The 288358-nt window shown below is 42.1% G+C and overlaps 3 protein-coding genes across 5 annotated transcripts; 2 read left to right on the top strand and 1 right to left on the bottom strand.

The window, feature by feature from the left end:
* The first annotated feature begins 59638 nt into the window (after positions 1–59638).
* On the top strand, positions 59639–126553 carry PELI1 (pellino E3 ubiquitin protein ligase 1). 3 transcript variants are annotated; one of them, XM_063115982.1, is made up of 7 exons: positions 59639–59731; positions 103518–103662; positions 105523–105652; positions 112373–112474; positions 122856–123053; positions 123171–123359; positions 125054–126553. In XM_063115982.1, the coding sequence occupies exons 2-7, from the start codon at positions 103592–103594 to the stop codon at positions 125618–125620; spliced, it is 1257 nt and encodes a 418-aa protein (XP_062972052.1). In that variant the 5' UTR covers positions 59639–59731; positions 103518–103591; the 3' UTR covers positions 125621–126553. The 3 variants fall into 3 exon arrangements, with proteins under 3 accessions (XP_062972052.1, XP_062972054.1, XP_062972053.1); XM_063115984.1 differs by lacking the exon at positions 59639–59731 and adding an exon at positions 63687–63707; XM_063115983.1 differs by lacking the exon at positions 59639–59731 and adding an exon at positions 90973–90992.
* Positions 126554–144659: 18106 nt separating this feature from the next.
* VPS54 (VPS54 subunit of GARP complex) lies at positions 144660–214397 on the top strand. The gene is made up of 24 exons (XM_063115980.1): positions 144660–144797; positions 147720–147829; positions 157927–158088; positions 162584–162825; positions 164990–165068; positions 168083–168117; positions 169949–170080; positions 172809–173194; positions 175334–175460; positions 177004–177111; positions 181992–182047; positions 186083–186179; positions 186514–186854; positions 188329–188458; positions 189092–189273; positions 199659–199771; positions 201860–201923; positions 204020–204125; positions 206489–206576; positions 206888–207009; positions 208051–208131; positions 210525–210632; positions 211501–211595; positions 213257–214397. The coding sequence occupies exons 3-24, from the start codon at positions 157953–157955 to the stop codon at positions 213360–213362; spliced, it is 2934 nt and encodes a 977-aa protein (XP_062972050.1). The 5' UTR covers positions 144660–144797; positions 147720–147829; positions 157927–157952; the 3' UTR covers positions 213363–214397.
* Positions 214398–214489: 92 nt separating this feature from the next.
* On the bottom strand, positions 214490–257535 carry UGP2 (UDP-glucose pyrophosphorylase 2). Its single transcript, XM_063115981.1, has 10 exons — positions 257292–257535; positions 239632–239759; positions 238030–238137; positions 230016–230201; positions 221871–222004; positions 220735–221032; positions 219960–220157; positions 218407–218649; positions 216911–217015; positions 214490–215379 (listed from the first exon to the last, which is right to left on the bottom strand). The coding sequence occupies exons 1-10, from the start codon at positions 257308–257310 to the stop codon at positions 215272–215274; spliced, it is 1527 nt and encodes a 508-aa protein (XP_062972051.1). The 5' UTR covers positions 257311–257535; the 3' UTR covers positions 214490–215271.
* Positions 257536–288358: the final 30823 nt, after the last annotated feature.

The raw sequence follows: 288358 nt of genomic DNA, 5'->3' as shown, positions 1-288358 counted from the left end.
CCAAATGGGTCCAGTGCTGGAGATAGCTCCTTTAGAGTTCTGGCTCGTTCTGACTGACACCCAGAATGGAATCACAGCCCCACCGAAATTGGAGCCACCAGCCTCTACTCTATGATTGGGCTATAACAAGAACAGATTATTTCCCAGGGGCTTGGATAAATAGAAGTGGGAACAGGTTTTGCCGGAGAGCATCCTTGAGTGTGTCCTTTTACTTTCTCCCATTGGGCACTGCCTCTGCCATGACACTGGTGGCTCCATGACACTGCCATGACACTGGGTAGCCCAGCTCTCACTGGTAGGCAATTCTGCTTCTGCACATAGAATATACAGAGCACACAGAGATGCTCAGAACTCTCAAGGGATGTCCAAGATAGGTGGGGCCATCCTCCCACCTATATCATACTTGCCATAATAACAGGCAACCGCTTAATAATAATATTTATCTAGTAAGCTAGTGTGTTCGAAGTGCTTTAAGTACGTGATCTCACTGCAATTCTGACCTCTATAAAATAGATCAGGGTTTTGTATTGTTTTCTTATTGGTCCTGTATAATTGTGGACTAAATTCTTCAGCGTTTTCGATCTTTTAAAACCCTTGCCTGGCCTCCATGCTGACCCCATCTCTTCTCCTCCTACCCCAGTCTGCCATTTGGATTAATGGGGAATTGGGTTACGCACTGAAACAGTGTTATCATCGGTGCCAGTTTACCTGGCATATCCTGTTGGAAGAAGCTCTCTTCTTTGATTATTAGCACAAGTATGAAGCACCATTCATTGCATATTAATTATTTTTTCAGAAGTGATTCTCTTTCAGTTCTCAGGTTACTGCCCATGTGTGAAGTTTCAAAGATAGTAGTGTGCATGCTTTTATGGAAAATAAATTGTCTTCTTTCCTCGTCCAATGTGTCTGTAGCACCACCTACTGGGTGCTGTAATAAGTGAAAACAAATGTTACTATATATATATTCTACAAGTGGGGAAAAAATGAATAATGCTGCTAAATAGAAAGTGCTTAGGTAAATCAGCAAATCTTTTGAACAAAATGATTTGCCTTGAGGAAGAAACGTTTGGTGGGCCCTCATTGCTAAGTGGGGGCCCACTTTATCCATATAGCACCCAGGGCCGGCGCTGTCATAGAGGCAGCTCAGGTGGCAGCCTAGAGCACCAAGCAAAGGAGGGTGCTGAACGGCGTGCCCAGAAGCCGCTTTCCTAGAGCGGCTTCCGGGCGCGCCGTTCCAAAGCCGCCCCCCGCCCCCCAACCCCAGCGTCCAGGATGCTGGGGTTGGGGGGCGGGGTGGCAGCTTCGGAACGGCGCACCTGGCTGGAATCCACTCACCTGCCTAGGGCACAAAATAGTCTGGCACCGGCCCTGATAGCACCTCTCTTGGCTTGGTAGGCAGCCATAATTTGGGCTCGCCACAAACTCTCAGCCCCAAGTCCATTGTGCATGCAGTCTCTCACACTGCTTCTGCTTCCGCCATCCAGGGCCGGCCCTACCATGAGCCACAGTGAAGTGGTCACTTCATGCAGAAGTTGCTGGGAGCCATAGCCAGGTGTTAGAGGAGAGTTGTGTGCCAAACGGTCTGCCCTGTGCCCCCTAAGCCAGCTTGCTGCCTTCAAAGGCAGTGCAGGATGGTGTCCCATCAGCAGTGTTGAAGAAACAGTCCAGTTGGCTTTCGTACATGGCATGGGAGAGGGTGCCATCTTGTTCTATTTTTGCCTCAGGCAACAAAAGGTCTTGGACTAGCCTTGGCTCCAGCACTTAGCACAAGAGAGAGAAATGTCCCCAAACCCTCTCTGCAGGGGAAAAAGGGTGAGATCTCATCACACTGACCTGTGCAGTAGGCAGAAGTTTCCAATTGCTCCAAAGCTCAATAAAATGTAATAAAGACTTCCTTTGAGTGCTTTGCAATTTGTAGGCAATGGGTGTGGGTGTAAATCTGTGTGTTGCTGACATGCCTTCTGCTTCAGAGGGCTTGGGACATTTGCTCTCTGCTAAGCTAGGAGGAAGAGGTGTGTATGTGTAGGTCTACTACCATCCCCACCCCACCACAAAAGCTCCCGCACCTTGTTAAATCTCTCGGAACTGATGAGAAGAAACTGCTGTAGCAGACGACATCAACTGCTAATATTCAGCTATCAAATAAGTTTAAGGTGAAGACAGCATACAAACTAAAATCAAATTCGGTATATTTAACTTCTTGCACATAATCTATGCTCTGCTCATTATATGTTCCATGTTTTAAGCACATACACCCAGAAGACCTCAGGTATTGATGCTTTCTCAGACTTCTAAGAAAAGGTTCTGATCTAGATATAATTGGCATTTCAGTAACTAGGACACAGATTCTCTGAAAAATTAGTGAAGCCGGTTGGTGTTTGGGGAGGAAGCAGCAGATAAAATGGAACTTATTTAGAGTAGTTAAGAAAAACCTAGAGGGAATCTACGCTAGTAAAGTTAGAACATGTCTTACCATTTTTAAGTGTGCGTTTGTTAGTATTTCGCCACATGACGTATAGTTTGTGACATTTTATTGTTGTCTGTTCTCCGGTTTTTATTTTGAACTTCTCTGAAATAAGTCATTTTATTTGTTATGATGTGGCTGATCTCATCGTATTAAATGGGTTTCCTGTAGTTCTTAATTAGCCAATTGCATTCGGGGGGGGGCAAGTTTATGTAATTTCCATGCCCAAAGTTGGAGCCGGTTTTTTTCTTTCGAGCCTCTTTTTTGCAGACACTTCCAGTTTCACTTTTGGGAGGCTGCTTGCTGGCTTGTTTATAGGTGGAGGATTGTCTCGGAGAGAAGAGGAAGTGGGAGGGGAAATTGGCAGAATAGAGCAAGCAGATTTCTTTTCTTAGTGTGGCCAAAAGGAATGCATTCCCACGGAAAGAGAAAACTAAGTAAACGTTTTAAAAACTGCTATGTTTTAAATAATTCAAAAACAAAACGTTCAATGACTGTAAAAACGTTTCATATACTAGTGTAGATCCCCTCCTACTATAAATCACCTAGAGTCTCAGCTATTGGGCGGTATAGACATGCAATAAATAAATAAATAAATAAATAAATAATTATTTTAAAAAAACAGAAGCCATGTTCCCTTTCTTGAGTCTTTCTTTTTCTGTAGGAAATATTACTGCATTGCGCATAAGCTTCAGTGACTCTGGGCCATTCATAGAGGCCTGTAGGAAAAACTGCTTCAGCAAGACTGAGAACCACATTCTCTGGATGAGTGTAGAATGAGAAACATGCACAAAAGAGATAATTACATGCTGTAGAAAGTCCCCACTTATTAACAGGACATATTAAAGTTAATGATATACAACTGAAATGGGGAAAATTCCGGTGACTGGTTGTGAACCCTACATGCATGCTATACAGCCACTTAGGCTGCTGCACTCACAGGCCACTCTACTTGCATAGCTAGTTGGGTCTCCTCAGCACAAACATGTGAAGGGAAAAAATGTGACCAATAGCAATTATGTCTTAGGTCCGTGTCTCACTTGAAGAATTTCAGCAATGGTGTGAGGTATATTGATGGACAATCCTAAGCTTAGTAAACATATAGAGCAATCTTAAATTGGGGGAGGAGATTTCTACCACTTCCTATGCTCTGCTATCTCATGGCAGCCAGGATGGAGGGGGAATTTTCTCTTTCCTCTCTCCCTCCCTCCCTCCTCCTCCTCCTCCTGCTGCTGCTTCTTCTTCTTCTTCTTCTTCTTCTTCTTCTTCTTCTCCTCCTCCTCCTTCTCCTCCTCCTTCTCCTTCTTGTTCTCCTTCTCGTTCTCCTTCTCCTTGTTTTATTTAATTACCTCTCACTGACACCAGTGGGATGGAAAATAATAACATTACCTCCCTGATTTGTGGCCATGTCGGGGGAACAAGGGGGCTTTAGATCCTGTGGATCCAAGGCCACCCCTGACACATCCACAGAACACCACATTACAGATCCTACTATCATTATTATTATTATTATTATTATTATTATTATTATTATTATATTTATTTGTATCCCGCCTTTTGCCCAATGCTGGGCCTCAAGGCGGCCTTACAACGTTTAAAACATACATTGGGGGGGGGGGCATAAACGTTTAAAATACACAACAAAATTATAAGACATTAACATAGATGGAGGGCCAGGTTATTCTCCAAAGGCCTGCTGGAACAAAAAAGTTTTTGCCTGCTTCCGAAAGCCCATCAAGGAGGGAGCCAGCCTAGCTTCCCCGGGAAGAGAGTTCCAGAGCACTGGAGCAGCCACCGAGAAGGCCCTCTCCCAGGTTCCCACCAAGCGTGCCTGTGAAGATGGCGGGACTGAAAGAAAGGCTTCTCCAGAAGATCTCAAAGCACGGGCAGGCTCATAAGGGAGAATACGTTCTTTTAGATAACCTGGACCCGAACCATATAGGGCTTTATAGTACTTGTATGCTGGCAAGGCTTTCCACGGGTACACTAGGGGGGACTCTGGGGCGGAACGGCCACCCCACCGACAGGGTGGCACTTTCACTGCATCCAATGACCCCCTGAGTCAACTTTTGGCACACATTCAGATTGTTCAGATATTGTCTTTTGTATATTAATGATGTTAATATATAAATCAAACCAAAGAATTTTTATTTATTTATTTATTTATTTATTACATTTTTATACTGCCCAATAGCCGGAGCTCTCTGGGCGGTTCACAAAAATTAAAAACATTCAAAGTATAAAACAACAGTATAAAACCATAATATAAAATACAATATAAAAGCTCAACCAGATAAAAACAGCAGCAATGCAAAATTACAAATTTAAAACACCATGTTAAAATGTATTTATAGATAGTTAAAATGTTGGGAGAATAAAAAGGTCTTCACCTGGCGTCTAAAATCACATAATGTAGGTGCCAAGTGAACCTCCTTAGGGAGCTCATTCCACAGCCGGGGTGCCACAGCAGAGAAGGCCCTCCTCCTGGTAGCCACCTGCCTCACTTCCTTTGGCAGGGTCTCACAGAGAAGGACCCCTGAGGATGACCTTAGGGTCCGGGCAGGTACATATGGGAGGAGGCGTTCCTTCAGATAACCTGGCCCCAAGCCGTTTAGGGCTTTAAATGTTAATACCAGCACTTTGAATCGGGCCTGGGCCTGGACTGGCAGCCAATGAAGCTGGAAAAGGACTGGCATAATGTGGTCTCGTCGGCCAGTCCTTGTTAGTAAGCGTGCTGCCCGGTTTTGTACCAGTTGAAGTTTCCGGACTGTTTTCAAAGGCAGCCCCACGTATAACGCATTGCAGTAATCCAAACGAGAGGTTATCAGAGCATGGATAACTGTAGCTAAGCTATCTCTGTCCAGATAAGGGCGCAGCTGGTATATCAGCCTAAGCTGGTAAAAGGTGCTCTTTGCCACTGAGTTCACCTGTGCCTCAAGTGACAGTTCTGGATCAAAGAGCACCCCCAAACTACGGACCCGATCCTTTAGGGGGAGTGCAACCCCGTCCAGGACAGGGCAAACATCACCTCGCTGGACAGATGAACCACCCGCTAACAGTACCTCCGTCTTGTCTGGATTGAGTTTCAGTTTATTAGCCCTCATCCAGTCCATTACCGTGCCCAGGCACTGGTTCAGAACAGCCACTGCCTCACCTGGGTTTGATGAAAATGAAATGTAGAGCTGGGTATCATCCGCATATTGATGACACCTCAGTCCACATCTCCGGATAACCTCCCCCAGCAGCTTCATGTATATGTTAAACAGCATAGGGGATAAAATAGAGCCCTGTGGAACCCCATAGCTTAGGAGCCACGGCACAGAGCAATAATCCCCCAGCACCACCTTTTGGAATCGGCCATCCAAGTAGGAGCGGAACCACTGCAACGCAGTACCTCCAACTCCCAGCTCAGACAACCTATCCAGAAGAATACCATGGTCGATGGTATCGAAGGCCGCTGAGAGGTCCAGGAGAACCAACAGGGTCACACTCCCCTGTCTCTCCCCCAGCAGAGGTCATCCCACAGGGTGACCAAGGCAGTTTCCATTCCAAAACCAGGCCTGAAACCCAATTGAAATGGATCTAGATAATCCGTTTCATTCAAGAGTGCCTGGAGTTGTCCTGCAACCACCCGCTTAAGCACCTTGCCCAGGAAGGGGATATTAGCCACCGGCCTGTAGTTGTTAACATCCTCCGGGTCCAGGTTAGGCTTCTTCAGGAGTGGTCTAATTACCGCCTCTTTTAAAGAGGCCGGCACCACTCCCTCTCTCAAGGAGGCATTTACAACCTCCTGGACCCAGCCAGCGATCTCCTCCTTATTTGATGTAATGAGCCAAGAGGGACAAGGGTCAAGCACACAGGTGGTCTACCGTACTTGGCCAAGCACCTTGTCCACTTCCTCAGGCCTCACTAACTGAAACTCATCCAATAAAACTGAACCGGACGGCGCTCTGAACGCCTCTACTAGTGGTGCTGCATTAAGTGTGGTGTCCAATTCATGACGAATCTGAGCGACTTTATCTTCAAAGTGCCATGCAAACTCGTCACAGCGTGCTACCGAGGGTTCCACCATCTCTCGCCCTGGCCCAGAGTGTAACAGGCCATGAACCACATGGAAAAGCCGGACGACACTGAGAAGATGCAATGCTGGTGGAAAAGAACTGTCTCTTTGCCACCCTCACCGCCACAGAATAAGCTAGATAGTGAGCTCTAGCCCGTGTTCGATCAGACTACTGACACAATATTAGATTTACTGGGTTACAGTCAGTCATCCACATTGTTCAGTATCCTATCTTTGAAAGTATTTAAGGCTATTCAACCAGAGATAGAACTAGGTTGCTCATGGAGACCGATGAAAGTCATTTGAAGCAGCTGCTTTCCAGATGATGATGATGATGATGAAATTGATGATCTGCATTTCTATTCCACTTTTCAGATATTTATTGTCTCTCAAACTACTTCATATCAATAAAAAGAGAGACAGTCCCTGTCACGAGGCTTATAAACAAAAGCGAACAAAACACTCAAGGGAAGGGGAGTGGGAGACAGACAGACAGGCACACACACACACACACACACACACACACACACACACACACACAGGGGTTGTGCTGGTCTATGACCGAAATAAACAAACTATGACTATAGTATGACCCTGCCTAAATATAGAAGAGCCTTTACATTAGCGAGATTGATGCTTTGCCCTCTAAGCTCTTGGATGGAAGATTCCAGGGAATTCCAGTCCAAGATCAACTTTGTCCCTGCAATAATGGGGAAGTAGAAACAGTGGGCCATGTACTTCTACATTGCTCTTTCTATCAGGATTTATTCAGGGATCTTATTTTTCCCATTTTATATAATTATCCTGGTAGGACTGACAGTTTTTATATTTCCTTGTTTCTCTCCGATGAGATACCACATATTATGAATAAAGTGGTCAAATTCTTTTAAAATCTTTTAACCGTCGATTGCAGCCTCTGATTGTGTGATACAATTTCTCAGCAACTGCTGGAATGTATGTATAATGTATGTATGTGTTTGGGATTGTCTGTTTGTTATTAATGTTTTTATTGGTTCTGGTCAACGACCGTAATAAATTTATTCATTCATTCACACACAGAGGGGGGGAATAGAAACATATAGCAGGGGTGTTTTTAAGGGGGGGGGGGCTGCTGCAGCAGGAGGTGACTGGTGTCAAGTGCTAACACTGCTTATCACCTGTATGGTGGAGGAGTAACATAAATTCTTAAGCAAAGGTAACTGGGTAGCTGAACTAAGCTGCTGAGCTGCAAAGACTGTGCACTAAAACCTATTTTAGGGCAGCCATTTCTTGTTCTTTGAATTGAATTTAGGGGAATAGTCATGCAAAGATTAATGAATAGAAGTAACTGAGGAGAAATTAATTTTGGAGCAGGATCTAGATCATCTATGTTGGTGGTTTCCAATTGCTGGTCTGCGGACCCCAGGTGGTCCACGTAACCCACCCAGGCGGTCCGTGGCACCATTCACATATTAGCTCTGCAAGGTCCGCATTTTAATAAAAGAAAATACGCCGCCTCCCGCGCTCCGTTTGCTTCGACGGTGACGTCATGCGCGAAAGCACCTGGGTGATTTAGCAACTAGCTTCAGAGGTTACTTCCCTTCATCTAATCCTGAAAACTCCTGGAGAAGGAATCCTTTTGAATGTGGTGATGTACAACTCACAACTCTATCTGCAGAAGAGCAAAATGCACTTGTTGACGTAACTTGTGATGGTTCATTGAAATCATTTTTCAAAGAATATAGACTGGACCAATTCTGGGTGAAGGTTTTTCCTGATTATAAGAAGTTAGGTGAAAAAGCTTTGGAACATCTAGTTCCCTTTTCTTCCACATATCTTTTTGAACAAACATTTTCGACATTTTGTTATATGAAGAACAAGCATAGAAATCGGCTCCCTGTTGATCTAGATTTGAGATTAAAAGTAGGAAATATTGAACCAGATGTGGAAGGGATGGTTCGGGACAAAAAGAGGCATGATTTTTCCCATCACATTTAGATTTAGTAGCTGCTAGACATGTCATAATTTGTTCAATTGTAAACTAGACGTTAGGAAAATTAAATTTGTCTTTATATTCCTAATTAAATCATTGTCATTTTTGCGTGGTAATATCACAAATATCACAAATTTGATGGTCTGTTTTTTGGTATCCCTAAAATCCTTTGCTTATTAGGGGCTACCCCTTATTTTCTCCCAAAAATTGCTTCGCACAGGTAACTACCATAGAGATAACAAAATTTTCAAAAGTAGGGGGTCCATGGCTTGGCATTTGAAAAACAAGGGGTCCACAGTCCTTAACTAATTGGGAACCACTGATCTATGTGGCTAATTAATTTGGATTAATGGGTAAATTAATGTAAATGTTCTGTAAGTGGAGTGCAAATGTATTGAAAAGGTTATTTGGGCTTACCTGGCTGGGAAATTAATTGGCTTGCCTTCTGTGAAATGTAAATTCTACTACTTTCAAAATTGGCATATAAACCAAAGATTTCCAAACACCTGAAATGCAACCTTTAGATTTTAATTAGAACTACAAACAATCTTGCAAAGAAGTTAACCGTTTAAACTGTTAGCTTGAAGTAGGAACTCAATCAAAGAAAAATAAAGAGGTACTCAGCCTCTGCTTGATCATTTTCCTCATTTCCTGACTTTCTCAATGTGAATGGGTCACAAACTATAGTAAAATTTGAAGGCCTCCTTAGGACCTTGTTTACTTGCCAGAGCAAGGAAGGTGTCTGTCAGTCCCCCAGGCACTTTGCCAGATGAGGTCACCACACTTGTTCTGAAAAATGTCTTGGAGCTTTCTTCCCCCACACTTCCCCTCCATGTCACAATTCTCATCCAGAGCCTGTAGTCTAAGCTCAGACAAGGAGGGGCTGACCAGACCCATTGTCGTGGCCCTGGCTGCCAGCTTGAAGAAGAAGAAGGCTCAGCTGGCTGAGCTACTGGCTGAGGAGCTGGACCAAGCTCCTGCCACAAGCTACAGCCTGCCAAACCATAGCCTGGACCCTCTCAAGCACTTCCCCTGGGCTTGAGGACCCAAGTGCCCCCTACAGTGCACAGGGAACACACCACACAGAAAGCTACAAGCAGAGAAGAAACAGCCATCACCAGGTAGGGTTTGGTCCTTTACGAGTCTCCAGTCTGTCTTCAAGGGGGTGGAGCTTAGGAGGGGGCAATGGAGACAGAGGTTCGTAAGACCACAGTCCACTCCGCCCTTGTTGGTGCAAGCTGCTCACCAGGAGCGTGTCTTGCTCCACTGTGGCCCTTTTCAGGACTGCAACATGTAGGGTGACCATATGAAAAGGAGGACAGGGCTCCTGTATCTTTAACAGTTGTATTGAAAAGAGAATTTCAGCAGGTGTCATTTCACCTGGTGAAATTTCCTCTTCATTGCAACAGTTAAAGCTGCAGGTGTCCTGCCCTCTTTTAAATCTGGTCACTCTAGTGTAGCTCCTGCAGCTTTAACTGTTGTGATGAAGAGGGAATTTCACCAGGTTCTCCATATATACAAATGACACCTGCTGAAATTCCCTTTTCTATGCAACTGTTAAAGATACAGGAGCCCTGTCCTCCTTTCCATATGGTCACCCTAGCAACATGACTATGATACAATGTGATCATTTTTCAGTTGTGACCCTCAGCATATGGCCTTCAGCCATAAATAAAATGTTGCTTTGGGAAGCCATTACTGTCAGGGCTGGCTCCAGTTTTTTGAGGGCCCTTGGCAAGACACCTTCCATGGGCTCCCTCCCTCAGTGAGTCCACCTTCTCATCGACATGGTCACCGGCTTCTCTTTCTCATCCTCTTTCCTATCATTGCTGCTGTTATGAAAAATAACTGATTTCCCACTACTCCCTTCGCCCATCTCTTCTCTCCCGTCCTTCTTCCAAGATCCCTCATTTCCCTTCCCCAAAATGCCATCCTTGGGTGATTTCTAAATGATTTAGACTAGTAGAATAGACCTTCTACTCCCAGGTAGGAGAGAGAAGTCCCATTTACCTATTTGGGTAAGGTCGCTTACTCAGGTGTAAAGGATGAGCCCTAGCTGCTGATTAAATTGCCAGGTGCTTGACACACACACACCCCTCTTATTTCCTTTCCCCACAGCTCAGCGGGAAACCAGGGAGAGAAATAAGAGGTGGGAAGTTCACCCATCGAAAGGAATGTCAGGCGCCATCTTGAGGGCTGGGGTCTTCTTCTTCACCTTCCTTTCCACACACTCTAACGGGAATTTGGGAAGGGAAGGTGAAGCGGGAAGGTTTCTGCCACGTAAGCAAGGTGGGACAGGAATGTCCCAGGGGACATTGCTAAGGGGGGAGGAGCCAGGGAGGGAGTGGTGGACAGGGATTAGTTAAAGATAATGGAATACGTGGCAGGAAGGTCCCAGGATTCATTACTAAGGGAATCATATGATAACGGAGTTTTGTAAGGTCAACAGAGTCTCTCCCCATCTGGGCATGTCAAGAAAACAGGGAGGAGGATCAGCTGTGACGATTTGAGCAAGCAACCAATTATTTGTGTACAATGTTTCCCTCCTGTATAAAATGAAATATAAACTTCTGTTCCAGGCCTTTTCCTTTACATTGGCAAGGGAAAGGGACCTTTGTACAAAGAGATTTTTGGTACCTGAGGTGGAAAATAAACTTTCCTTTTGAAGCTGTATCCCGATGCCTTTTTATTTGATTTAATTGGGTTGTAATCCACAATTTTTCTTACACTGCCACTTGCTTTCTTGACAGGCAGAGAGCCAATGAGCAAGTAGGCCGGTTTGCTTTTGATGGTTTTAAATTTCAGTATATTTGTTTTTAATGTTCACTGTTTTTAACTGTTGTAAACCACCCAGTATATAAATGGGGCGGTATATAAATGTAATAAATTGATTAATTAATAAATATCTGCTACTGCTCCTCCTCACCATCACCTTGTAATTGTTAGAAACACGATTTGAAATGAAATTGCTCGGACTAAAATGGTGAAAGTTTAAACACTCTGTTTTATTGAGCAAACTTGCAAGTTTGGGCGCCTAGGCAGGTAGGCACACCTCCCAAGCACATGCGAAGCCATTTTATACCTTAAGCCCGGCCGAAGCGGTCCCTCCCCGGTCTCTCCATTGGTCAGAGACACAAGGGGTTACAGCCTATCTCAGCACACCTGCTGGCTCCTCCCCTGTTTACCTCTTTGTCTCCTTCATTTGATATTCCACCCACTTTTATTTACTCACTTCCATATTAAGACTTAATTTCCCATTAGCCCACCTCTTGATTACTCTGATTATGCCATCCTTCCATCTAGCTTTAACCACAACAGATGTGTTTCCCCTTTCTTCCCTTAACCTAACCACAAGGCCATAAATTCTGACAGTTGACAAAGGTGTATAACCACAAGGTCATAAATTCTGACAGTTAACAAAATGTGTTTCAGGCTGTGCCCAGTTTATCTAACTCTTTTGACCACAAGCCTGACCACTTCTTACTATTTCAACTGAAGCCCTACACCTGCTATGCTTTCTTGTTTTTCTTATAATGCTTCAGTTATAACATTGCTTTTAGCTGACCCTTTTCAGAAGCCCTTATAATATTTTAATAATGCATTAGCCATTATATTTTCTCCTTATGTTAAACATTGTAATATGAAAAAGTAACATATCTATTCATTTCTAACATATTCCTTGAGGCTTAATTGCAGGTAAATGTGCGTATGGCTACAGCTTCTGTATGCTTTCAGGTTTTGTTTTATATTTACATAAAAGTAGAGCAGCTTGTCTTCCAGGATGTCCTGACTATCTGTTTTTATGGTATTTTTTATTGAACAGTTATTTATTGCTTGTTGGTTGTTTTCCAGTCATATAGGTGTCCTAAAATAAGGTTAGGATTAGATTGATAGCTGGAACAGGGAGGACTGAGCATATAACACTGATTTTGGCCCGCTTGCGTTGTCTGCCTATATGTTTCTGCTGGTTTTAACCTATAAAGCCCTACATGGCTTGGGACCGCAATACCTGATGGAACGCCTCTCCCGACATGAACCTACCTGTACACTGCGCTCAACGTCTAAGGTCCTCCTCCGAGGGAAGCTCAGAGGATGGCAACAAGGAAGAGGGCCTTTTCAGTGATGGCCCCCCCGACTGTAGAATGATCTCCCTGATGAAGCTCGCCTGGCGCCAACACTGTTATCTTTCAAGCGCCAGGTCAAGACTTTTCTCTTCTCCCAGGCGTTTAACAGCATTTAACAACGCTAAGTGTTTTTTAATGGACCCCAGAACTGTTGTTTTTTAAATGGATACTCTTGTTTATACTGTTGTTTTTATGTTTCTGATGGTTTTTAAATTTTGTATACTTTTTAATGTTTACTGTTTTAACTTTTGTGAACCACCCAGAGAGCTTCGGCTGTGGGGTGGTATAGAAATGTAATAAATAAATAAATGAATGAATGAATAAGCAAACTTAGTACTTTATTTATTTACCAAAGTATTTCCCAGCTGAATGAGCTCTGATAGGCCTCGGCTATTCCCGTGTCATCCTGAGGCAACGCTATAATAATTTCTGTGAGCTGTCATTCCTCCTTTGCTTCCTAAAATTTATTTTGCCAGCAGTATTTAGTTGCTGAGGGCCTGTTGATATTTCAGATACTGGCTAGGATCTGTATTTATTTATTTTATGGATTTGTAGGCTGCCCCCCTCAGTATACTAGAGTGCTTACATTGTCAAAATGATAAAACAATAAAACCCGGTGTAACGCTAAACAAACACCGAATAAAAACAGCAGGGAAATTTAGCAGCATGAAAACAGCCTCATGGAGGGTTAAAAGGTTTGGGAATTAGTAAAGAAGGGTTTGGGTTTTTTTTAAGGTCTTTGCTTGGCACTTCTTCCAGAGACCACTAGGTGGCCAATGAGTTGGATTTTAGAAGCCTGGCTAAATTCAAAGAAAGTTGAGGAAGAGCAATAGGGGAAAGCATATTTTTACACTGCTGCTACAGATGAAATGCACAACCCTATGCATGTTGAGACAGCACAAAGTCCTACAGCTCCTAGCCATACTGACAGCTATGGAACTTTTTGCTGTCAGTGCATGCACAGGATTGCACCCTAAGTTAACTTTAATTTGCCAACCACTACCTTTTAATATATTCAGCAATAAGTCAAGAAAACAAAACGTGTCAAGAGGGGAGAAATAAATTTTATGGTGGTTCCGAATTTATGCCATTACTTTTGGATGATGGATTGCATTTAACTACTTTTCTACCCCACCCCCTACATTTTTAGCAACACATATTCTATACGGAAACACTAAACAATTTGGTCCCCTTTTACTTATGAGACATATGTTCTTCTGTGTGCTATTACAGTCTCCGAGATCTACTGAGAACAACATGCTGGTAGAAGTGTCCTCTGGATTCAGGCAAATCCAGAGCCAAATTTTGCTGATTCTGGACAGATTCTGGAGATGTCTAAACCTGGGGGCTGTCTAAAACGTCATCTTTGTCCCATGGTGACTGCAAATGGGCGCTGCATGTATTATATGGTGCAGCTGCCGATTCACTGTCACCACAGGACAAAGAGATATCGATGCACATTGTAAAAGTTGGGAACTTTCCTCAACTTTTCCTGCCAGAGCGAGGTCAGCATGGCTCTTCCGCCATCTGTCCTCACTCCGGCTCCATGTCAGGGGTGCTCCAGGAAAGAAGACAACCTTCCACTGACAGGCCCAGTGAGCTGAATGGCCATGCCCATGCTGCCTCCTGCGTCGGGATTAGTTGACAACACCCCACAGCAGCAAAAGCGCAGTGTTTTTCTAAAAGTGAGGGGAACCTGGCGCCATCAAAGCAGCCCCCTGGAGATGTCCAAACCAGAGCTGGGCTCCTCTGAAGGTGAACCAAATCAAAATCTGAACACGCTTGACAGGAGGCCACATGTCCAAATGGGAAACTAACGCCGACTAACAGGCAGTTCATCATTAATCAGCCAGGTCCATTGACCAAGAAGAAATAAAAGGGGTGGAAGTTTTTATATAGTGTGTTCTAATACTTTACTGAAGTTGAGGCAAGGAAGAACAAATTGGAGACTGACATTAGCAGCTTATGCTGGGGAAGGCCCCTTAGCCTCCCCAAATCATAGAGGATACGGCTATACATCATTACTAGTCATGATGGCTATATATTATCTCTAGTATCAGAGGCAGTATACTTCTTTATATGAGCTGCAGGAGAACAGGAGTGGAAGGGTTGTACTGCACTAATTCCCTCTTTTGGACTTCCCATAGACATCTGGTTGGCCACCGTGAGAAAGGATAGTTGGACTAGAGATGCAGATCCATAAAGGCCCTTATGTTCTGATGTCTGCATCATACTTTAAACGCATGGGCATATTTGGGTGTGTGTGTGTGTGTGTTTTTAACAAATGCCATTTGATTTCTTAATTAGTTCCATGAAGCACAGTAGCATCTTTGAGTTTCCCTTTATGTTCTGTCACAGAAATTGAACATCTCTGTTGCAGAGACATCGTACAACGCACCATGCAGAGAAGAATAAATGCAAAGCTGTCTCTCTGCTTTCCTTTGAAGATTATTTTCTACAAGCATGTCACTGCTAGAGAGGCGACAGAATCAGTCCAGTGGGGCTTTCATTTGCAATGCAGTGTGGTGGTGGTGCTGCTGCTGCAGTTTCACTTTGCTGACTTCCAACCACAGTCTCTGCTTCCTACAAGCAACTCTGAAAATTTCCCACCAACGTCCCATGTGTCAGCCATGTGCCGGAAGGCTCAGCTCTTCTAACCACGCTAGCAATAACTTAAACTAATCGGCTGCAAATCTAAGAACTTCTACCCTGAGTATGATGAAACTTCTTCAGTGAAAGATAAGACTAACCACAGGAGCTAAGCAAGCCCTGTTTGCAAGCCCACACACTGAAGGTGGGGGGAGGGAGAGACAGTGAAACACAATCAAACACACACACACATACACACCCTAAGGTCTGCTTTTCTGGGTAGTTCAGGGCCTATTACACACTGGCCCAGAGGAAGTGGTTGAATCCTCGGCAGCCCTCTGTGATCTATTTGTTCGGCATGTTGAGGATAAAATTGCTTGCGTTCGTTGGGGCCTTAACTCCACTGTTTTTGCAGCTAGAACTCATGAAGTGTCCAGAGCGCAGTCTGGTCCAGTATTATTGGATGAGTTTCCATTGGTATGTCTCGAGGAGATGGACATTATGCTCGGACGGGTACGTATGTTCACTTGCGTGTTGGATTCTTGCCCAGAAAATACCCAATATGATAGTCCTAACAAGGACAGTGGCGCTGTGTCTGTTCATCTGCTGTTGTTTTCCTCTTTTGTTCTCAAATAACGCTTTATTGGAGTTCATTATGGCTCTTATGGTTCATCTCTGAAATGCGGCCAAGAAATATTTTAAATTAATAATAAATAAACAATTGTATGAAGCCTGAATATAACACCCTTCTGCATTAGTGCTGTCAAATTCCCAGGATTTTCTGCCTCTCTGTGTATAGGCTTCTAAATGTCATGAAATGTGACTCTAAGCAACGAAGCACACACAAAGGAAATGCACAGGACTGTTATAGCAGCACATGCTAGGCACGTGAATTACAACGACATACCACTGTCACAGTGGCGCTGTGTAGCTTTGTTCCCCCTCCCTGGAAAAATTCCTGTAAATGCCCACAATTGTCAGTCTGACATGATGGAAGTCAGCTTCCTATGGTCCTTGACCTTTTGTGGAAACAGGTTTCCAGGATTTTGATCCAAGATCAAAACTAGATGAAGACTTAGGAACAATTGTATTTGCCTCCAACTTGTTCACAACTGAGTTTACACCATCACCAAGAATGAATAAATTTCCTCTCTTTCCCTCTCCTTTTGTTAACCCGCGACTAGTGAAATGTGTGTACATGGGCTTTTCATAGTTTACTGATTAAAAACAACAAACCCAAAATTTAATGAAAATATGTAAATTCTTACAATGTAAGCAGTTAATAAAACCACTCTTTGGCTTTCCTACATCCCATTTTTATTGGTGGACCTACGATCAAGGCCTCAAATATTTGTGTCTGCCTGCATGTGCATTCTCTGTCTCCATTTATTATCCCCTCACAGTTTCTGTATAATGCGACATCTGATTTCTATCTGGTGCGATGGCAGGCTGACACTCTTCTCACGGTCTAAGTGACCTACTATTTGGTTCTCTGCCAAGCCCTTACAGTTATTTCTCTGAAATTCTACTAAAAAGTCATCCTACAGTGAGGCACAGTTACTTGAAGCAACCAAAATAAACCCCCACACGCTAGTACTAGATACTTTACTCAGAAGTTAAGACTAATCAGATTTCAACAATGAAACTTCCTTATTTGGCAAAACTCTTCTGAAATGATGCAAAGCTGATAGCAGCCTGGATTACTGCACTGTTATCAATAGAGGGCACACATTGATTAACAATGCAGTTAATTCTATACAGGTCTACTCATTAGTAAGTCCTTTTGTATTCAGTGGGACTTGCTCCCTACTAAGTGGGGTTAGCATTTCAGCCTTTCAGACTGGCTAGTTCAACATCTGTAGTTCATCATTCACACAAAATTGTCCACTAGGATGTAATTTTTCAAGATAACCACACAATAAACAGAATGCTGGCTTCTTTAACAGCAGACGTGATTTTAATGGAAAATTTCCCTTATTATTATTATTATTATTATTATTTATTTATTTATTTATATAGCACCATCAATGTACATGGTGCTGTACAGAGTAAAACAGTAAATAGCAAGACCCTGCCGCATAGGCTTACAATCTAATAAAATCATAGTAAAACAATAAGGAGGGGAAGAGAATGCAAACAGGTACAGGGTAGGGTAAGCAGGCACAGGGTAGGGAAAAACTAACAGTAGAAAGTAACAGTAGAAGTCTGCACAACATCAAGTTTTAAAAGCTTTAGGAAAAAGAAAAGTTTTTAGTTGAGCTTTAGTTCCCTTCCTGGAAATGCTCTATATGGTCAATGAAATAGTGCCATCTAGTGGCTGTATTATAGTGCAATGCCAGCATTACACACTGCAGATGTCGCATTAATTTTTATTTCAGCGCATCTCAAATCTGTTAAAAAGCGGGATGAAGCTCGAAAAGTGCGGGAGATGCCCTGAAGGACCCACAAAGTTCTGTGACTAGCCAATCACAAGCATGCAATAAAAGCCTCATGTAGAAATCCTTGTAGTTAGTGAGATAGAGATATGTTAGCTTCCCTCTCAAGAAATCCCAGTCTCGGAGTCATAGGTAGGAGGGAGGGAGAGTTGATGAGATGGACAAAGCAGCATAATAATCAGGGACATTGATCCAGGGACAGTGGAATTCGGTGCTGCCGCCAACCTCCAAATTTACAAAATAGTCAGCAAGTTCTTCTGGCTGGGAGTTATATTAAACAAAATGAGAAAAAAGTTATGGGTGTTTTGGAGCATGATATAAAAGCTCTAGTGTAGGCCATGTCAGAACATTAAGCACATATTAAATATAAAAAGGCAGCTGCTAAATATAGCTGACTTTCTATTCTACCCTTCTACCACAAATGCTCTTCTGCCTTCACACCCACCCTGTACAGAGCAGGCTAAGCTGAGAGAAGGAATAACTTGCTGAAGGTCATCCAATGAGTTGGGCTTTAAATCATTGGGTGGAATTAAAAGTTATGGAAGACAAAGGGCTTCCGTCAAAATCAGCATCTCCATGTTACATTCTCCTCCACTCTATCTAATGTATAGTTAAGTTGGAAAGAGAGAGAGAGAAACAGTGTTATGATGTCATGAAGTTGTGCGTTTCCACACCCCCGCCTATGGCTTCTGTATAGTGATTAGATACAAAAGAGGGAAGGGCTCCTGCAGCTTTAATGATGAAGAGGGAATTTCACCAGGTTCTCCATATATACAAATGACACCTGCTGAAATTCCCTGTTCTATGCAACTGTTAAAGAAACAGGAGCCCTGTCCTCCTTTTCATAGGGTCACCCTAACTATAACCATATGATAAATATTGTTTTGCTGCAGTTTCTCATGTACAACCCACTATACATTTTGATTCAGAGGGTTAGGAACAGGAATTATTCTACCCCACTCCTCAGGGCTCACCTGTGATTAAGTTTCAGAATGTGAGACACAAATGACAAACCCATTAATCAGGCAAAAAAGGAGCCAGAGCAAGCATTTGCTGACCTTTTAACACTTAACAGTCATCTATTTTCACGGCTGCATCTCATCTTTTAAAAGATAATGTAATTATTTAAGAGCTGCCAGCTCCTACTAGGTGCCAGATTAATTTAGTTAGAGGGGAAACCATCCAAGCCTATTAGAACCCATGCTGCTTTCTGTAGAATTTCAACAGTACCCATGGATGACTCACTCAAAACATACACCCCATATTCTGCATAAGCAATTATGGATGACTAAGCAATCTGAGAAATTTGCACTTCGGTTTCTCAGATGGTTAAACGAATAGTGTCTTCACAGCTCAGTATCATCAACTTCCACGCAGAGAAAGAGAGAGAGAAAACACCCAGTGATTTGTTCTTCCATGTCTTACGTAGCAGTCCTGTCTTACATCTTCTTAACATTTAAATAGAAAAGTTGATCATAGAATCATAGTTGCAAGAGAGCAACTAGTGGTCGAAGGCAGAACCAAGTTCCTTGGCACATGAGAAAGCTGAGTAAGTTGAAAAATATCACAGAACAGTTTGAATGAAACTTTGGTCAAAGTAGCAAAGTGCAGAGTGCAATTAATATCTCAGCAGAGGCAGTAATGTGCAAAAATACCCAAAAAGTGCAATGACATGTTATCTATGCTTCAAAGGCCTGGTTCGTATGATCATACCTCAATTTGATAAGCCGAGATAGCCATGAGCCGTTTGCCTGCACATTGAATCCCTTCCTTCTTTCCTCCTTTGTGGTGTGCAGCTGTCAAACCCGGAAGTCTCCAATTAACAACAATTTCCCATTTCGTCCAAACTGGAAAACCATGGTTCCAAAGCTGGTAACCATAGTTTCCTGGTTTGAATGAAACAGGAAACTATTAGGGGTTCAGGTTGATTCCAGGTTGATTCAGGCAGATTCAGGAGATGTCCAAATCAAACCAGGGTTCCTCTGAAGCGGGCCATATCTGAATTGAAACATTTCTGAAGATACAAAGAAGAGGGGGTGGAGTCTTGTGATGGGTAGCTCTATTTTCTAATGGTTTTACGAGGGCTCTCCAATCCCTGTGCTTGGGGCGGGGCGGGGTGGGGCGGGGCAAGGGGAGGGATGATGAAGTAATATATTGCAGGACTCAGCCAGTCTCTAGTGCGCTCTACTAGTTCTCTCTCCCAGGAACAAGAAGTTCAAAAAAAGTTTTGGTGGAGTATGTGGGACTTGGGAGGACATAGCATTGGGTGCTTGCTTGGAAAATACTTCTGCCTCTGCCACCATATACTCCAGATCCATCATCCACCTCTGTTCTATTGCACTTTCTGTGACTTTGGTGCCAATTCAGCAAAAAAAATAGCTGGGGAGTTAGGATGCTTTTCATTCATCCTAATTCCCGAGCCCCTGCAGCTATCCTTCTGAAGCTGTGCATGTTTCTTACCTTGGGACACCTATGCCATAGACCATTTTCACACCAAAAAACAAACAAACATGGAGGGGGATAAAAGGAAGTGAATCAATTCCACCCCCAAACTGAACATTCCCCTTCCCCGTAAAAAATGCTGCATTTATTCCTATGAAATTTTTCAGGTTTCTTCACTAAGGCCACCTCTGTGCTGTAAATCATTTATACTAAAATCTACACACACACACACACACACACACACACACACAATATGAGGGCATCCTTTTTTGAAACCCCAAAATTGTAAATGCTGCTCTTGCACAAAGTTCCCTGCACCTATTCATCTGAAACTTGACAAGCTCGATCTATTATTTATTTATTTATTTATTTATTTATTTATTTATTTATTTAGCACCATCAATGTACATGGTGCTGTACAGAGTAAAACAATAAATAACAAGACCCTGCCGCATAGGCTTACATTCTAATAAAATCATAATAAAACAATAAGGAGGGGAAGTGAATGCACCAAACAGGCAGTATAAAAGTCAGAACAAAATCAAGTTTTAAAAGCTTTAGGAAAAAGAAAAGTTTTTAGCTGAGCTTTAAAAGCTGCGATTGAACTTGTAGTTCTCAAATGTTCTGGAAGAGCGTTCCAGGCGTAGGGGGCAGCCGAAGAAAATGGACGAAGCCGAGCAAGGGAAGTAGAGACCCTAGCTATCCCTGCAAATTTCATCTAATTCTGCAAAGAAATAATGTTTTAAAAAACATTTGGCAGTTCCTTTTTTAAAAAAAAAATCAATCAATCAAAATTTAAAGGTACATAACCGGGGGGAAAACACCTTCACCTATTTGTCTAAAATGTGGCAGGCATAATGTGGGCTCCATAAGAGCCTACCAATCTAATCAAATACATATTAAGACCAAAGTAGTTATATCCATCTGTTGATTTCCAATTATAGAATATGGGATGTACAGAGATTTGGATTTCTGAATTGAGATTTGGATTCAGACCTGAATCATAGTGACCTGCCTCTGAGTCAGTCCAAGGCAAATATGACTGTTTTCCACATCACTTAATTGGGATTTGAACTGAATCTTGTGATTGCTGTACCCTAGAAACTTTGTCTAATTGGAGAGTTCTGGTTTTGACTGCTGCACTCTAGAAAGGAGGGTAGGAAGTGGTTAAATGCATGGGCAAAAGGCTGAGATATGGTTGCCTAAATGGGGTCAAACTGTTTTAATAGCCATTTACTCTCCCCTAGAGAATCCTGGAGAAGGTTTTCTTTGAAAATGGGCGTCTTCATCCAAGGATGCTTTAGAGGAAGACATAACAGTTAAAATGTGTATAGATTTACCCATAGACCATCATACCATTTATTAGCTCTCTGGCATAGAAAATACAAAAATATTCATTTTGTAGAGGAACTACAAGGAACATTATATCAAATGCCAATGGCAAGTTCATTGCGCTCACATATTTGGACCGTGTCACTATTGGTGTGTCCCTTCCATTTGAAAACCATCATGGATTCCATGAGCTACAAAGATCGTGCATTTTTAATTTGTGCGTGTGTGTGTGTGTTTTAATTCTCAAACATAGCTTCGAGGAATTTAGAGGATCTTTAATCTCAGACTTTTCCTGCAGTTTCTCAAATGTTCGGTTTACACTTTAGTGGCTGCATATAATGTATCTCTAGCTTTTTCTATGCCAAAAACAGTTTCCTGTTCAAGTCCATAGTAGCCGCTGATCATTTGACTTCTATATAGAGCTTCAGCTATGGGGTGGTATATAAATGTAACAAATAAATAAATATAAATATATAAATATATATTTAATTGGCATGAAATGTCACTGGTAACTCCTTTTCCACTAGCAAATATATGTAGAAATTGTGGGCGAAAAATCGGCTTCAAGCTCATCCAGCTGATTTGATTGGTTGACAGATTTTGATTGATTATTCTTTTTTCGACAGTGTTATCCTCCCAAGACCCTAGCAGAGGGCTCACTGCCAGCCACTTGGCCCTCTGGCCCTCCTCCTTCTCATCTTTGCTGTGGCTGCCTGATTACCTGCCCTCTCCGAATGATCAAGTGATGACAGGAGCGAGGGGAAGGAGTAGCAGCCTCTGGTCCCTTCTCTTTCTAGGTGGCCATGTGGATTGGGCCCGAGAAAGGGGGCAGGTAAATTTGGTATGTGTGTGTGTGTGTGTGTGTGTGACTGGCAAGGAAGAGCTGCCCGCTGAGGTCAACATGCCCAAAGCCCCCTAAAACATGGAACCACACAATATGGTTCCATCCACTGTCACTATTCTAAAGTGAAAGTTATACACTCTTTCAAAAATTAGATTCCCTGGAATAGTTGGGGATGGATTACATTAGGAATTCAGCCTAGCTTTTATGGCTTGATTAATTAGAACATTTCTCTTCCTCTCCCCCATCCGCAACACACATTAAGGTGACAGACCTGCCTGGCCCTTAATTGATGCAGGGAGAACTTTAAAATTCAACATCATAGAAGGGAAATCTTTGGAAGATGCGTGGGAGGACTTGCATCTGAAATGCAGATTTTAGTGTGGCATGAAGTGAATGCAGGAGAAAGCAAGGTGGCAGGGAAAGTGAAATGGCTCGATCTCTAGCGCTTATTTTAAGCAGCAATTACCATACATTCCCATCAGTTTCCCATACAGATGAATGACGCCTCCTCCACAAGCACCTTGAGAGAATTTAACCCACCTGTAGAATCATGCAGGGCTCTGTTTTGTCCACCAAGCTATTAATAGACAGGCTGTTTCTGCAACTCAGGAGTACAGAACAAGAAAGGCAATTCCCATCCAAAGCAAGCGTTATACATGACCAGTCAGCTGCTACCGAGAGCTTGTTAGAGCTGCTGACTGCTCATTTATAACACTCGCTTTGTATGGGAATTTATTATTATTATTATTATTATTATTATTATTATTATTATTATTATTATTATTTCTTACCCGCCTCTCCCTTTGGATCGAGGCGGGGAACAACATTAGAACAGGAATCAATACATCTTAAAAATTCTTGATTTTACATTGATCTGGATAGGCCTGCCGGAAAAGGCTAGTCTTCAAATCTGCCTTAAAATCACACAGAGAGTTAATTTTACGAATCTCCTCCGGCAGGCCATTCCACAATCTGGGGGCGACAGAAGAAAAGGTCCTCTGGGAAACTGATGTCAGCCTAGTTTTAGCTGACTGAAGTAAGTTCACCCCAGAGCAACGAAGGAGCTAGCAGAAGAATTCTCAGAACCTTTGTCTATTATCTTTACAAAATCATGGAAGACGGGTGAGGTGCTGGATGACTGGAGGAGGGCTAACGTTGTCCCTATCTTCAAAAAGGGCAAAAAGGAGGAACCTGGGAACTACAGACCAGTCAGTCTGACATCCATCCCTGGGAAAATTCTGGAGCAGATTATAAAGAAGTCAATCTGTAAACACCTTCAAATCAATGCGGTGATCACTAGAAGCCAACATGGATTTGTCAAGAACAAGTCCTGTCAGACAAATTTGATCTCATTTTTTGATAAGGTAACCTCCCTTGTTGACCGTGGGAATGCTGTGGACGTCATGTATCTTGACTTCAGCAAAGCTTTTGATAAAGTGTCCCATGATATTCTGATTAACAAACTAGCTAAAAGTGGGCTAGATGGAACAACTATTAGGTGGATTCACAGTTGGCTACAGAATCGGACTCAAAGAATACTTATCAATGGAACCTTCTCAAACTGGGGAGAGGCAACGAGTGGGGTGCCGCAGGGCTCAGTCCTGGGCCCAGTGCTCTTCAACATTTTTATTAATGATTTGGACGAGGAGGTGCAGGGAACGCTTATCAAATTTGCAAATGACACAAAATTGGGTGGGATAGCTAATACCCTGGAAGACAGAAACAAACTTCAAAGTGATCTTGATAGGCTGGAGTGCTGGGCTGAAAACAACAGAATGAAATTTAATAGGGATAAATGCCAAGTTCTACATTTAGGAAATAGAAACCAAATGCAAAGTTACAAGATGGGGGATACTTGGCTCAGCAATACTACAAACGAGAAGGATCTTGGAATTGTTGTAGACTGCAAGCTGAATATGAGCCAACAGTGCGATATGGCTGCAAGAAAGGCAAATGCTATTTTGGGCTGCATTAATAGAAGTATAGCTTCCAAATCACGTGAGGTACTGGTTCCTCTCTATTCGGCCCTGGTTAGGCCTCATCTAGAGTATTGCGTCCAGTTCTGGGCTCCACAATTCAAGAAGGACACAGACAAGCTGGAGCGTTTTCAGAGGAGGGCAACCAGGATGATCAGGGGTCTGGAAACAAAGCCCTATGAAGAGAGACTGAAAGAACTGGGCATGTTTAGCCTGGAGAAGAGAAGATTGAGGGGAGACATGATAGCACTCTTCAAGTACTTAAAAGGCTGTCACACAGAGGAGGGCCAGGATCTCTTCTCGATCCTCCCAGAGTGCAGGACACGGAATAACAGGCTCAAGTTAAAGGAAGCCAGATTCCAGCTGGACATCAGGAAAAACTTCCTGACTGTTAGAGCAGTATGACAATGGAATCAGTTACCTGGTGAGGTTGTGGGCTCTCCCACACTAGAGGCCTTCAAGAGGCAGCTGGACAACCATCTGTCAGGGATGCTTTAGGGTGGATTCCTGCATTGAGCAGGGGGTTGGACTCGATGGCCGTGTGGGCCCCTTCCAACTCTGCTATTCTATGATTCTTCTTTCTGTCACCTCCCGAAAACGTTGTTATTCTGGGAAGCTGACCAGCCACGGTTTTAATTGCATCTGGTTTCTTTTAAAAATGTATTTTAATGTGTTTTTTATTCTTTTATTCTATTTGTTCACTATTCCGACATTCTTGCATGGGGAGCAGTATATAAACATTGTCAATAAAATAAATAAATAAATAAATATAGAACAAACCACACAACCCAAATTGGACTGAGTCTGCTCAGTAAGTATGGAAGTCTGAGTGCCAACTGGAAAAGAGAAATGGAAAACCAAGTTGTGAGGGGAGGTGGAATAGAGTATCTGGGAGAAGGGCTGGCAGGAATCCGCCTGTTAGGAGATAAAGATTCAGTGAAACATTTCCTTGGTTATTTATACTGTTATTTATACATTTATACTGTTGTTTTTATGGTTTCGATGGTTTTTAAATTTTAAATTTTGATGGTTTTTAAATTTTGTATACTTTTTAATGTTTACCATTTTTAACTGTTGTAAACCACCCAGAGAGCTTCGACTGTGGGGTGGTATATAAATGTAATAAATAAATAAATTATTAGGAAAGGGGCTGAAATAAAATGGCATGTATCCAGTACTAGCAGCTACATTTGGAATTTTATTTTAAGTTTCCTTGAGTCTTCTTTTTATTTATTTTTTAAAGAAAAATAGCTAAGGAAGTTAATAAATACATAAAATCAACCGTGTAAAGTTTTGGGCTCCCCTACCCCCATCTCAACAGAGCAGAAAGTGCAACCAAAAGAATCAACTTTAAGAGGAAAAGTGAAAGAACACACAAGGAAGTAGCCTGCTAGAGGTTTAGGGCCAATCCTATGAGGACAGTCAGCAGCCTGAACCACCCACAGAGCTTCGGCTATCGGGCGGTATAAAAATGTAATAAATAAATAAATGTTTAGACAGAAAGAAGTCCTACAACTCATATTAATATAAAATTATGAACCATGAGGAGATAAAGGTTTTCCTTCTCTTAGGTAGCAATCCCATGTCCCCAGACAGCATCTGGGTAGTGATGATGATGATGATGATGATGATAATGATGATTTTTATTACATTTATATCCCACCTTTTTTTCCTCTTAAGGAACCTTAAGGAATCCTCCTCCCCCTCCATGTTATCCTCACAACAACAACCTTGTGAGGTAGGCTGGGCTGAGAGTCTGTAGGCTTCATCCCACGTACCTGTTTCCCTCGAATTATCCCCTGTAGCATAAAGCTGTTGTTGTTGTTGTTGTTGTTGTTAGCTAAATCACACCCTGGGCGGCAGCGCTCCTAAGATCCTTTGCATACCAGGAAAAGGGTTTAAGGGGGGAAATGTAAAAAAAAATCATTAAAAATCAACGGATGACCCAATCTGTTTCAAATTTGGTATGCTTAAAGACCTCCTTAATATCTATTACTGTGCCAATTTTGATGTCTTTATCTTTAATACTTATGCAGACGTAAGCATCTGTTTAATTTGTACTTTAAACATATAAAATCCTCCTCCTGGGCCCCAGGTGGCTGCTCGGAAAACAACAAATGATTCGCTCCTAAACAGGTCGCAAAATAGGTCGGGTTGGCTTTAAAGCACAATTAAAGCAGGATGCATGGGAGCGCTTCACGGTCAAAGCAGATTATAAGCTGGAAAACTTGGGAGTCCTTTGCACGCAATTCGCAGTGATTGCACAGTTTAATCCTGGTGTGATGAAGCTATGTGATTGGACCAAAGTCACCCAGGGGGTTTCCATGGCTGAGTGGGGACTAGAACCCAGATCTCCCAACTCCCAGTCCGACACTTTAGCCACTACATCACACTGGCGATTGTATGGGATTGTTTCGGATCTCCCTCCTCCTCCTCCTCCTCCTCCTCCTCCCTCCCTCATAGCCAGCGCAGTTCTGCTATGTCTCCATAGAATGGGAAAAGGGGGCATTCCCAGGGGTGGGAAGGGGAGGAACTGGGGCTGTGGTCATATGACACCCAGCCTCCTTCCCTCCCCCTCCAAAGCACCAGTGCTAGATGAATGAAATCACCCATCTAGAAAAAAAATGCAGCATGGATGGAGAGCAGAAGCAAAGATCACCTCCATGCTCCAGCACTCTGCACCGGATACCAACAGCCTCCAGGTTTGGAGGCTGCCCACTATCCTCATAGGATTGCGCCCCGATAAATCCACTTGGGCAGGAGAACCCATTGAAATTGATTTGCTGTAGCTTCAGGACAGACGAAGTTAATATTTTACACGAGACATAATCAACTTACAGAATTCAGTAGCACAATCTACAACTAACCACATGGTCACCCTGTGTAAACGTTTCCGTGCTACATGATTTTGAAAGCATACCTTACTAGACATTATTTTGTAGGTTTAAAATATTTTGTCACGAAGCCCTTGAAATTTCCTTTTTGGCTATTGCTATTCTCTTCTTTCTGGAACACCATTCACTTGGTATCCTTTTGGTGAGTTCCCACCAATCAACCTGGAATTCTTATATGATTCACCCTGGTAACATTGCTGTAAGCACCAGGACAGCGCAGGTGCGCACACGCACACACACACACAAACTGAGCCAATTACATTCTTGCACACGTTGAAAAATCCCATAGCAACACAGGCAACAGTGTCACATCAAAGAAAAATTAGAAAGCTGTTCTGGTACAAAATGTGTTCCTTGTTAATGTTTTAAAAGTCACAGTAAGTGACAAAATATCAAAAGAATAATAGGATCCTACACTTCGACAATATCTATCCAGAAAGACACTAAAGGCACAATCCCATGCACGTTTAGATAGAAAAACTCCTTCAACTCCAAGTATTCCCCAGCCAGCCATGTGGAGACTTTTTTTCTGTCTAAACATGCATAGGATTGTGCCTTAAACACCTCAAAAACATAGCAGTTTTTTACCCTCATATCAATAGTGGTGCCATCATGGCAGGAATTTGGGGCAGGGTTCCACAGCTGCACTCAGTAGAAGAAGCAGGAAGGCCCCCAAACACAGCAGGATTGGCTTACCACATTTTGAAGTAAATTCTGTTCACTAGGGATGGGAAAGCCCTTTCCCATAGAAAATAGATTTGAAACCATATGCCAGTAGCACAACCAGGCACAAAGGAGGAAGAGGATTCCTATATCTTTAATAATTATGTAGAAAACTGGGCAACTTCTAGCACTCCAGTGTTGTTGTTTTTACTCCTCAACACACAGCATTAGCCAGCCTAGCCAACGGTAAGGGATGATGGGAGTTGTAGGCCAAAACATCTGGGGGGGCAATAATGCATCTTCCAACCTCTGTAGAAGATGCAATAGCAGCAGATGCAGCTTTTTGCATTTTATAGTTCCCTAAAGTTAAGGTCACAGAAGCCCAGTCGTCGTTTTCATCTGGAGGGAATCTACACGTCGTACTGAGGGCGCTTGCATGCGCCCCCAATATGCCCCCAAAACGATGGTGTAGATTCTGCCTACCTGCAGCCCAGAAGAGACGGAGGAGGAGGAGGCTAGGGAATCTGGCCGCGTTCTTGCTGCCACCCGCCTCCCCGCCGGCCTCCTGCTGCCGGGGTAAGAGTGACCCGGGTCGGAGAGCTCGGCTTCCGCTTCCGCCAAGCTCTCCGACCCAGGTCACTCTTACCCCGGCAGCAGGAGGCCAGCGGGGAGGCGGCTGCGGAGGCAAGGACGCGGCCGGATTCCCCAGCCGCCTCCTCCTCCGTCTCTTCTGGGCTGCAGGTAGGCAGAATCTACACCATCGTTTTGGGGCCGTACTGGGGGCGTATGCAAGCGCCCTCAGTACGACGTGTAGATTCCCTCCTGCTGGTCATCCCACCTGTGACCAGATATATATTGACTTATGTGACAGAGGCTTTAGCTAGACCTAAGGATTATCCCAGGCAAATGGAGGGGTCGTCCCTGCCTGGTCCCGGGATCCCCCATGTGTCATTTGGATGTACAGGGATGATCCCGGGATATAAGCCTGGTCTAGCCATGGCCTAAGACTGGGCATACAGAACCAGAATGAGAAAGCACCTTCTCAGTCAAAAGAAGTAGTGAGAGACTTTGTAGCCATTTTGCGTCTGGAAGCTCAGATAAACAGTGAAGGCCTAAAACACCTTGACTCAGAACCACCCTTGAATGTGTTACTCACACAACATGATAGAGTGTGAAGGAAGGGCAGAGGGCCTAAAACCTTAGCAAGGGAAGGATGAAAACGATGATTACTAGCATACAGTTGATTATAGGCTTTCCTGTATTTTTACAAGAGAGTTTTATGGAAATTAATTTGGAATTGTGTGCAAAATGTTTCACTAGGAAATACACCTTAAGGGCACCTGAAAAAATGTAGAGAAATGCAGTGGTACTTAAGATCTTGAGATTTGTAGCCATAAACGAAAGGAAAAGATCACATGCCCTGAACATGACAAACTCTGACAAAGTTACTCTAGTTTCAAAAAAGAGTATCTCCTTTGTATTGTGGTTGTGTTAGCTCTATTTCAGAACAACCAGTTCCCTGAAAGAATCTATTTATTTGAAAAAAGAACAATTAAGCTGTTGACACATTTCAGATCGTTCCCTTCTGTAGGGCAGATTTTGCTGGTGAGAGCAACACGTCAGGTGGCTATGTGGGTCTTTTCCTCAGTAAACTTTGCCTCTACTAAACTTTAAATGTTTGGTCATAAACATGAGCATCGTTATATCCTAACCCTAAGAACACTTATTTGGAACTTTCTTCTGAGAATGTGCTCATGATGGCAACCTAATGACCACATGTTAAATGTGTGTATAAGTTCCGTTGCTTTCAATTGAGCGAGTATACTTAGGACTTTGTGAATCTGACTTTGAGTATACTTAGGACTTTGGGAATCTGACTTTGAGTATACTTAGGACTTTGGGAATCTGACTTTGTGTCAGATTCCCTAGACAAGGGCCAAATTTAACTTCAGAGAAGCTCTTGGATTGCATTCCAGAGATGGAGCCAAAATGCAAAGGGGGTGGACCCCAAAATACAAACATTACCAGCATGTTGTAGTTTAAAGATCCTACTGCCTTTGGAGAGGCATTTCATCCTTTCAGAGTCAGGAAAACTGCACAAAAAAACTGGAAACCACCCAAAGATCTGTGGCTGGAGGAAAGGTGTGTGTGTGGTCTTCTGGGAAACTTCGAAGGCCCAGATTGGGATCCCAGGAGCACAGGATTTGGCCCCCGGGTTCTCCCCCACCAATGTAGACACTGGGATTCCGGCTCAGATGCTCCCTCCCCTGCAGTTTTCACCATGGTAGCAAATGTTCCAGGAATAGTCTTATCGTGATTCTGCAAGGCAGAACCTGCTTGCTAGGTCTGGAAGATCCCATATATACTTTTATTTATAGTTTATTTACATTAAAATCTATCATCCTTCTTTCTATGCAAAACACACTCATGGCAATTTGTTCAGTTCATCCTGCATTGAAGGAACTAAAGGAACATTGCAGACAGGAAGCTTTTACTTGATCTTACATTGTGTAAAACTCCTAGGGGCAAAGTAGGTTCTGAACAGGCCCTGTTATATCTCTACTAATGAACAAGTCTGTTGAACGACTACCATTGCAAAAGGAAACTCCACAGATGAATTTACCACTATTCCTTTATGGATAGCAGTAAAGTTCTAAAGATCAATCAAATATATGTAACCTAATCTCCTGTGTCATAAACAAACAAACAAATGGGGGGACCCCCAAATACTTAAAACAAGTTAACTCAACTTTCTTGTAGGCATAATTTAAGAAGAGAGATTTTCCGGTGTCCATCTATTCTAACACTAGAGTAACTTTACTATGCAAGTATCTTTGCCACCTGCTTTAAGCTCAGTTACCTACTCCAATTAATAATGCAATATCTGCCCGAGTAGTTGTTTGAAATATAATCTCACATGATACTATCCAAAGCACGTGAGTAAAACAAAACTTCCCTTTCTGAGTTGCTACATTTTAAAGGTAAAAATAAATAAATCCTGGTAACAGAAAAGCTGGTACACTTGGGCATTTAATTCACATGCAGAAAAGAGATCATGACCTTGTCTACAAAGTACAGTACAATACCCCAGACTAAAAGCCGAAACCTCAGGTGCAAAAAGTGAGACCTAACCTGTAATGCTATCATAGACCGCATGTGCTTCTGACTCAGATCTCTTCATACTTAGGAAATCGAGATGCCTAACATTAGTCTGTGTAATAGGCAGGCAATAGGAAGTGGCCAAGCCATATATAAGGAGCTATATATAAAAATATTAGGAGCTTCCACACACACACACATCTTGCCTATTTGACAGAGAAGTACTAGCCCTTGCTGCTCCATAGGATAACAGCTTGGCCCAAAATCCACTTATCAGATGCATAAAGTGATGCCAGGAGCTGCCAGAGTTAGACCTAGGAACCATCACATCCCGAGGCACTGCAGTCTGGAGAGTTTCCTACGCTTAACAGGATTATTCCCTGCACTGAGACAACCCCCATTGGCTCCTTCTAAGGTAGAACTATAAAAAGTACCAGTAGTCCTGGCACCAACACTTGCTATGGTGGGACCCATCAGGCTGGATGCCAGGATTTATATTGTTGTTACTTTTATTGTTGCATTTTCAGGGCCTAGCGCTGAAAGGCCAAGTGCCAAGCCTGGCAACAGCAACAGTCACCATCCCCCCCCCCCAATGCGCCTTAAAGATGTTTGGAGCAAAGAAGAAGATGGTGGTCACTGCAGCTGCAGACTAGGCAGGATTATTACCCTGCACCTGGAAAGCTTGCCAGGCACTTTGGAGAGTCAGTCTCCCTCAAGAATCCCCCTGGGCCCTCCTGGCAAGCTTACCAAGTATGGAGGCAATGCTGACACATTTTCACCCCTTTCTTGGCTCTGAAAGAAGCCAAGTGGCTACAGAGGTCTCTCTGTTCGTTGCTCCTGCTGGTGCCTGTCTCTACCAACGCTTGTGGGGGACCACCATGGAAACACTTAGGGAGGACCTGGAGGACACATTGCCCCATGGGATCATCAAACCTGGTGCTGAGTCTGGTACCAGATTAGGCCAGAATGCTGCCAGAACACAACAGTCTTGGAGCAAGAGCCTTGACTGTAGAAAACATATATATTACGAAAACTACTGCTTTTAGTAAAAATAAACAAACAAAAATTTGGAGCACCTACCCAAGTTAAAAACATCTTAATAATAATATTGATCCATTCCTGCTCCTGGGTGACACTTTTTCCAGCTTCCATCTGTTGAAACTTTGAAAACCCTCACGACATCTGCCTCCACTTCGGTCAGTTATCCTCACCGACAAAGCTTTAGCTCTTTTACTGTGGGGTCCAACAAGACACCCAATATGGTTTCCTCTACCCAATACAAGAGAAGTAACAGGAAATAGGCTTGTTTGCTTGGTAGTGCAGTAAGACAAACCATCTCGTGGGATTTTGTATTTATAATAAAACAACTAAAATTTATTAAACACAAAAAAGTTAAATATTATTAATCCATCAATACTTGGTCCTAGCATACCTCCCTACCTTACCCCTTCTAAATCCTATTCCCCACTCACTAGATATGTGATCCTTCAATCCTTAACCCTTATCTGAACAGTGTCATGGGCTGAGCCCACGGTTCCTTTAAGAGAACATTTTTAGCTTCATCCTAGGGAGAGGGAGAGGGGTTTCTTTGTGTCCGAAAAGGGAGTAGCAAATGAAATGCCAAGGCCGCGCTGGGCGAGAAGTGCCCGGCATGTGATAACGCTTCCCTGGGCTGGTACCGGGGGGAGAATAACAAGTTGCAGCTGTGCAAATCTGGGAGCATTCCCCCCCTCCCTTCGGGAGAGGTGTGGGTTGCTATGGGGTTTCTATTGGTCAGGGTGGGTCTGGTGACAAGGGGGTCCCAGAAAGGGATAAAAGGCTTAGGTACCTAAGGGTCCAGTCTCTTCCCTGTGAGTGTTAGGAGTCCAGCGTGTGTGTGGTGAGTCAGAGCATACAGGCCGGGCCGGCTGGATGGCGGAAACTCCACGCGGCCGCTGAGGGAAGGAGTCCTAATTCGAGTGACGTAAAGTCAAGTCGGAGTGAGCAACAAGGGGTTGAGCCGCAGAGTTATATGTTTGTTCTGTTTTAAGTCCACGTTTGGGTACAATTGGGCAAGGGACCTTGCCAGAGTTACAGCTGGGGGGAGGTAAAAGTGGGGAGTGAGTGCGAATTCTATTAGGCTTGAGCATGTAAGGGGAGAGGATAAGGTATTAGTCCCTGCTGTCCTAAGTGTGTCATTCCTTTGTCCGTGTTTTTCCCCCAAACATGGACCCTTACGGAAGTGTTTAGTGTGAAGAATAAAAGTGTTTGGTCCCTCTCTCCGGAGTGTGGTGGTGTTTCCTTGAGAACCTAGACTTCAAAGGGTTAAAAAGTGGCAGTGAAGGGGGGGGTGTCTGGGCTGGCTGAGTCAGACCCCCCTTCTCCGGCCACGGGAATCACTGAGTCAAGCCGAGCGGTTCAACCACAAACAGTTAACTGTCAGTTCACCCTTTTTAAAACCTCAGAACCCTCTCACACACAAACCCTTCCACCTTCCATTCATTCTCTAATATTCTATTAACACTAACATTCTATTAGCCTTTAATTTGCCAATACAAGCACATACAATTTTAATAATAGGTATATGTTAACCGTACATAATCAGTAGCACCATAGCAGCCTCAGCATAAACCAAGAAAAGCCATCAGACCTAAAAACCTCACAAGATCTAAAAAACATGAGCAAATAAAACGGTTTTCATCCAATGCTGAAATAACAAACTTGAGTGATCCTGTCAGGGTGGGGAGCATTGCATAATCAGGATTCCACTACCAAAAAGAGCTTAAATCCCAGCACTACCCACATCACCTCAGCATCCCTGTGCTGATAACGCTCTGGCAGGATTATGGAAGGAGAAGTGTTCCCTTGACTACTCTGGTCTCAAGCTGTTTAGATTGGTCACCTAAACAGGCAGGTATATATATACTTCGAGTACAAGAGAAAGGGGGGGGGATATGTTCTTTTACAAAATGAAGCCAAGCAATGCATGCAATAGTAGCAGGTGTGTCCTACAGCACACCCAGTTAGCTGCTTATGAGCTATTTATTTATTTATTTATTTTATTACATTTCTATACCGCCCAATAGCCGGAGCTCTCTGGGCGGTTCACATCGCTATGATGTGATTGGTCAAGGCTTTCTACATGACTTCCTATTGTTCTCTTCCCTTAGCCTTCGAAGCGATGGTTATAGCTCTAGTCTCTCACAAACAGGTTAACGCCATCTTTTCTTTGTAGTAACAATACTTATTCAGCCTTCTAGTACTTTTTTTTTTTTTACAACAGTGTCAAATATTGCCCCTTCTGGTAGGCCTAAGCAAATACATCCTTGGCTTGTTCTATATATTACATCTCCCTGTTTTTATATAGACTACTCCTTATTTTTATTTTTTTTATTTGAACATGAACAATACAATTTAACTCCCAATTCAAAGTCTTTGGCTTTAATTACCAACCCTATCTGCTTGCTCTTCATTTGACACAGATTTTTTTTTCTTTGAACATCTTCCTCATCCATAGTTCTGTTGACATATGTTGTATCTCATAATTCATTCCAGGACCTGTCTAAACTCTTGGAAAGCCCGGGGTGGGTGCGCGGTAGCGTGCCGTCAATTATACAACATGGCTGCAATCATGCACCCACCCAAGGTCTTTCTGCCAAAGCTGTGGAGAAAAAAAAAAGTTGGGAACTTACCCCGACTTTTTTCTCCAGAGCAGAGGACACACAAGACAACGTCAAGAAAGCCCCTTGTATCGTTCCGGAGTCACAGCAGAGGCATGGTCGGGTGGGTGCCTGGTGGAAGGCGACCTGCGATTGGTTGCCTTCCACCAGAAAGAGGGCAGGGGCGGCTCCAGTCCTCAGATGGCTGCCAAGAACCCCCACGCTCCCTCCTTGCAGGATTACCACCCCGGTGAGGCAAGCTGTGGAGTTTCCAAAGGACACAGCACCGACCTGGTGCCATGAAGACACCCCCTGGTACACTTATCAGTTGATGTAGGTTGTGGCACTTAGAATTTTTATTGGAATCTCTCTATGTGTGTATAGTACTCTGTAACTATTCTCTTCCCACATATTTCAATTATCTTATATTTTACATGTATTCCCTTCCATTCTGTATCAACACTATTATTAATGTAGCGTTTCTACAGCACCCGATACTACCGCGGCTTCCCAATATCCATCTTGTTATTGAACCATTACAAAATATCCTTTCTTCAGAGTTCTGAGCAATTTTGCACCTCTGCCATAATATAGTTTCTGCTCAAGCCTTAAATTTATGTTTTCTCCTGATCTCCCTCCACACTTGGATAGTTGCTAAGAGTTGTCTACTTGTAGTTGGAAAACTGGATTTCAGTTTGTTAACATTAACAGCTGGGCAGGAGATGAGTCTCCTACTATTGATGTGCTTCTGCAACTCAGCAACCTTAAGAAAATTGCTCTGTTTTGCTTTGCTATCATGTTTTTCATAATCTGTACATACGTCTCTGATAACCCATTTGTGAGCACTACGGGCTCATGAGTGTTGTCATTTTTAATAACCCCACTCTTTGACAAATGTTACAAATTGTGCTGTGGGTAGTTGTCAGATGTAGTTTCACTGCATATTCCATGTCTTCTTACAAATGACTTTGTAAAATTGACTCCAGCCCTTGCCCTTGTATTTGTAACCATACAATCTCTGGTAACCTCCTGTAATAGTCCACAAAGCAAATAGTTGTTTTATTCCTGTATGAACAGATCTGCTCCAGTTTGCGACCATGGTGGACAATCAGGCATGCCTCAATGGTCAGAAGCCCCCAAACTGGGAGGCTTCCAATCACCCAGTGCAGGGTGAGAAGAGTGGTGGTGCCAATCTTTGCTTTCCCATTCTCCCACCCTGCATATTTCGCCACATGGTCTTTTTGCACTGCAGAAGGGGAGGGAAGGAGACTGGCAGAAACTCAGGATAGTTTGTGTCCCTCCATGTCTTTGATCGTTTGGCATTTCAATTATTTTCGTTATTTATTTATTTATTTATTTATTTGTACATTTATATCTCGCCTTTATACCTCCAAGGAACCCAAGGCGGCGTACATAATCTTCCTCCTCCTCTTTTATCCTCACAACAACAACCCTGTGAGGTGGTTGGGCTGAGAGTGTGTGACCGGCCCAGAGTCACCCAGTGAGTTTCCATGGCGGAGTGGGGACTAGAATAGGGTGACCCTATGAAAAGAAGGACAGGGCTCCTGTATCTTTAACAGCTGTATATAAAAGGAGATTTCAGCAGGTGTTATTTGTATGCATGCAGCAGCTGCTGAAATTCCCTCTTAATCACAACAGGAAAAGCTGCAGGAGCCCTGCCCTCTTTTGTATCTGGTCACCCTACTCAGGAACCGATTCTGAGGGTATGCAGGGGACTGCAGGGTGAGGGGAAATGGCCCCACACCTGGTTCCATTGACAAAACTACTTCAGTCAGCAGAACAACACCATTTGATCCAACCCATAATAATGATTGTAGATAAAGAGTAACAGCACTTATGGATAATCCATGCTTCTGGCAGCATTTGATTTTAATCAATAGAATTGATGAATATATAAACATGTAATCAATGTCTTGTAGTGAGGTTAAGTGCTAAACTTGTTAGAGGCTTCTTGTTCAAGAAAGTAGGCTTTGAACATAGGTTTAGAATTAAAATGAGACATCAAGCCAACATGCTTTGAATGTCTAACACACTTCATTGCTGTAGGCAATTTGTGTCCCCTTGTTAATTCCAGGTATCCTGTACAAACCACTGGGAACAAAACAGATGAATAATCAAGGTTAACATAATGCTTTGAAAGTTTTTTAAGTGATTTATTGGAGTGTTCATACCAAGTAAATGCAAACACTATTCCATACCATTAAATGTTTTCAAGGACTACTACCACAAACTCAGTTGCTTTGAGGACATTCTAGAACCTGTAAACTCAATACTATACTTGCTTATCAGAGAGTAAATCCTATTGAATTTGGATTTCTTCTGAGTAGATATTTATTTATTTATTTCCTGCCTTTTTTACTCTTACAAGGAACCCAAGGCAGCCTACATAGCCTTCTCCTCTCCAATTTATCCTCACAACGACCCTGTCAGGTAGGTTAGGATGGGGGTCAGTGACAGGCCCAAAGTCACTGGTGAGCTTCATGTCTAAGTGGGGTCTAGAACCTGCATCTCCAAGGTCCCAGTCCAACACTCTAACTGCTACACCACACTTGCTTTCTGGAAAGGATTGAACAGTTAATGCCAGGGTTCAGTATGCACAGGAGCTCCATATGCATAGAAAAAAGGAACCAAGTTCATATGTGTACAGGTCATCAGAATGAATTTGGATCAAATTTTCCATCAATCTACCACCTGGATCTATGTTAGGTGGCAAAACGCTCAGGATTTTATTTGGGAACTGGATTTGACTCTGTGAGTTCTGAAATGGTGAAATGGACAAAGAGGTGTACATGACAAAATGCAGTAAATGAATATCATGTAAACATGAAATTATATTGTATGGGCTATAGAGTATTGTACCCACAAAGCATTGCATGGGCAAGTCCCAGACACCACTCCTGCACCTATTATTAATTGACTACTACTGATTGTGCATATCTATATATCTCTAAAAATAACATAGCAAGGCGGAAGGATTTAAGAAATCATATAAACAATTATTATTTTTGCAGAACAAAATGCAAATGGATTCTTTGAATATATATAAAGACATTTTTGGTTATTGATTTGTTTATAAGTACAGTAAATAAATAAATATATCCTTCCCTGCTTCAGGATCCCAATGTTTATAGAAAGGGAATCTAGTCTATAGAAAGTCTCTCTGCATCTCTGCTTTTCCAAACACAATTAAATTGGTTTGCTTATACATACTTCTGTTCCCTGTCAGAGAGTCACATATAGAAGGAAAGAAAGAAGGACTTACTGGCTTGGATCCAGACTTTGAAACTAGTCATGATTTCAATGGGACTATGACCAAGTCTGGTATCTGGATGATTTCTTCATATGAGATTGCAGATATAAAAGTTTTGAAAGACCACAATCAAAGCATTACCTCATTCACATTTCCCAATTCTTACTTTTTAAAAAACCAAATCACTTAGAGAAACCCATTCTGTGTAACTTACACAATTGCATTTTGTTTTCTAGTAGAAGTTGGTCCAATATATAAATTTGTGTGTGTGAGCTCAATTCTATGCATAATTACTCAGAAGTAAACTCAACTACATTCAATGAGGCTTACTCCATAGTAAGTGTTTTTAGAATTTCAGACCTAATGTCTTTTACATTTAAAGCCCAAACATCAATATTTGATTAAATTCTTCTTAAAGGCCTTAGCTAGACCTAAGGTTTAACCCGGGACCGTCCCGGGGTCATCCCTGTTCATGTAAATGACACACAGGATATCCCGGGAGCAGGCAGGGATGACCCCGGGACAATCCCGGGATAAACCTTAGGTCTAGCTAAGGCCAAAGTCTACTACTTTTAAATAAATTACATACATTTTATATTTTCCTTTTCCTTTGGAACTGATAAAGATTCTGTTTCACCTTTGAGCTTTTTGAGCAAGCAGTACAAATTGTGGGGTGGGAAGTAATAGGGATAGATGAAGAATGTCCAGTATATCCCTGAGGATTGTATAATGCTTGTGAATACGCAGTGGGTTAACCAAGGTCCCTACTGGGATAGCAACACTAGAGACACATAATGTTCTTTTTTTGCTGCTGTGCATAGCAAGAGAAAGAAGTAGGTTGGTTGCTAGGGGGAACTGGGAAGCTGGCCCATCTTGTGTAGTTCAGGAGGTATCTAAATATGGATGAAGATATCTAAATTTAGGGCTTGGTGCCTGAAAATTAAATCAGGCTCAGTATCTTAAGCAACACAAACAGTTCTGGAATGACGTGCTGGATGTATGAAACTATTGCTAAGGGGACAGTTAGATGTTCCAATAACTGCACCCTTATGGCATAAGCATATGGGTCTCTGTTGACTTCATGAATTGCTAAATTGGCCTTCAGGGAGCTTTCTGGCAACCAATATACTGTTTAATAACTTGCATTTGGGAAGCTGGGTGGGGAACAGGGTGTCCAAATCCATTTTTAAAATATTCTTTTTTGGACACCCAGACTTTCACTTGGTTACCTAAAGACAAAGACCCCACATACAAGTCCCCAAATCACCAATATTACAAGACCATACGAAGCACAGAAGCATCCTAAAATTATCATGAATAATAATAATAATAATAATTAAAAAAAACCAGCAGTGTTAAAAGCAATGAAGCTGCTTGCCTTTGCCCTTGAAAATCATTAAACAATTGTAAACACGTCCATGCACGTGGATACTGTCTCCATGGCAGCATGGTAACAGTTAAGGCCTTGTTCTAAACATATCAAAAAGGAAACTAAAAATAGTTCGACATGTCAGTGTGTGTGTGTGTGTGTGTGTATGGATAACAGTCTGCCTACCTCACTAGCTAAAATGAGATATGAAACTGATGGGAGGGATTATTATTATTATTATTATTATTATTATTATTATTATTATTATTGCTCTGCATTGAATTTAGCAATGACTAAACTCTGTTCTTTTTATCAGCATAAACTTCAATGTTACAACTCATAACCGACATATGTCAGTAGACTCATTCTGTGCACAAAGGATCATTGTAAGCCGTAGATTTAGTCAATATTAGCTGTCATCTTTATTTCAATATAGACAGCTGTCCATAATAAACATGATATGGCCTAAATGGTATGCACTCAGTTATTTTTCTGTTTGAGTGCTAAGCAGCCTGCAGTTCGTTCACCCTTTGACACTTCTGTAAGTTAGGTAATCACTGAAATAGCAGATTTATAGGTTGCAGAACTGATGAACCTGCAAACAGAATGTGGTTCAGTTGTATTGTTGAGAAATGCACAAAGACCTTTGCATGCTTACAACAGCAGGTTGCTACCAATCTTTCAGGATAATGGCCTGGTCAAAAAAAAGGGTTAGGTTGGATCCAGACTTAGTCATGCTTGAGTAGACCCATTGAAATCAATGAGTCTTAAGTTAATCATGACTGACTTGTCCCATTGAAACAAATGGGTCTGCTCTAACCATAACCACATCTGGAATCAACCCATTGTGTATTGCACAACTCATTTCAACCCCTAGCATCTTAGGGAGCAGAATTTGGACTATGGGAAGGCAACCTGGTGCCCTCTAGAAGTTATGGACTATAACCGGTGGTGGCTGATGGCTGTGATGTGACCTGATCCAGAAATGAGTATTTCCAGGGTTGCCTTAGGAAAGCGCTAACTCCCCATTGCACTAGCACTGAGTCCTACTGGCACAATGGAAAGCGTAGAAGTGCAGCAGCAGTATTGGATACTGCTCCAGGTATCCAGACAATGGATCAGTCTTGCCTTGTAGGACCTTCTTAGATGACAAAACCATGGACTTTACCTCAAAACTCAGGACTAGTACAAATGTATCACTAGTAGCACAGTACTCCGCTCCCACAAAATGAATGGGAGCTGCCTTTTTGGGTGTGAGGAAGGGGTGGCAATGCATTAGTACTACCGTAGGATAACCTTACCACTTCTGCTTCGTAAAATGGAGACAAGAACATTCAGTCCAGCACCAACAAGCACACAAGCTAGGACTAAAGCCTGACTAAAATAAAAAGGGCTAGACAGACAGTGTTTTAAAAAATGGCAGGGGAATGAATGCTGCAGGGGGTGTTTGTTCTGGTGATTTCAAAATGCCTCACGCAAATGCCTGACACAGCCGTAAGCATGAGGTCCATGGAATGGACACTTCTGTTGAAGCTGCTAAGCAGCTTTTGCCCTGAAACTGCCTGGATGTGAGACTATCTATGAGCCATATATAAAGTCCCATGAGCTCCTAGGAAAAAAGTGGGGTATATGTTTAAATAATAGTTAAGAAATTGATTGGGGGGTGGTGGAAGCAGGAATAGGATGAAAGCCACTGCTTGGAGTCATTGATTTTGGCAAAAGTAGAAGAACTCTGCATTTTAGCAGTCAGAGAAACACTAGCACAGGCAGCGTCTTCTTCTTTGTAAACATTTGTACATTTCTAGCTTGGTTTAACAGTTTTTGTAGTTGTTTTCCTGCATTGGCAGCAATCCTCCTCTGTCAGGGGCCATCTCACTGCACAACACATCTGAAAAACAACTGCAGCTGCTGCAGAAACTGTTTAAAGCAAGAAAGGAAGGGGGAAGAATTTAAAAAGAAGAAGCCTCTGACTACGCTATTGTCTCTGATTGCTCCTACCCCCAAAACTCATCCGAAGTTCTCCCTCACATTTTTCCTCTCCCCACTCCACTTTTGCCCCCATTCCCCAGAAATGTGGTAGGGAAATTATCCTGAGGATATTTGGCTCAGCTTTTTCTAGAGATATGGCCCAAGAAAAGATTCCTATTCCTCTGTGGCCATAGCTAGACCTAAGGTTTATCCCTGGATCGTCCAGGGGTCAAACCTGTTCATCTAGGTGACACACAGGGATCCAGTGCTCAGGCAGGGGCGAACCCTGGATGATCCCAGGATAAACCTTAGGTCTAGCTGTGGCCTAGGTGACACACAGGGGATCCAGTGCTCAGGCAGGGGCGAACCCTGGATGATCCCAGGATAAACCTTAGGTCTAGCTGTGGCCTAGGTGACACACAGGGGATCCAGTGCTCAGGCAGGGGCGAACCCTGGATGATCCCAGGATAAACCTTAGGTCTAGCTGTGGTCTGTGTTCTTCATCTCTGTTTCATGCAGCGTTTGCATCCATCTAATTTTATACTTCCTGTACTCCATTTTTATGTGACATTGGCAGGAGGCCACATGCATCCAAGTGAACATATGAAATACACTGTGTACTGAATAGAATTATGCCATCTGTGAGCTGGAGCACTGGCTTCAAATGACACAGAACCATTATGCTCAGCACTTACTGCACAACAACTATTGAGCCTCAAATACTATGGAAACAATAACTAGGTAAACTTGGAAAATGTGCACTTTCTGTTCTACATTCTGTTCTACGGCCTTCATGACTGTAGAGTAATCACTACACTGAAGGTGCTTCCAGATGAAGCTTTTATGGCGCTATTGCCCTGCCTCATTCACAGAAGTTGATGGGGGTCTAGATGAAGACATCTTCCACTCATAGTCCTCCAATGAAAAGCTGCACAATACCTTCCCATTGGACCACTCTGAATTTGAGCATCAACAACACACAGGCATTCTTGAGAAGCTCGTTTCCTCTAGATCAGGGCTAGGCAACTTGTGGCCTTCTAGAGGTTTTGGCCTACAAATCGAACCAGCCCTAGCCAACATAGCCAATGATTCAGGAATGATTAATTGTAGGCCAAAATATCTGGAGGACTACAAGTTGTTCACCGCTGCTCTAGAGGCCTGTCAAAGGCCTAGTTCTGATGGAGGTGGTAAAGCTCTGACACAAATCACAGCTTTTCTTCCCATACGAATAGCAGGTATGGGGGATGATCCAAACCAGTGGGGCGCGGGGACTGCATCCATTTACTTTTAAAAAGCCATTCCATGCTAATTGTGTGGAATCTCTTATAGTTTGATCCTCACACAGAAAATTAGGTTATAATCCTTCTTCCTGAACTTTCTTGTCCTGTATACAGGGATTTTTGTTTTATTTTTATATGAAACAGCATTTTGTTGTGTGAACCCTATATGTGCTTTCTAATAAGTGGTTCAGTGCAGACACTGGTTTATCTCCTCCGTGAGAACTGTACCAAAATATTTAGATGTATACCTTCCCAAAATACTGTAAAACGTACTTGTTTGGGCTGGCTTTTTAACAGATGCAGAGTTAAATAGCAATGAGATCATTTTAATTTCTTTATTTTGTATATGCATTTTTCATTATCTTACATTGTTCTTAAACTATTGTTAACTGCCTTGAGCAGAGGTGGGGTGAGAAGGAAAATAAACAACATACCAGTGGAATTGGCAGAGGAATCTTCTGTCTTTTGTCTCATACACTCTTTTTCTGTCCTGGAGCGGATCTACACTGGTATATGAAACACTGTTTTTACAGTCATTGAACGTTTTGTTTTTGAATGATTTAAAACGTAGCAGTTTTTAAAACGTTTACTTAGTTTTCTCTTTCCCTGGGAATTCATTCCTTTTGGCCACACTAAGAAAAGAAATCCGTTTGTTCTTTTTCCCGTCTGCCAATTTCCCCTCCCACTTCCTCTTCTCTCCGAGAATCCTCCACTTACAAACGATCCAGCCAGCAGCCTCCCAAACGTGAAACTAAAAGTGGCTGCAAAAAAGAGGCCTGAAAGACAAAAAACAGCTCCAACTTTGGGCGTGGAAATTACATAAACATGCCCCTCAGGAATGCGATTGGCTAATTAAGAAATACAGGAAACCCATTTAATACAATGAAATCGGCCACATCATACCAAATAGAAGGACTTATTTCAGAGAAGTTCAAAATAAAAACCGGAGAACAGACAACAATAAAACGTCACAAACTGAACGTCACGTGGTGAAATACTACCAAACGCACACTTAAAAACGGTAAGACACGTTCTAACTTGACTAGTGTAGATCCCCTCCTAATATTGAATTTCTGTTATACTGCCTGAAGCTCCTATATTACATTGTACATCTTCCTATGACTGAGGCTTCCTTCCTATGACTGTATTACATTGTACATCTTCCCATGACTATGTAAACTTCACCTGGGAATGCTAATTGCAGCCTGTGGCACACGTGTAATCATAGACTTGTTCAGTGACCTTGTGATCAGAGAGGTATGGTTCTTAATCACTTTCTGTGTGCACCAGCCTGTGTGCAACAATTGCTGGGGAACATGGGCGGGAGGGTGCTGTTGCCCCATGTCCTGGTTGTTTATCCCTGGCCGATTGCTGGTTGGCCACTGTGTGAACAGAGTGCTGGACTAGATGGACCCTTGGTCTGATCCAGCATGGGACTTATTATGTTCTTATGTTCCTATATCAGTATGAGTCTGGCATGACATAGGCCTGAAATATGCTGAGTGTATGATGAGACAAATAGGGTTAAGGTATTTCCTAAGCAAGAAACTTTGTCCTTAAATAAGATTCTTAAACTAGAAGAGCAAAGGTTTGCAAAGTGGGAGATGGACATCACTAATGATTAAAACAGGGCATGAGTGAGCTTTTCTTTGATCTGCCCCTGCTTTCTGTATTTCATGACTACCAAGAGGTAAAATAATCAATCAACCCTTTTTAGTGCATATAGCATTTGTAGTGAAGGGACTTATCTTCTCAGTGATTGCCAATTTCTTAGCCCCATTTATCAGGCACCAAGAAAGTGAAATGGGACGTGGAGACTTGCAATAGCATGCCCAACCTCTATGCCATAATTGTTGGCCAGGAGGATATCACTCAAAACGGGGAAACCATATTGGGTAGCACTCACAATACGATTCTGTCCCCGGTCCAGAGATTTGCTGCTGATCACAAGAATCTCCACATTTAAACATTTATTTAGTGAACATATCCTGCCTTTCCACCACAAAAAAAGTGACCTGCCTATGAAGGCAGCTATAATGAATAATTCAAGACGACAAAATACCATACAGCTAAAAAATAAAATAAAAACAGCAACAAGCAAAGATAAAGCAGAATAAAGGAAGGGCGTGGCAACTCTGAATTTGAATTTATTCCAAAGGCATTTTGCCTGGTATCTACATGCCAGTGGGGATGGGGAGGCAGGTGAGCCTCCCAAGGGCAGGAGTTCAGTAGCCTGGCTGCCATGACAGAGAAGGTCTTCTCCTATATACCCATGAGCTGCACTTGTGTTGGTGGAGCAGGGCCTCTGTCAAAGGCTGGAACAGATGGGCAGGTTTATGTGGAATGAGACAGATCTAATCAATATCATGGGTACAAGCCATTTAGGCCTTTAAAGGTAATAACCATCATTTTGAATTGTGCTTGCAAACAGACTTGAAGCCAGTGAAGATTGTGCAACATCAGAAACATATTGGCCTTGATCAAAGCATTGGCTGCAGCATTTTGCAGAAGCTGAAGTTTCCAAACACTTCACAGAATCATAGAATAGCAGAGTTGGAAGGGGCCTACAAGGCCATCGAGTCCAAAGCCCTGCTCAATGCAGGAATCCACCCTAAAGCATCCCTGACAGATGGTTGTCCAGCTGCCTCTTGAAGGCCTCTAGTGTGGGAGAGCCCACAACCTCCCTAGGTAACTGATTCCATTGTCGTACTGCTCTAACAGTCAGGAAGTTTTTCCTGATGTCCAGCTGGAATCTGGCTTCCTTTAACTTGAGCCTGTTATTCCGTGTCCTGCACTCTGGGAGGATCGAGAAGAGATCCTGGCCCTCCTCTGTGTACTGCTCCATACAAAACCAGCTATACACCTACCACAGATCAGCTTTCCTACTAATCAAAGCACTTCTGTCCTTTCTGCACTGGTCCACAATGTGTAATCAGTGCATCACCTATCACAGATACTGATTCAGGACTTCCAATGCATTTCAGGAATAGGAACAAAAAAGAATATGATGCTGTATAGCCCAAATCTCCAGACAACCTCTCCTGATTGGTTCATGTAGATATCAAATAACATACAGAACAATATGAATCCCTGTGGGACCCCAGCCCCCATAAAGTCATGAAAATGAGCTGTAGTCCCCAAGCACCATTGACTGGAACCTGCTTTCCAAGGAGGGCTGGGACAACTGCAGTCCACTAGATCCTTCCAGCCCCGTTGGGACAAATTACTGAGTAGGATGTCATTGTTGATGAAATCAAAAGCCACTAAAGTTCCAGCAGAACCATTGTGCCTGCTGTGCAGTTCCTGGTGTACATAGGCATGCACAGAACATTTCATAAGGATGTGCACCCAGTGATTTTTTTTTAAAAAAGGCAAACATTTATTGAATGCTCAATCATAAAGGCCATTGATTTTATTCATTTATTTATTAAACACTGTAGACACTGATGCCCTACTCTGTGCTTGGCTTGCTTGACTGCAGGAGGGCTGTCGCAGGTGAGGGCAGCCAGTAGATCGTTCCTACTGTGTCTGGTTTCCTCTCTGGATCCCTACTCAACAGCCCCCTAAATTAGGCACTTATTGCTTGAGATATTAGGGTGTGCCTGGGCACACCCCTTGCACACACCTATGCTGATGTATGTTATCAATCAGGATGATCAAGACCAATTCAGTAATCCCCAACCCAGAGAGGAAATCAGACTTTAAACTTCATCCCATGTACCTGCTTCCCTCAGATTATCCCCATAGCACAAAGCTTTCACGGTTGTTGTTGTTTTTGCTACCGGATGACAGCGATCATTTGCATACCAGGAAGTGAGTTTAAGTGGGGGGGATGTAAAAAAATCATAAAAAATCAACAGATGACCCAATCCAATTCAAATTTGGCATGCTTAAAGCTCTCCCTAATATCTATTACTGTGCCGATTTTGGTGTCTTTATCTTTAAAGCTTACACAGATGTAAGCATTTCTTTAAAATCCTGTTCCTGTGCCCCAGCGGCGGCCCGGAAGATACGCTCAAAATGTAGGGGCTAAATACGGCGAATCTTTTTGCTTTATTGCACAATAAAGGCAGGATGCCTGGGAGTACTTCACAATCAAAGCAGATTATAAAGTGGAAAACTTCTGAGTCCTTTGCATACAATTTGCAGTGATTGCACAGTATAATGCTGGTGTGATAAAGCTCTTAGAAGTGTCTAGATAATCGACATCACACAGAAATACCTGGAGTTTGATCACTATCACACACATGAGCTCCTAGCCCCTAAAAGTATTTTGAAACAGGCCTACAGTTGTCCACAATAGGATTTAAAGAAGTTTTCTTCAATAAAGGTCTTACTACAAATTCCTGGTTTTTTAATCATATTATTATTATTATTATTTATTTATTTATTTATTTATTCAATTCATATCCAACCTAAATACAAAACACTCTACGGGTCTTGATAGACGAGGCCTTAGCGCGCTTTGAGACCCGGTTTCCCTGCTGTGCGTCCAGATGACGCACAGTGGAATCCGGGCCCAGGCCGCACTGAAGCCTGCCTTAATGCGCCATAAGCAAGGTCCATGGCTTTTTGCGGCTACTCGCTTACTCGCGAGTAGCCGGGAAAAGCCACGGACTGGGCACAGTGCTCAGCGCTGTGCCTATCGGCCAGGGGGATCCCGGGGGGGGGGGGGTTGGGGGGGAAGGCCGGACCGGCAGGAGAGGGAGATGGCGGAGGACGACACGGGACAGGGAGGGAGATGGCGGAGGACGACACGGGACAGGGAGGGAGATGGCGGAGGACGACACGGGGGATGGCGGAGGGCGGGACGGGGACGGGGAGGGCGGGCAGGGAAAGAGTGGACAGGAGGCATGGGAAGGGATCAGGACCGGATGGGGGGGTTAAGTAAAAAAAAACACCTTACCTTGTTCGGAGTCTTCGGTGCACACGTGGCCCCTTTAAAAAAAAATGGCCGACGCTGCAGGGCTTCCGTAGTCCCTGCGTGTCAGCCGTCTAGGAGGCTGGGCGGCGCACGCTAAAGTTAGCGCGCCGTCGCCCCGCCTCCCTGCCGGCTTATCCGGCCGGGTCTAGCAAGGCCCTAGGTGGCATACAGAGTTAAAACAATTTAAACAAGATAAAACAATCAATAAAATAATACGGCATCAAACATTGTATAACAGTCAGCAATAAAATTCTAAAAAAGGGTAGGCCTGGCAGAATAATACAGTCTTTAATGCCTGCTTGAAGACATTCAAAGAGGTGAGCAGGTGCATTTCAACCAGCGGATCATTTCATAGCTGAGGGGTGGCAAAAGAAAAGGTCCTTTGGCATGTGGCTGCCAATCTCACATTTGGTAGCCTCAGCAGATAACCCTCCGAGGACCTTCAGTGATAGGCTGGAACGTAGGGGAGGAGGCGTTCCCTAAGGTACCTAGGGCCTAGGCCATATAAGGCTTTAAATATAAGATATTAAATATAAGAACCAGCACTTTATATTTTGCCTGGAAATAAATAGGCAGTCAGTGTAGAGATTGTAAAACCAGTGTTATATGGTCTCCATGGGATTATTTATTTATTTGTTTATTTATTGTATTTTAATACTGCCCGATATCCAAGGCACTCCGGGCAGTGCACAATTAAAACCATAAAGATACAATAAGTATACAATAAATTTAAAATGTTAAAAGCAATATAAAAGTGCAATATAAAATCAAATAAATTACAGTCTTGGGAAAGCCTGTGTAAAAGGTATGTTTTTAGGAGGCATTTAAAAGCTATTACATTTTCCCCCTCCTGAACCGCATGAGGGAAGGTTTTCCAGTGGGTGGGTGCCACTACAGAGAAGGCCCCGCCACCAAGGTTCTTCGTGGCAACATTCCGTTTGTTTCGGAATGGCCGGCAGGACCTCCTCTGAAGATCTTAACTGTCGCCTGGGTGTATATAACGGAAGGTGGTCTGTTTGGTATGCTGTTCCCAAGTGGTTTAGGACTTTATAACCTTGTATATGCCTCGGTAGCTAACAGGCAGCTAGTGCATGTCTTTTAACACAGGTTTTATATGAGCAGAGCTAGGTGTCCCTGTGAGCACCCTATATGCTGCATGGTTCTCTAGCTGCAGCTTCTGAACCATACACATAGGTAGCCCCACATAGAGTGTGTAACAGTAGTCTAGTCATGAGGTTACCAGTGCATTCCTATCCAAGAACAGGCATAATCTTTGTAAACAGCCCAAAGAGCTTTGGCTATGGGGCAGTATATAAATGTAATAAATAAATAAATAAATAAATAAATAAATAAATAAATAAATAAAATAGTTGGCGTACCAACCAAAGTTGATAATGGGTGCTCTGGGCCACCAAAGTCACCTGGGCCTCCAGAGACAAAAAAAATGTATCCAGGAGCACCCCCAAACTACCCACCTGCTCCGTCAGAGGGAGTGCAACCCCATCCAGGACAGGCAAAAACACAATTCCCTGACTTGGAAACCACCAACCCACAGAGTCTCTGTCTTATCGGGATTCAGTTTCAGTTTATTGGCCCTCATCCAAGCCATAACTGCATCTAGGCACAGGTTCAGAATGTGCACGGCTCTCCCGATTCAGATGTCACAGAGAAATAGAGCTGAGTGTCATCAGCACACTGATGACACCTTGCCCCAAATCTCCTGATGACCGCTCCCAATGGATGTCCTGGAGACCAATCTGGCTGCCATGTTTTGTACCAGTTGAAGTTTCCAGACTAAGTGTGCACACAGCCCCAAATACAGCGCATTACAGAAATCAAGCCTAGAGGTTACCAGCACATGCACCACCATCACCAGATCCACATGTTCCAGGAATGGACATAGTTGGAGTATCAGCTGAAGCTGATAACATGCGCTTCTCATCATCACTTCCACCTGGGGTACAAGGAGCAGGGTCAGGTCAAGAAGCACCCCTTAAGTTTCAAAGTTGCTTCTTCAGAGGGAATGCAAACGCATCCAGAACTGGTTGACATACCTCAATACCTCAGTTAGGACCCTTCATAATGAGCACTTCTGTCTTGCCTGGATTCAGCTTCAGTTTGTTCTCCCTCATCCAACCCTTTACCGATTTCAGGCGGTCATTCAGAGGAGTCATACCTCCCACGGATGAAGATGTTACAGAAAAATAGATTTGAGTATCATCAGTATATTGATAACACCTGGCCCCAAATCCCTGATTATCTCTCCCAGCAGTTTTATGTAGATATTAAACAGCATCGGGGATAGGATGGAGCCCTGGGGGACTCCACATAACAGTTCCTTTTTCGAGGAGCAACTATCCCTGAGTGACACCATCTGGGACTGCCCTGAGAGGAAGGAGGAAAGCAGTGCACCTAACACCCAGCTCCCTCAGGTGGTCCAAAAGGATACCATGGTTGAAGGTATTGAGCCTTTTAAGAAAGTATTTCTTACCATTCAATCAACCATACCACCTCTGGATGTTTGGATCAGCTAAAAAGGGAAAGGGTCAAGAGTGCAGGTGATTGATTTATACCACCAAAGATCCTGCCCACATCTTCAGCTTTGAAAGAGCTGCTTACTTGTTGAATGGATGAACTGTTTTTGTGAACCGCCCAGAGAGCTTCAGCTATTGGGCAGTATAAAAATGTAATAAATAAATTAAATAATAAATAAATAAATAAATAAATAAATAAATAAATATCTTCCTGCCCCCAAGCAAGGTAGTGTCAGTGTCACATCTGACAGTGTATCACTTTTCTTTGGGAGTGCAGTATCTCCCCGCCCACCATGTCACATGCACCGAACAGCTTCCAGTGGAGTGATTCACATGTAGAACCTGTTTCCTTGTATGGGTCACCCTTGCTGAATCAGGGTGAGTGTGTATGAAAGTGTAGAGACGCTCACAGAAAACATGCTGCTTCCAGATTGAGGGTTCCTAATGCTAACCACCAGAAATTATTGTGCCACTATTCCACCTTTTCTTCCCTAACAGACTTCCGCAGGAAGAAAAAGAGACAGAAGAAGCAGTGAGAAAACACAGGAGGATTTCTAGTGAATGGCTGTTATCTGGAACACTCCTAAAATTCCATGAATGAAGCAGGCCGATTGCACATTAAAAGCCTCAACTGGAAATACCTCGCAGCATCCCCATATCATATGACTGCCTAGGTACAAATTACATCAAGCTACCCATATGCATTGTAGCCTAACAACCAGAGAATATTGTTAATCATGTAATAGATGAATATTCTGTCCTGCTGTCTAAATAATTCTTTCCTCTTCTCCATCATAAATCCCCTTGACTTCAGACTTCTACAAATATGCTTTAAGAGGTTAGAGCATTATAGATCTTTGAAGACTGTTAATTAGTAAACAGTAAATTACATCTCCAACAGGTTTAAAGAAAATAATTTAATCTGCATTCAGCATTAGACTGATTGATTGCAATAATTTACACATCTACCTACTTAGGAATACACTGTTACTTGGAGAGGGTACACAATAAAACTGAAAGACAGTATCAGCAGATATTATTTCCCAAGTTTTGGCATGTGGTGGGGTTTTAGGATGAATTGATACTGGAACCAAACTGCCAGCTATAGGATTTGCAATACACTGGCAGTGGTAGGAAGTGTCAGTTGATCAGATAATTACTGTAATTAAAGGGCATTTTAGTCTCTGCTAATTGAAGTTAGTTATAACTTCCATCAGCCATCACGTACACGTTAAATATTGACTGCTATGACAACAATGGTAACACTTCCAATAAAGATGTTGTCTTTAACGTGCTCATATTTTAATGTGAGTGCTCAGTATCTAATGATATCATTGCGAGTCATATTGCCATCCAAACAAATCCATAACCAGAAAGCTATATTTTCAGTTTCTCCAGCAGAATTATTTCCCCCCAGGTGTTTGTAGATTAATGTTAAACATCTTAGGTGTAAGATACTGAATGGAAAGTTTACTGAAAGAGGCAGAAAGGCAGTCAAATCCAACAAGGATAGGCTTCATTAAAACAACTAGGTACAAAACTGAAGTATAGAGTGGGAAGTTTACAGGACCTTTTAAGCTGCCTTTCTAAATCCTTGACCTGATCTGCGACAAGGAACTGAAGAAGTATCCAGCATATTTTTACGTGTTCCATTGATTGGCATCCAATCACCCAGGAAGTAGAAGTAAAGGTTCAGATTAAAGTTGCTTAACACATTGTATTGTTAGGCATGTGTTGCATGCACACCTAAAAACTTAAACAAATTTGTGTATTGTGCAAGGAGCTGGAATAGGCTATGGTTCCCAGACATGTCTAATGGAGTGCCAATTTCCTCTTCACTGCTAAGTAATGTCTTTGGATCCATTTCAATCAGGATTCCGTCCTCTGCATTCCACCGAAACAGCCCTTACTAAGATCACCAATGATCTCCTTACTGCCAAGTCTAAAGGCCATTATTCCGTTCTTATTCTCCTTGATCTAACTGCAGCCTTTGACACGGTTATCATGATCTTCTCTTAGATTCCCTTCATGACCTTGGATTTTGTGGCTCTGTCTATAACTGGTTTGCCTCCTATCTAGCGGGTCGCTCTTTGAGCGTGTTGGCTAATGGCAGCTCGTCTTCCTCCTTTCCCCTTTCAGTAGGGGTTCCGCAAGGCTCGGTGCTTGGCCCGTTGTTGTTTTCCTTATACATGTTGCCCTTGGGCAAGCTTATTCAATCTCATGGCCTCCAATATCATCTGTACGCCAATGATACACAACTATATCTGTCATCTCCGGAACTTTCTCCTGATGTTCACGATCGTATCTCGGCATGTCTTTCAGATATCTCAGCTTGGCTGCTTCATTGTCGCTTGAAACTTAACATGGCAAAGACTGAATTGCTTGTTTTTCCTCCTAAACCTTCTCCTCATCTCTCATTCTCTCTTACTGTCAATGATGTTACGCTTACTCCGGTCAAGGAAGCTCGTAGCCTTGGCTTTATATTCGACTCCTCGCTCTCCTTTATTCCTCATATTGAGGCAGTAGCTAAATCTTGTAGATTTTTCCTGTATAATATTGCCAGGATTCGATCATTTTTGTCTGTCTCTTCTGCCAAGACGCTTGTTCATGCACTGGTTATTTCACGGTTGGACTACTGCAACCTTCTTCTCTCTGGCCTTCCTTCTTCTCACATCAGTCCGTTGGTTTCTGTTCACCACTCTGCCGCAAAGATCATCTTCTTGGCTCGCCGCTCCGACTATGTTACTCCGCTTCTGAAATCTCTTCATTGGCTTCCAATTCACTTCAGAATCCAATATAAACTTCTCCTGTTAACCTTCAAAGCTTTTCACGGTCTAGCTCCTTCCTATCTCTCCTCTCTCATCTCACACTATTGCCCCGCTCGTGCTCTTCGCTCCTCTGATGCCATGTTTCTCGCCTGCCCAAGGGCCTCTACTTCCCTTGCTCGGCTTCGTCCATTTTCGTCTGCTGCCCCTTACACCTGGAACGCTCTTCCAGAACATTTGAGAACTACAAGTTCAACCGCAGCTTTTAAAGCTCAACTAAAAACTTTTCTTTTTCCTAAAGCTTTTAACACTTGATGTTGTGCAGACTTCTACTGTTACTTTCTACTGTTAGTTTTACCCTACCCTGTGCCTGCTTACCCTACCCTGTACCTGTTTGCATTCTCTTCCCCTCCTTATTGTTTTACTATGATTTTATTAGATTGTAAGCCTATGCGGCAGGGTCTTGCTATTTACTGTTTTACTCTGTACAGCACCATGTACATTGATAGTGCTATATAAATAAATAAATAATAATAATAATAATAATAATAATAATAATAATAATAATAATAATAATTCTACATTTATAAACAACCTCTGCCCCACCTCTAGCTGACCATCTTAATGGATTCTGTAGCTTCAAAGACATGCTGGGGGGAAAATATATGTTATCTGTAGAAAACAACCTCCACATGACATTTCATTTTGGGTTTATGACTCAGAAAGCCTTTTTAAACACAAATACCAGAACAGAATATGGTTGTCACAAAACAGAGACTGACTCTCGTTTAAATATCAAAGATGGTTTCAGAGCAATGTTTCTCTGTTGCACCAGTTCTTTAAGCTCCATTTGATATGGGATGGGATGGGGAGAGGAATCATTCTTAAATGAAATGGCATGGCAATCCCCATGCTTTCTATAGAATTTATTATTTATTTGGCCACTTTATTTGGTGTGTGTGTGTTTGCTCATATCTACACACACAACTGTTTTCATTCTTTCTGCTGGCAGTGAGATTTTTTAAAAATGATTTCTCTCTACGCTGTGTGTCTTGGTGACTGCCAAGCCTCATAGTTTTGATCTTCTTCTTTTAGTGCTATTACAACTTCCAGAACCTCCAGTATTACTGTGAGAATTACTTCTGCTCACTATTTAAAATATAAATATCTTATGGTTTTCATGTCATCAGAAATTAGGGCTGTGCACCGCCTCGGATCTGAACCCCAAATCCGAAGCAGATTGGGGTGGTTCGGACCCTTCCGAACCAGATCCGAGGCGGTTCAGGCAAAGGCCAAGGTGGTCCAAAGTCGAAGCCAATTGGCTATGAAGCTTCAGGCCACCTCAGCGCATCGGAGCTGGCCCCGCCCCCCACCCATCTACTTACCTGCTGCCTCCGTCGCCACCGCCATCTTTCTTTTGGTGGCTTCCGGTGCCACTGCCGGAAATGAAAGGGAGTAGGGTGCATGATTTTAAGTTATCTTGTGGCCTACTCCCTTTCATTTCTGGTGCCCCTGGAAGCTGCCAGGAGAAAGATGATGGCAGCAACGGAGGCAGCAGGTAAGCCCCCCTCCCCCTTCAACACTTACCTGCTTCTGCTGCTGTCGCCGCTAGACAAATGCCAGCAGTGGACCCAGAAAACCCAGGTAAGCCCCCCTCCCCCCTTCCCCACTTAACTGGGTCCGCTGGCAGTGCTGGCTTGCGTCGGGCGGCTTCAACGTCCTAGAGTAGAAGCCGCTGGACACAAGCCGCCAGCAGCGGCAGACGCAGGCAAGGGGGGAGGGGGCTTACCTGGTGCCTCCGCCGTCCATGGCGGCGGATGGTGGAGGCACCAGGTAAGTGGGGAGAGTTTTCTGGATGCCGGCTGTGCAGCCCGGCTGCGCAGCCAGCAACCAGAAAACTCAGAGTTGCCTTGGAGGGTCCAAATTTTGCCTCAGCTTCAGTGCTGAGGCGGATCAGGAACCCCCGAGGCAGCCCCAAGGCGGATTGGCGCTGCTTCAGGGGCTCTGGATCGGCCTCCAAGGTGGATCAGGGGGTCCGTGCACAGCCCTATCAGAAATCATATAACAAATAAAACAAGCAACAAATGTTGTAATCCTCATGATCTGAAAGTTCATTTGAGAGCTATTCACTTTACCAGCTTCCTGGGTCACTGCAGTTGTCAGATGAAGTGTTCCTGGCGGTTCCACTTGGACCTGAGCTCCGTTTAAAGTCCAGAGTAGAGCATTTAGTGTACTGGCTCCCTCTAATTGGAATTTCCTGTCTGTCGATGTCAGGCAGATGCTGATGGTGCTTTTCTTGCAGCTGCTGTTGAAGACATTTTTATTTAAACAAGGCTTCCCTGATCAGCTGGCCACAGTTTTATTGGGATAATTTGATTTTAAATGTTTCAATTCTGTGCTTTTACTTTACTTTCTTTTTGTTGCTCGCTGCTCAGGAAACCTATTGGATGGAGAGTGGTATATAAATTGTGTATATATAGCTCATGAAACAAACTTGTGACTTTTGGAGGTAGACTACAACCCCGCAGTACAGGCAAATAAATTCAAATCACAAGTGGAGTAAGTTAATGCCGCTCTGAAAAGCAACTTGCGGTCAATTTAAATTCACAACTCATTCTGTCAAGATGGATATAATTTAGTGGGAATCTGAGCATACAGGAGCCATCTGGAAACGGTGTGCATAGAAGCAAGGTGGATTATCACAGTCAATGCAATATTTCTTTATCACTGCAATAACAACAGACTTTTAAAACATTCCTCACTGGTTTTTATGGCATCTATTCTAACAACCCAAGGACAGGAATAGAATCCAAGAACTCCTAAGTTTTAGCCAAGGTTCCGTCACTGCCTTTCCTTGTATTTCAATAACAATGTGATTCCTCAGAGACTCATCAGTAAAGTCTAGATAATTAAGAAAACCTATCATAAATCTATTTCATAGATGTCTCAAGGGCAATGAGTTAGGAAACAGTGTGCAATGACTTAAAGATATACATTATGTAACTGTATTAGTAATTATTATTGATCTTATAACATAAGCATATGACAGACACTGATATAACACATTTGAAATTCCTGTCCCTTTAATCCTCCTTTCCATACAAATGTGATGACATATCTCCAGTGCGTATAAAGAACATTTTAACTAAACATGTGATAACGGGCTTCATTTCTTCTGCCTGAATTGCAGCTTGAATCAGTAACTTGCTGTACCATTAGCGTTGTTTCTAAAGGTCTCTGTGTAGCATGCTCAGTGGCCAACAGAAGTGTGTCCAATAAGTATCAGTTCTAGCTTTTTCACACTTATTGAGCAAGGGCAATCCATCCAGACTTCTGCTGGTTTGGGTGCCACATACACAAACATGAGCAGGATAGTGAGTGGGATATGCATGTGTTCTCCTAACAAATTATCTGAGGTCAGTTTTAACAGTTCTGATGACCTTTGGAAGAGGGGTGGGGTGGATTTAAGCTATGCCTGCTTTCCTTATAGGACAGGTAAGTGACAGACTGATTATATTTGGTGGGGTACGCACATGCAGGCCTTCTGCTGCATGTGAATATTTTTGAATTAGGAACTTGTTTCTTGCAGCCTGATCTTAAACATAAAAAATAAGACCTACTATCTTCCTGATTGCAGATTTACTAGCTGGAGCCGACGTGGTAGTAAATAAATCCAAGGATACTTTGGCACCTTAAAAACCACTTTTGTTTGTTTGGTCATCTCTGCTCACTTATATGCATTTGCTCATCTTTGTCCGTTGCCTTGCCTCGCCCATTCCCCCTGCATGGTAGCTTTTCCTCTCCATTTTATCCTCTTCCTCTGTTTTATCTCCCACAGACAACATTTAGACTGTGGGCTCCTTATGGGGAAGACCTTCTGGTTCTTGTTTATGTTACTCTGCAAAGCAGGGGTGCGAAATCTCAGGTTTATGGGCCAAATCGTGTCCTACAGCGTCCTTTTTCCTGGCCCCACCTATTACCCTTGGCCAGTTCTACACCAAGCAGGATATAGCATGCTGAAAGCGGTATATGGAATGTGTCAATGGGCCCCAACAGTTGTCAGTGCACTTCAGTAGTGTTATAAAGCAGTAGTGTGGCTCCTGCCTTTGACTACCAATCATGGGGTGTTATTCCAGCTTTTGCACATTTCCCCCCATTCTAAAAGGTTGAAATGCCTCTCCTAAGGCTCAGTTACCGGCAGTAAAAGCTTTAAGCGAAAATATCCTGCTATTTGAGCCCCACCCTTTTGGCCCCACCCAACACTGGAATATGGTCTGTGAGAGTTTCTCAAAAATTGAATTTGGCCCTCAAGCTGAAAGAGGTTCAAAAGCACCATATAATTGATGCTGATGCTGCGTATGCAGTAAATAATAATAACGAACAATGATATGACTACTCTCTTGATCTCTTCTCTGTGAATCAGGCTGCATATTTGCATTAATTCAATATCTCATAAACATTTTGTTCATGTTCTGTTCACAAGTCCTGATACAGGTAGAGTGAAACAAAAGTACGCTCGGTGGTTATGACTAGAAACTTGGTCAGGCAGCCAGTAAAGGACAGAATATGCAACTCAGAGGAAACAAAGAGATTGTTAAAAAGGCTTCTGTGTTTTAAAATTTCAAAACCAAACTAATGTAGGATCACAATGAATATGGCTGGCGTTACTGCATTCATCTGTGCTCTCTAAAATATTTCCCAGAAGATTCAGCTTTGGGTCTAAAGTGGAAGCCAAGAAGCATCATGGCTATATATTTTTGGCATCCCTAAAGTGTCACTTTCAAATGTGCCTGTCTGCCATCTTACCTTTTGGCAATACAACAATTAGATACTTTTTTTTGAAGGACAAACACACTGAGGACAAAATTGGGTGAGTGGGTGTATCAGCAGAATAACTGGTTGGTCTTCCCTGAACTCACCTAGGTGCCCCCTTAATTACATATGCAAAATAACTAAGTTCAGGACAAAAGGCATACTATCTATGAGCTCCATCAGACAAGCGTTTTATTGCACACTCGTTACTAGGCACTCATGGATTTTTTCGGGTCTTTCTCACAATGTTGTCTGCCTCCCGCCCACCCTTCTAGCCTTCTTTGAGCAACAAAAAAATCTCTCCAGTAAGTCTGACTTATTTTTAAAGACAGAAGTTGCTGCTATCTCTTGCTGTGTGCAGGAGAAGCAGTGGGATCAAAACAGCCCACTGACTGGACCACGTGCAAGTTGTTTACTTCCTCTTTCAAGAGGGACAAACACATGGGTGGAGAAGTAAGGGTAAGCAAACATGATTTCCTCCTGTGATGATGCAGTCTGAAATCTCTGTTTTGTTGCATACATATACGGATAGAAATTTGGGACTGTCCGTTTCTCAAGTCATACGGTCTACAATGTAGGCCAAGCAAAAGCCCTTGGCCAGGAGTAATTTATGCCTCTGGCTTGCAGCATGTCATCAGCCTTCCTCTTCCTGTACTATAACAGGCTGACCTTGGGTAAATCTGTGCTTCTGTCTGAAAGTTGGCAGCCCACGTTGGAGAGTTCCGTCTGACAGTCTGAGGCTGGAGAGCTTTTCAGAAAATTTAAGGTATTCTGAAAGCTAGATCACTGATTATGACATACACCTATCCTACTATATTGTTGAGAAAACCTGCAAAACCTGTTTGACCAGAGGTGAAAGTGTAGCAACAGCAAAAAGTCCATACAACTATGGGAAGCGATGCCTCTCTCACAATGCTTTCGGAATTCATTGCTTGTGGTTGAATCTCCCATTTCTCCCCCTATGGCCCCTGCCCCTCTTTTCTCCTTTTCTTTTTTTAAAATGTATTTGTTCTCCCTTTGCATATGTAATGTATTTGTGCAACCTTCAGGGCCGGTGCTACCACAGAGGCCACTCAGGCGGCCGCCTAGAGCGCCAAGCTAAGAGGGGCGCTGGGCACAGCACAGCACTCACACGTATTGGCTGTGAGCTGGCCTGGCCTGAGGATTCAGCTGGGCTTGGGCGGGCGAGATGGCGCCCTGCGCCAGCCCAGCCGAAGCGAAGCCAGGGACCCTGGGGTGGAGGTGGGGCGGCTGCACGTTAGGACTTCCGGAACGCGCCCGGAAGAGAAAGAGAGAGAGAATGTATGGGTGAATGGGGTGCAGGGAGTCTTTGAGTGAATGCATGTGTTCATGCTTGTGTTTGGTGTGAGTGATGCTGAGTGTGTGTGCGTGCGCATGTGTGAGTTGGGGGGGATGATTTGGAGGTGATATTCCTATTCAATAATGCATTTTAGACCCATAGACGTTCCTTTCCAATTTGTTTGCTATAATTGGCATGATGCATTTCTTGCACTTTAAAATAAATTTAGCAGTTTCAAGTTTTGTGCTTCTTATTTTTTTCCAGGAAACATATGTTCTTAAAAATCAAAGTTGGCAGTGTGTGTGTGTGTGTGTGTGTGTGTGTGTGTGTGTGTGTGAAAGTAGCTCACCTTGCCTAGGGCGCAAAATAGTCTGGCACCAGCCCTGGCAACCTTTGCCTATTTGTGAAGCTCTTCCTAAAGGCGGCTTTTAACGTTCATGACATTATTTTTGGTTTCAACATTCGTGAAAGTCGGCGGCGGCGGAGTCGCCTCACACCACACACCACCCCGCCCCCCTCCGAACCACCCACCCCCGCCGTTTGCTTCTGCGGTGTAACCCCGCCCCCGTCGGGAGACTTTCGAGAGAACTACACTTCCCGTGCTCCTTCAGAGGGCGGTGCGTTTTGATGAGGTCACCGTTTCCCCGCCCACTTTTGTCTCTCCGTGTGTCTGTGTGGCGGAGCCGCGGCTGCCCCAGAGGGCCAGAGAGGCTTGTGCTAGAGGTGGCTTGATCGGATTATTGTCCTCCGTCCGCCTTGATCCCAGCCACAAAGAGGGCGACGTCCCCCCGCCTGCCTCCCTCCCTCCCTCCCTCGGCTTATGCCTTCGGGTGTTTCTGCTGGAGGTGATTGATTTGCCGCCCTCTCTGCTGCCGGGGCGGGGAGGGGGCTGCCGCCACCACCTCTGTGGCGTTTCTGCCGTGTGTTATTGGGGCTTCCAGCCAGTCGGGAGGAAAACGCCACGAATCCGTATTGGGTAAGTATCCCGGCTCTCCGTCTGCACGGGGCAACAATTTATCGCCTTGGCCGAGGGCGAAACGGAGGGGAGAAAAAATTAAAACGAAAAGGAAGAACTCCACCCACTCGCCCACCCCCACTCCGCCCCTTCCCCAATTTTCTGACTGATATCCCCCCCCCCCCCCCACACACACACTCTTCTTCCCATCCCCATCCTGGTTTGTTCTTAGCCTCTTGGCGTGTTTCTGTTTAGGGTTGTGTGCGGGTTCTTTGTCCTCCTTCTCAAAGGGGAAATTGCATAGGCAGCCCCACATCCTCTCCTCATAAAATGACACTTAAAATAAAACAAAGCTGGAGGTCTTTTGTCAAGGAGCTTTCTGCGAGGAAATTCCTCCCAGTTTGGTGGTGGTGGTGATTGAGGAAGATTCCTTAAAACTCTGGATGTCTTTCTTAATTTGTTCCGGATACTAAAGCAGCCCCGGACTGAAGCATAAAAATGGCAAAACAAAGAACTGTTATTATTTCGTGCTAATGTATATTAGAGCTTTTATTCTTCAGCCTTCTTATTATGGCCCACTGCCTCTTAAAGGGTTTTTGACAATTAAAAGGAAGTGTGTCCTTCATTTATTTATTTGTCCTGGCAGCTGTAAAGTTCTGCTTTATCATTCTTGTTCCTGTGGTTCTGTTCGTAATATTCTCTATATTCTCTCATCAGAGCTCTGTGTAGTCTGAAATTTATGTTCTCCCAGCCTCCACCCCTGTTTCCTCAAATGGCTAAACTAGAGCAGGGGAATATTGCTTAATTTCTGATTTCTCTGTCTTCTGTCACTGAAAAAGAGGAGAGCAATGAACTGAAATCTTGAGGAGGGGTTGTCCTTTGTGTCTAAATCATGGCATCTTTCAGTCTCACAAAGTGATGCTTTTTCTTTTTAACAAAGCATTTTTAAAACTGTGCCTTCTTATTTGTAGTTCTGTGTTACGCTATTTTGCTTGGAAAACCTGCAGTTATTATTTCTGTTAAACATAGTATCATGGGTATATGTGTGTAATGCTGTACTTCCCAGTGTTTTGTGTTCAATATTATCTTTTAAGGGCTCTATGTTTTTGTTTTGGCTGCAAAGCAACTGACTTTTTCAGTGCAATCTTTGTTAGTTCCTCTTCTCAGCTTCCTCTCAACTAAACTCCAGACTTCTCCTCAGCTTCCTATAAACTCCAGATCTCTCTGCTCTGTACAGCTAGCTTTGTCTCCACTATGAATTTGTAAAGGGCAAGAAGGTTGAGTTTCCTGTTTCACATCTCATAAAGAAGATATAATGAATGACTTAACAGGATTATTGGACATTTAGGTTAGATGCATTCTCTGCTGCTTTTAGTTGTCCTTTCTATGTCTCTGTATGCTATGTTGTGGGTTGAACTGTTATTTTCTTGTGTTGAGAACAATATCTCATGCTTGTAGTAGGTGGATATTTGTGATCTCACCATTTTCAGGAAGTAATGCCTAATAACTATCCAGTTGTTAGAGTTATTCTAATGTTTGGGTGCCCAACTCAATATTAAAAGAGCATATTTCTAGAAAACTGAAAACGTGCTCTGTGAAATTGGCAGTACTCTCTAACCTGGCACCCTCCAAATGTTTTGGACTTCATTTTCCTTCAGTCCCAGCCAACATGTCTCAATTATCAGGAATACTGAGAGTTGCTGTCCAAAACATCTGGAGGATACCACGTTGGGGAATGCTGTTTTAAGGTAATGGCTAATGTGTAAGCAACCTACTGTCCTCCAGTTGGGAGATGTAGTCAAAACATATGGAGGACAACAGGTTGCCAGCCCCGGGTTTAGTTATTAGATGCAGCTGGTTGCGGTGTCAGCATGCCACTTTCAAGATTCCAGATCAAATGAAGTTGGGCTCCCCCCCCCCCCCAAAATCCTGATTTCCTGGACAGAACTGTGAACAGTAGGGAAATGTCATGACAGTCTTTGGGTACAAAAGCAGAACTGCATAGGCGGTAAAAGCAAGTAGTATATTACAAACAATGCTTTGGTTTTCTTTTCATTAGCTTGATGATATAGGTTTCGATTCCTGAAGCTGTTGGAAGCTCATTAAGCTTCGTTTTGACAAATCTGAGAAATAATGTATGGGTCTGTCTTAGACTTTATCTATGCCACCAAATAATGTTGGTGAAATTTATTGCATAAATATAGGAGTCCTTGTTGGTATATTAAAAGTTGTAGTGATGGTCATAGTTAGCTTTACTGATGTTATGCTATTGGGGTAGTTGGTTCCTTTTTTTAATGGATACTATGCTAACTAGAGTCTAGAACTGGTGGCTCTCCCTCTTTTTCGGAAGTCTGATGGAATCCCTCCTCATTTTCTTGAAATATTTGTCCTGTGATAAATATAAGCATGTAGTGATAAATATAAGCATCTAACTCCCCTTCCAAGCTTTAAAATGTCAGATTAAAAAGTGAAGTTTATGTCTGGTTCTCTGTTCTTTGATTACAGTTTGGGGGATGAAGATGTGGAAAATATCTACTCCTTCAGTTTCCCCTTGTCCCAGCTCCCCTGATCTTCTCTGTTGCCAGAAGATATCGCAGTGGGCTAGCCAAAGGGAAGTGGATCTCTAGTAGAGATGTGTGGGCTCTGTGCAAGTAGTTAAGGGGAAATGAAAATATCTACTTTCTACTGGGCTTTTTCCAACCTGTACTGAAGACCATACACTGAAATGTGCAAGAGTTGGTAGTGATATTTCATCTGTCTTATATGTCTTTGATGTATATTAGGTTTTATGCCCTCTGCACTAAGTTTACAACAATATACTTCTGCTTGTTGAGAAATTTTGTGTCGGATGAAGTAGGCTTGTGCATATTTTGTATTGATTTAAATCAGTACAGTGTATATTAATTTAAATCTCATCAATAGGAAAGACTCATTTAAATCTCTTTAATAACTAAGATATTTCCTAAACACAATTATGTACTGATAGGTTCTATAATAATTAATACTGTTTTACAATTAAACACATGCCTTTATAGCAGGGTGGATTTGATCTAAATAATGTTTTAAATCACGATTTAAATCACTACTCAGAAAAACTCAATTTAATCATGTGACTTCCCTCCCCCCCAAAAAAAATGCACTCTTCCTTGCTATATTTTACACAACTCAGAGTTACCAAAGACTCATTCTTGCTGGTATAATCTTAATATTTACAACCAGATGAAAGTTTCATTTTTAGAATAACAACTTTTCAGATTAGTTTTAATCTTCACTTCTTCTGCAGATCTGTTCCACTCTCAACAATCTATTCATTGAATTTTTTGAAAATTAGCACTTAAGAGGTAAGGGGTTGATTCTGTGTACATAGATTTGCAAAGGAACAATGGGACTGTGATCTCTGCAGACACAAATACACAGTTTTGAGAACTGTAAAACCAAGCATCTGTGATAATATCTTCTAGATAGAAAAATTGCCCAATAATCTTAAAGAAACCTCTGGAAGAGCATGACATTGTGAATGGATTAATGGAATTCTTTTACCAAAAAATTTAAACATTGCATGAATATACAGCCTCATGCTACATAATTAAAAACTAATCCTTATTTCATGATGAATAACCTTTGGACTATAATGTATCTTAAATAGAAAACTATCTTTAGATAGATTTTTCTTCAAAAAGCATTTTATTAAAAAAATCCGATTTAAATAAAAAAATTCGATTTAATTTTAAAAATCCGTGTTTTTTGTTTTGTTTTTTAAAAAATCATTGTTTTTTATCCACCCTGCTTTATAGTATGTAGGGTAAATCAAAACACTTGCTTATGTAGATCACATGCCTTTTGCTCTCCCATCTATTTAGAGACATGATGAAGAAGGTATTTGTGATTTTTGTATACCAAGGTGGGCATGGCCCTCCAGAACTACATAGAGAACTGCAGTGCAAGTGAAAATCAAGGATGCTAGTTACTAAGCTATTCCATATTTTTCATTGAGATGGTAAGTAGGGTTGTGAACCAAATTCTGTGTGCCAATAGGACTTTGGAGTTGTATTTTGCTACTGAGGGTATTTTAAAATGCTGTTTAGAGAGGCTGTCCGCGGTTGGTTTTTTGGGTTTTTTTTTTAAAAAAAAGAAAATCCCACTGGGGTACAACTAAAAAAGCCTTTGGATGCTGGTTTGTATGTTTGTTCTGTTCCTTTACTTTGTCTAGTACAGTTATAAATATTCATAACTTTAGGATTGACTGGCTTGAGTAGTTAGAAGGCATGAAATAGTAATGTGCAATAAACCATGTATGCTCAGTACGTAATTCTGGTGAGATATAGGATGATATCATCAGGTCCAGAAACTGATTCTTAATGTTTGTGGTGATTGCTAGTCCCTGGCCCACAAGTTATGGCTTGGCTAGGCTTCTAAAATGTATGGTTGCCACCGGCCTCTGCTTTGTGGGTAGTTCCTGTCCCTTGTGTTGGGCTTTTGTAGCAACTCCTTGCTGCTGCCTCAAGTAAAACCAAGGAACAGCTGATCTTTGTGTAAGCAGCTAAGTAAATTCTTTGTATGTTTACTCAGAAGTAAATCTTCCTGTGTTTAGTGAGATATCCTTACTTGTGCATATGATTGCAAACATCATCCTTTTGCAGAATGTTAACATTCAGGAAGTAACAGGTAGGCAAGCTATTTTTTTCTGTTTGCCAACTATCTGGTACTTAAGGCAAAAGAAACCTTGTCCAATCCTAAGGAGCATTAGGAACAGCAGCTCATCTTGTTCGTTTCTAAAATGCCCATTCTTCAATGTATATAAATTCACAAGTGCCCTGACAAAACTGTCCAAGGGAATGATGGCAAAGTGCTGACATTGGAATTAGGTCAAGTAACGTTGATGTGGTTTCGTTCAGAAAAAAAGCGAGCACAGTTTTGTCTGATCTTTTGTCTGATTCTCCTTTCAGCTTATTTTTCACAGAGTACATTGCCTTCTGCAGCCAGATCCTTAACAGAAAAGGGTATAACACCTTTGGCATAGTATATACACTTGAATTGAGTAGATCAAACGTTTACATTTCTGAAGTTTGTACAGCAAGCCCTAGTCTTCTATTTTGAGTTCAGACAAATGTGAATTAAAATGTTAGGCAGTGTTCAGAGTATCCAGTGATTCTCACAATACCTAGCTGTCACTTTCTTGGGTCACTTTCTTTCTCTTTGAACCTTCCATCTCTCTCTTTCTTTTTTTAGAGCTACTAGAAGAGTGTTTGGATTTTCTTTCCAGTGGCTGTACTCTTTTCCCAGATTGGGGAGGGCGGGAATAAAAAAAATGCTTTTTAAACATCTGTTACTGTTCTGCATGAATGTATACACTGCTATCCTGTTTTCACTCTGGAATAAAACTCAGAGTGATCTCCTAGATCTCCCTAATATGCTTTCAGGCATCATGATGTAATTCAGCAGCATTAATACACGCTGTTAAACAATTTACAAATTTTATGGATTGTAAGGCGTAGGCAGGCACTTGCCATTTAAAAAAAAGTCTTTACTGAAATATTAAGCACTTTATGAAATAAATATTACTTTGAATGTACAAACTGATGAACTTAGTCTCTGGCATTTTCAGTTTGTAACTTCATGGTGTGAGCTTGGCTACAGTCAGTCCTAAATCTAAATTCCTTAAGGTGCAATCCTATGCATATTTAGAGAGAGAAAAAGACCTACAACTCTCAGCACGACCACCACCACCACCCACCCATCAGCATGGGTCGTGCTGGGAACTGTAGGAATATTTTCTGTTTAAACATGCTTAGGATTGTGCCATTGGACTGATGTGGGTTTTCTCGTCAGATGAATTTTTAAAAAGAAATGGAGTCTCTCCTACAACATAATTGATTGAGATTACCCCTTACACCAGCGGTCCCCAACCTTTTTGGCTCCAGGGACCGGTTTCGTGGAAGACAATTTTTCCATGGACCGGGGGGGGGGGTTTGAGATGGTTTTGAGAAGCCCCCCCTCCACCACCGCCCCCCCACTCCAGCGTCCTGGCTTCGCTTCGGCTGGGCAGGCGAGATGGCGCTCCACGCCCAGGTACACTGGGGTGGGCATGTGAAAGCAGCTCACCTGCGCGGCCCAGTACCGGTCTGCGGCGGACAAGTACTGGTCTGCGGCCCGGGGGGTTGGGGACCCCTGCCTTTCACCACCTAGGACCAAAGGAAGAATCTGATATATGCAGGCTTTCTATGTGCTGTAACATTTCTGAGGAAGGGACACCTGTGAAAGAAGAAGGAAAAAAGCCCCCAGAGATTCAGCACATTGGCACATTCTGTCAGTCAGCTCAACATGTGTGAGAATACAGCTCCCACAGATGTTCACATTCCATTGGCTGGAAGAGAGATGTTGGGTCTCTGCTTGCTTATTCAATTCCATCAGCAAAAATTGGATGGAAGATACACGCAGTTGCTAAGGGAGACCACAAGGTCTTCCGGTCTCCTCTCAAAGGAGCTTGTATCTCCCTTAGCAACTCCCTGTACCTTTTGAGAAGCATGGATATAAATGTTGGCCTGCTAGCTTCACATCCCCGTGATTGCATATTTGATGGTTGCTTCCTGAAGCAGGTGCTTTAGCAAAATGGGCTGGAGTCTAGGAAGTCCTTCCCCCCCCTCCCCATTCTGACAAACATAACATCCTGCTTCATAGTGTGGGCCAGCAGGGGACTATAACGCAAGCATTGTACTTGTGAACTGTGTGGATCGGATGTGCTGAAACATCAAGTTTCATTTTTTTAAAAACAAAGCTTGCATGAATGTGCCTTGAACAGGCTTGAAGTTGCATTTTGTTCTAATGAGGGTAATGATGTTTCGGCAATATTCAGCCTTAAAAGTCACAGACAATGTGCCCAGATGTCTAAGAAGAGAGGAGAAAAGGGCCGTCGATTTTAGGACTCTCTGTGCAGCCCCTTCCTGTTAGATTCCCAGGAAGCAGAGTTTAGCTTCCTTTCTTTGGCATAATCGAGATGACCGAGCCGCTGTAGGGCTCTATCCCCATGCTGGCTGGGGATTATAAAAATTGTAATCCAACACAGCAGGGGAGAGCCTTAACAGTGATTGCTGCTGTGGGAAGATCAAGGCCTTTTCTCTCTTCTATCAACACTTTTCCTCACCAACTACAACTCCCCAACCATGAGGCAAGCAGGCAGAAGAGGCTTCCCTTCCACACCTCATGCAACAAAAGGCAGTTAAGGTCTGTGGTCACTGCAGTTGGATTCGGCAGATAGCGTGAGGTGAATCAGGTGTTCCTTAGTTGATCTGTGGTGTCAAGTGATGACTTGCATGTGTGAATGAGCTGTTATGGGTCAAACACAAGGGATAGAATTTTCATGTCAATTGTCATCACCTCAGACACAGTGCTTTACAGGGGGGTTGGTTCTAATGTTCAGCTGTGAATCAAATGATGTGAATTTGAGTCAAAAAGCAGTAGGTCCCTTAAATACAAAATCAATACATCTAGATGTTTAGATGCATGACTGATTGAACTTTTCCCTGTCGCAAGAGCAAACACAATGGATATTTTAGTGAAAGGTGCAACTGAGGAGATTTGGGGGGGTGCTATGGGATGTTTGCTATTGGAATAGCATGTAGCTAAACTAAATGTTTGGTATGTGGTTAGAAAAATAAATCTGAAACGTATCGCATATGTAGGCTTACTATAAAGTAATTCACTTCCTTTCAAAGCAAGTCATAGCTCATTCCACTTCTGTAATGCACCACTTGGGATGTGTTACTAATTCTAAAAATATGTCAGTTCCTCAGTTTCCCACCATCTGCTGTAAACGTGGCTCCTCCCTCTTTTTTTGGCTGTGTGTATGTGTGTGTTTTCCTCGGAGGAATGTTGAAACAAGGGAGCAAATAAACATAGTAATTAAAGTTGCTGTGGTCAGAGCTTTGTTGTATTTCAAAGTATAAAGGAAAATGACTTAAATCTTGCCTGGTAAACTCGGGAAGCATACAATATTACGTGGGCTGTTCTCAGCTCTTGTTTGGTGCTTTCCCTTGCAGTCCAAACTCTGGCACTTTTCTTCCTATCGTGCTTAACTGAATGCTGAACTATCCCAAGTTTCCTCTGTATATCCCATATTTTCTTTGGGGGTGGGGTGGGGGTGGACAGTAGGTTCCTTTGCTCACATGTCATGTTGCATGACCAAACAGATTAATTGTGCTTTACCTGTACACCAGATATTAGGATAGTAACTACTTGGTAGGCTAGGTATATGGGCACAATTCAGCAGGATTAGTCATGTGCAGAAGGGCGCTCTTTATAAAAAATATAATCTATGAGAAGCATGTAAATAATAATTCATTTACTTGTGAGTCAGTTTGATAGATTGCACTGACAACATCTTTTTAAACATATTTGGCCCTTGCTATTTTCTTGTCTACTGGTATATATGAGAGAGCTTCAGCTATTGGGTGGTATAAAAATGTAATAAATAAATAAAATATACGTCACTGTTCACAGTGCAGCAGCAGGAGCAAGGCCGGTAATAGAAATGCTTTGCATTGACTCTACAACTTGGGTCCAGAGACAAGAGTATATGGTGAGGTTTAACAGCTTTTCTTAACCTTTGCCACTATTTAAAATGCTAGATGTTGGTCCTCTGCCAATCCATGTGCACCATTTCATAAAGCTTGCCAATTAGCTCTAATGTTGTCATGCCTTCAGAGACTACCTGGAATTGATGGGTATTTTTAAGAAAAATGCTTTGAGTGGAAACGATTAGTAGTTCTGCTTTGTTCTTCAAAGCCATGGTTGCTATATTCCTGGCTCTTGGCAGGCTCTGTGTGCAAGTACTTCGTGTTCTGCAGGACCTCTGCCAGATTTAGTGTATTGCATGTACTGAAAGCATCCAAACCAGATTTTGTTCAGTTTTATATTCTGCATCCAGTTTTCATTTCTCAAGGGCTTTTTTTTTTTTTTTTGCTTTCTATGAGGAATTTTAGGATGGATTGGTCACTACTGGTGCACATCTTATAGACAGGCTAATAAAAAGAATATGGTTAGACCAGGCTGCTTATTTTATGTAAATCATAATTAAGAGTTTTTGTTTGAACTTTTCAGGTTTATTTTTTATCTATAAGCATTTTGTGGTAAAAAATATTTACTTCAAACCAGAGAGCAGAAGGGAAGCACACTCTGACCTCTTTTAACAGTCAGGTGAACAAGGGCCATTGGGAGATTTACACATACACACATGCACCCTCCCCCAGGAAAAACATCATAGCAGGAGGGGAAACCAGCTGGCCCCATCCCTTGGCCAGAGAAGGAGCAAGTGTAGAGAGCTTGATCTCACCACCCACTGGCTCCAGTTGTCAGTTGCCCTAAGGCTGCAGAACCCAATGGCCGGGTTCCATTGCTGGGTTGTGTGTGCTTGTGTGTGTGGGGGAGGCATTTGTATTATCTGCTGCTTGTAAACCTCTTTGAGATTATTTGAATCTTCAAAATAAATAAATAACTACTGCCTTTCAATCATGTTCCCAGAATGGTTTATAAAAAGAATTGTGTGGGGTGGAACAGCCTTTTCATGAAACTGTTGGCTAGCCTGTGACTTTTTTCCTGTTTGCCTATTTCAGGTAAACTTTATCGAGAATAAAGCCACCCCTTTTCTTTCCAAAGGCTCAAAAAGTATTCCTAGACAGTATGGGAGCATAAGATTATATTATTATTGTTATTGTTGTTATCTATTTATTATTAGTATCATCCATGAGAGTATGTTGTTGTTGTTACCAAGATCAGACAAGATAGATAAAATAAATGCAGTTGGAACCACTGAGGGATTTTGAACTGCTGAGAGATTTTATTATATTTAGCAGTATATAAGTGTCACAAAGCGATAGATAATGTTAAGTTGGTCAGCAGGAATTACCTCAAGGAAAATGGTGTCTGATCTGTAACAGAACTACATTGTTAAGGTGTCAAAAGTATGGGCGAGACTTGATCTGGGTGAGAATGTACCCAGTCAGTACTCATTTGACAAGGTTCCTTACATGGTATGAAAGCCAACATCTTTTGTAAATCAGCAACTAAAAGCACGTAGTAGATAAAAACAAACTCTGCTCTAATAATGGAGAAAGAAGAGCAGGAGGCCCAGAGAACCTGCATGGAGACCTAGTTTATTATAACTTGAGATTGTAGACCACATTTTCTGCATGCAGAAAGTCGCAGGTTCGGCCTAGAGATTTCTAGGATCTTGGGTAACAGGAAAGATCCTGGTCTGAAATCCTTGAGAGTTATTGCTAGAATAATCAGTAAGGCATATCTACAGAGTGCCCCAAAAGTAAGTATACAGTACCTCCCATCAACATTCTAAACAACTATATACCTACTTTTGGGCCACCTGGTATGTATTCAAAAGGAAGAGAAACAGTAGAACGTTCCACTTCCCCCTTAACAGCTAAATCCATAGAGGCCACACGAGGTGCAAGATTTAAGCCCCAGGTGGCTGCAAATATATGGAAATGAAGTAGTATCTAAAACTTATGACGTGCTTCTCCAAAGACCTTATGGTGGGACCTAATATAGTCGATATGTATTTGAATAGAACTTCAGAACAGGGAGGGTCAGATGACCTCCCCATGTGTGAGGGGTGCCGTGAGGCTGCAAGGGCTAGTCCTATTGCTGACACGGTCATGCGCCCCGCTGTTGGAAAGGAGCTGTATGTACATCTTCCTCCACATGAAGGGGATCTTGATTAGGCCAGTGTCCCCCCTTCCACGGAGGAACATTACACTACACACATGCGTCAGTATGGCCATAGACTTTTCACGTCAGCCGAACACAGGTGGTCAGACATGACTATGCATGTCAGCAGTGTGTGTGTGTGTGTGTGTGTGTGTGTGTAGAGGGCTAGCTTGCTATTAGCCTGGTGAAAGAGAGAAACCCTTTGAAATGGGGAAGAGAGGAGACTGCCTCTCATTGTGCCACCTGCTTAGGAACCTGCTGGGACCCACTTATTAGTTAAGATATTAGATGGCTCTCTGAAGTGAAACACTAATATTGGAAGATCATAAAATGAAAATGTATCCATATTACAGAAGAGGAAATGGTAGACAGTTTTCCTGAAGATCACTCTGTACACCAAAATTAATAGCCAATAACACAGCAAAACTAAACAAATGCTTCTCTACACTACTTTAAGTTTCAGATGGTTGGCTGGGTACATATGAACTGAGATCATGACAAATATACACAGTCTAGATATTGATTCTGCCTTGGAGATGAGTTGGTATTAGGCATATGAACTCTCAAGCTGTTTGGAAGTACTATTGATGTCAATATGCATGAAAGTAGAAAGTTGTTCAGAGTCAAACACCATCATTTAATTTCAGAAGGAGAAACGTTTTTCAAAAATGAGAAGGATACAAAAAGCAAGCTTAGAAATATATTGGATGAAAATAGGTTTGGAAAGCAACCGTAATAAAAAAAATATTCTTAATTGGTGTTATACATGTTCATAATACAGCTGATGTGGCTATAAAGACCTGAGTTAAGGTCATAACAGGCCAGTGTGGTGTAGTGGCTAAAGTGTTGGACTGGGAGCTGGGAGATCCAGGTTCTAGTCCCCACTCAGCTATGGAAACCCACTGGGTGACTTTGGGCCAGTTACAGACTCTCAGCTCAACCTACCTCACAGGTTGTTGTGAGGATAAAATAGAGAAGAGGAGTCGGGGGGGGGTCTACACTACTGCTTTTAAAGTGCTTTAAAGCACTTTGAAAACGTTTTGAAAACTGTATATGCAGTGTGTCCTGGGCCCAAACAGTTGTCAAAACTTTTATAAAGCGCTTTAAAGCACTTTTAAGCAGTAGTGTAGATCCCCCTGAGGATTATGTATGCCGCCTTGGGTTCCTTGGAGGAAAAAAGGTGGGATATAAATGTAATGAATAAATAAATAATAAAAGGCAAAATGTCTTCCTTGAAATAGTGGAAAGTTTTTTTTCCAAATGAAGAAAATAATATTTATACTGGCAAGCCAAATGTTAAGCCAAGAAAGATTTGAGGACAAAACTGCTAAAGATGAAACAAGTAAGTAATGCACATTGCTCCCCGTACATCAGAAGCAGGAATCCAGCCAAGCAGGCAGGAAAAATGCTAGTTTGCAAGGGGTGCGGGGAAGAATATTGACGAATGACTGGAAAATAGATCTGTATTGTTTAACTCAGGTGTGGGCGGACTTCAGACTTACGCGATTTACTTTGTGTTTCACTCGAACTCCACAATCCACCTTCCTTAGTCAGTCACCAAATAGTTCTGAAGGTGGGGTAAAGTGACAAAGCTCGTCACAAAATTAACTCCTGTACACCCTTATGAGCAACTGGGGTGACCTGCCTATCCAAGAACAACTCCATATCTGAGTTATTTCAGAATAGCATGTCTTCATGCTTTGGAAAGATGCTCAGAAATTCTGACGAAGTTACTTAGGTTTATCAAAGTTCAGAGCCAAGGCAGCTGTCATGATCACCTTATCAAAATGAATTGCTGCCATCCCAAGATCAACTATCTTAACAGGTATAACTTTCCCACATTTTCTATGGAGGGGAAAATGCTTTTCCACTAGCAACTATTTCCAGTGTGAGTCAGTAAAATAGTAAAATAGTGGTTGATCCTTCCAACACAGAAACACACAATGGGCACATTCAGATGACATGAGGTGTGTGTGTAATGGAGAACAACAGGCTGCCCCCCCCCATGACCACGCAGCCACTCCATGCAGTGTGCTTTCCCTACCCTCTTGAAGGCATGCCCCCTCCAGAGTAATCCTATTCCACCCTGGCAGAGGAGGGAACCAGGCAGCCGCATCATGTGCTGCTGGGTAGATCTCAGTCATAGAGAATAGAGATCTGCCAAGTGAAACACGGTGGTGATGGCATTTTCAGCTGCTCTAGGCATCCATCTCCATGGTAGGTCCCCATTACCCTCGCATACTCCCCACACAACATGGTAAGCCACCATGGTGCCCTTTACCCCTACTGCAGAGCCTGGGTTATGAGGGTATTTATTTTATTTATTTATTTTATTTATTACACTTATATACCGCTCCCATAGCCAGGGCTCTCTGGGTGGTTTACAGAAATTCTAAAATTGAGGTAAAAACAAGTATACAAAATTTAAAACTCTAAAACACAGAACATACACACATAAAGCATTAAAAACCGATTAAAAACTAAACATGTGGGTAATTAGGATGTGCCGCCATATGCCTGGGCAAAGAGGAAAGTCTTAACCTGGCGCTGGAAAGATAGCAGCATTGGTGCCAGGCGAGCCTCATGAGGGAGATCATTCCATAGTCTGGGGGCCACCACTGAAAAGGCCCTATCCCTCGTTGCCACACTCCGAGCCTCTCTCGGAATAGGCACCCGGAGGAGGACCTTAGATGTTGAACATAGTGACCGGGTATATTCACGTCGGGAGAGGCGTTCCGTCAAGTATTGTGGTCCCAAGCCGTGTAAGGCTTTATAGGTCAAAACCAGCACCTTGAATTGGGCTCGGAAACATACAGGCAGCCAGTGCAAGCGGACCAGAGCAGGTGTTATATGGTCAAACCTTCTGGTTCCCGAAATCAATCTGGCCGCTGCATTTTGCACGAGCTGCAGCTTCCGAACCATCTTCAAAGGCAGCCCTACGTAGAGCGCATTGCAGTAATCTAACTTGGAGGTTACCAGAGCATGGACAACTGAAGCCAGGTTATCCCTGTCTAGATAGGGGCGTAGCTGGGCCACCAACCGGAGTTTGTAATTAACCCCTCATGGGTGGCAAGAACGCCTCTCAAACAACACATTAACACCTTGTGAGTCACTCCCAGGACTTATCCACCATGGCTTAGTGTATCATGCAAACCCAATCACTGACTTGGTGCACAGATAACACTAATCCATGATTTATTTAACTTGCAGGTTGCTGAATTCTGGGTTGTTGTCATGTCGAATTCTGGGCTGCCTCATTAACAAACCATGTTAATCACAAGTAATCCAGAAAGATAACCCATGGTTTGTTTTGGGGTTGGGAATTCTGGGTTGTTTAAGCAATGGGTTGTTGTTACATGTAAGCCCAGAACTGGGGGTTGTTCATTGTTTGTTTCACCAGTCACTCTACAACCCAGTACTACAGCACTGCAAAGGCATGGAAGGAACGGGCAAAGGAGGGAGAAAACAAGTAACCTAGGAGTTGAGAAAACAATCCACCATTTGTTCAACCATCTGCTAGACAATCCTTAGATGAAATAAACCATAGGTTAGCTCTAACTCAGAGTTCATAACCCAACATCAAACCATGGGTTCCTTTCCTTGGTTGTTCATGGTCACAGTCCATAGTTAAACCATAGTGCAGGCATGATTCAACAACAACCTACAAGTTAATGTGAACCCATACTCAACGCATACTCTGCGTTGTCACAACATGAGAACCAGGCCAATGTGCAAACCAGGTCAATGGGAAAGCCCTCATTGGGGCTGTTTGCATGTAATGGCAGCAAATTATAGGTTAATAAATGTACAATTGGGTATTTATTTATTTATTACATTTCTATACCGCCCAATAGCCAAAGCTCTCTGGGCGGTTCGATGTGTGATGTGTATCATGCAAAACACATCATGGTATGATGTGTGCCACCACCATTTTGCATACCCAAACTCTGACCAGCCTTATTGGAGGTTTCTTCATGGCATCCGACCCAGACACTCTGAGTTAATCATTGGTTAAACAACCAATGGAGCAATCTCCAGTTGGGCTGATTGGAGGTTGATGAGCGTGCAGGAGGCAGTGCATTTGTTCCCTTGCTTGCTTCCCCACCAATTCATGGGTTAAACAATTGAATTGGCATTATGTGAAACCAGTTCACTGAGTGCAAACTGTACTTTGCTGCATCTAAACCAGCAAACTGTGGTTGTGCTTGCCCTATATATCCCTGTTGCAATGTACCTTGCTGTTGCAACCAACAATAAGACCATAGTTTGAAGGATCAAGAAATGCCTTGGTTATTGTGAACATTTTGCGCAGATGCAGTGAAGCTGGAGTAGCAAGCTTTCCTCTCTGCCCTTGCCACAACCAAGTAGATCTCTAGTTGGACTCTAGTCTGTTTTGTCCTCCATTTTTTTCCACCAGCATTCTAATCATCGTCCCTCCTTTTCACTGCCCTACTTTGCTCTTAAACCAGGGCACTAACTTGACTCTAGCTAGCAGGAGGGTACTTAGGAGCGATAGTGTCAACTGTCTGGGCCATTTCCATATATTCCACAGATCAGCCAAGGCTTTGACAGTACTGCCAGGAAACAAGGCAGGAAGTGCATTTAGAAAACCATTCAGATGCAGGCCTGTGGTGGAATGCCTTTCAACCCTTTGGGGCCCTGATGAGCAATGGTAGAAGGCTTGTTTCTGAGAGGAAAGAGAGGTTCTGAAGTAATTGTGAAGGAGAGGCTGAGACAGAGACCTGTCACTCTTGATCAGACACCCTTTTGGATTAGGACCAGTTCCAACATGCTTACCATTTGGGTTATTTGAGGGTTGTTTCCCACCCCCTCAAACAAGCCATGCTTTGAGGGTTGTTTCCTCTTTAAACAAGCCATGCCTGGGTTCGGACGACACGACAAGCTGCGGCCAGGTGGGTGATAATACAATTCTGCCCAGCACATGTCATGGCTTAATCAAGCCTCAAGGGTTTGTATAGCTGATGATGGTATGAACTGGCCTGTTGTGTTCCTCACAATTCCTTTATCAGTCTCAGGTTATGGGTTCGGACCCACCAGTGGGTCTCATCCCATTTTCAGGTGAGTCTCGGTGCTTCAGGCTGCCCAGTACCTCTTTGCTTGAGCACCTTGTGCTATGGCCGTACCATGCATGTTACACAGGCAGGTGTAGCAGTGAGAGTTAGTCAGAGAACAAGGCAAATATTTTTAATAATTTTTTTTTAAAAAAACAACACCCTGGGAATAAAGAGAAATGGAATAAGAGAGAGAAGCTATTATAAGAGGAGGTGAATGTAAAAGCAGCAGTGAAGCAAACTGGCAGTTAGGGATAGAGTACAAGTTAACTGTGAAAGGAGAAAGGGTGGCTAAATGAATAAGAATACTTTGAGAGGCTTGTTGAGGAAGGAAGGAAGAAAACAATATAGAAGTCCTCCACTTAGGCCCTCTGGATCAGCAAATTCTGCTGAAGTGGGAGAGCTGAGTAATGATACCTCTAGAGCAGCCTTCCTCAACCTGGGGCGCTCCAGATGTGTTGGACTGCATCTCCCAGAATGCCCCAGCCAGCTGGCTGGGGCATTCTGGGAGTTGTAGTCCAACACATCTGGAGCGCCCCAGTTTGAGGAAGGCTGCTCTAGAGCCTAATGTCTGTATTCAGTTGAGGAAGAGACACTGCTGGCAGATTGTATGGAGGAGAAGGCTGCAGGAGGGAGGCTTCCATATCTTTTACTCCAACCTTGAATTTGCGTTTTAACTGTGTTAAACTAAACATAGGGGTGAATTAAAGCAATACAATGCTCAGGTTGAACTCTCTGGGTTTTTTCTTGGGAGTAAGTTTTATTGAACTTTGGGAACTTCAGGTAAACGTGCATAGGATTTGGCTTCATGAGAAATAAGCGCCTAGAATTGCTTTACTGCCCGTTGTAGTGCCTTCATTTGAATTGTTCTAAAATGTGTCTAGGTTATGATGCTTGATCTAACTTGGGCATGTCATAAACCTATGTCTAAATGAATTTGTCTAATACTGGTCTCTGTAATGCTGATTAAAAAACACAGAACCCAGTCAGTGGGATTAACGTCCAGTGTATGTGCAATTAGTATTTTGGCTCAGTAGGATTGCATCAAGGACACTAGGGAATTCTATCCCAACATTTTGTCTGCCTCACTCCATCACACATTGAATTGATAACTTAACTTATTGTATGCAATGCTTATAATTGGTGGAGAGTCTCTGTTTCTGACAAATCATCAACTAAACATGTGAATTAATGTCCATTATTTTGATGTTATTAAAAGTGCTGATGAGAAAATGAAAAGAGGGCTTATGCTGCTACTCCACTGTTAAATTTCTTCCTTTATGCTTTCTAGTAATAGCTGAGGACAGGGGCAATGCAACTTTAAAAAGTTGTACTTAACGGTAACTACATAAACTAACTTATTTTAAAGTCTCATCGAAGGCACTATCTCATAGAAACGTTCCATTTGGAACTAATACTATTAGCACTTTGTTAACTAACAATTTTTCTCTTTCTCACACAACTTTTCTTTGGGTTGAGTCTGAATCCAAATCCTCTCTCTGTGACATGCTGTACTTCCAAATAATTACTCCGAGGAAAGGAGTCCTATAGAAGAATGCTATCAATTATGATGCATTTTGCTAGTAGAAGAAAATGCCCAGATTACTTACATTTCTCAAATAAGCTGTATAGCTGCACTTTGATTTCCATCAACTGCTATTTCATATAATGACTTTGATTTTTATGAGTAGATGTCCCACTTTATGTGGCCAGATCAATTTGTTTTTGCAAAGTTTCTGTCTTCGTTGGTGTATTTAGTCCTAATTTAGTTGTAAATGCATTCAGCATCTTCACTGCACAAAACCATAGCTCTAACCTCTCCCCACCCTGCCACTCTTCCTCCCTATTTCTTATTTTAAATCTCCTTTTTCTTTAATGCTTGCTATAAGGTGTGGCCTTCTTAAACCATTTAAAGTGCATTGTGGAATGCATATCTCTTTAGACCAACCCTATCCAACCTGGTGCCTTCCAGATGTTTAAGATTACAACTTCCAGCATTCCTGCCTATTGGCCATGCTGGCCGGGTCTGGTGGAAGTTGAAGGCCAAAACATCTGGGGGACACAAAGTTGGGAAAGGCTGCTTTAGAGAGTGTTTGCATTCCAATGTCATGTTCTACTTTTTTTTTCTTTTTTTTTTACCTGCAACAGTGGTTGGAAGGCAACGGTCTGGCTCATTTCTTTATTAAAAGTCAACAAATAAATCACTTGACTCTTTATCCTGTTCGTTGAATGGTGCGCCCACTCTAACAAGGATGTCATTGTCATAGGCCTATGCAGCAGACTAAGGTGGTAAAACACACAGCTTCACTTCAGAATACATTTTTAATGCTCTCCTCCATTAAAAATTCCTAGCAAATAATAATAAAAAAATAGAGCAGACTAGATTAACTTTGTTCTCTTTTATATGGTATTAGTTTTTTGTCTGGATGCTTTAAAAAACCCTTTGGGAACCATTTCAAAAATGGGACCCCTCATCTGTTGTATAACCTCGTTCCTATCCTATCACGTTCCTCTAAATGTGTGGATCAAGCCATAGTCTTATGCCAACTAACATTTCTTATATCATCTCAGGACTGTCGTGTAACTTACTACTTAATTGACTTCCAAATTCCAAAACTGGATAGATTTTCATAGCCTTGATAGAACTTTTGGCCCTGATAAGAGCTTGATGTATTGTTCATAGTAAATAAATGGTTTGGATGTATCCAGTGTCTTGTTTGGCAACTGCTTTTAAACAACATTTCTGATAAATGGTTGGAGTATTTCAACCTTTGAGTTTTTGATAGCTAAAATGTATTATGTGGTGTGATGTAATGGAGTTTCTCCCTGAAATCAGCATTTAACAAACCTTAGTATTCTTCTTATGTACTGTCTAGATAGCAGTGCAAACATTAAACACATTTCAGAATATATCTTTGTGCACTGTACTTTGTTCATCTTCCAATCTGACTTGCAATAAGGGTTTAAAATAGGTTTTGCATCAACGGGGGGTTACTATTTTTATTGTTTAAAATCTGGGGTTGGAATGTGAAAAGCATTTATGAAAACTTTTTAAATTAAAACTGCCCCATAGTGCAGGTTCCTGGCTAATGCAATCAGATTTGTTGCATTCCAGCAATAGGCTGCTGATTCTTTGGAACTGAGTGACCTGGTTCACACATCACAGCAACAATTCCTGGGTTATTTAACCCAGGAATTGTGGAGATGAGTGGAGTGTGTGTGAGCCATTTCCACTTTTAATTAACAACCCAGGAGCGCCCACATTCCTGAGTTGTTTCATGATGTGTGAACCCATAAACTCTTGGGTTGTTTGTGGGTTAAACAATTCAAAGTTAACATAACAACAAAGCATTTGGTAGGGTCTCCTAAAGCTCTGTGTAGGATTTTCAGGGGGCTGGAGGGACTGCTGTGAGAAAGAAGAGGCAAAGAAGTCCACTTCTGGCCATGCAGTTGATCCATTGTATTTATTTATTTATTTATTTATTACATTTTTATACCGCTCAATAGCCGAAGCTCTCTGGGCGGTTCTGGATCCAGTCTAATCAAAATAAAAATGCAAGTATAGGAGCATTTTTGTGACTTCTGATCTTCTAGAGATCTTATGTAGAAAATTTGGCAACATCATCCCATTCTTAACAGTTGGGCATAATTGTCTTAAATTCTTTGGTATAAGCTTACCCAATGGCTGTGTTCAGTCCGTAGTGTAGTGCTTCATGAACAAGCCACCGTCTTTTGTGGACTTCTCTGTCTTCATCTGGGGTGGGCCTGGAGAAGCATCTGCTTCCATTTTTAACTAGCTGCAATTTGTCATTTCATCCAAAGCAGGACAAATAGATTAGCTTTAACTATGGTTTGTCCAAACCATGTTTAACTGTGGTTTCTCCAAATAAGCCCAGATCACAAACCATCTTTACTAAGGCCAGAGGGGAGAGGCATAAGCAGACCCTGTTTGGATATAACTATAAACTGAGGTTTATTTTATGTGTACAAGTATTGAAATCATATTGAAATCCCACTTTCTTCCAGCATGGTCATGAGGAGTAGATCAGAATCTTTTGCTTCTATTTTCAATTACCCATAGTTTAGCACGTCTGAAAGCTGCCAGGCTGTGGTTAATCTTAGCTGTGGGCCTGTTCAGACAACAGACTAAGCCATGTTTAGACCACTAACCCTTTTGCAGCAAATAGTGAGCGTGTTTAAATGGTGGTTATGCAGCCACCATGGTTAGGAATGGTTCATGCTAAGCCAGAATATTGAGCACAAAATGCTTAGCCACCATGGCTTAGCATGTCGTCACTGATTTGTTGAAGCAAGCCAACTACGTAAACTAATCTTTGAAGTTGACTTGTGTTTCAGTAAACTATAGTTTAAGTTAAGCATGGTTTGTCCATGTTCAGACAGAAAGCTAAACTGCAGTTAGTCAAAAACAGAAGCGAAAGCTTCTCCTTGTGGCCACATCAAAGAAGGAGCGGGCGAGTCCTTTATCTTTTCCTTCCTAATATCTTTGCTGTAAGGGTGCTGGAGCTAGAATAGAAGTTTTCAAAATGTATCATAGCTATTTGAAATACATCTAAGCCGCCCAAACAACTTTGATGGTTTTGGAGGACTACTCCTGTTTTTTAGAAACCAGATGCCCGTGGAGTCCCTTAAGGTCCCTGGAGTGTGCAGACAAATAAAATAGCTCCTAGTGAACTTCAGCAACTCTTCAAAACTGAATTCCTCAGAAATCGTTTGAAGAAACATGTACTACATCCAACGTCATGTGGTGGACTTCTGCTTGTACAACTGACCTTTCTCATCCTCTCCTCCCATCACAGCTCCCTGCTCCTCCAAATCTGCTCTGGAGGGTCTCCCCAACCTTCCAGAGCAATTTTGTGGGTGGAGGGTGAAGGCGAATCAGCTCTGTTGGTAGATGCAATTTCATCAGCAGACAAACACTCTGGTGTTTCACGCTATGCGTGGAATGCTGACCCTTCTGTCTACAGAGCAGTATTATATGAATTCTAGAATAGCAAAGAAAAGTAATTCTGTGCATTTTACAGCTTTAATTTACATAAAGAGCCATGTCCAAGGCAAGGTTTCTTCCTGCTTGGGAAAGAAGGGGCAGCCGTTGCCTGTGGGGCAGTTCCAATGTTAATAGGTCCCATGTAATGGGAGCTGTTGTGAGGAAAACTTTTTCATTATATGTCATTTCTCGTGGAAAGAAGCAGCTGTCCACGGATTTGAACTATTAGTATAGCTGATATAAGCGTTGTGGTTTATTATTATTTCCCCTCTATAGCCAATCCATAGGCTGCATATTGGCATTTGAGTTTAAATAGTCTGCTTAGCTTTGAAATTATACCATCTTTCCCCATCCTTTCTATGTGTTATGCAAACTAGTAGACGTAGCAACTAGAGGCATAGACCTCTTTCACCAGGCATCAGGAATGAGTGGGAGTTTGATGCTGAGGCATAGTCTTGAAGCAGGTGGTGTGTAGGCCTTTCCTCACTTGCAGTTGCTGAGGAAACCTTTCTCTAGGGATGCTGAGGAAGTGGGTGGCAAAGCATGGTGGAGTTAGAATTGTGGGGGTTGAGAGCCTATGTACAATGCATTTTGGAATGACTTGCACTGTGTGTGACTTGGAGGTTGTTTGAATGTCTCATAAGGTCAAATGTGAAAACATTGTCAGCATTAAACAGAATGAGACAGATAGAACTGGACTTCTCTGCAGGTGAGTCTGTCTCTAGCATCCTTCTTCCCTTTGCTTTTGGTTCTAATTTTGGATTTGAGGAGAAGTGGGTGGTGCAGTTTTTATTTCTGGCTACAGATTGATCTCAGAGTGGCTATGCAGTCAAAGTACAATGGTGAATAATGGCAAAAATGCCTCCTTGCAAGAGAATTCTATTTTGCTGCATGAGATTCCAGCAAGATGGTGTAAATATAGGAATCTGCACCTAAACAGTTTGTTTACCCAACATCATTAGTCTTTTTAGTTCCACTTTTGATTTGGTTTTAATTGCTGAAATTAAAGAAATTTAATTAAATGAAATTAAATGAAATTTAAGAGCTGAATGTGTGGAAAAGCGGCCATAAATACAGGCATGTGTGTGTGGTGGGATCTGTTTTTAGGGGAAATTACTATATTAAAATAGAGCTGTCCTTATGACAGCTAAAAGGCTTACGTTGGAAGAACAAATGCTCAACTCCCGTAATGCAATGGATTGAAGACCTATCAGTGCGATCAATATTTGAACAGGTTTTATACAGGTGTGACTTGCGAGTGGATATATGGTCTGCTTTTCTTGAAACCTATGCATAATTCCCCCCTTTTTTAAATGAACAGTATACCTGATGGGAAAAATGATGATATTCCTATATATGTAATGTTTCTTTGTTTTACTTTTTCACAATGTTTTTTTGTTCTGTTTTGTTAATATTCACAATAAAAAAGGATTATTTCTAAAGAAAAATAAAGCTGTCCAACACACAGAGAAAATAACACTTGCCCTATTTGCTGCACAGTCGAAGTGGTAAAGTTGCAGGCTACCAGACCCTTCTTTAACCATACTGCAACTTCTGAAATCTGCCATGCAATAAGCAGCAAATGTTTGGCAAAGGATTGTATGTACCTGTCCCTATGGCAAGAGGCCATAACTCAGTGGTAGAGCACATACTTGACATGTAGAATATCCTAGGTCTGGCCCCTTGCATCTCCAGCCCTCTTGTAGCAGGGCTGGGAAGTGGCCTCTGCTGAGGCCTTAGAGAGCTGCCAATACTATAGAAACTTCTCAGCTTGGTGGACCAAATCGCCTGGCTCAGCTTCATACGTACATAAAAAGATGTGGAAAGGGGACATAGAAAAAGTGAGGGTTGATGGGTGGAGTTAAAAGTTTTATGTGGTTATCCACAGAATCCATAGAATGACCATTTTTTCTAACATACAGTACGGCTATAATCTCTGACTTCCAGAGGTTTGAGTTCAAAGTTTAGTGCAAGTACAGAGTTGCTATAGTGTTGTGGCTAGAGGGAATGAGCATGAATCAGGAATCCTGGTTGAAATAAGAACATAAAATAATCTCTGCTGAGTTGGACTAAGGGCTAACAAGGCCAGCCGGATGTTTCTAGGAAGCCCACAGCAGCGGGGCACGAAATCAACAACTTCTCCCATCAGCCAATATTCTGAAGAATGTGTTCTCTGAACTTGGAAACTCTGTTGAGTTACAGTGGCTAATACCCATTGCTAGATGAATCAATGAGATCTCTCCTTTGCAATAAGACCAGTAGGTGCCCTCTGCAAGCCACCATTCTTTCAGCCTCCCCACCCGCCCATCTGCAATATGGGATAATACTGGCCCTACTATACAAGGATGTAAGGAATACAACAAGATATTGTATATGAAGAATTTTGGAACAGTATGAAAGTAATACAAATACAGGATGGTAGTGTTACATAAATAACATGTCCCAAGTATATTGGGATTTCTTGACTAACAACAGCCTTTATGCTAGAAGACTATGTAAATAGTATGTGCTGCCCAAAACCTGACTCTCCCTCTAGAAGTCATTAAACTTGAAAGTGTGATCGTCCATCTGTCATTGTTTATTCCACATAATGTCTATAACTAATTTCCCTAGACACAGAGTGAATTCCTTAAGTATGCAGTCAACTGCAGTTAGCTGCAGGATGATTCTTTTGAGGGAAACGGGTTGTGCATTCACTACTTGAAGAAGTTAATCCCAGCTGTTAGCAATAATGGAACTGCTGGCCAGCTCTCTGTATAATAACAATAATAATAAAAAATAACATAATATAATTATTTCTTTTCTGCCTCTCCCTTTGGATTGAGGCAGGGAACAACATTAGTACAACAATACAGTATAAATCAAATACATAAAATTAATTAAAAAGCATATAAAGCAATACAGTATCAAAAAACAATCAAGACATCTTAAAATTATTGGTTTAAAATTCAGCTGGGTAGGCCTGCTGGAAGAGGCTGCTCTTAATAGCTGTCTTAAACTCGGAGAGAGAGGTAAATTGATGAATCTCCTCCAGCAGGCCATTCCACAGTCTAGGGGCGACAGAAGAAAAGGACCTCTGGGTAACAGTTGTCAGCCTCGTTTTGGCTGATGGAAGTAAGTTCTCCCCAGAGGACCTGAGTGTGCAGGGCAGATTGTACAGGAGAAGGCGATCCCGCAGGTAACCTGGACCCAAACCATGTAGGGCTTTAAAGGTAATAGCCAACACTTTGTACTTTGCCTGGAAACTAATCGGCAGCCAGTGGAGTGATTTTAATGTTGGGGTAATATGCTCACCCCTAGGTGTACTGGTGACTAACCTGGCTGCCATATTTTGAACTAATTGAAGTTTCCGATCTAGGTACAATGGTAGCCCCATTGCAGAAGTTGAGCCTCGAGGTTATGAGCACGTGCACTACCATCTTTAGGTCTTCCAGCTCTAGGAAAGGGCACCGCTGGCGTATCAGCCGAAGCTGATAGTAGGCACTCCTGGCCGTTGCATCCATCTGGGCTGTCATTTGGAGCGACGGATCCAGGAGCACCCCCAAACTGCGAACACAGTCTTTCAGGGGGAGTGTAGCCCCATCCAGAACTGGCTGACACACCTCCAAACCTAGGTCAGAGCCCTTGACAACTAGCACCTCTGTTTTGTCTGGATTCAGCTTCAGTTTGTTTTTCCTCATCCAGCCCATTACTGCCTCCAAGCATTCATTCAGAGGAGACACACTATCCTTCGCTGACGCTGTTATTGAAGGCATAGAGAAATATATTTGGGTGTCATCGGCATACTGATAGCACCCTGCCCCGTGCCTCCAGATGATCTCGCCCAGCGATTTCATGTAGATGTTAACTAGCATTGAAAATAGGATGGTGCCTTGTGTTATAATTTATAACATTATAAATAGTTCAACATTGTATTATATGTTATCTGTTGTCTCTGTGTATATTATCTGTTTGTGTTTTTTATGTTTTTAAACTTTGCATACTGTATTTTTAATGTTTATCTGGAGTAGTAAGCAAGGATGGTTATTCCCACATGACTGAAGAGCACTCCTGCAAATTGCTATTGAAACTGAAAATGTTGAATGTGAAAGTGTTGATACACATTGCTACTCTAATGAAAAATGTTACTAATCTGCCCCAAGATCTTCAGCAAAATAAAAAGTGCCTTATAGGTTATGCCTTTGGGCATAACGTACTAAATAGCATTGTTGCTGTAAAAAAAACCAAAAAAGCGATTGATTGGAATAAGGGTAGGGTAAGCCATTATCCAGAATGGTTGCCACAGCACAAAACCAAGATACTTTAAGCATCTTCTTGCGTAATAAAACCAGGAGGTAATTAAAAGGCATTTATGTTGGGGCTCCTGGAAAAAGGTTGGAGGGTTATTACTCCCAAATGAAGAACACCTGGTCTAGATTCTGCTGCTGTCATTCAATGCTAACAGATGAACAACTCTGCCCTCCTTGAAATTTATTTATTTATATTTTACATTTCTATACCGCCCGATAGCCGGAGCTCTCTGGGCGGTTCACAAAAATTAAAAACATTCAATGTATAAAACAACAGTATAAAAGCATACTGTAAAATACAGTATAAAAGCTCAACCAGATAAAAACAACAGCAGTGCAAAATTACAAATTTAAAACACCAAGTTAAAATTTATTTATAGACAGTTAAAATACTGGGAGAATAAAAAGGTCTTCACCTGGCGTCTAAAAGCATATAATGTAGGTGCCAAGCGGACCTCCTTAGGGAGCTCATTCCACAGCCGGGGTGCCACAGCAGAGAAGGCCCTCCTCCTGGTAGCCACCTGCCTCACTTCCTTTGGCAGGGGCTCACAGAGAAGGACCCCTGAGGATGACCTTAGGGTCCGGGCAGGTACATATGGGAGGAGGCGTTCCTTCAGATAACCTGGCCCCAAGCCGTTTAGGGCTAGTGGGAAAATTGTTGAGAAATTAAGAGCTAGTGGGAAATTGTTGGGAAATTGTCAGTATCTTACAGACAAATGGCATTGCCACCCAAAGAAATATGAGGTATGACTAAAATCAACAGCTAGCTTTTTGCTGCATTGTCAGTAAATATGTATATATACTCTTGTTAGAGCTCCCTTGACTATTAAAAGCTTAGTCATAGACCCTGTTCAGATGACACGCTAAGCCACTGTGGATAAGTATTTTGAGTTAAACACACTAAGCCATGGTTAGCCTGCTGACCCTTTTGCAGTAAATGGTTAGGTGTGTTTAAACTGTGGTTATGTAACCACCATGGTTAGGAATGGTTCATATGACATGCTAAGCCAAGAGTAACAGAGGTAGGAAAAAAACAGGACACCAATGAGATTATTTCAGTTACCTGTTATTTGAAAAGAGTTGTGGTTGCACTCACACTTGCCTTTTAGAAATCTTTGTCTCCCCTCATTGTATTACAGTTGTACATTCAATGGTTATTACTTCACTTGTTCAGCCCCTGCCTGCACAATTTCATTAAGACTTAACTATGCCCATCTTCCTGTTCAGGAAAAACATTTATGATAATATCAGGCAATAAGAAAGAAATTGGGGAGATACCCACCTATCTCTGTTGAGGAGGGCAGAAGTGGTTGTTTTGAATCTTGAAACTGCCTGCTGTGTTTTCCTCAATACTGTCCAGAGGGGTTTCAAGTAAAATCTCCACAAGGGCCACTGTAAAAACTCAATCGTCTGTGTTTGTTCTTATTTATTTATTTATTTATTTATTACATTTTTATACCGCCCAATAGCCGAAGCTCTCTGGGCGGTTCACAAAAAGAGAACTTTGCATGTTCTCTTAGACGTGGTAATCACTTTGTAACAATGCATGTGGAGAATGAACACACACACACTGTTGAGGTTTTACAGAGTGTCCCCTGATGGAAATTTTACCTGGAATATGTTGGGCTGAATAAATTATAACATAATGCATCTTTAGAGGTGTTCTCTTCTTGTTCCTAAATCAGCTTGATTACCAGATAAGCACCACAAAAGTGAGGGCAGTTATGATGATGGAAGCACTATCTAGTGGCTAATAATGTAAAGGCAGTCATGGCTGCTTTAGAAAGGTATAATATATTGGGCAAAAAATGAGTGACTTGCCCAAGGTCACCCAGTGAGCTTAACAGCCATACAGAGATTGAGCCTTCGTTTCCCACTTCCCTCCAGCCGCACCATTACAGTAGCACTCCGCATGGTTCAGATAGTGGTACATTTACGGCATGTACTGATGCAACAGAAAAACTTGCCAAACTGGTACCTGCTATATCTGCATATCATATAATTTAGGTTCAGGTAATGCTGGTTAAGCCAGTTCAGCAGTGGGTCAATATTGCAGCGTATGCAAGTACAGAAAGCAGTAGGCTAAATCATAGATCATAACTAGTTAAGGAGTTTTCAAGTATCTCTGTTGAAGGGAAACACTCCTAGACATTGCATACTTCAACAATGTAGCAAGTGAAACAAAGATCAGCATTGGTGATTTTAGACCAAAGTGATCAAGAAGATAGTTGGTAGTATGCATACAAGCTGGACAGTCTGTGTCAGTGGGATCTTCTTTGACTATTGAATACTTCTGGCTGTTTAAACAAATATACCTTTCTACATCTCATTACTGAATAATGCTTGGAAAAAGGACTGGAGGAGAGTTAAAGTAACTTTGATCCCATCTTTTCTCCCATTTTTGATTTACCAATTCCAGGATGAAGATATCACACATTGTTTTCCATTCCTACTGCTTAGATTGGCAGCTGCCATGGTTGTTAGCATATCTTACTCAGTTGCATTAGAAAATCATGCCTACTAGTTACTTTTTGCCTTAGAAAATCACTGGCTATTTTATGTGGCCTTAGGAAAATGCTGAACCAGTTGTATCAACTTGTTAAACTTTGCATTTCCAGGACTGTAGATAAAACGTTTAGTTCTAAGAAATTATAAAAGTTATCTTCTAAAAATTTCTTTCACTGGAAATCAAGTGTCTATTTCAGATGACTGAAAGGTAAAAAAAAACATTGAAGTCAAGTTTCAGAAGACAACATGGAGAACAATTCTCTCTGCAGAAGTCCCCTTTGAGTGTGCTATGTGAACACTACAGTGTGATGATAATGATGCCACCTAAAACTTTCCTTCTCTGTTTAAACAGTGCAGTCAGAGTACATAAGAATATTGAACTATAGGAAGTTCACTATGGACTGATGAGCTGCTTTGAAACCTTTTCTATATTACCCAAGAATCTTTTTTCAGTGTCAAAAGCCCAAATTCTGTAATGTCAGATTTTTGCTTGCAATGACCTCCAGTTTTGTATTTGTTAGACACAAGTGGTGTCCAACGTCAGTAGAATTAGAAACGCCAGTAGAATTAGAAACATTATTACTGTCCTAGCAAGATGGTGAAATAGTAGAGCAAAAGGAGGAATGGGGCTTTAGGAATGAGGGAAAAGGTTCTGGTAAAACACCTCCTTGGCTTCAACTAGTTGTAGAACCTGCTTTCTTCTATGTCTTAGGCTTATTTCTGCAACCCCCAAGCTATTAGCTTAAGTCATACATGTGATGGGAGTGGGGGGGGGGGGGGACATCCAAATCCAGTATTATAGTTATAATGGAAAATCATACTTCCAAGAGAACTAGAAACTTGCCAGTCTTTTGAAATTTTGATTTGGAAGTATAGTTGAAAAAATAAGCCAAAAAGAACTGGTTTGAGTGAGTGTTTACAGTCATTTTACTTGGGGAACAACTTGTAAAAGTTTACTCTTTCCCAAGACACACACCTCTAAATTTGCTGATGGCAGATTAGCAGTCCTTCTGAAGACTGGAGAGTCTTCCATTGTGCCATTGCAAAAGGAAGGTATCACATTTATTTGCATTTCTATTTTCTGGGTTAACACACGGAAGTGAAATACTCAAGAGATGTAACAGGGCGAGATTGTTATGGTGGATAGAATTGTACAATCATGATTCTTGCTATGCTTGTTTTAATGCTGTCGATAGCTTCACTTTTATGGGCAACAGTTGTGGTTGTACAACCCTATGTTCACTCTATATTTTTGTTTTATCAGTTCAGGACTTATTCTTTTTTAATCTTTTAAGACCCGATCTGTGCAAGTGGTTAGATTACTGCTGTTCCCTGTTTTGGTAGTTGCTTAACCTGTTGTTTTTGTTGCTTAATTTCTGGTCTTGTTCAGTTATCTATGTTGTTTTCCATTATTACTGGTTTATAAACAGTTGAGTTTTTATTTTATATGTTGTTTGGCCATTTTATTGTTGAGTTCTCTTGAAACTGTGTGAACGGAGTGCTGGACTAGATGGACCCTTGGTCTGCTCCAGCATCAGGGCACTTCTTATGTTCTTAAATATGTGGAGTATAAGTTTTAAAATACAGTTATTTTGTTTTGTTTTCTACCTACTTATCTACAACACTGTCATAGCAAATGGTTTTTTATACGTCTCTGAAAGGTTCATCTTGAGAGTTCTGGTCTACTGTGTGTATGTGTCCTTGACAAATCAGATATAGCAAGTCCATATTTTGCTGTTCCCCAGGTTACAGTGTAGTTTAACTCACCAGTCCTGTTTCTCTATTGTCTTGTAATCATCTACACCCAGGTCAGGTGGGTGTAGGCAAGATCTATTTCCATTCTGATTTAGGCTGACATTTTTACTTGTCTTCCTTAAGGAGATACTGACTACTGGGGGGCAGGATGAAGAAACATTAGGTTTATTCCTACTGACTACATTGGCATTACTCCAGATTAATTGAGGGTTTATTCATACAAGGAATCTAATGTGCTACACTGCACTTATACTTCATGGTAATAGCTTTCATTTAGTTTGCTTGCTGCCTGCAGGGCACTAGCACATAAAGCGGCTCTGGCGTTCCTTTAAGATACAGACTGTCTTTTTAGAGCTGAATTGAAGGGAGACAACTTACTCCAGTTTACTATTTTGTTATTTTAAAAGTGTGTGCATGTATGCTCTCAATAAGATGGACTAAGGGGAGCAAATACTATCTGGATAATGTCCAGTTATTGTTCAGATAAAAGATGAAGCTGGTGTGAAGCTGTTGTTTTTATGCTTTTTATGTTATTAAACTTTGTATATTGGTTTTTAATGTTTACTGTTTTTAAGTTTTGCAAACTGCCCAGAGAGCTTCGACTATGAGGCGGTATATAAATGCATAAATAATTAAATAAAATTATATCAAAATAATATTTCTGCTCCAAGATTTCTGACTCAATTGCAAGTGTAAATTTTGACTTGGAGAGCCTTAAAATGCAGGGTTGAGCCTTGTATATTTTAGAGATTTATCTTCCCTATGCTCCGTTCGGAACTCTGTGGATATAGGGCAGGATTTGCCATGCTATCTCCTCTAAGGTTAGCCGAGAGCCATTTCTTTTTAGTGCTGTCTGAAAAATCAACTTCAAGCATTCGCAGGGACTGCTTCCCAGTTCTGTGAATGATTGGTTCAGTTTGCTGCTGGTTTGGTGCCATGGTGCACAACTGAGGAATGCAGAAATATCCTGGGAAAAGGCAGATTCCTTTTGACCTCCCTGGCTCACCTGTATACTTAGGGGTAAGCCTACATCCAGCACTGCTAGTCCACTGACTCTCCTCGTCATATTACTCTTGTGTAGACGGCCTGGGCATCCTAGGCTGGCCCAAAAGTTCTTCCCGTTTGTATTTAAGGAAATCAGATGCACTGAAGCTGAGCATTCAGTTCCTGTAACTTAGAGCACTAAGTTAGACTTGGTACCCCAATGTCAGGTGTTTGTCTGTAAAAGTGGGTGGGCACACAGCTGATATCACTAGGTGTGTGTGCATCTTTATTGAAATGGATGAATGTCGTGATGTACCTCTGATTCAAGACGGCCTGTTCCGGAAGCATTTCTGCAACTGTTCATCTAATACCTGCTGCATGAGAGAGTCATTGATGATGTGGGAGGTGAAAAAAGCTAGTTGATCTAGTAAATGCTAATTTAAAATGAAAAGAAAGAGTAGAGTAGCATGTTTCAGTACAGTTATGTAATGCAGGCTGACGAGGAAATAGAACAGTCTCTCTTCAAGACTCCTATCTTGACAAGCTTCTGGGGATTCAGTGAAACGTCTTTGAGAAACTGTATACCCCCTCCCTCCCTCCACTTCCTTTTCTTCCTTTTTGGAATCAGCGACTAATTTTGGGAAGGGAAGCAAGATGCCAGTTCTGAAACCAGCCAATGGGATCGGGCTGCTGCCAAGTGTTTACCTAGCTTGCGTAACTCCGGGCCAGCCTCCTTTCAAGCCAGAATGTATAACCCGAGCGGCTGAAGTAAAAGTATACAGAGAAAGACACACTCAAGCTTTGGGAGTTGGCTTTCTGAAGCATACCTGTGGATTTGATCTCGCTTTTTCACTGATTTTAAGAGATTGACTCCGCCTCATTTATACCAGCATACTGTGGATATGTGTGTATAGGTGCTGTGGAGACAGTACAGAGAGTAAGAAGGCACCCTGGTAAGTGCTTGGTCCTGGGATCTTTGTTGTAATATTGTATTTCTGTACAATAAGCGCACAAAGAATAGCTTATAATATTCATTTTAAGATAAAAGGTGATTTGAAAACAGAAGTCTGTTTCATAGGCTCCTCTTTTGCCAGAACTGAAGAGTGTTTTAAGTGATAAAACTACACAATCCTGTCAAAATTGGCCATGAGTTCTAAGTGTCTTTAGCGTTGCAGCTACATGCCTGTTTGATTTTTGGATGCTTCCAAGGGAACTTGCAAAACCAGGAGGGGAATATAGCCCTTAAAAAAAAAGTGTGTGTTTTAAATCTGAATATGTATTACTGGTATAAGAGAACCTGTTGCTTGCAATTAGCGGTGAAAGAAGAAGTACGTTGCTGTGTTTGGCTCGTGTAATCATATGTGTAATCAAATTTACACGTGATACATATGTGTAATCATATTTCAAAGGCATTAAAAAGATTTTTATCATTGATGACTGGGAGACATAGCAAACTGCAATCTGTCAGGTTACAAAACTCATCAGATATATTTGAAATATTATATCAGGTTTTTTTTTAAAAAAGTTTGTAATGTTGCTAAAGTTTATGCCTAGTTCATGAGTATTAGAAGCACTATTTTTCCCTATCACACAATGAATGGCTATCTAAATAGTTGCGGTAACCTTCCTGTCTTTGTCAGAATTGGTGGTTATGCCCCTTCTGCTGTGGTTGTGGCTAGTGAATTTTCATAATATATTTAATTTCTGAGATAGTGGATTTCTGAATGAAGCCAAGTGAATAAATCCCTAGTTATAGAAGAGACAGTATGGGTGTGGGTGTGGGTGTCGGGAAGGGAAGCCACAAGGTATAGGTGTATAGGGAAAACTCAGAAAGAATGGCAGAGGTGTGTAGAATTGCTTGCTCTTTAGTGGCGTGCACAGGCAAGAGAGAATATCAATGGGTTAAACTTTAACCGTTAAAGTTTAAACTGTGAAGATTGTAAACACAAGTGTGCATGGATTGCTTAATGGAGGAGGGCAGCATGTGCATACTCATGCTGTTGTGCTTGTAAAAAGTAGACTATCGGAACCTTCCTGTTTGCAGAAAAGCATGCATGTTTCAGAAAAAAGACAAATTGATCAATTTTTTTAAGGGAGAGAAAAAAACCCAGGGAGATCCAGAAAAGCAGAGAAAACAGACACACACTTCTATAAAGGCAGTGGTAAAGCTATTTCTGTGGCCCTTCAGTCTTAAGGATTGTATCCAGTGTTAGTCTAACTTAAGTCCCATTCATTTCCATTTGTCTACTCTAAGTAGGATTAATATTGATACACCCCATTGATGAATCTTGTGCACATGCTGATTTCTGAAAGGTGGGCTTTTGCAAGAGATTTCACCCAGGGCCTTCTTTCCTGGGCTGAGGGGACTCCAAAAAGCATAGATACTGCATTCCAACAGCTCCAGGTCTTTTAAAAGATTATGCTTTGATATCTGTACATATTTGTGGAGCTTTGAGCAATTTTATTGTTTTAGGAAGGCTAACAAAAACTGTTGAAAACTTTACAATCGAATTTATCATCCCTGCTGAAAATAATCCTATAAACCATTGTTTACTGTCATAAATGTTACATCCCATTTATGGGTGACAGAGAAAAAGAACCATATTTTAAATAATAATGTAATCATATGTTCACATGTACAGAGAGAGGGACTGGGACAAAAATTGTAGTCTCCAAAATCTAGTTACTGTTTCTCCATTTCATGTAACCTGAATAACTCCTACATTGTCTCAGTGCCGTGCTTAAGCCATCTGGGAAGGCTGTGGTCTCGAAAGACTGGTAAAAATGGATTAAATAAAATAAATGTAAATAAATCTGGGTTATTTTATGAAATTATTCCTTACATTGGACAGACCTCTATGGCCTATAATACTTTAGGTCTCTTCTTAGAACGTACTTTTTATTACAGTGGTTTAATATGTGCTATGGAATCGATTATGTGAGTCATCCTGCTTAAACAGGGAGGGGGATAGTGTAGGGGGCAGGCATTCGTTTTAAATATGGTGGAAATCATTTGAACAAACCTTCTCTGCCCTGAAAACAAATACCATGGAATTCAACCAACGTATGTTGAAACCACTTCCACCACACTTTACAAAAGTTTGTCTTCAACCTTCAAGATCAACTACTCAACCTAGATGAGTGGAGTTGAACTGAAGCCATAATATGCAGGGAAGTACCCAAAGTATTGCTAAGTTGCTGTACATGAACTATTAATGCAATGGTTTCAGCACCATATACAGTAGTCTTGACATACTCTATTTTGAGTGTGGGGTGATTTACTCCTGTAGTTCAGCTAAGAAACTGAGCCACAGAAATCCACTCCAATTCTCCCGCTCCATGAGAATGTTTGCAAAGTTAGAAGGCAGGAAACATAATTCTTTGGTTCTTCACATAGCTGTGTGAATGCTGCTACTTACGTTCTGAAAGACCAGGTACAAATCCATGTTTTAAGTTATATAAAGTAAATATTAGGCTGAGCCATGAAAAAAGGAGATACACAAAACCAAGGAACTCATTAGCATGCTTCCCCTACATGTGTTACAGAAAATAATGTCATGGATGTTCAAGCGTTGTGTTGTTCATGTCTTATCATTCCTGCATGAGCTCTGTGTAAGGTATGGTTGTGTGTCTTGTTTTAGTTTATTTTTGTCTTGAATGGGATAACATTCTTCTATGGGTAAAATATAAGAGTAATTAAAATGGGTCTGGAATCAAGTTGAAATCTCAGAGCAAAGGTGGAGCAGCATGTTTTGATAAACAGAGGTCTGCTGCTCAAAATGCAACCCCATATTGAGTTCGTCTCTCCATAATGTGAGGTTTAATTTACCCAGTGTACTATACATCAGTACATTTACTGATGTTTAGTCAAATTTACCCAGTTCTCCCACACTCTGCATTATTGTCTAATAATTGATAAAAGAGAGCCATTATGACATAGGGTCATAAATACTTAAAAGGTTGTCACACAGAGGAGGGCCAGGATCTCTTCTCGATCCTCCCAGAGTGCAGGACACAGAAGAACGTGCTCAAGTTAAAAGAAGCCAGATTCCAGCTGGACATCAGGAAAAACTTCCTGACTGTTAGAGCAGTATGACAATGGAATCAGTTACCTAGGGAGGTTGTGGGCTCTCCCACACTAGAGGCCTTCAAGAGGCAGCTGGACAACCATCTGTCAGGGATGCTTTAGGGTGGATTCCTGCATTGAGCAGGGGGTTGGACTCAGTGGCCTTGTAGGCCCCTTCCAACTCTGCTATTCCATGATTCTATGATTCTCCAAAAAAATATTTCTTAGAGGAAGAGGGAAAACTCAACACAGTGGCAACCCCAGCAGGACTAATATATAGTGACTGAAAAGAACAAATTCAGACACAAACTGAAGGGTAGAAATTTCAGACACAGAAAGTAATGTAGTACATTGGATATGTTCTCTCCCACTCCCTAGGGAGATGGAGGTCGGATTTATGTATTGGATTGATCACATGCATGTAAGATTGGAAAATTGCCAAGAAAGCTCAATATATACATATGTTGACCTGGTTCTCACAGAACACTAACCCATAGTTTATTTAACAAAAAGTTAACCTATGGTTTATTACCCTAACCAGGCTTTGTCTGGCAGATGATCAAACAAACCATGGTTTGTTTTCTCAATCCTTGGGTTGTTTGTTTCCCTCATCTTTTGCCTGCTCCTTCCATATATCCCATATGCCTTTGCAATGTTGTAGTACTGGCATGCACTGAGGTGTTTCTTCTTTTGTTTTTTACTACTCTTGCCCACCACCGCATCTATAGCTGGTGAAAAAAATGATGAACAACACATGGTTTTGGGGTCATGCATGACAACAACCTAAGGGTTCCCAAACCAAGCCACTTCAGAGTTCACAACCCAACAACAACCCATGGGTTCCTTTTCTGTTTTTCATGATTAGCACAGTTGCCTTCGCACATTACAATAACTCAGAATCCGACACTCATGCTTTAGCATTATGTGTGAACCAGGTCTTTGTCTCAAGAGAGGATTTCTCAAAAAGGAGGGGTTTAGTTTAAAGAAAATTGGATAATTACTGTCAAGTTGCAAATTTGCCTTTCTGAGCAGGATACTTGAGCCCATGATGGGATCCACTTGAATCCAACTTCAGGCCTGGTTTTGCAACATTTCATGTTGGTCGCCTTGGTAGACTATCTGTGTGGGGAACAAGATGGAGGTAAGGTTCCTCTTGGTTCCACAGACCACTCAGCAGCATTCGAAACCTTCAGCCACAGTATACTTCTGAACTACCTGGATGGTATGGGCCTAGAGGTGCCATATTATGACGGTTCTAATCCTTCCTTGAGGGTAGGTGTTAGAAGATGCCACTAGGGGAGTTAAATGGGACTCATGAACTTTCCATTTAAACTTGTCAGGCTGTTATGTCCTTTTGAGAGAATTGCCCAATGCTAAGACAAACCCGGACCTTTGCCTCACTTCCCTACTATTGTTGGTGCATGACCGGCTTGCATTCTTCAATTGTACAAATTTAGAAAGTATCTTGTATTGTTCTTTCAAGACTTAGCAGGACTGGGGGGCAAATGAGGGAAAGGGAGGACTGCACAGAGCAGAACTACTCTGGCAAAGAGGAAGTTAAAGGTAGATGGCAATGTCACACTGGCAGTTTTAAAATAGCCTGTGCAAAAGAAAAGAAAAAAAAAGATCCTTGTAATTCTGAGACACGACACTGTGTGGGGGAAGTTGAGAACATCACAGATAATCTGTAGGATGGTGTTGTGGTTTCCTCAGAGGAGGATCGGCTGTTGCTTTTTCATAACTGCAAAATGTTCTGAGTTTTGTTTTGTTTTTTAATGTATTTTGTTTAGGTTTTGTGTTTGGGCTTAACCTAAAAGCTCTGGGCAAGTGACAATAAGCAATACATTTTTATATATTACATTATTTATAATAGAATATACCAATGAGCCACCAGAACAGGTTGCTTAACCCTGGATTGGCCCAATAGAAGGCGCATACTGGCTGGGTTCAGACATTATAATAAACTAGGGATTATCGTTATGGAGATGGGCTGCAATGAGGCTTAGGCTCACTCACTCCTTCCTTCCCCTATCCATCTTTGATATGGCCTTGAGATCATCAGTTTTCACTTTTGTTTTTGATTAATCACAACTTGATTGTTACATCCAAACCACAACAAGCGGGTTTGTTTCAACATGGCATAGTTAAGATTAGCCATCGTTTCAGGTGTGGATGTAACAATAAACTGAGGTTATTTAAAAACAAACAAACCCAAAGCTTCCAATCTCCTTATGTTCAGACTGGGAGAGGAGAGTTTATCATTATATCCAAATCCTGCCATTGTGTCTGAAATATGCTCAGACTAGAGCTCTGGTGAATCTTTCAGGGAATGAATTTGTATAAATAAGAATCAATAACTCCTCTGTGCTGTGTTATGCTGATTTGTATTCTTTAGTGGGGGTTTTGTTGTTGTTGTTGGACTTGCATGCTGGTACAACCTAGGAAAGTAGGCACTCCTAAGGTATGCAGAGCCAAGCTCCAAAGGCTTTCACGGGTTAAAACTGCCTTCTTTCGGCTGGCCTTTGCCAGATTCCCCCTTGCTCCTGCCCTTCTTTGTCCTGCTCAAGCACCTCTTCTGTATCCGTGAGATAAATTCATTCAGGTTAAGCTGTATAAAGCAGGATAAAGTTGCATGCTGGTACTGACACCAATTTCTTATTCAGTAGGTAAAATAATGGTTTCCAAAACATGCCACACACACACAGACACACACACACCCCTCCCTTGTCATGGTCTCCTGCCAGTTCCATGACACTTCCCAAAGACATGTCAAACTAATCTAGCAGGAACAATGGAGAAAATACCTTAATGTTGTATATTGGTGGTGGTAAAAGTGTGCTTTGTGTCTGCCAGTTTCTGAATTAAGCAGCAGAATTGTACCGAAGTATTATTATTATTATTATTATTATTATTATTATTATTATTATTATTATTAGATTAATTTATTAGCTATAGAAGTTCAGTGGTGTCCATTAGCCATTAATGTTTTTAAAAGATATTTGGGTCTGAATTTTCTCCTTTGCATATTATTATTGTTCGGCAAAATGGATGTTTTTAGGTGCCACTGGTACTAAGCATGTATACTTCCAAACAGAAGAAAGGATAAATTTGCCCTGCTGATGTCAAAATTATACTTTCACTTACAACCTACTGCTGCCAGTGTGGTGTACTGGCTAAAGTGTTGGACTGGGAGTCGGGAGATCCGGGTTCTAGTCTCCACTAAGCCATGAAGCTGACTTTGGGCCAGTCACAGACAATCAGCCCAATTTCCCTCATAGGGTTGTTGTTGTGAGGATAAAAAGGCGAGGAGGAGGATTATGTACGCCGCCTTGGGTTCCTAAAGGAGTGGGGGGGAGGTGGTAATAATCGTTAAACGTTTTTTACACTGGGTGAATGGTTTAAAGCTGAATGTAACTTTTAAAGCTCTGCCATACAAAGACCTCTGAAGTAAGAGCATGCAGGACATGTCTGGGAGGGGGGAATTGAGATGTGTGGGGTGTGTGCGTTGGGGTAGGTGGGGAAGATGCAGAAGAGATGGACATTCCAAGGTAGTACTGTATGAGCCAGATAATTGCTGAAATATAAAGACTTGGTTAAACTACTAAAAAAAGAAGAAGTTGTAGCTTTTTAGAAGTTGAATTGGTGGCTTAGATGACAGAGCTGAATATTCCACATAAGACTTTTCATTATCCAGTGTACAGTGTTGTGTAGTTCCATAAGCTATCCATCCTTCCCTCCCTTATTACAAAACATTTGTAAAATGACATGTTAGCATGTTGACTTTGTTGTTGTGTAATCAAATAGAATGATGTGAATTGAGCTGAACACAGTGGGAAAACAAGCCCATGTTACTAGTTCTAGAGGTAGGCAACCTGGTGCTCTCCAGGTGATTTGGACTACACCTCCCAGCTAGCATGGCCAATGTTGAAGGAAGATAGGGGGTTGTAGTCCAAAACATCTGGAGGGCACCAGGTTGCCTATGCTCATACTGTTTGATAGCCTTTAAAGAGGCAAAGCATTAGTCTGCATTGATAGGCTGGTGAGAGAAATTATTGACATGTATTCACTTGCAAATCTTTTTAAAGTATTTTACAAGTTTGAACCTCTGTGCATTCAGTAATGAAGAGCTATAGCCCACCTTCAGTCCAGTCAAGAACATGCAACTTACTGGAAATGGTTTCTTCCATTTTGCTTTGCTTTGCTTTGTACCTTCCTGCCATCTCTGCTTTTGTTCTGTCCAGTAAAAGTGACAGTCTTGCTTGTTTTCAATACAATATAATCTATTGTCTTTGGAACACAATTAGGACAGTAGTTGGCAAGTTAAGCTAAAGAACTCCCTGCTGATGGTAGCCAAATGGTCTGCTGACCTAGGAAGCAATCTTCTGGGAACAAAGGATGGTATCCAATCCTGCCTGTCCATGTATGGGCCCACTACCACTTTTGTTCTGCACATGGCCAGCCCCGCCAATTCTGTTGCACAAGCAGCCCACCACCACCACCAGTTGTGCAATAGCAATTTAGCACTTCCAGGGGCAAGGCCCAAAACAACTGGAAACCCTCCCTTCTGGAAGGGGGCAGGTCAGTGGAGTTCCCTTATGCAAGCTCCGTTGATCTGCCCCATTCCAGAAACAAACATTTCTACTCCTTTCAGAAGTACTAAATTGCTGTTGCTCAAGCAGTGGGGTCCACTTGTACAACAGAATTGGCACGGGCGGTGCCAGAATTGGGTTAGATCAGCCCAAAGGAGCATATAGTCCATTTATCTTACTGGTCTTCTTACCCTTACTAGGTAGCAGCCCTCTTATGGCCTATTCCAAGAAAGGAATGTAGGAAACACTAAAATTAAAAGTGATAAAGCATATATATATGGGTCGTTGATAACCCATGTGGCTCCCTACATGTCAGGGGTGGGCAAACATCAGGCTTGTGGGATTTTCTTTGTTTTCTTTAACTATATCCCTGAGATCCACTAACTTGTTGCAAAAGACATACACTTAGAATTAAAGGATTCTGACCCTAGGATTTGTTTTGACTACGAGAACCGAACGAAGCTCATGGTTGTTCCAAACAAACAGCCACTCCTGGTTTCCCCAAACATGCTTAATTTCAGCAGTGTAATTTTGTTGTTGCTATGTGGGTCAGAAAACTTTGCTGATTTACTGCAAAACACCCAGAGATCTACTTTCTGCCCACCCCTGCCCTATGGGTTTCTAATTCCTTTTGCAAGAGTAAGAGTAATAGTTCGCTGGTTGGCTTCTTGGCCTGTTAAAATACTTGGAAAAGATAACACCGCTGTGAGTCATGGAAGAAGAGAGAGTTCTGTCTGAACAACACCTTCCAGGATGATACTTCTGTGGTAACAAAAAACAGGTTATAGGCGATGGAATACTTGCAGGGAGGGTTTGTACTATGTTTGGCAGCAGGCTTTGCCATGGACAAATCAGTCTAATTGTTGACCATTGATGTGTGGTGAAAGCCGTGTGCAGTGATTAATGAATGAGTTGATTGTGAGGGGTTTTAAAGTTGGTGAGATGTCGGATCCATTTTACACTGCATAAATACAGAACTGCGTATATTATAATAAAACATTTGAATGTGTTTTTGGTACATGCATATATAAGTCCAATTCTTAAGGTCCGCAGAAGAGGCCTTCTTGAGGGCATACATCAAAGGGCTTTCTCCTGTAGAATGTGCTTCCTTGAGGACTACAAATGGCCCCGACTGTCTGAACTTTTAGAAAGGGGGTGAAAGACTGTTTAATGTACACTTTTTAAATGTAGGCTTTTAATGTAGACTTTTAAAATATGTAGTTGTTTTTAATGTTGTTTTCTTGTTTTAAATTGTTTAGATTTAGAATTAGATTATGGTTTTAGCAAATAAGGCAGCACAGAAATATTAATAATAAAATAAATATATAAACCAATCCACAATTCTTCCACTATGGAAGTAGTGGTGGTTTCTATTGCTCCATGGCTTCATACACCTCCCAAGCAATTGGAATTACTTGGCCGTGAAGCCCATTCCTGGGTTAGAAAGCTGTTGACTCTTCTCACGTAATTTCAGGGCTCTAACTTTATTGGGGCAGTGTGAGAGGTAGCAATGAGGCAGAGGGAACCATGTGACTCCTGACATCTTAAAAACTGGCATCTCAGTGGTTAAGTATACAGATCTGAAGTAAAACTACCTGGCCAATGAATATAGCAATGCATTTTGTAGGGTGGATGTGTCAAGATACGCAACATTACTTTTACTGAACTTGTAAGAATCTAATACTGCGGCCTGTGACCTCTTGAACAGAACAGGCCCTAGAAACATTTCAAAATGGGTTAAATGCATTTTTTCCAATGGAAAGACTTTCTGTCGCTCACTTCTCCTGCGTTCAGAATGCAGCCTTTTGCTAAAGGGGAGAGAAGGTCTTATTCAAATTTGATGCTGTAGGTTTTCCAGCTAGTGAACAAGTTCTAAATTCATAAGGAGAGGGAAATATTTAAAGGTTGCATGGTCAATATATACCGAATTAATGCTTGTCTGTTGAAAGTTCTGCAGGTCTTTGTGCTCTCTCTCCTCAGTAGGGTTAGGGCTGGAAGGCAGAGGACATGAAAGGGAAAATATGTTGCAATATTTGAGCAGAAGTGAAAACGTTTTGGTTTTACCTCTGAATTGGCACATTCTGTGTTTTAAAATAACCTTATTCAATAAATATACTGTGAAACCGTTTCCTTCCCAGTTGAAACACATTGGGAAAAGACCTAGTCTTCCTAGCTATAGTTCCTAATGTCACAGAATGCTACTTCTGTGTTTAGAAAGTGGTAGCAATTTTACCACAATTTATTTATTTATTTATTTATTACATTTTTATACCACCCAATAGCCGAAGCTCTCTGGGCGGTTCACAAAAATTAAAACCATAATAAAACAACCAACAGGTTAAAAGCACAAATACAAAATACAGTATAAAAAGCACAACCAGGATAAAACCACGCAGCAAAATTGATATAAGATTAAAATACAGAGTTAAAACAGTAAAATTTAAATTTAAGTTAAAATTAAGTGTTAAAATACTGAGTGAATAAAAAGGTCTTCAGCTGGCGACGAAAGGAGTACAGTGTAGGCGCCAGGCGGACCTCTCTGGGGAGCTCATTCCACAACCGGGGGGCCACAGCGGAGAAAGCCCTCCTCCTAGTAGCCACCTGCCTCACTTCCTTCGGCAGGGGCTCACGGAGAAGGGCCCCTGTAGATGATCTTAAGGTCCGGGCAGGTACATATGGGAGGAGGCGTTCCTTCAAATAACCTGGCCCCAAACCGTTTAGGGCTTTAAATGTCAATACCAGCACTTTGAATCAGGCCCGGACCTGGACTGGCAGCCAATGAAGCTGGAAAAGGACTGGCGTAATGTGATCTCGCCGGCCAGTCCCTGTTAGTAAACGGGCTGCCCTATTTTGTACCAGCTGAAGCTTCCGGACCGTTTTCAAAGGCAGCCCCACGTATAACGCATTGCAGTAATCCAAGCGAGAGGTTATCGGAGCATGGATAACTGTAGCTAGGCTATCTCTGTCCACAAAGACCCTCTTATCCTAGCATTTAAAAACAACAACACCCAAATATGTAATGGATCTCTTCTTAAGCCCATGCAACTCTGTAACTGCTGTCCGAATAATGTTCTGGGGTGCTGGAATCTAGGATCATGATATCCTGTTTACCTTAATAAAGTTGTTTTAACCTTTTCCTTCTTTTATTCGTGAAGTAAATTGACTACGAAAGAAATTGACCCATGTATCCAGTTGGGGGCAAATTGTCTAATCTTTTTTCTTTTTCTTTCTGTGTTTGCATGTTGGTGGTGACTAGTATGCAAAGAGAAGCGGTTACAGTGTTTTGGATTTGGATATGGGAAATCCAGATTTGAATACTTGTTCAGTCACACAGCTCCCAGGGTTTGTCACTCCTTCTTGGCCAAACCTGTTTGTCAGGGCAGTTGGGAAACTAAGATTGCAGTTCAAACGCCAAGGATCGATGTAATAAACAAAGGTGGTCATTGAAATTATGCTAGCCACTGTTTTACAGCCTAAAACAGGGGGTAGGCAATCCTTTTGGACCCATGGGCACAGTTGACATTTTGAAAAATTGCTGTGGGGATAAAATTTGGGGGGTACACCCCTCTCCGTAGTCTCACTTTTTTGTCCCCCTGCTCCAGCAATTTTTGGACAGGGGACTTTTTTGCTCTCCCCCTGCCCCCCGCTATTCAAGTCAATAGAACAATATAGCTCCATTGACTTAAACAGAGGTGGGTAGAAATGTCCCCTGCCCAAAAATGGCTGGTGGGGCTTAAGCCCACCCACCACCAAGGACGTTGTTGCTCCAAGAGTCCTTGGTGGGGGATACGGTTACCCCCCGCGCCGCCGCCACCGCCATTCTTTGGCAGGGCATGATATTGCTCCATTGACTCTAACAGAGGTAGAGAAAGTGTGTCGATCAGGAAATGAAAGGGCAGCAGTGAGTAGGAAAGGAACACCAAGAGCCTCACGGGCACACTCGGGGGCAGGGGGAGGGGAATTGGCAGGTGCCAGTGCACCCACAGATGCCATGTTGCCAACCCCTATTGTAAAACATGCTTCAAAAAAAGTTGTCCTAATTATAAATGATAACTAAATGTGGAAAAACTGACCCATACATTCTGGTACATGGAAGAAATCCTGCATAGTGAAGTGGGAGCATTATGGGTTGGCCGTGTGGTTTGTTCCTCTAGGAAAAGTTTTGTTTGGCTAATCATTTTGAGAATTCTTTTAAAGTGCTGTTGTTCCTTCTCTCTCTTCCAGTGCGGATATAACTTTCTCCAGGTGCCAACCATTTTCTGTTAAACTGCAGAAACATGTACTAGAGTCATTTCTCACTTCTCACGCTGTCTTTCTGCAATATACACAGGGTTGGGGAACACGGTGTGCAGGCGCTCACATCAAACATGATAGCTTTAGCAGGTATGCACGCTAAAGCTATAATGGAGCATGTCCTTATAGTCAGTGGCTGCTGGAGCAAGGCTTGAGTTCTGACCCAGATATTCGTGCAGGCCGAAAACTTCCCCAAAGCCCAGAAGGAGCCTGCCAGTTCCAGATGCAACCTTCGGTGCATCACACTAGAAAGTGTATTGCTATCCTTCAGATGCTTCCTTGCCTGCTGTACTGTAAAGAACCCAGCTGTGATTTGGAAGCAAAGTTGGAAGTGTGACTCTTAATTAGCCGTCAAGACAAAGCAAGAGTTGGGCTAACCAAATTAGATACCCCACTGCTACTTTAGTGAATGAAGTGATGAGTGGGTACAACAATACCCTGTTGGCCAGACTGCAGGCTCGCTTAATTCCCTGTGCTTAGCAAAATAGGCAGACATAACTATTTTTTCCTTCATCTTTCTCTTTCTATAGGAAATAATGAACAAAGTGTGCCAAGGTTCTTGATCAGAGAAGTGGAATTTGAGGTAAAGGAATTAACTAGGCTCATGTTTTCGCCTGATCAAGAAAATCATCCATCGAAAGCACCAGTAAAATATGGTGAACTGATTGTGTTGGGGTAAGTGGTTTGCATTAAAATGAGATCCTGTACGGCTGCAGTTAACCCTGCAGACAACAGCTGTTTTGTTGGTCCTATCTGTTTTCCTGTTCTGTAGTGATTTGCAATACAGTCTGGAATTAAGAAGATTTCTTCTAGCACCCTGACTACACACTACTTACTACCGTAAGACCTGATGTTAGGGCATATCGACATGATCTTGCTGTTTGTCTTTGGGCATGATCCAGCCAGAGTTGAGTACTTTTAAACTCCACTGATTTCAGTAAGAGACATTAAAGCATGCGCTTAACTTTCCCACTGAAATCAATAAACATCATTTATTTTTAAGATGTTTACAGTACAATGGGATCTGAAGAACTGGTCTGTTCTTCTAGACACTAAGCCCAACCTTAGGGGAGGTCATGAGTCTATACAGCTGCTGGGGAGGTTTGTGTGACCAGAGCTTCCAGTAGTTTCTCCTTTTACTTCCTCTTTTTATTTTTCCCAGGAAACTTTCTGAACTAAAGATTGTGCCCAATGGCTCAGAGTTTGCAGCAGACGAAACTGTAGTCTGGGCATGATTTCAATGTCTTCCAGAGAGTTTCTGCACTTTGAAAGCCATGTGTGCAGTCTTGCACTAGGGACCCCTTTCTTCTTTTCTCCTAACTGACCAAGGGCAAGGAACATTCCTAGTAAGAAAAGAAATTGAAAATGAAACCACGGCTAAATCTTTTCCATGCTACATAATGTAGCAGCAAACATTACAGATAAGAACTTAGTTGGAAGCAGTATGGCATTCAAATTCAACTAGGCTAACGTTATAATTCACCTGAACCTGTCTGAGGTGATGTGAGAAGGGACAGATATTTGTGTACATAGCTGAAGATTAATGATTTTAGTTAGTATTATGGAAAAGTGTGGGGAGAGTGCATGTAACTGAAGATCAGTTCTGATGTCACACTTTATATTCACAGGATACTTTTGTTTTAATAACTCCTTTGGAAGCATATAATTGGAAAAGTTTTGTTAGAATGTGTAATCTATGTGCCTTGTACCAGGATCCTATTTAGTACTGACAATTTTGCATACATTCCTGTAGTGCAGCCTTCCTCAAGCTGGGGCACTCCAGATGTGTTGGACTGCATCTCCCAGAATGCCCCAGCCAGCTGCTGGGGCATTCTGGGAGTTGTAGTCCAACACATCTGGAGCGCCCCAGGTTGAGGAAGGCTGCTGTAGTGTTTTTTAGAATGACCTCAGTGTATATGTACCATCAGAACTATTGACTTCTCTGATATAATCATTAGAGAACATATTATGATCTGGTGATTTTGTAGGAAAATACAAGTCCACATTTCTGCAATTTGTTTTTATTATTTATTTGTTTGTTGCATTTATATCTTGCCTTTCCTCCAAGGAGACCAAGGCAAGGTACATGACCCTCCTTTTCTCCACATTATATCCTCACAACAACTCTATGAGGTAGGTTAGGCTGAGAGTCAGTGGCTGGCCCAAACTCACCCAGTCAGCTTCATGCCCAAGTGGGGACTAGAACCCAGATCATCCGAGTCCCAGTCCAACACCCTAACTACAGATTGCAATGCAAATTGGCTTTGTCATAGAATCATAGAACAATAGTGTTGGAAGGGGCCTATAAGGCCATCGAGTCCAACCCCTGCTCAGTGCAGGAATCCACCTTAAAGCATCCCTGACAGATTTTTAGAGAAGTATGTTCCTATTCCTCTTACATTCTCCTATAGGCACAGACCATCACTACAGCCAAAGCATGCACCAGTTTAATGATAATACATGCAGATTAATTCAGAGATCCTCCCCCAAGCTCAGAAAACCTTGAGTAATTTTTCCTGCATTATTCTTCCACAGGTACAATGGCTCTTTGCCAAATGGAGATAGAGGAAGAAGAAAAAGCAGGTTTGCTTTATTTAAAAGGCCCAAAGCAAATGGGGTGAAACCTAGCACTGTGCATATTGCCTGTACGCCTCAGGCAGCAAAGGTAAGCTTGATTGATGAGCTTTCATCTCCAAATGCCTGATTTTGTTTGTTTATATACCCATGTAAATTAAAAGCATATGCTAATACTGAAGTTGGCTTAATGATTCCAAAGCAAGGCCTGTTACTTTGAAAGGCGCATCTCGCCTTCTGGACATAGACATTTTTAATACTGCGATTCAGACTTGTATCCTGCTCTTCCTTCACTGAGCTCAGGGTGGTGTACATGCATTTGGACTACCCACCTTTATCCTTGCAAAAAGCCTGGCTGAGATAGGTGGGGAGAGTCACTGAGCTAGTATACTTCATGGCTGAACGGGGACTTGAACTCTGATCTCTTCACCCAAAGCCCAACACTCTAACTACTGCATCACACTGGCTGTAGACACCGGACACTCCTTATAATTGCTGATACACTGTTACATGAATTTTGCAAACTATGCAAACTGGCCGACGAGACCACGTCACGCCAGTCCTTTTCCAGCTTCACTGGCTGCCAGTCCAGGTCCGGGCCCGATTCAAAGTACTGGTATTAACATTTAAAGCCCTAAATGGCTTGGGGCCAGGTTATCTGAAGGAACGCCTCCTCCCATATGTATCTGCCCGGACCCTAAGGTCATCCTCAGGGGTCCTTCTCCGCGAGCCCCTGCCAAAGGAAGTGAGGCAGGTGGCTACCAGGAGGAAGGCCTTCTCTGCTGTGGCACCCCGGCTGTGGAATGAGCTCCCTAAGGAGGTTTGCTTGGCACCTACATTATATGCTTTTAGACGCCAGGTGAAGACCTTTTTATTCTCCCAGCATTTTAACAGTCTTTAAATAAATTTTAACTTGGTGCTTTAAATTTGTAATTTTGCATTGCTGCTGTTTTTATCTGGTTGAGCTTTTGTATTGTATTTTATAGTATGGTTTTATACTGTTGTTTTATACTTCGAATGTTTTTCATTTTTGTGAACCGCCTAGAGAGCTCTGGCTATTGGGCGGTATAGAAATGTAATTAATTAATAAATAATAAAATGTGTGGTAGGCATTGTCTGGCCAAATGAAGTGACGCTGTCCATGTGACGAGGGCCTAGGTTTGATTAAATTAATAGTGAGGCCAGGGTAGGGGAATATTAACAGGTAGCTGAAGGTGGGACTTTGGCAAAGGGTAGGTTGCATTATAGAAGAGGTACTTGGGTGTGCCAGACATTGGGAATGGCATAGCAAAAAGCAGAGCGGGGAAGGTGAAAGGCAGAAGCAAATAAAAGCCGATAGCAATAAACTGGGAGAGAGAGCAGGTTCCACATCAACTGGAAGAGAAACTGAGAGACGGCCAATGCACAGAACTAATAAGGTGACTGGTGATACTGGACAAGTGAAAGAGGAGAGAATCTGAATTTAAAGATGTGAGAAAGGGTAATGAGGAAATAAACAAGGAAATAAAAGGAGATAAAAAGAAAAAAGGACAGATATTAGAGGTGCTGGATAACATGAAGCAGCAGGATCTTGCTGTGTCCCGGATCTCATGGGTGAGTGGGATGAAGGGTAGAGTTGTCTCCAAGGTCTGTGCTGTTGCAAACGCAGCAGGGTCCTGAGAATGGGGGAGGAGTTTTGTTTCTGTCTTTCCCATCAGATATGAGTGGAACATCAAGGAGGAAGTGTTGGGCAGATGGTTGAATGACTGTGACTGGGCAGGAAGCCAAGGGCTAGAAGGTTTCCTGACAGCTCAGGGGAGTTTCCGGCTTCATGTGGTTGGTGGTTCCATTGATGTCCCGGTCAGTCTCCGGAATGTGAGATGGCCTGATCGGTAGAGAATTGGTTCCCTGGTCCTCTGGGGAGCTTGGAGCAAGGAAATGCAAATGGCAGAAGATTCAGGATAAAGTCAGCCAAACAGAGCCCACTTCAGGGCCCACTTCATTTATTTATTTTATTCAATGTATGAGTTTTCCTGTAGTTGAACCTCTTAGGGCGACACACATAATAAACTTTATCACCGTTGCATCTGCTCAGTGCCCTCCTGCAGAGCCTGTCTGGGTATGAAGGGTCTCCTTCATTTGGAGCTTCAGGGAGATCTACTGGAACTCTTAGTAGCTTATTCAGACTTCTTTGCTCAGCCTTCTTTGTATATAGATCCACTTGCATCCTCTCTGACAGACTTGCTAAGACCCTGCATTTGTTCTGTGTGGTTGCATTGCTCTGGTTTGTTTCGGTGCTTTGGTAGGTATACCGACAGGGTGTTTGGATAGCTGTGGCCCACCACACCTGTGTGTGTCAGACTCTTGCTAGTCTTACTACAGGCATGGCCACCTTGAGAGAAGGAATCGTCTCGATAACCTTGAAGGAGGAGACCAGTCCTAAAGAAGCCTTCTTTGAACCCTTAGAAACCTTTTGCTTCCATATTTATTAACTGTTGCTTGTCATGCCATCCTAACCCAACAAGCTTTGCTTAAACTTAACTAAGATCTGTTTGAAACAAGCCAACTTGAAGCCATATGAAGCTGGCTTGTTTTTTAAAAAGAGATTAACCACAATTTAGGATTTGGATAACATGCTAAATTGCAGTTAATCAGAAATGGACGAGAAAGCTTCTGATCTTGTAGCCACATTCGAAAGGGGGAGGGGAGGGGAGTGCACAAGTCCATTGAGATAAACCATGGTTTATTGTGACATCCAGTTGCAACCGCAGAGTAAATGGTAAACATCAAAGAGATAAGAATAAAGACTGTTTCTTACGTAAGTAGGGGTGGAGGAGTGTGCCACTTGGTGAGGTAGAAGTTTTTAGATGTTTAGCTATGGCAAAATAGATATTTGTGTATTAGGATCATGTGTGAGAGTTGCACAATTCATCCTCAGAAGTGACCTTTGAAGCAGCCCTCAGTGCTCTAATGTTGAAGGAGATTATTTTGGGCTAGTGAAGGTTAAAATAAAGAGGACATAAGAACACAAGAAGTGCCCTGGTGCTGGATCAGACCGAGGGTCCCTCTAGTCCAGCGCTCTGTTCACACAGGGGCCAACCAGCCATCAGCCAGGGACCAACAAAGCAGGACGTGGTGCAACAGCACCCTCCCACCCATGTTCCCCAGAAACTGGTGCACACAGGCTTACTGCCCCGAATACTGGAGACCCACGTCTTGTCTCCCAGCTCATGTGATTGCCTCCTCCAAGCCCAAAGTTTGAGCTTGCAGAGGAATATGTCTGATCAGTTGAAGACAACACAGCGTTGTCTTGCAAGACAAATGCCACTATCTTCCCCAAGCCGGTCAAATGGCGAGAGCGTAATCTGCTTTGCAAGCTCTTTTCCATCCTGCATGAAGTAAATTTCCATTTCCTTTGTTTTCTGGTAGCACCCGTTTTGTCCAAGTGACTTATTAATCACCACAGGATATAAGCTGGAGTAAAAAGGGCTGTTTAAACACAAACCCCACTTTTCTTCCCTGAGTCCCTGTGGTAATAGCTGGGAGGAAGGGGAGGAGGCTGTGTCAGCCATCACGTTCAGTGCCTCATCCTTTGTCACACTTAATCATCCTGAGCATCTTAATCATTCAATACGTCTAGGCCAACATATGGCTAACAGTAGGCATGACTAATGTGCTTGTCTCATAGCAACATGTGTTCTGTTGCGAAGCGCTAAGTGGGACCAGTTGGGTCTCTTTTGTTGGATAGATCAGTCATGCACATAAATAAATAAATAAATAGGATTTCTGTGCAATTCGGAGCTGTGAAGTGACACACCTGCACCTAATTAGCATCTGTGAAGTTGAGCTTTGGGTGAGAGGCTAGTAATAGTAGCTTCTAAATGTATGCTTTATGGATAGCTCTGTGCTGGGAGTGATGGAAGGATCTCCACAGCAGCTGCTGAAAGGGCTGGAACTCCTAGTAAAAGAATCAAGACAATCAGCTTGGAGCACTCTTGTGAATCAGTTGTCCCTGTTCTTCATGTTTCAAAGCTACCCTGGGGTGGGATGTCAGGGGAGTGCATTAGCATTGCCTTCCGTTGTCGTTCAAAATGGGCTCCCCTTGGGCACTTCATTGGCTGCCTGCTGGTATTGGCTGCCTGCATATTTCTGAGTCTGCTTGCGTTGACTGCCTGTATGATTCCAAGCACAATTCAAGGTGCTGGTTCTAACCTATAAAGCCTTACATGGCTCAGGACCAGAATACCTGATGGAATGCCTCTCTGAACACAAACCTACGCTTAAGTCCTCCTTAGGGTGCCTACTCAGAGGGAGGCTCAGAAGACAGCAACAAAGGAGAGGGCCTTCTAGGTGGAGGCCCCCAATTATGGAATGATTTCCCCAACGAGGCCCGCTTGGCGCCGACATTGCTATCTTCTTGGCATCAGATCAAGACTTTTCTCTTTTCCCAGGCGTTTAGCAGCATGTGATGAGTTTTAATTGGTCCCAGATCTGTTTTTAGGTTTGGCTGACAGCTCAAAAGTTGTTTTTAGATGTATGTTCTCTTTGCGTATACTGCCAGTTGTATGTTTTATGGTTTTAAAGTTTGTATATCATTTTTAATGTTTTAATCTTTGTAAACTGCCCAGAGAGCTTCGGCTATGGGGTGGTATAGAAATGATGATGGTGGTGATGTTTCCACTAGCACTCACTGGCCCTGTTCAGACAACACACTGAACCGTGATGGTTAAGCATTTTGAGCTAAACATTATGGCTTAGCATGTCATGTGAACATGACTTAGTGTGTCATGCGAATCATTGCGGACCATGGGTGGCTACATAACCACAGTTTAAACATGCTCACTAACCACTTGCTGCAAAAGGGTTAGTGGCCTAATCATGGCTTAGCATGTTGTCTGAACAGGCCCACTGAAAGGAGACTTCTCGTGGAGATATCAAGAACTAGGCCTTCTTCAGGATGCTCAGCCCTACCTTTTCTCCAGAGGTCTGCAGTGCCCCCTTGAATATTCCTTAAAGAGCTGCCTTCCAAAGTTACTGAGAGGCTGAGCCCCACACCCTGGTGCCTTCCTTCATTGCGAAGGGCTTCTCAGAATATCACATGGATCCAAAATTAGCCAGGTGAAGAGTGTTGGTGAAAATCTCTGAACTCTTCTCCAGTGTTCTGGCTTCATTTCCGTGTGGATTGTGTAATGTAAACTTCGCTCTGCTTAAGAAATGCTCCAAGACGAGCTTAAGATGCTCAAAGTGGTGGGGGGAGAGGGAGATGACTTTTGAAGGCTATATCCTAGTGGCATTTTTCGACCAGTAAACAAACTTGCCCATTTGAAATCTGCATCCTTTGACTGGGTGGTCTGCTTTAAAAGCTGACAAGAAAGCTTTTAAGAAAGAGCCATCATAATAGACAGTAAAACACCCATAGACTCTCCCGTCCCCTCCCTCCTATATTTAAGCTATGTATATGCTGCTTTTCTATTTAAAGGCTACAAAGAGGTTTACACACACACACACAAACCTTCACAATAAAAGTAATAAGTTGCATCAAAAATATGAAATCCTAATGCCAAAAAATAAGCAGAAGACTTAATAAATGATTGAATTGCTTTTAATGAATAGATTTGTATTTCTGCACTGCTGCTGATTTTATCCTGGTTGTGCTTTTATATTGTATTTTATATTGTGTTTTTATTACTGTTTGTTTTATACTTTGAATGGTTTTAATTTCTGTGAACTGCCCAGGGAGCTTCAGCTATTGGGCGGAATAAAAATGCAATAAATAAATAAATAAATAAATAAATAAATAAATATAAAGTATGGAACAGTTGTAACATATGTTCCAAGGCATCCGAGCAGAGTCCTTCCAGGAGGTTGTATGAGGTTAGCAGAGTGATTCCACCCATTGTAAAAGAGAGTCCCCACATGTTTTGCTTGGTCAGGCAATTTGACAGAACGTCATCTGAGGCCATCTCCACAAACCATAGTATAAGAGGAAGGGGAGGAACCTCCATATTTGGGCTGGATAGCATCAGCAGCACTCATAATTGGTCTACAGTGCAATCCTATATCTACCTACTCAGAAGTAAGTCCCATGGAATACTCCCAAGTAACTGGGTATGGGATTGCAGCCTTGGTTAGCAATGGAAGGAAGGCTCTTCCCATGGTTGCTCCAGAATAGAGGAGGAGTCATGCAGAGGAGCATCCATGGCCTCGTGACATGGCAAAGTCACTGCCATGGCAGGCAGAGTGTTACTAGCAGAAGATGCTCATTAAAGGTAATGCTTTATGGTTGCTCATGATAAATACCAGTGTTACAACGTGTGTGTGTGTGTGTGTTTAGAGCCAGGCCAGAAATTGTGAAATTAAATGTCACAAGATTTTATCAGGAATAGTGGAGGTGAAATGAGCTTTCCGAACATACTGAAATCCATACACTGCAGTATTTCTTTCATAGAATCTTAGAATAGTAGAGTTGGAAGGGGCCTACAAGGCCATCGAGTTCAACCCTCTGCTCAATGCAGGAATCATTCCTAACCCGGGGCGCTAGAAAATGGAGGTGAAAGCAAATATTGCAGTTTCATCACATTTCTCTGATCTTTTTAAGACATCTTTCTAAAGATGAAGTGACTTCAGAATGATAAAAGGGGGTTACCTGATACAGCTTCTCCCATCCTGGCACCTTCCAAATGGGTTGGGCTGCAACTTCCATCACCCACAACCAGCTGGAAGGTGCCAGGTTGGAGAAGGCTGAGCTAGTAGGAGTGTTATGTTCAATTGCTCTTGCTAACCAATTTATTTCAGTTGCTTGCTTATAGTAATAAATGTTTTCTTTTTACAGGCAATAAGCAACAAGGACCAGCATAGTATATCCTATACCTTGTCTCGAGTTCAAACGGTAGTGGTCGAATATACACATGACAGCAACACAGACATGTTTCAGGTATGTATAAAGTATGTGTGTGTTGGAAAGTAGTCCCATCAGTAATGTCATCATTGTCAGACTTCTTTCACATAGGAAGAAGCAGCTGGAGTTGCACTAATATGGAGTAATGCTTTCCCCCCTCCTTCACTGGCCCAGGCCGTTAACACCACTAACATCATCAACAGCCCTGAGAAAAGCTAAACAGAGAATGTTGGTCAATGGGCAGTTTAAAAGTGCAATAAACAAATACATAAATGTTAAAAGGCTGGGTGACCTTGAGGTTTATTGGCTGGGGAGATGGGAAGGAAGTCCTTGTAAATAAGCCACAGGGTCAGAGCTTTGTTCGCATCTTTGCCACAGACATCCGGAGTAAACATTTTTGAGGGCTGTGCAATTTGACCTTTCTGTTCCTTCCTTGTCTGTCACACTCCCCACCCACCCCTTCTATAAAGGGGCTTACTTCACCAGCAAATTTTGATGTTCTGCCCAGCTGAAAACCATTCAGAATCAGTCAGTACAAGTTAGCTATAAGGTAGGCGACGTGCTTCCAAGGATGCAATGACCATCTCTTGTGTAAAATATTACTAGACTTCTGTTTAGAGAGAAATTGCTCTTCAAGCCTTCTACTGCAGTTTTGTTCTGATTTCTGATCTGGATTAAAGTTGCTGGCTTCGGATCCAAACTCTACTAATACTCTACTCTGGACCCACAATACACTCTTCACCTGTCTTATTTAGTGTGACTTTTACACTGTTGCATGCTTTGCAGACTTGGAGTCACTCTCTTTATCGTGGATTTCACTACTGGTGTGCTTTTCTCCTCGGTTATCTGGCTTGGAACCTCTGTAGATTTTGAGATGTAGCATTTTGTTGACACGTGCTCTTAAATTCAACTTCCAGAAGAACAGCAACGTTTCATGACTATAGCAGCAAGGAGGTCAAAAGTGCTATGTCTGTGCCATCTGCCTCTCCCATTATGACAGGAGTCCTTCATAGTTCGTAGTTTGGGGGTACTCTTAGACCTGTTTCTGTCGTTGGAGTCTCAAGTAGCCGCCACGGCTCGGAGTGCCTTTTACCAGCTTCGGTTGGTTCACCAACTACAGCCTCTCCTGGACAGGGCTACTTGGCCACGGTGGTACAGGCATTTGTAACCTCAAGATTGGATTACTGCAACATGCTCTGTGTGGGGCTGCCCTTGAATCTGCTCCAGAGGCTGGAGCTAGTGCAGAATACTGCAGCTCAGCTGTTGTCTGGAGCTGCCTCTTTCCAGCATGTAACTCCTCTGCTGAGGGAGCTGCACTGGCTTCCTATTCGCTACTGGGCCAGGTTTAAGGTTCTTGTACTTGTGTACAAAGCTCTAAACAACTTGGGACCAGGATACCTGAGAGAGCGCCTTCTCCCTTACCAACCTGTCCAGTCACTGCGGTCATCTGGGGGCCTGCTCCTGGTGGTTCCACATAGATCCATCCTCCGATTGGAGTCCACCAGGGGAAGAGCCTTCAGCATGATGGCTCCCCTCCTATGGAATTCCCTGCTTCTGGAGGTCAGGCAGGTTCCAACTTTGTACTCCTTTTGGTGCCTCCTGAAAATCTTTCCTTAATATGCAGCCTTGAATCTCTGTATTTGCTTCTTTTAAAATTTGTTTAACTGTTTTATTCTGTTTTTATTTTCATTTTATCTTGTACACTGCTCCAAAAATTTTCAATGGGGAGCAGTATGTAAATATTCTAAATAAATAAATAAATAATAGGCAGTTGCCTCCATCAGCTGTGAGGTGCCAGAAAAAGACTCTAGCCAGCTGAGGGACCCCTTACATTGTTGGACTGCCACTCCCATCAGTCTTAGCCAACATAGGCAAGGGTGGGGGATGATAGGTGTTCCAGCCCAACAACACCTGCTCTGAGGCACAGTGATCTGGTTTTGAAACACATGGACAAGCCACTTACTTGACATTGAGCCAAGCAAAGAATATAAAAGAAATACACCATATCTTATCAAGTAGTAAAGCTTTTCCCTGAAATTTAACACTTCAGCTCACAAAATGCTCCCCTACAAATAAGTCCCTGCAGACAGAAAACTGATGCCTTAGCCAGACCTAAGGTTTAACCCGGGATCGTCCCGGGTTGATCCCTGTTCATGTAAATGACACACAGGCTATCCCGGGAGCAGGCTGGGATGACCCCGGGACAAACCTTAGGCCTAGCTAAGGCCTAAGATATCAGGGAGGAGAATTCTAGCCTAGCTTTCACCCTAATGTCCTTTTCTACACATAGGATTTCTTTTTTAATCTCACAGGAAGCATTGAAAACATTACAACCTGAAGCAGTACATTCCAGTAGAACATATTATCACGTGATTCTTCTGATGGTATAAGCAGGACCAGGTACACAGACAAGGGCAATCTAATTTGTTGCCCTGTGTGAATAGCAGCAATAGTTGCAGCTGAAAATCAATAACAGAGCTCAAGCAACACCTCTGCATCTCCAGGGGTGGGTGGGGAGTTGAAACACTTCCCCCTTTTGTTCTTTCAAGTGTGGGTCAATGGGTGGAACTTGTCAGCCTTTGACCACTTCAAAATAGGTCAAGTCTAAGTGCCCCTTGTCATTATTAATGTTTATATTCTGCCTTATCTGCTAAAAAGCCATCAAGGCAGCATACAACAACTTAAAACCTTAAACCTATAAAAGCAAAACTGTTAAAAATAGTAAAAATATTCAAACTACGTCTTTTAAAAGACAAATTGAAAAGATGCGTCTTCCCACCCTTTCCAAAGGCCAAGAGAGTGGGGGACCAATTAAAGTTTTGGGGGGAGCACATTCCATATTTTGAAGGCAACATAGGAGAAAGACTTCTAAAAGTACCCAACAACCAACAGGCTGTGCAGGTCTTTCCTGCAGTTCTTAATACTCTGACAAGTTCTAAAGTGGTCCCTTAGATAACCAGGTCAAAATCAACACCTTGGATTGCACCCAGAAAGTGCAGGTCCTTCATGACAGTGTCATATGGCCCCAGTACTGTGCACCAGTTAGCAGCCTAGCTGTTGCATTTGGCACCAATTAAAGTTTCTGGACACTCTTCAGGGCTGGCCCCACATATCGCACATTTCAGCAATCTAATTGTGATAAAATCAAGGCATGGATAACTGTTGCCATGTCAGACCAATTCAGGAAGTGTTACAGTTGGCACACCGAGCGTAATTGTGCAAGCACACTCTTTCCCACTGCCACCACCTGAAGATCCAGGAATAGCATAGGATCAAGAAGTACCCCTAAGCTATGGGCCTGACTCTTCAGGGGGAGTGCAACCCCTTCTAGAACAGGTTGAATCCCAATCTCCAAGTCAGGCTTTCTACCGACCAACAACACTTCTTCAACTTCTGCTTGTTTATCCTTGTCCAGCTCTTCGTTGAACCCAGGCAACACTTAATGCTTCCTTGGTGTAAGGTGACAAAGAGCAATAGAGCTGGGTGTCATCGGTGACACTTTACTCCAAATCTCTGAATGGCCTCTCCCAGCCATTTTATGTAACATGAAATGAGCTTAAAGAAGAATTCTGAGAACTTCAACAAGATAGAATCCTGTGGGACACTATAGGTTAATTAATATGCAGTCTAACAGTAATCCCCTAGCACCACTTTCTGGGCGTAGCCCAACAGAAAACACCCAAACCATCACAAAACAGCACCTTAATTGTTGTAAACCGCCCAGAGAGCTTCGGCTGGGGGGCGGTATATAAATGTAATAAAATAAATAAATAAATAATAAATTAAGGCCCTTCTGGTCCAGAACGATACCATGGCTGATGATACCATGTCAAAAGCCATCGAAAGGTAATAGGCTCAGGCACCACTCCTCATTCAGTTCCACCAAATAGACCAGAGCAAACTCAGTCTCATATCTGAGCTAAGGATGGGCGAACATGCAACGTTCGAGCTCAACAAGGTTGTTAAAATTCTTCCTTGTGCCTCATTTTGCCTTGTGTGTGTTCCCAAATGTGAGCATCCCTTTTTTTTTTTCCTGATTGGGAAAAATGCACTTTTTTTACGGTGTGCATTTTTTTCCCAATTGGAAAAACACATTTAAAAATAAAAATAAAAAATGCATGTTTTTCCCAATCAAAAATGTGCATTCCCACCCCCACCCCCCAGGCTAAAGTGTGAAAAAACAGATTTGGGGGGATTTGAGCATGTGCACAAGTGTGCATTTTCAGAAGTCCCCACCTGCGCAATTTGAGGAAATTGCAGATAAATTCCCGAGAACTGCATTCCTGTTCATGTTCAGGGCTGCAAACAGGAATGAAATTGTTATACCTCCCTAATCCCAGCTAAAAGTCTGATTAAAAGGAGTCCAGATAATCAGTTACATCGAGATGCGTCGGCAGCACCACCATGAGGGTGCAGAGACAAGGGTGACCACTTCCATGAAGGGCTATAAAAATAGAACTCCGAGCCCACTGGTTCTAGTAGCTGCAGTCCAATTTTTTGAGTAACCTGAAAAGATGCAAGGGGACAAACACTCAGTGATTCTCAAGAGTTTCAAACAGTGATGTTGGATGAAGTTCTGCTATATCAGCCTTCCTCAACCTGGGGCACTCCAGATGTGTTGGACTACAACTCCAAGCATTCTGGGAGATGCAGTCCAACACATCTGGAGCGCCCCAGGTTGAGGAAGGCTGTGCTATATTAAGACCAAGCGACTCGTAATGTCAAAGGCATAGCTAGCAACTACATCTTATTTTCTCACTTCCTCTAAAGTAAGTGCAACCGACCTCCATCAGGACCTAGCATGGAGGCTTTAACCCTTTGCCCCCCCCTCCCCACTCTGGTCCTGTTCAAAATTAGGGGATCCATACTGCTAATTTTCATTGCAAAAAAGTGATCTATTGGTTTTACAGAGTGCTAGCTACATCTTCAGAGTAAAGTGTAGTTTAGCTCTTACATTCTTGTAATGTCCCTTTGAGGGCAAAGATGTTTTGATTTTACAGAAGTTTTCAATAAACTTAAAAAGTGCCAGTTAGTTTACCTAATAGGGGATTCTTGGATTGCAGCAAAGACTAAGAGGGCAATCCATTGTTTTCAGCCAGAAACAAAAGAGCAAAGCTTTTAATGTTTACACTTAATTAAGTAGCTCATCTCCAATCTGATTATATGCGAATTAAAAAAGAACAGTGGTGCAGTTAGTTAATTTTAGGCTCTGGACTTACTGGTTTTACAGGGGAGGGGGAGGCTTTGAGACACTCATATGTCTTATTCCAGCTGTGAAGTACACAATGAACATGCCCCTCCCTCCGCCCTTCCATGCTTTACAACTCCTGTGTTTCTGATAAGCTGACAGCACAGGCATGTTAAATAATATATTTAAAAAATAAAAATAATATAGAAAATGTGGGTCTTTAACCATGTACATAGGTTGGCTGGTGCAGTAGTGATGATGATAATAATGATATTATTTGTGTGGGACTGAATTCCAGTTGCACAAGACTGAAAGAAAGCCACTCTGTACATGCATAGATTTGCTAATCTTATTACTTCAGGTTTGTTTTGCGGGGGGGGGGGGGGGAACCTGTTTCCTGCCATTGAAATCTATTAGGACTAAGCCATGGATCACATTAAGCCAGGGCTGTTTAATCTCTTTCAGCACAAAGACCGAATTCCATTTCAGAGAAACTCTCGGGGTCACATTCCAATGGTGGGTGGGCAGGGTCAAAAGAAGAACGCACCGGCCTGTTTTAGCTTATACCTCTGCCAGTAACTAATCCTTAGGAGAAGCATCTCAGCCTTTTAGAATGGGAAAGATTGCATCTAAGCGAGGGAAACCACCGAACCATCTGTGGTCAGGGGAAAGGAGGTGGGGCCATCTGGGGAACCCTGGAGGGTCAGATTTAGCACCGGCCCGAGGTATCCCCCCTGACACACACACACACACACACAGCACTTCATCTACCTTATCAGGGCTAAAGTTTCCGGCCAACCATTCAAACCCAGTAGAGATCCTTACAGACAATCTTATTAGCTATTTAACTAGTATAGTCCCCAGCCGTGCCACACGCAAAAAGGAACAAAGAAAAATGTTTAGAAGCTTTGCTTTCTGACCAGTGGCAGGGAAGCAATAGTAGAAACACAATATTTTCATATTTACTTGTTGCATACATAAAGATCCAAGCAGAGGTTGCGCTTCATGGCTGAGTGGGGATTGAACCTTATCGATCCTTACACCCTAACCACTATAGCGCCTGGCCTGGCCTTATGGGGAGGGTAGTGAATTGATGGGGATTTTTTTTTTTTTGCCTGAAAGTTTATCTGAGAGAAATGAAATTTAGCCTCTAAGCATCATAGCACATCCCAGCTTCATCCTATTCTATTTCTGAAATGATTCCATCTAGTCCCCTCCTTTCTTCTCTACATCTTCCTCTTGCATGCACAGGAATCTGCGCATCAGTCCCGTTAAACTCAGTGGGACTTACTTTGGAGTAGAAATATACAGGATTGTGCATAGCATCTCTCTCCCCTGCCCCTGCAAGCGAAGGATGGCCTCTTCTGCATTAAAAAAAGAAGAAGGCAGCCCTCAACTTACTCAACAGCACCTACAGATGCTTATGCCACTCTGGTACCAACATATGCCGCCTGTTCACTCTTCCTGCTCAAAAGCTTTGGTGTGTGTATGCAATGCAGGCATGAATGGTGCGTGCTGCAGCTACTACCTCTGAGAAACCTTTTCCCAGTCCCTATGGTAGCTGCACTGTGAGTTCATAGAATCATAGAATAGTAGAGTTGGAAGGGGCATAAAGGCCATCGAGTCCAACCCCCTGCTCAATGCAGGAATCCACCGTTCTCATTCTCTCTCTCTCACTCACTCACTCACTCACTCACACACACACCTCAGCTGATCTGTGTCCTTCAGACACATAAATGTGCCCGTCAGAGAGACTTAATAACATTCCCTCCACATTTTTAAAAAAACCACACATGCTTTATTCACATCATTTATTCATTTGGGGTTTACAGCTTGCAAGCATGCAGCTCAGGCAGTTCCTTCTCCTAGCTCAACTCTGGACTTATTCTCTCTCTGCCTGGCATTAAGCCCCTTTCCTCCCCTCTAGCATGCTTCTTTGTCCAGCTGCAGGGAAGTTTTTCTCTCTCTCTCTCTCTCCTGCCGTTTCCTTGGCTTTTCTCAGTGAGGGTTCTTCCATGGCCTAGTTCCTTTGCAAGTTGGGATGGGAAAAGGTGAAATGGCCTGAAGTTTCATGAGACACTGTTGGGGGCTGTGGCCCAGTGGTGGAGCCCCTGCTTTGCCAGCAGAAGGTCTCTGGTTCAAGCCCCGGCATCCTGCCTAGAACCCTGTGGAGTCATTGCTGGCAGTCCGTGTCGGCAATACTAGGCTAGATGGATTCAGTACAAGGCAGCTTCCTACGTTCCTGGTGGAAGCAGAGCTGGCTTGGGATGAAGGGCAGATGCAGGCAGCCTGGTACAATCTCATGCTTAGGTGTGCTCACTCTCCAGCTTACCTATGGAAAGTGAAGCCCAGGGCATGGGCAGAACAGCTGAAAGGGGATGGAGAGAGGGGGGGGGCAAAGGTACTGCTGCTGCCTTTCTCTCTGTGTTTTTCTCCTCTTGCCTCCTTTCCTGTCACAGTGTCTGCTCTGCCTCCTTCTCCTGTCCAAACTGATACTCAATTTGAAAAGGAGGAAAAAGGTGAATCAGAAAATAGCACAACTGCGAAGTTATTGTGCTGGTTCTATCTTCTCAGTGGTGGCTATGGTGGGGTGTGGGGGCTTTACTTATTATGCAGGATGGGGGGCCCGGATTTCTGTCCTCAGGTCCATTTGTAAGAGCGCCACTGCCAAAGAGCATTCATTATTTTTTTGACAATATAGCCGGGATGTGTCCAGGGTCAGAGAGCAAACAATGCCTGAGGTTTGATTCACCACCACAAAGACATCAGATGTAGCATTGCTGATCTGAATGTGTCTTGGGTTCGTGAGCCCACTGCAAAGTTTTCTTTGCCTTGGATTATAAATGTTGCCCTGAAACTTTTATACGTGGTAGCTCACTTATCAGATTGACCCATGGGTTTTCTGTTTTGGAACATTACAGTGGAATGAAGGACCTTTATTGTCTGGGGGCTCACCTCTGTTACAGTTTTTGGTAGTTATTCTCTGGGCTGTGTTAAGATGCTTATATTAGAATAACTTCATGCATGATTTCTTGGGTGATGGACGGATAGATCATATTAGTGCTCTTCCTCCACACATCTCAAGGTATCATATGTGGAATTATCCTATTTTATCTTCATAACTCTGTGAGATAAACTTCGTGAAGACCCAAGTCTTCACGAAGACTTTGTGACATCTTCGTGAAGAGGCGGTAATTAGACTACTCCTGAAGAAGCCTAACTTGGATCCGGAGGATGTTAACAACTACAGGCCGGTGGCTAATATCCCATTCCTGGGCAAGGTGCTTGAGCGGGTGGTTGCAGGACAACTCCAGGCACTCTTGAATGAAACGGATTATCTAGATCCATTTCAATCAGGTTTCAGGCCTGGTTTTGGAACGGAAACTGCCTTGGTCGCCCTGTGGGATGACCTCTGTCGGGAGAGAGACAGGGGGAGTGCGACCCTGTTGGTTCTCCTAGACCTCTCAGCGGCCTTCGATACCATCGACCATGGTATCCTTCTGGATAGGTTGTCTGAGCTGGGAGTTGGAGGTACTGCGTTGCAGTGGTTCCGCTCCTACTTGGATGGCCGATTCCAGAAGGTGGTGCTGGGGGATTATTGCTCTGTGCCGTGGCTCCTAAGCCATGGGGTTCCGCAGGGCTCTATTTTATCCCCTATGCTGTTTAACATATACATGAAGCCGCTGGGGGAGGTTATCCAGAGATGTGGACTGAGGTGTCATCAGTATGCGGATGATACCCAGCTCTACCTTTCCTTTTCATCAAACCCAGGTGAGGCAGTGGCTGTTCTGAACCAGTGCCTGGGCACGGTAATGGACTGGATGAGGGCTAACAAACTGAGACTCAATCCAGACAAGACGGAGGTACTGTTAGCGGGTGGTTCATCTGTCCGGCGAGGTGATGTTTGCCCTGTCCTGGACGGGGTTGCACTCTCCCTAAAGGATCGGGTCCGTAGTTTGGGGGTGCTCTTGGATCCAGAACTGTCACTTGAGGCACAGGTGAACTCAGTGGCAAAGAGCACCTTTTATCAGCTTAGGTTGATATACCAACGACACCCTTATCTGGACAGAGATAGCCTAGCTACAGTTATCCATGCTCTGATAACCTCTCGCTTGGATTACTGCAATGCGTTATACGTGGGGCTGCCTTTGAAAACGGTCCGGAAACTTCAGCTGGTACAAAATAGGGCAGCCCGTTTACTAACAGGGACTGGCCGGCGAGATCACATTACGCCAGTCCTTTTACAACTTCATTGGCTGCCAGTCCAGGTCCGGGCTCGATTCAAAGTGCTGGTATTGACATTTAAAGCCCTAAATGGTTTGGGGCCAGGTTATTTGAAGGAACGCCTCCTCCCATATGTACCTACCCAGACCTTAAGATCATCTACAGGGGCCCTTCTCCGTGAGCCCCTGCCAAAGGAAGTGAGGCAGGTGGCTACTAGGAGGAGGGCTTTCTCCGCTGTGGCACCCCAGTTGTGGAATGAGCTCCCCAGAGAGGTCTGCCTGGCGCCTACACTGTACTGCTTTCGTCGCCAGCTGAAGACCTTTTTATTCTCTCAGTATTTTAACACTTAATTTTAACTTAAATTTAAATTTTACTGTTTTAACTCTGTATTTTAATCTTATATCAATTTTGCTGCGTGGTTTTATCCTGGTTGTGCTTTTTATACTGTATTTTGTAATTGTTCTTTTAACCTGTTGGTTGTTTTATTGTGGTTTTAATTTTTGTGAACCGCCCAGAGAGCTTCGGCTATTGGGCGGAATAAAAATGTAATAAATAAATAAATAAATAAGTCATCTGCCAAGTTTTGCATATTAGAAGGATTTTAAAATAGGTTTCCACAATCCAGGCCTAAAATGTTGTACAGTACGCCACAGTGCTTAAGTGCAATTCATCCCTACAAGCCAAGTAGAGAGATAGTATGGGGGTGGGGTGGGGATAACCTGATGGACATTGTCCACACAACCCCCAAAGTGATGATGGCATTTTATTCTCCTGCATCACACTCTTCTGAGACTGTTCTGTGATGATGGGTTATAATAGATACCCACCAAATCAGGAGAGCAACGCAAGGCTGCACTATCAAAAGGTTGGGAACAAAATAGTAATTGGATCAGACAAGATTGTATGCTGGAGACTGAGCTGGGGAGATGAAATGCTGAACGTTGACTGCTAGTATGCTTTATTTTATGCCGTAACTGAATCTTTTATCTGTTTTATTTTTGCCAGATTGGACGATCAACAGAGAGTCCTATTGACTTTGTCGTGACAGACACTGTTCCTGGCAGCCAGAGCAATTCAGAGACTCAATCTGTTCAGAGCACCATCTCAAGGTTTGCCTGCAGGATAATATGTGAACGAAATCCTCCTTTCACAGCAAGAATATACGCCGCTGGCTTTGACTCCTCCAAAAACATCTTTCTAGGGGTAAGGATCTGTCTCCCTCTGGTGCTCAAACGCAGGTTTAACGTTTCAACTTCAACAGATCTGTAGCGGAATGAATAACAAATGAATAAAAGCTGCTTCTTTGATGTTTCCCCATAGGAGAAAGCTGCCAAGTGGAAGACATCTGATGGGCAAATGGATGGGTTAACCACAAATGGAGTTCTTGTTATGCATCCACGCAATGGGTTCACTGAGGATTCCAAGCCAGGGGTGTGGAGGGAGATATCTGTATGTGGGAATGTGTTCAGCCTCCGCGAAACAAGATCCGCTCAGCAGAGAGGGAAGATGGTAAGTCTGAGAATAGCAGGTTTGCCAGGCAACTATGCGCGGTATAGCTCTGCAACCGAAGTAAAAGCCAGAGGTTTCCTCCTGTACGCTGATGTCATGCTACATTTGGAGTAAATTGCTCTATTTCCATGGGGATTTGACCCAGCTTAAGCACACGGGAAGACACAAACAGGTGCATCCAAACAGCCCTGTTTCTGCAACTGTGGGTATACACAGCTCAGCATACAGGAACACATGCGCGTGAATGTCCAGAGGTTGCACATGCACAGCAAGCTAGTCTTTCTAGCCACCGTCAGACATATGTACTTAAGTGTATGTGAAACTGGTTGTGAACAGACAACTAAGGACACTTAAGGAATTTCAGTCTTTGTGAATTCTGGTATGAATTGACCTGATCTGCACTTTCTGGATTAACGGATCAGAATCCATTAGATTTGCATTTCTCCAAAATAGTTCAGCAGAGTTCCCTGCTCAAACAAAATATATCAATATGCATTTTAAAATGTGTATTTTAAGGGGAAATGTATTCAAAAATACGTGTATATGTATTTAAACCATTTTTTTAAAAAAACAAAAACCCAAAGTTTAATCCAGAAATGGGATGGAAAGGGCTGAAGTGAACACCTGCAAAAGTGGCAGGGACTGGAATCCATCCCTGCTGGCAACACACTGTTTCAGTTTCTCCCCCTCAGCCAGACTGCGGGATCTGTGCAGAGTGTCTTACGCTAGAGAAGAAGGTGCTGCTACTCCTAGGTGGTGGGGACTTGGACTTCACCAGCTGCTCTTGTGTCGCTGTTGCAGATGTTTATTTTTAGAGCACAATGCCTCATAATGGTTTCTTTGAAGCTTTCAAAGTTTAATGGCTTTGCATGATCTGAGTAGATCATGTTTAGAAGGAATAGTAATATGGAAAACTTTGAACCAGATGTGGAGGAACTTCCTAGAATGTTATGAACCAGATGGAGATCAGGATTTGGCAATGTAACAGCTAAATAAGTATGGGGACAGATTAGGAGGGAATTGTGTGGCTGTATAAAGTGTCAATGTATAAAGTGACAAATGGCCTTTGTAATAGTTGTAAAGTGTTTGGGTAAAATATAAACATGTTGCAACACTAAAACTGATAAGTCTTTAAAGGCATCTCATAGAAGATATGCATATCTGATAGAAGTCAAAGGGCGTTTTTCCCCTGTGATGGCTGGTTTGAAAAGCCTATTCTAGATGTGATGATTTTCATGATTCCAGTCTTTATATTGGTGCAGAGTTAAAACCAATGCTTATATAGTACACTTAAAGTGTTCAACGTGCTGCACGTGTCTTACCAACGTGCCTTGGTAAGCCTAAAATAGGAGGCAGCATCATAACTTTTTGCTCCAGGCTTTGATACCAGACAAGCACAGATTTTCACATAACTTGGATTGGCCCATTTTAGGCAGAATTGTGCTCTAAAAATTTTCAGTGGGGAGCGGTATAAAATAAATCTATTCAAAGGAAGGGTGTTTCTAGTTGACTAAGTGGCTTCAGTGTTCTGATTTTTACTACCTTTTAAACATCTCAGTATTAAACAATAGGTAACCATTACTCATTTCATAGGTGTAAGGTTGTGTCAAAATAAAAACACTAAGACCAGGATTGGTAGAAGATATAAAAAGCTATTGAAATTTTGTGAAATATGTGTATATCTTCCCTTCCAGGTTGAAAATGAAACCAACCAACTCCAGGATGGTTCATTGATTGACCTCTGTGGAGCAACATTGCTGTGGCGTACTGCAGAAGGACTTTCACGCACTCCAACAGTGAAGCACCTGGAAGCTCTAAGGCAGGAAATTAATGCAGCCAGGCCTCAGTGCCCCGTGGGCTTTAACACATTAGCCTTTCCTAGTATGAAGAGGAAAGACGTTGTAGATGAAAAACAACCCTGGGTTTACCTGAACTGTGGTCATGTCCACGGCTACCATAACTGGGGGAACAAAGAGGAGAGAGATGGGAAGGATCGTGAATGCCCAATGTGCCGATCTGTCGGTCCCTATGTGCCTCTCTGGCTTGGATGCGAAGCGGGATTTTATGTGGACGCTGGGCCTCCAACTCACGCATTCAGCCCCTGTGGACATGTGTGCTCAGAAAAGACAACTGCCTATTGGTCCCAAATCCCTCTTCCTCACGGTACCCACACTTTTCATGCAGCCTGTCCATTCTGTGCACATCAGCTTTCTGGTGAACAAGGCTACATAAGACTTATTTTCCAAGGACCTCTTGACTAACACACACACACACGTGTTACCCAAGGACTGCAGTTAAACTTATACGCATAAGCTAAAGGATTCTGATTTCAAATGAACTGTCGTCTTAAATAACTGTATTTCATTCTCTGGGCTTTGACAGTTTACTTTGAGATGAAGAATACTTTTATTATTATTTCAGCAGTTAAATTTCTCTGTAGATAATGGAAGAAGTTTGGCTACGCAGAAAAAAACTGGTGGTGGGGATTGGAGGCAGACAGAAGCTAGTTCCTGGCCCATCGTTTTTTGAGGTGGAAAAGATAAAATTATTTGCCTTCAATGTAATGTTTTGAATAACATGCCTTTAATATCTAAAAATGTCTTTTTTAAAGTATATAACTGAGGGTAAAAGTGATCAGTTCAAAAGGACATTCGTTTACAGCTTGGATGCAAACATTATGTAAAATAGAGCAACATGTATAGTAACTCCTTTTTCTATTTACCTTTACTATGAAAAAATATCCTAGATGACTTGGATAGAGTAGCATGGTAGTGGTGTGTTGCATCCATTGATTGGATGTGTAGAATAGTTCTTGACCAGAGGAGGGGGAAATGGTAGAGGAGTTCTCTTTATTTTGTAAAAGCTTAAGTGAGCAGCATAGTGTTGATAGAAAAGCAGAAGGTTTAAAAACAAAATTAAATCAAATTACATTGATGTGCTTTTTTTAAAAAAAGTGCTTAACCACATGTCAGGTAATCCAGATAAACTCTTGGTTCTTTTTTCTCTCTCTTTCTCTGTCTGGTAGAACTGTAACAAACGAACTGGTCACATAACATTTACCTGATACTTGGAATATGCAATTTATCCTCAATGAAGTTATTTTCTCCCTCTGTGTTAAGTATTCTGTGTTTGTTTTGTTTTTTGATTGTTTTTGCATTTGCAACACTGAAGGGTTTGTTTATTTAAATAAAAAAAAATAACCAAGTTATATAAGGTTGTTTTTTTTTCTTTTCTCCACTGACAGAACAAAAGGGAGTTATCCAAGAAGAAGGTGGTCAGGTTCATACACTATATTACGAACTGATTTATAAAGGGGCACATTAGGATAGAACACTGCATGTACAAAAATACAAATATAGGAAGAAATGTATATCATACCATTTCAAAATTCGATGTACTTTTTGATCCTATAGATGTGAAGGAAACTGCATGGTTTTCCAGTATATTAATGGGGACAAAAATATTGTAATTCCCATGTTAAAATATTCAGGCATCTTTCTAGATGCAATTGGACCTCCAAATACAACAGTTTAACATTGAAATGGGTCCTTCCTGCTGATCTGAGATGTGTTATCAGCCTCTGGCATGTGGCATCTGAACCAAGAGTACATGGAGAACAATTCCATGTAGGATATCCCATTACCGCAGGGATTGGTTTGAATAAGACATATTTCGCCACAACAACACAACTCATGCATGTTTATTCCAAAGTAAACCTTACTGGGCGGTATCCAATATTGCTCCTGCACTCCTTCACATTGCATTGCACCAGTGGGACCCACTGCTAGCACAATGGTGAATTAGTATTATGTAAAGGTATCCAGGAAACGAGCACTTCTGCTTGTTTATGGATCAAGGCAGGTCCATAGAGCCCCTTTCAGGAACCTCTGCTAACCTGCCCCGTTTTGGAAATGAGTGTTATCATTTATTTTCAGTTCTTTTCTGTAGCGGTGGATCCTGCTGGTGTGCAGACTGCATAGGATACTGCCCAGTGTGTTTAAGGGACTCGCTTCCAAGTAAATGTGCATAGGAGTACAGCCTATATATACTGGAATTTGTTAATGGAAGGATCATGTCTTATGGCCTCTGAGCTTGACATTAAAAGCTAGCTATCTAACAAGCAGAAATTCAGTAAGTTAAGAAACTGGTATATTTTTTTTGGCATTTCGTTTTGAAGCTGCACTCCTAAACTTGGAAGCAAGATCTAGTGAGATCAGTTTGACTTGCGTGTGAGTAAATGTGTTATAAGAACACTGATCCAATAGCGTTCTAAAATAAAGCAGTAACCACTAAGAGTATTGTATTTGCCACTAATGACCCATATTCCATAATCTTCAGACCAACACACAAACCTCTGATAGTAATCACCACAATATTGTTACCAGATCAAAAGGGCACCACCTATTACTGCGAATAAATGGTTGGAGACATTGGAGCACTCTGGGAAGATTGTATTTAAAGGGTTGGATCCAGATTTAGTCATACTTCAAATAGACCCACTGAAATTAATGGGTTAATGAATAACGTAAGTGCCATTAATTGCAATGAGTGTACTCTTAAGAATGACTAAATGTGGATTCAACTCCATAAATTTTCTACATTGCTCTCATTGTTGATTCCAGTACAGTATATAACCTACTAAATAGTGGGGGGGGGGGGGAATCCACAATTCTAACAAATCAAATAGCACAGAACAATGGCAGCAACCACAGGAGGCAGGCTTTTTAAAAGTACTTAAAAGGCCTGGGACAATAAAGCTTATGCCTGATCCCTACAATGTAGGTTCCAGGCAAGCTTTCCAAGGGAAGGAGTCCCACAGGTGAGATGCCACAACAGAAAACTCTCTTCCTGGTGCCTATGATGGGAGTACCCAAAGGAGAGATTCAGGAGATTGATATTGGTGCAAGTGTTTGTCTTGATACCTGGATCCCAAGCTGTGTACCAACATAAATTAAATATTAAGGTTGAAACTAATTCTTGCCTTCCATTCATATCGTCTTCCATTCATATTCCATAGCATATTAAATGTAGAAAAACTGTTCATCACCAAAGGAAGAAGACAAGGATGCTTACAACAGCAGCTGTAGTCTAACATTCAAACCTAGTTGTGGACTTGTACTCCTGGGTTGCTTTGTAGCTTTCTGTAAATTCTTCTGTGTTTTAAATCAAACCAGTCATGTGTAACTACTTTCCAAGTGCCATCTGAGCTTCCAGAGGCATCTGTCCGGCCCCTGATGGAAACAGAATGCTAATTCTGATCTATCAGGACTAATTTAGTGTACCTCTATTATGTTTTTATAGCCAGGATTGCTGATCTTTTTTTCTTCTTTAACATTTCATCTGATTTTATTTTAAATAAAGAGGGGGAAAGTATTGCAGTTTGTACCAAAAACAGAACACAGAATTTGGGCCTTCTGAAGCCTGTGGCCTTTCGTTCTTGAATCTGCATTCTCAAATTTGTGATCAATTTTAAAGCAATAGAAAATGGAATTTGAATTTATTTCCATCTCCCACACAATTTCAGAATGAAGCTGGACCAGATATACCACCTTATGGTAATGGAATTGTGGTTGTCTCTATCCAAGTATATGGACAATTTATATAGTATGCTATTTAAACTGGGAGGTAGACAAACTAGTTCAGATAGCATGCCACCTTTCTTCCATTGACTTTCATGGTATCAAATTGGCTTAAATTCAAATACTTGGCTTTGAAATAAATTAAGGGAAGGGTTTACCAAGAAATCCAAAACTGATACAAATGACTTTGAATATCTATGAATCCGATCCGTGGATTCTGCAGCAGAATGGCATTTTATGAGTTACACAAATTTGCGGACTGGTTTTTTTACTTTCTAAAATTGTGCGCAAACTTAGTCATCAAAATACAAAAGTTGCTGAAATAAATGCTAATACATACACCATTAAACACACACACAACACTTCTATACATTTCTGATCTCTCTTCAGCCTCTGCTGTGTAACAGTCTTTTGTTTTGTGTGTGTGCGTGCACACTCTGGTTACTGACTGTATGCTAAGCTAAGAAAAATACAGAAAACGTTACCTGCCAATGAATGTTCTGAAAATTGTGGTGGATTTTTGTGCATATTTTTCTGAAGAGACAGTGGGGGAATCTGATTCCATTAATGAGCAGATGATGCAATGAGAGACGCCTGATAACCCACCAAATGGATTAAACAGAAGCTCTACATCCCTAGCTTTTGAAGAGTCGCTGAGCAGGAGACAGAGGAGTTTGAACTGCATATAGATGGAAATAATTCTATTGACCATTTATATCAACCCTCTTAAAGTATTCTGAGGGATGTACGTATGTTCCCTACTCTTGTAGAAACTCTCAGTATGTGATCCCAATAAGAACTATCATGAACCAGAAGCTACTTCGGTAACCAGCTGCTAATGGAGCAATCTGGTGCCAGTTTAGCAAGGTTGAACTCTCCAGGATTTACTTCTCTAACCGCTTTGCACAGCTATTCTTCAGCAGCACTCTAACTCCTAGTTCACCGTTTTCTTTATTTTTAAAATTTTATTAATAACTTGGGAAAGGCTAAAGTTTAAGTCAGTGATGCATGAGAAATTTCCCAGGTGTGGCTAGAAATTGTGTTAAGTGTTCTTGCAAATAAATTCACAAAAGAATTGAAGAGCCTGCCAACATGCATTTAAAAACCACTGTCAGCCCCCTCTTTTTTTTTTTTTTTTAGAAAGGGTTTTTTAAAAAACAGCTGTTCTGGGATTACAAAATATAATCCTTTATTATGAACCGCCCAAAGAGCTTCGGCTATTGGGCGGTATCAAAATGTAATAAATGTAATAAATTTATTTATAAATGTAATAAATAAATTAGCAAAAAAGGAGGATTTTTTTACCATGATATAACCTCAGAGAAACACAAGGATATACAGAAAAATCATAGCTGCATAGGTTGACTGTTCAACATGACCCTACCTATCCAATAAACAATTTCCAGGATTTTTTCTCCTAAAATTTTGTGCAGCAAATGCAAACAATTTGTTTAGCATGCACCTTTCCAGTAGTGGGCCAGGGAGGAGGTAAATAGAAAGAAATAAGAGCGCCTTCCAAAAACACAGAGCACAAACAATGAGTAACTGAGTTGCTAGATTAATTTACTGGGTTTTGAACATTGCAAAAAAAACATACAAATGGGGAGCACTTCGCAAAATAAAACAGGAAGCATCTGATGTGAAAATACTGAAGAACTGATGAGTTCAATTAGAACTGGAATGAACACTCCAATGGATTTCCTCCACCACCACCCCAGCCCCCCGTTCCCCCTCGCCCTAAAAAGCTAGCCACGTTGGGGGAACGTGCTGCAAGTTTGCCGGGCACAATTTCAACATATTTATAATTGGGCAATTGCTAGGTAGTCCAACACAGTCCCATTTTACTTATCTGCAATTTCTGGATATATTAAGAAATCTTTGGAGTAATTCAGAATGGTACCAAATTGAAATATCATCTCCTAAATAATAAAGAATTGTCAATATAGAAGACTGAAGTGAGGCATGAGAAAACTGAACTACATTTATTCTTCAATTTATTCTAGTCATCTAACATATTACATATCGTTACTCTCAAAAGATGTTCTATTCCTTTTGTCAGCACCATAGGTTTAGGTAATGTCATTTTCGTCTCTTCCCATTGTGATATAGGCCTTAGCTAGACCTAACTGATAGTCCGCGACGGAGGAGGGAAGATCTCGCGTTGTGATTAATGCGAGATCCCTCCTCCATTTACATGTGATGCACAATGACCTCAGGAGGAGAGGCATCCGCCCGCCATTTTTTATTTTTTAAAGACACAGGAGCGCACGAACGCTCATGTGCTAAAGGTAAGGTTTTTTTAAAAAAATTAAGTACTTTTCCACTCCCCCACCGCACCCCTGATGGGCGCAGCTCTGCGCAAGGAATCACACGGAGCCAGTCAAACCGTGGCAACGGGCCACATGTTTTGCGGTCTCGGGCTCAGCCCGGAAAAAGTGGGCCCAAAAGGGAGGGCGAAATCCCAGGGCAAGGGAGGGATGATCCCAGGATCCCCTGTGCATCATGTGGATGCAGAAGGATGATCCCGGGTTCGCCCCGGGATTTTGCCCGGTCTAGCTAAGGCCATAGTTGTTTTTTCCAAGTTAAGTCAAACTTGTACAGCTACTAATTTTTATGCAAGTCATTTTTGACACTTCTGTATGCTTTGAACACATTAAAATGTTTGATATTTACATACATTGTAGCCATAACTTTAAAGTAAATCAGTCTGAAATTAGCTTCTTATAGTAGCTACATTGCTAGGAATTTCCTCCCAGACTGCTGTCTGATAATGTTACAGGAAAGAAGTGTCTGTCTTCCATGGATTTTGAAATATTGTGCCAGACTGCCATCTACTGTAATATATGGAGGTTGCTGGAGGTAATTGCTTTTTTGTCCTTCTACTTGTTATTTCATTTATTATTTCCTGGTATCTCAAAAGAAACATGGAGGCTTTAGAGGAAGAAGATCCTTTATTAAAACACAAAGATAAACAGAAGGAATCGCATATACACAGACACAGACACACATTTTATGACACCCTGGAGCAGCCTTCCCCAACCTGGTGCCCTGAAGATATTTTGAACTTCAGCTCCCATCAGCCCCACTCAGGAATATTGGTGTCATAGACCAAAATATACGGAGGGCGTCAAGTTGAGAAAGGCTGCCAAAGAAACACACAGAAAATAACATTGGCTTAATTTGAGCGAGGGTTCCTTAGGTTTCAGCTCCGCACTCAATTTCAGGGCTCAGCCCTGGCATTTTAAAATTTTTAAAAAATGACGGATCTCTGAGCATACAGAGATTGCGTTGTATTCAGGCACAGTTAATTAGGCACCCTCCCCTTATGGGATGGCTCAGATTCCCCTTGTCTCTTCCTTCAGACTAGGGATACAGATCCTAATGGTTCTAAAACCATTGATGGGCACTAACTTTGTTTAAATTCTAGACTACATTTTAGTCAAAGGAATTGGAACGATTTTTTTTTAAAAAAAAAACTGCTTTGCTCCACTTGCACAAAATTCTTCCCCTATTTTTTATTTCCTCCCCACAGCCCCTTGTGCCCCATCTCTGTTCAGGAAGGTCACTCCAGAAGGTTTTTTTCTGGGGATGCAGGCAGGAGATGAGCGTGGGAAAGTTCTCTTCTGTAAGCTTCCTACTGCTTGAAGAATAATAGAATCATAGAATAGCAGAGTTGGAAGGGGCCTACAAGGCCATCGAGTCCAACCCCCTGCTCAATGAACTTGAGATCCAAGCCATTGGTTGAGCTCAACTTCACTTGCTCTTCCCATGATTGGGAAAGCAAGAGAATAGAAGGAAGAGTACCCTATTATTATTATTTATTTGTTTATTTATTTATTTATTTATATAGCACCATCAATGTACATGGTGCTGTACAGAGAACAAGAAGTGGAGTAGGCTGGATGGAATGGATGAAACCCAGGTGAGGCAGTGGCTGTTCTGAACCAGTGCCTGGACATGGTAATGGACTGGATGAGGGCTAACAGACTGAGACTCAATCCAAACAAGACGGAGGTACTGTTAGCGGGTGGTTCATTTGTCCGGCGAGGTGATGTTTGCCCTGTCCTGGACGGAGTTGCACTCTCCCTAAAGGATCGGGTCCGTAGTTTGGGGGTGCTCTTGGATCCAGAACTGTCACTTGAGGCACAGGTGAACTCAGTGGCAAAGAGCACCTTTTATCAGCTTAGGTTGATATACCAACTACGCCCTTATCTGGACAGAGATAGCCTAGCTACAGTTATCCATGCTCTGATAACCTCTCGCTTGGATTACTGCAATACGTTATACGTGGGGCTGCCTTTGAAAACGGTCCGGAAACTTCAGCTGGTACAAAACAGGGCAGCCCATTTACTAACAGGGACTGGCCGGTGAGATCACATTACGCCAGTCCTTTTCCAGCTTCATTGGCTCCCAGTCCAGGTCCGGGCCTGATTCAAAGTGCTGGTATTGACATTCAAAGCCCTAAATGGTTTGGGGCCAGGTTATTTGAAGGAACGCCTCCTCCTATATGTACCTGCCCGGACTTTAAGATCATCTACAGGGGCCCTTCTCCGTGAGCCCCTGCCAAAGAAAGTGAGGCAGGTGGCTACTAGGAGGAGGGTTTTCTCCGCTGTGGCACCCCAGCTGTGGAATGAGCTCCCTGGAGAGGTCCGCCTGGCACCTACACTGTACTCCTTTGTCGCCAGCTGAAGACCTTTTTATTCTCTCAGTATTTTAACACTTAATTTTAACTTAAATTTAAATTTTACTGTTCTAACTCTCTATTGATTAAATCAATTTTTGCTGTGTGGTTTTATCCTGGTTGTGCTTTTGATACTGTATTTTGTATTTATGTTTTTAACCTGTTGGTTGTTTTATTATGGTTTTAATTTTTGTGAACCGCCCAGAGAGCTTCGGCTATTGAGCGGTATAAAAATGTAATAAATAAATAAATAAATAAATAATACCACTCATCTTCATATTGCCCCACCCAACTTTTTGGTCATGATAGAATATGACTGAAATACATTATGACTTTTATTCTCTGTTTACACAAATTGCCTTCGTAAACACAAGGAAATGGCAACAGGCCATCAGCTGATTAGGAAGTCCTTTAGGAACAAATGCTGTGATGCTACCTTAAAGCACTTAAATTAACACTGGATACCTTGAATTCAAATGAAAATCATAGCATCACCTTGGGAAAATCAGTGACTGACAGTAGTGGTAGTTTAAATTCTAAATGGTCATTATTACACTAGGGTGATCCTCCTGTAGTCACTTGCTTAAACCATGATCCGTAAGCAAATTTACTTGGAAATAAGTCTAATTTATTTCACTCTGACTTACCAACGCAGATATGCTACACTATAGCCTTGAACTAATAATTCTGTCGCATGATATTTATATCACTTTGTGATTAGACTGCTGACAGACTAAACTTTGAAATAACAAAACAGGAAGATCTGATTCAGAGTTCACATGGGGGAAGGATGTGTTGATACCAACTGTCCAGTTTTACAAACCAATATTCTTACTACTACTTCACAGTACGTGAATCAAGTCCTTACTCATTGGCCTTTGATGAGTTTATTTGCTGCCATCTGCTTAATCCAGAAATTTGTTTGTGGCATGCCAGATGGTAAGTGAGAACGTAACAGCAATGTAGGCAGCCTAAGAACATTCAGTAGCAATTCATAACATTTGCCAATATTTCACAATTAGTGGAAAACAGAGCCAAGTTTGCAATACTAGTCAGCCTACGTAATAGCCTGTCCCGGGAGCTAACAGAAGAGAGTGCTCTTGAATATCTCTGTATCGTCTTTAATATATGGCCATATCTTTACTTATTTAAAACATGTACCCTGCCATTTGTCTTGAGTCATCATTAAAGCAACATTCTCAAAATAATTTGATATATTTTACTTAACTTTAAAATGTAGTTTAAAGTAAACCAGTTTGCTTTGTTGTAAACCACTGAGGATGGTTACATTTTACTAAAAGGGTGTCATATTTCATGTTTTCAAAGGGCATGTCTACACCTACAGGTGTAAAGGGCCAGAGTGGGGGTGATCACGGACTTACCTAGTTCCGGGATCATCGCCTTGTGTCTACATGCGGCGTGCGACGTCCCAGGAGGAAGAGGACGTTCTGTTTGCCATTTTGTTTTTTGTTTTTTATTGGAAAAGAGTGCACGTGCGCTTGAGCACAAAAGGTGGGGGGTGTTTAAAAAAAGGACTGTGCTCACCCCACCCCACCCCCGAGTTGCTCTGTGGCCTGTGCCCGGTTCCTGGCTCCTTGCAGTTACTCGCAAGGAGCTGGAATGAAAACAGGATGCCTGGCCACACCTCCTGTGGTCTTGGGATCATCCAGAGACCGCGGGGAAAACTGGGATTAAAGTGTAGGGCCGTATCCCGGGGCAAGGGAGGGTTCATCCTTCCCTGCCCCCGGGATCCACTGTGCGTCATGTGGATGCACAGGGATGATCCTGGGGCAATCCCCGGGATATCCCCAGATCTAGACATACCCCATGTCTATGCAAAACATTGTCCTGCTAGTGATGGGCCAGGAGCAGCTCTTGGCCTGATGCTGAATGGAGTGGAAGATGCCATATGGCAGTTCAATAAACATTTCAGCTGAAAATAATGAGTTGGGGGGTGGTTTCACTAAAATAATACATATGTCATTAAAAAGGCAGTTTTTTCATTTGATTTTTGGCCTACTTCTCAGAGAAACCTATAAGCATTTTTATTTACTACTATATTGTAAATGCCTGCTCATGCTGCACTAATTGTGGAAACAAGAAAAAGAGGGTATTTTCTGTAATGGCACCCCATCTGTAGAAGACTCTTCCTTGGGAGGCTAGCCTAGTGCCTACTTTGTTGTATTTTTAGTGCCAAGTGAAGACCTTTTTATAGTCCCAAGCTTTTAACAACCGATGACCCTTTAATGCTAATGTGAAAGAATTACTATCATGTGCTCTATGAGCTCCATCACACTAGCGATTTATTGCACTCTCGCCATGTCTGGTATGTGTTTTTGAAGGATGTTACTCACATGATGTTGTCCATGTCCTGCGCTCTCTCGCCTCTTCCCCTCCCTTTTCGGTCTTATTTTGGAGCGGGGAAAGTCTGCACAATAAAAACGCTCCTCTGTCCCATGTATTGCTGTCCTTGCGCTATATCGGACCATCCTGTTTTTTGTTGGGTGTGTGTGTGTCGAAGGGTGGTCTTCCTGACAAAAGAGGAGGACAGGACGGTTCTCTGCTCAACTGTGAAAAGGGAGGGAGGGATGGCTCTTGGACACCCCATAGAGAAAGTGACTCAGTCCCATTCAACTCTATGGTTCTTACTCCTGAGTAGGCATGTCTAGGTTTCCTGACCAGAACAATGTCAGCTTCCCATTGCCATGCCAACATTGACCACAAACTTCTCCAAAAACTAATTGTAATACTTTCTCTTCACTTATATTGTTTACTAACTTATATTGTAAGCTGCCTTGAGAGCCTTTTTGGGCTAAATGTTGGGATAAAAGTGCTATAATAAAAATAATAAATATAAATAAATAATATAATCTTAGGGGAAAGTATAGTGTGTTGTTCTACCATAATTGCGTAGTTTCAGGCTGCCCTACTATTGTATTCACGCAGAAATAAAAAAATATTAAAAATATAAATAAAAAATTAACTGCAGGGGGAAGGAGAACGTACGGGGTGGGGCGGGAAATTTCGCTGGCATAGTAGCGATACAGGTGAAAAGATACATGAGCTGAAATAGCGCAACAATACACAGACGTGGAAGTTCCCAGGGCTTGACCGTCTAAGGAAATGGAGGGGGAAACCATGGACTCAAAGCAGGGAGGGGGAAGTAGGTATGAAAGCTCTACGTTGGTTTTGAAAAGTACTTAGAATTAAATTGATCCAGAATGCAACCACCAGAGTATGGCCTGGGTCTAAGTGTACAAAGATTTGTTACTAAAAAAAATTCTGAGCCCAATACCGGATACTGGCTTTGACCTTCAAAGACCTAAATAACCTGGGATTTGGATTTCTTAAAGGCAATCAATGCTGATACCCAAACACATAGATTGGCATTGACACACACACAGCCTGTGTGTATGGGGTAAGCAGTGCGTTATAGCGCGGGTACTCCCACACAACATGTTGTCCTGCCCCCCATCACACAGCTGAAAGTCCCTTCATCCTTCCTGGAGCCTGGTTCTCCTCCCTCAGTCCTCCTGGCCCTATCCCATCATGCACTGCAAGTTCTGCTGCCTGTACAGGAGCAGTCGGGGCGCTTTCAGCCGCTCCTGCTGGAGAACTCTACAGCCAATGGAAATAACACACGATACACACAACAGAGCCTGCCACATTTTAATCAACAGGTCTCTGGATAAGCAATGGAGCAGCCCATTGTTAAATGGGTTAAATGGGAAAAAATGGCATACCATGAGTTGTATGCCCGTTGTGTGTGTGTCCCTTCCACATGACATGATAAACAACACAACGGATGATTGACTCTTCCCCCTGTTGCAAAAATAGCTCGTTCCCTGGTGTACTAAGTCCAATACAGCACACAAGGAGGAGAGGAGATGAAGTATGGGTCTAACAATGTTTATTCTGCAGAATAAGAGACACAAGGAGCTAATTGCTGCAAAGCATGTGCCTACCTCGCAAGGGAGGTAGCTAGGTTTTATACACTACCTTCTTTGGTGCTGCATACGTAGACACCATCTAACAGAAAATTTCTAGCTGGAAAAGAGAATACATGGCATGTTCTTTTGGCAAGCATCAACACAATGTTTCTTTTTTTTATATAGGAATTTTCATTTCCCAGCGTTCCAAACTGCTACTCTTGGTATCCATTTAACATCACAACTGCTGCTGAGAGTGGAAGGCAAAATGTTACACACTAAATATATTTAAAAACTACTCTGTTGTTAGTCTATCTTACCTAGAGCTTCATCACACCAGCGTTTTAAAGCACTCTCGACATGCCTGGTGTGCGGTTTTGCAGCACTGCACTCACATGACGTCATATCCATCCTGCTGTGATCTCGCTGTTGCGCTGTTTCCCCCTCTCTTCCGTTTTATTTTTGTACAGTTCTTTTTGCCATGCACAGTAATTTCGCTGTTCCATTCCCGTGTAATTTCGGATAGTCCGGAGTTTTCTGCTGGGGGGGGGTGTCTGTAGAAGGGTGTGTGTGTAGGGCAGTGTGGCTAGGGTTGCCATATTCTGAATCCACAAAAGTGGGACAATACTTTTTGATGGGGGGAAGGATTTTTTTTTTTAACTGAGCAAGATGTAAAGGTCTAGGGAAAGAAAGAAAGCTATCTAAGCTTTCGTTATCTAACACTGCAATCCTATGTGTGTCTACTCAGAAACCAATCCTATTAAGTTAAATAGGGCTTATTCCCAGGCAAGTATGCATAGGATTGCAGCCTAAAGTACTTAAGCACCTGCAAATAAATAATAGGCAAAGCACAGTTTAAGCAAACAAACAGGAAAAAAATGACACTAAATTACATTTCTCCACTAGTTCTCAAAAGCTAGAGGAGACTTCAGTATGGAGACTTACACACCACTGAGCAGGCTCAAGGCACCATTTCAGAGGTTGGAATTTCTCCGGCCGGCTGGAACAGGAATCTGGGATTCTTGACTGACTGGCCGGGACATTTTGGAAATGCTTGGAAACCGGGACATTCCCGGTTTTCTGGGACTTATGGCAACCCTAGGTGTGGCTGACGAAAGCAGAGGGTGGGGTGGGTCTCCTCCAGCGTGCCATTTCAATTTCCTTTCCTCATCGTTCTCTTTGGGAAAGCCTGTTGGATTGTTGGTGCAGAGTTTGCTGAGTTGGTCCATCATACTTTCAGTCCTCCAACTCGGTTTATAAGGATCTTAGGGAAAGCATTGTGTATTCTTTTCCCCCTTAATCCCTTGGGTACATCATTACACCGTTTCAGCCTACCAGAATTGTAGTCAATTGCATTTGCACAGAAATAATAATAAAAAAGGGAAAATAAGAATTAGGGTGGGGGAAGGAACCCACGTCCATCTCAAAGACCCTCCCGGCCACAACAACCAATCTACTGCAAGGGGAAGGAGAAGGGAGGAGACAGGGCAGTGCAAGCCCACCCAGGTGAAAGGATGCACACGCTGAAACAACGCACACATGTGAAAGTGATCAGCACTTGATGCGCTGTCGAAACATAGGCGGATAGTGCAGTGTGATGGTGCTCTTACATTCCATAACTAGATGACTCCTTGTTGCTTTGCTGTTATGCCACGTTACACCTACTGCTTTCTTTCTATATCTCTTTGTCTCCCTCTCTATAAGTGGGACTGGGCCTTCTTTTTTAAACTTAATGGGGCAATAACTTTGCAATACTCCTGAAGGAGGCTGGTCTGGCTCTGTCTGCCTTGGCTTTTCACCATGCTGCAAAAACATAGCATTTCCACAGAATATCTAGAGAAACTATATGATATATATACATTGTATTGTTACTGGGTTGTTGTTGTTTTATCCTTTTAACTGTGTTGGATTTTTGCAATATTTTAAACCTTTGATTATGAACTGTGAGGTGCCTTGGGGGTCTTTTAGATGCCAGGTTGGGACACATATCATAGAATCATAGAATAGCAGAGTTGGAAGGAGCCTACAAGGCCATCGAGTCCTGCTCAATGCAGGAATCCACCCTAAAGCATCCCCGACAGATGCTTGTCCAGCTGCCTCTTGAAGGCCTCTAGTGTGGGAGAGCCCACAACCTCCCTAGCTAACTGATTCCATTGCTGTACTGCTCTAACAGTCAGGAAGTTTTTCCTGATGTCCAGCTGGAATCTGGCTTCCTTTAACTTGAGCCCGTTATTCCCTGTCCTGCACTCTGGGAGGATCGAGAAGAGATCCTGGCCCTCCTCTGTGTGACAACCTTTTAAGTATTTGAAGAGTGCTATCATGTCTCCCCTCAATCTTCTCTTCTCCAGGCTAAACATGCCCAGTTCTTTCAGTCTCTCTTCATAGGGCTTTGTTTCCAGACCCCTGATCATCCTGGTTGCCCTCCTCTGAACATGCTCCAGCTTGTCTGCATCCTTCTTGAATTGTGGAGCCCAGAACTGGACGCAATACTCTAGATGAGGCCTAACCAGGGCCGAATAGAGAGGAACCAGTACCTCACGTGATTTGGAAGCTATACTTCTATTAATGCAGCCCAAAATAGCATTTGCCTTTCTTGCAGCCCTATCGCACTGTTGGCTCATATTCAGCTTGCAATCTACAACAATTCCAAGATCCTTCTCGTTTGTAGTATTGCTGAGCCAAGTATCCCCCATCTTGTAACTGTGCCTTTGGTTTCTATTTCCTAAATATAGAACTTGGCATTTATCCCTATTAAATTTCATCCTGTTGTTTTCAGCCCAGCACTCCAGCCTATCAAGATCACTTTGAAATTTGTTTCTGTCTTCCAGGGTATTAGCTATCCCACCCAATTTTGTGTCATCTGCAAATTTGTTAAGCGTTCCCTGCACCTCCTCGTCCAAATCATTAATAAAAATGTTGAAGAGCACTGGGCCCAGCACTGAGCCCTGCGGTACCCCACTTGTTGCCTCTCCCCAGTTTGAGAAGGTTGCATTGATAAGTACTCTTTGAGTCCAATTCTGTAGCCAACTGTGAATCCACCTAATAGTTGTTCCATCTAGCCCACTTTTAGCTAGTTTATTAATCAGAATGTCATGTGGTACTTTATCAAAAGCTTTGCTGAAGTCAAGATATATGACGTCCACAGCATTCCCATGGTCCACAAGGGAGGTTATCTTATCAAAAAATGAGATCAAATTTGTCTGACAGGACTTGTTCTTGAGAAATCCATGTTGGCTTCTAGTGATCCCCTCATTGATTTCAAGGTGTTTACAGACTGACTTCTTTATAATCTGCTCCAGAATTTTCCCAGGGATGGATGTCAGACTGACTGGTCTGTAGTTCCCAGGTTCCTCCTTTTTGCCCTTTTTGAAGATAGGGACAACGTTAGCCCTCCTCCAGTCATCCAGCACCTCACCCGTTTTCCATGATTTTGCAAAGATAATAGACAAAGGTTCTGAGAGTTTTTCCGCTAGCTCCTTCATTACTCTAGGATGCAGTTCATCTGGCCCTGGAGATTTGAACTCATTCAAGGAAATTAGGGGTTCTTTGACCATTTGTTTATCAATCTCAAACTGTAATCCTGCCCCCTCAACTTCTGCTTCACTTTTTCCAGGGGGGTCATAGACCCGCTTTTGGGAGAAGACTGAGGCAAAGTAGGAATTGAGCACTTCAGCCTTTTCTTTGTCATCTGTTATCCCTAATCCTCTTCCAAGAACCGGGAGGATGGATGAGAAAACTACCTGGGCCCCAAAGTTCTTCAGTTTCCTTCCCAGAGCTTCAAAGTCTGAAATGATTTCTTCGTAGCTCTGCTTGGTGACATCATTTGTTCCCACATGGATGAGAAGAAAGGGGTACGTGTCCGTGGACTTTATGAGCTTCAGTAACCCTTCAGTCACATCTCTAATCTGTGCTCCAGGGAGACAGCACACCTGGCGAGTCAATGGGTCTTCACGACATACTTGGGTTTCAATCCCACGCAGCAGGGAGTCTCCCACTACGACTACTCTTCTCTTCTTCTTGGTTGACCTACCTTCTGCCTCTTGTTCATTGTTGCACGATGTCTCCTGTACTTCTTCCTCTGCAAACTGTCCTTCAGACTCGTCCTCCAGAAGCTGAAAGCGGTTGCTTAACTCTAATGGTTCCACCGGTGCAGAATACCTTCTAGTTCTTCTGCTCCTAACTGTCACTCTTTTTCAGAGAGTTTCCTCTTCATTGGCTTTCCTCCCCTCAGCATATTCCACTTCTGCTTCAGCTGGCTGTTGCTCTTCAATCTTGTGTGCTTCTTGTTGCTGTTGCAGTTCCACCGTTCGGTCTAAGAACTCCTCGTCTTCTCTTATTCTTTGGAGAGTGGACACTCGCCGCTCAAGTCCTCTCACTTTTTCTTCCAAAAGTGCCACCAGCTTGCACTTGTTGCAGGTATACGCCATGTTGAGCTCAGGCAGAAACACGAACATTGCACACCCTTTGCAGGTCACCACCTCTAGGGGCTCCTTTCCATCCATATTGTCTTTTTCTGCTTTGTTTTTTCCTTTCTGATTATAGTGGAATTGCCTTTGCTTTGTCCTGGCCTCTCTGAAGGTACACAACTATATGAGTATGTCTTAAGGGAAAATAAGATTTTTTGGTTGTTTTGTGTGTGTGGTTTTTATGGGGGGGGTTCTCTTTATGTTTTTCTTTGTCCCCCCCTCTTTTTTTTCTTAGAGGCCTCCCCCTTGACCTCCCCTGCCGAACTCCCCCTGTCAAACTCCTGTTTGCTCTTCCTGTTCGCTTGCTCTCTGGGAACTGGCTTGCTTTTCTAGCTTCTACTTGAGCTGGGCCAGCTGCTCTTCCCTGCTTCTGCTCAGCTCCAAGTCAGGAAACAGGTCACTGGGAGGCCAACAACAATCAACAGCAATCAGGCCACTGATTGCTGAGTACAGAGTACAATCAGCAATCAGGCCACACCCCCTTCAGGTCCTGCAGCAACTCTCCACACCAACCCTCTTCACTTAGCACTCAGGAGCACATGGCAAGCACACGGCCTCTTTGAATTGGCAGCCTCCTGGATTTCCTTGAGGGTTCTCTTCTTCCCCTTTCCTTGGTCTCCTCGTCCCCTACACTCCCCCTGTCAAATTCCTGTTTGCTCTTCCTGTTCGCTCGCTCTCTGTTCGCTCTCTCTCTGGGAACTGGCTTGCTTTTCTATCTTCTACTTGAGCTGGGACAGCTGCTCTTCCCTGCTTCTGCTCAGCTCCAAGTCAGGAAGAATTAGGCAGAGTCAGATGCTCCCCTCAGGCAGTTCTTTCGGGGTATCATGAATGGGCAGTTTAAAATGCATTATTGTTGTGTTTTTCTGAGCAGTTCTGTTCAAGAGACTGTGCCCAGGTAATGATGACTAATCCAAAGCTGGACAGAGCATGTGTGTTGTTGTTGTTTTGCCTCAGATGCTTTGGGTAACCCGCTGACTACGCGTGTGTCTGTGGCCATAGCTAGACCTAAGGTTTATCCCTAGATTGTCCAAGGGTCAAACCTGTTCATCTAGGTGACACACAGGGGATCCACCGCTCAGGCAGGGGCGAACCCTGGATGATCCCAGGATAAACCTTAGGTCTAGCTGTGGCCTAGGAGACACACAGGGGATCCAGCGCTCAGGCAGGGGCGAACCCTGGATGATCCCAGGATAAACCTTAGGTCTAGCTGTGGCCTAGGAGACACACAGGGGATCCAGCGCTCAGGCAGGGGCGAACCCTGGATGATCCCAGGATAAACCTTAGGTCTAGCTGTGGCCTAGGAGACACACAGGGGATCCAGCGCTCAGGCAGGGGCGAACCCTGGATGATCCCAGGATAAACCTTAGGTCTAGCTGTGGCCTAGGAGACACACAGGGGATCCAGCGCTCAGGCAGGGGCGAACCCTGGATGATCCCAGGATAAACCTTAGGTCTAGCTGTGGCCTAGGAGACACACAGGGGATCCAGCGCTCAGGCAGGGGCGAACCCTGGATGATCCCAGGATAAACCTTAGGTCTAGCTGTGGCCTAGGAGACACACAGGGGATCCAGCGCTCAGGCAGGGGCGAACCCTGGATGATCCCAGGATAAACCTTAGGTCTAGCTGTGGCCTAGGAGACACACAGGGGATCCAGCGCTCAGGCAGGGGCGAACCCTGGATGATCCCAGGATAAACCTTAGGTCTAGCTGTGGCCTAGGAGACACACAGGGGATCCAGCGCTCAGGCAGGGGCGAACCCTGGATGATCCCAGGATAAACCTTAGGTCTAGCTGTGGCCTAGGAGACACACAGGGGATCCAGCGCTCAGGCAGGGGCGAACCCTGGATGATCCCAGGATAAACCTTAGGTCTAGCTGTGGCCTAGGAGACACACAGGGGATCCAGCGCTCAGGCAGGGGCGAACCCTGGATGATCCCAGGATAAACCTTAGGTCTAGCTGTGGCCTAGGAGACACACGGGGGATCCAGTGCTCAGGCAGGGGTCAACCCTGGATGATCCCAGGATAAACCTTAGGTCTAGCTGTGGCCTAGGAGACACACGGGGGATCCAGTGCTCAGGCAGGGGTCAACCCTGGATGATCCCAGGATAAACCTTAGGTCTAGCTGTGGCCTAGGTGACACATGGGGGATCTAGTGCTCAGGCAGGGGAGAACCCTGGATGATCCCAGGATGAACCTTAGGTCTAGCTGTGACCTAGGAGACACACAGGGGATCCAGTGCTCAGGCAGGGGCCAACCCTGGATGATCCCAGGCTAACCCTTAGGTCTAGCTGTGGCCTGTGTGCATGCGGGGTGGGGGGCTTTGCCGCCTCGCCTCAGGCAGAAAACGGCATGGAGCGGCCCTGGGTGTTTCTTGATAGTTATCCCCATTGCTGTTGTACCAACAACAGAAGCCTTTGCCAGGCGAGCCAAAGGCCAAACGTGGCTCTCCAAACACCCCTCCCTAATCTCCTCCTCTGAGAAGGGGGAGGAGAGAAGAGAGAGGCGGCGGTGGCGGCCTCCGTCGCCTCCACTCAAGCAGCACAAGACCGGCGGCGGCGGCGGCGGCGAAACCAGCGGCTCCTCCTCCTTCTCCCAGCCAGGGCTGCGGGGAGAAGGCGGCGCTTGTCAGTGGCCAGTTCGGTCGCCGCTGCCGGCTGAGGCGCTTCCCTGGGCCGAACCGGGAGAAGGAGTCGTCCATGGTAGCGACGTGTCGCTTCGGAGGCGCCGGGGGACGCGCTAGGCCGCGTCGCCGCCTTGGAGTTTCCCGCGGCTCCAGCTGCTGCAGGTATTCCGGGGTTGCTGGCGCGGGGCGGGGATCGCGACTGCCCCGACATGGATCCCAAGCCAGGAAGGGCAAAAGGGAGGCCAAGGCAGCCCTCTCGACCCCAGTACAGCTGTCTTACCCCAAACCCAATTCAGTCCCCACATAAAGGCAAGGGGGAGGGAGGGCGAGCGAGCAGTGCCTAGCCCCGCTCCACAGAGACCTCTCCTGCCGTGGCCTGTAAGCAGCAGCCCGACGTTACCTGAGGTAATATTATTAATATTTATTTATAAAGCGCCTTCGTAGCCCACCCTTCCTCTCGTTCACACTCAGGCTGCGATTACACACACATTTCCTAGATTCGGTTGGTAGGTTTCTACTTCCCTTCCCATCCCCTTCAAGTTGGCCCTTCTTTTATAACCTCTTCTCCCCCCGTCGCCTCTCTCCTTTCCCAGGCCGTGAGAAGCTGCCTCCATAGCTTCCCTTCCACGCTCACAGAATATCTCCCTCCTGCCGCCGACTTCGGCTCATACACTCCTACTCCATCCGATCCACCGTCTCCTTGCGCGTTACAAAGAATAGCCTCCTTTCTACTTGCTGCTATGACTGTATAAATCTCCTTGCATTTCCCCCCCACGAAGCGTATTCAACACTGTTTTATCTCCCCCAGCCTTCCTTTCCCTTATCAACCCCCCAGGGAAGAAATTGTAGTTTTACTGGAGACAGGCCAGCAAATGTAGGTATACTCCCATTCTTATAGAATCATAGAATAGTAGAGTTGGAAGGGGCCTATAAGGCCATCCAGTCCAACCCCCTGCTCAATGCAGGAATCCACCCTAAAGCATCCCTGACAGGTGGTTGTCCAGCTGCCTCTTGAAGGCCTCTAGTGTGGGAGAGCCCACAAGGTCACTGGTTCCATTGTCGTACTGATTATGATTATTATTATTATTATTACATTTCTATGCCGCCCAACAGCCGGAGCTCTCTGGACGGTTCACAAAAATTAAAAACATTCAAAGTATAAAACAACAGTATAAATACTGATCACACACAGGCAAGTCCATCTTCTCAGCCATGAAGGATAGGAACTTGCTTTGTGGGTTGTTGTTGGGTTGTTGTTTTTTTTAAAAAAAGATAAAGCTGCAGTAATTAGGATGTTCCATTCTCTGCCTGAACTCCACACTCGGGCAGCGCAAATAAGGGATTAGGCAACGCACAGAGACCTCCCGCTTCTTATTCTTATCCTCCACTCCACACAGGAGAACAGGCTGATAGCATAAATTCCCTCTTTTAATAAAAAAAAATATATAGCAGGAGGTCTTGAGAGGGAAAGAGGGCGTGGGCTGTGCCAATCAGAGACACCATTTTTGGCAACAAGGGAGAGGGCCTTTTCAGTGGTGGCCCCCCAATTATGGAATGATCTCCCCGATGAGGCTCGCCTGGCGCCAACTTTGTTATCTTTTCGGCACCAGGTCAAGACCTTTCTCTTCTCCCAGGCATTTAACAACGTATGCTAAGTTTGTTTGTTTTTTAAAGGACCCCAGAACTGTTGTTGTTTAAAATGGATACTGTATACTGTTGTTGTTTTTAAATCTTTTTGATGGTTTTAAATTTCGTATACCGTATTTCTTCGATTCTAAGATGCACTTCCCCCCCATATAAACATCTCTAAAAACGGGGTGCGTCTTAGAATCGCGGGTGCGATTATTATTCTTAGAATCAAAGCTTTTTTTTCTGTTGGTGGTACTGAAATTAGTGTGCATCTTACAATCAATGGCGTCTTACAATCGAAGAAATATGGTACTTTTTTAATGTCCACTGTTTTTTAACTTTTGTAAACCGCCCAGAGAGCTTAGGCTATGGGGCGGTATATAAATTTAATAAATAAATAAATACCGTTGACTAATATTCAACTCGACGCTGGCCTTAATCCACACCACGGTTGATTATAATCATGTTATGTGGGGAGTACCTCTCGATAATCAACTGTGGAGTTGACTATTAATCCACCGTTGTGTGGTCCAAATGCAGCCAGGCAGTAGGATGAATTTGGGGTTTCTAAGGAGACCTAGCAATTCTTCTGAATTCTTTTCGCCCTGGTAAAAAGCTTGAGAGCCATGAAATAAAGCAGCAGAAAGTGCTGTCATGATGTAAGAGCCAGTGTGGTGTAGTGGCTAAAGTGTTAGACTGGGAGTCGGGAGATCCGGGTTCTAGTCCCCACTCAGCCATGGAAACCCACTGGGTGACTTTGGGCCAGTCACAGCTCTCAGCCCAACCTACCTCACAGGGTTGTTGTTGTTAGGATAAAATGGAGAGGAGGAGGATTATGTGTACACCGCCTTGGGTTCCTTGGAGGGAAAAAGGTGGGATATAAGTGCAATAATAAATAAAATAAAAATAAACTATAAAAAGACGAGAATTAAGTCCACACTAGACAGGGCTGCCCCATCATAGGCACCAATTTGCCAATCTAAGCTTTTTTTAAAAAAAAAAACAGGCTCTTATATTTGAGACATAACTACATCAGTTTAACCAACATTCCCTACGTTGGTGTCCTTATATCCAAGACAGAAGCATGTTAAGTTCACGCATTATGATTTCCTTGATCTTTAGGTATAACTTATCTAACAGGGTGCCCATAATTCCATCACACAAATGAGAAATGACCCTAAGAAGCTGATGACAGAAATGTCATGCATATACAGACACTGGAGTGACCATCCTGTCTATACAAAATGAAAAGTGAGAAGACGTTCTGAGTTACGCCACATTCACATTTTAAAGGATTTCTATTATTTTGTGTTTTTTAAAAAGTCACATGGCATTGTATTAACTGAATCTATCAGTATAGTTGCAGTTTTAATCAGAATTTTAAAATAATGGTTTGTCACATTTGTTTTTTTTAATTCCTGTTAAATGTATTTAATGCTGTTATATTTTGTTTAGAACTTGAAAACAGTCATGTACATTACAATCTGAAGATATTTTTAACTAATGGAACTGGAAGAGATATGAGGTCTGCCATATTGGGACATTCTTGGAGTTCTGTCATTAAGGTATGCAACCTTAGTGCCTTAGGATGCAACCCTATTTATTTATTTATTATTATTATTATTATTATTATTCCGCCTTTTTCCCAGTACTGGGACTCATGCATGTTTACACAGAAAAAAAAGTTCTGTAGCTCCAGGCACCATGCTTTTTTATCTAAACAATCATTGGGTTGCACCTTTAATACTTTTATAATTTATAGAATACTTGTAGAATGCAATGTTTATCTTCTCACTGTTAGTAGAGTTTGGTAACAGGCTAATGTTAGAACTATGTTTTTTCTCAGTGAACCATGTGAACATAAGCTTTAATACTCATGTAAAGTGACTTTTACTCTATTCTTGACATCAAGGGAAATCGTATATATATATATAGATAAGCATCTCTTGAATTGGGCAATCATAACATATAAAGGATTTGAAGTTCAGTTACATGGCAATTTAACCATGGGTTGAATTCACACATGAGCCTCATGTGGCGCAGAGTGGTAAGTGGCAGTTACTGCAGCCGAAACTCTCCCCACGGCCTGAGTTCAATCCCAGCGGAAGCTGGTTCTCAGACAGCCGGCTCAGATCGACTCAGCCTTCCATCCTTCTGAGGTCGGTAAAATGAGTACCCAGCTAGCTGGGGGAAAGGTAACTGCGACTGGGGAAGGCAATGGCAAACCACCCCACTACAAAGTCTGCCAAGAAAACGTCAGCGAAAGCAGGCGTCCCTCTAGGAGTCAGCAATGACTCAAGTGCTTGCACGAGAGGTTCCTTTCCTTTCCTTTCCTTCCTGAATTCGCACAATGTTTTTCTGTGATCCAGTACTTTCACTGGAGTGAGTAAGCGGTTACTAGAAATAGGTTACTCACCAAACCCAGATAACTACTCCCAGAAACCAGGTATATAAAAATAAATGAAATTAAAAATCTGATTGAAACAAATAAAATTTAATTTTTAAAGCAGCTGTAGTAACTGTAGCAGTTCTTTAGAGCAGCAGCACATGAGGGCCACAGCGGAAGAATTATTGCGCTTCTCCCACTGCACACGTGGTAGTGCTCTTTCTTGCATATGGGAGATTTTTTTTTTATTCTGACCAATATCGTGTATTTATTATTTTGGTCAGCTTTCCAGACTGAGAACCCAGGGACTGATACATCATCACAAGTGTTAGGATCCAAAAATAAAGAATCTATTTTATCAGGATAATGTACAGAGCCTACGTAGATGATTGAGTTCCTCTTTTATATCCTGTAGCTAACTCTATAGTGTGTTTTGTTCTCAAATTAGGAATTTATGACTGCTAAACACACACCATGGGCTTTTGATCTCATTGAAAAAAACTGTTACTACTCTTTTTTATGAATATTCTGGACATAATGGTGGGAGCCATTTTTACCCCACCAGACATTCCCTCACACGGAGGGGGAGGAATAAAAAACCCCAAAACGGCATCTACCTCTGCTGTGGAATGACAAATAGGTAAATATTAGCTTGTTTGCAAGCTAATTTTGATTCTATTGGGACTCCATATCAGCCATGGCGCTCCTAACAAGCTAATGTTGACCCTTTCGGCATTCTTTAGTAGCTCCAGGTTTAAAGATTTGAGGGGGTACCAAGATTTGAGGGGGGAAGGAGAGTGATGGGTGCTATACTTGGGGGCTCTGGGGACCAGATGTTGCCCACTCCAGCTATTGTGTTATTTGGTCTGTTGCAGGGTTATCAAATAATCTCTGCACCAGGGTTTGGACTACACAACAACCCCCGCAGGGATTAAGTATTCAAAATGGCCATTAGCACATACCACATTCCCTTGTGGCTTAAATAAACCATGGTGGGCTGTGATGATCATATGAACAGGCCCAGGCCACAGCTAGACCTATGGTTTATCCTGGGATCATCCAGGGTTCGCCCCTGCCTGAGCACTGGATCCCCTGTGTGTCACCTAGATGAACAGGTTTGACCCCTGGACGATCCGGGGATAAACCTTAGGTCTAGCTATGGCCTCTATTACAGCAACTATTTAGTATGGATGCCTTCTAATGAAATATTTTAAATTTAAACTGTGTAGTTCTGCTGGAATTCACTAATGTGCCTTGCTACATATTGTTTCTATCCCCAAAATTGTTTCTATCCCCCCTCCAATACCTTCAAATCTGTACTGCCTCCTACTCTGACTGAGGTTTACGAAAGCTCCTAAGAAATCTGCACCCATTTTAGCAGGCACAATCATCTGAGAATAAAGGGGCCTGCAACACCTCCTTTTTTCTTGGTAGCCTTGTGCAAAGTGAGAAGTTTAGCTGCCTCTGTATAACATACAGCAGACCAGAAAAGAAGGGGTTCAGCGAACCCGATCTTCTCACTTCCCTGAGGCCTTGAAATGAGAGAAAACAGTGCAGCCTTTTCCCTTCTCAGGTGCTTGTGCTTGACTGCAGGGTGCTTTGTTAAATTCCCTCAGTTGGAGCAGACAGGCAAACAGGCTATAGATGTTGGGCAGTTCATTTAGGGGGAATTTGCAATACCTACTCAGAGTCTTACAGGATGAAAAGAATAGTTAGACTTTGGGCATGTCTAGATGGGGTGATATCCTGGGAATCGTCCCTGTGCATCCACATGATGCACAGGGGATGCTGGAAGCAGGGAGGGATGATCCCTGCATTTCCCCAAGATATGGCCCTACACATATTTTGCAGTTTTTCCCGCGGTCCCAGGATGATCCTGAGACCGCAGGACGTGTGTGCAGCCATCCCGGTATAATCCCGGCTCCTTGTGAGTAAACTCAGGGAACCAGGCACAGGTCATGGAGCTCTGCAAGCGCTCCGTGCCCATCGGGTGGGGGGGATCGGGGTCGGGGCTTTTTTAAAAAACAAACAAACAAACACCTTTGCGCTGGTGTGCTCCAGCTCCTGTTTCTTTTTTAAAAAATGGCGGGCGCAACGTCCTCTTCCTCCTGGGATGTCGCGCGCCACATGTGGACTGAGGGGGATGATCTCGCGATCATAAAATCACAAGATCTTTCCCCCTCCCTCCTGGAAAGCCAGGAGGTCTAGACATGCCCTAAATTGATAAAATTGCCCAAATGCTAGATTATGACCATGCAAACTATGAACACTGGTTATCAGAATGGATAATCCTCCAAAATAGTTAATGAACCAGGAGACTCCTTTAGCCCTATAAAACTAAGGTTCATTGTAGTTAAATCCAAGACCTCATCTAATCAGTCAAAAATATTCCATAATATCATATTTCATGATCTCAAGAATTTAAGAAAAATACAGATTAAGTGCTATCAAATCTCCCATTGCAGCAGTTATCAAGTGCAACCTGGATATCAACCCAATGGGCGATTTGCTGAATTTGAGCTCTGGAAACAGAGCTCTGGAGACTCATAAAATTAAAAAAAAATCAAGTGAGATCTGCAACAAAATGTTGTACAATATCCTTCCTCCTAAAAGAAGTGTTCCTGTTCAGGGTTCCTGCTAGCCATATCCTCCAAGTAGGACATTATCCCCTCCCCACTTCCATTTTCTTTTTCCAGTTATCGCCCTACATTCTATAGCTCAGTACTTATTAGACTGAGTACTCATTAGACTATTATTATTATTATTGCCCCATTAAGTTTAAAAAAAAGATTTTTGTACTTCAAAATGGATGTTGATTTTTATTTTTGTTTTTGTTTATCAGCGGCCCTGTTTTGGCTACAGTCCTGTTAGCACTCACCATCTGAGTTATCTATTAGAAAACATGATGGGAAATTAGAAACCATATTGGTTTCAGTATTTACAATGTTTGAAATACCTTTAAGATTGCAAGATGGACATTTTCAACTTGGACTATGAACAAAATTTTATTCTGTAATAATAGAGAATAGTAAACATATTCCATAAAAGTTCTTCAGGAATTCTGCTGAGATGGAACAGTTCAACATTAATAATTCAGTAGGCCCAGGATTTGGGGCAGGACAAGAACATTGATGTCTGGGGATGTACTGGGTACCGAGAAAGTAACTTCTCTTATCTGAAAGAATTGACAAGATTATATATTACTACAAGTAAAATATATAACATTACTGGTACTCACAACCTATGTTGGAAATGTGAGAAAGATCTCAAATACTTTCTATCATGTTGGTCCTGACTGAGGGACCAGGAGGGCCAGGATCTCTTCTCGATCCTTCCAGAGTGCAGGACACGGAATAACGGGCTCAAGTTAAAGGAAGCCAGATTCCAGCTGGACATCAGGAAAAACTTCCTGACTGTTAGAGCAGTACGACAATGGAATCAGTTACCTAGGGAGGTTGTGGGCTCTCCCACACTAGAGGCCTTCAAGAGGCAGCTGGACAACCATCTGTCAGGGATGCTTTAGGGTGGATCCCTGCATTGAGCAGGGGGTTGGACTCGATGGCCTTGTAGGCCCCTTCCAACTCTGCTATTCTATGATTCTATGAATATTGGAAAGCTTGGACAAATAGTGTAACTTGTGGGTTTACCTTTTCAGTGTAAACCAGTTGGGAGGGTGATTGGTGTGCAGGAAGATTTCTTTCTGTTATCTCAGATCACAATGACCTAATATAGCTGTGATTTCCAGGTATGCATGAAACTGGAGACTTGGCCCACTCTGGGAGGAGCAGTTTCATCCTTATGTGTGATATACATGATGTGTAATTGGTTTAATGTAATGTGCATAGGCTTAAACCTAACCTCCCTTTAAAGCAGTGGTTCCCAAAGTGGGCGGTATTGCCCCCTTGGGGGTGGTGGGATTGCATAGGGGGGCATTAAGAGGCAAAGGGACAGCAGGGGGGCACTGGCAGGGGGCGCTAACAGGCAAAGGGGTGGCAGGGGGGTGCTCGAGGTGGTCTCTCCAGAAGGTCCTAAAACCCAGGGACCAAGCAGGAAGGAGCGGCAAATTCAGCTGCTCTCCCCACACCGCTGCTGCTCAGGAAGGACTTTCTCATTCACGCAGCCGCTCTCTCCTCCTATCTCAAGCCCACAGCGGCCCCACCAGAAGTAGGGGGTGGGGGAAGCGCCCACAGGAGGCAGCAGAGCAGGAAACAGTGGCAAATTCAGCTGCTCTACCCACTCTTCTCCTGCCTAGGAGGGCCCAGAGCTTCTTTCCTGCTGGAGCCACTGCCGCCTGCTCGCTCGCTCCCTCCCTTGGCCAGAGCTGCTCCCTCCTACAAGCTGCCCTGGCAGACCTCTCGCGATAGTTGCTGCACAAGGCGGGAACAGCAGCCATGTGGCGGAGAGGAAGGAGCACGTGGAGGACGGCGGGCGGCAGAGCAGCTGCCAAGAACAGCAGTCAGCCGGCAGGCTGGGTGGGTGGGGAGCAGGACTGCTTGTGCTGCTGCAAGGTATCACCAGGCTCCCTTCCCCTGTCAGGAGTTGCAGATTGGGGCCATCTCCCCTCTGAGCTGCTGCCCTCCTGTCCTAATCAGCCTGGCAGCTACTGTGAGGCTTGTGGGGAGGGGGGGGGGTGGAAAGAAAGAGAGAGAGAGAGAGAGAGAGAGAGAGAGAGAGAGATGATGTGTGTCTCTGTGTCTGCTCCCACCCCCCCAAAAATCTGGACTACAACAGGATTGGGAGAGAAAAGAAAAGGGGGAGGGAGAGAGAATTGCAATTCCCCAGGTCCTTCCTGGCTAAAGAAGATTCAGCAGCACCTTTTTCCAGAATGCTTGCTGAAACCTTTCCTATCTGCCCTTGCTTATTTCAGGGTGTCCAACCCCCTTTTTTCACGCGTTCTTTTGGTAAACATGGTATGTGTGTATCTTGTGTCACCATAAAAACAGAGCTGCAACACAATCCTAAGTATGTCTACTCAGAAGTAAGCCCCACTGAGATCAATAGAACTTACTCTGAGGTAAATGTGCATAGGATTCAGCCTGAAAACGAAGAGAGGGTGAAGAAAAGACAGGAGAAAATGAACTGTAGAAATAGAATAGCAAGGTAACTGTGGGATATTTAACCATATTTAAAGACAATAAGTAGTAGTACAGTGAAATTAGTGCCCCTTTACTTCAGTCCCAGCCAGATTTTCCATAGGAAAACTCTGTACCAGGTGGCAGATAATTATTTTAAATTTTTAATTAAAATACATTATCCTCTCCTATAACAAAATGGTGCTTACTCCTAAGTAAGTGTGTTCCACTGAAGAAGGAAATCCTATTTGATTCCTGTATTCATGCTAGTGTGGCATTGATAAGTTAAAGGCACAATTTTATGCATGTTTAGACAGAAAAAAGTCCTTCAACTCCTAGAATCCCCTTTAAATGGGAAGCACCGGCCCCAGGCTTGCTGAGGGAGGGAGGGAAAAGAGAGCGAACACTTCTGTTTGCAGCCAGCATGGCAGGGCACACCAATTGGATTTTGAATAAAGTATTCAATTAATTGTTACTGTTTTGAATTTTATTGTTATTATCTTCCTTGGTGGGTCGTTGAAAACCACTATTCTGAATAATGATTTTTATAGTGTAGGGTAGGGGGGCGCTTGGCATGAGTTTGTGGAACCAAGGGGGCAGTGACCTGAAAAAGTTTGGGAACCACTGCTTTAAAGCACACTTTTCCTGCTTTATATAGATGTATGAACTTCTTTCAACAGGCTTCTGGATGACTTGCACTTTTGGGTGCCATTCAAATCATGAGACTTGCAAAAAGAAGAACAAACAATGAGCACTGCTGACAATTAAGGATTTTTCTTAGTTCCTCTAACACAGTTTCAGCCTAGTAGCGTGAGGGTTTTATTTTATCTTTCAACAGCCAGGTGATATCAGTCATCTTATTTTTCACCATCTTAATATATGTGTATTCTTGCATAATTATTCAGTAGGCAGTTGGCTATTTCCTAAAAACCTTTAAAAAGAAGGCTGTTTAAAAGTCATGAAAAATATGGTTGAGAAGATTACTATTGGAAAGAAATAAAATACTAATATTTTCATAGCTGGGCTGTCTGCATTGGTGCTACCAGAATGTCCACTGTCCATTACTATTATTGCACCAATATAGGAAGTGATTGGTGGAAGTCCTATATCTTTGCCAGTTTCATCTTTGGCTTGGATCTCTGGGGAGAAAAGTGTGGTGCAGCCTTCAGCAAAGTACTCACAAGCAGACCAGGGGTGAGAAAGTCTTTGATCTGGGCAGCAGCTAAATTAGGTGGAAAGAAAAACCTGGAGTAGATTTTTGGGAAAGTCTGTTCTCTGGTTCTGAATAACAGCAAGTATTTCGTCGCTTTCTTCTCCCTTCCATTTCTGGGATTGCTTAGATCTGATGGGGGGGGGGGGGCTGGAGGATTACTCATAGATAAGCGTGCAGGGTTGTAGCGTTAATTTTTTAAATATTCAGGGATCATGTCCTTTAAAAGACTTACCTCTCGCTCCAAGATAAATTGCTTTGCAATTCCTAAGATTCTGAGGTAGGGCAGGACATAAATAGTTACATTAAAATAAAATGAATATTTCCCTTATCTATCTTCTCTATGTTAAAGTTGTGTTATCTGTTGCTGTTGCCTTAGATTTAGTGGATCCTGTTCTTGGGACTCATTAAACAAATAATGTTTCTCCAATCACAAGTGACTTGCAAGCAGTTTCTGAGTGTGCTGACACCTCACCTGTGCAGTCCACTATACTATGTATCAGGCCAAGCGCTAGTCAGTGTTCAGGGGACATCAGTCTCCCTCTACTCCTGCTGCAAACTCCTTCCCCACTGCAAAAAAAAAAAAGTTTCCAGACAAGATGTGTTTCTGTAATTAATCTCGCTTTCTTCTCCAGTGGTTGACAAGCAAACCATGCCCGCTGCTAAGCTTGCCTGGGGAGTAGTAATGTTTCTGGTAAGCCCTGAACGCCCCGTGGCTTCCTGGGCTCATACTGAGAATCTGCACCAAACAGCCCACTAGGAGGAAAGATCCTCCTTATTGTAAAAAATACGTACAAAATCTGGACTGATCTGGCTCTCCCTGCACCAGGGCAGGACAACTGTGCAAGTAAAAACCAATTTTTAGCAAATATTCTTCGGAGGCCTTGATATGACAGGAAGGATTTTACCACTGTCTGAGCAGTTTAATGATACTTCTGAAGCACATTTTGATATTTTTCTATTAGAGCTTTACTCTTATTTAAGTGAGACAAATATGCATGATGGGGTTTTGTATGGTGTGGGTATTTTGTTGTATGAACCATCTACTGCCTTTACAAATGCAGTGGCTTATAGAGGTTAATTATCCATAAGGTCCTGAATTATGACTATACTCAAATAGCTTTTAGCTATGAATAATTTAGTGCAGCCTCATATTGCAGTTTATTTAGGAGGCCTCTGCCTTGTTTCTAGTTGAAGCCAACTTGATGATGCACAAATGCTTTATCCATTTTGTTTCTGGAATTAGACATTCATATATCCTGCATCTTTGGCAGGGAACAAATAAGGCTTATCAGTATATGGGGAGAAGGAGGAGCAGGTTGAAGTAGAATGCATTGTGCTCTGTCCAGAATATTTGGCATAGCCTGTGCTCCCCACCTGTCTATCCCCTGGTGCAGAGCTTTCCAAACTGTGTGTCGCGACATCTTAGTGTGTCAGCTGCAGTGTGTAGGTGTGTCACGCGAACGTAATGAGAAACTTCTGAGTCTATGTGAAATAAGCAAGACCAACTTGCATGCATTTTTATGCAGCAAAGGTGCTGATTAGTATGGTGCGCTAGCATATTCCCCTTCCGTCATATCCGTGTATGCACACCACGGTCAAGGGATCATACAGGTACTGCGCATACGCAGTATGCATAATCGGGTTGAAACAGCTGATTCCGCGTCACTTCTGGTGACGCAGCTGCACCTGGGCTGGATCTACACTATTGCTTTAAAGCGCTTTACAACTGCTTTATAGTGCTTTAAACCATATGAAAAGGAGGACAGGGCTCCTGTATCTTTAACAGTTGCATAGAAAAGGGAATTTCAGCAGGTGTCATTTGTATATATGGAGAACCTGGTGAAATTCCTTCTTCATCACAATTAAAGGTGCAGGAGCAATACTAGAGTGACCAGATTTAAAAGAGGGCAGGGCACCTGCAGCTTTAACTGTTGTGATGAAGAGGAAATTTCACCAGGTTCCCCGTATATACAAATGACACTTGCTGAAATTTCCTTTTCAATACAACTGTTAAAGATACAGGAGCCCTGTCCTCCTTTTCATATGGTCACCCTAGATTAGGAAGGCACTCCTACTTCAGGTTTGATATTGGTCCTCCCTAAAGCGTGATGGCTTAGCTACTCTGCCCACCCCCAACCCAAGCTATTTGAAGATAGTAATACTGACCTACATTACAGGGTGTCTGTAAGGATTACTGAGATGATATATGTGAAACACTATCCATTCAAAAAGTGATGATTACTCTTGAGTAATAGCATAGATTCACAAATAGGAACTCCTCTGTTTAGATACACCTGCTCTGATTCAGGCTGCAGTGAAAGGAAGGTGCCTAAAATTAAGGAAAGTGGAGTATAACTTGCTGTTGGGAAAGACTGCCATGAGATCCCGGAATAGATGAAATCCATTCAGAGAGGGGAGAGGTGTGGATAGGAAGAGAGACTGAAGAGACCTTTGGAGGAGAGTATGGTCTAGCACAAAGGCTAACAGGTTGAGCCTCTTATTGGTGATTTACAGGATGTACGACCTCTGACTATTGGATAATGTTTAAATTTGTTCATTGTCTTTTCTCAGCAGCATAGCAAAAGAGGAAGCAGTTCTTACTTTTGCCACATTTTGTGGAGGATGGGTAATATGTAATCATGTATGGTATGCTTTTAAAGTAATCTATGCATAAAGTAACTATGCTTTTAGTTAGCATAAAGTAACTATGCTTTTAAAGTAATCAGACTGGAATAAATTATCTTAATTGAGTTGGAGTATTTGAACATTTGGGTTAATTTTGTGTCTGTGGTGTTGCGAGAGTGAGATAAAACAATTTAAAATTCCATTAACGTGTTGTCATTGCTGCTATTACAATTTATTTCAGTTACTGTTGCTGTAAACGCTTTCAGTTTATATAACTGGTTGTTATATAATTTTATCATTCTTTCACAACATCTAAATTAATGAATACGTTTTACGCATGAATACGTTTTATTTGTTTTAATCCAGTACTTATCCAGTGGCAACTTTATGCAATGGCCTCAAGCCACCGGTCTTCACCAGTGCCTCAGTCAAAGAGCAATGATGTATTCTTTAAAAAGGAAGTGGATTCTAACAAACGCTTTCGACCAGTGCAGTCGCTGCCGGATGTATGTCCTAAGGAACCCACAGGTAACACCACTATCAAAAAAAACTTGGTACTTATGTTTACAGTATCAGTAACACTTTGTTTCCTGTGTATTGCAGTTAAATGGATGAGCAGGTGACGTAGGTGTTAGCTCCTTGCATTGTAGCTAACACCTAAACCAGTTTCTTAATACCTTATGTAGCACCAAGGAAGATTCCTTTTGTGTGAGTCCCTGGGATCAACCAGGAATTTTCCCAACCTCCCATGCAACTTCAGGAAGTTTTCACTTAAAATACAAAAAACCGTCCCCCAAATTCAAAAATAATAGTTACTGCTTTGCATTACAGTTTTTCTTTAGCCCTGTAGGCATTTGAGGATGCTTAAGTTTCTTATATAAACCCAAACTAGCTCTTCATCACTAAAAAGGTGGTACCATAGAGTATTTGAGAAAGGGTAGGAATAGATAATTTAAATCTATAATTATGCCTGACTTGCTAAACTATGGGTAGTATCCAATGGGGACCTTACACAGGCACCACCAGCAGTGGCATATACAGATGGCCCCACCAACAGTGGTGTGAGCTCAGGCCCTACCATGGGTGGGTGTGATATTGCACATCCCGGGGCAATTGCCGAAACAAGCCAAGAAACTGCTGTAATGCTAAATCAGTTATGCCCCCACAATGCACAACCAAATACTAGTTTCAGAGAAATTAGTATCACTAAACTAGTGATCCTCAGATAAACCACACACGCAAAAGCAAACCAGGTAACACACGTATAAATGCAGCATACACAAAACAGCCCCCTCACTTCTTACTACCCTCTCAAGTCCCTAGGACACTCCCTACCACCCCAGTGGACTTTTTTCTGGGTTGCTGGGCATGCATCAAAATGAAGTGCTAGGTTGCAGTCACTAATTTTTATTTCCTAAGATTGCCTCTGGGGTTCATCTGTGGTCCAGAGAACTTCTTGGAAATAAAGTAAGACTGGAGACTATCACTTTGCTTTGCAGCATGCCAGCCTCTTAGGTGTGGTGTGTGGTTTTTTTTTTTAATAAAGTATAATAATCTTAAAAAACTTAAAATCAGGATGGTCAGAGAGTGGCAGGTGCTACGTGAAGTGTCTGAAGGCACCATGTTGGACACTCCAGGGTCAGATCCTGAGAAACAGTCAGAGGGCGTTGAAGATAAATGGAATACATCTTCATCTGTGGGATCAACATTCTGCTAGATTCACTATTCCTGTTGACAAAAGCCCAGAACTGTTATTTTTAATGAGTCAGGTGACTGTATAGTACACTTAGGATGGAATCCTATTTTTGTGTAGGAGTCCTCTGAGGTTGGAGTGCTCTGGTATTTCCAAAGTCTCACTAGAGTTCTTCTAGCAGGGTTGAAGTGATGTCACGATCTGGGGCATGGGCGGCAGGGTCCTTAGTCAGGAACGCCAGGGCTGGGACGGACAGAGACGGAACCGGCTTGGGCGGTTGGAATACTGGTGAAGCAAGTTGGGAGTGAGGCACAGATTTCAGGTGGCAGAGTCCAACAGAGGGCCAGAGGCAGGAGTCAAATCCAGGAAACAGGCACAAGGTTAGACACAGGTTCAGAATCCAAGCAGGGGCTAGAGGCAGAAGAGAAGTCCAATCAACAAGCAGGCAAGGTCCAGGCAGGGATCATGGCAAGAGGCAGAGTCCAAACAAGGGTCAGAGGCAAAAGTCAATAATCAAAAGCAAAACAAGGTTCAGGCATGTACCAGGTAGCAAAGGGGGCAGAGGTGTGGTCAAGAAGAGCAAGAGGTCCAGCGAGACAAGATCTGTGATAGTAAATGGTCAGGAACTGGCTGTAGCTAGCGTGAGAGACCATGTTGCTATGGCAAAGGCTGAAGGTGAAATGCAGCCTTTCCTAGCAGCTCCCAGCTGTTCTGTATGAGCCCACCTGGGAGTGCCTGCTGGTCTGGGCCTGAACCCTGTAAGGCTTTACCATCTAGGGCTCGCATCCTGCAAAGCCCTGTGCCTGGTTATATGGAAAGCTGCCGCCAGATGGTGCTGCAGGACAGGACAGGTCCTGACAAGTGAGGAGGGAGTGGCTTTTGCCATTAGTCCTTGATCCTCTTGGGAACAATGGAAGGGAAATCATGTAGACCAGCTCCTTCAGGTCCAGAGCCTTCCCTGCTCTGCCCACACCAGGCCCCTATTCTCCCCCGTTTCCTCCTCCGATGTCAGAAAGGGAAATGGATCCTTCTGCAGAGACAGTGGGCATGTCTACACCATCTATCCCGGGGTCAGCTCGAGGTCGTCCCTGTGCGTCCAAATGAGGCACGGAATCCTGGGATCAACCGGGGACGACCACTCACTTTCCCCAGGATAACTGCAACCACGTTTTTCCTGTGGCCCCAGGAGAGACCCCGAAGACCACAGGTGGTGTGGCACGACCTCGCGGATCTCCCTCCTCCCCATGAGTAGAGAGCCTCAGCAAATGGACACGGAGCTGGGGCGGGCTCTGTGCCCATTGGGGGGGCAGCAGTTTCACCATCCCCGGGATGGCTGTCGGCGCTTTTCAGTGTTGAGTTTTTCTTTTTTCTTCTTGTTTTTACTCACTTTTTTCACAGGATCAGGGCTGTGCAATTGCACGAGTGGCTCCTGCTTCAAAACACACACATACACACGCCTCCTGACTTCTGGGACATTGCACTAGCATATGCACGCTGGGGGACGATCCTGGAAGTGGAAAAGCCCGGGATCCTTCCCCCCCCCCCCCCAGTCCCAGAAAGTCACGAGGTGAAGATGAGCCCAGTGAGGAAGTTCTGTTCCAGGGACCATAGGATTGCCCTGTTAATTTCTCTGTGGAAGTTAAACTGGCCCCTTCTTCATTCATTTTTAGGTTGGCTGTTAAAATATTCTTTTGTTACACATGGCTTTTTAGTATTTAAAATGTATTTGTTTTTAAGATTTTGTCCTGCTCTGAATTCTTCTGTTTGGTGATTTAAAGCTTTTAAATTGATTTAAAGTTGTAATTGTAAGTTGCTCGGACAGCTCTATCTGGGGCAAAAGAGGACTCATACATTTATAAATAAATAAATTCCTCAAAAGGAGGTAATGCATACATCTTGTCACTTTGGATTTGTTTTAATGGTGAATAATGAAATGGTGAACAATCAGCATTTTTTAGGGAACTTGACATTATTTTCTCCAGGAGTTAACTTGGGAATAAAATAAGAACACTCTGCTGAAATGGAAACATTGGCAGTACTTTGTCTCAAAAAGCAAAAGTACTAAATTGGCTGAAACAGGGAGGGGGAATAAGATGCCTTGATCTTACTTTACCCTTGTGGGATGGGAGTGGCTGAAGCATTGCTCCTTCCCGTGCTGCTGGAGCATCATGGGAAGCTAATCTTCTAGAAAGTGTGCTAATAACTGGTGTGAGAGGGTGCCAGGAAATTCATAGCGTCGTGTATGTATGTTAAAGACGTATGCATCAGAGACTAACAATGGCCACAGCTAGACCTAAGGTTTATCTTGGGATCATCCAGGGTTCGCCCCTGCCTGAGCACTGGATCCCCTGTATGGCCACAGCTAGACCTAAGCTTTATCCTGGGATCATCCAGGGTTTGCCCCTGCCTGAGCGCTGGATCCCCTGTGCGTCACCTAGATGAACAGGTTTGACCCCTGGACGATCCAGGGATAAACCTTAGGTCTAGCTATGGCCAATATCACAGAATTGATATTGTTGTCACTTCATAACTAATGAACTCCTGAATTCCCATCCCATTCCCAACTGCTGGTGAGGTTTTTTTCCTGCCTCATAAAACATGACCACTCAAAAAAATCCAGCGCTTTAAAAGTGCAGACCTGTTTCTGACAGAGCAGAGCACTTTGAAAGTGTGAGGGAAAGCTGATTTTTTTTAAAAAAAAATCATTTTAGTGCAATGTTTTATAGCAAAATATTTAAAAAATTGTTTCAGAATCATGCAGTTCATGAAACAATGCATTCTACTCCATTTTTCCCCATCCCTAAGTTTACCCTTATTCTCTTCTGTTTTGACTTTAAGTAGTCTGTTGGTTTCCTGGAGTATACTAAACTATAGGCATAAACAGCAAATTAAATTATGATGATTGCAACAAAGATTGTAATTTGTGCTGTTTACTGTTTTGAGAATTCACAAAATCTGTCTACCTCTGATACACCTGAAATCTCTGATATTTGAAATGATTTTCTACATGGGGAATTGGTATCTGCTACTTCAATCCCAGCATTGAAGTGTTCAGGGTTTTCTGTTCTTCCCTGAGAATCAAAAGCAATATAAGTAATGATTGAGAACAAAAATAATATGTCCATTTGGGCTTGTTTCAAAAATGGCTTTGGTGATACAAATAAAGAAAGGCACATATCAAACCAATGGCACATATTCCTACACAGTACGTTCTTTAGTTATTTGTATGGTTTAAATCTATAATCTAATTTAAGAATTACCTTCTCATTACTAGAGAAGTGCATGCCTTTTTAGGGTTAATTATATTTATTGGTAATTTTTGTTTTGCAGGTGATCCTAATAGTTTATGTGATAGCCCGTCTTTAGTTGCTGATCAACATAGATGGACAATCTATCATTCCAAAGTAAATCTCCCAGCAGCACTAAATGATCCTCGGTTAACAAAAAGGGAATCTGATTTCTTTACAAAAACATGGGGACAGGATTTTGTGGACATAGAAATTGTGCCTTCACTCTACCTCCCACAGATCAACAAGGAACATTTTGCAGCATACCAACAGGAAATTGTTCAGGTAAAAGAATGTATTGCAGATTGTCCTTTAGAGGTTGCGATGACTGAAGTGCTTTAATATCTATTAACATGTCATATCACCGTGGATAAAAGCCTGATGGCTTAATGTTTAAAATCTGATTTCTTTAATTTCAGCTATAATATAAAAGGACATCTGAATTTGTTTTTATTAAACATGGTAAAATTGTCACTTAAATGTTCTTAAAACTGAATCACAGTCATCTATCAAAGATTGCAATCAAAGTATGCTATTCTTGTGAAAAAGAGAACCATGCAGGAAAAGACCAACTTCTGAAGTTAAGCATTATAAATGTCACAAGAAGCCATGTGTTTTATTACTGTAGTCTTCCTCCTAGACTAGTAAGCCATCACAAATGCTAGGATCTAGGATATGGGTTCATTGAGATACAAGATGTGTTCCTGTATCTCACTGAATCCATATGTTAGACCAGTTCTTCGTCCCAGGGACGGGATCCAATCAGCCCCTAAGCACAACTCCACACTTCAGCGACAGAGGGTTCAAAAGCGCTTTATTGATTATAATCAAGGTCTGGTCTCTTCAAGGCGAGCAGTCAGACGAAGAAGCAAGGATTTCGGTAAAGCATTTGTAGCCTGCAAAGGGCAGAGCCTAGTAACAGTATGAACCAATCAGAACGTAACACTGGGTCATAACGGTCTTTCTAATCTTTACTAAACAACCCCTTTGCTCCACTGTAAATTAACCTTCGTGTCGGAGCCAGAGGCTCTTGTTTTTGTTAGATAAGACAGACACAAGGAGACACCCTTGGGTACGTGGCGCTTTGCTTGCTGCATAATGGCTGCTTCATAGTTTCCTTTTTAAAATGGAGTCACTTATGCTAACACATATGGATAAACTTGTCTTGCTGTTTTATGGTGTCCCGAGTAGAAGGAGGTTTGGAATGTTTTCAGTTTTGAAATTATTAGTAGTTATGATGCTTCCAATTAATTTTCTGTCTCATGGAGAAATATGTTTTTCTCAGTAACTACTGTCCCTTATTAGAAAATTCTGGACGCTTGTTATATGCATATGTGCACTGCATGGTCAGACATTTTGGATGATGTTATGTTAAGAGTTCAGGCATAACAATGCTATCTTAAACCATGGTTTATTAAACGTAACGAGCATCATACACAAACATGCACACTTGCCTCTCCTTTTGTATGCTGGTTTCAGTGCTTCAGTTATGGCTTGCTTTAATACTAGTTTCCCAATATGTCTGAAATGGGAAAGTGAGGTTTAATCTTGACCTCCCACAGCCCTGTGAACTATTGATCAATGAACTGTGAAGGACAATGTAGCCATGTGTTTGTATCTCCCATGGTTAGTGATAAGAAGAGCATTGATGGAAGGAGAAGTCATGTTTGTGGATTGTGGGAGGAGAAATGCAATACAAACTGTTCAATTTCATCTTTTGGATTGTTTATATAAGTTGCTTTGAATGTTCTGAACATTGAGCATTCCTTCAGAAAATACTATGGCCTTAGCTAGACCTAAGGTTTATCCCGGGATCATCCCTCTTCATGTAAATGACACACAGGATATCCCGGGAGCAGGCAGGGATGACCCCGGGATAAACCTTAGGTCTAGCTAAGGCCAATGTTTCATGTTAAGCCTGAAATGGCTTACAGTTAATGGAAATTTTTACACTCATGGTTGACTTAGATGTGCCAGTGCACACTCACGCACATACACATATACTCACACAGAGTATATTGGCACAAAAGAAGAATTCTGTATATTGCAAGAAGAAACATGAACTGTTTGTTTTAAAAAGCCTAATCACTATTTTTAACTAATATGATGAAAGAAGAAAGACTAATTTATCCTGAAATTACTTGCTAAACTTTATGAGGAAACTTTAGAGGCTGACAGTGCAATCCTTTGCATGTATCTATTGAGTTCAGTAGTCCTTACTCCTAAGTAAGTGTGTATTACATACACACTTATTTTTTAAAAAATGCTGTATTTCATTAATAAAATTATAGTTGTGAGTTATACGTACCATACCACCGTTTGATTCTATATTTCACTCTGTCTGAGTAATTTTGCAAAAGTATAAATTTGCATAGGAAACTTAAACAAAATATTATAAAAATGCTCATGTTTCAAAACCAAAATTTTCTTCACCTGCCATCTTTTTTAGAGAGAGAAGATTCATGAGAAATGCAAGACTATATGTCCTCCTAAAGATACTTTTGACAGGACACTGTTACATACTCATGGTAGGATTCTGTTTTTCTTCTGTTTTTTTAGTCGTTCTCTTTAGTATGGCTTGTACATTTACAGTAATCTTTAATTTACCAAAAGCCCTGCTGGTGTCTTAATGACTGTGGGCACTGAAAAATCCAGACATATTCCACTATTTTCAAACTATTTTTTATGAACCGAATAGGACTTATTTGGAGCTAAAATATTCAGGTAGAGAGGTATTTATTATTTCTTTTATTTGTACCCCATCTTTCTACCAAAAATGGCACTTAAGGGGGTAATCACTATCCTGGTGAATTCTGTTTCGTCATTCTCGTTCCTAGTCGAAAGCTTCTCGTTTTAACTGTCCTTCATTTTAAAATTAGCTGGTGCGCCCTGAACGTATTCCATTACTTCCAGCCATCAATCATTCATCACTTGTGGGAGTTGCTGCAGCCATGCTAAGGAAATTGTAGGGATAGTTAGTACTCCATTCTGCTTATTATCCATTTCAGAAGAGACTTCAAAGTGATGCAACACCCCAATACTAAAAAAAAGATAGGAAACGTTTACAAGACTACAATAAAGAGTCTAGCCCTATACTTACCACCTTGGTAAATGACTGTTGAACAAAACTTAGCCACGTCTCCTGTACAATTCCAATCTCAGAACCACCTCCAACCACAAAAAAAATCTCTTTGTTCCTCATGCCTTTTCTCCAAGAGTCCTGTTACTCACATCGGCCTGTACTTTATTAGTCATCAGCTCACCCAAGTTGACTCAGTTTTTGTATGCCTAATATAAAGACACCCCCCCCCCCCATTTTGCCTCCTAAGGCCTGTTCTTACACTACCTTGGTAGTATGTAAACCAGTGCACTACATCTCCTCCCTGGCCTGGTCAAGTAACATCAGAAGCTTTGGACTACAGGAGAAAGTCCATGGCCTTAGCTAGACCTAGCTGTTAGTCCGCGACAGAGGGGTGAAGATCTCGTGATGGTTTTATCGCGAGATCCCCCCTCTGTTTACACATGGCGCATGACGACCTCGGAGGCAGAGGTGTCACGCCCGCCATTTTTTAATTTTTAAAGGGACAGCAGCGCACGAACGCTTGTGCACAAAAGGAAGGTGGTTTTTTTTTAAAAAAAACTTTCCCCGCTCCCCCCACCCCCGTTGGGTGCAGTGCTCCTGAGAGACAAACCGCGGCACCCGGCCACATGTTCTATGGTCTCGGGCTCAGCCCGAGACTGAAAAACCAGGCCTAAAGGGGAGGGTGAGATCCTGGGACAAGGGAGGGATCATGTGAACGCACAGGGACGATCCCGAGAATCATCCCGGGATTTTGCCCCACCTAGCTATGGCCCATGTTACCGTGGCCAACCTTGCTACATGTTTGAAAAAGCAACATTGGCATGGGGAGTTGCCCTGCAGTGAAGATAGTCCTGTTTCATCAGGCTTTTAATGTTCAGTGTTTTGCCACTCTTTAATTTTAATGCGCTAGTGAATTATAGTGTATGGGTTTTGTTATTCTGTTCTTTGAATTTTATGTGAAGTTTTAATGTTTTTATTGTACCTCACCCAAAGCACCTGCTAAGCAGGGGGTGTTATTTTATAAATCAAATAAATAAATAAAACCATCCTGCCACGGGGGCTGGGACTTCTATTGTTATCTACGTCAGTCATACTTCGCATGATAGAAAATACATATGTGGTATTGAAATACATAGTGACAGTAAAAGTGAAGGTGCCACAAAAGCCTTAGTGAACTCTCTTGAAATAGATTGTCAGCACGTCCTGCACAGTTCTATGGGTTACTAAAATATATTACTGTGTCAACAGTTTTTTCTTAAATGTAAACAATGTAAGGGAAATACATGCTATTTTATTATTTATTTATTTATTTCTTATCCGACTCTCCCTCTGGATCAAGGCGGGGAACAACATTAAAGACAATATAATTAATTTTAATTTTTTTAAGTATTCCAATTATTTTTTTTACATAATATAACATTTTAATCACATGAAGTTTCAATATATTTCTTCTAATAAATTAGGTCAAATAATTGTGGTGTGTCAGAACAAAAAGTTAACGTGCTATACTTTTCTTTTTCGTTTTCTATATACTAGTAAAATAAACATGCTAATTTAGATCTCTCCAGGGCATCAGAAAATTTTCCAATGCAAACTGCAAATTTCCCTAATTTTCTGGCAAACCCACATGACTGGTGTGTGCATGTGTGCTCATATGTGTAGATTTTGTTTTGCCCCCTAGATCTTTCTTTCATTAAAATTGAATTGAACGCAGAGTAAAACTTTCCATTTCCAACTTCCTCCAGTGATTGGAGAGTGGGGGAGACGAATAACTGGTCTACCCTCTTCTCAGTGACTTCTTAAGTCTATAAGTGAGGATGTTTGCCAAAATCAGAATGTTTTCTTCCCTCTAAAACTTTAGAGGGATTTTTCTCCAATGTGGTATGTTCAATCTTTAACAAAATCCAGAAATATTGTAACAATCAATAAGAGTCATCATAATATAGCAGGGCAGTCTCCAATTCGACAAGAACGCCAATGTAAATTATATTGCGCTACCATAAGGGACTTCTAGCACAATACCAATAACATTCGCTGGCATGACAGGTTTGCTGTGGAATTCCATCACAGTAGCTAATGCTATTGGCATTGCACTAGAGTTCCCTTATGAGCATTTCGTTATTTCATTAATGCTCGTATTGACTTGGAATCAGACAACACACTAAGCCATGGTTACTGTGCTAACCATTTTGCAGCAAATGCTAAGTGAGCATGTTTAAACCATGGTTATGTAGCCACCATGGTCAGGAATAGTTCACACAACATGCCAAGTCATGGTTCACACAACATGTTAATCCATAATGTTTAGTTCAAAATGCTTAACCACCTTGGCTTAATGTGTCATCTGAACAGGGCCTGTGAAATGTAAAAATCAATGACTGGGTGGAATTTCCTATGGAAGTATGCAATATAAATCTAACTTTGCTATGGCATTTCATTTTCATTTTATTTCATTTTTAGATAAATCCAGGACAGATTTGGAGCAAGTACCTAAGGTATGGATGTAGTATTCCAAAGGCAACAATTTGGAGAAAACTATCGCTCTTATTATTTGCATATTAGTTTATTCTGTATGTATGTATAGGGAGACATATTTTAATAGCTTAGCTTAGCTTCATATAGGATTTGGATAATTAGCCCAAGGCCCCCAAATGGCAGAAATAGGAATTGTTCCTGAACATACTCTTGTGTTTACTTTCCAGTCTTTCCTTATCCAAGTAGCTTTTTCCTAATATTGGTCTGAGCCTATACTGCACTATACTGCACTGTCCTCTTTGTCCGTTCATATTGTCAGATGCCTGTTTTCTGATGACAAGTGTTCAGCACTTGACATTTGAAATATGCATGTCACTTCAAAATATGGGCATAAACACTTACAGAAAAAGTGGTTTAGAGAGAAGTGAATGTAAAAACTTACCATTTTGTTACAGCTTACCTCTCTCCAAATGATCTGTTGCATGGTTATGAAACAGTAGGGGATGCAGAGCAAAATAGCAGCCTCCAAAACTATTTTGAATTGCAGTCTGGACTGGAGACAGAAGGAGGGATTAGATGAAAGTTGAAAAGGACTCAAATGCATCAGAACCACTTTGAGTGCCCCAAGCCACCTTGAGTGCCATCTTTGATGGAAAGGCAGGGTATACATTTAATAAATTATTTAACTGATTAATGAAAATGCCAGTAGAAGCAGGTAATCCCCATAAGAACAAGGTATTTCTAATAAAAAAATAAGACAAATGTAAGAGGCATTGTTGAGATAATTTTTCTGTTATTATGTTGGCACAAAGGGGAAAAGATTAGTTTCTGAGGGTTGGGAAATATTCCATAGAAAAGGATTTCAAAAGCAACTAGGTGCCAGATTTGCGTATTAATATACATTTATTGAGTAGGAAATAGATGACTTTGTCCTACCGGAATCAGCACACCAGCTAGTACTGTTGACATTACACTAGAGTAGTTTAAGTTGGAAAAACATAATTTACATTAGCAGTTGCGCCCTGTTGAATACTGTCCAGAATAATTTAGTGACTGTGTAGAATAAGAAACAAAATGGGGGGGGGGGGATAACTATATGGATATACAAAATTAATGTTTCATTCTGATGGACTACAATCATTGTGTAGGACTTCAGTTTTTTTCTGGCCACCTGCTATAACTGGAACACAAGCAATCATTGGTGGCAAAAGTCAATGCCTAAGACCACCAATGACTTGGTGTAGGAACTATGGGAGTATCCCTTGCATGTGATTTGTCTGTCTGCTCTGATACTTTGCTTTATTTGAGGGTTTGTTTGTAAATTTAGGCTGATCCTAGTGTTCTAGGATTAAAGCCAGAGAAGAGCTCTTCAGTGAATTGCTCATATTTATAGAAACATTATTTTAGAAGTCATTAAAAGATATAATTTATTATTATTATTATTTTTTAAAAAATGTTAATTTCATTGTTTCACATACAGTTTGTTTTTGTTATTGGCATAAATAGCAAACTTGTTGATGAATAACATATTTTTGTTCTATTAATGTTTTTTAAAATACTTAGCTATTATTTGACCAGTAATTATCTAGTCATTTGAACAAATACTGTTTGACTGATCAAATGCCCAACATTAGATCTAAAGCATTACATATTGGCACCTATATGGAGGACCTCAGCATTTTAGACTGTGTACCTGTTTATATAAAGTCAGTACTGTTCTGAATCATGTTTAAAAGTTGACAAAATACCCAAAGGGTGTAAATGGATTGGACAAATCTGCACTTATACAGGTAAATGGGGGAGCCTTAGTGATGTATGGGAGTGAGATGTAATTGTTGTTTATTTTCTTAGATTTTTATGAAACCAGATTTTGCCTTGGAAGATCCCATAACATTTAATGCAGTTTTACCTTGGTCTCATTTTAATACTGCTGGAGGAAAAGGAAGTCGAGATGCAGCTTCCTCAAAGTTGCTTCAGGAAAAGGTAAATAACCAGCATGTTTTCATCGTAAATATTCAGTAAATGTAGGTTGCTTTGTTAAGGTACCACGTTGAAGAACAAATTAAGATGTTGCATGTCGCCACCTCCATTTTCCTTAGTTTGCACAGCTATAAACATTGGGTTGTATCCAGTGCTGTCCTTTGGTTCATGGAAAGCTCTTTAATCCCGCAGAGGCTTTCCTGAATGTAAGTGGGAGTGAGGGGATTTTTTCTTTAGCTGCTCCCCCCACCACCCGCGAAAATCTGTTCCAGGGCTGATCCTCTGGAACAGTGTGGGCAGTGACATGGGGGATTCAGGAAAAACAGTGAGATTGTGAAAATCACTTTGGTTCTGGATCAAAGAGCCTTCCAAGAATGGAAGGACAGCACTGGATAAAAACTATTATTTTATAGATATGTATACAAGGCATGGGGATGAAACAAGATTGGTTACATGCAGAATATCCACGCAGTGCAGAGGGGAGTTCCTGCACAACCGTTGTGTTGCGTGTTGTGTGGCAGGCTCCATGGAGTTCTTCGTTGCATTGAGTTGACTTTTCCCACTGGATACAGAGTTCCCTGGCAAGAGCGGCAAAAGGAGCGAATGCCACTCTAGTAGAGCTGCTGGGATTGGGTTGCGGTTTTGGTTTTGCAGCAGTGGCTGAGGGGATACCATCGGGAGGACCGGGGGAGGACAGAGGGTGGAGGAATTGTCAATCAAACATCATGATGAATTTGACTCAACTCCATGGTAGCCCAAAGTCACACAACGGTGGAGTTAGAACATGTTGTGTAGGGAGTACCCCTAAAAACTCAACCATTGAGTGGAGTTTTCACACTGTGTTGACTAATGTGCTGTCTGAACTAAGCCCAAAACTAATTCTTTGCTCAGAAAAATTTATATTAGCACACACATTTGCCTGATATGTAGTTCTTGCTCAGCTCTCTCAGAATAAAAGATTTAGATATTCCAGAACTGTGTTTACTTCAATGATGGCTGAGCCTGCTGTGGATCTTCAGTCACCCTGTTTAGGACAGATGCACAAACTTTTAATTTAACTTACTGCATTTCTATCCTGCCTTCCTTTCAAGGAGCTCAGGATAATACACACAGTTGTTGCCCCTCCCATTTTATCTTCACAAATGCCCTGCGCGATACATTAGTCTGAAAAATAATGACTGCCCCGAAGTCACTCAGGCCATAGCTAAATCTAAGGTTTATCCCTGGATCGTCCAGGGGTCAAACCTGTTCATCTAGGTGACACACAGGGGATCCAGTGCTCAGGCAGGGGCGAACCCTGGATGATCCCAGGATAAACTTTAGGTCTAGCTGTGGCCTCAATCACCTTAATGGCTGAGTGTGAATTTGAACCTGGGTCTCCCCAATCCTAAACTACACTGGCTTTCAGAGTTAATTTGGCCACCTGGTTCTGCCTTTTCCAAACAGGTCAATTGTGCAGACTGCTGATGGGATAGATTTGTGAATCATGAAACCATTCCCTTCCCCCAATAAAATAAGGATTTTTTTTAAGGCTTGGTGTTCTTTCTTTTCTTAAAAGGTCACCAAATAGACACCTTTAACATGTCAGGCACTTAAAAAAATGATAAAAAATAAATTTAAAATCTTAACCCTGCTTGAAGCAAGGGATGGGACAAAACTGCACAATGATGTTGAAGCAGGTATATCTGCTTCTCTACTGACAAAGATGTGGGAAAACAACATTCACTGAACACCAGAATAATAAATTCCTCAGCTTTTGGAAGGAAATAGTGACTGTTTTCGCACAACCAAAATAGTCCACCATGGTTTAAGCCACGGTGGGTTGTAGTGCGTGCTGGGCGGGATTCGCATTTTCAACACTCCACCATAGCTGGTGTTGTGTGAACCCAGGGACCGTGGTTATATGAGGATTAAATAATCCCCATGTAACTCGAGGCCTCTGGGTTGCATAACACAAGCTGTGGTGGGTAGTTGAATATATAAATCCCACCCGGCACGCACCGTGTGCTGCACTGTTACACAACCCTTGCATAACTCAGGGCCCCCAGGTCACAGGACACAACAAGCTGCAGCTGGGCATTGAATATTCAGAAAGGCTGCATGCATGCGCCACGCACCCACGGTCACGGTGAGCTGTTTGACCATGCGAACCAGCTCAATCTGTCTCAGTCAAGAAATACAGGTGAGAGGGAGAGAGATCTTCTTATATCAGGAGACCAGAAGGTGCACCAGTGGAAGTATTCCACATTACTGTTGTAGAATACAAATAAAAACTCAGACCAGTTGAAAGAGTAAAAGTGGGTATTCATTACCCAAATGGTAATGTATTGGCAAAATTCCGATTATGAGTGTCTATGAGTCCTTCATGGGAGACAATTCTGTAGTGTCCCAGTCTTTATTGAACCTAAGTCTGATAGAATCAAATCTGCAAAAGAGTTCCAGCTCAGTAGATTCATCCTGGAGTCTTGTCTTGAAACTTTTTCTTCCTTGAAGAATGGCAACGTTGAAAACTGCTTTTGAACATCCAAGGAGATTGTTTGTTGTTTTAATCAAGATAATCGTTTCCTCAAAATCCATTGTTAATTATATATGGGTGAGTGTGTTTTGGTGGAGTATAAAATGTAAAGGCAATATGCACATTTTACTTCTATCAAATGTTTAGCATTGTGGAACTGATAATGGTAGATAACACCAGATCTTACAAAATTAATTTCTCTTTTTTTCTCTTTAGCTGAGCCACTATCTGGATATTGTGGAAGTAAATATTGCTCATCAGATCTCTCTCCGCTCAGAAGCATTTTTTCATGCAATGACCTCCCAGCATGAACTGCAAGACTACCTCAGGAAAACCTCCCAAGCTGTTAAAATGCTTCGAGATAAAATAGGCCAGATTGATAAAGTCATGTGTGAAGGATCCCTTAAAGTTTTAAGACTATCATTGACTAAAAATAACTGTATAAAAGCATATAATAAACTGAAGTTGATGGCAACCGTGCACCAAACTCAGCCTACTGTACAACTATTGTTATCCACTTCTGAATTCGTTGGAGCATTAGACTTAATTGCAACGACACAGGAGGTGTTACAGCAGGAACTCCAGGGCATTCATAGTTTCCGGTAGGGCACACTTGTGATTCCATTTAAAATTCATAATTGCGACTAAAGTATTAATGGTATAACATATATCATTTCTTACAGTGTTCATTCTTCAGTTTTACGAATTAATTCCATTGTTCAATGTGGGGGATAAATCAGTGACTGCTGAGAGAGTAAGAAGGAGAAGCTTACTTTAATTAAACAAAATCCTTTACCATATCCTTGATGAGGGTGAATTCTAGAGCGTATAGTACATAGGTTGAAATTCTGGCTTCATTGTAATCAGTAGAGTTAAAGTAATAATGAAGCTTAACAATTAGCTAGTTCTTATAATACTTTATATGTGGACTGCAAGGTAATTTTTGTAATTAGTGATTCACCCATTTAGTCAAAATTAAAGGTAGATGCTTATGCAACAGCAAGTTACACACATATAAATTGTTGTCTTTTGCCACGTAAGAGGGATCTAAAGACTACGCTTCAGAATTCTGCAGAAAAGTGTTTTTGTGCAAATCTCAGAACTTACTAAAATTTTATAGAAGATACTAGGAGAGAACATAATGGCTTTTGAAAGGAGGATGGCTTCATAAAATATAAGAAGAGTGTTGTTTGATCAGTCTACTATTCTGTTTACAGCAGTGGTCATCCAGATGCTTCCAAGAAGCCCTCAAGCAGGGCGTGAAGACAACATTCACACCCTGCCCCTATCATTTGCCACTCTCAGCAACTGGTATTCAGAAAGAAACTGATACGGTCATACTTAATACCCACTGGTAGATCTAAGCTCAGTGAGTTTGGATGAAGTCACCTAAGACCCATCTGAAGTCAGCAGCTATTGCCATATCTTATGACAATGAATTCCATAATGCATTGTATGAAGGAATATTCGCCTTCTCATTTGCCCTGAATCTACTGCCAGGCAATATCATTGGGTGTTACCAAGCCCTAATATTATGGAAGAGGGAGAAAAAAATATCCCCACAGCATGCATTATTTAATAAACGTCTCATCTGCCCCACATTCATTTCCCCCCTAAACTAAAAAGCTCTTAACACTGTAGCCTTCCTTATAGCAGGGCATTATAGCTACTGCTTCTGCAATATCCTTTTTGAGATGGTTGAGTAGAACTACAGAGAGCTCCGGCTATTGGGCGGTATAGAAATGTAATAAATAAATAAATTCCAAATATGGCCAAATAATAAATCCGTATATGGGCATTACAATACTGTTAGTCTTATTATAAACCTCTTTTCTAATAAATCCAAGATGGAATTTGCCTTTTTCACTGCTGCTATTCTTTTGAGTTTAATTTTTCATTAAGATATCCAGCATGTCTCTTAAGATCTTTCCTGTGTATATGTGAAGCTGCAATTTCAGTGTATATGTGAAGCTGCAATTTGTGCCCCTGTCACTTTATATTGGACCTCATCTGCCATTTTCTTGCCCATTTGCCAGTTTGGAGATACTTTTGGAGCTCTTTGCATCCTCAGAATTTTGTGTTGTCCTGTCTTGACCCACCTCATTGCCCACCTCTATGACTGCACTTCTCATTTTTGAAGATGAATCCTTGTTGGCGGGGGCTCACTGCCCTCTACTGCAAGAAATGTAAATTTATTCCTCTCCTCTATTTGTGCCCCCCCCCTTTTTTTATCAGTTACGGATTCTGAAGGATAGAATTGCTGAAGAATTTAAATGATTCCAACTCAAAAAGCTCTGCATGAAAATGGACACTGGCAGACTTCAGTTCTGTCTTGTAAATTTAGTTATAAAAACCGTGCCTCTCTTTTACCTTAAGCCTCATACGGGACCTTTTAAATTCTTCCTGCTCTACTTAGGAGAGCTTTTCTTTGAAATTCAGACAATCCTCTGTGTTGAAGAAGGTTAACAAGCAGAGAAAAATCTGTCCTAGAGAATTGTTCCTCCTTTGATGGGAATTTCTAACTTCCATTAATGTCACAGTAGAATTCTCTTGGCTTCAAAGAAAGATGTAATGCATACATATTATATTTGACACTCACTTATATAATGTTAATTATTGCTGAGAAAGTACCAAAATGATAGTTACTTCCTTTGTATTTTCCTAATATTCGGCTGACGTATCACTAATACTCCCTTTCTTGATGATTTAACTTTCATTTCTCTTATTTTTTTCTTGAACAGGCATCTTGGATCACAACTCTGTGAATTAGAAAAACTCATAGATAAAATGATGATTGCAGAATTTTCTACCTATGCTCGCAGTGACTTAAATAGACCTCTGGAGGAAGAATGTCAAATTCTAGAAGAGGTACAGTGTTCACCATTTAATAGACTTTAGACAGTTGCCTTTTCAGGACAAAACTGGACGCAACTGCTATAAATCACAATGCCATTGACTTCTTTTCTGCACAAATGGAGCATAAATTCTCACAAGTGATACAAGGTTTAAATTTCAACTCTACTTTTACACGTTTTGATATTTTCCATTGTATTCTTAATTATTGAGGCTGCGGTGCTTGTGGGATTCATGCAGCCACCATTTTGATATGCGAGCCCTGTTCAGGGATTGTTGTGTCATTTCAATCCAGCGAGCGGGGATTATGCAAGGGTTAAACAAATTAGGTTTAAATAACCCATGCACAACTCCTGGTCTGTTTTAGGCCAAGCAAAGGGTATTTAACTATTACATAACCCATGCTTGCCAGGTTATCATGGCATGACAACCTCAAGCAGGAGTTGCACATCCAACCTGATGCCCATGCGCACCATGGCTCATCGTGCATTAAATAAGCTGCCGCGTGTCATCCAAACCCAGTCAATATCACATTGCAGGGACTAATATAATAAAACACAAAAATGTTAACATATTTTAAAAGACAGATCTTTAATTTTTTTTAAAAAGTCTAGGATCACAGGAAAGTTGTAGCCTGGTGCTGGGAAGATTGCAACATTGTAGTCATTACAGTATAATAATCCAAAATTTATAACACCAGGAAGTGGTACTAAATATTATGGGATGGATGAGTATTTTCTGTTTCAGTCCTGTGTTTTTCTTTATGACATGAAGCTCATATATACTAGAAGAACTTCTACTGTAGCCTCTTCATAACATTTCTAAATAATGTAGAGGAACTAAAATAAACTGATTCTGTTTTTCTTTCCAAACAGGCTGGCTCCAGTATTGGGGGATTCATAGCTGGGTACCATCTTAGTGGCTGTGGCCATTGCCATAGTTTTTCTCAAAATGCAGTGCCCTGGAGGTTCTGTCATTTTGTAGCATTATGGGTCAAGCACCTTTTTTTTTATCCACAATACTGTGGAATGATGAAACTGCTGGGGCATTGCATTTTAGGGGAAACTAAGATTGCCTGTAGTGGAGGCCCTTTCATATATTGCTAGTGGTGATAAACTCCAATAGGCGTTACTGTTGTTAGTGTGCACAAACAGCTCCCCTAATATATTGGGTAATAATGCCAGGCCTTGGTCCAAGTACAATACAGGGATGGAAAAGCCCTGACTTCTGTATACAACTTGCATAATTTATTCCTTTTGTATCAAGATATGGTTGATGAACCTTGTTTAGTTTTTGCGCACATCAGTGGATGTCAGTCAACTCTTCTTTCTCAGAGTATCTATACACATGATTCTTGTGGGAAATGTTCTCACTGTTTCAATAAGCACATGGTTTCTGCAGCATCTCATAACACCTGCCAGGCCAGAATCGAACCTCGATATTCATAATTGTGCAACTTACTGTTTAGTGTGTTGGGTTGTTTGTACTATTTGGGTTCTAATTTTCCTTTTAGGTTTTAATTATCATATGTTCTATTATTTGTTTTCCTTCTAAATAGGAAAGGCTTGTATCACTAGTGTTTGGACTCCTAAAACAAAGGAAGCTGAATTTTTTTGAAATATATGGTGATGAAATTATTACAACAGCAAAGAATATAATTAAGCAGGTAATCTATTTTTTTGAGGGATTTTTACTTACCATGCATATATTTAAATGATTCTTTAAGTTCATAATGGCTGGTTTGCATGATCATATCGGTTGATAACCATGTTAAGATGTGCGAACCTGGCATTCTGTGTTTTATAGGGTTAAAAAACTCGTAGTTTTAACAGTCACAACAACAACCCAGGAACAAGGAGTTCCTGGGTTGTTTCAGCTGAGTTGAAGTGGTGAGTGGGCAGGAGATTTGCTCCCATGCAGCCAAACCAATGCCTGGGCTGTTTAACCCAGGAAAAGGTATCACGTGTGAACCAGGTCATCTAATATGTCCTGGTGGCTTAATAGCTTTTCCTTCTCTATTTCAAGTTTTAAAGACACAGAGAAATCCATACATGGTTGTTTTATCATATTGCTCTGAATAATTTATTGATTGTTATTCTAAGAAATAAGCTAATTATATATTTAAAAATAGATTGAGGGGGGCACTTATACAAGCTGTAAATAACAGAGTACCTCTAAAATATGATATGAAATAGATTACTGTAAATAAACTGGGAATCAGAATGCCCAATATGTTTCTCTCAGAAATGAGGGATTTGGGGCAATTTACTAGAAAATTGTGTGTGACAATACCATTTGTCTTAAAGCCGTGATTTTGCCTGTACGAGGTTTTGCTTGTTATTGGGGATGATGTGAGCGTTCCCCTAACTTCTTCCAGGTTGCTTTCTGCAAATATCTTGAATGGGATCAATGGAACACTGGTGGCCTGCCCATGTGCAGTCAGAACAGCCTGTGTGATTCTGTGATTCTTGTACACAGTTAGCTAGCTAGCTTAGTAGCCTTTCTCTCAGTCCCACCACCATCAAGGCATGTCTGGTGAGAACACGGGAGAGGGCCTTCTCGGTGGCTGCTCCAGTGCTCTGGAACTCTCTTCCCAGGGAAGCCAGACTGGCTTCCTCCTTGATGTGCTTTCAGAGGCAGGCAAAAACTTCTTTGTTCTGGCAGGCCTTTGGCAAAAGATCTGGACACCTGTCTGTGCCAGGGACTTCTAAAATTGTAATTTTAAATGTATAAATATTTTAATATTGGAACATATTTAATATATTTTAATCTTTGTACATTTCTATTTATAGGTTTTCATTGTATATGTTTTAAATTTTGTAATGCCGCCTTGAGGCCCAGCATTGGGCAAAAGGCAGGAAATAATAGTAATACCATATTTCTTTGATTCTAAGACACACTTTTCCCCCCGTATAAACATCTCTAAAAACAGGGTGCGTCTTAGAATCGCGGGTGCGTTTGCTATTTCTTAGAATCAAAGCTTTCTTTCTGTTGGTGGTACTGAAATTAGTGTGCGTCTTACAATCGATGGCGTCTTACAATTGAAGAAATACAGTAGTAATAATAATAATAATAATAGGACAGCTTTTTAACTTGGATTTTTAATTTCCCTATTATCCTGCCTTTCCTCTTGCAAGGAACCCAAGGCGGCATTCATAATCCTCCGCTTCATGTAATCCTCATAACAACCCTGTGAGGTAGCTTAGGCTGAGAGTCAGTGACTGGCCCAAAGTCACCCAGTGAGCTTCATGGCCGAGCTAGGACTAGAATCCAGATCTCCCAAATCCCTGTCCAGCCCTCTTACCACTACACCATACTGGCTCACATGTCTTCGTTTGTCTTTGAGTTGGCTCTTCTTGGACAGTAGAGAGTAACCTTTGGCCTAGAAGCCAACTCTGGGTTTTCTTCCCATCTCCACCTTTGTCATTGCAAATATTCCTTGGTTGCTTTCCAGCCTTATTTTCATGGTGATGTGGTTAGCGTTAGCCTCATGGGCATGTGGGTTTCCCAGAGGGGGAGCCGTGATCATGGGAAGGGCATGGTAGCTTACTGAAGAGAACCAGAAAGTGATTGGGAGACCTCTAGACAGAGCTACTTTGCTATCTCTATGCCAAAAGTGTAGCCCATCAGAAAGTAGTGGAGCCCAGCACAGATTACTTAAACATTCACAGTACTTAGTGAATACTTTCCCAAGGCGCTCACTCCAAGGATGAAATAGCCACTGCTGAATGTGATACACATATGGAAGAGGGGTGTATCCTCATTTGCTAGGCTGTTTTTGCTTTTCTAAAGGAGGTGAACAGAAGCTGTTCCTCTGTTCTATTCCATTGTTGCCTGCTGAGCAAGGATTCGTATGTGAGGCAGCATATATGTCCATTGGTATAGTGTACTGCCCGTTTTAGAATTGATGGCAAGTCCCCTAGATTAGTTAAGGTTGCTCACCTTCCAACTGAGCACTCTACATTTATTTAATCTGCACTACAATGAACGAGTACCTGTGTTCAGGAGCTTTCCTATTATATAGCGTTCAGATTAGTCGCATGTCATTTTGTAATGTAAGTTTTAAAATGAAAATTCATAGTCCTCTTTCATATCGTTCATTTCTCTTTGTGTTTGTGGCTGTCTTTGCATGTAGACATTATAGTTGACAGAATCAGCTTTGGGGATTTTGCTACATGCATGTTGTCTTCTGCACTCTCTTGCTGTACATATGCCCTACTGCCCACACAATCATCCCCATGTTGAAGTTTTGACATTTTTGGTAGACAGAAAGGATTGCTCATTTTGTGCTTCTATAAGCCATTTGCTAATAGCTCTTTCAGTGTATATAGTTAAGGGTAGGGTTGCAAAAACCCACATATTCGTATCCAGATGTTCCTTAGCACAGCACATGCCTCAGGAGCAACTGCCCTTTACCTTTAAAGGAGTGTGCAGAATGGGAAAGAGGTGGCAGCGGCATCAACCATATTTTGTCAGGCTTTAAAGCCTAGCCACTAGAGATCAGGCCAGTGCCTCTGCAGACATGCCCCAAGAAGACATAGGAATTGATTCTGAGTCAGAAGGGGGGAATAGAAAGAGTTGTTGCAGTGTCAGGATTGCAAGGGAGTCAGTGAGAATATCGGTGTCAGAGAGGGTGAAGCCCAGATGCAGTCTAATCAGGCAGTCCCTTGAACCAGTGGGAATGCAGGCTCCTAATGAAGAGGCAGAGGGGGTGGGAATAAAACCCCCCTGGAGTTAGACAAAAAGGGAGGAACAGCGCAGGGTCATGAGCTGCTGCAAGAGACATGCAGCAAGGGAAGAGACTCCATGGAAAGACCCACCTTGAGGGCAGGACTTGGTAAGCGGCTCTGTCTGAGAAGGGGGTTTATAGTAGCAACTCTCATGCATAATGTTTTAACCCAAGTAGTTACTTGAAGCTTCCTCTATTATGCAAAGACTGCTAGAAAAGCTTGTTGTCAATTGTGGCATATGGATACTGACTATAGCATGAAGCAAGGCATGTTTGTGTGTAGTTTACATAATAAAAGTAATTGACTAGAAACACAGCTTGGCTACAAAAGAAGCCAGGGGGCTGGCACCTGACAGCCATGTATCTTCATGCAAGTCTCTGGTAGAATGAAACCAGATAATATATTTGCATCCAGGACCCTAGGCTACGTGCAGGTGGGGCTTCTGTAAAGTCAATTAGGGAGGGTCATGCTAATAAGATTTGCCATTCCCCAAGAGAACAAAGGAAGCAGGAATTCTCAGTTACTGGGAAATTCCTTTAGAGCAATTCAGAGTCACTTAAACCTGATTGAACAAATAGAAAGAACAGGGAAGAGCTAGCAATTGTTGTCCTAGCATAAGACAACCAGTACACATAGGCTGACTGTCTTTTTAGTTACACAAAATGGAGTTGTAAATTAGAAACTAGCAATGCCAAGGAGGAGATATAAATCATTGCCTAAAATCACCGCACCATGAACTAAACACACATCTAAAAGCCATTGGTATGATTTCAAATAATCAGTTCATTAGTAGGGTTTGATGGTACGCCCAAACGTTCTCAATCTGCCCCTCAAATTACTAGCCTTCTTAACATGTCACCATCTTAACATCCCAATATATTGCATCTAAAGTAACTTGATCTGTTGTTTTTTAAAATGCCTATAAATTGAACATTATTATTTTTTAAAAAATGAACTTAATCTCATATAGAGTATAATGAACTTCATATTTTGTGTGTATTAAAGACACTGGCTCAGTTCAGACAACGTGTTTCTCAATGGTGCTTTTAGAACTCCATGGTGGAGTTTTTATACCACCTTTGAGAAATGTGCTGTCTGGCAGGAAAAGTCCAACCCACTGTGGAGTTTTTTGGGAATACTCTCCACCCTGTATATTCACGCTGTGCAGAGGAGAGTTCTTGCACAACCATTGTGTGGCGGGCTCTGTGGAGTTTTCCGTTGTGTTGTCTTGACTTTTCTCACTACAGAGTTCCCTGGCAAGAGCAGCGAAAGGAGCGAGAGCCTCACTAGAAGACCTGCTGGGATTGGGTTTTTTGCAGCAATTGCTGATGGGATACCATTGGGTGGACCAGGGGAGAAGAGGGGGCAGAGGAACTGTCAATCAAACGTCGCAATGGGTTTTACTTAACTCTACGGGAGCCCACAGTCACACAATGGTGGTGTTAGAACATGTTGTGTGGGGAGGGCCTCCTAAAAACTCACCTGTTGAGTGGAGTTTTCACACTGTGTTGACTAACTTGTTGTCTGAACTGAGCCACTGTGTTTTGGAAACTAGAGGCAGGTTTGAGTTAACTTTTCCAGTGGCCTGGGCTCTTCAGTCCTCATAATAATTAGTAGGAGGAAAATATGTGTACATTTATATAATTTGTGTGGGGTCCAGTTTCCACTTTTCCTGGTGTAGATGTTTTAATTTATGTCAGTTCAAGAGATAAATAGCCCCAAGTAGTAGGATAAATAAAAAAATACCTAAATAATTAGGATTTGAAAGAATTAAATTTGGGGGAAAGCTAAGACATGTTTTCCTTATGTTTTGCAGTGTGTGGTTAATACCGTATCACAGATAGAAGAAATAGACACAGAAGTGGTTGTTAAGTAAGTATAAACCTAGAGCTGTGAGTTGATTTGGTAGGGAGTGAAATAGATTATTTTTATTTGCTGCTTTATCTGTGAATAATTAAGAACTGTCTGCTAATTGTGTCTGCATGTTCCCCCCTATTTAACAATTTATCGTTTAACATTCTGACAATTGCGATATCTAGGGTTATACATATTCAGATGCTAGTATGGTAGAAAAGTGGATGTGGGTGAGGGGATCCCTGCATTTTTATTTTTATTTTTTTAAATTGTGCTTAAGGTCTCAATTCTGTGTCTTATATCCAAGAAATTCCATTGGCCTAATTCGGGCATAATGTTAAACTATGACCCAGTTCACATGTCGCAGGAGCAAATCATGGCTTATTTAATCCAGCACTCATGGGGATGTGAGTCACCTGCAAACAACTTCCAGTTTCCATAAACAGCCTCCAAACAACTGGATTGGAGATTGTGAATGTGACATGCAGACCTGGACCTTGGTTCATTGTTGGCTTAACTGCTGGGTTGTTTAGCCTCTAAACAACTCAACAGTCCAAGTTCACACGTCACACTCACAATAGTTGATCAGAGATTATTTACAGATAATTGAAGCAGTTCATGTGTGGCATGCATCCTGGCAAATTTTCCACTGTGACGTGTGAACTGGTCTTATAGCGTACTTATGTATTTGTTTATTAAATACATGCCCCATAGCCGAAGCTCTCTGGATGGTTTACAGAAGTTAAAAACAGTGAACATTAAAAAGTATACAAAATTTAAAACCATCAAAAACATAAAAACAACAGTATAAAAACAACAGCTTAGTGTTGCGAGAATGAGGTACAGCAAGCCTTGGATTTAAATGCTTTCCCTCTTCCTCTAGTAAGCTGATCAGAAACTTCCAATTCTGTTTTAGGTTAACTGTTGTTTAGTGTGTCTTCTAAACTGGGCCTGTTCAGACAACATTCTAAGCCATGGTTAGGCCGCTAACCCTTTTGCATCAAATGGTTAGTGAGCGTGTTTAAACAATGTTTATGTAGCCACTTTGGTTAGTAATGGTTCACACAAGACATTAAGTCATGATTCACATGACACGCTAAGGCATAATGTTTAGCTCAAAATGCTTAACCACTGTGATTAATCATACTCTTAGCTATGGTTAGTGGAAACAAGCTGGCTTTGTAAACCATGGTTTGAAATTGTCCTGCTTTCACTAAACATAGTTAAGACTAACCATGGTTTGTTACGTTCAGAAAGTACAGCAAACTGCAGTTAATGTATAGTGGAAGCAGAAGCTTCCAAACTCTTCTTTGCAGGAAATGGCTGGAACGTTAGGTCCATTCTTTTAAACCTAAATTAGTGATATGTCTGAACCAGCCACCGGAATGAATGGGAATGAATTCATGGAAAGTGGAATTCTGTGTTATTTTTTCGGAGTCTGAAAACCTCATTGCAAAGCCTCTTAGTTATTAAATATTCTTTGTAAAGCAAAGAATATTTAATAAGAATTAGCAAAGGCTGGTGATGATATTCTAGATGCACATTTCAGTCTGCTGCAGTTGATCTCAGTGTGGTAGGAAAAGAAAAAGCTGCTGCTGTTTCCAATTTGCAGCTAAGAGGCAATTCATTTTTGAAAGTGAGCTCCAGTCAGTTAATTTGGAAAACCCAAAGGATTTGTAAAGAGGACTTTTGGGCTATAATTCTGTTGAAAGGCTAATTGATTATTAATATGTTTACTACTTAGGATTCTGTTTTATTTGTTTTGTTCAGAGCTGGATTTAAACACTTTTTGTCTCAGAATAGCTACTGATTTATAATTACAGAAGTGTGTTTTGATAGTTCCTGAAAACGGGTTTAATCTTACAAATTTTTCTTATCTTAGAAAAAATAACATAAGACTTAATTTTTCTCATTCAGAGCCATAATTACTGTTTTACAGCGATGAGGACAAAATAGTGTGTTCCATTTTTAAAGGAATATGTTTGAAGTGGTAAATTACCCATTCACAATTCTGAGACTATGAGCTGGTTCAAATGTAATCATCATCATCATCCATCTCTTTCGATTTTAGGATACTTTTAGTATGATTTTAGGATTTGTTTAGGATTTTTTTAACAGTGTATACTATGTTTTTAATTAGTATTTTATGTATTTTATGCTTGCTGTTGTTCCCTGCCTCAATCCTATTGAAGAGGCGGGTAAGAAATATATTATTTATTTATTTACTACCTGCCTATCCCTCTGGATTGAGGCGGGGAACAACACTAAATAAAATATAATACATAAAATTAGTTAAAAGAGCATATATATGATAAAATATAGTTTATTGTGATGTGAATGAGATGCAGTGAGCCTTACAATTGCATGCTCCAACCCCTGCTCCTCTCCTACTCCAGCGCAGCCACATGGAGCAAATCAGAAGCTTTTAATTCCGGCTTTGATTATCGAAGTTTGTTGTTTCATCCAAACTGATGATCATTAAGTATCGGTTGTTTGAAACAAGACAGCTTTAAACCATGGGTTATGAAGCTGGGTTGCTTCAAGAGACCATATTTAAGATTAGCTGCAGTTTATGGATTAGACGTAATAGTGGTTAGTCAAGAACAGAATTTCAATCTTCCGATCTCCTCATGCCCGTTCCAGTGGAGCAGAGGGAGTGCACGAGCCTGATTTATTGTGACATCCAAACTGCCCTGTTATGTAGGGTGCTTGAAATTCTTTGCAAATGTAAATTGTGCTACAAAAATTATGTCAATGCAATTTAACGTTTATTTTCCTCGTGGTTTTTATTATATATTTCTGAAGGTGTGCTTTTGGTTCTGATCTCATTAATCATCAAAGTAATTGTTGGTACGAGTACGGGACTTTTCACTGGGTTGCTTTCTCTTCTGCTTCAATCAGGGCCTTGAGCCTATGCAGAGGAGTAGCAGCAGCAGAGGAGAAGGTACGCTGGCATCTTTTCCAGAGTGCTGTTGCTGCTCCTTCACAGGCTCAGCTGAGTCACTCACCGTGACTCACCTTATGCGCCTGAGGCGGCATAGAGGAGAAGCGGCAGCAGGGAAAGAGGCACGTGTGCTCTCCTCAGGCTGCTTGAACCCGGTTTGGTGAGCTTGGCTGGTTGTGGTCAGAGCTTTAGAGCTGGGCTGTTTGTCAGGGGAAGAAAGAGAGTTTTGTGCAGGTCTGAGTGAGTGAGCGGGAGAAGGACAGGAAAGGAAAAAGAAAAGAATCCGCCCCCGCCCCCCCAAATCACCCTTCAAATCCATCTTTTTCGATTTGGGTTGTAAGCCTCAAATTTGTTGTCTGATTTAACTGTTGTTGATGTTTTAATTTAAAATTGCACTTTGCAAAAACGTGAAGCTATTTTCCTTGTATACACTTGTGTTATGCATGTAGAAAAATGTTTTCTTTCTTTTTAATTGAGAAATAACAAAAACATTACTTTGCAACAATGTACAAAAGCAAACTTTCATTTTAATTGAATAACAATACAGTAAAGGAGATCTATGTCTGGATTTTTTTAAAACAACAACAACATAATGGCATGATCCAGCTACTATTAAACACTTTTTGCTCCCTAAACTTATGCATGTTTGCCACAGAGCTCACTGGGACTTACTTCTGAGTAGATGTGTCAGGGATTGGACTGCACAGCTGGAATCCTATGCATGTTTACTAGGGAGTAAGTCCCATTGCCTGCAGTGGGGCTTGCTTCCAGGTAATGTGCAGAGAAAAGCAGGCATTGAACGTTCTCCCACTGAAACCAATGAGATCGCAGAACCCTATATGTTCGCTCAGACATACGTCCCACTGTGTTCAATGAGTCTTATTCCCAGGGTCTTGAGTATATGTGATATTATTGCACTGGGTCATGGGGGGGGAAAGTTTGAAGAACACTGACGTAGACCTTAATGCTCTCATTTTAAAGATAGGAAAATGAGGCTGAGAAGCTGAGGGTTGAGCTGACAAGAGCGTACTCAAGCCTACCCTGGGAGCTGAGTGCTAAACTGGAGTTTAAATGAAGTTGTAATGATTGTTTTATGATATTTGTCATAGACTTGCAGATCAAATGAGGATGATGAATTTTCCACAGTGGTTTGATCTATTGAAGGATATTTTTTCAAATTTTATTATCTTTCTCAAGAGAATTAAGGTAAAGTATACTTTGAATAGACTTTATTTTGTGTCTTGTACTAGCTGTACTAGTTTCCGTGGTTTTATAACAGAGACCCAAATGAGTTGTATCAAACAGAACTGTAGAAAAGCAAGGTAGCATTATAATTTATTAATCTGTTTTAATTAGGTTTGATTTTTACTGCATCATAGGATTCCAAAATTTGCTCCATTTTTTTATATCTGATCAAAATTGGAATCAGAATAGTAGAGTTGGAATGCAATATTTAAAATTCAAGTTACTGCTAAAGGTTTTTTTAAAAAAAGAAATACAGCATAATCTGTATTTTAACAGGTCCTGTATTTTATTATAGGCAACACTAAATGTCATCAGAAATGTGGTTCTCTTGGTTCTAGACAAGAACCAAAGGAGCAAGGAGTTGGGGGATACTTCTGTGCAAAAGGACTCTGCAAAGGAAAGTGCCGTAGACACAGAAGTGGCTTATCTAACTCATGAAGGCATGTTCATAAGTGATGCCTTCAGTGAAGGAGACCTTCCATCCACAGAAGCCGATTCTGTCTCTCAGAGAAATCTTTCCCCAGACAGTGAACCCAGCAGCAGCGACTCTGTATCTGAGCCTGAATGTACCACTGACTCCTCATCTAGCAAGGAACAGACTTCATCCAGTATTACACCAGGTGCAACTGACATCATGTATGTAGTAAAGATCCTTAATCCAGATACTGTCAAAGCAGCAGGAATGGGTTTCTGTTGTATAAACTGGAACTGAAGTAATCTAACAAAGTCAGTGCAGGTTCACTGTTTGGAAATCTGAAGATTTGAAAGTAAACATTCACAATATCTCTAAAAATGTGAGCCCCAAAACCATGATTTCCAAAACTCAAGTTTTTCAGGCTTGGTGCCTGTACTGTGTAGCCTTTGGGGAGAGAAATGAATCTTGTGACCCCAACCCTGAATTCTAAGAGCAGACAGTTTTACAGCATTCAAAGCCATTAACTTGGCTTTTCTTTTGAATTCAACAAAGGAAATCCATGATATAATAGTAAATTGTCACTTTATCCAATTTTTATTTCAGATTTAATATGAAATTAATTGTCTAAAACTGGTGGTTTGGCCACCCAGTAACCTGGTTTGCACATAATGGCAACAATTAACCCATGATTTCTGGATTGTATGCTGCTCATGAGCCTCTTCTGCTTTGCATAACCAACCTATCATAGGTTGTTGCACGATGTGTAAATCCAGACACTTTGTGTTATTAGTTGGTTAAACAACCCAGAGTTAACCTACAGCTAGTTCTTAGGATAACTTTGGGTTGTTTTACCCACAGACAACCCAAAATATCTGGGATTTGCTGCTATTATGTGTGAACATACCCTGTGTATGTTTGTTAGAAAGTACTGAGATCTACTGCAATTACTTTTTCATGGGGTTTATGCTGCTTTGTAGGCCTTACTATATCTGGGGCAAGCAGATGCTACAGCCAAACTATATGTGTTACATTGTGCTTAATTGCATCTTGAGATGCTCACAGGTTCTTTTTATATTTTCATTTTTATCTGATATACTTGGCCCTGCTTTTATGCATTTATTTCATCCCCCCCAATCCCTCTGTTTCTTTAAGGGAGGAAAGGTTTCTAGTCCTTCTTTACTATTCAATTCTCACTTCACTGTTAGGGAAGGCTTAACATATATTGATAGAATTTACTTTACTTGAGAGTGGGCGTTGTGCACAACACAGCCATGAGGCTACCAGTCAGCCATAGCTCAGCAAGTGAAGACACAAATCTCCAGTGTCATATCTCCTTTTGATGTAAGATAATTTCAGGTCTGAAGCTACTGTAGGGACCTTTTTATTGTGTGTTCCAGTGATGTGGTTTGTAAATCACTGTTAAGTATGTGTTAAATTCATACATGAACAGTAATTGGTCATCATTGTTTACTTACAAATTATTTGATGTTTGCTGCAAATACTGGATATCTGTTTAACAACAGGCAAGAGTTCATTTTTCTTTCACTTTGAATATAGATATTGATATAAGAATACAAAGTTGTCAGTGTGTATGTATGTAGATGTCGGTAAATCAATGTGAGTGTTGTTGCGGGTCGCTGGATTATATTGGCTGATACTTTTATGTAAACAAACTCTTATTTGTATTACTTTTAGGATTGGTGAGGACATAAAGCTGTCAGATCTGGAACTGGGTAGATTAGCAAATAACATCCAGGAACTACTTTACAGTGCCTCTGATATTTGCCATGATCGTTCTGTCAAGTTCCTCATGGCTAGAGCAAAAGTAAGTTCCAAATATGTACCTGTATCCCAGAAGAAAGTTTTATTTTATTTTCAACTGAGAAAGTAACTCTCCCCCACCACCACACTGCTTAAACTTATAGTTGGGTCAATCCTGGGAAATTGCTGTGCAGAAACATGCTGAGGCCCAATGGAATAGAAACGGTACTTGCTGAAAAGTGTGTATTCCTTTAACAACACTTAAGGGTAATTCAGATCGCACTTAATCCTAATGTGCCTAAGCCTTGCACCCTCCTTCTTTCTCTCGCTTTTTGTGCAGCAATTGCTTCCTCCTTGCAGTGGTTTCTATAAACTGTTAAAAAGAAAAGTGAGGCACAGATTTTTTAAAATAGTAATTTTACCGTGTTGTTGTTGTTATTATTATTATTACCTTTAATCCTATCTGCTGTTCATCACTCTGAAATCTTGGATGTGGAGCAGTATAGAAATATTGTAAATAAATATATAAATTGAATAAATAAGTAATAAAATGAGGCCTCCAAATGTCTATATTTCAGAAGTCCTCCTGACCATGTTAATGGGGTTTTTCCTACTGTGTGGGAGTCTTTGAGATGGGGTAGAATAAAAGTGGAATTAATTATAATATTATGGCATCCTTTCAATCCTTTGCATTTAGGATGGGTTCCTGGAGAAGTTGAATTCTACAGAGTTTGTTGCTCTTTCACGAATGATGGAAACTTTCATCTTGGATACAGAACAGATCTGTGGTAGGAAGAGTATGTCACTGCGTGGTGCGCTTCAGAGTCAAGCCAACAGATTTGTAAACAGATTCCATGAAGAAAGAAAGACTAAACTTAGGTATCTCTCTATGCATATGTGGTAATTCAATGCAGTTTGTTACAAATTTTTTAAGTGTTCCTCTTTATAGGATTGCTCCCTTCATTAGATTTCTTCCTTGCATTTCATACGATAGATTACAGTAGAACACCAAGGTTAATTAAACCACTATGAGTTAACCACATCAGTTACCTAGGGAGGTTGAGGGCTCTCCCACACTAGAGGCATTCAAGAGGCAGCTGTACTACCATCTGTCAGGGATGCTTTAGGGTGGATTCCTGCATTGAGCAGGGGGTTGGACTCGATGGCCTTGTAGGCCCCTTCCAACTCTGCTATTCTATGATTCTATGACTCTGTGAATTAACCCTCAGGGTGCTGCACTGCCATCTGTGCACCATTATGCATATGCAAATGTGGCCAGGGCTTGCCAGGGCTTGTCAAATCATCTGAACCTGGGTGGTGGGGGTTATTTGAGGCTTATTTATTTATTTATTACATTTTTATACCGCCCAATCGCCGAAGCTTTCTGTTTAGCCGAACGTTTAAACAACGGTCACATAATCCATGGTCTGTTTTATGGTTATGTGAAAGTTATTTAATCCTCAAATCATCCCCTCAGATAGGATTGCCTGTTCATAATGGCGGCCACAGCTCTTTGCAAGTAAATTCATCCACAATGAGCTGTTGTGTCGTGTGTGCCCTTATGTCTATTTCCTATCCTGTACATATCATTTTCATCTGTCAAAGTGTTTAACTATCTAGATGTTTTATATGTCCTTAAGAGAAGGGAAATATAGGTTGGTGTCAGGAACAGTAGTTTATGGAAGAGGGAAAGAGAGTTATGAATGACACAGAGAACACACACACCCAACCCTATGACGCAGATCATATAGATTTCTTTTAAAAGGAAACAAAAGCCCACAACACTTCCAAGAACTGCCAAACTCTGCACAACCTATTTGGTGCTTGTGTAGTGAACCTTTGGACATTAACAGAATGGGCTGGTTTAGATGTTATTTGCTGCTTAAACCATAATTTATTAAGCCAGGAATGAGTGTTGGGCTCACATGCAAGCCTTTCCCCTCACTTCATCCCATAATATACAAGTTTTGGAGCTTCAATCCTAGTCTCTTTAAACCACCATTTGATCCTCGTTAGTAAACTGACATTAAACCATAGTTCTTCTTCGTGGTCTCTGTGCATCACACAAAATGGGCTCTGCGCCTGCGTGGAGTCTCGATCGGGAAAAAACTTCTATAGCTGAGGCGTTTTTGGCGGGAACCCCTCCCCCACGCGCGGAGCGCGCATGCGCAAGCTGAGGGGTTCCCGCCCAGAAGCTCAGTTCTCTTTCAACCACCATTGTGGTGACCTCGTTGGGAAAATTCTCTGTAGAAAATAAAATTGTAAGAGGCTATTCTTCTTCTTCTTTCTACCCTTCTCATATTTCTACTTTATTATTATTATTGTTATTTTACAATTTTCTTTTCCTATTTTTTCGCGAAAAGCGAAAATGCCCGTAAGGGCGCATGGCCCTCAAGGCCCCGTGCAGGAAGTGTACGAAGTGTGGAAGTAAACTTCCCCCCTCAGACGGACACTCCTTGTGCCTTTTGTGTTTGGGTGAAGCCCATATTGTCGAGACCTGTCGTTTTTGCCAAGCTTTTTCCAAGCAAACACGACGACACAGGTCAGATAGGCTAAAAGCCCTGCTTTGGAGCAAAGCCTTACAATCAGTCGAAAAACCCTCGACATCGACTTCCAGCACTATGGAGCCTGTTGAAACTTCCCCAAAATCTCCTTTATTGGCTCAGGAACAGCAACAGCCGGAGATACCTGTGACGCCTGGGAGAAGTGTTACGCTTTCCATTGCCAAACGATTAGCAAAGAAAGCAAAAAAGGCAAAGCATACTGCCTCATAACCAGAGGAGTGCAGGAAAAAGAGAAATAAAAAATCTCTTAAAAAGAGTGTGCCGAACCCTACTCGGCCATCTTCTCCTCCTCCGATGACTAATATACCGATGTCGACGGTCGATACCGTACAATCCCCATCGTCATCGAGGAATAATCCTTTGCCGCAAACTTCGGCGGCCGAGGCTTCGGCATCGATGTCGATATCGGCACAACCTCTGCCACCTCCACCGCCGCCGCCGCTTCTGTTGTCGCCTATACCGACACTAAGACCACAGTCGGCACATGGTCCGAGATTGACTTCAGCGTCTGAAGGGGAAATCAGAGACATTTCTCCCACTCCTATACCCCCTGGACAGACGCGACCTGAGGACAGGCGCTATAGACACGACTCCCCAGAGTCCATGCTTTCGGGTCACTCAGGGAGAGGCTATTATTATTATGACAGACCACCGCTGTCAAGAGACAGGTCCCGTTCACCACACCATGAGAGATGGGAACGGTATCCTCGCAGTGACCAATATTACGGTCGAGACATGTATTATCAAAGACCTTATGAAGGACAGTGGGGATATTCTCCCCAAGCCTATCACGCCCGACTACCAGATTATGGGGGACATCCACGGGTTGAACCTGTAGCTAGACCGTCCGCTACAATGCCTAACCCTCAATCCAGTCTCATCGATGCCAGTACACAACCAATGCAACCGCCTTCAACTCTACCTCCCAGTATACAGGCATCCCAACCACAACAACCGGAACCACTCATTCACATGCCGGTTCCTAGAGTCAATTCTCCATCGTCTCCTCACAACGATTATGAGTCTGATTCTTCATCTTCGTCGTCGGCACGACCATCCATTGCGTCCCCAGATATAGAGGTCGCTCCACAAGGTGGCACCTCCCCATCAGAGGATTTGGATCATTTTTCTGACCAGATTATTAGAATGGCTCAAGCATTAGGTCTACAAGTCGAACAATCCACATCCTCGATACAGGATCCGGTCTTCGACTCCATCTCGTCCGATACCTCGAAACCAGTGGCCATCCTTATGTTACCAGCCTTACTTGAAACTATTAAACAATCTTGGAAGTCACTTTTGACTGCCCCAGACTAGAAGGGATGTACAAGGTCCAGAACGCAGATGTCCAGTTCCTTTTTGAGCATCCGCCTCCAAACTCCATTGTCGTCGAGGCCGCTCAGGGAAAAAGCAGGCATCAGCATTCATCACCTGTCGATAAAGAGGGACGTCATTTAGACCTCCTAGCACGCAGGTTATATACTTCCTCATCCTTAGGCTTGAAAATTACAAATTACCAAGCAGCAATGTCTGGTTACCAATTACTGCTATGGGACAAGATGGGGAAACTGATGGAACACTTACCTGACGACAAGAAGCATTTGGCTAGACTCTTCTATTCTGAAGCTTCACAGCTATCTCGTCAGCAGATACATGCCTCCAAACACCAGGTTGATTGTATCGCAAAGACCCTGACAGGAACCATAGCACTCCATCGACATGCTTGGCTCCGCTCGGCGGGCCTTTCTCAAGAGGCTCGCTCTAGAATAGAGGACTTACCATTCGACGGTATCGGGCTTTTCAATGCCGACACCGACAATTCGCTCGATACCGTACAAAAGGCGAGAACAACAGCCCGCCGTATGGGGTTCAACCAACCCCAGCAACAATTCCAACGACGCTGGGTTCGACCACGGTCTTCATATTATCTTAATAGACAACAATACCAACAAGCTCAACCTCGTCAACAACCACAACAGCAACAACAGCCCTTCCTGCAACGTAAGCAATTCTCGGGCTACAGAGGCAGAGCAACTCCTCGAAGGACCGACGCAAGCTTTAGGCGGCGTCTTTGATTTCCCCCCCTCACCTGTGGATAATCCCACCATTTTCTTTGATGATAGACTCTCCCACTATTACCATCAATGGGAGACTATCACTACCGACACCTGGGTCCTCTCTATAATTCAAAGAGGATATCGGATAGAATTTAAAACCCTCCCTCTTCTTGGTAATGTAAAGGTTACGCCACCTACTATACCCTTACTCCAGGAGGTCGATATGCTTCTTAGCAAAGGCGCTATCGAACCTATTCCAGGGAGTCAGCTTCAAAAGGGTTTCTACTCTAGGTACTTTACCGTACCGAAAAGAGACGGAGGGCTTCGCCCTATTTTGGATTTACGTTTACTAAATTTACATATCACAACCAAAAAGATTAGGATGGTTTCTTTAGCTTCTATTACCCCTTTATTATTTAAAGGACCATGGTTTGCATCCATTGATCTTCGCGATGCGTATTTCCACATCGCCATGGAGGGCACATACCGAAGATATTTACGTTTTATAATTGGCCATAACATCCACCAATACAGAACTCTCCCGTTTGGCCTATCTATGGCCCCGAGAGTTTTTTCAAAATGTATGTCTACAGTCTGTGCTCACCTTCGTCTCAACGGAGTAGAAGTCTATCCATATCTTGATGATTGGCTTTTGGTAGCACCAACAAAACAACAACTAAAAAATTCGATACAAATTACTTGCTGTTTATTATGTAAATTAGGCCTCTATATCAACTATGAAAAATCCCAATTAAACCCCTCACAGGTCATCCAGTTTATTGGGGGGATCCTCGATTCTGTAGCCGCCCGAGCCTTCTTGCCAGCCACTCGACGCGAACGCATCATTCATCTCGCTCAAACTTTTCGACGTTGACCCCACATATCAGCGTTCAAAGTACAACAACTTTTAGGCCTCATGGCTTCTACCACTGCAGCGGTTCAGTATGCCCGCCTAAAGATGCGACCACTTCAATCTTGGTTTCTGAAACACTTCAATCCTCAAAAGGATTCAAAAAATCTCTTACTGTACCCCCCAGCTACAGTAAAGGACTCTCTTGTATGGTGGACGGTAACCGACCATCTAGCACAAGGAATCCCGTTCAGTCAAGAACAACCAACAAAGATATTGACTACGGATGCTTCAATGAGGGGTTGGGGCGCACATCTAAGCTCCCTAACTGTCCAGGGTCTATGGTCCAAAAAAGAAGCCAGACAACACATAAATCTTCTCGAGCTGCGAGCAGTGCAAAGAGCCCTCGTTGCATTCGAATCCCAGATTGCGGGACATTTTATACAGATAACCACAGACAATACCACAGTGGTTGCGTATCTAAACAAAGAGGGTGGTACCAGATCAGAATGTCTTCTAAGATTGACAATGAAAATCTTTGACTGGTGCATCCCAAGACATGTCACTTTCACTGCCATCCATATTGCTGGAACCGAAAACACACTGGCCGATTTCCTGAATCGATCCCATCATCTTGCACACGAGTGGCAACTCAACAGAACTGTAGCCAAATCAATATTCCAAACATGGAACATACCAGACGTCGATCTTTTTGCCACGGATACAAACAAGATCGTCCACAGTTTCTGCAGCCGAGCAGGTCAAGGCAGGAACTCCTTGGGCGACGCCTTCACGTTGCAATGGACGAACGCTCTCTTTTACGCGTTTCCTCCGTTTCCCATCATACCCAGGGTGATTGCCAAGATAATTGCCAACAAGACCAATTGTATCTTGATCACTCCCTGGTGGCCAAGGCAAACGTGGTTTGCCCCACTTCTACAACTGTCGAACAGCCGATACCGACAGCTTCCACTGTTACCAACACTGCTGACACAACAACAAGGCAAAATCAGACACCCCAATCTACAAACCCAGAGGTTAACAGCATGGAACATTCAGTTCACCAACCTGATGTGACCTCCACTCGATTACAGGACATCCTAGACGCAGCTAGGAAACCATCCACTCGAAAATCGTATATACAAAAGTGGACTACCTTTGAAAAATTTGCCAAAGACAATAATTTCAACCCTCTTTCTTCCACCATGGACCAAATTCTCATGTTTCTGTTATCTCTCTCAGAAAAAGGCTTATCCACGTCCTCCATACGCGTATATCTCGCAGCAATATCATCAGTCCGGCCCAACATAGAAAGCTCAACTGTGTTTTCACATCCTCTGTCAAAACGTTTTCTGAAGGGACTCAATAATTTAACTTCACCAATCCGTACACGTATACCATCTTGGAGCATCTCAGTTGTACTAAAGTCATTAACTTCAAAACCATTCGAACCATTGGCCACAACAGACCTTCGGTTACTCTCCTTTAAGACAGCCTTTTTAATAGCCATTACTACGGCTCGGAGATCGAGTGAGCTTGCAGCTCTCCGTATAGATCCTCCTTATCTAACTTTTCATAGGGATAAGGCAATATTAAGACCTGATATAACTTTTCTGCCCAAGGTGGTTTCAGAATTCCATCTGAATCAAGATATTATTCTTCCTGCGTTTTTTCCTTCTCCATCATCACAGATGGAGATTACTCTTCATACATTGGACGTACGACGGACCTTAGCTTTTTATAAACAGCGTACAGAACCTTTTCGCAAGTCACCCCGTTTATTTGTCTCCTACTCTGTCAACATAAGGGCATGCCTATTTCGTCGCAACGACTTGCGCGATGGATCGTTGAGACTATCAAGCTGGCATACCAACTTGCCAAACTCCCTCTGGACTCAAATGTCCAAGCTCATTCTACGAGGGCGATGGCCACTTCGACAGCCTTCGGCAAGGGCATTTCCATCCCTGAACTTTGCCGCGCTGCGACTTGGTCAAAACCATCGACTTTCGTGAAGCACTATCGCTTGGACACGAGAGCGAGAGCTGACTGCTCTTTCGGGAGGGCTGTTCTTTCATCGATATTGACATAAGGACACTGACCCACCTCCGGTAAGTCAGCTCACTAATCTCCCATTTTGTGTGATGCACAGAGACCACGAAGAAGAAATGCAGGTTGCTTACCTGTAACCGTAGTTCTTCGAGTGGTCATCTGTGCAGTCATACAACCCACCCTACCATCCCCACTTCGGTGTAATACGTATAGTAACTTATGTATTTCTTAATAACATATATATATATATATATATATATATATATATATATGGGTAGTTACCCTAGGGATATAGTAGCATTGTTTTGACAAAACTTTATTTCGGTATCGACACCTTCATCGATGCTAACATTTAATACTACTGTAAGGACATTGGGTTCGGCATCGATGTCTCCATCGATGCCGGCAGCTTTTATTTTTGCTCAGTTTCGAGGCCACAGTGTCGGTCTCCATGAACTGAGCTTCTGGGCGGGAACCCCTCAGCTTGCGCATGCGCACTCTGCGCGTGGGGGAGGGGTTCCCGCCAAAAACGCCTCAGCTATAGAAGTTTTTCCCGATCGAGACTCCGCGCAGGCGTAGAGCCCATTTTGTGTGACTGCACAGATGACCACTTGAAGAACTACGGTTACAGGTAAGCAACCTGCATTTCCCTGTTTCAGATGTAACAAGGAACTGTGGTTTTATTTAACAATTATCATTGTGGTGAGGGTAGTGTACGAGGGGAGAAACAAGGAAAGGACACTTAGGCCTCACTATGTTTTAGGAAGCTGAGATCATTATGTTCATATAGGCCTGATGGATGTGTAGGCAGGTACAGGGTGTTTGGGATATTCAAAAGAACGTAGCTCTGGTGGAAGCTGGCTCAGTACTGAAGTGCAAGTCTGCTACACCAAAATGCCGTTCCTTTTTGGAGACTGGGCTTTTTTGGGCCATGACTATCCTACAGTTGTAGCGAAGTTTAGATCTTAACGTATGGTCAGCTTCTGATGTTAGGAACTAGCAGCTGCAGTACAAAGTGGGAAGAAGTGCCATTGAAATTCATAACATTCCATGTAGAATCTTTACTTCTGAAATGGAATGCGCATACAGAACCCATGTTAAAAGCAGGTTTAAAGTTACTTTTTAAGTCTCTTTTTAACTTTTGGTATGTGAAGAGAGGCAATGAATTTCAGGGAGGGAGGGGAAGCAAAAAGAAGGAGGTAATTTCCCCCTCTTCCCAATCTCCCTCCTCCTCCTTTCCTGCTTCTGGCTTTAATTCCTGTTCTCATTTGCCTTGTTCCTTGAAGTCTCTTTGAGAGGAAGGCAAGGAAGCAGCCCATTGTTAAATGATGCTGACAGGTTTCTTGCATCTGCCCCTCCCCTCTCCATTCCCATTTTCTCACTCTCTCACGTCTTCCTCTCTCAATACCAGCACCTTCCCAACTTCCTCCATCCTTTAATCATCTCTCTCTCTCTCTTCTCCTGGCACAGACTCCTCATGGTCAGAGTCTCCTAGGGCCAGTGTGCTGGAGGAGTCAGGTTGTCACTGCTTCAATTGATTTTCAGGCATCTCAGCATCCTGGTGCCAGTGCCTCGTGTCTAAGTGGCTCCAGGGATTCAACAGGCAGGAGAACCTAGATTCCTACCCTTTCCTAAGCTGAGCATTCAGTTGATCTCGGCCCTGAGGAAGGCAACACAGATTTCACTTGGGTAAACAAACGTACACGTCACTGCCCTCCCTTCCTTATAAATTCACCGTTGCCTCATTGCTTCATGTGGAGCCTGGGTTCCGTTGAGTGTTTACCCAAACTCAGGCCAGGAGAAGAATAAGCTGGGAAGAAGTGAACAATACCCAGCTTGTTCTCTCTCATCCCTTGCCTTCCCTGGCAGGCCTGGTGCTTGTTCCTACATACCGCTAATTCCTGCATGCTGGAAATTCCAGACAACTTGAAGGATGTTTACATGCATCATCCTCACTACTATGATTTTTTGAGTTTTGGGGGGCAATGGGAGGTTATTTGACACCCACTACTTTTATGCCAAGATACCCACTTTGCAACCTTCAGCAACTGCATGCAAGAAACTGGGTTACAAATAAATAGGATTTTAATCTGTGTTTGCTTCATTAACAGCTTCATTATTTAGATTTTTTTCTTTATCTTGTGCTCCGTATGGGCATATGAAACTTTTTTTTTCAATTTCTCACAGTCTGTTCTTGACTAAGAGTGTCCTAAAACAGTATTGTGTTCTTAATGACCCTGTTCAGACGACATGCTAAGCCACACGGTTAAGCATTTTGAGTTAAACATTATGGCTTTGCGTGTTGCGTGAACCATTCCAAACCATCGTAGCTACATAACCACAGGTTAAACATGCTCACTAACCATTTGCTGCAAAAGGGTTAGCAGCCTAACTAAGGCTTAGTGTGTTGTCTGAACAGGCCTGTAGTGTTTTAACTTCAAGGACCCTTACTTTGCCTGGCTATTCTGTGTTTTACTTCAGGCATAGACAACACATGGGCTACATTCAGCCCATCTTGAACTTTTGTGCAGCTCCCACCCAGTCTCTGCCTCCGCTGTTGCCACACCTGAAATCCCGGCAAATCTGCTGGGAAGCAAGGTATAGGGAGTGCATGTCTAAGCAGAATGAGACTCCTGTTTTTTGGCTGGCTGGCTGGCTGTGAATACCACACACCTTGCTTCCCAGCAGAATCACTAGGATTCCAGAGGTGAGAAGGGGAGGGGGGCTGCCCCCACAGGGTTCCAGGAGGTCAATGTAGCCCCTCAGCCCACCAAAGTTGCCCACTCCTGTTTTACTTAGGGCCTTGCTAGACCTACCTGATAATCCATGTGGGAGGAGGGGCCAGTCTACACGTCAGACGCGACAGGCTGCAGGAAGGACCCATCGTGTCCACCATTTTTTTTAATTATTTTTAAAGGGCCGGGTAAGGTTTTTTTTTAAAAAGAGTTCCACGCTCCCCCCCTGGCTCCAGTTCCCCCCCCCGGGCCGCAATTCCTCCCATCTCCAGTTCCCCCCTCCCCCGCGATCTCTGATTTCCCCACCCTGGTCGCGATACCCCCCCCCATCTCCAGTTCCCCACCCCGAGACCGCGGGAAATACTGGGGCCCAAGTGGTGACGGTTTTCCCAGGCCAAGCGAGGGTTACCCCTGCCTGAGCCCAGAATCCCCTGTGCATCATCTGGATGCCCGGGGCGAGCACTGGGCTCACCCATCGTCTAGCAACGGCCTTTGTCAGTCTGTTAGATTCTTTGGGTCAAGTGTGCCACATTAGCAGCAATTTTCTTTGAGGTCCTATTTACACTTGTGGTAAATTACACATAGATGGCTGCGACCACATGGGCGTTGTAGCGTGTGGGAAATGGAAAGATGTTTCCCATATGGTTTAACCTGTTTCAGCACCACAGGTGCAGTGTCCCCAAAAAGAATTGTGGTGGTGTCATTGAAATTGACCAAAATGTGTGGGAAGTCATTTCACACAAATGTCTTTCTACGCACGCTGTCTATGTGAATTAAGCCTAAGACTTTGGTCATCAAACTGCTTCATGAGAATGTATTCTCATTTATTTTCAATTTGCCAGTGCAGCTCTCCTGAGAATCTTTCTGATGTTGATTGTATTCCATCAGTTTAATCCTTTATGACTTCATGTTCCTGGTAATGAACATAAAAACAAGTACAGACCTGAGAGACTTCAAGACAGTGTATTCTTATTTTTGTACACTCCTTTTCCTTTATGTTTATAAATAGCCTCCTGCTAGATAACGAGCGATGGAAGCAGGCTGATGTTCCGGCAGAGTTTCAGGATCTTGTTGATTCTATATCTGATGGCAAAATTGCTTTACCAGATAAAAGAACCGGAGGTGGGTCTCTTGTCTCTGTATTCCTATATATTCTAATGTTGCCAGGCGGAAATGTTGTGGCAGACAAATTGCTTTGAAATAGTTCATTCCCAAGCTCATTTATTTCTAAAGAGAGAGACAGAGGCCATAGCTAGACCTAAGGTTTATCCTTGGATCGTCCAGGGGTCAAACCTGTTCACCTAGGTGACACACAGGGGATCCAGTGCTCAAGCAGGGGCGAACCCGGGATGATCCCAGGATAAACCTTAGGTCTTGCTGTGGCCTGACTTGTGGAGGGTAAAGTTGTTTAGAAGCCCAGTGGTCAAGAAGTAAAGCTGCAAACCAAAATTAAATGTAATAGCTTTGGATCCATATTGTTCCCACCTGCATAGTCACTTTTTTCACTTAGAACTATATATAAATCATGCATGTCTTAATGCCACTTTCAAATGACAGATCTTGGAGCTGATCTACAGTTAGCTTAGAGAGAGGATCATTGGAAGAGATTTAAATGAAATTAATTGTATTTGCTTGGGTGGATAAGTGAGTGTAAGAAAGCTCCTTGTGTTTAGTACAGGAATTGCCGCCAGAACGGCTACATTTTCTCAGAATACCCATATTATCCACATAGTAAGTCCAGGATGTCAGTAAACAACCCCACAGGCTTTAATTGCTCCTAAGGGGTAGCTGCTCCACAGCTGGACGCACTGTCACAGTGCTAATGAAGATGCCCATTATCAAGATTTGTTGAGGGAGGGGGTCCCTGTTTATTGCTCCAAGGACCTGCAACAGCAACATATCTGTGTGTGTTTTATTATAGTGCCCCCCTTGAGCAGCCGTTAACTTTTCCCTCATAAAACAGATATAGTAGAGGTGTGCATACCAGGGTGAGAGAAGACCTGCTCACTGGGTGATGCAATGTTTGATATAAGGCTCAGAGGTTTAAGGAGCACGCATGATCTTTCAAAGCCTCCTTGTGGGCTCTGTTTCTTGATTGTGAATGGAACCCAAGCAACTCACTCCTTGCATCCTGAAGCACTTCACATTCCCATACAGTGGCTTTAGATACATGGAGAACTGGTTGTCTGTAGCCTCCAACCACACGGGGCCACACAAGCCCCTCATTCTCTGATCTCATTCAGCTCTTCTTTGATTTTCTAAATGATTGTGGAAAGGTAGAAGTCTGACGTTATAGGCAACCTATTCTCCATGTATCCCATAAATCTCTGTTCTTCATGTATTTAGCGCAACAGGAACTAGCAGTCCCGGAAACAACCAGTGGCTCATTTTCAGAATTGGGCAGGTCAGCAGAGCTCCCAGGAGGAAGCTCCACTGACCTGTGCCATTCTAGAAATGAGCATTCCTGGCCATTTCCATGCTTCTTTCAGAAACTACTAGTTCTCCAGGCTGGTGTGAGGAAGGCATCCCACAATGGGTTAACTCCCCCTAGCAGAGGCACAGGGGCACTGTAGGACACTGCTCCGTGTGTTTTGACCTGCCATGATCTAATAAGTGGCTGATTCCACTTTTCGTATGTAGCCTTCAGGAGAGGTGAAGAATGGCAGCTGCCAGTCTTCAAGAGAGTGTTGAGAATGAAGCATCTGGCCTGGGATCTACTGCGTATCGTACAGGGGTGACTCTAGGGAGCATAAACTGAGTGGTGTAACTGCTCAGAAGCGAATGGTAGCTTTGCTGCACTGCTCTATGTGGGAAACTGGGGAATGGAAAACAGGTGGTTGTTGCTGTTGTTTCTTCTTTTTTTAGCCTTGTAAATAAGTTTGCAAAAGTTACTAGCCTGCAAAAATGTTTTCTAGGCTGCTGGCGGCTGACAGAGAAGGGGTGTTGAGTGCCATCTCCCTTGTAGCATTTCTGTGCTGAAGTGGGCTTCCCTCCTCTGCCAGCCCATTTGGCTTCCATGCTGGGTGAAGAAGAGACATGGAGTTTGCCATTCCTCCTCCCCCAACCCGCTCACTCGCCATCATACCATTCCCTCTTGCCTGTAGCTCCAAGGACGGTGCTTAAATATAAGGATGATTTTCAAAGACATTTAGACTGTTCTTTGAATTGTCTTCAGTTCTAGTTGTTTTTCCTTTTTGTTCAATGGTCTAGCTCCTGAAGAAAGAAAGCCAACTGATGTCCTTGTCATTGATGGAGAAAAATACGCTGTAGTTGGGTAAGATCCCCCCTTCATGACAAGTTATCTGGCTTTACCGGTTTTAAGAAAATTAGGACTATTCCAGACCATGTCTCCTGCATATGATCCATCATTAAAAGAAGAAACCTCACCAAATTTCAATCAACTATCTACATTTTTTCTTTCAGTTGGTAGTTCTTATGCCAAGGCTGACCTGAAAAATTTAGGTTCCACCAAAATCAGTGGCCAGAGATGTTTTTGTTGCAAATTTTGACCTGGTTTGCACGTAATGCTAACCCGTGGCTTATTTAAACCATGGTTTGTTTACCTACCCATGGTTTATCTGGCAGACATTTGAAGAAGCCAAGATTTGTTTTCACAGTCTGTGGGTTATTTGTTTCCCTCCTCCTTCATCTCTACCATCACCTGCTCCCTCGTTGTATCCCAACTGCCGTTGCAGTATTAACATGTAAAGATGCTGGGGGTTTTACTGCTCTTGTCCGCTGCAACCCACAGTTCTGAATTTGCATGTAACAACAACACATAGTTTAAACAATCCTCAGTTCACAACCCAACAACAAACCCTGGGTTGTTTACGGTTAGCAGCCTATAGTTAACCCATAGTTCCAGGGTTGCACAACCCCATGATTCAACAAACCATGGTTAATTAATTAAATTAATTAATATCCCACAGAGGGTATTAATAAACCGCCCAGAGAGCTTTGGCTCTGGGGCGGTATATAAATGTGATAATAAAAATAAATAATAAAATATAATAAAAATAAATAAAATAAACCATAGTTTGTCGTTACATGCAAACCAGGTCACAACTTTAAAAGGCATTTTTGTGATTTTTTTCTAGGAAAGACTAGAAAAGTAAAAATACACAGAAATAAAGTGTGTGTGGGGGGGCGTGTGTGTGTGTATCTGATTACGTTATTACTCTATGCCCAATGTACAAGTTCGTCAATAATGAAAAAATGACATTCATTTGATTTTCATGAAATGTAAATGTTGATGCCTGATTTTGTAGATTGAGGTGCTAAAGTACTAAATGTTTAACATGTAATTATCTACATCACTTCTATGCTGCCCAAATAACCATGTCCTCTGGATGGTTAAAAATAAAAATTAAAAACAATCAGTGCCCTAAAAATCAAACAGAGTAAACCCAACCACCGTACAAACTAACTAAATAAAACCAGTACCAGGAAAATATCAACACAGCAAAGATAAAACAATAATTATCTTAAAAGTTTCTGTACAAGCATTAAAACATAAAAAGTGCTTCACCTGGTGCCCAAAAGGCCATAATATAGTCGCCAGGCCAGCCTCTCTAGGAAAGGCATCCAACAATTAAGGTGCCACAGTAAAAACAAAAAAACCAAACCTTTGGCTGTTTGCTGTACTTCATCTGCCAGGGGCATCCTGAAAGACCGGTCTGTGAAGACGTTCTAAGAATCTGGATAACTCAATATGATAGGAGGGGAATCTTCATGTGAATTGGCCCCAAGCCATTTAAGGCTTCAAAGGTTAAAACATAATGAAAAATTAGTGTGCTTTGGCATTTTTATTTCTAGCAGTATTTGCTTCAATGTATTATTTATTTATTTATTTATTTATTTATTTAATTACATTTTTATACCACCCAATAGCCAAAGCTCTCTGGTAATGATGCTCAACCCTCTGCATTCGGAAGATATAGAATTGTGCATACTGTTGCCACTCAAATGTGTAGTCATTGCAGCACAGTACACTTTGTTGAAACAGTGCCACTCTCCAAATACATCTTTAATTGATGTGCAGCAGAAAATCACACTTCGCACTCATTCAAAAGCATATCAATGTTTGAGCCTTTTAACTTTCCCTAAAAGACAGAATTTCTCTCTAACTGACAATAAGCTAGCTCCATAAATATCAGCGGAGCTTTCCCATTTAATTCAACGGCATATGGACTGTGTTCATCTGGGAAGTAAAATGCAGGAGCCATTGAAAAAAACTGCCAGGCAGTGTTACTGGTGAAGTAGTAGAAGTGAACAGGAAGTAATTGAAGTCAACCTTTCAGAGATGTTGATTTGATGACTTGCCAACCTTCATATGGTCTGAAATCACATGCTTGATTCTTTGTCTTGCAGGACAGTATTGTTGTTAATTAGAATCATCCTCGATTACTGCCAGTGTGTGGATAACATACCCTCCATAGCCACCGACATGCTCACTCGCCTCTCTGATTTACTGAAGGTACAAGTTCCCTCAGATCCGTTGTCACGTGCAGGAAATGTACCTTGCATTTTTAAATGTTGCTTTGACATAAATGTTTAATGAATCTAGTTATGCATGGTCAGGCACTGGAAGAAATAGCTTAACTATTAACATCAGAAAACGTGTATGGGACTTTGAACTCTGTTCAGTGCCCAAGATAAAAGGTCAGAAGAAAGCTTTCTGTTCATTTGTTCACCTTGTAGGCTGCAGGCCCTCCGTTATGAACGCCAAAGTCATCCCAATGCTCCTTTTGTCATTTTCTCTGAAAAGCCGTGCGCAGATTTCTCCTCTGTTTAGCACATATTGGTGCTAGACAAATTATTAGATTTGATATTGGTGAGCTGTTCCTTTAATATTGGAGATTGTGGATCCTTGATTTATGCGTGCCTCCTATCTCACTGGCAGCTGGGCAGGCTTCACTTGCAGGCATTAAACCACAAATTAGTCAAAATGTAAAGCGCCGAAATCCACAGCTAAACCAATTGAAAGGCCCTGCCTTGTGCTTTGAAGGACACATGACTCAGTCAAACTGATCAATAGTGATAGGGAAAGGATGGCAAGTGTTTTTTCTTTAATATTTTAGCTGTTATTTGGTTTGTTAATTTTTTAACATTAATGTACTGGTTTCTACAAATATCCAGGTGGTGTAAAGTAAATGCTACGGCATGACATGCGATCACTCTGTCTTCAGTGTTAATTTAATCTGTGATTAACCAGTTTATAAAAATTGTTTTCTTTCTTTCTTTATTACATTTTTATACCGCCCAATAGCCAAAGCTCTCTAGGCGGTTCACAAAACCTGTGGTATACAATATTTAAAACATTTTATACCACTTTCTATTCAAAAGAATTATTTTAATGTGGTTCACAACCTTAAAACATACATTAAAATTCTATCTGAACATACAAGTATTGAAGCTAGAAAACATCGTAAAAGTGTCTCAAAACACTGGGTGTGCATAGAGATGTGTTTTTAATAACATTTGGAAGCACATTACTGTTGATGCCTTTTGAATATTGTAGGTGGGCCTTCTCGAGAGTAGCACTATCGCGAATTAGGCCCTCTTCCGTGTTGCTGCAAAACGACACACCATAGATTGTGGTACATTCAGTAAGGCATCCCCTGAAGACCTTACAAATAAAAATCTATCCAAGCCTTTTATAACTGACATTAAAACAGACTGGATCATAAACCAGGAATTATTACCAGATTGGTCAGTTGGATTCCTCCATGTTTCTTTAGGGTTGAATTTTGCAGACAAAAATTAATTCTTCTGCAGATGTTAAAGTCTGACGTATGATAAGGTGTTGGGACAATGCTGCTCCATCCCATCCCACCCAACCCTGATACACTTGCTTCCCAGGTTATGTTTGTACACATTCATATGGAAGGCGAGGCTGCTCTTGCGTTCCCGGAGAGCAGGAAGGCGAGCGAGCAGCCAGCCGGGCGCTCCGGTAACAGCATGGGTAGCCTCCGTGGAGCCAGCAGTACCCTCCTCCTTGCCCCCCTTTTGGTCTTGCTCCAAGCGCCCAGATCCATGAAGTTGTCCTGCTAGACTCTGCTAAGGCACAGGGAGATCTGGGCTGGCTCAATCAACCCAACAGCAAAGGGTGGAAACTTCTCCAGAATGTCATGAATGAGTCCCTCATCATGCTGAGTTTTTAACTGACGCCAGAATAGTTGTTTGAAATGGATATTGTTTTTATGCTTTTGTTGGTTTTAAATTTGTGTATATTTGTTTTAATGCTCACTGTTTTTAACCTTTGTAAACCGCCCAGAGAGCTTCACTATGGGGTGGTATATAAATGTAATAAATACATAAATAAATATGAGAGCCCACATACAGAGAGCCCAAAGTTAAAAGTCTCGTGCTTTTTACACCGTAAAGCCAAGCTGTAAAAACTGTATGGGTGGTAGTGCCTGTGCGCATTGGGTTTCACATGTGTAGATCCCTGTGCAGACATAAATACTAGTGAGATCCCAAACTTCCCCATTGCACATTGGATTGGAGTGCTACGTAGGCTCATGAAACACATATGATAAGTAAGAGGCAACCAACGTTTTTTATATAGCTGTTCTCAATTTCTTGGGATCAGCTATAATTAATATCAGGGTGGCCATGAAAACCAAGGAAGGATGTACTACAGAGCCATATCTAGCTTGACGTAACTTGTCAGTAAGTGTCAACATTTAGTGTTAGCTTCTTCAACTCATTAATCCACTGGGATTTTTGTCATGTTGCAATGAGTTAGGAGGTTTAGAAAATACGTTTAGCACAAATAATTTGCTCCTTTGCACATAGATCTTGTGTGACGATTTACTTCCTCCATTTCTCATTCAGTATTTCAACTCAAGAAGTTGTCAACTAGTGCTTGGAGCAGGAGCATTGCAGGTGGTTGGCTTGAAAACAATAACTACAAAAAATTTAGGTATGGATCCCATTTTCAAACTTCCATGATCTCTTTAATTTTCAAGCTAAATGTCTCTCAGTTCACAACCTTTTAGGGATATATTTTGAGTGTTGGCTTGGTGATGAAATGGTTTTCTTATGAATCTGTTTGTGAGCAGTAAATGAAGGTGCTTGTATGTGTTACGATCATTCTTCAAAATACATAATTTTGAATATTTAAAATGGAGATGATATTCTTTAATGCAGATATATATTTTATTTATATCTTGTATAATATAGTAACCGCTCTTCTGTGTTATGTTTTTCCTACTTTCTCCTATTTGTCTACAGCCCTCTCATCACGGTGTCTGCAGCTCATAGTACACTACATTCCTGTCATCAGAGCTCATTTTGAAGCTCGCCTACAACCCAAACAGTTCAGCATGCTTAGGCATTTCGACCACATTACCAAGGTATTTTTACAAGCATTTTGTGATTTAAAATGCCTGGTTTTTTATTATGGTGTATTAAAAAAAAAAATCGCCCCCAAATTTGCATGCATTCAGGGTTCCCAAAGTGAGAGCCAGGCTCCCCAGAGAGGCATGGACAACTGCTTTGGTGCTTTAAGCCTAAAGGTGTGTAATAAATGCAGAGTAATAATCTCCCTCCTCGGTGCAATATGAGCAGCCATTTGTCCCCTTATGTTCATTGACAATGCCGGGAACGGTTGGCCCTCAAAGCATGCTGCAAATTCTCATGACCCATTTCTTTTCTCCACAATAAACAGGGTTCCATAATTCTGCTTCCCAGAGACTAATACCCCTGGTCTTTTGGGGAGAAGGACTCCCAGTAGCCTCTAACAGATTCTCTTTGCGTTGCAGTTTGGAGAAAGGAAGAAGACGCAAGAGTTTCTCCTGCTTCTTCTTCCTTTCTCCAAACACATTGTAAGTGAAACAAAATCCTGTCTTTCTTCTAATTCTTCTGTGCTTGCTGGAAGGATCAAAGGAGAACCACAGTCCTGTTTCCCTTGCATGTAATGGAGGTTTCGATTCCAACTTTCTGCGTAAGTGAAAGAAGACTCCCCCTTTCAATTGAAGCACCTCCAGCACGAGTATGGGGCTTGGAAGAGAGGTGGAGATTTTTCTCTTTTGTGCAAAAATTTGTGAGGAAGGTGGAATTCCCTGTCCTTTGTGCAACAGTTTAGAGGAGAGGGTTGTGAAACCACACTGTTCTTTGCCTTCTCCAAACTGCAGTGCAAGTGAGCAAAATCCCTGACTATTCCCAAAGCCCTCTGCACATTTCAGAGGACTGGGGGATGGGGAGTTGGTAGCAAGGAGGCTTGATCCTGTCCCCGTAACCCCTTTCAATAACAGTTTGCATTACTCAGTAAAGTATGGAGGCTGTTAACATTCACCGTGCAGTTGCTGTTTGTTTTTCTTCATGCCTTCTGGATAGGCTGATGAGGAAAGATTCCTTTGCATAAATCTAAACAATAAATACATTTTTAATTCCAGGATTATCATGACCACATAGCTGAAATTTCAGCAAAGCTTGTAGCCATAATGGATAGCTTGTTTGACAAGCTGCTCTCTAAGGTAATGATTTCTGGATAGAATTATGCTTTTTAACTTACGTTTAAATTCTTTATTTTGTACAGAATTCTAAAGTGGTACATGGGATATATTTCCTGTGTTCAGATAGTTCAATTCAGGTAAATTACCTCAGCAGAGGATTCCAGAGGATGTTTGCTGTTAGCCTTTATCAAATTGCTCACATACCATTTCTTCATGCAGTATGATGCTACCTTATTACACTAACAGTGCAATCCTATACATGGATTGTATTAGAGAGATATGCCAGTACTATGGCAACTCTCAGCCTAGAACAACAAGAGAGAAGAAACAATCAATCTGATAAACACACTATGGAGCAATGATGGCCTCGTGCCCGGCATCCATGGTACAACAGCGCCAGTACCCACCAACCACATGCTGTTGTGGCAGTGACGCCCCAATGCCATGCAGACACGGAGAGCGCCAGTACACCAATGTCAACAGGGACTCCCCCACTCACCTGTCCATGCCCATACACAGCAGCCCCATATCAGTAACAACCCACCCCAGCTGTCCCTGTAGGCAGGAGTTCGATTTCCCTTATACCACACACTTCTCACAAGCAGGACTGCAGAAAGGAGAGTCAGCCATATTTGGGTCAAGGCTTAAAGACCGATTGAAAATGCAGAAATTACTATGCCAACTCTGTTCCTATGACAGCTAGTTCGGAGCCATAATGGATCTCTCTCCCTGTCCCTTTCTGATCTTCCTGATGTGAAAGCAGCACAACTTTTCTTGGGGGTTCTTGGTCAGTCAGGGCCTGGGAATTGAGTTTACTGTCACTTGCTGGTTTTAAAATAGCCAGTGGGGAAGTTGGTCTTAAACTGCTCCTTCCTGACAGTGTGTTAATTATTAAAAGCACATAGTATGGATAAGGACATGGAATGTCCATGCAATGGCGAGGTTTTTTCAACAATCACGTTCCATCTGGAAGGGAAGTGTGTGGTGGCTGCCAGGACAGTTGGTGTGAGGCAACTCTCCCCTGGGCATATTTGCTGATTCCTGGACTGTGACTGAATCCAGTATTCTCTCATGGCATCTGCAGAACATATTTCAGTGCATTTGGGGTATCGCTGTATGTCCAAAAGGTGGCCATCACCTTTTGGATAATATTAAACAAAACCTAAATAAACTTAAATCCGGGCATTCTAGCCCTTGAGTTGCAGTTGTGTATGGAAATGACATTTTCCCTCTCTCAAAAATACCAGAACCCGAGATCATCCCATGAAGTTGATTGGTGGGTGTTTCAGGACAGATAAACTTCTTCACACAGCAAATAGTTAAACTATGGAATTTGCTCTCACAAGATGTAGTGATGGCCGCCAGTTTGGACAGCTTTAAAGGGGGTTAGATAAATCCCTGGAGAAGAAGACTAGCAATGGCTAGTCCTGATAGCTATGTGCCTTTTCCAGTAGCAGAGGCAGTATGGCTATGTACACCAGTTGCCAGGGAACGTGGGTGGGAGGGTGCTGTTGTACTTGTGGGTTCTTGCGGGTTGGGCCACTGTGTGAACAAAATGCTGGACTAGATGGACCCTTGCTCTGACCCAACATGACTCTTCTTATGTTCATGGAACTCAGCCTAGAATCTAGTATGAAAAAGAAATGCCCTGGAAAATACCAGTTTTGGGGGGAAATATATTTCAGGCATAAGGAAGTGAGCTTAAAAAGTAAACCCTAATAATGTTCTTAGCATAAATTAGGGGTGCATACTCACACACATACAGCGACTGTCAATAATTGACCAAGCAAAGACGTGTTCCTATAAAAGATTTTTTTATGACTTTCACCAAATAAGGATTATACACAGTGGGAGAAGACTCTCCAGAATCATTGCAAAATACCCTAGCCTCTGCCTCAACCATGTGGAAGCGATAAGGAACAATACAAGTCATTGTGAACTAGTGGGTATCTGATTAGGCCCTACCTTCTGAATAATGAAGATTTTTAAACTACTTGCATGATTCAAACATCTGCCTACAAATTGTACTAGAAATTTTCTTCCTCTATGTGTGCTTTAACATTCCACATTCATATCTGTGCATATGAGGTTTATCTGTAATGATCTGTATTGTGTGTAGAATACACATTTGCAACAAATGTGTTTATTGTTCTTTGGGGCAATTCAACCTAATGAATGGGGAAAGTGTTTTGTGTGTGTGTTGGCTGTCTGGTTTTAAATGTTTAGCATATGCTAATAATGCGTGATTGGTATTGCAAACCTTAGTTAGGAATGAGATGGTTAAGGATTTAGCAGGAAAATAACATCACTGTGTTTTTATGTTTAGTTAAAATTCTCTTTACTATGAAAACAAAAAAGTAGTAGCTAAGATCAAAAAACACATATAGTAACACATTCCCTGTCTGTATTTCCAGTATGAAGTAAAAGCACCTGTTCCTTCTACCTGCTTCAGGAATATTTGTAAACAAATGGCAAAGATGCATGAAGCAATATATGACCTTCTTCCTGAGGAGCAAACACAGGTGAGCCATTTTGAGTGGTCTGTCTACGGCTGCTGCATTTCTCTTGTACAACATGCTCCCAACTGAATCCCACAAATGACACCTACACTTGGAGGTTGCTCACAGAAGAAGGATCAGAGCTCACTTTAGGGCAACTGGATCAAGTACTGCCTAGGTAGACTTCAGCTATATTGTTGAATAATATGTAACTCATAATAGTATTTATTAGTTTTATTCATTTATTTGTATTTATTTATTTATTTATTCATTCATTCATTCATTACATGGCTCGCAGGACATCTTACATCTAATCAAACAAGACCATCCCCGCCCACAGGCTTACAATCTAAAAAGGCGCAACACATAAGGAAAAAGGAATTTGGGGTGGGGGTGGGGAATTCTTTCATCGGGGTGGGGGACTGGCCCTCCTCTCCCTTGCATCTCCCCCAGGCTCAGCCTGCTGGAATGGCTGCTGGTGGTGATAGTTGAGGAAGGAGGCGCCTTCATAAGGCAGGCCTTTCAGCAGGGCTTTTCCATAATGGGAAGAGCTTTGCCTACTCTGAAATATGGCTGCAAGAAAATACTCAATTATGGAATCTCTTGTAATGCTCTGCTTTCCCTCTCGTCTCCTTATATATGAAGCAAAGCTGCTCTCCAGTTGTAACTGTAAATTCTTTGTCTCATTAAATCTACTTTGGATGTTGGCCTTTGTGTGTTACGAAAGGGTATGGCCACTAGTGGGTGGGTTTGAGGGGTGATCCCAAACAACCATGACTTACGAAGTGGCCCTTAGATTCTGTGCTGGTGAAAGTGCACCAGGGGTCCTGAATGGGAAGGTGATTGTGCATATTAAATTGAATATAGTAATATCTTCTATATTATGCCCTAGATGTTGTTTTTAAGAATAAATGCAAGCTACAAATTTCACTTGAAGAGGCAACTGGCCCACTTAAATGTAGTCAATGATGGAGGACCGCAAAATGGGTATGTTACACACACTGTTATATTTTTTCCTAAACTTCTGTGCTACAATAAAGTAGTGCCTTACGGGTTTTTCTCTTGTAAAATGGACGCCTTCTGTTTCATTTATTGTTCTGAGAGGATTGCAAAACAGGGTAAAAATATTCATCCAGTCAGGGTGAGCGGCAGAAAGCATTGCCCGGATTCTGATTTGGATGTGTGGTACTGTAATATAGCCAAATCTGGCTGGGGATTACTTCAGGAAGAAGATTCTTTAAAAAGAAAGCCGCTGCAGCTGCTGCTTTCCTTCATCTGTGGCTTCAAACATGTAGAAAAGGGAGAAAGAGAGGCCTGCATTCCACATCTCCGCCTGGGTGAGGAGAGCCTGACCCTAGAGGATCGGGTATTTCCCCCAGGCTTGACACAGGCCCCAGGGCAGCAGTAGCAGCTGCAGATAAAAATGTCGTAGCACGCCCAAGAGAGGTGGAAGATGTTTATTCCATCTGCCCCAGCTTTCATAATATTGCCATAGTCCAGCAGAGAGGAGGAGCAGCCTGCACTTCTCTGTCTAGGTCTGGGCGAGCGGGAAAAATGCCTTCCTGGGACATTTGAAATGTGAATTGGTTGTGTCCCAACAAAGGCAGGCATTTGTTTCAGCTCACTGCTACTCAAAACATTTATAGAGAGGGAAAAATAAGTTGAAATGGTTTGCTGTGGGGCTGTAGCTTTGCCTGGCTGGGTACCACTGCTTCCTTTTGCCACCACTTCCTAAGGTAAAAAAAGACAGAGGGAGGGAGGGCCTAAAAGCCAGCAGGCACCTCAAGTTTCTGAATCCAATTCAGTGTACCCAACCTACAAAGCCCTTTAGACCCCTTTCTGAGCCCTGAAATTGCAATGAGGCCCTGATCCAAGAGTCCTCTCATGCTAAGGAATGGGGGGGGGGGGTAACTCAGGCACTGTCCTTTACAGTTACCTTCCCCAGAGAGGTAGGTCTGGTGCCTACTTTATTATCCTTTCAGTGACAGCTAAAGACCTTCTTAGTCTCTCAGACTTTTCTCTATATTTCTGTTGCTATGCTGTTTTGAGTAGCTTTATCTTTGATATTTTTCATTTTTCTAATGACTATTAGTTTCTATTACTTTTAATTGTTTTATGAGGAGTTTGGATTTTTAGTTTTTACTGAATATCAGCCTGAAAGCTATGACACATAGGATGGCTAAGGTATTCTAGAAGGAAAATAAAAAAGTAGATGGGGAAAAAGGGGTGGTGTTGCCAGACTTCATCACGCTTGGATGAGACCTATTGCAATCAATAAGATTTAAATTAGTCGTGACTACCTTCTCATTAATTTCATTGGGTCTATTCTAGCCATGACTACGTCGGGTTGTAATCTATTATATATTATGAAATACACACCGTAGTATTTCTGCTTTGCCCATTTTATTCATAAATGTAAAAAAGCCGTTTTACTAACAACTTGCCCCACAGTAGATGGTAACTATATTTTTGTGTTAGAATACATGGATTCCAGCACAGAACGAAAGACATCAGGTGTAGAGCAACAAATTTACCTTATAACACATAGCTTGAACTAATGGCTAAATTATTATCTAGTCTAGTGCTGTTACAGACACAGAGGTTTGGAATATACTGTGTCTTAATGTTTTTATTTCTATTTCACATAGATTGGTTACAGCAGATGTAGCGTTTTACACTGGAAACCTCCAAGCTTTGAAAGGGCTTCAAACCCTAGACTTAAACATGGCTGAAATCTGGGAACAGAAGAGGTGATAATCCAGTGAGTGGTTGCCGCTCAGCATGGGATGTTTTCTTCTTTGCAGAAGATGAATACTTGGAACCTAGAAGAGGAAAGTCTCTTGAAATGTGATCAAAACTAGCTATAGGAATGACTTTGGAAGCGTCCTTTAGCTAGCAAGGAAAAGAGTGATCCGTTCTTTGTGCAATTTCTTCATTCTCTCTGGAACCAGGCTCAGGTTTCTTTGGACCAAATCCAAAAGAATACATAGCTGTAACACAGCTGTTGTTGTCTAGAGAGTGCTCTGTAAATCTTTATATTAAAAAGATGCTTTGCATTTCCTCTAGTGCAATGAAATTCACATGGTGTCTCACCTTTATTTAATGATGGTAGTTTGACAATTCTTGCTCTTGAATTCTAGAAAATGTTTTCACGATAAAACTATACTGTTAAATTATTTTTTTACAGATATTTCTATAAAGTCTTGATCGCCTACATAAATTTGGATTTGTTAGGATGCATTCAAAGTATTTCTTGCAGTTGTTCCTCATATTGCCACCAGAGGACTATTTTAAATACTTCCCAGATCTTGAAAATGAAGCTGTAGAGCTTGCTTCTGTTTCTTATAAGGGCAAGCTGACAAGACAGTTTGAGCTGTTTCAGTTATGATGATATAGGGTGTGTAATTTTAACTTTTGAATACTTACAAAACCCCTTTCCATGGATTATAAATCTGTCAGTTTCCATGTAATCCTTACCTCCCATTCTCACACCTTTCCATCCAATTAAAGCTATTTTAAAAGGTAAGTGTAAGAAGATGACGTATGACTAACTTATGAAAAAAAATATGCTACCTTTCAGGCAGGTACTTGCCTGTATTAAGTAATGAAGTGCCTGTGTATTTCACTTCACAGCATTTTTACCTAAACCCAGTGAGTGCCTACTCTCGTGATTATTATGTACAATGATACAGTCTGTGTTTTGTGTGCCTATGTTTTCTTCAAACAGGCATGCCTATTCTGTTAACATTAGCAGAAGTCATTGTCAATCAAAATAAAGCTGTAAAATGAGCTGTTTAAGAGACCAACTTCTTTAACGCTAAAAGTACTACAGCCAAGTTTGGCTTTCAAAACGCCAGCCACAGAAAACAATTATCCAAACAGAGGGCTTTATATTTTTTTATTTAAGTACCTGTAGAGGTGTGGAATTTCTTTCCACATTTATACTGTCACATGATTTAATTTGTATGAACATGAGTACACTGAATAGTTGATCTGTCCCATATTTAAAGATATACTGGAACTCTTAACCGCTAAGAGATAAGCTAGAAGATGTAAGGTAATGAGAGTGACCAAAGTACCCATTCCAATGTTTCATTCAAGCTGTCTTTCTTTGGGTAAGTAAAGGAGAGCAACAACTCTAGCTTTAGAGCATAATAAAAGTGAGGTATTGAACTATCTGTGAAAAGGAAGAGCTGCTGTGAGTAGTATAGCTTGACGTATTAACTATAGGAGAAAACAATGTCAACAGTTAAGTATTAGACATTTTAAACACTTTACTTGCTTTAATAGCAAAACTCTGGGTGTTTTTCGTGGGTGTCATTTATACTTCATAAAGTGGATGTACTTAATATTTAACAGCATATTGCTTCACAACTTTTTTCGGTTACAAGCAATTCAAAATTGATTAAACAGCATGTTAAATTCCTTACGTAAGAGCTGCCTGCCTTAAGACAAACAATATTGCACTTTAGATTTAATTGAACAGCAGAATAATTTAAAGATTTGAATCTCCTTAAGTATTCTTTCATTTGAGAAAGTACAGAAAAAACTACTTTAAAATAATACTGTAGGTACTGTGTACAAATCTAATGCCTATGGGCTCTTCCATTTGTGAAACTGTTCTAGTAGATTACCAACAACAACAGCATCAGTTCATATCAGCTCAGTGGTCCAGGATCCGAAGATTCCCAGAGACTATTTTGTTCTCCAGTACTGCTCCTGGTGGGATATCTATCCTGTCACCGTGGTTTGCAATAATGATGACTGTTCCCTAAATAAAGGGGGAGAAATTAACATGTGACTTTTTGAAACAGGCGACTGTAAAATTATAGAGTTATGCCTAAAGATTTGAATCCTTAAATTTGGGGTCACTTTGGATTCGTAACCTGTTCAGATAACATTTCAAACAGAAGTTACTATCCAATGTTAGTCCTACATAGATAAGACACATTGGAATGAATAAGACTTAAGTTAGTCAAGACTTACTTGTCCCATTCATTTCAATAGATCTCCTCACAGGACTAATATTGGATCCTACCCATTATAGTTGGTACCCAAATTTTCAAAGTTGCAGTGTATCACCTATAAAATGAATACAAGCTAAATAGTTAACTTGAAATGTACATGTGGCATTATTGCATTAATGCCACATACTCCAGAACTGTCAGTCATATCTAATAACTGCATGGACATTTAATTTCAATCTCAAAAGTATCTTCTAAAACTAGTAGAGCAGGTTTTAGCTTCGTCATGCAATTATTTCTCACATAAGAGTTTGAATAGCTAATTAAGTTGATTGGCAGTGGGCTCAGATCAAATTAACTAACTTTGGATCCCTAAAACGCATTCGTCACTAGATGACTTTTTAAAAGGTTTAGTCAAATTGACTAAGAAGATGATTATCAAACACTCTTAGTCATGGTAACTTTAATGCAAAAAATAGATAGTAAGAGAATCTTTCTATAAATCATCCACTGAGAGAGAGAAGACAGAACCTTGGTCTATTTTACCTTTCTTTAAGTTGGTTATGGTGCACTTCAAGAGAGAAGGGTCAGGACGGCTTCCAAAAGCTGAAATTAATCAACCGGCCTACTTCTGGTCTTCTGTGGCAGTGGAAGCTGCCGCATGTAAGGACGGTGGTGGCAGCAGGTAAGGGGAGGAGGAGGAGTTACTTGCCGCCGCCGCCGTCCTTGCATCCGGCAGCTTCCACTGCTGCTGCTGCTGCTGCATAATCCCAGAAATAGGCCGCGGCCTACTTTCAGTCTTCGGCCTACTTTCAGTGGAAACTGCTGGACCAAGGACGGTGGCGGAAGGCAGAGGCGCCATGTAAGTGAGGAAGGGGAGACTTTTCTGGGTGCCGGCTGCGCAGCCGGCACCCAGAAACGCCCGAGTCGCCTCGGAGGGCCTGAATTTCACCTGGGCAACTCCCGAAGCCCCCCCCCGAGCTGAACCGGGGCTGCTTTGGGGGCTCCAAACCGGCCTCCAAGGTGGATGGGGGTGTGTGCACAGCCCTAAAAAACAGCATTCCCAATGTCTAGAACTAACTGTATCTGCACTATACACATTTCTCATTGCAATTTTATGCATGGTGTTCTTATATGAAGCCTACTTTAGCATCAATGCTTAGATGCAAACCACACAGGTCACCACAGAATTAGTAATTGCATGAATGACTTTAAGAGTAAATAAGTACAGGGGGGCTGATTTAGCACAGCACCCTGGCTTTAACCTTTTGTCTCATGTTACATGTATGTTACCATGATACACAAATACAACATTTGTACATATGTCGTGTGACCAACCTTTAATGCAACGTTTTTGCCAAATGTGACATCGCCAGAAACAGTCAGATGATCCAATTCAAGCATATCCGGGATACTTTCAAACCTCCTCAGGTAATCTTGAACCTTTTCAAAAGTAAGAAATGGGAGTGTGATGCCTGAAGTCATGTGTCACCCTGAAATATTTGTCTAGGTAGTAGTGCCAAGATTTTCAAGGTGGTAGAACAAATCCACACTATTTACATTTAGACTTATCTAGTTCCACTAAGTAAGTAGGATCTAACAATCTCAACCTGAGCTATGCTGCTATGAGGCCAATACACAAGAACTACATGGGGTGTGACACAGGATCTAGGAAGAGCAGGCATGGGAACGATTTAGCTGCATAGTATAAAATAACTTCAGTGACCACACAGATTTTGTACCTTCCTTCCTCTCTCCTACCCCCATCCTGTAGTTGATAATATCAGATACATGTCAAATAATGCACCATAGTAGTACAAATCTATCCCATAAACTTCTAGGGTGGTGCAGTTAAAAAATACAATAAAGGTCATATTCAAGCTATACGTTGAGCCTATACTGATTATAAATTTTGTGTTTTGTATCGTCAGCTACTCTGGATTTCATATCAACAGGAAAAGTGTGGTAAAATGTTTAAACAAATTGGAAAAATACAATTCAAACAGTAGAACAATATAAAAATGCAGAACCATAAACAAAACCAAGTATTCAACATTCTGGATTGCCTAGGCCCCTAGACAAATAATAAAGGCTTTGCCTGATGCCAAAAGTTCATCCAAGAGTGAAGAAATGAGCTTTGCTGACAAATGCATTCCAAATACAACACACCATAATCAAGAAGGCCTTCTCCAGTTACCTGTGATACATGCTCCAAATAGCTGGTCCCAATTAGTAACCTAGCTGCTCCATTCTATACTAACTGAAGTTTAAGATGAGGCAGAAAGTAGTTCTCCATATTGCAATGTCTGGTCAAGAGGCTACCAAAGCATATAGACAATTGACCATGCTATCACTATCCAGAAAGGATCTCAGCTGGCTGTACCAGTCTTAGCTGGTGAAAGGTGCTGCATCCCCCAAAAAGCCACTTGGCGTTCCAATGAGAATGTTGGGCCTATCAGTACTCCTGGAATGCAGAGTTGGCCCTTTAGAGGGATTGCAATCCAAAATAGAACTTCCCCAGCTAACAACACAGTTTTAGCTGGATTGAGCACCCATTTATCCATCTTCATCCAGTCTACTACTGACACTGAACACCAATTCAGTACCTCCACAGCCTAACCTGATTCAGATGAAAAGGAGAAGAACTTGGTGTTATCAGCACCTCTTTCCAAATGACCACATTTACTCTTACAAGAACCTACAAGAACATTATCAGGCTGGATCCTGGTCAGCTATTAAGGATAATCTATAGGAGCCAGGTTAATTGGCTTATGAATTGGATAGTAAAATTGTTTCCCTAGTATTGGAACATTTTACTCAAGAGCTACGCTTACCTTAGTGAAAGAGCTTCCCAATTTGACAAGTGGAACAGTAGGGAATTCCCTTTTCTCACTCATTGTTAAAGATCCAGCATTAAGGCTATATAGGTTAGACATAACAAGTAGAAGATCAGATGTGGTCTTGACCGGCAGGAAGCGGCTACGGGGTACATTTATTCCCATTGAGTTCTCAAAACTTTTAATAGCAGCACCAACAGCAGTCTCCAGCTGAATAACATTTAAACCACCATCTAAAGTCTGGAAGAGAAAGTTTAATCAATAAGGTAATAACGCTCAAACTCATGAGTTATATTGGTAACAACAAATTGAATTAGTTCCATGGAGTCACAAGTTGAAAATTCAATTCAAGTTCTCCCTGTGCGCTAAGCCTGAGATGAAAAGTTATTCCTATAAAACACAACTTTGCCAAACCATCATCACAAAGTCACACAGTATTAAAAGTTATCTTGAAATGCACATTAATGAAAAATGGTGCATTTATTGTGGGTCTGATCCAGTCTACAGAGGACATAGTGTCAATGCATAGATAATTCTATCCATTCCCCCACCCCTGCCTGAAACATGAGCATGAGCATCCTACATATGAGGACATTGTGTAGAATGGGAGGCCAAATTGCTTGGAGCTTGAGTTTCATGACCACATGGAGCGAGCGGGATAGATATGAATATGGGAAATGAGCACACCAGACAATATGTACAGGCTTCTCAGGGGGGTGGGGGGTGGAAGAAACTAGGCTCTATTTTACCCTGCCTATAGGGATCCTTCAATGTATGCTGTAGCTGCGCTGGACTGGACAAAGCCCTGCATGTATATTTTATTTAAACCAATCTCTATCCCACAAGCAAGAGATTGTTTTCAGCAATTTCATCCATCACTTACCAAGTAAGCTCATAATGGCTTGAAGAAAACAAAGACAAAACAGCAATAAATAGGTCACTTTCATCAAGTACATTTTGTTCATGTTGTAAGTATAGAATATATTCATACCAAAAGACAAAAGGATGAGCATAAATGAAAGAAAATCCCCTAAAGCCCCATCCCACACACATTTTAAAGTTTAAGTTATTTGGTGTCCTGAGGACCCATTGTGGACTTGTACTGGTAACAGATACAAATGCATGTATAAAACTAAAATGGCACATAACATAGAAAAGTACTGACCATTTCAGTATAGATTATCGGACCGAACTTTTAAAAAATTGGTAAACGAACTGACTGTTACGATGTGAAGTTCTAAAGAAAAGCTAACTGTCCCAGAAATCACAGTATTGGTTTCTAATGTGTGGGTGGTTTTTTGAAATGGTGAAGATTTTTCAGTTTAACTTTGATATATTTCTTAAATATTAGAAAATATATTATACACTTCAGAAGACATTATAGGCAGAAGTATGTATTTTCCTTGAAATACCTCTTCCACTGCTCACTCAAGAGAATATAATTTTAGATCACATACTCAATTTCTCCTAAACTTTCCACGAGGTCTTCAGAGTTAGTGTGTTATTTATTTATTTGACCCCTTTCATTTCAGGCCTTGCTAGACACTTACCTTTGGATTGACAATAATTTCCATATCAATAGAATTCTGCTCTTGCAGCCGTTTAATTGCAGTTAATGAAATCCATAGGTTGTTAGTGTTGAATATTTTGAATTTTGAAACAGATTTGAATTCATCAACATGTGGTTTTGGCACTTGGGCTATTTCTACCAGTCTCAGTTTGTTTTCATATTGTGTGAGTGTACCACCCTGGAAAAACAGAGCAAATCCAAGTGAAATAGAAATCTATAACTCCACAAGCAAATATCTAAGAGAGTCTATGGCTTCAGTACAGCTAAAGTTAAACACTCTTATTAAGGTGTTTTCATGTGGATTCAAAATAGTTTCCTCCCAAATGTGGACCTGAAGTAAACATTTTGTAGAACCCCAATAGAACCAAGTATCTGATGGGCCCCAAAATACATCTGATTTGCTAACTATAAAAGGATGATTTCCAAAAAATCAAGTAAATGCATACAGTTCTAAAATAAACCGAAATATCAGAGCAGCCTCCTCCTCTATCCTCTCACACTAATGGGAGAAGACAGAAAAGGAGTTAGCAGGCCCACTGTGAAATTGCATGACCAAGCACAGTCTTTTCCCAGTCAGAATATTATTTGCTTCCCCGCCACAGTGGGGAATTCAGGGGTTCATGAAGTGACTGGTGAAAAAAGAAGTACATTTCTATGAGATTAGTCTGTTGTGCCTGGAAAATATAACAGAGATATCATCCCTTGTGAATACACAAAATAAAATGCATTTTATTTTGAAATAAATTTGTTTTTACCTTAACATCTGCCCTTGTTTTATTGGTGACCTCCATAACAAATTCACACCGTTTTCCATTTGGCGAATTCATAAGGTGGTTAAGAATGTAGAGATCAACAGTGGCACCAAGGTTATCTATGTTGGACACAAAAATATACTCCTTCCCCTCACCGATAAGAGTATCCAGCAATCCAGAATTATAGAAACTTGCATAGATGTCCCCATGACCTGGGGGATACCAAGCCTCTGTATTCTCTCCTGTATAAGACACATCTTTTGCTACTGGTAGTAAAGACTCCTTATTAATTCGTGGGTACCTGAAAAAGCATACATATTTTAAGTCACTAGCTGGGTCAGGAAACCAGATGAAATATGGGGCTGGGGTGCTAATGGATATTTTGGTGAAATAATAAAAGAGTGGAGGGAATGTTAACATCAGCCACATCTTAGTTGTACCATGTGGGTGACATTGTATGTGCAGAGATTATGTGCATATTTGAGAGTTTTTGGTGCTCTTTCATCTCAAAGTGTAATGTAAAATGAATATATAAAACACATGGGATCAAGGGTGCTTAAAATGCCTCTGATTCTATGGACAACTGGTCATCCATAATATCCAGTAGCATATGAAAACTAGTACCAATCACCCAAAATATCTCAGAAATGAGTGAGGGGAAGAGAATTACCTCAAACATTCATTGCAAAATTTCCAAACAAAAGTAAATTGGGAGGTGGTAACTCTTGCTCTCTCACCAAGTTCAGCCCTTTCACATTTCAAACAGCTTCTTTATGCAGAAGAGGAAATTGAGTCAGTTATAACTCATCTGCACTGCTTCCAGTTGTGAAAGAATACATTTATGATTCACTGCCCTTCTGTCTGCACCACATCAACATCAACAGTATCATTTCCTTGAACGTCTCATTTTGCAACTTTCTAAACAGCCTTTCTTTAAAAAATCTGGTTTTAAAAAGCAGCAAGAAGAGACACTGTACCCAAGCAATTATTTTTATTAAAAAATATATTTTTATTAAAATTGTTATTTTTATTCTAAAATAACCCAAGCTATTTTATGGTTCATAGTTTAAGGCATGATGACTCCTCAAATGTATTTAGTCTTATCACTTTTATGATCAAAAGCGCAGTGCGGTCAATACCTGCTTTGACTGAAAGTGTGAATTTTCACACGACTATGGCTGTATTTTTGCAAGATTTTTTTCGTGTCTTCATTTGTGTTGAAGGAGTTCATTAGTACCAGAGGAACATCTGTATTGTATGATTTATTTAGATCCTGTAAAAACACATTCAAATAAGCACCATTGGATTATTATTTTACTTTTGCAATTAAAAAAAGAATTCTACATATCCTTTACTCAAGAACTACCATCAGAAAATCCATCTTTTTGAATCAACATCAATCTGTAGGAGAAATTAACATAATAGTTGCCTAAAATTCAAAAGGCTGTAGCTAGGATATTAGAACTATTACTCTAAACTCTTAATTTCCTTCATTGTAAAACTGTTGATTACCACCATACTCCACATTTATTTTTGAATTAAAGCAACCTGATACACATCTAAAAATTGGATTGCAAAATTTAAAACCATTCAAGTAAAGAAGTTTTGAGTAACTAAAAATGTGTCCCTGATTAAATCGACAGTAGGATTTTATGGAAAATTATGTAAGTACCAAAAACTATGGATGGCAGATACTTTCTTAGAAACAGGTGTTGCTGGCAGCAAAGTAGAGTGACTCTAACCACAATTATTTTTCTGCCTCCTAATAAGCAGGAAAAAACAAACAGAATACATATATACAGGACTAACTGACATCATGACCTTCTGGGGAAGAAGAACGAGCGAAGGAGACATCAAGGCCTGCTCTTGTTGGACTCCGCCCCCACCCCAGGGCTAACTGATATCATGGCCCCTTGGGGAAGAAGGACCAAGGGTGAGGATTGTGGAAGCAGGTAAGTCCGCAATCCTCCCCCCACTCCCGCTACATCCTTAGGTCCAGTGTCAAGACAAACCTGTTTGGAAAAGAATAAACAAGAAACCTACAGCAGCCTGAAGAAGCACAGTGACGACCACCCATGACTTTCCAGATAGAGATCACTCTGGCAAGCACAATGTATTGCCTCCAAGGGTCCCTGCTATATGTGCTCAGATGCATGGTTCTTCTTCGTGGTCTCTGTGCATCACACATATGGGCTCTGCGCCTGCGCAGGGCCAGCTTCGGAAACTTCTCTAGCTGAAAATCTTTTAGGTGGGAACCCCTCCCCCACCGTCTCAGGGGTTCCCGCCTAATCCCCCCAGTTCTCTTCAACCACCTGTGGGTCAACAGCGTTTTGGAGACTTCTCGTTTGTGGTACAATTTACCTCAGCTGAAAATATTCTATTTTCCTTCTTTCTCTTTCTCTCCAGTTTTCTAGTCTTTCTATCCTATATATATTGTTGTTCGTTTGTCAGTTAGCCATCGTGCCTATGGCACAACAAGGCCTTTTCAAGAAGTGCTCCGATTGTGGGCAGAAGATTTCCCAGACGGACGGTCACTCGTTGTGTTTGCTCTGTTTGGGGGAGACACACGTTGTTGAATCGTGTTCCTTTTGCCTGAAATTCTCGAGGCAAGCAAGGAAGAACCGCTCAGACCACCTTCAGGCGATACTCTGGGAAAAGGCGTTGGAGGCAGTGGAGAAACCGAGACCATCTCGACGCTCCACATCTCCTAATACAATGGAGTCTATGCCCCAACCTCCTCCCGCATGGAGTGAAGCCTTAACAGTTCCCCCCTCCTCCTCCTCTCAATCCGCATCTTTAAAGGCAGCTAAAAAGATTGCTAAGAGTGAGAGAGCATTCTGGAGCAGAAGAACCCCAAAAGAAGAAAAGCAAACTCAAGTCAAAAAATGGGAAGAAAAAATCGTCGAAACCGATCTCGTCGGTACTGAGGAGCCCGGTACCGAGCATTTCAGTACCGAGGCATGCGGCAGGGCATAGGAGCCCAATATCGAGCCTTTCACTGCAAAGGTCTCCGCTGCTACCGATAAGCCCGATACAGAGACCATCCTCGATACCGAGACGGGCGACTCCATCCTCACCACTGGTACTGAACCCTCCGCCGCAGGCAGAGTGGATTGCTGACTCGCCGGCACCGTCTCCACTACGGATCATCACGGTACCGGCTGACAACCCTAGCATAAGGGCATTGATTTCAGAAGGCGAAATTAGAGGTTCTTCCCTGGATAATACCATGGCGGATCGGGGCCCCATTTCCCCTCAGTACTGAGAGGAGCCGCAGCCCATCGATACCGAAGGACGTTGGTACCGACAAATATCTCAGCAACCGACGGTCGATACCGAAAGCTATCGATACCGACGGACGCCTCCTTACGCCCAGGACCGTTCACCGGCTTCAACTCATTCAGGTCAACAGTATGCCACCTACGGCGAACGATCTAGATCCCCACCGAGAATGCGGGACTATTATGCTGACTGGCAACCTCCCCAATATCCTCCATATTACTATGACGATTGGGGACACAGAAGACACCAAGATTATTACTACCCGCAGGAATGCCCATACCAAGTGTACCCGCGTTTCCGTCAACCACCATCCGAGACGGTATCCCGTCCACCGCCTCAACCTTCGGTACCGAGGCACCTGTCGCAATCGGCTCAAGCTACGGTACCGACCACTTCGGTACTGTCGCAAGCATTGCAGATGCTGCCTGCATCGCATATGAGACTGGACGCTCCATCGGAGGAGGACTACCAATCTGACTCCTCACAAGAAACATCACCCACACCGTCCATCCCTTCACCGGATGACCTCATGGTTGCTACAGATGTGGTATCTCCTTCAGAGGACTTAGCACACTTTGCCGATCAAGTACAAAGAATGGCAAGATCCCTAGGGATTGAGATGTCTCAGCCGATAGAAAAATTAAATGACCCAGTTTATGATGATGTATACTGTGAGTCATCGACACCAGCGGCCATTCCATATTTGCCTGTGCTGCTACGCACGGCGCAACAATCATGGAAGTTACCCTCCTCTATGCCACCAACGTCAAGGAGGCTAGACAACATATATAGGATTCAGGAGAAAACTCCCCCGTTCCTATTCACACATCCCAAGCCAAACTCAATAATCGTGGAGGCATCACAAGGACGCACTCAAAGGAGACATAATGCGCCAGTGGACAAAGAAGGCCGTAGGCTGGACGGCCTGGAGGAAGAGTCTACTCCTCCATAGCATTATCCCTTTGTGTGCACAATTACCAAGCCACAATGGCAAAATATCAGCTCTTCTTATGGGAGAAAATGGCATCCCTCTCTGGATACTTGCCAGATGACCAAAGGGAACTGGCAAATGTTTTCTGTACTGAGGCTATGAGACTGTCTCGACAACAACTCAATACAGCTCGCCACGCTACTGACTGCGCCTCAAAAGCCATGGTAACTTCCACTGCGCTACGAAGGCATGCGTGGCTAAGGTCCGCAGGGCTGTTCCAGGAGGCACGCACCAGGATAGAGGACCTTCCTTTTGATGGAGAAGGACTGTTCCATTGCTCCACGGATGAATCCATGGAAAACATACAGAAGGCCAAGAACACGGCCAAAAAGATGGGAATTGGGCAACAACAACAACAGTTACAAAGGCCATTCTGTCAAAGGCGTTGGCTGAGAACGCAACAACAGTTCCAGCCAAGACAACAACAACAATCTCAAGACCGTGTCTCTCTGTACCAACCCCAAGGTCAGTACAGGAGGCAACAATACTCAGGGCACTTTAAGCAGATCAAGAGCAAGCCTGATCCAAACCAAAGACGGCGTCTTTGATTGCCCTGTACCAACATCTACCTCACCTAAGTTTGGTGACATCCTTGCCCCTTTCTTTCATAATTGGACCATCATTACAACTGACACATGGGTCCTTAACATCATTTCTCGGGGCTAAAAAATAGAGTTTACCACCCTCCCTCTCCTCGGAACCGCAAGGTTCTCACCACCTACAGACGCTCTGTTGCAAGAGACCATGTCTCTTTTGGACAAGGGCACCATAGAGCGATTACCAACTCATGCCCTAGGATGCGGGTTCTACTCACGCTACTTTACGGTTCCAAAACGGGATGGGGGATGAAGACCTATTTTGGACCTTAGAGGTCTAAACGAGTTCATCAACCCTAAAAAAATTCCGGATGAACTCTTTAGCAAACATCCTACCTTTCCTCTCCCAAGGGGACTGGTTCACATCCATCAATCTCAAGGACGCATACTTCCACGTCTCGATCCACTGCGATCACCGCCAATTCCTTCGGTTCATAGTAGGGGAAGACATTTTCCAATTCAAAATGCTTCCATTTGGTCTTTCTACTGCCCCCCGAGTTTTCACAAAGTGCATGGCACCGGTGTGCGCCTTTCTGAGAACTCGAGGGGTGGAGATTTACCCCTACTTGAATGATTGGTTGATAGTGGCAAATACAAAAGAGGAAGCCACTCACAACACTCACCTTACCATCAATCTCCTTAACGAATTAGGCCTTTGCGTCAACAAAGAAAAATCATTTTTTCAACCTTCCCAAAGAATAAAATTCCTCGGAGCAATTCTGGACTCAACCCGCTCCAAGGCTTTCCTCCCAGAGGACAGAGCTTCCACATTAGTGACACTCGCACTCAAGCTCTTTCACTCTAAAACCATATCTGCTTTCCAGGTGCAAAGACTACTGGGTTTCATGGTGGCTACTGTCAGCGTTGTCCCGTGGGCACGCCTACACATGAGGCCCCTACAATTGTGGCTCCTGCGGGAGTACGACAATACAATGGACGCTCATCGAGTGAAATTGTCGCTCCCTACCAACGTGAAAGACACCCTCCTTTGGTGGATGGAACTGTCCAATATCATGAAGGGCTTGGACTTCAGCCCGCCACTGCCATCTCAACATCTGATGACAGACGCGTCTCTTTTGGGCTGGGTAGCCCACTGCGGAGACCTTACTATACAGGAACGTTGGAGCCCTACCGACAGGAAGAGGCACATAAACGTCCTGGAGCTCATGGCCATTCAAAAGGCACTGCATACCTTCCAGCAGACCTTGTCAGGACATGTAATCCAAATTCATACTGACAACATGGCTGCTGTTTGGCATATAAACAAACAGGGTGGAACACGGTCTATGGACCTGATCTCCCTAACTTTGGACATTTGGCACTGGGCAATCGGCCATTCATATCGCAGGCCAAGACAACATATTGGCAGACGACCTCAGCCGCACTTTCATGGACACGCACGAGTGGCAGATGAAAGAGTCTGTACTCGATATGGTCTGTCGGGCATGGGGACAGCCTGTAATAGACCTTTTTGCATCAACAGAGAACGCCATCTGCAGCCAATTCTGCAAGTGGGCAGGTCACGGGATAGCATCCCTAGGAGACGCCTTCGAGAGGACGTGGACAGGACAGCTCCTGTACCTATTTCCCCCCATACCACTTCTATCCAAGGTGATCCTGAAGTTGTGCATAGACAACGCCAACGCCATATTAGTAGCACCTTGGTGGCCAAGGCAGCCGTGGTTCACTCCGCTACTCAAACTGTCTTCAGCGGAGTTTATCAAACTGCCCCGATGCCACAACCTCATCTCCAAGGGGAAGGGACTCATTCTCCATCCAGATGTCCGGTCACTGAACCTCAAGGCATGGAGGATAAGGCAGCATTAGATAACCAATCCCTGCCTGCTGACGTGTGAGACATTATTCTAGCAGCTAGGAAACCTGCTACTAGAAAATTATATGCCAACAAGTGGGCAACATTCTCTGCTTTTACCCTTAGCAGGAATGAGAACCCTTTCTCAGCACCAATAGCCACGGTGCTTTCTTTTCTTTTTTCTTTATTTAAGAAAGGACTCAAGTTCTCGTCACTTAGAGTTTACCTGGCAGCAATTTCTGCTTCACACCATTGGGTTCAGGGCTGTTCGATCTTCACTCACCCATTAACTAAACGCTTCATGAAGGGTATGAAGAACACCATTCCACCAGTTCATTTGTTCCCCAGTGGAGCCTATCCGTGGTGCTCAAGGCACCGTCTGCTAAGCCCTTTGAGCCATTGGCTAAGACTGACTTGCGGTTACTGACTTTTAAGGTGGCATTCCTTGTTGCCATCCCGTCTGCTAGACGTGCATCAGAGCTAGCAGCACTCCGTATGGACTCACCTTATACGGTGCTTCATGCTGACAAAGTGGTCCTTAGACCAGACCCACCCTTTCTCCCTAAGGTTGTTTCTTCTTTTCACCTTGGACAGGGTATCACCCTGCCAAGTTTTTTCCCATCACCGACATCTCCTCTTGAGTCGGCACTACATACACTGGACATTAGATGTGCTCTCGCCTTCTACCAAGTCCAGAACGGCTACCCTCTGGAGATCCCAAAGACTTTTTGTTTGTTATGGGGGCAAACAAAAGGGACTTCAAGCATCTCCGCAGAGAATATCTGCTTGGGTTGTTCAGACTATTAAATTAGCCTATGAACTCGCTGGCCTCCCGTTGGAGGGTAGAGTGCGCTCTCACTCCACCAGAGGAGTGGCCACTTCTACAGCCTTTGAAAAGGGGATCGCTTTACCAGACCTCTGCAAAGCGGCTACCTGGTCGACACCTCTGACCTTTGCCAGTCACTACCGTCTGGACATCAGAGCGCGTAGAGACTGTGCATTTGGGCGTGCCGTCTTATCGGCAATCCTTTGAATTTTCATCCATCACCTGACACCACCCACCAAGTAACAAGTAAGTCAGCTTGTTATTCGCCCATATGTGTGATGTGTCTTTCTTCTTTCATGAAGAAGAAAGACATGTTGCTTACCTGTAACTGTAGTTCTTCGAGTGGTCATCTGTGCAGTCACACAACCCTCCCACTGTCCCCACTATGGTGTCATTGTTTTTGATTACCTGGTGGTTCACCTCAGTGAGACTGTTTAGGCGGTTTCAGGAACTGAGGGGATTAGGTGGGAACCCCTGAGCATGCTCAGTGGACGGTGGGGGAGGGATTCCCGCCTAAAAGATTTTCAGCTAAAGAAGTTTCCGAAGCTGGCAGGCGCAGAGCCCATATGTGTGACTGCACAGATGACCACTCAAAGAACTACAGTTACAGGTAAGCAACCTGTCTTTCTCAACTCTTCTTCATAGTCCCTTCCCAGAAGCTTTTAGTATTGGTTATGTGATCAGGACAAGAGCTCCTGCTGTCCTTCACCAGCGCATCCCTGTCCTTTCTAGCCCAGGCTGATCCAAATGGGGAGACAGTGCTGTCCAGTGGCAACTTCCGCACAGAAGTTAAGCTGGTTCTGCAAAGAGGCAGTGGCTCACATGCTCAACAACACTGGTGCTATGGAGACAAAAGTTTAGAAAGGAAGGCAGGGAGGAGGGAGCTGCAGTTATGGTGGCCACAAAAACAGCAGGACCGAGGGAACTACTGAAAGGAACGGCAACAGGGTACCCCCACCTGCCCCACACTCCTTCACTTCCTGGTGTCACAGTTGTTTCAGAATCTATTCTGTCACTGGGGCCCCATCTAGTCAGTTTTCTATGAATGCTTTTTAGCTTTTGCAACCTGACTATTTGGACAAATGTTCTTGGAGAGGTGCAGCCTATTGTGCATTCTGGATACCCCCACAATGGTTTCCATTGCATCTGCAAGGGAGGGAGGAACAATCCCCATTCAGATTTCCCCTTCCAAGGTCATAGCAGTGTCTATGGTCTCGGAGGGGGAACTCCGAGATATCCTAGGGTCCTATATAGGCAGCACTTAACCTCCTTTCACGTATTGCTCACATGAAGGGCTCTACACGATTAGCAGCCCCACATCTGACAACACACACCTCTTGACTCCTCCCCACAGATCGAAGCAGTGAGCAAACACTGACCAAAACAATCCCTGGCCTGCAGAGTGGATTATTTAACCCATCATGGGTTTGTGTATCATGTGGTTATCACAGTGGGCTATTTTGGCTGGTTACAGAGCTGTGTAGCAAGAGCAGTCAAAACAACTGCCACTCTGCTGTTTGCTGGCTTACTGATTAGGAACATGTTAAAGGGACCAAACCAGCAGTGCAGAGGGGACAATTTGGTCCCAATCCTGCAACTCACAAGGTGTTATAGGCATCTTCTTGGTGACTTACTGCTCAGGGATTTGATGGTTGATTAGATGCCTCCTGACTGTGGAAGACCACACACACACAATGTGGGATTTCACTCTAGATATTTATTCATAAACCTATACAAGTAGCCCTAACCAAGAGAGGACCAAAGCAAGTTACTCACCTCAATCTGTTGAACTGTCAGATCCAGGAAGGTATTCTCATTTCTCACACCAATGAGGCTTTTTGGACCTTTGCATCCCATACTGGTACCCAAACCGCCATTGAGTTTCACTACAACTAACTTGTTTAAAACTGAAGCAATACTATCAGGTAATCCTCTTGCTTTTATCTTCTCATAGGGCTGAATCTGAAAGGAAAGCAATGGTTTTAAGAATTATTTACAGATGGCTGAAGTGCTTCACATTCTTTATACACTTTCTCACACGTTTATCAGAAGAAAATAACAAAATAAATGGCTCCACTTGCAGTGATACTTCTTGAGAAGTATTATGTTTAGAAGGAACTCTCAACTGAAGGTTTTTCTAATTCTGTTTTAGTTTTCTTATCTGTACCCCTTAAATTACTTCGACTGTAATCCTATGCTTGCTTACCTGGGAATACTTCTGAGTAGGCATGTAAGACTGCACTCTTTGTTAAAATCTCACTGCATTTAAGACGGAAGCAATGTGCTTTGAGCGTCCCCTGCTTTTCAAATACGTCATTTCCCATTTATATAAATGTCTTATAGCGTGTTCATTATTATTCAGATACAGTAATAGGCCTGTAAGAGTGTTGCCTGGATAAAAGCAAGTCTTTTTTTAAGGTTTTAATAGTGTTAGCTTCTGTCGCAAATTCTCATTAGCTAACTCTGTTCTTGACAGCTTCATATCGAAACTTACATTTAAAGACAGGCTATCTTCAAAATGATCATGCCAGGGACTAAATTAGAGGTTTTTAAATATACTTTCCATATTTCAATCACCCTTCCCTCATCTCTAACTCCCATAAAAGCCAATAACATCTACTGTAACAATGACAATTCTACTGTAACGTGTTGCTGTGTGTATTCCATTTTTCAACTTGGTTGTCCTTTTTCCAGTGTTGCCGCATATATGCTTCTTCCCTTGAATTTCATGACGCCTCAGTCAAATGACTACAAGAGCAAGGGCCTTTTCAGTGGAGGAAACACCCTCCTCAAAGAATATCCCCTGGGATCTAAATTATGGTCTTTACACACCAGGTGAAGACCTTTTATTTTCCCAACCTTTACAGGAACTGCTTTAGTGTTTTTACACTGTTTTATCCTTGCTGCTGGTTTTTACTTTTTGTTTTATTATTTGCTCCATTGTTTTTATGCCTGCGACTGATTTTATCTTGGTTTTATCACATGCTATTTTATTGTAATTGTATTATCTTGTATTTTTTATTTCTAATTTATATGTACAACACACAGAGAACTTTGGTTACTGGGCAGTTTAAAAATGTAGGGAATAAATAAAACAAATTAGGAGAAGCAGATCTTGAAAATTTCAAGTAGGTATAATCAAAAGTTATGGCTGAATGTTTCACCTTAGGTTTCTCTACTTTGGCATAAGAAATGTAGCAATCCATTTGAAAAATTTAGGCTTATGAGTACTTAGGCTTGCATTGGATACTTGGAGACTTACAAGTATCCAATGCAGAGCGGGAAGTGCATTGCACCTCCCGCTCTGCATTTTAGCTAGATGGGCATTTTCACCCATCTAGCAGAGGCTTCATGGAGGGGGAGGGAAGGAGGCTGAAGACAGCTCATATCACTATGTCCCCGGTCCCCCCTCTCTACCCACTAGCACACCCCTCTTCCCCCTCTATGAACTTTCATTTAGGACCCTGTATCAGCAGGTAGCACTGTTATCTTTGCACCAGCTGCAAGGGGGCAGGGGAGGGTGTGGGGACCTCAGAGCCAGGAAACAGAACACTGTCTAGAGGGCGTAGGGATAATCACTAGGAAAAGCTTGGTAACTGAGGTTTGGAGTGGGGGCACTCATAACTGCATCACACTTAAAACCCCTGATACCTAAACTTATTCTTGGTAGTTTTCCAAACTATACTCCAGCACCAGCAGCTGGCCAGCTAGAAGAACACCACTGGAAGGATTAATCTGCTTATTCCATGGATCTCTTCATATTTTTTTCATTACATAGGCCAGGAAAAATGAGAGGGGGACAAAAGAATTACTCTGCACCTTCTCCACATCTTTCTTTTTTCTCCTCAAAGAATTAGGACAGGAATGGGGGATGGGGAGAATCTACTCACAGTGCAAGCCTATGAATGTTTACTCAGCAATTAATCCCACCATATTCAATGCCTCTTATTTCTTTTATTGCATATTACAAAGGCAATGGATTTTAATAAAAACAACAACAACACCCAGCTTCATCAGGAGCATCATCTTCAAAAACATAAGTCTTTTGGATCTTTACACTACTACTTCACAAGCCGAGCAAAATTCAGGAAAAGGTCTGATGTCACAGAAGCACAGGGCTCCTCGGAAAGACTAACTGAACCAGAACTTGACTGGGAGGAGGAATTATCTGGCAATAGTAGTGAGTCTGATATTTTTGAAATAGATAATTCTGAAGATGAAAGTGTTTCAGAGTTAACAGGTGCTAATTTAGGGATTGAGTTAATGGCTCCCTTTGTAAAAAAAAAAAAAAGTTACCTGATCCAAGTGACATTGCACAATCTCAAAAAGAAAGTCCAATTCAACCAGCGCTAAAAAGTTATCCATCAACAAAATATGGCCAATTGTCATGGAGACATTTCAACCCAGCATGGTACAAATGATATTCTTGCTTAGAATACAGTGTAATACAAAATGCTGTGTTATGCTTTGCTTGTCACCATTTCTCTGGAAAAGATCCCTATACTGCTGAAAATTCATTTACTCATAAAGGGTACAACAACTGGAAAAAAGCTACTGTTAATGATTCAGGAATGAAGCTGCATAACAGAAGTGCAGTCCACAAAGCCTGTAAGGTTGAATGGGAGAGTTGCAAACAAACTCAGAAATCCAAAGGAGGCTCAGTTTTAGTGCAATTATGCACATAAAGAACTTATAAAAAATAGGCATTATATAACCACTCTGACAGAAATTCTTTTGCTCACTGCTGTACAAAAAATTGCTCAGCGTGGACATTGGGAAAGTGAGACAAGTGATAACAGGTGAAATGTTCTTGAACTCTTGCATTTAGTCGCAAAACACAATCCCAGAATCCAGTCTAAAATACTCTTCCTTGCAATGCAAAGTACACACATCATTCCATTCAAGATGAATTGTTAAGCATTATAAGCAGAATGGTTGTAGAGTCAATTTCTCATGAAGTGAAGGAAGCTGGCTTCTTTGCATTAACTGATGATGAAACTAAGGACCTATGTAAGCAGGAACCAATGTCAGTAGTTCTCCATTTTTGCTACAATGGCAATATATATGAACATTTTGTTGGTTTCCATCCATGCCATTCAGTGAATGCTCCTTCACTACTGAGCTACATAAAGGAAATCTTAGCTTGTTGTGGCATAGATATCAAGAACCGCAAAGCACAAAGATATGATGGTGCCAGCGTAATGAGTGGAAAACTAAATGGGGTGCAGACACTGCTCCTGAAAGAGGTGCCACAAGCCATCTATGTTCATTGTTCCAAGCTGGGAATCTGCCAGATCATGTGCAATAGGATGGTGGGCAGGGTTTCTTCCAAAACAATCCTCAGCTATAGAATCTTCCTAAAACGAGGCTCTGCGCAGGCACAGAGCTCATATGTGTGATGTACAGAGACTACGAAGAAGACAATGATTCATATAAACAACATTTATTATAACATTATTTAAAGGAAGGAAAATTAGACGTCATGTTTCTAGGTAGGTTCAGCAACACTACATTGCACAACTTCCATTCATTGGCACCAATTTCAGGTAACAGTTCCTGAACAGGAACCAAAAGGTACTTGAGTTCAAAAGTAAACATTTAAAACCAACTTTATTTCATGCCACGTGCAACCAGGGAGTAAAGTTCTGGGACCTTTTCCCTACACTGTGTTTGTCTTAGTCATCTAAATTATACGTTACGAGTACAGGATGAAATTTGCCCAAGGAGGATTAATACACTGCTCTCCACAAATGATATTTGCTTTTCTTCTTCTGGGGTTCTTCTGCCCCAGGATGCTCTCTCACTCTCTTAGCAATCTTCCTGTCCTTTGAAGATGCGGATTGAGAGGAGGAGGAGGGGGGAACCGATAAGGCTTCACTCCGCGCAGGAGGAGGTTGGGGCATAGACTCCATTGATTTGGAGCGTTGAGATGTTCTCGGTTTCTCCACTGCCTCCAACGCCTTTCTCAGAGTAACGCCCGAAAGCAGTCTGAGCGGTTTTTCCTGGCTTGCCTAGAGAATCTTAGGCAAAAGCAACAGGACTCAACGACATGCGTCTCCCCAACAAAGCAAACAAAGGGAATGTCCGTCGGTCTGCGATATCTTCTGCCCGCAACTGGAGCATTTTTTGAAGAGGCCTTGGTGTGCCATAGGCACCAAGACTAAACTAACGAACAAACAAATATCTCTTTTATTATTATTATTATTATTATTATTATTATTATTATTATTATTATAACTATATAAAAAAAGTTGGAAAAACTGGAGAGAAGATAAAGGATGAAAATAGTAGATTCAGCTGAGGTAAAATACTACAATATAAGAGAAGTCTCCAAACGTTGTTGACCCTACAGGCGGTTGAAGAGAACTGAGGGGATCAGGTGGGAACCCCTGAGCATGCTCAGTGGACGGTGGGGAAGGGGTTCCTGCCTAAAAAGATTTCAGCTATAAAAGTTTCCGAAGCTGGCCCTGCGCAGGCACAGAGCCCATATGTGCGATGCACAAAGACCACGAAGAAGAACTTCTAGGTTTGGGATGTTGGGTAGGATTGAGCAAAGAAAAAAGAAATATTTTTGTAAGCTGCCTGGAAAGCCTTTTTGGCTAAAGGGCAGGATAAAAGTGCTAAAATAAATAAAATATAAATAAAAAAGGAGCAATACTGATGGATGTAAAAATTGGCTTTATGCAAGAGGATATTAAACACTACAATACCAGATAAGGATGTTTACTGGTCACAGCAAAATGTGCTGCACGCTCCAAAGTTCTACTACAATGGAGATTTTATCTGAAGGCCTGTGAATTTTGTAAAATATTGGCAAGTCTGACCATTATAGTTACTAAGAAAGGAGTGTTGGCACTGTTAGGCTGCAATTCTACACACACTTACTTGGGAGTGTACTCTTATCAATAAAGTGGAAAATACTTCTTGGCAAACATTTATTTATTCATTTGCAGCATTTATATACCACTCTATATCTAAACAGATTCCGGAGTGGTGAACAATAAGAGATAAAACAGTACAAGGATAAAAAAAATAAAATACAATAATGACATTATTTAAAAATCAAACAAAGAGAAAGACAATAAAACCATGGCAAGAAGGCTTCCTGGAACAGAGCTATTTTCAGGAGGCACGAGAATCAACAGTGTGTTGGTGCTTGCCTGACCTTCAGAGGCAGGGAATTTTAAAGAAAGGGGCCACCGCACTGAAGGCTTTTCTCTGGGTGGACTCCAATCAGACAATGGGGAACCACCAGGAGCATGCTCTCTGATGACCTCAGTGACCGGAAAGGAGAAAGTGTTCTTGGTCAAGCGTAGGATTGACTGTTGACATATTTGTCCACTGGAAACAGCCTATTCATCTATAGTTTAGATCTACTTTTGAAATCAGAGGAATATTGTATCTACCAAGTAGCCTTTTCCCCCCAGTTTGTAGACTTCGCAAAAACTAGAATTTAAGGGTTTTAAAAAGTGAGTTCCTAGACATATTCTTACCACAATGGAAGTAGTTTTGACAGCTGTATTAAGAGTGCACACCCTACATTTTCAAAGCAGGAAGTTAAATACAATGATTAGGTAGGGATTAGGAATGGATACAAGTTTATAGGAACTGATCAAAAATATAAGAGATGACGAATAAAATACAGAGGTTAGAGCAGTGTTTCTCAAAGTTCTTGAGCCTGAATAAAACAAACTCATCCTTAAATTTTTAAATTTGAGTAGTTACAGTAAAACTGCATTTTTAAACTACATGCAGGTGCTTTCCTAAGAAGTGCTTTTCCTAAGCTTGAAACATCCTTATACCAGTGTATCCTAAAAACAGGATGGGATTACAAAGCACTGAGAGTGACACTGGAATCTGAATAAGACCTATCAACATAACACTGGTTACAACTGACATACATCTCTTCTCCGGGAATCCAGCAATTTTCTTGACTTACTTGTGCTCATTGCATCCTGAACGGTAACTGGCTAAGTACCCAGTAGAACAGACAGCAACCTTTAAAAATATCTATTTGATCAAATATTTGCAGATCAAAACTACGTAGTCGCAAATAGTTTGTGTAGTGGTCTTTCAGGTGTTTCATCTCAAAGGAGCTGCCATTTGCCCTGAGCATATTGACTAATTACAAAAATATGTTTCAAATCAAATCAAATTATCCAATTAAAATTAAGAAACCCTTACGGCCCAGCTATCTTTTCCCCACTACAGACTAGAGAAGACCAGGGTTAACACTGAGATTAAATGGATGCATATTTGATTGGCTGCATTTGTTTTCATTTAAAATTGCTTTTAAATTGCATTTTAATAGTACCTTTTTCTTCAGAACATGGACTAAAGTTAAAGAGTTCAGAGCTGTTATTTTAAAGCCATAAATAGATGACTGAGTGCATAAGTGAAAGATTTTAAGCTATTATGTCATCTAAATTAACACAATTTTGCTTTATTAGAGGAAGAAAGTAACAATCAGAAGCAATGTTGCAAGCAGTGAGAAACGTTTTAATAGATGTGAAAGGTCATTATAATATAAAGGACCATATAATAACATCCATTAAGATTGCATCATGCCCCCATGGTCTAATTATGCTAGAGTAGCTTTATCCCTCCAGATATTTTGGACCAACTTCCATCAGTCACAGCCAGTATGGCCATTGTCAGGAATGATGGGAGCATTTTAGGGGAGGTCAGGTCTAGATAAACCTCTGACAGATCCACTGATGTTACAGAAGCTTTGTGATAGCTGCTATAATGGAATAAAACATTTCCATCCTGTTGCATTTCTCTTATTTATTTTCATAGCATTTCCATACTCTATTTGTAAGATATTTCTATTCTATTGTATATTCATGAGATAAGCCACTGTGCAGCTAATATTGTTTATAAATACCTACTACAGAAAATTGAGTCAGGATGATCAGGGGTCTGAAAACAAAGCCCTATGAAGAGAGACTGAAAGAACTGGGCATGTTTAGTCTGGAGAAGAGAAGATTGAGGGGAGACATGATAGCACTCTTCAAATACTTAAAAGGTTGTCACACAGAGGAGGGCCAGGATCTCTTCTCGATTCTTCCAGAGTGCAAGACACGGAATCACGGGCTCAAGTTAAAGGAAGCCAGATTCCAGCTGGACATCAGGAAAAACTTCCTGAATGTTAGAGCAGTATGACAATGGAACCAGTTACCTAGGGAAGTTGTGGGCTCTCCCACACTAGAGACATTCAAGAGGCAGCTGGACAACCATCTGTCAGGGATGCTTTAGGGTGGATTCCTGCATTGAGCAGGGGGTTGGACTCGATGGCCTCGTAGGCCCCTTCCAACTCTGCTATTCTATGATTCTATAACTGTATGAGCCTTTCCTAAAGAACTGATTTGATAGACCTTATTTCTAAAAGATGTTAAAGGCAGAATGAGATGGTATTTGATGGGGCACCTTACTTTCTGAGAAGTTATACATTTGTAGCTGTGGATGTTTTCCCAATTCCACAATATGTCCTTGGAAAGCTATCTCTACCCAGAGGCAATTTGCAGACATTGCCCAAACCTCTCTTCAGTGATGGAGATAACCTTGTATCCTTGTGGATAGTGAGCTGCTATGTGATTTTTTGCTTTCAATGTAATATGTGTAGAGGAAAATTGTTAGTTGGTGGAAGCCTGGTTCCTTCCAGTTGATTTGAACAGTCGCTGCTTAGGTCTGAATGTTTTGATCCTTGAGTGAGTTGAACACTTGGAATCAGAAAAATAATGAGATCCACTACAGAGGGAGTTAATCACATCAAGTTGTTGTAACTTACAGAATCTTCTGGAGGTCTCTGAATCTTCTCCCAGTCCACAGAAGGTCCCTTTTCTTGTAAGAATCTGTGAAAAAGCTTCTTAAACCCTTCAAGGTCTTTCTTAGTGTGCTGGAAGAGACAGAGGATGGGGATAGATTAGTTTTTTGAAAATAACATCAGCCAAGTTCATGAACTGCCATTAACTCTCATGCAAGCCCCACTGAAAGGAACTATTCTACAACTCTCTAACTTTAAAAGGGCATGTACTGGAAAATTCCTCATGGGTTCTCCTCCACAATTAGGGGCTGGGCATCACAGCCAGCTAGACCCTTTCTGTATACATATGAAATGCATCACTTTGCACTTACACTGAACTTCCATCTACCTCTTCCTTCCCATCCACCCAGTTATTAAAGATACCTGAGGAGCTTGTACTCTGTTCAGGAGTTTCCGCTGTGTAAAACATAGCACGACTACGGCAGGAGGAGGGATTTGCGGGCAGGGAGGAGGAAGAAAGAACGCCCTGTGTGCCTTGGGCACGTGGACAGCGTCTAGCATGAGTGGAGCCTGAGGGTGGGGAAGCCCCTAGTTTAAATAGGGCAATGACAAAAGTCAATAGGAAAATTCGTCTGCTGGTAAGGATTCGCAGGGATGAGTGATCAGTTATCCCAAATTTTGATTATCCAGAGGGGAACCTTCTAGGGCAGATGGGTTCACCCATCCAATACAGGTTATGATATTTTCCTGCAGGATCTGCATGTGGGCCTGCGGGATTTTCAACCTGGGCAGGGGATGGGGGTGGTAGGGCGCTGAAGCGGGGCACCCTCCATTGGCGGGTTGTGCAGGAACCTTAAGATATCAGAAGAGGTTGTTGACCACTCGTTGACATCTTATGGTGATTGGCAAGTTCTGAGGCCTGATCCTCAATGGGCTGTGTGGCTCACGACTCAGGATCTATGTCTTGCCTTTGGGAGCCTCTCTGTCTCACCTACTCTGACTTGTGCAGCTTGGAGCAGGGGTGACATGGGGTGGTTCTCCCAAGTATGCAAGTGTAGCTCAAGAATGGAGCCGGCTTTTACCCAACTCCTGGCTCGGCCGAGTGGCTCGCCCATAATGGCAGGCTAGTTGCCTGGAGAAAATATTAATTAGATTCCTGCATTAGATCCAGGGAGGAGTGAATTTCCCAATTAAATAAAGAAGCCCTAGTTATCCCAAGCTCTGGTATCTGTATCATTATTTCTGAGTTTCCTTCTCTATCCGCAGACAAAGTCAAGCTCTTGCTCTGCTACCAGGCAGCTCAGGTATCATGACGTCTGGCCCCAAGTCACTACTACTATGACCAAAATGAAAAGCAATACATTGGAGATTGTACTTTATTATTGCGTGCAGTCCTATGGACCACACCATGCTTAAGGACAACAGAGCTCCTAAATGGGACCCACTTCAAATTCTGTTGTCATTTCCTTACTTGTTTAGAGCTCCAAGGACACCTGTCCAGTTATTAACATGAGTTAAACATTCATTATTCTAAATTCCAAATATGTCACAATTCTGAAAGTAAGTAAATGTTTATGAGGGGAAATAAAGTATTTTCTCTCAAAAATAATTTGCTTCAGTCCATACCTCTACTTCATTCTGTGGTGCTGTTGCGAGTATTTTGTCCAGTTCCACTTTCATGGAATATTCCAGTTCTTGTCTAATTGCTTCCTGGAATTGGGAAGTACCGGCCTGAGACATCGCTTTGCTAAAATCTTTAAAAAACAAACAAAGATAATTTTAGTAGCTAGGTATTGAGAAAGATAGGAACAAAATGCTTTTATGATGAAAATATAAGTAACTTTAATATGTCTTTTTTTTAAAAAAAATCATTTACACTGTGCTTCAAAATTGTGTTTCGAATTTCTTTTCCACATTTTTTTTTAAAAAATACATTATGTTTCTGTTTTGTTAATCAACCAATGGACTAGAAGACTATTTCAACTACATGGAAATATTAGTCAACTAGTCAACTATGTTAAAATGTTAATCAACAAGTCACAAACATAAAATTCAGAAGTAATAGATGCGAGAAAAACATCAGGCTGTTCTGCAATTCAATGGCCAAGTGCTATAGATTTGCCAAGCAATACAATTTTCCTTTCAACAAATTATGTCATACTAAAATAGAAACTTGCCCATGAACTGTCCTCAGTTGGTTCTAGTAATTTGTCTGAATCACTCATCTCCCTCCCTTAGTGTTTTCTTACCTAAGTATCCAGCCATTACTAAGCAACGTGAAAAGTGAATTGCTCTATCCCTCTCATCTGTATTTACTTTGTTTTTTTAAGCCACTCATTTCACACACGGAGAGATAAGACTAAATATCCAATATTATGAAGCTTGGAAGTGCCAATCTGCCTAATATTAGAAGAATAGATGCTGGCTTGCTTTAGTAATTAGTAAAACAAGAAGGTAGCCCTGACAGCACAGAGAAAGAAGTGAGGCAGGTGGTTACTAGGAGGAGGGCCTTCTCGGCTGTGGCACCCCAGCTGTGGAATGAGCTCCCCAGAGAGGTCCACCTGGCGCCTACACTGTATACTTTTCATTGCCAGCTGAAGGCCTTTTTATTCTCTCAGTATTTTAACACTTAATTTTAACTTAAATTTAAATTTTACTGTTCTAACTCTGTATTTTAATCTTACATCGATTTTGCTGCGTGGTTTTATCCTGGTTGTGCTTTTTATACTGTATTTTGTATTTATGTTTTTAGACTGTTGGTTGTTTTATTATGGTTTTAATTTTTGTGAACCGTCCAGGGAGCTTCGGCTATTGGGTGGTATAAAAATGTAATAATAAATAAATAAATAAATATAATAAAACTAATAAAACTTTTGTGTCAAATCATCTACAACCATATGCTCCAATCCTCAACTAAGAGGTGTGAATTGCTATGTGGTTTTTTTCAGGGGGGTCCATGCCAAATATAGTAAAATAAAATCAACATTGTTTTTAGAACTTTGGGGGTCAAACCCCACCCCTACGGAGAGAACTGAGAAAAATGGGGGGGGGGAATACACACAAGGCATGTTAGTGGGGTTACTTTAATTTGTCCTAAATAGCTGCAGGCTGCAGATTATATCAAAAGGAGGGTTAGGACTATGTGATGTCATGATCCAGGAAGTGCTTGAGCTTTTAAATAGGTTTTACCATTTTTAAAAAAGAAAAAAAAAAGCCACCTCACCTCATAATATTAATTTAATTATGTGCAATCCTTACAAACCTTCCACCACCTCCTAAATTCCCCTGAATGCTACCTCTATGGAAGGAGCCTCATCTTCTTCCCCATCCTGGTTTTTATTTCTCTCCCTTTTTTTTCCATCCAGAGCACGTCTTCGGGGATTCTCAAAGAGAATTCTCTTTGATGGGCAAGAGAAGTTCTGAAATGCATTTGGCTTAATACAAACAGACAACAGGGGTTGTTTTACTTCTCCTCAAAGGCACAGGCCTTTGAGGTAAGTGAGTCCAGATTTTTCAGAGGGAGGAACCTGGGGCTATTTTGTTTGTCAGTTGCAGGGGGAGCAACTGCAATAGGAAGGGCCGCTGCTCAGTGATAGAACACATGCTTGATATGCGGAAGGTGCTAGGTTCGGTACCCAGCATCTCCAACCAAGGCTAGGAAAGAATCCCGTCTGAGACCCTGGAGAGCCACTGCTACCAGTCAGTGTCAACAATACTGGGCTAGATGGACTAAAGGACTGACTCAGGCCATGGCTAGACCAGGCCTATATCCCGGGATCATCCCTGTACATCCAAATGACACACAGGGGATACCGGGAGCAGACAGGGACGACCCCTCCATTTGCCTGGGATAATCCTTAGGTCTAGCTAAGGCCTCAGTATGAGGCAGCTTTCTATGCTTCTATGAACAGAAAGCTTTAAGAAAAATAGGAGTTTAGTTTTTTGAGTGGAGCAGAGATAAAAACTGCTCACTTATACAATCCTATGTATATCTACTCAGAAGTCAGTCTTGCAATACAACAACACTTCACTATGAAAAAGCCTTACATTATAAGCATTACAATTTCAAAGCTCTTATCCTTCTGAAACTTTGCAGGTTCTTGCCTGGTGACACCTCTATGATCTGCTCCCCTTTCATACAAATTTACCAAAGCAAAAAACAAAACAAAACCAACATAGGGGGGATGAATGGAAGGGAAAGAAAACTCCACTTTCACGTGAACTGCTGCACTTGGCCTTCTGAAACTTTGCTGGTGGAGTACTTATGGATACCTCTAGGCTGTCTATAATTCTCAGAACAATGGTCCAGACAAATACACACACAGCCCCTGAAAATCTGTGTTATGGGCCTGTGTTATGGGCCTCTTAATAACCTAGGAACACTCCTGGGTCTGACTCAGTATAAGGCAAGTTTCCAAAGTTCCTAACATCCAAAATGACATCTCTTCTTCGTAGACCAGGGAGGAGTTGATCAAATTCTAGGTTGAGAATAGAAATATAGCCGACTTATCTATGCTATCAAGAGAGGCAGCCTCAGGATAAGTATGGATTGCCACTGCTGACACCACGAAAGGGTCAGGTGTCATCTATGTGGTCAACAAACTGACAGAAAATTACAGCAATAATGTGCTTCACGTAATTGTTTTGTCTGTCCTACTCACAACTGTGAAATTGGTTATTGTGCGTAAGTTGCTCGAGTAGCTTGTGCTATGCTTACAGGGTTTAAGTTTTGTTATATTATTTATTTATTGCTTTTTTATACCACCCAATAGCTGAAGCTCTCTGGGCAGTTTACAAAAGTATGTATGTAGTCACCATGGTTATTCATAATAATTGCACTGTAATTCTTATGTAATGATTATAATTATGTTACCTGTATGTTAATGGAACAATATTTTATATTTGAAACAGTGTGGTCTGTTAGACCCCACACTCTGTTCTTCTAGATTTATGTACTTAAAACCTATAACTATATATTTTTATTGAAACAGGAAAGTTCTCAACGAAGGGATGGTGGTGGGTAGGTTTCTTGCAAATGGTGTTATGCTTAATACTTTTGCCCAGCTATTTTAATTGTATGGCTTTATAGGGGTGCATCTGAGTCCAAAAAGAGTTTGATACTCCATTTTTCTATCAATGGAATGTTAAATTCATGAATGACTTGAATATACTGGTAATCTCAAAAAAAAAATGGCTAATTTTGGATGACAACTCTAAAAAACCCTTAAGTGCCAGATATAAGTGAGATTATGAAATACTCAGTGATCTTTTGTAATGGAAAAAAAGTGACAAAATAAAAAAATATCCACAGAGGAAGCCAACTGTTTCAACATATAAACTTTGTTTTTCATTTCACAATACTGCCAGTTCCATACTAGGGCATTTTTAGGTTTTGCAATATTTGCCCAGAGCATTTTCATCTTACGTGCAGGTAGTCTTAACTTGCTTAACAAGTTCTGCTGTGTCAGAAGGCACATGGCATTTTCTAACTAATTCCTCTGTAAAGCTTGTAGTAGCCATTTCCTACTATAAGTTGCAGTTGCCATTTCTGTCTTGCAGATCGGCTCAATGTTGCAATGCATGAAACTGTAGCAGAGGGGGTGGAGAGATATTGTGATATTCATAAAATTAAATCATCATCATCTTAAAGTGCTTAAAGGCAGCAAGTATTTGATCAGAAAACCTCTTATGTTGTCTCTTTCTGTGCATGAGATTGCACACAAATCTGTCGTGAAAGAGGAATTCATACTAAAGAGGTTTCTCCCTACACTACCCATTTGTCCAGTTATCTGAATAGATAACAGTTACACACTTTACATCTCAGCCCCAGATATACACGTAGTAAAATCAGCAGGAACAGAAGGTTGTGTAATGTTCTTTTTAAAGCTATACCCACTTCAGATTTTGGGAAGAAGGGGAGGGGGTTTCAAGAGAAATTTTCGAAGGAGCATGAGAGGGTTGCTATTTAAAAGGAATTTAAAAGTTCCGCACACATGTAACAGAGTTCACTGGATAACAGTCTATAACTTTATATTAGTACACAGGAATAAGTCACTGGTTTTGCAACTATACACTGCAAGACACTGGTATTTTACTATTGTATTTTATATTTTGACATGTATTCTGGTCAAGTCAATACCTACAGTACAAATTCAAACCTATTTCAACTGCCACGGGGCTTCCTCCAAAGAACTAAAGGAATAATCATTTCAAAAAGTGCTGAAAATTCTGTGTTAGATATCCCTCATTTCAGATGACACAACAAACCTTGTTACAGATTTATATAAGGCCAAGGATCATGTAACATCTTATACAGAGAGAATTACACATTTGCCAACTGCGCACTCAACATTAACATGCAGTCAGTCGTAAATCTCTCAGGACCATTTCTATATCTGTACATTGTTGCATTCACACTTAAAATGTCTTAATAGCACACTTAAAATGGAGTGTGTAAATAGGTAGGTTACAGAAACAGCACCTGAATTTTAGTTCTATGATCAGCAATAAAAATTCATATTTAAATAAATAAATTTTGCTAGGAAGGTCCATTTTTTAAATAATCACATAAAATATCTTATTCTAAAAACAATTACTAGTTTGAGATGTAAATATTGGCGAACCAGTTGGAAACAGTGACCACAGTGCTATCAGATTGCCAAGGAAGTCCAACACAGACACATTTTACTTAAAAAAAAGGAAACATCTCAAAAATGAGGAAACTGGTATAAAGGAAGTTAAAGGGGGGCATCAAGAGGGTTAAAACCCTTCAAAATGCTTAGAGGTTACTCAAAACCACAATAATACAAGCTTAACTAAAATGTATACTGCAGGTTGGGAAAAGTAGTACTATGTCCAAGAGGACACCGGCATAGTTAACAGTGTCAAGGAAGCTATTAAAAGAAAAGAGGGCTTCCTTCAGGAAACGGAAGTCTTGCCCAAGAGAAAAAAACAAAAGGGAGCACAAGCTTGCACAAAGGGGATGCAATCAGACAATAAGAGGTGACAAAATGCATTTTGAGGAGCATATCAGTAACAACATCAAGGCCAATAATAAAGAATTCTTTAAATATATCAGAAGCAAGAAACCAGCTAGTGAGGCAGCTGGAGTATTGAATGACAATGCAGTTGGAGTAATAACGGAGACTACAGAGAAGCTGAATTTATTCTTCTCGTCTGCACAAGATTTGGAACTGATACCTGTGCCTGAACTGATGTTTTCAGGAAGGGAGGCTGAGCGACTGAGGCAAATAGTGATGACAAAATATGAAGTTCTCAACCTTACTGACAAATTGAAAATAAATAAATCACTGAGCCCAGATGAAATCCATCCTAGAGTTCTCAAAGAACTCAAATATGAAATTGGTGATCTTCTAAGCCAAATATGCAACATGTCCCTAAGATCAGCCTCTGTACCAGAAGACTGGAAGATGGCCAATATAACAGTTTTTGTTGTTGTTGTTTTTAAAGGATCTAACAGGGAAATTATAGGCTGGTTTAGTTAAGGCTGTTTCAGGCAAATTGGGTGAAGGAATTATTAAAGATAAAATTAATAAACCTATAGAATTGCAAGCCCTACTGAAAACGAATCAACGTGGCTTCAACAAAGGTAAGTCTTGTCTTACTAACCTTTTACAGTTCTTTGAGAGTGTCAGTAAATATGCAGACAAGGGTGATCTGGTCAGCATTGTTTACTTGGACTTCCAAAAAGCTTTTGACAAAGACTGTTGAGCAAACTTTGCAGTCATGGAATAAGAGCAGAAGTCCTCTTATGGATCAGTAACTAGTTAAAAAGAGAAAGCTGGGACTAGGAATTAATGGTAAATTCTCCCAATGGTGAGATTGAATAGTGGGGTCCCACAAAGATCTGTACTGGAACCAAGGCTTTTCAATTTTTTCATAAATGTTATGGAATTTGCACTGAGCAGTAAAGTGGCCAGGTTTACTAATGACACCAAATTATTTAGGGTGGTGAAAATGAAAAGGAATTGTGAGGATTTCCAAGCTGTAGGAATGGGCATCTGAATGGCTAATGTAGTTCAATGTAAGCAAGTATAAAGTGATGGATGTTGGGACAAAAAATCTCAACCTCGTGGGATCTGAGCTAGCGGTGACCAACCAAGAAAGAAATCTTGGTGTTGTGGTGGACAGCTTGATGAAAATGTCAACTCAATGTGTGGCTGCTCTTAAAAAGCTCCAAATTAAGTATAGTTATGAAACAAATTGCGAATAAAACTCTCAATATCATATTGCCTTTATATAAATATATGATGTGATCATACTTAGAATATTGTGCACAGTTCTGGTCACCGCACCATAAAAGGATACTGTGGAGTTGGATAAAGTAAAGAAAGGGTGCAACTAAAATGATCAAGAGGTTAGAGCAACTCCCCTATGAGAAAAGGTTACAACAAGCTGGGATTGTTTAGCTTGGGAAAAGGGTAAGGGGAGAGACGATAGAGGTATACAGAATTTTGCATGGTGTGGAGAATGAGGATGGGGAGACATTTTTCTTTCTCTCTTATAATAATAGAATCTGGGGTTAGCCCATGAAGTGGTGGAAGATTTCAAACAGATAAAAGGAAGTACTTCTTCACACAGCACATAGTCAACCTATGGAATTCACTACCACAAGACATAGTGATGGCTTTAAAAGCGGGTTAGAAAAATTCCTGGAAGAGAAGGTTCCAGTATCAGAGGCAGTAAGCCTATGTACACCAGTTGCTGGGGAAGTTGGTCAGGAGGGTGCTGTTGCACTTAAGTCCTGCTTGTGGGTTTCTCGACAGCTGGTCAACCACTATGTTAACAGAATGCTGGACTAGATTGACCCTCGGTCTGATTTAGCATGGCTCTTCTTATATTCTTATGAGATGTTCCTGTAATATCCACACAGCAAAACAGTCTTATGAAACTTTTCAACAAAGTGAATTTGAAAGATACAATGTCCTGAAAAAGTTATAACCTCCCACTTTCTCTTTTCCTACTTCTACAAGCCAATTTCAAGCCAGCACTGGAATTCATTTCCACATTGCCTGAAACTATTCACAAATGGGAAGAAGAAAGCATCAGGGGAGGGGAGTCTGTACACGTTTGAGGAGAGAGGCATTCTTCTTGTTGCTTGTGCTCGTCTACCTCATCTCCCAAGAATTAAAGACTGCATGCTGGGGCAAGAACGATAGATACTGACACCTCCAATGCCTCAGGGTGGCAATTAGGGAGGCAAGCAACAATCGTACTAGGTCTTCATAGGGGTGTATGAGAAACTCATTTCAGTTTATTTTTTAACAGAATCAAAATTCAGAGAACATTAGCGAGCTTGAGTTTTGCTGATTTGTACATCCCTAAGTTTACATTTGACTGCCATTTCCTGTCCATAAAAATGGAAGAGAGACAGGAGGAGGAATAGGTACTCACCTTAAGGAGAACTATTTTCCATAGTCAGCATTTATGCTAACTTAATAAAATTGAAGACAAAATTGTAAATCATTTATTGGAATAATACCAAAGCTGCAAAGAAACATGAAAATAAGGAGATTTCTCCCATTTAGCATCCCTACCCTCACTTGGCTGTATCAGTTTTCAGGTTACAGGACAATTGTTGGCATGACTTTTTGTCATCAGGTCTGAAGAACTGAAGGTTCCCCATAAACCATACCATATTTATCACGCTTAAAAACTTACTACATATTGGGACAATGCAATTCTTCTCAGTTCTCAGCAGTGCCAGTCCAATATATCTAATTTTACTGCCTTCGACTCCAGCCAGCCCACCTCTTCTTATTGAAATTTTGACTGATTTTAATTCTCCCATATAGCCTAAAGAAAATTATGCATAAAGCAATAGTTTACAAACCACAGCCTACTCTCTCGCTCTCTTGAACGTTGATTTCCAACCCCTCTCCAAAAATATTAGGACTCTAGCCTTGTACTTAATACATAACTGCAAAATATTTGTGTGCATATAAAAGTTGTATGAAACAGCCTTTTATTCACTTTCACATTTCTAACACAATGAAATTTAGACAGAGGCTTGGTTTAGAGAAGTACTGCTAGGTAAATGATCCCGATTTACAAAGCCAACCAAAACCACAGCAAAGATTGCTGCTTCAGATGCAACAGCAAACTATGGTTTGAAGAAAGGAAGGGAAGGAATCATAGTTCATGGGAGTGTGGGGAAGAGGAGAGCATGAGCCCAAACTCATTCCAGGCTCATTGTATAGACTCAAACCAAATCAGCATACTAGTGACACCTGTAAGTCTCCTCAAGCCTGCTCCCAAAAGCTCCATATTGATATTAAATAACATTGGGGATAAGATGGCGGTCTGTAGCACCCCACAGTTTAGCTGCCATGGGGCAGAGGTGCAGTCAACCATTGCTATTCTCTGGAACCAACCCCACAAATGCAAGTCAAACCACTGTAGAACAAGGTCTCCAACTCCCAACTCACGGAGGCGTTCTAAGAGGATAGCATGGTCAATCGTATAAAAAGCTGCTGAGAAATCAAGAAGAAATAAGAGGCTCATATTCCCCTGTCCCTCTGCCAAAGAAGGTCATCCATCAGGGTGACCAAGGCTGATCCCATCCCCAAACCAGGCCTGAATCCGGACTGAAATCCAGACTGGATTCAGTTTGGAGAGTTCTGTTATGTTACACTCTTGTATGCACTTCCCTGTGCCTGTTTGCATTCTCTTTCCCTCCTTATTGTTTACTACAACTTTATTAGATTGTAAGCCTATGCGCAGGGTCTTGCTATTTACTGTGTATAATCTGTACAGCACCATGTACATTGATGGTGCTATATAAATAAATAAATAATAATAATATGCTAAATATCTATTATGTAAATGCAGTTTAGACTTCATATGATAAGGCTGGTAAGTAGTTAATTCTGTTGGGGGGAGTGAGTGAATAGAATGGAGTGAATGCTGATTGGCTGTTGGATTTGAGTGTGTGAAGGGGAGTGACAGTTAAAAATCAGTTGGTAGTTAGTAGTTGAGGAGAGTCGGGGTCAGTCTGCTAAAGACGATAGATTAGTGCAGGGTCTATGTTTTATTGTTTTGGTATAAGAGGGAGCAGGATAAGTTAGATTAGGACTTTAGAGGGTAGAGTAGGCAAAGATACATGACATCTTTATTGTAACAACCAAGCACTGAAACAAATAAAACCACAAGCTTGATAAAATGCATGAATTTACTTGTAAGCCTATGCGGCAGAGTCTTGCTATTTACTGTTTTACTCTGTACAGCACCATGTACATTGATGGTGCTATATAAATAAATAATAATAATAATAATAATAATAATTTTGTTTCACACTGGATTGGATTCTTTAAGTATCAGAGGTAAGGTACTGATTTATATGGTGACAGCGGTAAAATAAAAAGTGAATAAAAAGGTGCACAAAGTGCCAAGCTGGTTGCGGTAGGACCAAAAAGGGGTCAGAGAATTGCAGAACCAGTGGGAGAATAAAAGGAGAGGCCCAAAGGTGGAAACAGAAAGAAAGAGTAATCCACAGAGTGGGCAGCCATATACCAACTGCATTCATGGTTGGGATCCTTTAAAGAAAAAGGTAAAAAGGAGTCTCAAGGGACTGTAGCAAGATTCTTTTGGAGCTCTTCACAATCCTCTTTGTTTTAAGCATCCCAAATAATCTGGTATCAGCAAATGTGGCCATCTCACTGCTTACTCACAGGCCAGAAATCAGTGTTATCCAAAACTTCCTGGGACTGATATATCACCAACTGCTTGAGTACCTTGCCTAATGATGGCAAGTTTAACATTGGATGGTAATTATTCAAATGGATCCAGATTGGTTTTCTTTAAAGGGGGTTGAATCATCTCACAATGGGAACCACACCATCTCTCAAGGAGGTATTAACCAATTTTAGTGCCTTTATTGTTTTCTTAAAATCTAAATAAAAATAAGGGAAGTTTATGCTATTGTCGTTGTCTCCAAATATTGAAGGTTTTGTTTGAATTTGAACATTTAAAATTACAACTAACACAATCCTCTACTTTAAAAGAAAGTGAGGCAGGTGGTTACCAGGAGGAGGGTCTTCTCTGCTGTGGCACCCCAGCTGTGGAATGAGCTCCCTAAGGAGCTTCGCTTGGCACCTACATTATATATTTTTAGACGCCAGGTGAAGACCTTTTTATTCTCCCAGTATTTTAACAGTCTATAAATTAATTTTAACTTTGTTGTTTTAAATTTGTATTTTAAATTTGTATTTTTGCATTGCTGCTGTTTTTATCTTGGTTGTGCTTTTATATTGTATTTTATATTATGGTTTTATACTGTTGTTTTGTTTTGAATTGTCTTAATTTTGTAAACCGCCCTGAGAGCTTTGGCTATTGGGCGGTATAGAAATGTAATAAATAAATAAATACTCAGAACAAAGTCCCAAATGAGTTCAGTGGGACTTACTCCCATGAACATACAACACTACAGCCTAAGCACACCTGACAACTTTGTTCTTTTTTCCAGTTCATCCAATTTTGGCTATTGGAGGGGGGGAACTTTTCAAGTATTTATATAGAATGTAACATGATGCATATTTAGTAAACAAAACTAAAAAAGTAAGTCAAAAAATATGCTCAATCAGTTCAGGTTAGGGGAGAGGAATATTTTTCCAATTCAAAATTTTCTTGAAAGCCCAAACCACAGATTAGAATAAATTACACTAAATCACAAATTATCTGATTTAATATCATAATTTTAGAATGTAGCGAAGCAAATGCATTCTTGGGGACGAATGGGCTCAAAACCATGCTCATTTATGAACGTAGTGAGTGGCTCTTGGCAAGGTTCTAGCTTTCCACTTCAGTTCATTACCTGTAAAATGGAAAACAGTGCTATATTCACAGGACTGTGACAATGGAAGAAAAGGAACATTGCCCCCACCCTTTAATCCTAGATATGTGGCTATATTATAATATATTATGAGAGCCTTTTTTGGTTGAATGGCGGCATAAAAATGCTTAAATAAATAAATAAATAAAATATTTCTTCAGCCATTTCGCTATTTCATTTGATTTTGATTTTTTACAAAAACAGAACACTGACCCCAGGACATGAACTAGTACAAGTAGATCTACAAGCATTTCCTATGAGAATCCATTTCACCTATGGCTATGCATTTAAGAAAGGGCGGGGGAGAGGGAACACACACATTTTTACTAAGCATTAAGGGGAGAAATTACCCAGATTTATTTATTATATTTCAAAATTGCCTAATAGCCAAAGCTCTCTGGGTAGTTCACGACAATGAAAACCATAAAATTCAACATGATAAAATACAATATAAAAGCTTATGTTTGAAACCACAGAATAAAATTAAAATTAGAACCAAAATAAAACCTAACAGCAGTGCAAAGATTTGCAATACTCTAAAAGGTTTAAAAGAAAAACTGAAAGACTAAAACGTCTGTGAAAATAAGATCTTCACCTAGTACAGGAAAGAGCGTAACACAGGCACCCAGGCGAACCTCTCTGGGAAGCTCATTCCACAACCAGAGTGTCACAACAGAAAAGGCCCTCTTTTTAGTAGCCACCCACTTTACTTCCTTTGGCGGGGGCTCCCAGAGTAAAGATTGCTGAAGACAATCTTAGGGTCTGCACAGGAATATATGGGCGGAGACTATCCTTCAAGTAACATGATCCCATGCTGTTTAGGCTTTGAATGTTAATACTAGCACTTTGAATCAGGCCCAGAAATAAACCGATAGCCACTGCAGATGGAAAAGTACTGGCATAAAAGTAATGGAGTTGAAGTGTGTTTGGGGTGGGGGAGGAGAACCACAATTGCAGAGTCCTGCTTTCTGCTGCTCCCCCAACCTGTTGGACATCAGCTTAAACACCAGCTGCTCCTTCTTCCTCTGCAGGTATGTAAGGGCAAGGCTGCCAAAGGCAGTGCCTCACCGTCATGCAAAGTGCAACGCTAAGTGTGCACTTAGAGCCACACTTCGAGTCACACAGAGGAGCATACAATGGACCTACCCTACCACCTGCGTGGATATTTACAACCAGCCGAAACAGCAGCAGCAACCAGCAGCAATTCTTTTATATTATTTTACTTCATTTACAATTTGGAACTTTTACTATGTGCCTGAGGAGCTCGGGGGGGGCAAGGGGGTGTCCTCATAACTATGATCACAGGTAGGGGGAGGTATGGCCAGCTAGATTTCTTACAGCTATCCCCTCTTCTAGTTCTTCCCCCAACTGGTTGTTTCCTGGCAGCCTTACCAGCGTGCCCTCGGGTTTGGTGCTGCTGCTGAATTCCAGGTCAGTCCAAAACAAAATCTCCCTCAGCCATGATCTGATTAAGGAGGGTGTGTGTGACCTGGTATGTATCACTGAGACTTGGGTGAGTGAACTGGCAGGGGTTACTCTGTCCCAACTCTGCCCTCCTGGGTACTCAGTGCAGCACCAGCACTGACTTGAGGGCCAGGGGTTACTATGGTTTGTAGAAATACAATCCCCCCCTCTCTGGGCTTCCTGTTCATTCGAGCGCAAGTCTTGAGTGTCTCTACTTTATGTTGCGTACCTTAGACAGATTAGGGATTCTGCTGGTGTACCGCCCACTCCAGCAGCTTTCGATACCATCGACCATGGTATCCTTCTGGATAGGCTGTCTAGGCTAGGAGTTGGAGGTACTGTGTTGCAGTGGTTCCACTCCTACTAGGATGGCCGATTCCAGAAGGTGGTGCTGGGGGATTATTGCTCTGTGCCATGGCACCTAGGCCATGGGGTTCCACAGGGCACTCCTTTATCCCCTACACTGTTCAATATCTACATGAAACCGCTGGGAGAGGTTATCCAGAGATGTGGGCTGAGGTGTCATCAATATGTGGATGACATCCAGCTCTACCTCTCTTTTTCATCAAACTCAGGTGAATCAGTGCCTGGGCATGGTAATGGACTGGATGAGGACCAACAAACTGAGACTCAATCCAGACAACACAGAGGTACTGTTAGTGGATGGTTCGTCTGTTCAGCTAGGTGATGATCAACCTATTATGGAGGGGGTTGCATTCCCCATAAAGGACTGGGTTCGTGGTATGGAGGTGCTCTTGGATCCAGAACTGTCACTTGAGGTACAGGTGGACTCAGTGGCAAGGAGCACCTTTTATCAGCTTAGGCTGATATACCAACTGCGCCCTTATCTGGACAGAGATAGCCTAGCTACAGTTATCCATGCTCAGATAACCTCTTGTCTGAATTACTGTGTTATTATTATTATTTATTACATTTATATACCGCCCCATAGCCAAAGCTCTCTGAGCAGTTTACAAAGGGGCTGCCTTTGAAAACAGTCCAGAAACTTCAGCATGTACAAAACAGGGCAGCAAAACTGTTAACACAGACTGGCCAAAAAGACCACATTACGCCAGTACTTTTTCAGCTTCACTGGCTGCTGGTCCAGGCCTGATTCAAAGTGCTAGTATTAACATTTTAAGCCCTAAACAGCTTGGGGACAGGTTACCTAAAGGAATGCCTCCCATATGTACCTGCCCAGACACTAAGATAATCCTCAGGGGACCTTCTCCATGATCCCCTGCCAAAGGAAGGGAGGCAGGTAGCTACCAGGAGGAAGGCCTTCTCTGTTGTGGCACCCCAGCTGTGAAATAAGCTCCCCAGAGAGGTTCGCTTATACTCTTTTCGAGGCCAGATGAAGACCTTTTTATTTCCCAGTATTTTAACATTTTATCACTTTAGTCTTTTAATTTTCCTGTTTTAAATCTGTATTTTATATCTTTGCATTGCTGCTTGGTTTTATTCTGGTTGTTCTTTTATATTGTACTTTGATATTGTGTTTTTACATTGTGCTTTAAGTTTTATATTTTAAATTGTACTTTATGGTTTTGATTTCTGTGAACTGCCCAGACAGCCTCGGCAATTGGGACATCCAGAAATGAAATAAATAAATAAAAGGATCTCATTGGCCAGTCCCTGTTAACAATCTCGCTGCTCTATTCTGGTCCAGCTAAAATTTCCAGATATTAAGTGGTGCCTTATTATCTATTGTCAGAAAAGAGAAGAAACAAGAAAATCTGCAAACTTAGAACAGTTATTTGCCACAACTGAAATAGAAAAACTAGCTCAACTGTGGTACAACTATATGGGAAGGCAATGGGCTGGTTCACATGAACCCAGCAAGGGAAATAAGCCACTGTGGCGTATTTCTCCTGCTGCACATGCCAGCTGGATTTCCCTAATTACCTTTGCCAGAGTCTGGACAGCATGACTTCTTTCAAAGGGGAGGGGGAAGCAATATTCAAATTACCCAACAACAGTCCATGGGTTATTGGAGGGCTGCTGCCTCCTCAAACAAGTCATTCAGATGACATGGCAAGTTGCACCAGTGAGGGAAATTAGGAAATCCAGCCACACACACAGGGTTAATCAGAGCATAACCATATGAACAAGGACAGTAACTATACCATTGTAAAATGAAATTGTATGCAGACAGCTCTTGATTGTCAATATGATTTGTCAAAGTTATGATGCATGCACCAATTAAATGTTAAGAGCAAGACGAAAGGTAGAAATGTGGCTTCTATCTCTTCTAATAATTATTTATTAACAAGTTTCCAAAATATAGCATTATATATAATAGAGTCTGAGTAAACAGTGTGATGTCATACTAGTCTGAACCAAGCCCTGATTATCTGTCCAAGGGAGTAGTACAAAATAAGTGAGATAATCTGGCAGTGAATATGGAGTTTAAGAGAGCAGTGAGCATTATCCCCCCAAAGCTAAGCACTTTAAGTATTGATTTCAGTGCCAGAGTTAAGCATGTGCTCTGTTTCAATGAAATCAATATGTTATTCCATTCTTATTCATGTTTACTCCCAAGCATACTGAAATAAGTATGCATAGGATTGCAGTCTTACAAGTGCTTAACTTCAGCAGCACTGGGTCCATGTTTTATGGATACTGTTTTTTAAGGTATCATATTACAATACTTCAAATCTTTCAACATAGATCCTACCTCCAAACAGCTTCAAAATTTGTCAACAATTCAGAAATCTAGGTGATTTTTGCTATATATTTTAGTTCAGTCATTATTTCACCCCTAGCATTGATGCCATTTTATTATTATTATTATTATTATTATTTATTTATATAGCACCATCAATGTACATGGTGCTGTTCAGATACCTGAAATAAAATTGTAGTTCTAGAAAGAAAATATCAGGCAACAATGACCAAAATACTATTACAGATGGAGAGGCAATGCCCTAAATATAATTCAGCAGAGATTCGTATCAAGGCTGATTTGCTTCAATGGACAGCAGCCTTCCCCAACCTGGTACCTTCCAACCAGTATGGCCAACAGTCAGGAGTAATAGTTGTTATAGATAAAACACTTCTGGAGGGCACCAGATTTGGGAAAGATGGAACACAGTATATGGAAATGTGACATAAAACTCTCCATATAGGAGGGAATCATGATGCTCATTTGGGGGAGAAGCCTAAGTTATAAAAACTATTAGTTAGAGATATTACCACATAGCTAAGTAACTCCAATCATTTTTTTTAAAACATATCATACACTCAGGTATTAAGCATGCTTTACTGGCTGAAAAATCAGAGCCCAAACCACATATTGGCCATGGATTGCTACTAACTAGTTTGTTAACAGTAACTTCTTATAGCACAACCCTATGCATGTCTACTCAGAAGTAAGTCCAACTGCTTTCAGTGGGACTTACTCCCAGGTTAGTGGGAAAAGGATTCCAGGTTTAATGTCCATCTACAAACTATTGTAAGTAAAGCACTGTAAATATTTAATGCTTTCTTAAAACCGCAAATATACTAGGAGAAAAGCATATATTGTTTCTTAAAGATAATGTTCATTTTCATTTGCCCACTCTTGTTGATATAACTATACATTAGACATATTCTACATTTTAGCCTTCTTAAAATAAACTTGCATTCTATGTACCCTAGTGTATATTTCTCTAGACACATTTTTTAAAAAATTGTATTTAAGAGAGTAAAGTCTGACATACCATGAAGCATCAAGCTAACAGTTTCAAACAATTTCATCAATGGTATAAAGAAGAACTGTAAACACCTCAACTTTCCACCTAATGCTAATTATCACCAGGCTATGAAATATCATGCAGGGTTGCTGTCATAGCAAAGGACATTTCCAAATGTGTAAACTTAATCTTGATAAAACTAGCACTTTCAGAAATATTAAGTGAAACCATTTTATGCAAAATGGCTTCTTCCAATACTGAGCTTTTAAAATTGCAACACCATGCAAAAAGAAAATGTTATAGTCTTTGCTGTACAGAGTTGGTTGGTTATAGCTGGATCACTTTCAGGCTGCCAACTTCAAGGTTCAATCATCTCTGCTTTCAGCTCTCTTTTCAGTCTGCCATGGGGTTATAGCGGGATTCCAATAACCAGAATCTATACTCATACTGCACCGGCATATACAGTATCCAGAAAAAAATAAACATCTGTCTTTCTATATATAATCTCAGTTCAAACTGTTCTGCACAATTTACATAGATACTGAAAACCTTATTTCTCTGATAAAATATACTTCTATTAACAAACCTTTGGACTGTTCAAAGGTACAACAATCCTTTCATTTAAAAGAATAAACACAGTTAAAAGATACATTTTTAAAAATAAAAATGCCACAGGAATGCATCAGAGTTGTCAGGCTTCCTGAAATATTTTATGGACTATTCCCCATTTCGCAATAGAGAATTCTGAGAATCAAACCACGTACACAGACACTGGAAGGAGACAGCCATAACCTACCAGAAAGATCTTATGCCAAAATTTACCTGAACCGAGTATTACAACGAAGTAGGATTGACAGAGCCTTAATGGCCATTTCTTACACCAAAAGGCCAGGCAATGAATTTGGACTGACAATTCACTCAATACAGAACCATTCTGTAATTTGCCATATTCAGAGCTAGCAGCTACAACCGCCTCAATCCGGTTTTGCAGTTTTTATGCATTTAGAGAAAAGAAAAAGAAGCCCTACATACTCACACACAAGCTGAAGGAACCAGCTAGAAAGACTGGTGCTGCTATGTTGTCACCTGAGCAACCCCTCAGTACTCCAGTATAATATGTTTAATTAACCCAACTGATACTCTCTTTCAAGCCCCCTCCATCTACCACTGACCATCACGGCAGCACTTCTGCAGCCACTGTTTGTGAAGCAAAGCACAGCTCAATTTAAAAATACACACAAACCACAAGCATCATGCAGCTTTACACACTTCAAAAACGAAACTGTGCTTACACTTACCTTTTGCAAATGATGACATTTTGGATCTTTATGAAAATAGTTTTGATTTATAAATTTAAGATAGCCCCCCCCCCAAATACACACACACACACACACACACGAAAGGCTCAGGAAAATAGGCTTTTTTTTGTCCTTGCTGCTTTCTTCCGTATCATAAAAGGTATTTCCTCAGCTGTTACTTAATAGTTATAAATTAATAATTGAAAAGGTTCTTTTTAATAATAATAATAAAGCCACCCACCCACCCACCCCAAAAAGCCACCAAAGGTATTCTGAGGCTTTTGCGTCTGCCCGGTTTCTCCCTGATCCTTCCTACATCTATCCTCGGAAATAAATGACTCGGACAAACTGGTGGAGAAGGGAAAACCACACAAAATTTAAATTTCATCAATGAAAGAGGCGGAACTAAACTCCTGCCTCCTCGCCGCCGCCGCCGCCACCCTTTTCCCCTCCCCTTTCCCCACCACTACAGAGCTGTATTGCAGCACAGCTGTGGGCTGCTCACACCGCTTTCCCAATCTTTTCCCTTCACGGGAATTCATTACAGTCTCCACAGAAAAGCCTAGTATAACTACTCCTATTCTCCAGATCCGGATTCGGCCAAGGAACTATTCTCTGCCCCCGTCCCCAGCCAACCTCGCCTCTCTTTCTCTCTGTGTCTCTCTCTCAAAAGGCTCCTTTGATTTTACCAGCTCAATTCATTTCCTCGTGTGCCAGTTGGGGGAGGGGGGTTTACAGGAGTAAATGCCTATAACTCCTTCCTGCCCTCTGGTTTCAGAGAAACCCCAGGAAAGCAGGGCAGCTAATTTTTGTGGTGGGTTTCCTCCCGCCGGTGTAAAGGTTGTTCTTGCTCTGTTAATGCTACATTCCTGTGCACACCTATTGGCTCCACTGGATTCAACGGGACTTAGGTATAAATATGAACTGGACTGGATCATATACAACACTTATAAATCCCCCCATCCTCTTCCGAGTTTCCAGATATTTAAAGCTCCTGGTTGTTGTTTTTCTTGCAATTTTGCGTATTCTCACTCGAAATCAACAGGGCTTATTTCAGAGTACAATCATGGCTTAAGTATGGACTGTAGATTATTCCTCACAACACACCAGAGGCACAAGTTCTACATTCCTGCGAAAGACCTTACTTGGTTGGGGAGCTGCATGTTGTTTTAAGAGCTAGCCATGAGGCTCCTGAAGGAGACCTTTAAACGAGGATCGACTGATACACTTATGAAGTCAAAATAAGTGGATTGTAGCGAAATGGAGGAATACAACATCAGGACTGTTCTTTATAAAAATTCCCCCTATCATTCCTTCTTCACAATAACGCCAAAGCAAGCCGTAAATATTCCCATTTCCTCAGAGCACACTCGCTTTGACCTTCTCACAATAGCTGTGGGAGTGGACAGAAAGTTTGGGGCTTTCAGCTGAGTCTCTCTCTCTCTCTCTCTCTCTCACACACACACACACACACCCCTTTCGCCACACACACAAGTGTGCGCCAGCTTTTAAAAAGCACGAAAAGAGGCAGCATCCTCCAGAATTATGAGAAGAGACATACAGGGAGGGGGGCGCCTTCCACTGGGCCCCATAAAATGGAATTAGGGGAGGGGGGAAATGCCTCTGGCCTCGGCCGGCACTGTTTCCCTACGCAGGAGCTTCTCGCCTGTGTCACTTGACTCCACCTCCTACAGGCAGACGTTGGCAAGGGCCTGGATGGGGGGGGGGGAGAGAGAAAAGGGTGGGCTGCTGCTGCTGCTAAGAGAGGTCACACAAGGAAAGCCTTTGCAAAGCTGCAACGGCAGCAGGAGCCGGCAGCCTAAATATACACCCGCACCACACGGACAGCTCTCATAATTAATAAATGGAGAGAGCGGAGGAAGGGGGGAGGGGAAGAGCCCCAGCAGCAGCTTAGGAGGAAGCAGGGAGACTGTGACTAACGTCAGGCCGCCGCTAACGCTTTGTCCTCAGGCTGCTTCCCAACCCTGCCACCAAAGCCACTGCACCGGCTGGGCTTGCTTCCTTAGTTGTAGGCAAACCATAAATAAATAAAACAAATTCCTTCGAAGCCCGCAGGTATTACCCACCTATTTCCTCAGTCAATGGGGTTGGGCCGGGGGGAGTGGGGAAAGATTTGCAAGCTCAGCTCTGGTGATGGTGGTGGTGGTGGGTTTTTTACGGGATATTTCGCAAGAGACTTGTGAAAGAGGCTTCTGTCCTTCCAGCAGCGGGGTTCTCCCACAGCAGCAGCAAGAGGAGGACGATCAGCTGCGGTAAGCAAAGCAACCTTCCTCGGCTGCCAGCTTCACGCTGCAAGGCGGAGGTGGCTCAGGCGGAAGTGCTGCTGCGCGGCCTAGACGGACAGCACAGCCGCCAATCACAACGCAGAATAGGCGGGGAGCTTTGCAAAAGGCGGGAGCCTCAGCCGCTGCTTGGCTGCGCGCGGCCTTTTGATGAAGCCAGAGCCAGAAGCGCGCCGCCTTTTGGTGAAGCCGGAAGCGCGAGCCCTGCTTTGCAGCCATGTGCCACACGCGCACAAAAACAACACAAACACACAGAGGCTGAGTTCGGACACCTAATCGACTGAAGGGGGGGGGGGTGGTAATAGGAACAGAATGGGAAACAACCCTTGATTAGCGTGTTGTCCGAACTCAGTCAGAGAGACGTGGAATTTTGGGGAGCAAAATAGGACCCAGAAGCCGCTAGACATTCAGATGATGAAATTTATTTATTTATTTCATTTTTTTATACCTCCCAATAGCCGAAGCTCTCTGTGCGGTTCACAAAAATTAAAACCATAATAAAACAACCAACAGCACAACCAGGATAAAACCACGCAACAGAAATCGATATAAGATTAAAATACAGAGTTAGAACAGTAAAATTTAAATTTAAGTTAAAATTAAATGTTAAAATACTGAGAGAATAAAAAGGTATTCAGCTGGCGACGAAAAGAGTACAGTGTAGGCGCCAGGCAGACCTCTCTGGGGAGCTCATTCCACAGCCAGGGTGCCACAGCGGAGAAGGCCCTCCTAGTAGCCACCTGCCTCGCTTCCTTTGGCAGGGGCTCACAGAGAAGGGCCCCTGTAGATGATCTTAAGGCAGGTACATATGGGAGGAGGCGTTCCTTCAAATAACCTGGCCCCAAACTGTATAATAATAATAATAATAATAATAATAATAATAATATATTTATTTATTTCTTACATGCCTCTCCCTTTGGATCGAGGCGGGGAACAACATTAGAACAAGAATCAATACATCTTAAAAATTCATGATTTAACATTGATCTGGATAGGACTGCCGGAAAAGGCTAGTCTTTAAAGCTGCCTTAAAATCACACATAGAGTTAATTTTACGAATCTCCTCTGGCAGGCCATTCCACAATCTGGGGGCGACAGAAGAAAAGGTCCTCTGGGAAACTGATGTCAGCCTAGTTTTAGCTGACTGAAGTAAGTTCTCCCCAGAGGACCTAAGTGTGCGGGGCGGACTATATGGGCGAAGGCGATCCCGCAAGTAACCTGGACCCAAACCATTTAGGGCTTTAAAGGTAATGAACAACACTTTGTACTTTGCCCGGAAACTAACTGGCAGCCAGTGGAGTGATTTTAATGTTGGTGTAATGTGGTCATCCCTAGGTGTACCGGTGACCAACCTGGCTGCCATATTTTGAACTAGTTGAAGTTTCCAAACTAGGTAGCCCTATGTAGACCGCATTGCAGAAGTCAAGCCTTGAGGTTACCAGCGCATGCACTACTGTCTTTAGGTCTTCTGACTCTAAGAAGGGGCGCAGCTGGCATATCAGCCGAAGCTGATAGTAGGCACTCCTGGCCGTTGCATCCATCTGGGCTGTCATTTGGAGCGACGGATCTAGGAGCACCCCCAAACTGCGAACACAGTCTTTCAGGGGGAGTGTAGCCCCATCCAGAACTGGCTGACACACCTCCAAACCTAGGTCAGAGCCCTTGACAGCTAGCACCTCTGTTTTGTCTGGATTCAGCTTCAGTTTGTTTTTCCTCATCCAGCCCATTACTGCCTCCAAGAATTCATTCAGAGGAGACACACTATCCTTAGCTGACGCTGTTATTGAAGGCATAGAGAAATATATTTGGGTGTCATCGGCATACTGATAGCAACCCGCCCCATGCCTCCGGACGATCTCTCCCAGCGGTTTCATGTAGATGTTAAACAGCATTGGGGATAGGATGGCACCTTGTGGTACGCCATACCACAGCTCCTTTTTTGAGGAGCAACTATCCCTAAGCATCACCATCTGGAATCTACCTGAGAGGTAGGACCGGAACCACCGGAGCACAGTGTCCCCCCCCCCCCCCATTCCCAAACCCTTCAGGCGTTCCAGAAGGATACCATGGTTTAGGGCTTTGAATGTCAATACCAGCACTTACCAGTGGGTGTGGATTTCAATGGGAGTTTGCTGAAAAGGCAGGCTGCAATCCTACTCATACTTACTCATAGGAATTTGGTGCAGCGAAGTGCTTTGGATCACATTGTTAGGCATGCTTTACTCTTCACTAGCCAAATTTTAAGCACACTTAAAAAGACAACCATCCAGGAAATAGACTGAGCAAAATTCAGGTAGGCTATCACAGATTTTTTTTTAATGTCTTCATTTTAAAAAAATGTATACTCCTTCCTTCAAATACATTATTAGGGCAGGGTACAGTCAAATACTAAAGAATATCATAAAAGAACATACAATCCTATGCATGTTCAGACCTAGCTGGCTGGGGCATGCTGGGAGTTGAAGGCCTTGTTTCTGTCTAAACATACATAGGAATGCGCTTTTAAAATAAGTTATAAGCCACAACTCTATAAAAAGCACACAAAGCAAATTAAAGAAAGTAAAGGCCTGCATAGCTCCTCCCCACAGCCTCAAAGCAAAAAAATTAAAAGCAGAATGACATACGCAAAAAAGAAATCAAGCAAAGTTGCTTCATTTATTAATATGCAGGGGGAAGCCTAGGAAAATAAAAGGTCTTTGCCTGGCACCTGAAAGACAGTAGGTGCCAGGCAAGCATCTCTGGGGAGCATTCCAAAGCTAGTCCACTGTCACGTAAAAGGCCCTGAGACAAGATACTCATTCTTGCTCCATTTGACTAGATTGCTTCTCTTCCCTGAACAGGTGTGTCTATGACTCACTTGACCAAGAGAGAAACTTAAAGTCCTATTGCTCTCAATCAACAAAGCCCTCATCATTAAGGTTTTATAGTTACCTATATGGCAAGCATGGTTGGCAGAATTTAGATAATCTCCTAAACAGATCAAGCTCTTGCTTTTTATAATCTTATGTTGATGATCTCATCCTAAATTTCAGACCTAGTCATACCAGGGCTCCTAGTTCTACTATATAACCCTAATAGGGCTGCTTCTCAATACAGCCAAGTTTACTACTGACTTCAGAAGCTCCTTAATGAAGGTATCTCACCTAAACCCAAGTAGCACAGGGAGAGGGAAGATAAATTATCTATGGTGGAGTGGGGAGGGGTAGGAAAACTGTGCGGTTCATGCCCATCACATAATCTTTACCCCGTGGAGTACCATGATTTACTTACCCCTCCCTGCTCTATGGATAACTTTGCGGCCTCCTGCCACTGTGCCCATTCCAGTCATCCAAAGGGCCACGTGATGATAGACATGGTGTGCACTGGCAAGAGCGTCACCAGAAGTGGCAGATGCTCTTGCCAGCCAACTCTATGGCTGGACAATTTTTTTTTGTTTGCACAGCTGGCACGACTCAAAAGGAGCCAGACAGACAATACACAAGCCACCCTGGGGGCCCGTTACTCACTGCAGAAGATGGGAAAGTGTGGATGGGTACTTGAACCATCAGGGGGGGACTCCCCCCACATGACATGCGAAGCCACCATGGATTGCATTTTTGAGCATGACACCTCATTCCCAAGAACACTTTCCAGTACTCACAGTTAGCTTATAGCATACATAACTAATCTCTCTATTACTAATCACTTGCAATTAGCATACACAGATTATTATTCATTAAACAAAAAACTTACAGTTTACAAAAACAACGTTAAGGCTCTGCAGTTTTCAACCAAGCAGGGAAATTGGGAGTTAAGGCTCACAAGCCTTAACGCCACATCCTCCCTAAGGAGGCAGAAAGTGCAAGTGAAATTCTCATTCTCCCAAAGCAGATAAACCATGAGAATATGATATGCAGAGGTGACTGTGGGGTTGTGGAAAACTGATGACAAACAACTTAGGGACACCTACTTCTCATGCATAAATTTGTCATGTATGATAAATACAGCTGGCTTGTAGCTTCTAGTGAGCCTCAGGAAGCTCTGCCCAACTAATCCTGATCCAACTGGAAATAGAGAATGGGCGTGATGAGATCGGTTTCATAAAAGTATAAAAGGTTGGGGTTTAAAGAGGGTGGAAAGGCAGGTTCCAGTTTGTGTTGACTACTGAATTTAGGCTCCATACAGTTGAGGACAATCTCTTCCTGGGTCTCTTCCGCGTTTGAAACAAGCGGAATTACATGGGGAAGAGAGCAGCGACCATGTGACCTGTACATTTCAATGGGACAGTGCCCTCTAATGGGCATTTTATAGCACAACCTCCCCTGCGCACGGCAGGAAATCCGACAAACCTGACATATCTCAGAAGAGTCAGGTTTTCTGAGGTTTATTTTGTAATGCTGAAACTGAGAAAAGGAGCGGGAGATGCGCAGGAGGCTGACAGCATCGTCAGAATGACCCGTGAACATCCAGTAACGAACATGCTATAAATCACTCATTTAAAGAAGCTCTTAGGATGCAATCCTATGCGTGTTTAAGCAGAAAAAAGTCCTATAACTCCCAGTATTTCACAGCCAGAGAATGCTGGGAGTTGTTGGACTTTTTTCTGTCTAAATGTGCGTAGGATTATGCCTTTAATATGTTTATTTAGAGGGCTATATCCTGCTTCTTGGCATGCTCTTAATGCAGAGCTTCTCCTTATTATTATTATTATTATTATTTATTTATATAGCACCATCAATGTACATGGTGCTGTACAGAGTAAAACAGTAAATAGCAAGACCCTGCCGCATAGGCTTACAATCTAATAAAATCATAGTAAAACAATAAGGAGGGGAAGAGAATGCAAACAGGTACAGGGTAGGGTAAGCAGGCACTGGGTAGGGAAAAACTAACAGTAGAAAGTAACAGTAGAAGTCTCCTAGATTTAGATGGAGGGAGTAGTCTGCAGGCTAGGTAGCACCCATTCAATACTTGTCTCTTCTGAAAGCATTTTCTCCCCATTTCAGTTTGGCAGTAAGCAGTAGTCCAGAATAACTTTTCTTGTGTCTGAAGCTGGCTCGTTGGAATAGGTGGAATGCCTTATTTATGAAGCCTAAAAGCCATTCAGAATATCACATCTGTCTTTATGATGTGCTTGGACATTGCTATATTGCAGTAATCTTATTATGTAAGACTGACTTTTATTGCAAGCTCAGGGGGAAAAATATTTTGTGCTTGGGAATTGCATTATAGGAACACTGGACTTCTGTCTCCCCTCTTGATGCTGTCCCTCAGAAGATGTGTATATTTATGCTATTGGTTTTTCTACCTACTTGACTAAGAACTATCCTCATTTTTTTTAAAAAAAAAAATCCCAGTCCAGTTTTAAACTTGTTTCATTTGAATAGCTACATTTGTCACATTAACTTGTAAAATCATAGGGTTTGCTGATTGATCCAACGGCTGTTGCTCTAGCTTCATCCACTCTGGGACAGGGACACTCACTTTGGTCACAGCTATCCATGCTCTAGTGTAGGGGTCCCTAACATGGTGCCCACAGACACCTCCAACGGCACCCATGAAGGGGTCCATGGGCACCCGCAACCCCCCCCCCATTTTATTAATATATGTACATGGATTTTCATATATACATAGCAATTAATACATATGAAATGCATACTTCTTTGTAGTAATTATATATAAGCTCCAACAAAAGTGGGCCAAATATCGAAATAAATAACCATTTGATGGTGGCATCTATATGCCACCCCTTCAAATATTGAAAGTATTGTAAGGTCCTCAATCCATTGCATTATAGAATGTGAACATTATTTATTTATCTATAATATTTATATACTGCTCCATATCTAAAATAGATTCTGGAGCGGGGAACATCAGAATAAAGCAGTAAAACAATACAAAAATTAAAACAGCAAATTAAAATTGTTCAATTTAAAATAAAGAACCAATAAAAACAGTTGCTGGTCAGTTGAGGAATGCTTCCTGAAAAAGATCTGTTTTTAGAAGGTTTTCCGGAAGCCGCACGTTGTTGCCGCCTGCCTGACCTCCAGGGCAGTGAGCTTCAAAGAAAAGGGGCTACCACACTAAAGGCTCTTCTCCTGATGGACTCCAGTTAGGCCTTATCCTTCCACTGTTGTAATATCAGATTTTCAGCCATAAAAGGGGTGCAAAGAATCCATTTATGCTGAGCATTTATTACTTTCCATGAAGCAGGTAAATAATTTAAAAGAGTAAACATTAAAAAAAACCTGTTCCAGTTCAAAATTTATCAGTGTACTAACCTTCTCCCAAAAAAGAAGTAGCTACTAAACATTGCTATAAATGTATGTTTAAAAGAAGCATCAACAGCAATTAGCCAAATTAAACAATCCCTTATTAAAGAGACATTGTGGTGTCCAGTAGACATGAAACAAACATTTTTGCAGAATAAGATGCGGCCTAAGATTCATAGACAAGCCAAAGCAGCAATGCACTAATTAGACATTTTGTGGTGGTGCCCACAGCAGATTCTCAAATTCCCAAATGTGCCAACAGGTCCAAAAAGACTGGGGACTCCTGCCCTAGTGAATTTCACACTTGATTAGTATGATGAAATATACCAGGGGCTGCTTTTGAAGACTTTTCTTTAAATTCTGCTTCTGGGCTACTGAAACCAGCCTAAAAGGAACATATCACACTAGTCCTGAAACAGTTTCCCTGGCTGTTTCCAAGTACAGTTCAAAGCGCTGGTACTTACCTTTATGGCTTGTGACCCAGATACCTGAAAGACTGTCTTTTCCCATATTAATGCTTCATCAGAGGCCCGTCCCCAGGTGGCTCGACTTTCTGAATTTATTATTAGCAATATTTGTATACCGCTTCTCATTTGAAACACTTCCAGAAGCAATTTACAAAGCAACAAAAAACGAACATAAACATACACACATACATACATACACAATAGCAGCACGGCAATAAAATGAAATGAAATGGTACAAAGATAGCTCATGACTGAGGGAAAGCCAAAGCAAACATATATTTTCAGTAAACACCTAAAACATGCCAGTGTCAAGGCATGACATATCTTAGCAGGGAGATCATTCCACACAGCAGGGCCATTGTAGAGAAGGCACATAACTCTGTTATCGCCAAACAAATTCAGAAGGTTGTAGTGGCCAGGGAGGTTAGTATAGTGGGGAAGACATACCTTGAGGTAACCTGATCCTGAGTCTATAGGGCTTTGTATACCCATAGCAATACATTAAACCCAGCTGTGCAGCAGACTGGTAGCTGGTGTAGATCCTTTAGCACTGGCGTAATAGGTGCAGGATAAGGCTTTGTCTTGTTTTCTATTCCTGCTTTAAGCTTTGTCAACAAATACCATGGTGTTTATTTATTTCTATTTATTGTCTTAAATACATTTGCTTGTTAAAAAACGTTTTAAACTATTGTCTGTGAGCATCTATTTATAAAGAAACTGTGTTAAGTGTTAAATTATTCTATCCTCAGCATCAGAAAAACCACATCACTCTGAACCCAGGTATAGACAGGAAGCAGGAGCCTTTCAAGAAAACAGGAGTGTGCTTAATTAGATTTATTATCCAGAAATTATATTTTCTACAATGGCTCTTCACACCGAATTCTCTAATGACCATACCCAGCAGTTTCATATAGATATTAAATAGCATCGGAGTCAAGATTTTGTCTTGAGGCACCCCACAGCAAGACTGTCAAGAGGCTGACATATAGTCCACCACCATGGTTCTCGGGAACCTGCCCTACAGATATGAGCAAAACCATCGCAAAACAGTCCCCTAACCCCCAGTCCACAAAAGTGATCTAGGAGGATACCATCATCAATTGTATCAAAAGCCACTGGTAGATCGAGTCACAGTAAACAGAATCGTTGTCCCTCTCCCAATAACGGTAATCCATCAGGACCACAAAGGCCCATTCTGTTCCATAACCAGTACTTTCAAAAATCATCAGTACTTTTCCAAGAGTGCCACCACCCTCTTGAGTACCTTTGCCACCAGGGAAGGTTTTTCCCCCCAGGAGAAGGTTTTTCCCCCCATACCACTTACTCTTTAAGAGCAGTAGGGACCACCACCACCCATGCAATTGTGACTCCACTTTTACTACCAGCAACCCTGTTGGATGGTGAAAATCATGGGACCTGGGTTCATATGGTAGCAATATGGGTGAGGGAGAAAAGTGTTAATCTCAGACTAGTGTGTGATGCCTCCAGTCCAGAAGGACCCCTGTTCCCTGAAAATGAGGTGGGGTGGGAAATCAGTAAGCAACTTATAAAATCAGAACTAGGATTTATTTAACAAGGAAGGGGAGAGGGAAAGAAGCAAAACAAACATTCTACTTAATAAATGATTTAAATAAGTCTCAATAAAATGGATGGAAGGGAGTTCAATGATTTTTCAGTCCATAAAGGTAGGTGATTTCTTAAAACCTGTTTCAAGCTGAACAGCCCTGTTTACTGGCCATTGTAGTGGGGCTGCTGCCGACTGGCCACTGGTTGAAAGGGAAAAGGAGGATTTCTTTCCTGTTCCCCCACTCCCTCGGTACCTCTCTTTTCTGTCTCTACCTCTTTTTAGTGCCTTCTTCAGAACCTTCCTTCAAAAATCCCTTGTCTCTTTCTATCGTTTCTCCTCATTTGAATATTGTTTCACAGGCTCATCAGGGTCAAAAAAGGGTCGAGCTGCTGACATTCTACCAAAGGGTTACAACTGCACTGGGCTACACAATGATCCATTCACTACACCCTGAACCCACCCAGTTAGTCAGCTAGCTCAAATAAGCCAAGATGGGCCAAGTATGAGAAGACGCGAGTCAAACTGCTACAAGCAACTTCATAGAATAGCAGAGTTGCTATTCTATGAATAGCAGAATCAGAATAGCAGAGTTGGAAGGGACTCTGCAAGGCCATTGAGTCCAACCCCTGCTCAATGCAGGAATCCACCCTAAACCATCCCTGACAGATGGTTGCCAAGCTGGTTGTCCAGTTGCCTCTTGAATACCTCTACTGTGGGAGAGCCCACAACCTCCCTAAGTAACTGATTCTATTGTCGTACTGCTCTACCAGTCAGGAAGTTTTTCCTGATGTCCAGCTGGAATCTGGCTTCCTGTAACTTGAGCCCGTTATTCCATGTCCTGCACTCTGGGAGGATCAAGAAGAGATCCTGGCCCTCCTCTGTGTGACAACCTTTTAAGTATTTGAAGAGTGCTATCATGTCTCCCCTCAATCTTCTCTTCTCCAGGCTAAACATGCCCAGTTCTTTCAGTCTCTCTTCATAGGGCTTTGTTTCCAGACCCCTGATCATCCTGGGTTCATCATCTTCATCATCATCATCATAATCATCATCGTGTCCATGTCCTCAGTCTGCAGAAGCTGATCCCACAAAACTGGATAAGACGGTCCATTGGACACCTCATTTAGGCCTATTCCAACAGCAGCATCAAGATCATTATGAAGGAAAGCAATGTCCTCAAATGCCTCGCAAAATTATCTCAGCACTGCAGGCTTGCAAGAGTTGCAGTATCACATTTGTCAGGGCAACTGTTTAGGCAGATGGCACGTTGAGAGGATCTTCTCAGCTATGGAGCTCTATTTATGGAATACATTCTGAAGGGAAGCTCACCTGGCATGGAATCTTATGTTTTAGAGTCCTAAATACTTTTTTTTTATTTTTCAAAACCGTAACTGAATTATTTTTAGTCTGCCTTTGTTGCTGTTTCTGAATGCTGCTGCATTATTTATTCTTCCTTTATATTTGCTGTGGTTATTAATGTTTTAATATTTTAACATTGTTTTTAATGATTGTAATGCTGATTCAAGAGTGTGTGTCTGTTGAAAAACAGAGTAAAAAAAGTAAAAAAATAAACACATAGGTAAATCTCTCAGAGAATTCTGGAAAGCAGTTGGATAAATGTCCAAGACCTGCCCATCTAAACCACCCCTGCAAAGGTTAGACAATGAAAACTAAAACCTGAGCCTTTACTCATGGCAGCCCATGACAGTAACCCTACTTGGCTCACATGAAGCAGGAAAGTAGGATCATACTGCCCCCACTGTCAGTATCACGGCCCTGCCAGCCCTAGCCACCACCCCTTTTACACACCTGTAGAAGAGCACCTGCCACATTACTGGGTGGTGCTGCTGCATTGCGAATAACCCATGGTTATCAAAATGGCCATGAAGTCCTTAGTCACACTCAGTGTAGTGGCATAGGCATTGATATTGAAGACCACAACTTCAATAGTTGAGGGTTGGGGGCACTGGTAACATTGTCATGCATTCTCTCTCTCTCTCTCTCTCCCCCCCCCTCCCTCCTGTTGTGATGAAGAGGGAATTTCACCGGGTTCTCCATATCTACAAATGATACCTGCTGAAATTCCCTTTTCAATACAACTGTTAAAGATACAGGAGCCCTGTCCTCCTTTCCATAGGGTCACCCTAATATTCCCACACATGGGTAGGAAGCACCCTGCCCATGTGCACTGTACTGACCCTCTAAATTACAGCCATTTGAATATGCCCTCATTTTCTCTCTGAGAAAATACTGCAGCTGCTTAGAGAACAGACGTATGAGAAACAATTTATTGCTGTTCTCATGTCCAGTTTATTGGACAGCATCATTTTTGGATCTTGCCTGATGAGAGAAGAAGTTCCATTCAGAGAGGCTTTGACGGGAGGGGTGGAAAAATATTGCAGTGTTTACTTGGCAATTATATGGGTACGTAATGTCTCCCAGGAGCCAGGTCCTTTATATGTGCATCTGTTTTGCCTTCCTGCAGCAGTCACAAGTGGTTTATAGTATGTCTATTAATGAAGGAATGAAGAACAAATTACGTTTGTGTCAAATACATGTTCACATCTAGGCAGGAGTACTTGTTATTCACATTCTGCTCTGCCTTATAATTAGATCCGAAAAGCACATGGATGAGGATTTTATGCCTTCTCCATTAGGTACAGATAGTCCTTTCACACCAAACCTATTACATGGTGTGGAAGTGTGCCAAAAAAATCCATAAAAAGAGTTCTAGATATTAAAAAGAGAGTGGAAAATTTATCCTGTATGCTAACCTGAAACTTGTCTGACACTTGTTTTCTTTTACCCTTTCCTCCTACACCGATTCTGACATGAAATCTACAGTAACATGAATCCTCATATAAATATACTGTAAAATACATAGAGAAAATTCAACAGGTGATTGTTTTTGATGCATAACTGCTTTTATTATATCTATGTGACTACTTTACTTTAGAATTTTTCAAATTATGTTCTTGAAGACAGCATTTTTTCGCCTCAGTAGATTTGCACACATTGAACTAATCGTGCTCAAAGGTCACATTAGGGCCCTGATGAGCTCCAGAGAAGGTACTTCAGGAATCTGGAGGAATTCCAGTACGGCAAGACATCCCATTGGCCTCAGGCACCATCTATCAACACAAGAGAAGAGCCACATAATTTAGTGTGCTAAGTTGTATAGGTTGGAAAGTGGGTAGTTCCTCTCCTAGTAATAGCAACACACACACACACACACACACACACAAGAGCAGGAAGCCTCATGAGGACTGGAAGACATTTGAAAGCTACAGATCTAAACCTAGTGATGTGAAGTTGCCAAGTACACTGTGTTATTTGCATTACAAAATTGTTCTACCTCTAGAGCACTTAGCAGCTGATTCTCACTTCATTACTAGATTTTTATTTTATATTCCTGAGATATGACCTGAGGAAACCCTGAGGATATTCTCCTTGGAGAGTTAAAATAGCATCTAGGAGCACTCAGAAGCAAACTTACATCCAGGTTGCATGAATGATCCAGAATCCATTTTCCTTAGTAGAAAGCACTGCAATTAATAATTCAAGGCAGGCCTAAGTGCTATTCAAGGTTGTATATTTGAATATGAAAGCTGGGAGACGGAAAAAGTTCTCTCTCTCTCTCAAACAAATATCCTTTATCCTCTAAATGTTATGTTTTACGATCCCAATTGTTTTGATGTTAGGCAAGTTAAGTAGGGGCACAATTGTTATCTTTAGAAATTACACCATATCCTCAATAGACAAAAGTTCCACAAATATAAACTTATATTAGCATTCCTAAACAGTCTTTATTTCTTCATTTCTCAATAACATTTGTACTAGCTTTTGTTTGTAGTAAGCTTACAAGTGGAACATGCCACAAAATGTCACTGTGTAGAATGCTTCTGTTCCAGGCAAACTGCTGTGCCCTCTTCCAGGATACTCCATTCCATTCCACTCCACCCCACTCACCAATTTTCCAATTTTCCTTCTGGCACCAGTCAGCCAGTATTTTATGCACACGGAACATGCTCAGTCCCCATTGGGCTGTTCTTGATGTCCCTCCCCACTTAGGTTTCGCATAGTTTGATAATACCTCCATGTTATGTGATGATTTATGCCATTTTGGCTACATAATGATCCACATTCAGAATGAGTTTGATATTCGTATATAGGATTAGACACACCATACATATTCATACATGTGCACACATGCACACACACACACACACACACACGCACACACACAGAGAGAGAGAGAGAGCTCAAAATGGTTCTTCATTGGGTCTGTAGTACAAATGTTTAACCTACCCTGGCCGGATTGCTAATTAACATTATAAATGCCTCTATTCTGCACTTTCTTCCACACTGACAATTCACATTAAATAGTGTGAGAAAGACATAAAGGCAATTTATAAATCTCATGAATGAAAACATTTCTGTGTGCTTTGCAACCTGTTTAATGACAGTTTCTCCATTAGAGGACTTTGAACAGTAGCCACATTGCCAAAAAATTCCCTTGTCCCCCACAACAAAAAAAGAGGACAAAAGAGGATATGGATCCATAATAAAATTTGCATGTGCTAATTTGTATGTATAGAGGCAAACTTAGAAGTAATTACTATAATTCAAGTAAAAATACAGTACCTCTCACCATAATGGGGAAGTCTGTGACTAGGGCCAGATCTACACATCGTTGCGAAGGCGCTTGCGTGCGTCTGGAGTGTGCCCCGAAGCTCATTGAGACACACAGGCTTACTTTCAAAGTGCATTTTCCCGGCTTTTGAGCGCTGTTATTTAGTCCGTCTTAAGTCAATTTAAGGCGTTCCTTCTTCCAACGTGTGTAACAATTATTCGCTCTTTCCTCCCCGCCCTGCTCCGCCCAGATTTATTTTATTGCCTTTCGACTTCCGATACTATTTCCGGTGCGAACAGCAGCATCCATCTTTAATCATCACCTTTCCCGCGTGCGAGGACAGGTGTGGTGGGTTCCATTTTTCTCATTGCTTTCCTTTGTTGCCTTTCCTATTTTTTTTTTAGCTCTTAACAGGGATGCACATATGTGCATGATTGGTTAATCTGCTGCTTACAGAGTGGCGGCTATTGTGCGTATAGTCTATAGCCAACCCACAAATCCGGCGCGAACAGCAGCATCCATCTTTACTCTTCACCTTTCCCACGTGCGAGGAGAGGGGAGGTGGGTTCCATTTTCCTTCTTGCTTTCCTCTGTTGCCTTTCCAATTTTTTTTTTTTTTTAGCTCTTAATAGGGATGCGCATATGTGCATGTTCGGTTAATCTTCTGTTTACAGAGCTGCAGCTATTGTGCTTACAGCCTATAGCCAACCCACAAATCTGGCGCGAAAAGCAGCATCCATCTTTTCACCTTTCCCGCGAGCGAGGAGAGGGGAGCTGTGTTCTCATTAACTTTTTTCTTTAGAAGAAAATGCCGATGTTTTTATGTCTGCTGATGAATGCATGTTCTCTTTTTAATGTATTCTTCCCCCTGCCTCATGGCATAATTTCTTAAAGTAAGAACAGATAGTTTCGTCAGTCCCCCCCCCCCCCCTTTTTCAAAACCTGCACTTTTGCACAGAATTTTTCTTAGCAGAACTGCTTTTGCTGCCTGGTCAAGCTCACTTCATTTCTGCATGTTGGAATGAAAATAATGTTAAGTTTCTCCCCTACACACACAAACCCACCCCACCCCTCCTTAGATTACCCTTTAATTTTGATGTTTTTATGTCTGCTGATGAATGCATGTTCTCTTTTTAATGAAGTGCTATTTTTTATTTATGTACATTATTAATTTAAATAAAGTTATTTTTTAAACAAAACTTCATTTTTTGGAGACTACTGGTTGAAAAGGGAAGTACAGATGCCAATACAAAAGGTTTTTATTCAATATGAAACAATGTAACACAAAACATGAAGTCGCGAAGAGAGTGAAGGAATATACAGCAACAACATTGCAATTATGCGTTCCATCTGTGGCTCTGCAGGATCCCCGAAATCCCAAAGCTGCAAAGCTGTCCATTACCTGTATTAAAAATTGAAAGACAATGTTTAAACCAACAGGAATGTTTAAATTGAAACACATAGCAGTTCATCTCACATGCGCACGTGAACCGGCAACTTGGGGCCAAAGGGAGACACATAATTCCTATACATAGCACTAGTACTTGGGGCCAAAGGGAGAAAAACCTTGCCATACAAAACCCTCCTTCGATCGTCTCACATGTGCACGTGTACCGGCAACTTGGGGCCAAAGGGAGACACATAATTCCTATACGTAGCACTAGTTCGTTCATCACACATGCGCACGTGCACATCCAACTACGGGCCAAAGGAAAAAAAAACCTTATATTCATAACAGGCATTCGATTGTCTCACATGTGCACGTATACAGGCAACTTGGGGCCAAAGGGAGAAAAAACCTTCATATACAAAACCCCCATTCGTTCGTCTCACATACGCACGTGGACAGGTCACTTCGGGACAAAGGGAGAAAAAACCGTCCATAACCTACCACTATCCATGGACTCCATCTTCTCCACAACGAGCACAATGACCCAAACAGGGAATTCTGGGATTTGAGGAATTTTTTAAAAAAGGGGGGAGCAAGGGAGAACGTCACAAGCATCCACCAAAGCCAGCCTCTAAGAAACGCCCACTTGGGACGGAAGGGACGGAAGGGACAGAAATTTAGAAGAGTGTGAACCGCTCCAATGAAATGAAACTAAAGAAAAGGCGCATGAGACAGTAAAGAAAGAGACGCTTCATTTAGGTACGTATTTAAAAGGTGCACGGAAGCGCCTTCGCAACGACGTGTAGATCTGGCCTAGGAGTCCTGTGTATCTGCTGTCCAGGTACTGTTGGGGGACAACTTCAAGGCCCCATTGCTCTCCCTTCTTATGGTTCTTTCTCTTTGAACCAGGCTAGGATGGGGCAGCCCTTCAAAGGGAGGACTGTCTTCTATAAAGTAAGACACATGGCCACCCTAGCTTTGAAATATCCCTGCAAAAAACTAGGTAACAGCATGGGAGGAGAAGTATGCACCCAAACAGAAAAGTAATAGATGAGTTGCTGAAGACTTGCTTTCCAATGAGAGTCCATCAATCAACTAGAAATTATTTGGGGATCTCTCAGAGTTCGGTCTTTGTATAGATCCTACCAGTTAGTCCATATCAGGTCAAAGAACAGGCTAGAATGTGATGAAATCCACACTGAAGGCAGGCAAGAAAGGTTGCTGATGATAAGTAGTAGAATCCAAAACCAGGCCACATAGCAGGGGAAACAAATGTAGTCCCAGATTATCTGATTACCTGTCAAAACTGACTCTATCATATTGATAGGCAGATTTCTATTGAACCTACCTATTGGTACTAGGCAGTTCTTTTCTTCAATGGCTTGGTTCAGACAACACGCTAAACCATGTTGCTTAACCACAAAATGGTTAAGGGTCCCTTAACCATTTTGTGGTTAAACAGCATGGTTTTGTCTGAACCAGGCCGGTAAGGGAGTATTTTACATTCACATATATTGCAAAATATTTACATTTGGGATTTTTTTTTTTAATCAGTAAAACAGAAACTGTGGTGGACAGCTCGATAAAATCGTCAACCCAATGTGTGGCTGCTATTAAAAAAAAAAAAACTTTCCTAATTATGGTAAGCATAATTAGGAAAGGAATTGAGAACAAAACTGCCAATATCATTCTGCTCTTATACAAACCTATGGTGCAACCGTACTTAGAATACTGCGTGGAGTTTTGGTCGCTGCACCTAAAAGGAGCTATTGTAGAGCTGGAAAAAGTGCAAAAGAGGGAACCAAGGATGCAATCCTATGCATATTTACACAGGAAAAAGTCCTACAATTTCCACTCTACAATGCTGGGAATTGTAAGGCTTTTTTCTGTCTAAATATGCATAGGATTGTGCCCTAAAACAATCAAGAGGAAGAAGTAATTCCCTATGAAGGACGATTACAGCAGCTGGGATTGGTTTATCCTGGGATCATCCAGGGTTTGCCCCTGCCTGAGCACTGGATCCTCTGTGTGTCACCTAGGCCACAGCTAGACCTAAGGGTTATCCTGGGATCATCCAGGGATCATCCCTGCCCGAGCACTGGATCCCCTGTGTGTCACCTAGATGAACAGGTTTGACCCCTGGACGATCCAGGGATAAACCTTAGGTCTAGCTATGGCCTAAGGCTCTGAATAGCATTCTCTTGCATAAACAAAGAACAGGCTTCAGGAAGTAAAATACATGTATTCACTGCATATCAGTCCCTGGTTAACAGTCCCTAGCACAAGCCATAGTTCTTAAATGACAAGAGAGTGAGCAACTGGAAAAGAGTTCCCTGATTTCCTCAAGGTTCAGTCTTCCTAAGGGAGTCGTTAATTAGAACCTGCAATCTGATTAAAGGGATTGAAATAAGCAGAGTGAATTTCAGAGCCCATGGACACAGCCAAACATGCTTTCTGTATGTTAACAAACCTAAACTATAAGCAGCAGCATGGAGCCTCTGCAAAGGTCACTTATTGCATGGTTTATCCTCACATTTTATCAACAGGCAACTTTGACCCTGGCTTTAGCAACAATTTTTAAAAAATATCATCCAAGTTCCACAGAGGGGTTCTCAAGAAATGTTTGTCTAAGAACTGTCGTTAATTTTGTTCTTTGTTGCTTAGATTGGTTTTTACTATATTTTCCGTCACTGCACATTCTGATGAGAATCACACAACACTTAATAGACTTTAAAATTACAAATTATTAAGAACAGGTAAGGGAATGGTTCTAATTAAAAAGGGTAAGCCACATAAGACTACTGATGGTTAGTAGTTCAATGCTTACTACAGCCGTAAATTTAACAAAACTTTACTCAGAAGTGAGTCCTGGAACGTGTGTTCAATGCCAGGCCTTACCACCGGAACAGCTCAATATACGGCAGAGTGTCTTTCCCTCAATTCCAGTAAACAAATGGGGCAAAGACTTCTCATCTAATGTCTGTCACTGTCAAATATGACTCAACCCCTGCACTTTATCAGTTTTGACATTTAAGACAGCAATCTTGTAACACTTACATGGAAGAAAAGCCCATTTAACACTGTGGAGCCCAGGGCTTGAATTACAGAAAGGTCGAACAGCCCTTGTAGTTTTGTAATGCCCCCCTTAGCTACTGGCTTAGCTATAGCAGAAATGTCCAACTTGAGGCCCTACAGATATTTTAGCTTACAACTTCCATCAAGCACAGCAAATGATGAATCTTCATAGATTCCTCTGTTCTTACGACAATTATAATTATATTCTGCCTTTCCTTGCTAAATATCTCCCTGTTTTATCCTTCCATCAACAATAGAGTGACCATATGACTAGATTTGTCCGGATTTGTCTGGGTTTTTTATGACAAATCCGGGAGGGGGAAGGGAAATCCGGATTTTTCCAAAGAGCAGCTCTAGTGGGAATTAACAAAAATGTTTATAACTCTGTCATTTTTTAAGACAAAGACATGAAATTTGGCACGATGGTAGCTCTTAGGAAGGGCTTTACTCATACCAAATTTGAAATAGATCCGTTCATCCATTGATTTTTTAGAATTTTTTTAAAAATTGAAGTTTTAAAATTATTATTTTTTAAATCGTCATTTTTAAAGATAAAGAGATGAAACTTTGCACCATGATAAGATTTAGGTAGAGCTTTAGCCACACCAAATTTGAAACAGATCCGTTCATCCACTGATTTTTAGGAATTTTTAAAAATTGAGGTTTTTAAATTATTATTTTTTAAATTGTCATTTTTAAAGATAAAGAGATGAAACTTTGCACCATGATAAGATTTAGGTAGAGCTTTAGCCACACCAAATTTGAAACAGATCCGTTCATCCACTGATTTTTAGGAATTTTTAAAAATTGAGGTTTTTAAATTATTATTTTTTAAATTGTCATTTTTAAAGATAAAGAGATGAAACTTTGCACCATGATAAGATTTAGGTAGAGCTTTAGCCACACCAAATTTGAAACAGATCCGTTCATCCACTGATTTTTAGGAATTTTTAAAAATTGAGGTTTTTAAATTATTATTTTTTAAATTGTCATTTTTAAAGATAAAGAGATGAAACTTTGCACCATGATAAGATTTAGGTAGAGCTTTAGCCACACCAAATTTGAAACAGATCCGTTCATCCATTGATTTTTAGGAATTTTTTAAAATTGAGGTTTTTAAATTATTATTTTTAAACCATCATTTTTAAAGATAAAGGGCTGAAAGTTGGCACCATGATAGCCTTTAGGTAGAGCTTTAGCCATACCAAATTTGAAACAGATCTGTTCATCCATTGATTTTTAGGAATTTTTTAAAATTTGAGGATTTTAATTTTTTAAAAAAATATTATTTTAAAAGATAAAGAGATGAAACTTGGCACCATGATTGCTCTTAACAAGCACTTTAGCTATGCCAAGTTTGAAACAGATCTGTCCATCCATTGAGTTTTAGGATTTTTTTAAAAAGTTTGACGTTTTAAAATTATTTTTTAAAAATGACATTTTTAAAAGATAAAGGGCTGAAAGTTGGCACCATGATAGCTCTTAAGGAGAGATTTAGCCATGCCAGGTTTGAATCAGATCTGTTCATCCATTGTTTTTTTAGGATTTTTTAAAAAGTTCAAAGTTTTAAAATTATTGTGTTTTAAAACTGCTGATGCCATATCCTTCAAACTCAGGTTGTCAAACCTCCTCTTTGGGGTTTTGCATATTGAGCAGTTTCAGCCCTTGGCATTAAGGGGATCTCCAGTCTTTAGGTAAACTGCCACAACACCCACCCTAATGTTAGAGTAGAGAAACTTGTGACAATTATACACAAGCTTTTTTAAAAAATTGAAATTAAAAAAAGCCAGCCATCCGGCCGGCCAGTAGCAAACCCTGTTAACAACAACAGCAGCTTGCAATGAGTGAAGACACAGTCAGAAAAGATATTTGAGGGTAGGAGAGACTGTATCACACAAAGCACAGCAAAAGCTTCAAAGTACAGCAAAACCTACAAAAGTAGGAGTGAGTGAAGTTAATTTCAGATACATTGAATCTCTCACTTGTTCTTTATTTCAGTGATTTTAACATTTAGATACTATGTAGAAGAGCTTTGTCTTAAATGTGTGCTGTAAAATCAGACATGTGACCAAGGCTATGTTCGGGTGGGCACGCCCCCTTGATGCTAGACACGCCCCCTTGGGGGCGACCATGTTGTCCTCCTTTTTGGTTTCCAAAATATGGTCACCCTAATCAACAACCTTGTGGGGTAGGTTGGAATGAGTGGTAATGACTGCCCCAAGGTTATCCAGTGAGGAATAGGAGGGTCATTTGCTGGTCCACCTCATCCAAAATGTCTTGGGCCAGGCCTGCCAGTGTACGTCTGTGCTTGTTTTTCCTGTCCCTGTATGCTGTATGCTGTTAAGTGATAAACCAGACCTTGTGTTTGTGCTTGAGTTTTCTCTCAAGGACAAGGTATTAGTCTTTTGCTTCCAGGAAAGCATGGAAGATGATTTCTGCTAAGATGTGTAATAAAAAAATGTTTTGCATTCCATAACTTTGGGTTACTGCAAAAGCATTTCACATCTTTATACAGCACATGAAATTACTACGACACACTTCTTTAGTTTTTTGTATTTAGTCGAACATCGTGACGGGGGAAGCTATAGTATTCAAAATCTAAACTTTACTCCTGCACACATCTATGTTTTAGTGCAAGATGAGTAGCTATATATTCCTGGGGCAGTTGCTAAATCAAGTAATGCAGTACTCCACAGTCCTTGGAAAGATCTTCCAAACCAACTTCTTATGCATTGTTGGTGAGCCCCTTTGGCAGGGATGGGAACCTCTGCACCAAAGAGATCCCATAATACCCCCTATGGCCCATCTGGCTCCTCTCCAAGCCCCCCCCCCCCGGAGGCTGGTGAAGGGTGGAATCTTCGCTGTTAGCAACAATCAGTGATTGGAGCGAGGAGCAGGGATTCCTCTTAGTGTGCAGCTTGCCATTCTAATTGAGAAAGTAAATAGTGCACTAAGTGTGTCACTCACCCTGCATCCTCCCCAGTGCAGGAAGGCTTGGGGCAGGTAAGTCTTAGTTGGGGGTGACTTTGCTACTTATGGGCTTTCCCCAGCTGGGAAAAAGCCACATGCAGTGAAGCTGGGTCCCTGGCTAATGGGTAGGATGGGATAGTGCTCCTCTACCAGGCTGAAGTAGCATTATTATTATTATTATTATTATTATTATTATTATTATTATTATTTATTGCATTTTTATACCACCCAACAGCCGAAGCTCCCTGGGCGGTTCACAGAGTACTCATAGGCCAGGAACCTGGTGATTGACAGTATGCCTTACCCCTGACATTGTCCAGTCTGCAGGGGGCTGGGGGGGGGTGTCCATCCGACACCCCACCCATAAACAACTCCTCACCCTGCCCTAAGGAGTGATGAACAATCAGAATTTGCATGTAAAATGACATAGCCTGACTGCCACAATGTTTGCTATGAGAAGGCTTTCCCCATTTCTCATGCCCAGTGGTGGGCACTGGGAATCCTTCTTGTCAGCATGCCCACCTTGCTGTTTGTTCCTGAGGCACATTTTCTAACTCAACTGCCAACTGGCAAGGCAGGAATCTGGCCATTTAGGAGGCTAAGGGTTCTGGTGTAGAAGTTGAGCTGATACAGGAGATGGACAAGAGTGATGTCAAGGAGGTGGACAAGAGTCATGTCCAGAAAATCTGTAGTCCACTGAAGAAGACCTTCCTTGTTAGTGTGGGCTTTGCTAAGGCTGGCTTCTTCATATGCCGACGGTACCTGTTTGACTTCAGAATGGAGTGTCACAGTATGAAAGGGCCCCCATGCTACCTGGATGAGTACTCTGTGTCAAACGCCACAGGATTTTTTTTTATTGCATTTCCTGACATTCAGTCCCGTGTCCCGTCCCCCCCGCCCAAATAAATACACCTTTGAGAAATGGTTCATGTTCTTCAGGTTCCTTGCTTTCCCTGGCACCAAGCTGAATTGTTTGCACTTACTCATATATTTTTGTGATGTCCAAACCTGGACCTCTGGGTTGTTTAGGCATTAAAATACCCAGAGTTAACCCAACATTTGCCCATGGTTTGTTATTAGGTTAACTCTGATTTTTTTAACCCATAAACAACCCACAATACAACCCGGGATTGAAAGAGGAAGTGGCAAGCAGGCAGGATGTAGTGCACTTGCTCACTTCCGTGCAACCATGCCAGTTCTTTGGTTAAACAATCCAGGAATTGGCTATGACATGTGAACCAGGTCAATGATAGCTCATTTGAAAGCACCACAATCAGTGCTCAACATGCAAAGATTTCTTCCTATAATGCTACTGTTTTTATTATCAATGTTTTTATTATCAGTATCTCAAAATCATTATCACTATCCAGGAAAACACACTCAAAAAGGCAGTCACTTCTATTTAAGCATGAAAAAGGTCAACAAATATTCTTTGTGCCATGGAGACACTGGAGGTATGTGCAAGTCTCTTCTGCTTGCTTGTGTTGGAGACTTAGCAAACATTTAATGAACTGTCCTCTGCTATGCTACAAGTCTGCGGTTAAGCTTTCACATCCTGATTTAATCCATTTTTGTGTGTGCAAAGCAGTATCTATATTTACAGAGTTACAATTTTCTGGGAAAAGTCAACATGGATTTTTTTTCATGAGCCAGAAGCCTTCTCCTGTTCCTATTGATGTAAATATGTAATATTATACTTAATCTTAAACTTGGAGCATCTGAATAATCCCACCATAAGGGAGAGGAATATCTTTCTTACTTCCACTTCACTATAGATGTGAAGGACGGAGGGACGGGGGGACAGAAAAAATGGGAATGGGGGAACAAATTTTTTCTTTTAAAACACACCCTCATTCTCCCCCTTCCTGCCAGCTGCTTTCCTACTGAAATTCATAATTCCATGGCTTAGAATATAAACCTTAGTGACCCTTAATGGTCACCTCCAGTCTGAGGACAGTATGATAAATCCAAGCCAGAGAAGAATTCACAGAGTCTTCTTTCTCTTCTTTACCTGGATGTGCTGTCAGCTGGTAAGACTGTCCATCCATCCTTCCTGCATTGGTTGCAGCTGTGACTACAACTCAAACATGGGAAGCATGAATGGACAGTTGGTCTACTTGACACCCTACCACCACAACTATTGCATCAGCCAGGTACAGATCAGGGAAGGATGGAGCTCATGGCAGGGATGGAGAAAATATTCACATCCCATTGTACTCATTAATTAACTCATTGGAGAGATGACAAGAACTGAAAAGGGCTCAGAACTGGACTTGGAAATAACTGGGCTATTTTCTGACATTACAGGAAAACGGTTTGGTTAGCCAAATTAAATTACAAATCAATCCAGGGGGTTTACTCATTATTAGAAATTGTTGCTATCATACATTTTAATAATTCAACCACCCTTTTTCCAGCATGATGTGAATTATGCCTACCTGGCCAAGATAGCATCACTCCTAAATTCCATTGCATTGCTAAAACTATGTTGTGATGATGAATTGAAGCCAACATACTTTGTGTGGGCAGAGATTGGCAGCAGCGGAATCCTTCTACCAATGAATTCTACATAAAGAGGGGGAAGTGGGCAGAATGAGGATATGGCAGGGGTGGCCAGGAACTTAGGAAGAACTCTATAGTCCCCAGGGATCATTATTGTCCGTATAGTGGTGTAATCATGTTATGCTAACAAAAGAGGTGGCATAAGTTAAATCATCCCATCATAGCCAAAGGAAAATTCCAATAACTGGAATTCCCTTTTGGCATTCAAAACAACTGATTAACAACCCATTACACAGCAGGCTGCAGCAAAGTCTGCTACACAGCTCCAGAGACCAAAGTGAGCTCCCATAATGCACCAGGGAAAGGGATGTGGAACAACACAGGCACCTTTGTTGGAAAATACTAAACACTTCATTCCACCAGAAGCCCCCCTCACTGGCTTCAGACTAATGTCCTCTAATCTAGAATATCAATAGTGTGTCAGTGATAACCCGTGATCACATAACGATAGTCACACACTGAAAATAGATATGTTTAAACAGCACAAAGAATGAAACAAAACAATGTAAAAGTTACCTGCTGTCATTCTGATGTATATCATCATGATGTGTCTAGAAATATATTTTAAAAAACTGCTGTTGTGCAAACCATCTGCTGTTGCTAGGCAATGTTAAGAGCTCTGTGTTAATGTCAATAATAAACTTGCTTAGGAGAGAGGAGGACAATTTGAGAAGGACATGAGGACAGGCTACAGGGTGTGTGGCTTCCCCTGGGATAGATCAGACTGATATACTTTAGAGAGAAGAAATATTGTGTTATGGAAAACTACAGGGTGAATAAAATTGTACACATTTGACCTTCAGAGGGAAGTGCATCGAGTTCTGTTCTCACAGCCACTTCTGAATTAATATTTACTACATATGTGTACACACATATACAGACTGATTCTCACCCCCTAGGGCTGAGGTGGTCACATGAAGGCCTATGAAGGCCCTGTGATTTTTTCTCCCTGTGTGTCTAAAATATATCCATGTAGGTATTCTGCAACTGCTGTCAGCTTTGATAGGACCACATCATGTGTGACATGAAAGGTGCAAATAAGTACACGCACAGCTGATACTTACCGGATGTGGTTGTGGGAACGGGCTCATACCTTTTCTCCTTCTTTCCTTAATGCAATAGTCCAGGGGTCCCTAACAGTCCGTGGCCTGTTAGGAACCGGGCCACGCAGGTGAGCTGCTTTCATCCCCACTCCCCCACACCCCCAGCCCCACGTCAGCGTACCTGGGCGTGGAGTGCCATCTTGCCTGCCCAGCCGAAGCAAAGCCAGGACACTGGGGTGGGGTGGGGCGGCTTCGGAACGGTGCGCCCGGGCGGAAGCTGCTCTGGGAGAGCGACTTCCGGGCGCGCCGTTCCAAAACCGCCCACCCACCCCAGCATTCTGGCTTCACTTCGGCTGGGTGCCCACCCAGCCAAAGCGAAGCCAGGATGCTGGAGGGGGGGCTTCCCAAAACCATCCCCTCAACCCCCCCCCCGGTCCATGGAAAATTTGTCTTCCACGAAACAGGTCCCTGGTGCCAAAAAGGTTGGGGACCGCTGCAATAGTCAACCATCACAAATTCACCAAGCTGGATTTTTGCCATTTGTTCACAGAATAGTTGCTAAGAAATTAATTACTCATTGGAGCTATTCATGCAACAACCATTTTTCTCCCAGCATATGTTGGCAGTTGTGGTCAGTGGGCTGGTCCAAGTTAATGTGCATTGGAGGTGGGGAATATTGTCTGAGAGGTACAAGACTTCCAACTCAGAGTAACCAGCTTCCAGTCATCTTGTGCTGATTTCCAGCAACATGAGAAGATAGTGAGTCAGGTATGTACAGACTGTTGTACTGTTTCAGGCCATGGGTTCTGCCGAGCCCCTACCCTGTAGCCTGGGTTGCAGGGTTCTGCTATGGACCAGAGCTTGAGCAGGGGCGCTTGATCTGCAATGTGTCCTGGTGCCTCCCCATTAAATTCTGGGCACGCCTTTGACCTGGCTATGACATGGGCTGGGCCTTCCCCAATTCACTCCATTAACATCACCATTGAGAGATGTAGATGCACTTTCTGACGTAATTAACTCTGGAACTTTGTTATTTCGCTTCTGTGATGTGCTGTCAGCTCCAGAGTTGTGCAGCTCCAGAATTGCAAAGGGACTGTGTTAATTCACTTCTTTTAATTTGATTCCAGAGATGGGAGCTGCATTAACTGGGTTCTCCGATGTAGTGTTAGGTAGAGGTGGGCAAACTCACCTATGCCCGGCTTGGCATTGAAGGAAAGCAAGCCAGCCAGTAACAACCCTATCTAATGGTTAGTATTACACCGGTAACTCATACCAATTGCAATAACATCAGATGATGTAGTTACAACCAAAGGCGTCAGCAGTGTCTCCTGCAGAGGTGCCAGTACTGGCACAGACAGGATATAACCCTGGCATGCAAGCTGCCCACATAATTGGTGCCTTTTCATGTTAACAATGTGTGTGGGAACCTTGCAAAAGGGGGAATTTTCCAGTGGAAACCACATTTCAGATATAACAGAGACAAGTGGCTTTTAGTGAGAACATAATGCAAGTTAAACTGGATAAGCATCTTATGATTAGAATTCCTCTGTATTTCTTAAAATGTCTGCTTGCATTTATCATATTTTGGGTAGGGCACTGTGTCAGCCTCATTTTCTTTCATGCTCTGAAAACCCTTGAAGCACGAATTCCAGTTTGGAACAAAGCAATTGTCATATAATACATAGAAATACTAGATATTTCCTTGTTGGATAGAAGCCAAAAAGGAAAATGAGTCTGGGAAATATTAACTCATTCTCGTAATCAAGTTTTAAAATATTTACCTTTTGGTAGCAAAATTAAGTAAACATCAAAATGAGGTGTTTTCATTTAATAAAATTCTTCTTAGACCAGAGCCACAAAAGGAGGAAAGGGTGATTTCCACAAAGATTTTAGGCATGGTTAAAAGTGTCCCCTCCCTTTTCAGCTATTTCCCCCCCCCAAAAGTGCTTACTAATTAAGAGATCATTGCCCTCAACTTCATTAATGATCTTATCACAGAGCCAAATCTGTTCACGACATGATCCCCAACTGACTAGGGTTTCTCATGTATCCATTGCAAGGAATATGACCCAATAATTTCAAGAAAAATACATATGCTATGGACTGGATTGGGGAATACACCATGAGAAGCTAGTTGACCACGTAAAGTATGAAGCCACACTAGTTTTTGGCCTCTATGCTGAGCCACAGTCCAAGAGCTCCACCAGACGGGGGGAAATCACATCTGCTTCTCTGCCCCCACTTTTGTTGCTTGGTGCTTCCTCTTTCTCTAAGAGAGAGGAAAGAGAACGTAAACAACTTGCACGTGGCCCATTCAGGGGCCATCTTTACGCCGCCGCTTCTCCTGCACACAGCAGGAGATAGAGGCACCATCCATCTTTAAAAATAATATGGACATACTGGGGGCTTTTTTTGTTGCGCAAAGAAGGCTAGAAGGGGTGGGAGGTGCAGGAGTGCTCAGTAACAAATGTGCAATAAAACGCTCCCCTGATGATGCCGAGTCTCCCATATCTGAGCCCTAGGCCAAATGCTTTTCTCTTTTCTGACTGTATTCACAACATAGTCATAAATATTATAGTTACAATAGGACACCTATCACATTCTACCAGGATTCAGGCTCTTTTCCACACCAGCAAGGATTTCATCCGAAAAAGGATTTCAGGGCAGTGCATATAAAACAACCTAAAACAATTGATACTATACTATACAATCAAAATCAAAAGGAGTGAGCAGACACTGCGGCCTTAGCTAGACTGAAGGTTTATCCTGGGATCGTCCCGGGGTCGTCCCTGCCTGCTCCCGGGATCCCCTGTGTGTCATTTACATGAACAGGGATGACCCCAGGACGATCCCGGGATAAACCTTAGGTCTAGCTAAGGCCTGCCAAACCACCAAATGATCAGGAGGGCGTGTCTCAATGGAATGAAGGGGGGCTTGGCAAAATAACAGGCTTCCAGAGGCATGTAAGAACATGGGAATTTACCTGATTGGTGCTACTAATCTATGCACCACTTCCTCTGGCTATGGCAACGCAAGGTTTCAGGTATATCTATGTGGCGTTGGATCGCCCAACCTTTTTCAGTGGGAGATTTCATCCCATCCAGCTTTCATTGTGTTGTTTTTGCCACCTGTTGAAAATTTAATGTTGCTAACATCTTAGCTTCTGTGCCTTCAAATGTGCTACTCTTGTGCTGTTCCACAACACTATGTGGGATTAACAAAGCCCTCTCAGGTGTCATCTACCTATTTGTTCCTGTGTAATTAGAGTGGCTCTGTAAAAAGAAAGGCACAGGTTCTAGTCCTACCTCCACCTTTTCTACACACAATAATGGCGGTGGTTGCAGGCTTCTGTGTGTTTGTGCTACTATGGACTCAGACCTGAACAGAGGCTGGGATATGTCAGATGCTGCTGGCTGAGAGGGTGCTGTAGTGTTCGTGGCTGCTCGTTTATATTTTGTGTGTGTATTCTGTACCTATGTGTCATATCATGGGTAAAAGTAAATATTATTTCAAGCTCAAAACTGCTTTTGCACCAAAAAACCTAAAAGTCTGCCTCCCCTCCATCCTTGCATGAGCCTGCCCATTCTTTAATTTTTCAGGAGAGGCTTTCCTAGGCCCCCTCCCCTCATCTAGGGTATATCTGATGGAAACATAGGCCAATGGCATTGTCCACATTGAAGAAATCCCTGCCCTGTTTAGCTTTCAGTGTGTTGTTTTTTGTCACCTGTTGAAGACCTAAAGCTTCATCCCACGTACCTGCTTCCCTCGGATTATCCCCATAGCACAAAGCTTTCGTGGTTGTTGTTATTTTTGCTACCAGGCGACAGCGATCCTTTGCATACCAGGAAGTGAGTTTAGGGGGGGGGGAATGCAAAAAATCATACAAAATCAACAGATGAACCAATTCAATTCAAATTTGGTATGCTTAAAGCTCTCCCGAATATCTATTACTGTGCCAATTTTGGTGTCTTACGCAGATGTAAGCATTTATTTAAAATCCTGCTCCTGCGTCCCAGCGGCAGCTCGGAAGATAAGCTCAAAATGTAGGGGCTAAATACAGCGAATCTTTTTGCTTTATTGCACAATTAAGGCAGGATGCCTGGGAGTACTTGACAATCAAAGCAGATTATAAGATGGAAAACTTTTGAGTCCTTTGCATGCAATTTGCAGTGATCGCACAGTATAACGCTGGTGTGATACAACTGATTTAGCCCTGCATTTAATTTTGTCTAACCTCCTAGCTTCTGAACTACTGCCTCTATTCTTCTTTTACTGTTGAGTTTTTAATTCTGTTCTTGACTGTGATTTAATAGCTTTTGGTAGAATCCTAGGGAAGAAAGGTGGGATACAAATTCTTCTAAAGATTATAAATGAGGTTTTTCTGTCATCTCTGTGCATTGCTTGGTCCCTTCTGTGCATGGTTAATAATGGAGGGACATCATTGGCATATAAGAACTCGATAAGCAGGTGGTAGTGGAATTGCCATGGATACTGTGGATTATTATTATTATTATTATTATTATTATTATTATTATTATTTATATAGCACCATCAATGTACATGGTGCTGTACAGAGTAAGTCCATTGGTGTTGCTTCACCGTCTCCTGTTTCCACTAGTATCACTTTGCTGTCTGGGAGCTTCTGGGAATGCATAGTCCCATAAATAATAAGTACTTTTGTTGACCTGTTGCAATAGACCAGGGGTGCATAACTCATGGCCCCCAAGGCATGTCGTGTAGCCCTCATGACACTTCCCCTGCTGCTGCTGCTGCTGCTACCAAATTCCATCCTGCTAATTTGGATTATTT

This window comes from Elgaria multicarinata, chromosome 2 (genome assembly GCF_023053635.1).
Source record: "Elgaria multicarinata webbii isolate HBS135686 ecotype San Diego chromosome 2, rElgMul1.1.pri, whole genome shotgun sequence".
Classification (NCBI taxonomy): Eukaryota; Metazoa; Chordata; class Lepidosauria; order Squamata; family Anguidae; genus Elgaria; species Elgaria multicarinata.
The sequence above is the reverse complement of the archived record's forward strand: the minus strand, read 5'-3'. Positions and strand labels throughout refer to the sequence as shown.

Excerpts from the sequence above, each read along its gene's own strand:
- UGP2 (XM_063115981.1), bottom strand. Across the intron at positions 217,016-218,406 it reads TGGGAAGCTCTTTCACTAAG|GTTCAAGATTACCTGAGGAG; the intron begins GTAAGCGTAGCT and ends ACTTTTGAAAAG. Across the intron at positions 215,380-216,910 it reads GCAAAAACGTTGCATTAAAG|GGAACAGTCATCATTATTGC; the intron begins GTTGGTCACACG and ends CCCTTTATTTAG.
- VPS54 (XM_063115980.1), top strand. The coding sequence starts at position 157,953 with ATGGCCTCAAGCCACCGGTCTTCACCAGTGCCTCAGTCAAAGAGCAAT. Across the intron at positions 188,459-189,091 it reads TCCTCATGGCTAGAGCAAAA|GATGGGTTCCTGGAGAAGTT; the intron begins GTAAGTTCCAAA and ends CTTTGCATTTAG. Across the intron at positions 210,633-211,500 it reads TTCCTGAGGAGCAAACACAG|ATGTTGTTTTTAAGAATAAA; the intron begins GTGAGCCATTTT and ends ATTATGCCCTAG.
- PELI1 (XM_063115982.1), top strand. The coding sequence starts at position 103,592 with ATGTTTTCGCCTGATCAAGAAAATCATCCATCGAAAGCACCAGTAAAA. Across the intron at positions 103,663-105,522 it reads GGTGAACTGATTGTGTTGGG|GTACAATGGCTCTTTGCCAA; the intron begins GTAAGTGGTTTG and ends ATTCTTCCACAG. Across the intron at positions 112,475-122,855 it reads GCAACACAGACATGTTTCAG|ATTGGACGATCAACAGAGAG; the intron begins GTATGTATAAAG and ends TATTTTTGCCAG.